The sequence below is a fragment of the Ammodytes marinus genome (assembly GCF_949987685.1).
Source record: "Ammodytes marinus genome assembly, chromosome: 20".
Classification (NCBI taxonomy): domain Eukaryota; kingdom Metazoa; phylum Chordata; class Actinopteri; order Uranoscopiformes; family Ammodytidae; genus Ammodytes; species Ammodytes marinus.
In genome coordinates this window covers 11,160,825-11,449,182 of record NC_137224.1, presented here as the reverse complement: position 1 = coordinate 11,449,182, position 288,358 = coordinate 11,160,825, and the positions used below count along the sequence as shown (strand labels likewise).

The window sequence follows — 288,358 nt, the reverse complement described above, 5'->3', positions numbered from 1 at the left end:
GGGGGCCCCCCAGGCAGTCGGGGGCCCTAAGCGGCCGCTTAGTTCGCTTATGCCTCGGGCCGGCTCTGTCTGGGAGGCATGTAAGACTGCTTTCTTTGCTATTCCTGATGACTTCATCAATAAATTGTATGAATCATTGTCAAACCGCATGGATGCAGTCCTTCAAGCACATGGAAGTCATACAAGATATTAAATATGGATCTCACAGCACCACTACTTAATTCACTGATGTCATGAAACATATTTTTGTATTTGAAGTAAATTATTTGTTAAATTTTCACATTACTCTCTGTAGCCGACACGACTTTTGTCCTGCCAACATCTGACCTTTCTGTGTTCATTAACTGATCAATATTTCTTCAGTGAAGCAAATTTATTTTCGGCGGTGGACAACAACACCGAGATTCTTAAAAGTGAGCTGTCCCGCTCTGAGCCGCTCCGATCCGACCCGCTCTACTCGGTGGAAACGAGGCATTAGATTACATAAGCTGTTTCATGATATAGAGGATTTTTGTCTCTTAGTAATAATTGAATTAGAGAAGCAGAAATACACACTCTGTTATATCGTCAAGAAGCTATTCTCATAGACCAGAATTGTTTCGTCATAGTGACAAGGGCATGATTGGGAATAGCGCCAATTTCTGCTTTGTTTATTATTGACATAAGCATCTCCTTTACTAGCTGCAACAGCAATGCTGCTTGCAAGTTAATGTATCACACATTTTAATCCAGTTACATAGTATAAGTTAATCGGTAATGGTTATTTTCTGCCTAAGATTTGGTCTTGGTACTTTAAGTATAGTTTGATGCCACTGCTTGTGCACTTTTAGTTTTACAGTTGAGCTACTGGGTTGGGGTATCAAATGACTAATTGAAGTTGAATGTCTTATTGATTATCTGTTTCAACTCTAAAAACAAATCCAAATTTATTTTATTTTACATCTTCAAACTTTTGATTTAATGATCAAACTAATACACTAACTAACTAATAAAAACGACAATCCACTTTCCATCCTGGCTGTAGTATATCCTGTATTGTTGACCTTTAACTTCTGTTTTCCTCGCAGGAGGAGTTTCCCCAGTACAGAGCTGCTCTCTGTGGAGATCAGCCTGGATTCAGACTCCCAGAGGACAGAGGGGAAACAGAATGGAGGAGCCTGGTGCACAGGTGACATTTTAAAGAGTGTGCTGCACTGTGTTTCCTTAAAATAATAAGTGAGTGAACTGAACACACACATACACCCTTTATTTGACCCATTCCTTTGTATGTCGGTCCCACCCTATGGTCCCACCCCTACAGAAAAGGACTACACCCCGTCCATGATGGGCCTGTGTGGGTCCTTGGCGTCCCTCCCAAGCTGCAAGTCTCTGGCTAGCCTCAAGTCCAGCGAGTGCCTGGTCAATATCAGCACAGAGAACAGTCCTCCCATCTCTCCCAGCTAGGGGGCGCCAAAGAAACACTGCCAACCGCATCACGGACACTGAGACAATTCAAAATGAAGTCAAATGGACTACTTTTTGTAGGTGGACAAAATGCTCTCTTTCATGGCCTGTTGCTCGTGCCCCATTACCTTTATGCTCTGAGCCCTGCACTCTCTCAACTTACATCTTTTAAGCGTTGGTGAAAGAGTATAGCCTCCTTGTCTGGGACTGTCCAACAAAGATGCAGGAATAGCTGCTGTACTGCCTCTCGGCCTCCTACGATTTCACCGTCTTTCATTGTCTTGACCCAATTAAGCCTCCTGAAATGCAAACGGCTAGTTCAAGTCTGTCTTACGCCACAACGCTTGATCTTATGAAATGACTGTCTTGTATCTGTACTGGTCATATCAAAACTCACTGTATGGTTGTTCTGTGTACATTTGTCTGTGTCTTATCCGTCCGTCAGTTTATCTTATTCTGCCTCTTGCATAATATTGTGCAGGATGGATGAGGTCATTAGATCTTTTTAGGGAACAGAAACAATGTTGGTCACATATTATACTACACAATTATAAGAGGGTTAAAAAAAATCAGGCTGAGTAAGTGGCCAGAAGGTTTTATGATGAAGATTATTAAAAAACAGAAGCAGCTTCATGATAGTTGGACGATGAGTTTAGACCTTTTTCACTCAAACAGTAGGTTAAGTACATAATTTAGGGTGTGACATAAAATACTTTCCAAGCTACCAAGGTTTGCAGAGCCACATGTGAACATAAAAGAGACGGAATTGCATACAAATGCAAAGTGCATTGTGACTATGCAGAATGAACGTTTTCATTGTCTTTTTTAATTTTTATTTCTACAAACCTGGCTTGATAGATTATTATGAGCAGAAGAGAGAGAAATAGTGAATGTGCAACTTGTGTATGTGTGTATCTGGGTTGTTTTTGCCTTCATTTATTTTCTTAAAGATCTTTTTGAATTATAATTGATTTCACATCTTACTTACATCCTTCATTTACCATCATGTAAATTGCAATCTCATGCAGTGTAATTGAGATTTGGGATATGTGTTATTTAAAACTGCAATAAAACTGCCTTTTTTAAAAAAAAACATGAACTGCTGGTATGCAGTGGATAGTCCTTGTATTTATTTTGTTTTCGGTTCTAGAAATTGATATGCCACTCAGCCTGCTCACTAGGCCAGGCTCAAATCTTAAATATTGTTAAAATTTTCACGTTCCCGAGGTAATGTATTCTACTTTGGTAAACTCCTGACTTTCTCGGTTACCTCATGTGTAACACATCAGCATGTTAGCATTGTCATTGTGGCCCTGTTAGCATGCTGACATTAGCATAGTTCATCACAGCACTGCAGTTGCCTACAGCCTCAGAGATGCTAGCATAGCTGTAGACTAGTCAAGTAAATTTCAGCTGTGCTACTTGGCATGCAGCATGTCAAAAAAAAAAAAAATCCAGTAGTTTATTTTCACATTGGCTACCAACATACAATTTCCATTATCCTCAGCTGTGTGCTTAAGGTTACCAAACGTTAGCTTGCTAACAAAAAACGAAGGTGGAAAACATGGTAAAGATTAAACCATTCCGAACCATGGCATATGTCAACATTGTTGTTTTGTGTGAGTAGCCTATTATGTTCGATTGGTAACATTCTCAATTAGCTCAAAGCTCTGCAGTGACTACTTATAGCCTTCCAGAGCAGCTTCAATGTCTGAGTCTTGTTCATGCACATAATGTTGTTGAACTGATTCCACATTTAAACATTATCATTTTTCTTCAAGTCACGTTGGTTGCCATTTGGCCACTCAGAGATTGCTAACTCTGAGCCAATTTATCACTAACCTGAAAGAAAATTGCAAACTGGGGGGGGGGTGTTAGTTATCAATAGCATTTTAGCTATTGATAACTAACATAAGCTATGCTCTTTCTCACTGTGCACAAGTCACTTTTTGCTTTACATGTCTCCTATATGTAGCTAATCTTTGTAAAGCATGACATAGCCTCTCTTTGAATGCGTTTGAGAAAGTGTGAGGTCATAGGTTAGGATCATTCATTAATTAGCGCAGACAAATACACAGAGCAAAACAAACAGACGCTGAAGGTCCTTTGGTAAACTTTGGAAATGCATTATGTAGGAGATACATTCCAGATGGACATACTGTCCAATTAACTGCCTGGCTACTGCAGAGGGTGTGAAAGTTGAGTTTGAATATATTGTCTTTGGCTGTTTTGTGCAAGTGACATCAATTGTTGGGTGGAGTTGTCTAGATAGATGAGCAGGCCGAAAGGGACACATGGTTGAGCATTTTACAGTTCTGTGATAAAGTGGATTCACTCCCATTCTGGTGTGCTGGACACACAAGTGTGTTATCTACACATGGACCAAAGTCTCGCATAATCAAGTGTAGGCTACATTACATTTAAGGGCCACCAGGAGCCCTAGCACTGGTCTAGGATCTGGCCCTGAAAGTGCATGCCATGTTATCTCTACCCCCTTCTCTTGTACCGCCACTGTCACTCCCTTTTTACACATAGTCTGTACAGTTATCTCTTACAATACACACTGTGTCACATGCATGCACACCACCCAAAACCACTTCACAGTCCACCCAGATGGTGTGCACGCCCAGCTGGTCTCAGGATAAGTATGATGAAACAATTAGCCTACAAATAAATGAATATGATGATGAAACAGTTTGAGGACCACACAAGTTTGTTTTGTTTGTTAAAGCCCATTTACAGATCAAATATACGGTATATCAAAGATGATACGATGTTTTGCAAATCTTACAGTGTTTTAGAAAGTCTAAATCTATTTTTCTTTTGTATGTTCATCCTGCATTTATAGAAGATGAACATATTTGATTTAGCAGACTCTTGCTTTTTTGAGTTATCCATCACACTCAACGTCAAGTCTTCATTAATTTTTTTTGTCAAATCACATTATTGGTATGAGGTAATGCAGTGCAGACTTTTCAAATCAATCTTCTCTTGCAATGCATCACCCCATGACAATGTTATACTAACACAAATGAATAAATGTGGATTACACAAAAATCAATCAAGTGTCAGAAGCTTGCAAAGGTTTTCTCATGCTGTAGGCCCACTAAATAAAATGAATGCAAACACACTGGGGCAAATACACTGGGATGGCCCGTTAACAGCAAACATATGTATTAGAGATTGGCTACACTACACTAGGCTAGTTAACTACAGTAGCGTCTGGTTATCAAAAGTAGTCCATGTATTTTCAGTGTCTAGCTTAAAAGTGTTAAAATTTAAAAAAAAAAAAAAGTTTGATGAGGAATTTTCAGCTCGATTTAGATGTCAAAAATCAGTTACTATGAAATATGAATTGGGGGCGGTGACAGCAAACTTCATTGTCTGGGTTTGACGGATTGATGGCGCCTTGGCCAATAGGATTGAAGGGGGTAGCTCCAACATCAAATCAAAAGTGCGCTTCGTAGCCGGGCCCAACCCACTCTTCGCCACATAATTAAAACCCACCACAGCAGCGTGGTGGTGGCTAGAAGTGTTTGGAGTTTAAACAAGGACACGGAGGGGGAGAACAGGCGTCCACCTCACAACTCCTGGGGGGTCCACTGAAACACGACAAAAGCCTAAAATTAAATACACACCTCGAGGTTTCCTCAGAAGACCCAGGAGTAAACGTTAAAGTGACTTTTTGGTATTTTTAAAAGCTGGAGCTGCTTCCTTGTTCGAGAACGGGGTAAAATAACTCGACATCCTCACAAAGAAACTTTTGCTTGCTAGGCTGCTAACTCTGCTCGCTCACAAGCCAGACTAGAGAGAGAGAGAAAAAGTATGATCACTACCGAGGACTTAATCTCTGGATGTTTATAACGTCTCATCTGTCGAGCTAAGCGCAGCTGGTAGTTATATTTACTCTGAAATTATACATCTAAACGAACCAAAGTTTAATTTTGTAACGGTTTTTTGGGTGGTCTTCACCAGTGGAGGAAGGGTTGCAGCTGGTGAATTTAGCCAGCCATCACCACCACCACCATTGTTTTCCTCACAGCGCCCCCAGATCTCCATCAGGCTGGGCACCCATTGCTCCATTGCTATTTTTCAGTCTGTCAGCCAAGGAGCTGAGTAGACCCAGATTTGAAACATGTCTGGCCGGAGTGGAGTTGTGCATATGCGGGGAGCTACTTTGGGTCCACAGCCCCTCAAGGCTACAATCCCCTATCAGCTGGCCAGCAAGCCTCGAGCACACCGGAGAGATGGAAAGACAGGTATGAGCTCAACACCTGTCAACATTCTATGGATCAAGTCGGACAAGCTTAAATGCAATGCCATGATAACGCATAAAGTAGGCTACCTTTTCAAGTTACTTTACCATTGGTTTCAAACTTGAAAGAGATTTCCTAGCAAAGGCCCAGTGTTTAGGAAACACCTGTAGTAGAAGCATCCAATTATTAAGTAAATAATGTTAAAACAAGGGAGTAACTGCAGCATCATCCTCTAAAATAAGGGGTTCAACTGACCTCTTGCCACCTTTAATTCATTGTGAAGGCACTACATTGCATGTATGTGACAAGTACGTGTTTACATTAAAGTTTAGCCTATTTAAAACAACTCGATGTATAATATAACGTATATAATATTGAGTCAATGTCATAGAAAATATATTAATATGGATAATTAAACCTTGCCGTTAATACTCACAAGACTTGTTTATAGCTATTCGTAATGCTGTATTTGTATTATCAATTATCTGGCAAAAACCTTGTTGATCAATACATGAAATTTCAGCAAATTGTGAAAAATGCCTATTACAGGTTTATTATGTATTTAGATGGCTAGTCCAAAATCAGACGGATAAATCTACATATATTTTTGAACCAGTTAATCTTAATTTTTCTTTAAAGAAAGGCCTGAAACCATTAAATGATTGCCATTTGAGAATTCACAATTTGATCATTTGTTATTTGTAGCGATGATGTTGTCAATGTTGACATGGCAAGCCTCCTGACTGTAAACAAATTATACATGTTTTAACTATTTGTTTATCTGAGCATTCGACGAAAGCAATAATATCGCTGTATGTTCTGATACGTAGGGGTAAACATTTAATGGTGTACTATAGGTACACTTAACAAATACCAGGCTAGTTGAATCTGTAGCTGCATGTCATTTACAAAGTTGTCTGCGTTTGCCAGCTGGAAATACCAAACAGCACCAGGCGAGCTCCGGCATGAGGCGGACAATGTCTTTGGATGCCATCATCGGGCCGTACCTGCAGGGACACTGGCCCAAAGAATCAGAGGGGCAGAGCAGCCTGTCTCGAAAGGACAAATCCACCCAGGTCAGCTCCGGACCAAAAATAATGTTCCCTAGTGTAATTACGATAATAATGAGCTGTTACCATATTAAGTATTTTTGTTTTTAATTCAGAGATGATTTACATCAATGCAGAGGGGTTTGGTGTGTGTGTGTGGGGGGGGGGGGGGGGAAGGAGGTGGCAGATGGGGTCAGGTCAAGCAAGACTAGGATTAGATAACAGTTTTTAGTAAAGAGGGGGAGAGGGAGTGTCCAGTGGTGCTTGAATTGCTATTACAGAGCGAGAACCACATCGATGATGAGTGTCAGCTAATGAGGCCGTTTTGGCTGCTGCTGCACCCATCCTCTGCTTTGTGCGCGCAGGCCCTTCGCGGCTGATCTACTGCTGCCCACATCCTCCCTCCTATCTTTTGTTTTTCAGTTTCTTTTGCTCATCGACAAGTGCAAAGAGAGAGTCTGTGGGTGTGGATGGTGTGATGTGATGTGGCTACAGATCAGCCCTCCAGCACTTGTTGCAGAAGTGTGCAGCTTTTGGTGAAATAAGTGTGTAGTCCTGATGTAATGCATGAATCTAACACAGCGGTTTCCAGTCTTCTAGATTTTCACATGATCGCAAGGCAGTGTCAGACTGTTTGATGTATAGGCTTTGTTTATTAGTCACGTGTGATCTTATGCAAGGAGTTTTTTTTAGTTCTTATGGTTGCATTTCTTCCCTCCCCAGACCCCAGACTCATGGTCAGATAAATCCCAGAGCAGGAGAGGTAGCGGCAGCCACAAACGATCGGCGTCGTGGGGCAGTGCCGAGAACCTGCGCGAGGTGAACATCTGCCTGTGTTGCTTGACGTGTGTGTTTGTGACAACCAGTTTTGCATCAAAGGGGGAAAGTTCTCGAAAAAGGGCTGACTCAATTGATTTGACAGTGTTGAGCAACTTGAGACCAAATTATCTCGCCTGCAAAGAAACTTCCCTTTTTGGCAGTTTTTACCAGAGCTTCACTCCCCATTATCATCTTTTATCTGAACCATCACATAATTAGATTATCACTTCAAAATATATATATTTTTTTACAACACGCCTCTGAAGGGACCTTGTTGTTGTGTGTGTGACATTTGTAAGTTTAAAGGACTTCCTCTTTGTGTTTATGTGTGCAGGCTGACTCACACTAACCTCTGTTCTTTGCAGATTGCTAAACTAAAACAACAGCTGCAGCAGTGCAGCAAGCCTGTGGTCTCTGGGGGACAAGATAAAGACGGGCAGCGCGGCTATCCTCAGGGGAGCTGTAACCTGGGAACTACCCAGGTACCTTAGCATCATCCATAAACACAGTCACTACTTACTTCATGCACGCATGTGTCTGTGTGTGTACACTTTTTAACGGGCAAGATCTCCAGGGCAACTATTTCTACCTCCAGACAAGTAGGCCTATCACTGATTTAAAATTCATCAAAGTAATCTAAGCAGCGCAGCCCACTGCAGGAAGCACATGAACTAAAACACTGAACCAACAGGAAGACTACTACATCACGTTGCTTCTCCTTTTCAGAACGAAATACGTAGTTCTGCTTTTGGGCACAGCTGGTCTGCACTGTCTTGATGCGTAGGACCCCACCCCACTGGCAACAGGCGGTCTCAGACCAAAGTCTTGTGTGGTGGAACCTGTGAGACCCGATTTTGCACCTGAAATCATTAATAGAATTGTATTAAGGATTGTTGTATTTAATTTTCATTGATATCTCCAGAAAAATGTGCTTTGGAAGCTGCATAAGATTGCTCAAGAATTTGGTTTATCATTAAAAAATAATAACAAACTTTATTTAAATGGCACTCCTCGTGCAAGGAATTTTGCTCAAGCGATTCACTCCAAAAGGAGAGCAAAAATAAAACACAATGTTGTTGCTTCTTGGGAGTAATGCAGAAGAAATTCCATTTAACCTGTTTTTGTGCCCTCAGACTCAGCCAATTCCCATCCCCGTGTCTCCCCTGTTTACACTGGTCCCTCGACTGCGCTGCAGCGTGGAGGGCCTCAACCAGGAGCTGGAAGGCATGTTCATATGCTATCCACCGCACCATCAGCACAGGGTAACTGTCAACCACCCTACACGCAACATAAATATGTGAAAATGATCAGCAGTTGCTTTAGTTATAAAGAAAAGAAAAACATTCTCAGTCTGACAGGCATGAAAGGTGGAGTCAGCAAGTCTGGAGAATGCTTGTCAAAATCACTTTTTGTCAAAATTAGTGAATATCTCCTCACGATCTACTAGCTTTCTGTACTGTGTACTTTGACAACAAACGTTCTCCAGAATAGCTGACTCCATCCATATAATTACACAACGTTAATGCGTTTTTTCCCCTGTTGTCAGCTGCTTGAGGTTCCAGACGGACACCGGGCTCCGGTCCCTCCACAGAGCAGCAGCAGCGGATCTCAGAGTGACCCGGCCACCACACACCTGTCTTCATCTTCCTCCTCCTCCTCACCCAGCTCCCCACCGATCTACATCTCCATCTCCCCACCAAGCTCTGATGATGCACCTCTCGAGCTGCACCAAGGTTAGTTTCTATAGGGGAGAGTGGGGTAAAGTGAGACACTTTTTACATTTGCTCCCCTCTAAGTGAGCTAAAATAATTAATCATTCAAATTGACACATCTCCCATTAATTCAGGATGGGTAGTGAAAATATGATTGTTGTGAAAAAAGTTGTCTTGTGTCTCACTTTACCGCAGTTTAGGGGTAAACTGATCCACTTACTTTTTCCACTCTGAAACTACCATAACAACACATGTTTATTATACTATCTATGGTTGTAACGGCTAGAATCCTGACAGCTAGCTTGAAACTACATATTCCAGAACTAATGTCGGACTACTTACAGAATCATGGGGTTTGGTCAATTAAGCAAATTTTTTTCTCCAAACACTTGAAAGTAACTCTGATCAAATACAACATATAATTTACAATGTTTTAATTAACATTCAAATGATATATACAGGTGAAACTCAAAAAATTAGAATATCGTGCAAAAGTTCATTTATTTCAGAAATTCAACCTAAATGGTGAAACTAATATATTATATAGACTCATTACATTCAAAGTGAGATATTTCAAGCCTTTATTTGTTATAATTGTGATTATTATGGTTTACAGCTTATGAAAACCCCAAATTCAAAATCTCAGAAAATTAGAATATTACATCAAATCAATAAAAAAAGGATTTTAAATACAGAAATGTCGGCCCTCTAGAAAGTATAATCATGCATATGTACGAAGTACTTGGTTTGGGGCCCTTTTGCACAAATTATTGCCTAAATGCGGCGTGGCATGGATGCTATCAGCCCGTCTGTGACACTGCTGAGGTGTTATGGAAGCCCAGGTTGCTTTGATAGTGGCCTTCAGCTCGTCTGTATTGTTGGGTCTGGTGTGTATCATCTTCCTCTTGACAATAGTCCATAGTTTCTCTATGGAGTTCAGGTCAGGAGAGTTGTCTGGCCATGCATACACAATAATACCATGGTCAGTCAACCAGTTACCAGTGGTTTATGGTACCGTGGGCAGGTGCCAAGTCTAGCTGGAAATGGAAATTGTCATCTCCATAAAGCTTGTCAACAAACAGGAGCATTAAGTGCTCTAAAATCTCCTGGTAGACAGCTGTGGTGACTTTGGACTTGATAACACAGTGGACCAACACCATCAGATGACATGGTGCCTCAGATCATCACTAACTGTTGAAACTTGACAGTGGTCTTCAAGCCCCTTGGATTTTGTGCTCCTCCACTCTTCCTCTAGACTGTGGGACCTTGATTTCCAAATGAAACGCAACATTTAATTTGGATCAGTGATAATTTGAGGTATCATGTCATCTGCTGCTGTTGGTCCACTGTGTTATCAAGTCCAAAGTCACCACAGCCATCTACCAGAAGATTTTAGAGCACTTCATGCTTCTGTCTGTTGACAAGCTTTATGGAGATGACAATTTCCATTTCCAGCTAGACTTGGCACCTGCCCACAGTACCATAAACCACTGGTAACTGGTTGACTGACCATGGTATTACTGTGCATGAATGGCCAGACAACTCTCCTGACCTGAACTCCATAGAGAAACTATGGACTATTGTCAAGAGGAAGATGATACACACCAGACCCAACAATACAGATGAGCTGAAGGCCACATCAAAGCAACCTGGGCTTCCATAACACCTCAGCAGTGCCACAGGCTGATAGCATCCATGCCACGCCGCATTTAGGCAATCATTCATGCAAAAGGGGCCCAAACCAAGTACTTAGTACATATGCATGATTATACTTTCTAGAGGGCTGACATTTCTGTATTTAAAACCCTTTTTTTATTGATTTTATGTAATATTCTAATTTTCTGAGATTTTGAATTTGGGGTTTTTATAAACTGTAAGCCATAATGATCACAATTATACAAGTTAAAGGCTTCACATATCTCACTTTGCATGTAATGAGTCTGTATAAGATATTATTTTCACCTATAAAGTTGAATTACTGAAATAAATGAACTTTTGCATGATATTCTAATTTTTCGAGTTTCACCTGTAGAACCAATTAGAATAAAATACAGTCTGGGGGTCAGAACACAGGACCATTAGAGTCAGCTAGTGTCTGGTGGTCAGAGCAAAGGACAATCAGAACCAGCTAGAACAGCCTGGGACTCAGAACACAGGACTAGACCTTTCATTCATATATCTCCTCATGTGCCGCTACCTGTCCATATTGTGTGAAAAGAAATCTGGTGTCAATACACAGCAAAGGCTCTTTTTAAACTGGTATGTAAACAAAGTGGGGCGACCTTATCTAGCAACATGCCTCTTTACAGAGCCTAGGCTGTGTATTAACACTGTATTTTTTTCTTTTTACTGCGCACACAGTACAACAGGTGGGGGATCACGAGGAGATATTAACTGACTGAGTCCACCTTAGTAGTAAAATGGGCCATTACCAGAAACAAAAGGGAAAGTGAACTTCTGTGTAACATTCACACCTAACCACTCCTAAATTAGTAAACTACTCGGAGACAACTTAAAATAAGAGAACCACTCTCACAGGCAACGTTCTGAGACGCACACAAACATATAGACCAGTCAAAATGCATTCAATAAAGGGGTCTGTGGTTAAGCTACTAAACAGGAGAGGATATTTCATGCGCAGTAGTGGTCCAGCAGACCGCAGCAGTTCCAGACTGGATAACATTATCATGCCCCGGCCAAATGGTAACATTTTAAACAGAAAAGTCTCTTAATGTCATAGATAGTAAATAATAATGTACACACAAGTTGAGAAAAAGGAATAAATCAAAATGAGAGGTTTCAAACTCTTTAATCATACTTTACCGTGCTCAAACTCGATTGTAAGCTTTGCTTTTAACCACAAGCAATGCAGGCAATGGTATAGTTGTTGTCAAACTGGATTGACTGCAAAAATATAAGGATTGCATTTTCATTATCTTGTGATACACTGACTGTAGTGTAGTCACGCTTGCTTTACCAACAAAGAGGAGCACTTTTGTAACTTATCAAGTGAAAGGTATACTATTTAAAAATGAATAGTGACTATGGTATGTCTTAATCTGTGCAAGGTTTTGTTTTATTCAGTGCAGATTTGTCCTTTTTGCTCTGAAATGTCATGTCCAAGCCATTGATGTATTTGTATATTTAAAAAAAGTCTTAAACCTTTGACTATAATTGAACAAAGGTGACATTTCTCCTTAATACTGGTGACAAAATTCCTGATATAAATGCTAAGAACTCCACCTTTCTATCATAAAACCAAATCTATTGAGTTTCTGCAGAACTTGAGATGAATCCTGAAGGTAATTTGACACAAATTGAGTAAAAGCAACTGCCTCATTAAACTGTCTTCGGAGGTTTTGCGAAATATAGAATACGATTTATATTGACTCCTTTGACCCCCCCTCCTGTTTTCAGGTCTTCTAGACGGCGCTGAGATGTGCCTCCTGTCTCGGTTCTCCTCCCAGAACGAGGCGGAGCTCTCACTGCCTCTGTCATCATCCCCAGGGCCCAACAACAGCTGCTGCTTCCAGAGAGAGCCTCCAGAGGGCTGCGAGAAGGTCCGAGTGTGGGATGAAACCAGGTACCTTTTTGTCAGTGTGTCTGAACACAATTCACCCATAACCCTAATCCAATTTATGTTACGTGGTTGGGCTCACAGTTGGGGACTGGTTCTTTTTAAAGGTGGAGTCAGCGATTTCAGACTGCTTGTTGTCAAATTCACTTTTTGTCAAAATCTGTGACTATCTCCTCACCATCCCCTACCTGCCCGTACTGTGTGTGAGCTGAAAAAAAAATCCAGTGTTAATATATATACAGCATCGGCTCCATAAACGGGCATGTTGCTAGCTACGATGGCTTGGTCATACCCGTTTACAGAGCCTAGGTTGTGCATTACAAACAGATTTTTTTGTCTGTTTTTCAGAATGAGTGACTCCATCTTTTAAATAAAAAGTTTAAAAATCGATGCGGCAGAACCACAGAGATTGTTTTTCATTTAGGTCAGTTGGAGATTGTGCTATGTTTTGCTAGTAGCGGGACTAGCGACTCATGTAGCATCGAGCGGTGGGCTAAAGAGGTCTGAGCTCACTGCTTTTTAAATCCACACCCTCAGATTTCTGATGATTTTCAAGCTTGTAGTCTTCTGCTCCAACCATCACTTGAGGCAATTTTTTTTCCAGATTTTATGCTTAAAGGCCTTTTTTTTTAAATATATATATACACGTTTTTTTTACCTCATGCATGCAATAGCACTCCTTGGGCCCTGTAAATAGACTTTTAATGTGGAAAAATCTGCAGAGTTTCCCTTTTAATTGGGCCAGTTACCTGATGTTTCTCTTCACCCTTCACTGGGAAATGTCCATAGGGCTCATTGGGATGAAGTGAGTGCTGCAATCCAGTTTTTAAAGAGGACCTATGATGCTTTTTGACTTTTATGACCTATAAACATTGTTATGATGATTCATAGTCATGCTTAACCATACTAAATTATCAAATAATGACTTACATGCATTTCGACGTATTCCCTGCTGACCGTCTGGGGTGTCTGTGCAGAGCACTAAACACTATTCTAGCCAGTCGAGAAGTCACGTGTTCAAAGCGGTCTACCCTTTGTAACTTTGTGACGTCGCATGTAACTTTGTGAAGTCACCACGCGGATGTTTCCATGTATGGTAATGCTGTCACTTCCCTGTTCGCGTCTGCCTCGCGCCCTTATAGGTCCATGCTCGCGCTTCCCGCCACTGAAAGTGTTCCGGAAGGAAGGTAACCAATCACAACGGAGTGGGGTTTGCAGGAGGGGGGAGGGGAGCGGAGATTGCCGAAGCACAGGCGGAGGGAGCGGAGATGGCCGATGCGCACACACTCAAGTGTTGACAGGATGTGCTGGATCGCCAAAATAAGAGAAAGAGCTTCCCGAAAATCTACATAGTTTTTTGTGATGTGATTCGTGTCAGGTTGCTCTATAGCAGTGTAAAACAAGAAATTAAGACCAGAAAAGTAGTATAATAGGTCCTCTTTAATGAGTCATTCATACTAAGTCTGTGTGTGGGTGCCCTCTGGTGGTGGTCCTCCCACAATAACCATGTATTTACATTTGTCTTGCACTATAATAAGACATGACTGGACATTTAACCAAAGTGCTAGAACAAGTTTGGTTAAGGCCAGGCATTTAAAATATCATCTTGTTAGGTTTAGTTCACAAACCACAACCTAGGTCGAGACAGATGGCCTCCCACATAAGAGCCAGGTTCTGTCCTGAGGTTTCGTCCCATTAAAGGGGAGTTGTTTCTTGCCACTGTCAAACATTGCCAGATCATACGGGATTGTTAGGTCTCCGCAAACACTATGATCAAGACCTACTCTGTATGAAAAGTGCCATGAGATAACTTCTCTTGTGATTTGGCGCTATGTAATTGAAACTTTGAATAAGTTACACGTCTAACAGAACTTTAAAGATATTTGCTACAGTGCAGTCACTGTAGTGTTTATGTACCCACACTAAACTCTAACCCCCACCGGTACTGCCCTAACACTGCTGTGCTAACACCAAATTACTGCATGTTTTACGGTCTGTCCTTCTGTTTCCCTGGACCTGTATATTGTCATGTTAAATTAGGGTTCAGTAAATTCTGCCACAGTTGCAATTAACTACTCATTGTCATGATTTAATGAAGGCTCTAACCACTACACAAGAGCTCCCCCCTGTTTTCGTGTCACGAGGAGTGACTGCTTTTTAAGTGTATTGAATAAGTATTATTAGACATGCTAAGTGTGTGTATGCATGTAATCAAAGCACCTCATTTCTACCAGGTGTTAGTTTGGTCACATGTTGCTAACCGCCCGTCTCCTCTGGTTCTCTAGCGCTCCATATTCTCTCAAGCCGGCCTTGGTCTCCTCCTGCCCAGACCCCAACAAGGTAAACTTCACCCCCTTTGGGGGCTCAGCCTTTTGCCCGGTCAGCCTCCTCACTCCCCTGCTCCCCTCCATGGACATGTTGTTCCGTAGCCTGGCTATCTCTCCAGTGGGAACCAGCTCCTGCCAGGCCGGTCCTCCAGATCCTCCCGCCACGGCCACCGCTGTTGCTGTAGTTGGGGAAAGCTCTGGGGATGACTTTGCATTCTGATCTCAGCCGCAGATGTTGATGTTGCTTTATTTTAGGGAAGAATTCTTCCTTTTCTAAACGGGTTTAAAAATAATCCTATGTGGAAAAATAATAATATTGAAAAAAATAAGTAATATTTTCTCGTACGCAATCCAATGGATGTGCTTTATGAGCTACTTCTTTGGGTTAACTGTTACTGTTACTTTTTGGCAAAATTTCTGTAATAATATAATCCAAAGATATATCTGGCCAAAGTGAGTGAGAATACAGGGCAGTCTAACTTCAAGCTCTATCTGAGACGGTATATGTTGGAGGACTCTGACGCCCTTACTTGCTGCACAGTCTTCCCCCAAAGAAGCCATGACATACACTTAATTTGTTGATGCTGTTGTTTTTTTAAACTCTTGACTACAGTGTGTCATCTGTCTTTTATCTATCGAGTCTGTGTCAAAAAAGAAAAAAAATTGTTTTTAAGGATTCAAAGGATATATATCTACAATTCACCTTAATGTGTTTTTTTTTTTTTTTTTTTTTTTTTTTTTAAACCTAACATGACATTGCACCTGTTGCTGGTGTACAAAGCATGACAAATCAGTTGGGTACTCCTTTTTTTTTTTTTTTTTTTTTTTTTTACCTGATTTAAAAAGAAAACAGAAAAAAACTGAACTCAATTAAATCACCTATTGATTATTGTAGATTGAAGGGAAATTTTCCTGATGTTGGACTTTGATAGCATTGATACCTAAAAACTTCAGCTTGTGCATTCCTACTTTAAAAGTTGTACATATGTTATTTTTCTTGTCATCTTGTTTACTTGCAAAAGAAAAGTAAGTTGTGCACGTGTTGCTGGATAAAACCCTGTTATTCCTCGAGTGTGCTTGACGGTATGTGTATAGTTTTGAGGTTTCACGGCCTAGTTGACTACCTATCCAGTTTTAGCGGTAGCCTTTAATGTTTCCCTTAAAGATGTTCTCTTTCTTCTGCCAAGCTGACAAGTTTGATGTTCAAATAGTTTTATTTCTGGTAGACATGTTTGCACAAATTGAACTGCTACTTTTGGGTCGCAATTCTTATTTTTATATTCACTTTTTGTACTTTAAGAGTAGTAATGTGTATTTTCGACATATATATTTTTTTTTTACCAATTACCTGCAACATAAGCTTAAAAAAAACCCTGTTACTTTAGTTTTGTTCTGTCAGTATAATGGAGGCAGGTGTTATGTGAGATACTGTATCTGGTGAACTTTTATGCACTTCCAGGAGAGGGTTTCATGTCCATCCGTTGGTCCTGGGTTTATTGTCAGGAGTTTTTGTTTGTGTGTGTGCACGTGGATGGAAAAGTTAACTAGTCTGGTCGTTAGACTCACTTCTCCTAGTTTTTAGTATCCTGGTGAAAATAGTGATCGATTGAAACATTGTCGTCTTTTTCTTTCCAAATAAGCCTCAATTTCAATGTTCTATGCATCGGTGTGAATGCTAGGGATGTGCTGTTATCTCAGGTTCTGTGTTCTGTCCACATAAATATATGATAAATCAATGTGTTGTTTTTGTGATTTATTCAAACTAGTATCTTGATGCTTTGGGCCAAATGTTCCTATTCCTGTAGAAATGCTTTGGGGTTTCTGTGAAAGTGCCTTAAATTCCTAAATTAATTGAAGAGAGCAAAGTCAGTGTTTATGACCTGGTTTCTAATGTGTTAATTTTCCAAGTTCTACATTGCCTATTGATTTTAGTTCTACTGTATGCTCATGCTCTGTGTGTGGGAGTTCTTTACGACAGGCACTTGCTTCCACGACATACAGTTGGCTATACAGTAGTTTACAGTCCAGCTGTTCCATTTGCACTGAGGGATTGGCTGAAGGGACATTGAAGGGGCGGTGTGCACTTGACTGTCCGTCTAGACTAGAAGAAACGTCACAAGACAAGATCTTCCGCAGAAGCCAGCTGTGTAACCGGCAGAATACTCTCCTCCTGTAACGGACTCGGTTAGTGAGAGGATAACTCGCCATGTTAGGGGTCGTCGCCAAACAGCTCAAGAGCCATCCTGCTGTAAGTCCTGAACACCTGAACACCTTTTTTCTCAAAATAATTTATAAACTAACCGGTGACATTGATAACGCTGCGGAGGACGCGGTGGTTATAGGGCGCTCGCCCGGCCCGCTCCCACACAAACTCACCTTAATTATCTGGCGTGTATCACCTGTTTATTTTTATTTTTATAGGCATATCAGTATTCAGTATGTTGCCTTTTTAATGCCTTTAACGGTTTGGATATTTTACAGTAGCCTACACAGCCGTGTATTTCAATATGAATGCGGAAATATATTTTCCCTCGAGACAGCTTTCGATTTGAAATGGATCAATAAATCCACTTTATGGTCCACTTTAACTTGCCTAATCCATCCTTTCTCATAAATGTAATTTTCTATTATAATATTTCCTCCTGTAGAGGCTTTTTTTCATCAGCCAAACTTCATGACAGGGTCATTTATTCTCATTTTCTTAAACTGCTCTAAAAGATGGCACACCTGATCCTGATGCGTTAATAAAAGAGGTGATCGACATAGGCTATAATAGTCTAAGTGGGTTATTTCAAGAGTGAAAAATGCGAAAGGGAGGGGGAAAAAGCATTTCCTCTCAAAGGGCACACGATGTGTCATTATGCTGCCATGTGTGTAGTGCGATGCAGCACGTACGCTATGTATGCTCAATACTGGCACGAGTCCAGGCAACAACAATGCATGGTGAGATAGTGAGATTCTTTAATCCAAGGGCGAGGGGGTGAAACCGGTGAAACAGATTACTTTACGGCAGCTTCCATATCAATGTTTTACATAGGCCTACAGTCTATGATATTAATAGAAATAAAATAAATATTTGTCCTCCAAAACACTGTAGGAGAAACATTTATGTGATTAAATGCTCCATTATTTTCATATGATATGAACTATAGGTCTATCTATACAAGCTGTAAAGTGGCACTTCACATTTGTAATTTGGCTGATGGAAAGGAAGAAAACAATGGTTCCCAACATTGGGGCGGGTTCCCACAAGGTTTCACAAGACAAGTCTGAGGGGTCGAGAGAGATACAGTAAATGATTTTGATCGTCTTTCAGATTTTATTTTTTTAATTTTGCCTAACAATAATTTGCTATGTAAAATAATAATTCAAAATCAAATAGAACCGGGCAAAAGTAAAAGGGAGTCTCAAGCCAAAAATGTTCAGCCTGTGATACAGAAAAATAACAGATCCTATTTTGTCGGTTGTGTTCTCCTAAGTTTGCGTTGGATGTCAGAATTTGTATCAAACCTGCATTGTGATTGATTTACACTGTTCTTTGTCCACTAGCTCATCCCTCTCTTCATCTTCATCGGTGGCGGGGCAACCATGAGCATGATGTACTTGGGTCGGCTGGCTCTGAAAAACCCTGATGTCTCGTAAGTCTCAATAAGCCTACATCTGGAGAAAGTAGAAAGGGTCATTTTTTTTGCATTCGTGCATACTGTAATTGTTTATTTTACCTCAGTGGGTGTGTTCAAGTATCATGTTTCATGAAAAAAACGCTGATAACCTCACATTTTTGTTTTCATGTCCTCAGATGGGATCGCAAGGGCAATCCCGAGCCCTGGAACAAAATTCCTCACGATCATCAGTACAAAGTAGGTATATTTAGCAAAAATAACGATTTCCACAGTTTTGATGCAAGCATACAGTTAGAATATTTGCTGAGGACAAGCCATTTCTTATCCTGCCTCAAAGTCCACTCTGCCTTCGTCATACTGATTGTGTACAATTGTCTATTTGCCGTTTCCAGTTTTTCAAAGTGAACATGGACTACACCAAGCTGAAGAAGGAAGGGCCAGATTTCTAAGCCACCACCTCTTCATCTGTGTCATGAGCCTTTGCACTTTCTTTGCCTAATACAAAACAAACTCATGAGACTGAATGAAGGTTGAATCACACGCACACACACGCACTCATTCAATCAGTCAGTTCATTTCCAGTGTGCTAGGGAAAAGGGGATCATCCACTTACCAATGTCTGTATGAATAAAACAGGTCACAACCTGTTTTCCTAATTAATTAAAAGATTATTTTTGATGTTGTTGTAAATTATTAAAACCATTTAAATGGCACGTGTCACTTGCACCTGCAATCTTTTGTTGGTTTTTCCTGCGCAGTGAGTCTACAGTAGGAACACTAAAAAATATAAGAATTTATTTTCCAACTTACACCTTTTACATTTGAAACCTAATTTTTAACAATACGATCCCCATCTGGTCCTAACATTTGGTATGAACAGTACTAAAGGATGTTTCATTAGTGGCTGAATATGTTTTGGGTTGTTAAGAGAAGGTCATCAGTGAATAACATTGTACTAAAATTGGATTAATTTCAACAAAGAAAAAACTATTAGGTTGTTCAACATATTCTACTGGGGTTAAGTCAAACTCTCATGGGAGCTGTACTTGTTGAATTCTGTTAATATAATCAACCAAAAAAGTATGTTATCTTTGCCAAACTAATGAAGATAATAGTAAGTGCAGTAGTAGTTACCCAGGTTAGCACAGAAAACCCAAAGTAACTCATTTAAGGGTATACAATGAAACAGAAAGCAAAGAAAGATTTTATCTAAAACATAAAGGACACATTTGAGCCAATGAGCTCTTGACTCGGGGGAAATCCATTCATTTCACGAGTTATTTAAGTTTTTTTTGGCCCATCTGCTTCAAGGTTGGTCGTGTTTTGCGTTCAGAGATGGTATTCTGCATACCCTGGTTGTAACGAGTGGTTATTAGAGTAACTGTTGCCTTCCTATCATCTCAAACTATGCCCGTCCTCCACTGACTTCTGACTTCAACAAGGCATTCTTTGTAAACCCTAGAGATGGTTTGGAGTGCAAATCCCAGTCGATCAGCAGTTTCTGAAATACTCATACCAGCCCTCCTGGCACCCTCATTGCCGTGTTCAAAGTCACTTAAACCCCCTTTCTTCCCCATTTTGTTGCTCGGTTTAAACCTCAATAAGTTGTCCCGTCCAGTTCTACATGCCTAAATGCATTGAGTTGCTGACATGTGATTAGTTTAGTTATATATGTTAACAAGAAATTGAACCGCTGTAGCCTACAATAAAGTGGCCAGTGAGTGTATGTATATCCAGAAGCTTAAATATTATGTTATTCCTCTTTTGACCTACAGAGAGCACTGTTACCCTTACTAATGGACCAATCCAAGTTGCCTTGAGAGGAGAAAAGATAGATGGATTTTTTGTTTTGCATTTCTTGAAAAAAGTTATTCTTTTGTCGAGTAAGTTTTATGAACACACACGTAAAAGTACAAGATACATCGTTGGCAACCACAATTTAACCATCAGTCAATCAATCTAGCACATTCTCCCCTCACTTATCAGAAGGTCTTTTTACTTTAGATCGTCGTTGTTCATGCCCTTTATCTTGGTTTGGGGTTTTAATGCTTTTATTTTTTTATAAACATGTTTGATCTACTCTGTAAAGCACTATGGCTTTAGCTATAGCCTACTATGCTATGTATGTCTAATACGAAACTGGTGAACGATTGTGCACATACCTGGCTTCGATGAACAACTTAAGAAGTGAGAACTGATTTAAAAACAATGTTCTCACACAACTCAGCCAATACATTTTTAAAATATTTTGAATATTTTCAAAAAACACTGAAGTCCACCATGTTCTTCTTAGTTTCGTCAGTTGTTGGCGGTAACGCTATGGTAAGCTGCAAACCGCATCTCATTTCAAATAGAAGAAGAAGAAGAACCCCGTATTCTCGCGATGTTTCACTCAAATAAAAAGCGCGAGTGGGACAGTGTGAGGTATGAATCCGTTGAAAACAGGCTACTTTGGACAGTCAAAACAGAGTAAACTATGTTTACCTAGATACGACCTCAAAGTTACCCTTTATGTTCTGACTCCTGCGTTAGGTAGACTCGGTGTTATTCGGAGAAATCGTTTCTTTGTTACAACAGCTGCAGTTTGAACGGTTACCCCGGTTTCTAAATGGATCCCACGGAGGACTTGTCTGCTCGGGTCCTGCTGAAAAATGTTCTTACAACCGAGCCTCCCAGGACTCCCATTACTCGCAGGTACTTCAACGTCTACTAAATCCCTTTTCAGTGTATCTGTGAAATAAAATAACTACACCTAATGATTGTTATTTTTAAGGTTTAAATAACCAATGCCCGCTAAAGTAATGCTAACGCAATCCTCAGTCTGTTTTATTGAGCTGTAAGATGTTTTGATGTTGCTGAGATTGAATCAAACTGTAAAGTTTGAGTGAAAATATTGATACACTTTATTTAATATTACTCCTAACAGCAGAGGGACAACTTGGCCATGTTGCCATAGAACATTTTCTTTTAAACGTTGCAAATTGTTCTCAAAGATAGACTGATAGATAAATTGTGTTGCAGCAGCAGGACAATAATCAAAAATCAAGTGTTGCTTAAAAATGAAAGGGAGTCATTGTAGATGGTTATTGCATTCGGCAGGAATGACCTTTTAGATAAGAAAACATACGAGAGCAAATAATGAGAGGTGATTGGAAATGTTCACCGGCGTTGTCAATTAAGCTTATTGATGGTGAATTTTAAATGAGCAATTATCTATGCATTCTTTTGATCTCGAGAAATGGAAAGTCTTTCAATCCCTTGGACGGTTGAAAGAACTGTATACATATTTTTTTATTGTATTTTAACAACGGTAGGTTTTGTACTGTTGTGTTTTGTGTCTTGTATTGTTTTGTGTGTGTTTTTAGCCATTACCTCCCATGCTGTGAACAAATTTGCCCTCTTGGGACACTCATAAAAACCTTGAACCTTATGTACTGTACCATTACAGTGGTGCGTGTGTGCGTGCGTGCGTGCGCGCGTGTGTGTGTGTGTCAACTATAGGGGTTCCAGAACAAAGCACAGAGCCAGGCAGCCAGCCCTCTTCATCATTTTGATCATTTCTGGCTCTCATGCTGCTGTTTCAACACAGATTGATGCTAAAAAAAAAATACAGCTTTCCACAACAGAATATATGAGAAAAGTCCAGTCTGTTGTCCAGGTGAACGACCAGGTATCTATCCAGTTTTAATCTCATTTTAACCCTTCTTGCCTTTAGTGCCTCCAAAACCAGTACCATTGGGACCCGGCACAGCAGTAGAGTAGGTAACAAGGATGCTGTTCCCCGAACCCCACAGGAAGTCTTAAGGCGCAGCCTTAAACATAAAATGCGTGAGGTGAGAAAGACTTGCAGTGTTCACGCTGATAATGGACGTTATGTTGTTGTGTTTGTAAGCGTTAAACTATCTACATCCTTTCCAGAGTATAACCAGGAAATCCCTGCCGGTCAATAACTGGAGGACAGCCTCGGTTGTGCTCAGAAGATCAAACACGACTGCGACAACATCAATGCTGTTCAATGATGGAGACACACCGAGGCACATGCTCAGGAACATAATGCAGACGGGTATGTGCATAGGCCAGCCGTCCTTCCATCATGCTGTCGCAGCTGTTTGTTGTTCTTTTTTTCTTTTTTTTTTTAAGATGTCACTTGTCTTGTGATTCAGAGCCTGGGAGGTCACCTGTGGTGCACGAGCGAACTGCGTCAGAAGAGCCACACGCGTATTCAGCCAACCACAGCCTAACAAGCAAGCGCCCTAGGTGAGCTTTGTCTGTAACAGGAACTCCATGTTGCATTTGGAAAGTCCATCCAACAATATTTCAGATAACTGCACTAATTTTAGTTGTGAGTAGTTCATGTCATTGCCGGGGGCTATAACAACACCCACCGTGTCTTTCAGTCTCTCCAGAAATATTGACCGCTTCTTTGCGCCTGTCTATCTTGTGAAAGTATAACAGGCTTATATTTGCTTGACTTCCAGTATTGAGCTCTCGTGTTTGGACTTGCCTGATTTAACGATTGCCAACGCAGCAAGTTCAGTGAAGGGACTGAGCAGAAAGAGGCCACGTCGGAGCCTAAATGTGACGGCTCTTGAAAAGCGTCTTAGAAATGCAGATGGTAAGGTTAAAGTCTTTACTGATGGGCTTCAATCCTTGAATAGGATACACCTGTATCAGGGAACAGTTATAATTTATGTTTTTTTTTAACCTGCTTATTGATTATTTTGCTTACAGCTGATGAAAATGAATCATCAATAAGTGACCAGTCATCACTTTCTTTGTCAAGGTAAATTGAATTAAATACAAAATTACAGTGTCATGTATTTTTTTAAATCACATGTAAGATGTTGACTCAAATGAGGCAAAATGTGGTTAATTGATCATTTAAAATTTTTTACAAATTTTAATTAACTAAAAGACCTGTTCAATCTGTTTTTGTTTTTTTGTTGCAGCTCCACCTCTCTGAGTCTGAAAACACCCTATGTGGACTTTGGGACTGAGAAAAAGGGCCTAGAGAGAAAAAGGTCCAACCGTCGGAAAATCTCAGAGGAGGAATTTGGCGCCGCTGTAAATAAAAGGCAGATGGGAGGTGATTAGGATGATTAATAACATACTGTAACCAACCAAAAAAAATGTGAGCCTATGTATGAACTGATTATTAATTTATTAGTACACTTTTTCTATTAACCATTTAAACTTTTTAAGTGTCAATATTTGCCACTAGTGTAACAAGAACAGAGTTTATAACATCTCTCAATTAGGCTGTTAAGCACCCTTACAATCTTAGGACACAAAACAAGTAAAAGCAAAGCACAAAGATTGGGAATGTATGCGACTGCTGTCCTCAGTGATAATGCTGTTTGATTTTAACTTTCTTTCGTTCATGTTTTTTTTTCCCCCAACATGCTTGTATCCCTATCTGTCACCCAGCAGCGAGCAGCTTTGTGCAGGTTGAGCGGGCTGAGATCAATGACACAGCCTACTCTGAGGGCTTCACACTGGGCCTAAGCAAACTCAGTGAACCTGATATCACCACCGATATCCTCCACTGTAACACGGCTCTGTACGCCCAGCCTGACGCCATGACCTCCAACTTTTCCATCATCGCGACTCAGGACAAAGCCACGGTGATGGCTTCCCAGCTTCAGAGACAAATGGAGCCGGCCCAAGAGATGTTTGCATCTCCAACTGAAGAGGGGCTTGTGGCAGAACCTCAGGACCAAGAATGTTTTCCTCAGTCGGAGGAAGATGTGGATGCGGCTGGAGTTCAAACGGAGGAAGGGAAGAGTACAGCTGATGGTCACCTTGACAACTCTGCGCTCATGTTGGAATACGATGTAGAGGAAAGTACGGCTGAATCTCAGACTAGTGCAAGGGATGGTGCAGCCGAGACTGAGGAAGAGGAGAACAGAATGGAAGCTCACTTTGTTGCAGTTGACTCTCAAACTGAAGAAGCAGAAGGAGCAGAAGAAGGTGTTGATTCCCAGCCTGAAGAGGATGTTGCAGCCAGCTCACAGGAAGAGGAAGAGGAAGAGGAGGGGCAACATGACTCTCAAACTGAAGAAGAAGAAGGTGTTGATTCACAGCCTGAAGAGGATATTGCAGCCAGCTCACAGGAAGAGAAAGTGGAAGAGGAAGAGGAGGGGCAACATGACTCTCAAACTGAAGAAGGTGTTGATTCCCAGCCTGAAGAGGATGTAGCAGCCAGCTCACAGGAAGAGGAGGAAGAGGAGGAGGAGGAGGGGGGAGAACAAGACTCTCAAACTGAAGAAGAAGGTGCTGCTGTGTCTGAAGGAGCGGAAGACGTTGCAGTAGCTCAAAGTGATCAAGAGGAGCCTGCAGTACAAGAGCAAGAGTGGGAGGATGAGGATGATGATGATGACGACAGCGAAGGTCAGCCCCTGTTTTTGTTCATTATTTAAAATGGAAAAATTCCAATAAGTGGTAAATATGATTTTTAGTATATTTTTTTCTAAAATCTTCAGAGATCCCCAGCAAGACACCGGCATTTGTCAGAGAGAGAAAGAAGCCTTTTCGCCCCACTCTTCTGTCCTCACCTTCTGTTCGCAAGAATATTCAAGCCAGGCAAGTTTCATCTCAAAACATTTAATTTTACGAAAGGCTAATAAAACATTATCCAACTGTTGGAGAACGTCAGGCATCAAATATAGTTAAAGGATAGTGTTTCTGTCTAACCCTAACCCTTATGTCACAAGCAGTACAAGTGGAGTTGAAGGGTTGCCTGCACCTAAACCTAAGCCGGTGAGGAAGAGGAGGACGGGGCCAGCTACAAAGGAAGTAGGCCTTCCAAAGAGCTGGCTCATGGGCGCGTTCAAGCACTTTGCCAAGACAAAGGTCTCTGCAGATGTGTACCCTGTCCTCAAAGAAACGTAAGGAACCATGAATATAAAGGTTTTGAATTTCTAGACTGTTGGAATTAACAATTCTAACAAGTTAGGTAGTATGGTGAGGACATCATGGATTTCACTGCCTGTGCTGTATATACTTTCTTCATTGTCACTTTCTTCTTTTCACAGAATGGATAAATTCTTTGAGCGAATGGCAGAGGACCTGGAGACTTATGCGAATCACGCAAAGAGAAATACCGTAGAGGTTGAAGATGTCATACTGCTGTTGAAAAGGTAAGTCTCTATACAGGTCCTTCTCATATAATTAGCATATTGTGATAAAGTTCAATATTTTCTGTAATGTACTGATAAACATTAGACTTTCATATATTTTAGATTCATTACACACAACTGAAGTAGTTCAAGCCTTTTATTGTTTTAATATTGATGATTTTGGCAAAAAAGTAAAGAAAAACCAAAAATCTCTATCTCAAAAAATTAGCATATTTCATCCGACCAATAAAAGAAAAGTTTTTTTTAATACAAAAAAGTCAATCTTCAAATAATTATGTTCAGTTATGCACTCAATACTTGGTCGGGAATCCTTTCGCAGAAATGACTGCTTCAATGCGGCGTGGCATGGAGGCAATCAGCCTGTGGCACTGCTGAGGTGTTATGGAGGCCCAGGATGCTTCGATAGCGGCCTTAAGCTCATCCACAGTGTTGGGTCTGGTGTCTCTCAACTTCCTCTTCACAATATCCCACAGATTCTCTATGGGGTTCAGGTCAGGAGAGTTGGCAAGCCAATTGAGCACAGTAATACCATGGTCAGTAAACCATTTACCAGTGGTTTTGGCACTGTGAGCAGGTGCCAGGTCTTGTTGAAAAATGAAATCTTCATCTCCATAAAGCTTTTCAGCAGATGGAAGCATGAAGTGCTCCAAAATCTCCTGATAGCTAGCTGCATTGACCCTGCCTTTGATAAAACACAGTGGACCAACACCAGCAGCTGACATGGCACCCCAGACCATCACTGACTGGGTACTTGACACTGGACTTCAGGCATTTTGGCATTTCTTTCTCCCCAGTCTTCCTCCAGACTCTGGCACCTTGATTTCCGAATGACATGCAAAATTTGCTTTCATCCGAAAAAAGTACTTTGGACCACTGAGCAACAGTCCAGTGCTGCTTCTCTGTAGCCCAGGTCAGGCGCTTCTGCCGCTGTTTCTGGTTCAAAAGTGGCTTGACCTGGGGAATGTGGCACCTGTAGCCCATTTCCTGCACACGCCTGTGCACGGTGGCTCTGGATGTTTCTACTCCAGACTCAGTCCACTGCTTCCGCAGGTCCCCCAAGGTCTGGAATCGGCCCTTCTCCACAATCCTCCTCAGGGTCCGGTCACCTCTGCTGGTTGTGCAGCGTTTTCTGCCACACTTTTTCCTTCCCACAGACTTCCCACTGAGGTGCCTTGATACAGCACTCTGGGAACAGCCTATTCGCTCAGAAATTTCTTTCTGTGTCTTACCCTCTTGCTTGAGGGTGTCAATGATGGCCTTCTGGGCAGCAGTCAGGTCGGCAGTCTTACCCATGATTGCGGTTTTGAGTAATGAACCAGGCTGGGAGTTTTTAAAAGCCTCAGGAAGCTTTTGCAGGTGTTAAGAGTTAATTAGTTGATTCGGATGATTAGGTTAAGAGCTCGTTTAGAGTACCTTTTCATGATATGCTAATTTTGAGATAGGAATTTGGGGTTTTCATGAGCTGTGTGCCAAAATCATCAGTATTAAAACAACAAAAGACCTGAAATATTTCAGTTGGTGTGCAATGAATCTAAAATATGTGAAAGTTCAATTATTATCATTACATTATGGAAAATAATCAACTTTATCACAATATGCTAATTATATGAGAAGGACCTGTGTGTGTGTGTGTGTGTGTGTGTGTATATATATATATATATATATATATATATATATATATATATATATACAGGTGAAACTCGAAAAATTAGAATATCGTGCAAAAGTTCATTTATTTCAGTAATTCAACCTAAATGGTGAAACTAATATATTATATAGACTCATTACATTCAAAGTGAGATATGTCGAGCCTTTATTTGTTATAATTGTGATTATTATGGCTTACAGTTTATGAAAACCCCAAATTCAAAATCTCAGAAAATTTAGAATATTACATAAAATCAATAAAAAAAGGATTTTAAATACAGAAATGTCGGCCCTCTAGAAAGTATAACCATGCATATGTACTTGGTTTGGGCCCCTTTTGCACAAATTATTGCCTAAATGCGGTGTGGCATGGATGCTATCAGTCTGTGGCACTGCTGAGGTGTTATGGAAGCCCAGGTTGCTTTGATAGTGACCTTCAGCTCGTCTGTATTGTTGGGTCTGGTGTGTATCATCTTCCTCTTGACAATAGTCCATAGTTTCTCTATTGGGTTCAGTTCAGGAGAGTTGTCTGGCCAATCAACACAGTAATACCATGGTCAGTCAACCAGTTACTTGTGGTTTTGGCACTGTGGCACTTGGCACTGTGGACAAGTCTTGCTGGAAAAAGTAATTCAGCATCTCCATAAAGCTTGTCAACAGACAGGAAATATGAAGTGCTCTAAAATATCCTGGTAGACAGCTGTGGTGACTTTGGACTTGATAACACAGTGGACCAACACCATCAGATGACATGGTGCCTCAAATCATCACTGAGGTTGCGTTCCGAATCGCATACTTTCTACTATATAGTATGTAGAAAAAAGATTTAGGATGTCCCGATTCTTGTGGCCAGATTTAGGATGGTTAGAATACCCGGATGGTCTACTTCATGCGGCCAAGATTGTTAGTGTTGAAAAGTGCATCCTATTTGGGCGATTCTGACCCACAATCCAGTGCGCACGTGAAGTGACGTAACATCGACGAAGCCTATAGGTCCATGTTATGAAAACAAACGGGGATGCGACGGATATAAAAGCAAGAGGCAAGATCAAGGCGCAATGTTATGATGAAATAAGAGAGAAAAGTACGTCCCAATAGTATGCCTACTGCATCCTAACTAGATTCTTTTTATCGTCAGATGTAGTATGTAGAATAGAAAAAAGAAAGAGTATGCGATTCGGAACGCAACCTTACTGTTGAAACTTGACAGTGGTCTTCAAGCCCCTTGGATTTTGTGCTCCTCCACTCTTCCTCTAGACTGTGGAACCTTGATTTCCAAATGAAACGCAACATTTAATTTGGATCAGTGATGATTTGAGGTATCATGTCATCTGCTGCTGTTGGTCCACTGTGTTATCAAGTCCAAAGTCACCACAGCCATCTACCAGAAGATTTTAGAGCACTTCATGCTTCTGTCTGTTGACAAGCTTTATGGAGATGACAATTTCCATTTCCAGCTAGACTTGGCACCTGCCCACGGTACCATAAACCACTGGTAACTGGTTGACTGACCATGGTATTATTGTGTATGCATGGCCAGACAACTCTCCTGACCTGAACTCCATAGAGAAACTATGGACTATTGTCAAGAGGAAGATGATACACACCAGACCCAACAATACAGACGAGCTGAAGGCCACATCAAAGCAACCTGGGCTTCCATAACACCTCAGCAGTGCCACAGGCTGATAGCATCCATGCCACGCCGCATTTAGGCAATAATTCATGCAAAAGGGGCCCAAACCAAGTACTTAGTACATATGCATGATTATACTTTCTAGAGGGCCGACATTTCTGTATTTAAAATCCCTTTTTTATTGATTTTATGTAATATTCAAATTTTCTGAGATTTTGAATTTGGGGTTTTTATAAACTTTTAGCCATAATAATCACAATTATAAAAAATAAAGGCTTCACATATCTCACTTTGCATGTAATGAGTCTGTATAAGATATTATTTTCACCTATAAAGTTGAATTACTGAAATAAATGAACTTTTGCACGATATTAAAATTTTTCGAGTTTCACCTGTGTGTGTGTGTATATATACAGGTGCTGGTCATATTATTAGAATATCTTGAAAAAGTTGATTTATTTCATTAATTCCATTTAGAAAGTCAAACCTGTAGAATGTATACATTCATTCCAAACAGACTGATACATTTCAAGTGTTTTTTGCCAAAAAGAAGATGATTATAGCTGACAACCAATGAAAACCCTAAATTCAACATCTCAGAAAATTAGAATATGGTGAAAAGGTCAGATATTGAAGACACCTGGTGCCACACTCTAATTAGCTAACTAACTCAAAACACCTGGAAAAGCCTTTAAATGGTCTCTCGTTTTGATTCTGTATGACACACAATCATGGGGAAGACTGCTGACTTGACAACTGTCCAAAAGATGACCATTGATACTTTAAAGAAGGAGGGCAAGACACAAAAGGTCATTGCCAAAGAGGTTGGATGTTCACAGAGTTCTGTGTCCAAGCACATTAATAGAGAGGCGAAGGGAAGAAAAAGATGTGGTAGAAAAGAGTGTACAAGCAAGAGGGATAAACGCGCCCTGGAGAGGATTGTCAAACAAAACCGATTCAAAAATGTGGGGGAGATCCACAAAGAGTGGACTGTAGCTGGAGTCAGTGCTTCAAGAAGCACCACGCACCGACGTATGCAAGATATGGGCTTCAGCTGTCACATTCCTCGTGTAAAGCCACTCTTGAATAAGAGACAACGTCAAAAGCGTCTCGCCTGGGCTCAAGACAAAAAGGACTGAACTGCTGCTGAGTGGTCCAAAGTTATGTTTTCAGATGAAAGTAAATTTTGTATCTCCTTTGGAAATCCAAGGTCCCAGAGTCTGGAGGAAGACAGGAGAGGCACAGAATCCACGTTGCCTGAAGTCCAGTGTAAAATTTCCACAGTCGGTAATGGTCTGGGGTGCCATGTCATCTGCTGGTGTTGGTCCACTGTGTTTCCTGAGGTCCAGTGTCAATGCAGCAGTCTACCAGGAAGTTTTAGAACACTTTATGCTGCCTGCCGCGGACCAACTTTATGGAGGTGAAGATTTCATTTTCCAACATGACTTGGCACCTGCACACAGTGCCAAATCTACCAGTACCTGGTTTAAGGACCATGGTATCCCTGTTCTTGATTGGCCTGCAAACTCACCTGACCTTAACCCCATAGAAAACCTATGGGGTATTGTGAAGCGGAAGATGCGAGATGCCAGACCCAACAATGCTGAAGAGCTGAAGGTCACTATTAAAGCAACCTGGGCTCTCATAACACCTGAGGAGTGCAACAGACTCCATGCCACGCCGTGTTGCTGCAGCAATTCAGGCACAAGGAGCTGCAACTAAGTATTGATTGCCGTACATGCTGAAACTTTCCATGTTCATACTTTTCAGTTGGCCCACATTTCTAAAAAATCATTTTTTGTACTAGTCTTAACTAATATTCTAATTTTCTGAGATACTGAATTCGGGATTTTCAGTAATTGTCAGTACTAATCATCCAAATTAAAAGAAATAAACATTTCAAATATATCACTCTGTGTGTAATGAATTGATATAATATGTAAGTTTCACGTTCTGAATATAATTACTGAAATAAATCAACTTTTTCATGATATTCTAATAATTTGACCAGCACCTGTGTGTGTGTGTGTGTATATATATATAGAGTTTGCTAATCACTTCCTACTTTTGTGATGATCATTAAAGACAATGAAACAGATGAATTACCTTATCTAATATTTTATTAGAGAAAAAGCTTTTTTTTGTCGTCAAAAATATGACTTTCTATGAACAATGCAATAATCAATGCAGCTTGCATTTCAACACAATATGGGAGTATGTATAAACTAAACCGATTCAGTTTTATTTCCTTTAACAAAAAAAAAATATATATAAATATATACACACACTTTTTTAAAAATTCCGATTATTAACTTATCTGAATCGATAATCGAATTGTTCTAGAGAGAATCCCGATGCATCGAAAAATCGATTAGTTTTCCCACCCCTACTGTTGTGTGCCTGTTTTAGGACAGTATTATTGACCATTAGCAATCAAATGTTTTAACTTTGTAAACTCCACTTTTCCATGTCTTGGATCATTGAAATAACATGAATGCTAGTTAAGTGTATGACTTCTGCATGCAGATTTTAGAAATAAAATGCCTAAATCAGTGTCCAGCATGTCATTTTGGGTTAGATTAAATTAATAATAAACGCTCTGTTTGGGTCTCCATCATCCCCTGAGCTGAAAACAGATGCCTGTTGCGGCTAGACAAAACACTGAGTGAATGAAAAGGCTTTGTTTCAAGCCATAAAACACAGAGCTTACAGACTAAATTAAACAGCAGAGCTCGTCATAATTCTCTGCGGGTTCCCCCTTCCAGAAAATGTTCATATAAAATATTGACTGATTTTGAAGTGGCATTTACATCACAAAATACAATGCTTGTTTAAAAAGCACTGAGTGAAGCAAACCCCTTGGGTAGAACACAGAACTGAGCATAGATCACACCTATTCACCAGGACCAAAGTTATACCCTGCGTTCCAATACCCGTTCATCATGCCCTCGTTCACTTTCCCTAGGCACTTGCCCTCGGGGGAATCCCCGCCGCCATCTTAAGTGTCGTTCCAATTGTCTGGAAACTGAAGTGAACTTCGTGATATAGACCCTCGGAGGGCTGAGTGATCAAGTGAACATCCATGGTCACTCCGAGGTGAATATCACCCACAGTGCATTGCAGTTCTTCTTCTTCTTCTCCTTTTATTTTCCGGTTACTGTATGCTTTTAGGGACATCGCAGTCCAATATATACAGGTCCTTCTCATATAATTAGCATATTGTGATAAAGTTGATTATTTTCCATAATGTAATGATAATAATTGAACTTTCATATATTTTAGATTCATTGCACACCAACTGAAATATTTCAGGTCTTTTGTTGTTTTAATACTGATGATTTTGGCATACAGCTCATGAAAACCCCAAATTCCTATCTCAAAAAATTAGCATATCATGAAAAGGTACTCTAAAGGAGCTCTTAACCTAATCATCTGAATCAACTAATTAACTCTAAACACCTGCAAACGATTCCTAGGCTTTTAAAAACTCCCAGCCTGGTTCATTACTCAAAACCGCAATCATGGGTAAGACTGCCGACCTGACTGCTGTCCAGAAGGCCATCATTGACACCCTCAAGCAAGAGGGTAAGACACAGAAAGAAATTTCTGAGCGAATAGGCTGTTCCCAGAGTGCTGTATCAAGGCACCTCAGTGGGAAGTCTGTGGGAAGGAAAAAGTATGGCAGAAAACGCTGCACAACCAGAAGAGGTGACCGGACCCTGAGGAGGATTGTGGAGAAGGGCCGATTCCAGACCTTGGGGGACCTGCGGAAGCGGTGGACTGAGTCTGGAGTAGAAACATCCAGAGCCACCGTGCACAGGCGTGTGCAGGAAATGGGCTACAGGTGCCGCATTCCCCAGGTCAAGCCACTTTTGAACCAGAAACAGCAGCAGAAGCGCCTGACCTGGGCTACAGAGAAGCAGCACTGGACTGTTGCTCAGTGGTCCAAAGTACTTTTTTCGGATGAAAGCAAATTTTGCATGTCATTCGGAAATCAAGGTGCCAGAGTCTGGAGGAAGACTGGGGAGAAGGAAATGCCTGAAGTCCAGTGTCAAGTACCCACAGTCAGTAATTTTTTGAGATAGGGATTTTTGGTTTTTCTTTACTCTTTTTCCAAAATCATCAATATTAAAACAATAAAAGGCTTGAACTACTTCAGTTGTGTGTAATGAATCTAAAATATATGAAAGTCTAATGTTTATCAGTACATTACAGAAAATATTGAACTTTATCACAATATGCTAATTATATGAGAAGGACCTGTATATAATATATTCCAAAACGCCTCAATTAGGCTATCCTATTTCCATAGGAACAATCCAGTGAATGTATTGCAGTGTACACAGTGCTGCTATAACACCGATGGCTGCCAATTAGAGGACTAGTTAAAACAAATGTTTTTGGTTGAAACTAACATAAATAAGAAAATATGTCGGAGCAAACAATTTACATGTGTAAGTAACAATATCTTGATAATCTGAGTTACCGTGTCGAAATTCAATGTTTGTTATGCTATGGAAATGGCTTTCTGCAACATAGGCTACCTTAGCAGAATGTTATAATTCTGTATTATTTGCATTCAGAACTACCTATGTAACTGACGGTCCATTGCGACTAAGGGCAAGTGGGTTCCATTTAAATCCCCCGCTCCTCCCCCGCCCAGTCTCCCTCCGCGCTCCAAGTTCCCTCCGTGCAACGTATGCTGTTACGTCATACCAAGGGCTGAGGGTAAATGAACGAGGGGAAGTGCAACTACTAATGGAATGCAGCTGAGCTCCATGTTTTGTCTGAAGAAAAGAACAGATGACTGTGTCTTTTGAAGTGGGCAATACGAAGGAAACTAATTCTGACCTATCCCAATGCAACATTCATCTTGCAAACGGTACATGAAAGATGCATGACAACTTTTCTTGCATTAAGCTTCACTGGTGTGTTTTTTTGTGCTCTGCAGGCAGGGTCTTGTGAATGACAAAGTGCCAGTGGAAGTGCTTATCGAAAAATATCTCCGTCTGGACCAGCGCCAGCTCCTGATCCCCATAGCAACCAGTGGAAATGTTGTTTTCCCTAAAATGCGGAAATGATTTTGTCTGGTATTGTCTCATGGATTCTTTCTATTTTAAATACATTTGACTTGGACAGGTAATGTGTTGCTATTCAAAATATAAATGTTTGTGTAAATTTGTTGAAATAAAGTTATCAGTTGAATATTTCTGTGCTTAATTAGTAAACATTAAAATGGACTAGTTATGTGTTTTGGTAAAGATTTGTGAGAGGAGTGTATCAAGTCCAGGGGCGGCCTTAATGATCTGGGGGCCTGTTTCAAGACCTAGTGTGGGCCCCCCCCCCACTATTATTTATTTATTTTTTAATAAATAATTCTTGTGCATGTGCATGCTCCCTGCAAAAAGAAAACGGATTGTAGATTCCAGTTGGTTCATAGACATTATTTTTCTTAAACAGGCAGCACTCTTTAGTCTGCAACTGCAAAAACGGTACAGTAGGTTGGTCTGCAGACCCATGTTCTATGATGGAGAGACTCATTTCAACAGATAAAGGTTGTAAAGCTACTTTTTATGAACAGTATAGAATTTACACATATTCCTGTATGTGTGTGTGTGGGCCCTAAAGGCTCATTATGAATCCCTTTAGACAAAGCTACCAATGCTGTTTTTCTTATGCGTTTTTATTTCTTTCCTTACATTTAGGCTATTCCTTTTTGGACCCTGTTATTGACAGTGACTGAGCTCTTTGACAATGCGACATGAAAAGTTACTAGTATCTCTGGAGGAGGGCCTCCTGAGCCCTTAGGCCCCTGGGGCATGCACAAGAATTATTTATATACAGTATATATAAAAAGGTCAAGTCATACTAATTGTTTAATGACTTAATCAAAGTACTACAGCCTTATTCAAGTAAAACATTATCCAGTGCACTTCGTTTGAAGGATGTTGGCACATTTTATAGCAACAGAACACAGTCCCTGCAAAGACATTAGAGGGTAAAGATGTATTAAAGACATCTTCAAGGTGAGCCGATGGATCCAGAGATTAATTCTGTCTAGTCTACATTTAATTAAATTCAACCTTTAGCAGTTGATAACCGTTAATCTTGGCACACCGTGTTAATAATCTTACCACTAAGCAATAGCTCATCTAGTCTGCTGATTGCATTAAGATAAATTTGTTTTCAAAGATGGTAAATTGAAACACTGGCCCCAGCGTGAAGGAACTGAAGACAAGCAAGATCGATTTATAAATATTAATTATATACCAACCCTAACAAACCTGCGAAGAATAAGATATCCACGGATAGCAGTGGGAAATTATAATAGGTCCGTGAAAATTAAAGTAACACTTTTAAGTGTTAAGTCATTTTATTATCCATGAGCTGTGAAATCACTCCGAGGCAGCAGGGGCTCTCTTCCTGAGACCATCTAGATCCGCCGCTTGTACAGACAGCTAGCCTGCTAGCAAACAACAACAGAAGATCCCGGACAAGTAACGTTACAATATAAAATAACACAAAGGTAAGTCCGGCGATACATTATACAGTAAGCAGTGACACGGAATGAAGATTTGAAATTGTAGGATGAAGGCTGTCGTGTCGTATTTCTAGCCGCAGTTCTGTACATCTCCGACCTTTTTTTGTTTGGCTTAGGTTAGCTGCTACATTAGCATTAGCTCGCGTGCTATCGTCTGAATGATACAGTACAGAGTTTATTTACTTGTTAACGCTATGAGATCCTGCCATTACTTAATTTGGAATTATTTTATTTGTGGAGACCCTGTTCCAAACGCGTAGTTAAAGTAAAGAGCCAATTCAAAGGGAGATACAGCTGTCGATGTGCCTGTATTGTTGGCAGGATGACTACCTGCTCCTGTCACCGCCTACATGTAGGCTAGTCCGAGATTCACTTCCTAGCATCGTCTGCTATCATTCAAAGATTAGTTGGATAACTACACAGGATATGTCTGCATTTAAACATTTGCTCTAACCTATGTTATTGACTCGTGTTTTGTTAATTGTTGGACGTCGGGAACAAGATGATTTAAGTCCTCGGCCTCCAAAGTACTTCATCGGCTCCATTCAATGTCCTGTAGTGGATAATTTCTTGCATTGGTGCTCAAGTTGATTAGTTCTCTTTTATGAAGCTGCTGAGATCTGCTATATTGATTCTAATTTCTCTGTGGGTTAACACCGTGATTAGTATGGATTGCAGTGCGACCCTGAAGTGGTTAATACGTCTTCTAAAAACATCATCCTTGCATGCACAGTGGGATGAGTCAAGTGTAATTGCAGAGGTTTGATGTCCAGTACACGATTCACTCAAAGGTTTTGTACTCTCTCGTGCAGCAATGCAGTTTGAGAACACACTTCCAAAAGCTTTGGTGTCTTGATGAAGAGAATGCTGTTGATTTTATTTAAAAAAAATATATTTTTACTAGGGTTACTAGATTTAAGTGATCATTGTATAGTCAATAAGGTGTCCAGTGTTTTAATGTTGTAAATCAGCAACAGGGTATATCTCTACATGGCATGCAAAGAGAAACAACTAATCTTCCAACCTAGCATTATTTCGAATGCAAAACCACTATGTAAAATCTCACTCAGATGCAACTTTGAAGAATACTGTGGCAACTTAGTGTTACTTGTGAGGCGATGCTTGTTTTTGCTACATTTGTTCCTACTACTGAAAGTCAAAGTGCTGCCACACTGCAGATAGCTAAATTATTTCCATTAATATCTTTGCCTTCCAAAAATACTAATTGTTTATAACTCAGTTTAGCTGAGCTCCCCTTCAGTGTGATGACCAAAAGTGTATAGCAATGTGTTTGGGAATTTTGCAAATATGGCAGGAAAGAACTGTAACAACATTGCACATGATCACAACAATTTATTCCCAAACATTCTTTTTATCCTTAGTTAGCAAATGACTAAGGTCAGATGTATCTATTTCAAGTGGATAAATGGTGCAACTTACAAAATAGTAATGAAAGGCTAATTCATGCTTATCAGCGGTTATAAGACATACTTCACTAGCTCTCGTTGCTTTTCGATCAAAACGAGAGGCTATTTCTCATCTTTCTCCGTCACACATGGTTTATCAGTGATATATGTTTTTTTTATGGGTTCTATTTTTCCAAAGAATCTTTTCATGTCCTGTTGCACCTTTCAGAAAAAGCAAAATCCTTGATTTATTGCTACAGCTCAAATGTTCACAAGTTTACCATAATAAATAAATTACAGTAACAATTCCGTTCCCCTGCTCCTCAGATACCATTTTTAAAATCCCCCTTTTAAATCTATTAATGACTGGACTATTTGCTGTGTTCTGCCGCCTGCAGGAGCGTCTGCCCTCAGAGGTCAAAACATCAAGTGTAGCTGTTGGTAATGGTATGCATTGAGGTCCCCCCCTCCTTTTAACCTCCCCCGTGCCTGGCCAAGTGTGGAAGATTTCTAGTGGGGAAGTACAGGCGGGAGGTGAAGCCTGGGCGCTCATGCTTTTCTGCCCCGTCAAATCCCCTTCAACTTAATTGTGGGTCTGCACAAAGTCAGGGACGAGAGCGAGGCAAGCCGATCGCTGCAGCAAAATCAATAGTTCATACCTCTCTGAGATTGAGTTTAAGGAAAGGAGGAGCACCGTAACCAAGGACAGAATATGAAATCGCTCCCACAGACGGAGGCCCAACGCGAGCCGTGCAATCGATCGCCGGTCCCTGTACCAATTATACTTTTAAGGTTTGTCCGTGGTTCACTGCAGTCCTCAAAGACCAAAGCTTTGGAAATAGACATTGTGTTCACTGACACTTCGACAAGGGCTGCAATTTTTTTTTTATCCCCCTTGGATATTGCTGTCTGAAATGCCTCCATACCAGCAGTCTTTAATTTAGAGCCGAGATTGATTTCTCCTTCTCTCTCGGCCGAGAGAGTGCAATGTCTGGGGGGAAAAGCATTGTGGTTTAACGGTATAACTGCCACCTTCTGTATCATATCTCCACAGATATTAATTCAGACACAGTGCTTTTGTTTTTGGGACTTAAACTGCAAGGCTAAATGAATGTTCTTGTGGCCACTGGCCACCAATATCACCCTGGCTGTATTCACTTGCTGTGAGATGCATTGTGATTTATCTTCACAGGATGAATGTGAAATAGTTCAAAACTAACCTTTTATCTCACCAGGATTTATTTAAAAAACAATATATATGTACTCTCTGCTGTTTAATTTTCATATTTTAAAAACCTTGTCACGTTTTAGTTTTTGCTCAAATGATTGACCACAGATACATATAGGAATTGTCTCCCTGCCTTTGTGTTTTGTTAAGGCACAGGTGAGGTCAGTGCAATGATACATTAAACTGAGTTTTTCATTTGATAAATATCAATATGTAAAGTATAACTTTAACATCTATGGCTGGTTTATGTTCACAAACTGTTATAAAGGTGCTGGAACTGTTTCAATGCAGTGTGCGTCATCATCAGAGTCCACCTGTCAGAGAATCCGTATTTGATTTCTCTCTCATACCTCTCTTTGATTTGCTTTTTGTCTCCATCTAACCGCTTTTCATGGCAATCTATCTCTCCGAATGGTTCCCCAGACAGGGGCCCATCTTTCATTCGCCACATGTTTTATCAATTTGGCTTCTCTCTCCCTTAACTTTTCATTCTCTTTCCCTGCAGCCCCTTCCTTTATCTTTATCCCTCTCCATTTGACCATTTGCCAAAGAGTTGAAAAAAATATCGATGGGTTCTTCATTCAAGGTTAGAGGGGTTAGACCTGCTTGAACCAAGCTTATAAAACGGGCCATTATGAGTTGGACTAGACTTTGTTATGTAATTGAAGCAAAGCGGTTGGTAACTTGAGTAACAACACATATTCCATACAGGCAGAGGAGATGCTTGTTTTAACCAGATTTAACTACTAGCTACTTTGTCTCTACCCATTCACACTATCAGGAAACTGAAGCACCTAAATGTAATTCAGCCTTCTTTTATTTGATTATTTACACATTTCCCTTACCTGCTATGACATGGAAAAAAGGTCTTCAATGAAAAAGCCTTTTGAGGCACAGGTCGTGTCCAGATTCAGTTCCCTTTTCAGTCGAGAAATGTTTGCATTTATACGATAATAGGAGAGATACTTGACAAGAAAACTCTTTTCTTTCAATAATGAGAAAATGTATTAACTTAAAAGTACATAATTTCAGCGATTGAGGGGAAAGCTTGTTGTAAATATTAACACTGGATTTTTTTTCTTTTTTTTTTGACAAGCATTCTTAAAAATCGCTGACTCCACCTTTTACAGGCTCTGGAAAAGAGTAAAAGGTAAAGCTGAAAGAGAAGAAAAAATGTTGGCCACAGATTAGCGGTGATGGCCCAGGAAGACACTGAATAGTGTTTTATGGGAGTTAAAAACGTGGTGGAAAAGGGTGCATTGGTCTTGCAGCAAGAATAAAAAAGGCTTGTGATTCTGGCATTATGTCAACGTGGTGTCCAGTGCCGGTGTGTTTTTGAGGGAAAACGAGAGAGCAATAGAGTACTTGCAGTGTTTCCCGCAGGATTTTTTTCAGCAGCGGTGCTGTGGTCCCCGAACCCTCTAGGGGGGTCCGGGGGCATGCCCCCCCGGCCGATTTTTTTTTGTACCCTGTACATTGGAATCCATGAATCTGGTGCACTTTGAGAGGAGAATATGCACTTAAATCCTATTCACACAGTCCTGTGTATTACTGTAGATAGGATTATTGGTGTTGTAACTTTGCCTTTTGTGTCTTACAGATTTTTACATTTTTGTATAGAAATTAATATTTAAACAAAAAATGCCACAACGCAAAAATAATTTGCACAATTTATTTACAGATTTTTGCCTAATGCTTAAACACTAAAAGTGGTTGCTATGCCCAAAGCATCACAACCTCTAACTTTGGTGACCATGCCCAAAACACAAGCACCAACCCTACAAACACAATAAGTGCTTTGCATTGTGTTTGAAATTCTCCAACACACTTCTTTCAAAACACTACACACTGTTTTTTACACAAGACACATTGTTCAAAAATGAAATCTCCTGCAATCATGGGCAAAACACCTCTCAGGATCTACCACTGCACCCTCTCTCTCTTGTTCTCCTTGCTTCTCTGTCACTTCTCTTTCCTCCCTTACTTGGTCTACCTGTATTGTCTGTAATAAACTTGAGCACTTAAACAAGTAAGAAATGCTAGAAATCGTATTTGTTTCCTTCAAATTACCCTATATACATGTATTTGTAATGTTCAAATAATATCACCTAGCATTATGCATTCAAATCCAAAAGAAAATTCTCATTAGCTTGAAAGTTTGCTTCCCTAATTTGCTTCACTAACCTCAGCTCCTCCATTGTCCCTGTCTGCCTTTCTTTTTCACCCAGCTTTTTAGACTCATCTGCAAATGTAATATATATTATTTAACTATGTATATATACATTGTGCACAGTGCATCCCTTAAGAGCTTGTACCAGCCTTTTAACCTCTGAGCCCTAAGCCATTTTTGAGATGTTTTGGTTTGCCTGGATTTATTCTCTTATTAAGATTGCATTCATCACCCCTATAATGCATAGCTGTCAAGCTATCATTTATTTGGGCCACAACCTGGACTATAAGAATATGTGTGCTGCAGTGATGTCGTTTGAATGGGAAATTATCAATTAGACAGTAAAAAAGCTAAAAATATCTCACAATTATTGATATGACACAAAAAGGCACATTGATTAAGCTTGTTATTGCTTAAAACACTTCTTCTTAGTCTTGGGAGTCAAGACTAAGTTATAGGTTACAGTGTTTAATACTTCTTACAGTGTGTTAAGTTGTGTTTTGTTTAGTGTGGGTAGCTGTCAGTTAGGGCCGTGACGTCAGTCGGCTGGAGAGTCTTTTTAGTAGTTTCCTTTCTCCTCTCGCTCGGTCAGATGTGCGAGCGTGCATGTAGCGATCATTCTACAGTTTGTACATGTTTGTTTGAGTTGTGGAATCACCCGTGTGTGAGTAAGATTGCTGTTCTAAGTTATAGTTTTATGCATGTTTTAACGGCTGCGATTCGCGGGTCGCAATAACAGCTGTTCCAACGTCTCATCAGGAGCGGAGTTAAACCCTCTGTTCTTTTCCCGCGATCTGTGTGCTGCTGTGTCTGTGAAAGAGAAGAAAATAAAGAGCGGATAAACCCAACTCCTCCTCTCCTAGTCTCATGCTTATAATCTGACGTTTTTGGCCATAAATGGTGTTCTGGCCGACACCTCTGAAGTGAAACCAGTGATACATGCAAATCAGCGCGGTAAGCTACATTCAATCACCAGTTTCCTCCGCTACACTTCGCTCTTCCGCTTCACTCGCTGCTGGAATCAATAGCCCCTTTTACACAGAGATTGCGGCATATTGACGGAACAACATCACTCCAATATGCCGGCTTTGCTTGCTTCTGTGTTATTTACACAGAACCAAGCAACGCCAGCCTGCTGGCACATCAGTAGTCCCTTTTACACAGCGCTCCGGAATGAAAGAGGTGCTTGTAAACAGCGTCAGGTGTGACGTAAACATTTAGCGCCGCGCCGGTCAGCTGCTTTACAACTGCAACAATGGCCGGTGAATTGAGAGCAGAAGTGCTGGAGCTTGCAGTAAGAGGGCCGTATTTTACTGTCCCCACGATGTGCCAGTTGATCTCGCTACGCGCTGAGTCCAACATCACTGGGACAGTTAACCAAACTGACTAAATCAATCCGACCACTTCACCTCTGTGTGTGTGTGTGTGACAGGTTGGTTGTGAGCGAGTCTCTTTGTGAGGCCAGCGATCTGCCAATCAGACATACACATACACATACACACAGTGTGTGAAGTCACGTTACTGTAGACAGAAATAAAGTGTGGATATACGCTCAGACTTAGGATAATAATAGCGGCGGCGGAATGTGTTAGCAAAACAGTAGCTCTGTGGCTAACAGCTGAGCCGGAGCCTTCAGTCAGCTGAAGCAGACAGTCTAGCGGGGCGAGCAGACTATTCCCCCGTTACTAGGTCGACCTTCAAGCTGAACAAGAGCCCTCCGCTGCGCGTCGGGCTCCTGCTTCAGCTTGTCGGTCTTTATTTCTAGCAAGTGACCCGTTCGCTATACTTTATCCCTTACTTAGCCTAGCCTAGCTTTCCATTGTACAACTTCTCCTGGGCAGAAATAGACTCATACACTCTGCAAAATGAAGCGCGGGGGTTTGGATTGAGCAACGGACCTTATGATCAGCTAGATTATACACCGTTCCTTTTATTTGGTGATTTTTACGGGACATCAGGCCGCCGTGGTTAATTTTAAACACACGTCCTTCAACTGCTAACATGGTCGCATGTTTAGAACGTAGACTATGGAACGTCAAACGCCCCCCTGTTCCGCAACAACAAGCTGGAGCATTTAAACAGAGAGGCGGAACTGATCGTGTCGGGAATCTTACTACCCCCCGAGGTAGTAAAATTCCCGGAACGATCACTCGCACCTTTCTTCCCTCGTTCCGCAACTGTCGCATTTACACAGCAGGGCGGAGGGCCGAAAGGCCGGCATATTCCCGGCTTTCACTGGCTGTGTAAAAGGGGCTAATGTAACTTTGCAACCGTGTAGGCTACTACCTGCCAACAACTGCCACACTCGCTGTTAGGTTATTCTTCTTCTTAGATGTTGGCTACGTGATGATGTGCCGCGTGCTGCGCAATTTACGTTACGCGCTGCCCATTTTCTAAAAGGAGCTACGTACCAAAAAAAAAATAGAAAATGCGGAGGAGAAGGATTTTTATAGAAGCGGCGCACGTTCACTCAGCAGCGGCGCTGGAAACACTGACTTGTGCACCTTTTATTCCATAATGAAGTTTGTGTCCTACTATCACTACCATTCAAACCCTGTGAGCTGGTCTCATGTTGTGGGTGTCGTTGACGCGGTCCTCCACTCGGCTGGGAATTAGTTCCAGTATGAGTCAAGGAAAAGGATGTCCGTTCCTGTTGCTAATCTATTATTATTTATTTTTTTCAAAAGCCTAGATTTGCCCTCAAGAACTTTCCCTTAAAAAAAATCTGTATGGGAAGGTTTGTTGTTTTGTTGTCTACTTTTGCCACTTTGTTCATGCAGTTTACAATCAGCTAGAACTCAGGAATAGGTGTAGAACAAAATAATTTGTTTTGAAGTTCAAGATAGTTACCTAACCTTTCATTGCGTATCCTATCTCCTTCCAAAGGAACTATATCTAAGAGAATTAGACAAAAGTCAGACTTTTATATAATAGACTAGATTATTTTGTGGCATTAGATGGCCACTTCCAACCACTTTTCTCTTTTGGAGACCCAGGCAGCAAGGATTAATAGCCTACATAAGTAAGTTAGTGTGTGCGGGGAGTGTGCTTCACCAATCTAAGCGAACGTCCTTTGTGATTTGAAGGTAATCAACCTGTGGCTCTAGCTACAAACCATGCTCCCCTCTTTTACAGTCCTAGGAAGCATCTTGTTTATTAACACTTTATTTTTAAGACTTAATTGCAATTGCTGAGGCTATTTATCTCAGAACGAGTATGGGCTATCGATCTCATGCCCCCCTTCCCTCCCCCCAATGGGTCAGGGAAAATTCATCTCGCTCTAACGCCACAAGCCTGAAATGCAGCCAGTGTTTGTGAATTAAATTATATTGAATCTTAACTGGATTGATGAAAGTGTGTGTGTTTGTGTGCATCCTAATGAGCTGAGCTTTGTTTGAAAAAGTGGTTATCTGCATGCCGTGTGATTGCAAGTGGTTTTAGATTCTAGTCTGAACAATTAATCACGGGCACATTGTCTGTTTCTAGGGGGCGAGCTGCTTCCATCTGACGCGTATTGATGCAGATGGACGTCAGGACCGAGCATTGACGAGTGGAAGTGACGGACTCCTCCTCCTCCTCCTCACCCTCTCGCCCCCTAACCCTCTGTCACGCTGGCAATGTCAAGAGTCCCGAGTCCCCCTCCCCCGGCGGAAATGTCCAGCGGGCCTGTGGCCGAGAGCTGGTGTTACACACAGGTAAAACTGTCCGCACAGGTCAACTGTCAACAGGGCCCGGGCTCAGTAATTATTATTATCTATTTTTTCCTTTCTTTATTGCATTTAAATGATATGCAAACAAATATCTGCAACCCACACACACACACACAGACTCTGAACAATCCTTGGAAAAACGATAATAACAACATTAAAAAACAGAAATAACACTGTTCACTTTTTACCTTGGAATAAATCAAACACTCGTCCGAGCTTTACTTAAGGTCCGTTTTTCCTTTTTTATTCCAGATCAAAGTGGTGAAGTTCTCTTACATGTGGACCATCAACAACTTCAGCTTCTGTCGTGAGGAGATGGGCGAGGTCATCAAGAGCTCCACCTTCTCTTCCGGGGCCAATGACAAGCTGAAATGGTGGGTGGCAGGAGAGAAGGAGAGCTGCTCTGTTTCATCATATTCAAATATTGGTGGTCTTACTTTTTCTTGCACTGTACAAAAGATTGGGGCGCTCCGGTGGCCTGGTGGATAGAGCGCGTTCCATATTGGTTACAGTGGTCTTGGGTTCAAATCCGACTTGTGGACCTTTACTGCATGTCATCCCCCCTCTCTCTCTGTCTCCCCAATTCAACTCTTTACTATCCAATAAAGCTGGAAAATGCCAAAAAATAATCTTAAAAAAAATAGTTATATAAAGTTTATTCTTTGGCATTCAGTCCAATGAAAATTGGTTTAATCTACATTAATTTTTTTTTTCTTTTAGACCTTACAAAGCAACATTTCACAGGAGAGTCCTGTGAATTATCAAAAGCAACTTTTAAAATAGGAAAACTGAACGAAAGAAAAAGAAAACATGAATCAAGTTTTTAAGTGTAGTATTCCCTCCAGTAATAATTCATTCTTGCGTAACAGCCATTAGTTCATTAGAGATCTTAACTGTTGCACCCTCCACCACCATCAGGTGTTTACGTGTGAATCCCAAGGGCCTGGACGAGGAGAGCAAAGACTACCTGTCTCTCTACCTGCTGCTGGTCAGCTGTCCCAAGGCAGAGGTCCGCGCCAAGTTCAAGTTCTCCATCCTCAACGCCAAGGGCGAGGAGACCAAAGCCATGGGTGAGTGGACTGACTTGTACATGAGTCATGCTCCTAGATTTGAAAAATGCTGCCCCTACTCAGCCTCACCTCCTGTGTGTCCTGGCTGTCTGCAGAAAGTCAGAGGGCATATCGCTTTGTCCAGGGGAAAGACTGGGGCTTTAAGAAGTTTATCCGGCGAGACTTCCTCCTCGATGAGGCCAACGGTCTTCTACCCGACGACAAGCTCACGCTCTTCTGCGAGGTACACTGCCTACTCTTCTTGGTTTTCACTATTTTCTTGATACACACAGGCATTCTGGTGAATTGCATTTAATTTAATTTAATTTAATTTAATTTAATTTATCTCATCAGGTGAGTGTGGTGCAGGATTCAGTCAACATATCGGGGCAGAACACCATGAACATGGTGAAGGTGCCCGACTGCCGGCTCGCAGATGAGCTGGGGGGTCTGTGGGAGAACTCCCGCTTCACAGACTGTTCCCTGTGTGTGGCTGGACAGGAGTTCCAGGCCCACAAAGCCATCCTGGCAGGTACGCACATGAGTCAGACACGTCCCATGTATTGTCTGTCTTTTTGTTCTAGTTTTAAATGTTTGACTGTATATGTATTTATTGGGTTGCTCTGCTCAGACTCAGCTTTATGCCACCATTACTCACATAAAAGCATGTCTGCTGTTGTCGTAATCTCTCCGCATCTTTACTTTCAGCACGTTCTCCTGTATTCAGTGCCATGTTTGAACACGAGATGGAAGAGAGCAAAAAGGTGAGCCCGAGACCCCAAAGCTTTTTTTTATTATTATTCTTGAAAATAAATCCATTTTGTTCCTCAATGGCCGGCTCAACTTGCCCAGGCTTCCCCTTCTGTGTTTAGGGTTAAAGTGAGTAAAGGATTGTGTGCTGTCAGTTGGCTGCAGCACAGAGCTGTATGGTGAAAACTGAATGATAGCGCACCTGAAATGAAATTGTCCTGCCACACCTGAGGGTCAGGATTCATCCTTCAATGACAAAGCTGCAGAAGCACAGAATTGCTTTTTTCTCATTTGTGCACGTGTAACTGTGAGAAATGAAATTGCAGGAGAAGCTGCCCAGATTGTTCTTATTTTTAAACCAAGGCTGTTTTTCGATTTTGTTGCGCAAACCTTTTTGAAAGATAAAAACCTTTCACTTAGTTATTAACATTTCAAATGTAGAGCACACTTTGTCTGAAAAGTAACAAAGAGAATACAAGGCAAGATAATGATTTTCAGTTGTAACAAATGTCCTTTATATCACCATGAATAAGACGAACAACATAGACCAACTCTTGGTGTGTTACTTTGCTGCAAGGTTACATTGCACATACTCTACTGTGTATAATCAAAGGAAAGTGCTGCTGCCCAGCAACAAGAACAGGGAAGCTCAAATTAAATAAATAATACATTATTATTATTATTATTATTATTATTATTATTATTATTATTATTATTATTATTATTATTATTATTATTATTATTATTAATATTAATTATTTAAATACACTAAATTAATTAAGCCGCCTAACGCTGCATACTGTGCACTTTGGGGCCCTATATTCATTGCATGACTTAAAAATAATTGGCAGATATGGAAAACATGGAGAACATACTGGAGTTGGAGCGTGTGTCAGTGCAAGATGCTTTAATCTAACTTCCTATTTCCTGATTTTATGATTTTGCCAGAACCGCGTGGAAATCAATGACGTGGAGCCCGAGGTTTTCAAAGAGATGATGTGCTTCATTTACACAGACAAGGCTCCCAACCTGGACAAGATGGCTGACGACTTGCTTGCCGCAGCTGACAAGGTAATATACTGTAATAGTACATATAGCAAGCCATACACAACTACTTGATTGTCCATTTAGTTTGACGTGTTGGAACTTGTTTGATAGATTATATCGTATTCCGGTACTTAAATATGTAGTCCAAAGTATTGTTTTTTTCTAAACAGAATACTATCATATTGGAATCATATCTGTTGATTCTTGTTGTTTGGCTTAGTATCCACTCAACCTGAGACCAGTAAGGCCTCCTCCACATTTTTTTTTATCTTAAAAACTGGATACTATGTAGTGGAAGGCCTTGGTTTTGAGGTGTGACATCCAGAGTGACGAAAATTATATTTTATAAATTCCACATGGACACTAGAGAGTGTACTGATCCTGAACTCCCCCCTGCCCCCCTCTCTTTTTCAGTACGCTCTGGAGAGATTAAAGGTCATGTGCGAGGACGCGCTGTGCACCAGTCTGTCTGTGGAAAACGCCGCAGAGATCCTCATCCTGGCCGACCTGCACAGCGCCGACCAGCTCAAAACACAGGCCGTGGACTTCATCAACTAGTGAGTATCTCTTCTACAGTATAAAATAAAGAGCTGGATAGTCACTTCTAATTAGGTCTCCGGGACCTTTTTGTAACAGACTCACAGACCCTCAAGAGTCAGCAGAACATTATGTCTCTGTTGTTGTGTTGGCCCGTTACATCTTCTTTCTCTTGGCATCATTACTGATGGTACCAGGACTCTGTCTCTCACCCGCTCGCACCATCTCCTAACGTCACAGTTAATCATTCAGTTTTCACACGTCCCCTCGTGAAGTGGTCCGCCTGGTACATGTCGAGGCTTTCAGAGGGATCAGGACAACCTGACTCCCTCACCAGGGTTGACTCAGATGTGTGATATTAACTCTGGTCATTTGTGTCTGTACTGATGTTCAGCTCGTTTCTGTCCCTCAACTATGGAATATCAATCGATACAAAAATAATCCGCAAATAAAAAAAGCCAAACACATTCTCTAGTTCCAATTTTTCAAATGTGAAGATTCGCTTCTTCACTCTGTCTTGCTCTGGCCATTTCTAATCTTTTGCTTAGTTTTGAAATATTTAAATTAGGGCTGTCAAAATGAACGCGTTAACGCAGGGTGATTAATTTCTGGAATTAACGGCGTTAATTTTTTTAACGCATGTGCAGAATTATCCGCCCCGTACATCCCACCGGCTCTGTACTACAGTCATCTATCGTTGTGGCTGACCCAGGATCAGTAGCTGCGCGCAGCCAAACATAGCAGCACGTTAGCCCGTGCCGTGTTTTAAAGTTTTAAACTGCTAACGGTCACGTCTGTCGGGGGCATAGATAGTATATAAAATCAACTGCCGTGGCTGGCAGTTGATGTCGGGAGCAACAGGAGGAGAAACGCTCTGTTCAGAGCCCGCGAGGACACAGACGTCTGCAGTTTTCAGAGGTGTGTGTTATCAACATAACGTCGGCTTCCTGGCACACATGAACAGTCCCCTAGGGCGAGGTCGCGCACACACACACACACACACACACGCACACACACGCACACACACACACACACACACACACACACACACACACACACACACACACACACACACACACACACACACACACACACACACACACACACACACACACACACACACACACACACCGCGGACTGTAATCAAGTTGTATTTAAGAATGCACAACCTATAGGTGCAGACTAGGGTTGCTGAAATTTCCCGAAATGGCCCCTTTTCAAATCCCGGGATTTCAGAGCTCCTCACGGGATTTCCCGGGATTTCCCGTTGAAACCATTATTGCCCTTTAATACTACTTTAATGGGACTAAATCAATGCAAATAGATAAATAAATGCAGCAGAACAATGCTATATTACATCACGTTTTATTTCTACTTAAATAACATGAAGAAAAGCCATTCAAATTAGGCAAAATATTTTCCAGAAGATGCCTATTGAAAACGGTGTTTTTATGAAGAAAATACGAAAAAAAATTCACAGAGGTTCAATATCAAAACATGGCCAAAAAACGGTGTTTGGCGAACAAATGTATTTCAAACAATCTATTTTTATTTCTATGAACGAAATCAGTTTAAATTGAATATTTTCCAAAGGATAGGCAAATAACAAAAAATGCACTACCGATTGCTCTTAACGTGTGAAATAAGACATGACAGAACTAACAGCCTATTCAAACTGACACGCTAAGCAAGATTACTTTCCAGCTTTCCTTTCTTTTATTTTCATGAAGTGTGACTTCAAGAAACATGCTCAGCCTGTTTCTGAGCTTTGTCACGAACTGACCGCACACCGAGAACGCTCTTTCTTCCACGGACGTCGGCTGTATGGTGGAAAGTGCAGAGTAGAGCTGCTGCAGGTGTTTGGGTCGCTCTTTGGTTGCCTCGAAGAGCGCAAACTCGTTTGAAATTATTTTGTGGAGGTCATTCCCATACCTCTGGTCTGGCTCGGGACATTGCATGCAGTCATTAGCCTCGTTCGACTTGGAGCCGTCTTGCTCAGACCTGCGCAACTATGAAGCCCGTCTTGCTGAGCGCACAACAAAAATGCTGTGCGCTCAGCAAGCCGAACGTCATAATTGCGCAGGTCTGAGCAAGACGGCGACATCTCTAACGAGGCTAATGACTGCCTGCTGCAGATGTGCAGTAAGGCTCTGGGTCATCGTCTGCTCGCTTGGCTCTGGCTGATACGCATATTCTTGGGTATCATCAGACTCTTCCTCGGACACAGCACTTTCAGTATTGTAGAGGCGCTGGTATTTCGTATGCCTGCCTGTCTAAATAATATTTAAAAATATATCCCCCCTCAAAAAAAACTAAAAAAAAAAAAAAAAACGGGAGGACGGGTCCCGCGGCCAATTTCCGGTACTCCCGGACTGACTCATTTCACGGGAATCCCGAAATCCCGGGACCCGTCCAGCAACCCTAGTGCAGACCAATTGAATTATGGTTTGGTTTAAATTTATTTTCAGTATTAAAACCATAATTTGGATTTTCAATTAATAAACATAGCCTAATAATTTTAAATGTACATATCCCCCTTCTGTCATTTATCTTTCTGTTCATATAACAATATACAGAGAAAATTCAAATTTTTCGGGCATATTTCGAATGGTAAAATTAATCGTGATTAATCCACAGAATCCTGTGATTAATCTGATTAAAATGTCTAATCGTTTGACAGCCCTAATTTAAATTAAAGCTGCTCCATGTAATTTGGGGGTGTAAGAGGAGTGAACATTTTCTAAGATATATTCTCATAACTGAATTAACAAACTTTCACTCTTGTTGTTTACAGCAGAAGGGCCCACAGTTTTGTTTACATACATGGTCTGGTCTTCGGTTTGGTTCCAGAGGGGTATACTACAAAGCGAGATTAAGGGCTGAGCGAGGTCTGTTGAGTCTAAAGCCAGAGTTTTCAGTATCACGAAAGGTAGCTCTCTTTCTACCTGGCTAGATCACCGTGGTAACAGAGGCTGCACGGCTAACCTGCTCAGACCAGTTTTTGTTTCAGAGTTTGAGCTAACATTCGGCTCTTAGAGCGCTGCCCTTTAAGGAAACTACACATTTGGAGATCCCGCGGACCTGACTATATTGTCTGAGCGATATATTCTCACTGAGGAAACTCGTTAAATAAGTAAACTTATTGATCAGTAATATAATGAACGAAACGAAGCCGTGACATAAGGCTTACAGCAGAGTGAACTGTCACATCGCTGGGGCTTTTTGCCACATGCATACAGTTATTGATGCAGAAAATGTTAAATAGCCTAGACCTGTATGCAGCGCCACTCTATGCTCTCACCTCAAATGATTTTACCTGGCGATCTACACACTGGCTCTTAATAAAGCGTTCTATAAAAAAATCACAGGTTGCAACATTATTTCACTGTGGGCTTCTTTCTTTTCATCAGTAGCGATTACAATTGGGACGTGACAGGTGACAGCTGTCACAGTTCGGACATCGCTGCAGACTCGCAGGTTAAGCTTCTCACAGTAGATTCATATTTGTCCGAAAAATACAGACTACAGGTTTTTTTAATGTAGGCCTATTGGTATTTGTAAGATTCAAATAAAAGGCTAATAGTCTAAATCAAAATTGTATTCATTATGATGTGGCCCAAAACTAAAGTGATTTTCCATAGGCTATTCATTTGGGGACAGTGTCAGACTTAAATTACATTCTTAAGTGTGGGACTATAGGCGTAGTGCTATAAATATAGCAAAGTAGCCTATAGGCTATATATTAGGCTAAATGGTATAGTGTTTAAATCCGAGTTCAGCGTTTCATTGTTTTATAGGCTAATGTCACGTTACGCACTGCGAGAACGATCGGCAAGATAAATAAATAATTTCCATGCTGGCAGCAATCCACTCTCCTTATTTTCAGTAAGAGTTTTTTTCGGCACTCTGTTTTCTGCTGTAATAATTCAGACTGACAAACTCTTCTTCTTGAATGAAGTTGGCGACACACTTGTTTTACTCAGCTGCTCGCAATCAGTCCGTTTGTGTAAAGTTAGCGGCACAAGATCAGTCCATTTTGTGCGGATGCAAAGTCAAATGACGGGTCAAACGCCCCCTTTCATGGGGACGCGCACAGAGCCTGAAGCCGAAACCCTCGTTCAACATAAGAGGTTGATAACTTCCTTCGTGATACCGGTTAGCTCTGAGCGAGGGTTTGTGTTATGTTGAACCAGATCAAAAAAAGAGAGCCGGGCTCTGTTGAGTTTGTTTCGTAGTATACCCCTCAGGTCTCTCAAATACATTTTGTTTTGATTTATGGTGACATCATTATTCAATAAGAATTACATGTAGAGAAAATATGTTTTGTAAACTAACTGCAGGCTTTGCAAATGTAAAAAAGAAAAAAAAGAATAATCACCTTCCCCTGGAACTGCATAGTGCACCCTTAATCAATAACAAATATAATCATTTGACGAAGCCCTATTGTGTATTTATATTTATACAAGTTCTAAACTTAGTTCCTTTTTTTCTCTCACTCTGTCTCCAGCCACGCAGCGGAGGTGATGGAGACCGCCGGTTGGAAGTCCATGGTGGCGTCTCATCCGCACCTGGTGGCCGAAGCCTACCGCTCCCTGGCTTCTGCCCAGTGCCCTTTCCTTGGACCCCCACGCAAACGCCTCAAACAATCCTAACAGCCTCACAGCGAGGCGTCTAAGCTCACGCATACACACAACACATGCATATACACACACACAAAAAACATGCAGAGCCCCCCCCCCCCCACCCAAACGCAGGGACAACCCTTCGCTGTTACCTACTACACTACCTACAGCCTCCCAAGGAACTCCCCTGATGCCCTATTCAAATGTGCTGTATTTAGTCTCTTCTAAAGATGTAGGGAAGATGTAAGGGGAAGAGGAGGAGGAGGAGGAGACGGAAGAGGGGGGCAGGTGGGCTCGTGAAGTGGATGTTTGTTGTTTACAAAAAAAAACACACAACACCCCTCACCTTTTTCTCTGGCTCTGGCTAAGTGAGGTTGTTCTCTTTTCCGCGTGTGAAGTTGAATCCTTCGATATCCTACTTCGGAATCCGTTTGGGGCGGAAGAACTGGACACACCAACCCGAGAAGAGCCAACCGTCTGGAAATGTGGAGGCTTAAAGGATAAAGTCTTTAACCGTCTATTTTATCATAAGGCTTCTTTTTGCTCTGTTTTTAGCATTTGGAGTAGAGCAGTTGGAGAAGCCCCCGCCCCACCCAGAAATGGACAAACAGGCCTGTAAGTGGCTGAAGAAGAAGAAATGGGCCTATTAGTTACAAACTATAAGCCCCCTGAGAAAGACAACCAAGGGCTAGTAAAAAAAAGAAAAAGCATATGGGACAAAATTATCAAGATCATTCTCCCAAAGAAAGTTTGGATAACATTGCACTAAAGTCACAGGTCACCCCTTACCAGCAGTAAAGTAGAAATACTGTAGGCAAGCACACGTTGAAGCAAGCTTCATGGACATGACCCAGCTGTACCACCAAGAACAACTACCCTTTAAGAAGATTTATCAGCAAGTGACAATAACAAAACACATACTCCCATATAGAACTCTGCTTCATCTGCGTCAGTTTTTCACATTTTAAATAGCCAGGCGAAAGAAGCAGTATAGAGAGGTTACAGGAAATGGCAACGCACAACTGGATGTCATTCTTGGGGAAATTGTATTTTGTGTGTGGATCTGTCTTTGTAGCCGTTGGGAGGAAATCAAATCCAAGGTGTCAACTGACAAACCAACCAAGAGACAACAAATGGAGAAAATGTCAAAATAACATTTGGATTCAATCAGGCATGTTAATGTTCTTTTATGATGGATTTCTTATTTGTTTTTTCCCCTCAGAACTGTCATTTCTATTTTTTTCATAGAAATTTGTACAGACACTAGGTGTTTTTTGAAGCTGTGTAAACAAACAAAAGCATTTTCAGCCGTGAAGATGTTTTCTTTGCAGGCATGACGACTGAGGAGAAATGAAACTGAAATGAACACGTTTTAATGTTCAAATTAGAGAGAATGTGAATTAATGCACACCAAGGCAAACCACATGAAATACATTTGATTTGTTATCATTTTTTTAACCTGAAAATGGTAAATGGATAGAAGGGACCGTTGTTGTTTCTTTCCTGTAGATATATTGCTGGTTAAGAAAAGTGACACTTAGTTGTTGCCATTTTTTGTTCCCAAAAGAATAAAGCCACAACTATTTTGTATTGAATGCAATTCAGACGGTGTCTGGGTATTTTTGGGTAAATTATGCACTTGTATTCAAATTCTTATTTTCAGCTGTCACGTACACCGAATTTATCAAAGAAGACTTCCCAGAAATGAATCCTGAAATGAAAACTTCAGGTTTTTAGAGCTTCTCCTGCATCATAAACAGGAGCCGCACATTGTCATTGGGGCTCCTTAAAATTTCTTGAGATTATAACTTTGGTTTTGGTGAAATGGTTCAGTTTGTTGTTAAAAGGAAGTGGTGTGAGGACTGGACAGAAGGTAACTTACACCCTAATTACATTTACCCAAGTAATGCGCTCAAGTACACATGTAATGTACTTTTCCATTGTTACTTCATACTTATACTTTATGGCCAGTTAATGATAATTCATTTGTTTTATATAGCGCTTTTCTATATACCCAAAGACGGTTTACAGAAGTAGGGAATTAAAAACTAGGGACCATTTAATTGACAGATTGTTACTTTACAGTTTCCGATTTTCTGTGGAAAATATGATCTTTAAAAAAAAATCAAAAATCTATAGATAAACAATATAAAATAGTACAAATTGAGCAACTACAATAGTATAACGCTATGAAAACATTAATAAAACATAATAATCCAATGACATATGTATTAGCATAGCGCTCAAATGGCAGTTTTCAGCATTACAAGTACTTTCAGTTAACTTGATTTACTTTTACTTAAGTGACCTAATATTCTATTTGTATTTTTATATTGAAATATCATTACTTTTATTTTATTCAAGGATCTGACTACTTACTCCAACACTGAATACACACAAGACCTGGGGTGATGAAGGAAAGTACTTGGTGCACATCCTAAGGTAAAGTCTTAAGGGGTCACCTCACATCTTTGATCCCCGGCATGTTGCAGTATACACTCACCTTTATTAGGTACAGCGGTTCATTTTCTTGTTAACACATAAAACTAATCAGCCAATCACATGTCAGCAACTCAATGCATTTAGGCATGTAGACCTGTACGTGACAATTTATTGAGGTTGAAACTGAGCAACAGAATGGGGAAGAAAGAGGTTTTAAGTGACTTTGAACATGGCAATGTTGAGGGTGCTAGGAGGGCTGGTATGAGTATTTCAGAAACTGCTGATCTACTGGGATTTTCACTCTAAACCATCTTTAGGGTTTACAGAGAATGGTCCGAAAAAGAAAAAATATCCAGTGAGCGGCATTTGTGTGGATGTAAAATGCCGTGTTGAAGTCAGAGGTCAGTGGAGGATGGGCATACTAGTTTGAGATTATAGAAAGGCAACAGTAACTCAAATAACCACTTGTTACAACCAGGGTATGCAGAATACCATCTCTGAAGGAAAAACACGACTAAACTTGAAGCAGATGGGCTACATCAACAGAAGACCCCACCGGGTGCCACTCCTGTCAGCTAAAAACAGGAAAATGAGGCTACAATTCTCACAGGATCACCAATATTGGACAAAAGAAGATTGAAGAATCATGCCTGGTCTGATGAGTCTCGATTTCAGTAGCGACATTCAGATGGCAGGTTCAGAATTTGGCATAAACGACATGAAAGTAAGGATCCATCCTGCCGTGCACCAGCAGCAACCATTCCATGCTCATTGTCACCTAAACCCCCTTTCTTCCACATTCTGATGCTCGATTTGACTTCAGTACATTGCCTTAACCACGTCTAAATGCATAAATGCATTACATTGCTGCCATGTGATTGGCTGATTAGCTTTTTGTTTTTATAAGCCATTGAACAGGTGTACCTAATAAAGTGGCCGGTGAGTGTATTTAAAACTGTTATTGTTCAATGTGTAATATCGGACTGTTTTAGCAGCAACAAGGGTTGATAGTTCTGGATTGCAACACTATGTCTCTACACCTCCTGTTTGTTAGGCCATTTAGTTTGTCTGTTCTGTACTAATGTAGCAACATGGCATGTGCCTCGCTCCTATGTCCCTATGGTCTCTCGAGGATAAATACAAGTTAAATTAAATGAAATTAAAATGTACTGTAGATATAAAATGCAGAATCTAAGGTAATAGAAAAACAACTTTTATTTTTTAAGTGACTACACCAATTAAAACATACCATATTTACCAAGTCTGAAAAATGCCAACAAATCCTACACACTGAACCTTTAAAACATACTGGAATCCCTTTACCATACATTCTGTTTAGATATTTGTAATGCACCACAGATAGAAGAATCTATTTTTGTGAGCTGGTCAGCTTTTTCAAGTCATTCATGTCCATGATTAACATATCATGTCTTTACGATACGATCTTATATCCTCCCATCGCTAGCTGTCTTTTTATTGGATTGAAATCTGTACTACAAGATTAGAGCAGCCGATATTTTAACATGTGAGGAATAACAATAACAACAGATACACCAGGACATGGTTATCATCACATAAGCAAGGTACTGAAATCTGTTCCTTAAGCTGTTTGTAAAGTGGACCTACTGCTGGTTTACAGGCCCTGCTTGTGGGCACTTAATTTGTTTTTTATATCATCTAGCCATCGTCTGCTTTAGTCTGTTATTTTTTATATAGCTTCATATATTTTTATTCAATGAGCAACATACATTATATAGAGTTAGAAAAAACATGAGGAAAAAGATGATGTGACAAGTGTATAAGGTAAAAGCGAAGTAATAATGTCCTACACCCTGATATATCTATAGTCTGTAGAGACATTACAGGATGACGATATATCAGCCCTTTCAAACCCCCAAACTGGCTGCTGGCTAGCTTCAGCAAAGTATCAGATGAGGCATTACATGTAGAGTTTAGGTTTAAGTTTTAGATTTCATTATTTGATTGGTCGATGAAAGATTGATCTATTTTGAGAATCGATTAATTGTTGACATCAATCTGGTAATCATCTTGTTTGTAAGGATTTTTTTGTCCTCTGGGACATTAAACTATCTTTGGGGGTTTTAAAAAAATCAAATAATTAATTGATTATCGCTGTAAAAATTAATCGTCACATCAATCGATAATTCAAATAATTGTTTCCTGCATTTAATGAAAACAGTCTGACGCTTTTTATCTACGGCACTTAAACATATACTCTTTAGAAAAACATATTGTCATGACAAATGCTAAACTTTATCTAACCGGTCCCTCACAGGTGCTCCATCTGGATGTATTGAAACATTATTCTCCACCCTTGTCCTTGGCTTGACCTCTGGTTAACCTGTGGGGAGGAAGGCTCCCGGACTCTGGTAGCTGTAATCTGGACAGACCTTTTGAACCAGTCTGTAGTCTGTGCTGTAGAAGGACACGTAGATGCAGATGACCTGGAAGGGTTTGGAGCACAACCAGGTGACGTGGCTGTGGGTCTGCTCCTGAGAGCATGTCTTTGACGGGTCATAGTTACACAGCATCACCTTTTTGTTGCGTTCAGTCTTCTCATAGTCCACCCTGCAGTTGAAGGTCTTGGAGTCCTTGGGGTTGACCACACTTTGGCGCTCCAGATCAAACTCCACCTCTTTCATCTGTGGGACAAGACTGACCGACACGTTCCCCACACCTGTGGAGTTGTGGCGGAAGTAGACTCCGAGAGAACCGTTCCCGTGGTCCACGATCTTGCCCATTATCAGCAAATTGAGTTTGACAGTTTTGATGTTTGAGTAAAAGTCCCCCAAACTGAACGTCCTGGAGAATTGAGATGTTCCGTAGACTTTCATGATGGGACGAAGCTTTATCTTTGAGGAGGGCTTGGAATATGACTGGGGGATTCCCCCAATTATTTCCAGAAGACCTCTCTTGGAAAGAGAAATAAAAGGACTGATGGGTAGTTTGGGGTTCTGAATCACACTCCTTGCCTGGGGCGCCCAGTTTTTCTGAGAAGATGTATCTCGTTCCATGTTGAGTTCATCTGATGTTTTCTTGCTGAAGGTGAAATTGACATCCTGTTGCCCAAGAACCAACTGGAGAGAAAGTAGTGAGAGAAATTTGGACAATAAGTACAATGAACAGAAAATGCAAAAGCTAAGGATTTCGGAGTTTGCTCAAGGTAGGTATCTAAAAATATATATATCTAATATTAAACCACAGCCCAAAACTTGACATATTATAAAGAAACAATTTAAGAATTTAAACAAGAAATACTGATGCTTATTTAAAGAAGTACTAGCATGAGTAATGGTAACTTGTAAATTACTCATGCATTAATCCTGTAAGAAGCATTTCAATTGAAGCTAATCATTTAAATAAATAAAAATGATTGTATGAACAAAATAATTGTAGATCTCACATTATAGGAGCACAATGCCAGTTTGTGAGAAGCTTATTAGTGCACTCACCAACATACAAGTTCCTTTCAGAAGATACCAAACAAAGAACTGCCTGGCGAATATCTCCATAGTGCATAGATTAGAATCCAGTCAGATGATCCACACACCCTCACCTGAAGTTCATTCAGGCCGAGTTGACCTTTGGAAGTCCATGTTGAACACCCATGTCCCTGTTATACTCTGATCGAGACACCCAGAAGAAACCTTCCACAGCTTCCTCTCGTGGCTCAGACACTGAAAGGCTTTCTCAGATCTCTAGATTTTAACACTCAGGTTTGCAGTGTCCGCCCACTCTCTCTGTCTCTCTCTCTGCCTCTGTATTCCCCCTCTCTCTCTCTCTCTCTCTCTACCAAGTTATACCACACACACACATGCACGCACACACGCACACACACGCACATACACACACACACACACACACACACACACACACACACACACACACACACACACACACACACACACACACACACACACACACACACACACACACACACACACTTAACACTGTATCTCCCTTCTCCACTTCTCTGTCACTGAAAAACATCTCGCATCATATTTGGGGCGATTAAATCATGTATGTGAATCTTTAAGAATGAGAATGTAGGCTATGCATTTTTCATTCATGGTGTTTATGAGGCATGTTAGTATGATACTGCCATCTTGTGGCTTGATAATAAGTTGTAGGCTTCTATGAAATAGGACAGCAAAAGTAGCCTACTGTAGATGAGGCGAAATTTCACATTATAAGCTAGGCCTACATAAACACACAGCGCCGCCGTTCTCCATTCTTGCCGTTGTTACGCCGAAAGCTGTGACCTGCCAGAATGTGTGACCATAGAGGGCGCTGTTCTAATTTATTAACCCACTCTCATGGTGAAATATAGGCGATGTAAAAACCATTGCGCAAATTGTAGAAGTTCCTCAAAATTGGCACTGAAATGGTCAGATTGTTACATTTGTTATCCATCACAGTGAAATGTGTAGGCTATAGGCCTACTTTTTCCACTGTTCAATCATTTAAATTGGAAGCAAACCAGTTCCAACTTAAAGGTGAAGTAAGTAATTTATTTATGTTAATATTATATAAGTGTATCGCTCTTTATTCATACAGGGATCACTTATATAGTGTGCGCGTTTCATAAAACCGATCTCTCAGTCACTCGCTCTGCATGTAATAATCGGCAAATAACTTTTCGGGGATCCCACTTCTAATAACCAATCAGAAGAGAGAACGCTACTAACCGGCACGGTGCACGTGCAGAGCGACAGATGGGTGAATGTGTTTGCTCCTACAATGGCGGAGCAGGTAAAAATCCTTCCCAATGTCTGTTTTGATGGTTTTTATCATGTTTTATCACATTTATGGATCTGAGATGATGCTAGATAACTCGCTGCTTGAAGACCGCAGTGCATTAATGTGGTGACGTGGGGACGAGGGAGGGGACTGCTAACTGCAGTCACTGACAGGAAGTTAGCTAAACTGACCATTCCGCTTACTGAACCTTTAATTAAACATGAAAACGCTGTTTGTTTTCTGTTGCTATAAACTCACTTAGTATTTGCTTGTCCTCCAGTGACACGTCCATCTTCCGCGAAAGCCAGCAGCTGAAGGGCAGTTTAACGGTTGGAAATTGAAACATTTAAAATAGCTCAAAGGTGATTGGTCATCATCACAGTAGGCGGGGCGCGGGAATATTTATACATTTCATATTCTTCCCAATACCTTTACAGACAACTCATTCACAAATAATTTTTAAATTACATTTTAAATGTTTAAGAAAGCTTAAATTAGCCTTTCAAACAGAAAGTTTTTTCTGGACTCAGCACACACGTGTCAGCTAATTCCATTGTCATTCAACAAATGTTTGTGTGAAAAGGACACATAGACATAGCCTACATGATACTGACATAGCCTCCCGAATGGAATGGTGGCACTTGGGCAGTCCACTTCCGTTTGCCATTTGTGGGCCACAAGCAAAATTGATATGGCCCAGCTCTGTCCCACTCGCGACATTTTCATCTGGCATTTTCTTTTATTTAACTGTTTTATTTACAGTTAATCTTCACGGCGTCTCATTCTCAAGAAACGGAAAAGGTAAAGCTTTATTTCTCAGAATTGAAGGAAAATTGATTGCGCCATAACTATCTTATTTTAGATGCACATATTTGAGATGTATTTTAGATTGTGACCCACACAATAGGCCTCCTTGCCGGCTCCCAAGTCAAATCCAGCCCGGCTCAGTACATGTGGCCCACCAACTTAAAAACAACAAAATATCCACGTCATATGTAATGTTGTCAGTTTTTCAGGTTGTGTGGACATTGATATTACAACGTTAAGCAGACGTTGGGTTTTGGTCAAATTAAATGTCAAACTTCATCATCAAGATGACATTGGCATGGGACGTTTGAAAGATGTTGGATTCTGGTAACATCACAACACAACTTAAAACAACATAATATCCACGTCATATGTTGTCAGATTTCGATGTCAATTAGACGTTGTCATGACATTGGATTCTGGTTATCCGACGTCACAACCTACATTCAACCAAATATCAACGTCTATTGACGTCGATGGCCTGCTGGGACCCCTTAACCTAATTTTTACTCAAGACAGATGACAGGATGGAATTATTAACAGGTGTTGAGTGTTTCACACCTGAACCGCAAGCGTCAATGGAAATGTGAGACCGTAAAAGGGTGTGTATTACAAAAACTAATTGCAAGTTAATCCAAGCACATTGAACAAACTATTTTGGCACTATGAGAACAACAACTTCAGTTTAAAAATAATGTGCTATGTCCAGCCCATTTACGTCAATGAGACCGGCAAGGTGTATAATTATATTATTATCATAATTATTTTAAACATCCATATTAATTTAATTACGAAATGCTTTTTAAACACGTTAAGCATGCGATGCTCAGGTTAAACTATCTATATTTAACTGTTTGGAATCATATTATGGGATATTGAAATAAAAATGCAGACTTTTCTTTAAACAACTAAAAAGGCAAACTTATCTTGAATTAAAGATTTACAGTATGCTTTTGATGGCTTCATGCTTTAATTTGCCGGCACACAACACACTGAGGTTTTTGTCTCTTTTTGTCCTCGATGTAAACCGTAGGCCCATGTAATGTATTTCGTGTCATATACCCCTTTCATACCAAAATAAGCAAGTCCACTCGCTAAAATTAGGAGATTGTCCACTTTCACACTGCAAGTAGGACCAGGTCTGATCGCCAGAAGTGCAGTGAAGTGAAGAGAGAGACAGACAGAGAGAGCTTTATTTGATAGTTTTAATTTTTTAGGTAAAAGTGATCATGACCTTCTTTATTAGGATGACTAGAACGCAAGCGTCTAGTTGATGTTGCTTCTGTTTGTTTAAGCCTAACCGTGTGTACAGAAAGGAATGAAAAGCTCTCATTCATGTGGCTGTCTCACCGGCTCTGTGAGCTGCATGTCATGGCAACGAAACATAAGGCGAAAGTGAAAGATAACTGTCGTCCGTCTGATTTTTGCTGCAGAAGTTCCCTGCCTGAAATTGAATTTGTTCACTAGATATGAAATTATGGTGAGGGGATATGAAAATGGTCTTGTTTGTAATTTCAATTAAAAAATATTTTTATTTCCTGTTTAAAAAAATTAGTTCTGATTCAGTTGGTAGTTCCAGTAAATTAGCATTGACCTCATTTTCAAGTATTATTCCTGTGCATGTACTTAGAATTATTAACAGGTGTTGAGTGTCCCACACCTGAACCGCAAGCCTCAATGGAAACTGAAGATTCTGAGGTATGAGTGTGACTGTAAAGGGTGTGTATTACAATTTTGAACAGACTAATTTGGTACCTGCATGCCTGTTTCTACTATTGAGGACACCGAGTTCATGACCTTGGTCATTTTTTAGGTTTTGTTTAATTTATTATGTGAAAACAAATAAAAAATATATATATATTTTAATACGGCTAAATGATAGCATGATCAGATGCTCTTTTCCCAACCACGGGTACTCTATGCACTGCACTGGCACTGACAGTGCCTGTGTTTTTAAGGTGGCTTGATTGATTCACTACGTCAACTTATGCCACCATGGATATAATAGGAAGAAAAAAACTCTCCTTAAAATTTCCGGCAGTTGTCACATACCGACCAAAGACTGACAGCAGCACAGTGAATTTTCTATTCATTTATTGTCTATTTTCTTTTTACTTAAACGTTAGTAAAGATGAAAAAAAATAAGCATCCAGTTCATAAAAGTGTATGTGTAAAACTTGGGGACAGACATAATAGAATTATTAACAGGTGTTGAGTTTCCTGCACCACAAAGCATCAATGGAATTTGAGAGTCTGAGGCATGAGGATGTGAGACTTTAAAAGGGCGTGTATTACAAAAACTAAATGCCAGTAAATCCAAGCACATCGAACAAATAAGTTTGGCACTACTTTGACAACAACATGAGTTAAACAATAATGTGCTTATGGCAAGCCCATTAACATCAATGAGAGCGGCAAGGTGTATAATTATGCGATACAGTTTCACATCACCTTAAACTAAATCTTGTAAAATGATCATACATTTGAATTGATACTTCTCAAAAAAACACACACAAAAGTTGAATATTAAAACCTTACCGAATGAGGAAATGAATCGAATGCAGGGTTTTTATATTAAGATTGTACTAGTTTTAGCTTGTGTGGAATATATTTGTTTTTGTCTAAACCTAAACACACCATGGGACATAACAAGGTCACAGTACATTTGCAGCATGACCAATGGACATTTGAAGAAGGTGGATGTCCAAAAAAGGCAGTACATTTTCAAATAGATGAGGGAAAAGTACAGCATCACTATTTTGTAGAAATCGACCTTTTTTACGAATATGGTATGCATACTTTAGAATGACTTTATAATTCTAAGCACTCTACTTAAAAGTAACAGCGAACATCTGAGGTGACAAGATGTAACCATCTGCTGGGTCTACACAATTCTGCACAATATCGCTTTTAACTCATTCATAATACTATTAAACAATAGCATTCAGATCCGCAGAAGCATCACAAGAGCTGACGACCTAATCCCATTTGAAGCACATTTGGTCAACTATGACTTTCTGTTACAGCAACACAAAACTGGAATTCACTAACTATCCATATCAAAGATAAACACTCTGACTATTTACCTTGTCCCTTCTCTATTGTTTGTATTGCATGAAGTGCTTTGATTTGTCTTTATCTGTGATTGTTTGATTGGAGTATAAACTCTCCTTGTTCGCCTTACTTTAGCCCTACTTTATCTCCTCTGCACTCTGCTCTTCCTTTGCACGCTGTCTTTCTGGATGCCTCCGCATTAGGAACTTCACTGGAAGCAAAAGGTGATAATGGCTTTTCTATACCTAATAACAATTGTCCCAGATTAGAGCACACACATTTTCTTGAGCAATTTTCCACATGGAACATATCTGAATTATTTCTTCTGTTGTCAATAGGAGAAATCTTGGGGATTTTAGGATGGTGTCATCTGTGGATTCACATGAATTTGAAATTGCAAAAATTCTTGTTAAAGGTGCAGTAGATCAAAGCCACATACCATCACTGGAGCGTCTCAGGCACATGAGGGTGATGAGATCATTGATAAGATATCTGATGCTTGTTTCTGTCGGGTGACAGGGGTCACATTCTTATGGTTGCTGCAGGTTCACTGAAGCTGCTGAGCAGTAGATTCCCATTTGTCAGAAATATTCACAAACAGCAAAGACTTTGTAATTAAATCGTTTATTTTTATTTATGATTATGATTTATGATTTATTTATGTATGATAATATTCAATCAAAATTAGTTTCACTTTAAAGTGGCCCAAAACCAAATTCATTCCCACGCACCCTCCATTATGGGACAGTGTCAGAACTAGGACTAAAGTGTTTAAATAACCTGTAGTAGGATAATACTTATATAGTGTTTAAATCTGCTGGGTCAAGTTTAACATTTAAATGAGTGACATTGTCCTGAGAGAATGAGTGGTAAAATTAATTTATTAAGTAGGCAAATGTTCTGACAGCATTCCACTCTCGTCTTATTTACATCAACAGTTTTGCCTTCAGTGTTATCTCTCCGATTTTTCAGCCCTCAGGTGTGTGTGTTTGTGTGTGTTTCACCCATTAATTTCGAATGGCTGGTCATTTCTGACTGGGAACATCATGGGTATAACAAAGTTAAATTTAACACCCAAATGCTCTATTCTATTCTTCAGAGATTTTTTTTTTAAATTGGGTGGAACACAACAGGAGGTTAAATGTGAGGGTGTAAAAAAAGAATGTGAGGGTGTAAAAGGGTGTGTACTACAAAAACAAATTTCTATTCTTCCGAGCACACATTCTGAGCACATTGAACAAACAAGTTTGACAGTTCCAGGAACCAACTTGAGTTTTACAAGAATGTGCTTACGTGAAGTCCACTGACATCATTGAGACCAATGAGGTTTATAATTATTATGTGATAGTTTCACATCACTTCAAACTCACTTTATTTTCAAAAATGAAAATACAGTTTGATCAAAACTTTGAGATAAACATACAAACAAATCAACATCAGAACCTTCATGAAGGTGGAATCTAATGCAGGATTGTTGTTTCATTAGACTGTATTTGTTTTAGCATGCTTGTTTGTGCTTTATACAATTATGTGCTATTATGTTTGCATGTATTTCTCTATTTTGCTTAGGCTTGTTGTTATTTTAAATGTAATGCAATTTTTGTGAAACTGTAAGCCACATGCTAAAGCTGCTCATTTTAGTTAAACTTTACTTAATTTACAATTTTATAATAAATTATAATAAAACGGAATCCTTTTGATCAGTTTGGCGGAATGGCATGATGACATCATCATGTGGTCTATGCTGTTTTTGGGCATGGGACTGACACTTCTGGTTAGAGCAGGTATTAACTTACAACAAAGAAAAGGTCAACACACAGGTAAACATCTCCCGATAATTATCATTATTCTCAATGCGCAAAGGAAGGTTGGTTCAGTTCTTATGAGGACACATCCATACTTGTATACACCTGAATGCCCTTTCAGAAAAACATGATCAGGTGTGATGGTTTCTGTGTTGGGCTTATGCTACTTTGCAAACTACCGATAACTTCACATTGGGTAGTTTAACTACATCAAAACTACTTTATGGAGACATGTAGTTTGGTTAACTAAGGTACTAGTAAAAAGAAGTTCAAAGTAGGTGACTTTGTAAAAAAAATATTAAATTGACAATGTAGGAGAGAACGGGGGAATCTGAGGCATCGGGTAATGTGAGCCACCCCCTGTATCTAAGCAACGGAAAACATTTTTGGTCATGTGAGATATATGTTTTCAAGCCCCTCTCATTTCCCCATGGCCCTGAAAGAGAGGACCTCATGGTGCTGTGGTAAGCATGTTTTTTTTCACCAAAATAGGCATTTTGCATGTAAAAGTAAATTTTCTTGCTGTCAACTTAATCAACTGTTGTGCCAAAGCAAATGTATTCACGTAGAAAAACTTCTATCATACGTGTTGATGAACTACCAATATATAGAAACCATGTGATGATATTAGCTAAAGAATAGCCTGAAATGCTAAGAAATTTAGTTTTTTCTCAAATTGTGGTGGTGGGGGAAAGTGAGCCAAATGCTGTGGGAGAAAGTGAGGCACTGTCTCCCTTTCCCCCACCATGAGGCACAAGTTAAGTTTAGTCTTAAACATATTTTAATGTAATATTACATGACATATGTTTTATTTTAATGTCATACACATTGTAGAAAAGCCATCATGCCAAGGAAATACACCAGGAAGACGACCTGGGGCAACCACACGGAAAGAGCACCTTCTCATCTTTCCCTGTAACCTTCAGGGCTGGAGTGTAGAGTAGGCCTAGTTTTAGAGTATGACAGGCTGATGTTATAATCCAGTTGGGTCTCCTCCTGTGTTCTGAGTCCCTGGCTGTTCTAGCTGGTTCTGATTTTCCTATGCTTTGACCCCCCGACACAATATGGCTCTAAGGGTCCTGTGTTCTGACCCCCAGACTGTGTGCTAATCTAACTGGTTCTATCTTTCATTTGAATCTTATTAAAACCTTTTGAATTATAATATGTTGTATTTGATTTTGTTATGTGTGGCTAGCTTTCAGGATTCTAACTGTTACAATATGTGTTGTTATGGTAGTTTCAGAGTGGAAAAAGTAAGTGGATCAGTTTACCCCCTTGATTTTTCTGGTCTGGCTCAGTTTACCCCACAGCTGGGGTAAAGTGAGCCACATGACAACTTTTTTTTAAACAATTATATTTTCACTGCCCGTTGTCTTGAAAAAATTCTGCTAATGCCCATTTCTAGGAAACATCCTGAATTAATGGGAAATGTGTAAATTTGAGTGATAAATCATTTTAGCTCGCTTAGAGGGGAGCAAATGTAAAAAGTGGCTCAGATTACCCCGTTCTCCCCTACATGTGATATGAAATCAGAACTAAATATAATACAATGAAGTCACATGCCAGCAAAAAAATACCAGTTTATTGCAGAAACTAACAAGTACCTAGTTATTCACCGTCATACATAAACCAAAACTTAACATTTGTTTATGAATAACAAATTAAAACAAAAAACATTATGAACAATAACCAATTATTTTCACAGGTGAGCTGACAATCTAGCTTCCTGAAAGGTGAGTAGTACAACATATCTATTGTAAACAAATCAGGATTTTCTATTATCTGGGGCTCCTCAATGGAGGTTCCATTAGAGAAGCAATGGTGAAATTTATATTTAAATAAATGTATTTTCTTGCATGAACCAAACATGTTGGTAGTTTCAGTCGTTAACTTCACAAATTAAACAGCAAACAGTAATTGAATACTTGAATCACAATGCAAATATATGAAAGTAATTCTAGCTCGTAGTTAAAGTACTAGAATGATTTCATGTAGTTTACTCACCAACACTGGATAGTTTCACATGGGAATTTGCATGGGCTTTATACATTACACCAGGGGTGGCCAACCCGCGGCTCGCGAGCCGCATGCGGCTCTTTGCCCAGCTTCGTGCGGCTCTTCAGTTCATATCAAATTATGTGATTATAATTTTTTTTTTTTTTTTTTTTTTATACTTTTTTTTTTGTGGGCCTATGTGTGTGCATGTTCGCAAACGTTTCATGCGGCTCTTACGTTCGTTTTACATGTTGTCTATTATTTCATTCTTTATTTTATTAATGTGTAGGCCCTATGTGTATGACTGTTCGCAAATGTTTAATTGAGGACGCAACATAACGTTCGCAAACGTTTGGTGCGGACGCAACATAAAACTGCCCGCTCAGCTTGGAGGGAGGTTTTCCGTGAGTAAACTATTTGTGTCAAGTTCGCTCCGAAACAGAGTGGGAGAGTTCATATTTTTTGTTGAATGTTATGGCAGGCCATTCTGCCTTATATGCCAGGTGTCATTTGCGCATTTCAAGGCTTCAAATCTTCGGCGCCACTTCAGCTCTCTCCATGCTAAAAGTAAGTCCCACAAAGCAACATGCATAGTAAGAGAAACACGCTATTTTAAATTGTTATATTTTTGTTTGTGGACTTGGTTGAACTGAGAGTTTGTGTGTGAGGCAGTGCACACAATGTTCATTGTTGAAAATGACTGCCCTGTCGTCTTTAGTACTGTAGGTGTCCAGTCCTGTCATTATCACAGGGGCGGCCTTAACGATCTGGGGGCCCGTTTCAAGTCCTAGTGTGGGGCCCCCTGTTTTTTTTTTTTTTTTTTTTTTTTCTTTAATAAATAATGCTTGTGCATGCATGTGCAAGCTCCCCGCGAAAATAAAAACGCCCCCCCCCCCCTGAAATCTTACTGGCCACCCCAGTGTCCCTCCCCCCCAGTTCAAATGTTATTTTTTATTTTCATTTTATTTTTTTAATTACATTTTTTTCCTGATATGTGTCCTAGTTCAGAGATATGTATTTTTTTTTCTTTCTTAACCTTTTTTGATAAGTAGTTGCCAAGTTCATCACACAAACACTCCAATCCACTGATATGAGATCAGTTTGCAATTTTCAATTACTAAATTAATGGTAGGACTGTGGCCACTAGAACTGGTCTCTGGTCAGCAAAGGTCTTGAAAACAGCATAAGTGTGCTTTTGACATGCGTGCCACCCATGCATGTGTATAGGCACGTGTCCCAGCAGATTTTTTAAATCTGAATAAAAAAAATAAAGTTTGTAGTTAGCGAGTGTAACATGTTCTTAGCAAGGGCAGACTTTCATAAATAAAGGTGTATTTTTTAGCAAGATATTTGGTCAAAAGCTAGTGGTCATCCGTCCCTCTGTGCAGTTGTTAGGCATCTGGCTGCTAGCAAGTTATGTTGTCTTGCTAATTTTACTATTCATCTGAGCTGAAATAAATAATGACTTTTTCCTTTATTATCTTCGCCAGAATGCATCAGAATGCTTAGATTACATGTTAAAAACACAAAAAAATCTTCAGGGGGGGATGCCCCCAGACCCCCCTTCAAGGGTTTAGTTTTCTGACAAACATTACAATGGATACTAACATGATTTGGGCATTTGGGATCTTTGAATTGGTTGTACAGCATATCACATGCTATTCATTCAGGGGTGCGATGGCTACCCCACTCTAACTCTGTGGCCCACCTTGGCCACCCCCAGTCAAAATTTCCTGGAATCGCCACTGTGTGTACCCGTGTGTACGATGTGGCTCTTTGCAGTAACACAGTAAACAAATTTGGCTCTTTGTCTCTGACTGGTTGGCCACCCCTGCATTACACCATAAGAAAAAAACCCAAAATGTCCTGTGACAGGTTTAACAGGTTTAACAACAAATGTATGGGACTGTGCCAGCTTTTACTGTATAAAGCCTTGTTACACACCTGCAGTTTAACAGATGCCAAAGAAGTACATGTGAACAGGTAATTAATTTGTCTTCATTTATATTTTAATGAGATCAATAAAGTGAAACATTATTTTCAAACTGCTGCTGTGCTACATAATGATAATGTTAATTAAAGAAAAAGTTTGCTTATTTCTAACTGAATTATATTTACAATTTAATTAAATCCTTTTCATTTCATTGGTGACTATAGTGAAAACAGCCTTAGCACACTGAACTAACGGCTAACATAAACAATTTCAAAATGCAATATTAATTAATACCTACAATATTTTAAAAGGATTTCTTAGCATTGCAAGTTATGGCTTTCTTTATTTAAAGGGTTTCATATGAATTTTCTATTAAAATGTTCAACAATTATACAGGTGCATGCTTAGTGGGGTGTGACAAAGTATGTTTTTTGTGTTTGTTGTTGAATTTAAGATAATTCTTTTTGGTCAACAGGGTCCAATGTCTAATTCGGGGCGTTGGAAAATGGCACATCTAATCTTGATACCTGCTCTGCTTCTGGGATTGATAAGTATGTGTTTAATAAAATAAAATACAATGACACTAACTTTTATTTCAGTTGATGCATCTGTGTAAATTAACTCACAGACGTCTATTAATTAATCCAATTATATAATGCATTTGTTTTTTCACTACAGGTACAGTGACTCCTCAGACGACTTTAGGTAAGTTAAGTTTGGATAAGCTCTTAGCTTTAATTTGTTCATTTGGCCACAGAATCAATGATGTCTAATCAGATGCTCATCAACACAAAGGCTGTTCTTGTCTCTTACAGACCACAAAACCAGCAAATAAAATAACAAGTAAAAATACTTTCAATAAAAGACTGTTAAAAAAAACACAACATTTCCTCACAGACATTAAAAAAAGTTTAGCTTGCTCAGTAAGTACATTCTCTGTTGACATCATTTCACAATACATTCAGTGTGTGTTCAAATTAAACTTTAATTTAGAGTCCAACACAGTTCCTAAATATTTATGTGTCAACAATGTCCTTAACATGAAGAGAGATTGTTTTAGGTTTGCGACAGTTCTCCCTAAAACCAATGACACACTCCTTTGTTATTGACACAATCTAGTTGAGTAAGTTTACGACACACCAATTAACAGTACCAGTACATGGAAACTTCAAATGCTCTAACAAGATGTTGAAAATAACTGAGATTAGTGACAACAAACTCACAGCCACAGACCTAAAGTCTTGTTTATCAGTTATGTTATAACCCACTCAATTTACACACCATCCCAGTGTTTAGTGTCAAGTGTGATGTTCATGGAACACAACAAACACAAAGGATCTGGGGGTTGGGGAAATACATCACTTTGAAACCAGAGACAAGGGTTTGCATTGCTGTAAGTAAAAAAGAAGAAGAAGAGAAACTTATTTAATATCAGTGTTATGTCACCAGCTGGGCTAACACTTTAAATACCTCTAAGCCAAGATATTTAGGTTGTGTTGAATTGTTCCCTTAACATTGACATGTCTCGTGACATTCTGACTTATCATATAAGGAAAAATACAGTACAGACTTTTACTATTCCTCATTCTTTTTCTTCTGACATTTTTTTTCTTCAGTTTGCTACTCTTGCACTGTTACATGCATAAAGGCTACAATTCATCAAAATGTGTCCCCAGGGGGACTGATGTACTATTACTTTTGTAAGCAATCTTCCACATGATGGCACAGCTATCAAGCCCCAAATGAAAATGAAAACTATTTGAAAGGCAACGCCCCTCACGCTGTTAGTCAGATCGGCTTGAAATTTCTCACACAAGTCAGCTCAAAGTGTTAAGGCTTTTAGTTGGTAAATACATTGAATTAAAAACATGAATTAAATAAAAAGCATATTTTTGTGGTGGATTTCCTGCTTGGTACAAACTCAGACAGCGTGTGTGTGTGTGTGTGTGTGTGTGTGTGTGTGTGTGTGTGTGTGTGTGTTCCTCTGGGTCTGGTGTATGTGTGCATGTGTGTTTTCCATGTCTGATTTTCCTCACTTCCTAACATGGTTTGGCCTGTAGCTACATCGTTATTATTGTCAAAAGAGAAATTGAACAGCAGTGTTATACCACCGCCTCTGGTTGCAGTTGGGATGTGAACTAGCACTACAAATACCTCTCAGCCTATATCTTTGTGATCAATTGCTCTCTAACGTTTCTTATGACATTCTGAGTTGTCATAGAAGGAAAAATACAGTATACACTATTAGTTTACTATTCCTAATTCTTCTTCTTCAATACTTTTTCAGGACGCTACTCCTCTCACATTGTTACATGCAGAAACGCAAACATTTCTTGAAACATGTCCCAAACAAGGAATGATGTGCTATTTATTTCCTAAGAAAACATCCACATGATGTTGATGTTAACATTTCACGCACGGGTCAGCTCAAAGTATTTTATTAATGCATCTGTTTTTTCATAGGCCCGGTGACTCCTCAGACGACTTCAAGTAAGGAAAATGTTGATAACCTCTTAACTTTCCTTATTTTTAATTGGCTGGAAAATAAATAATGTCATAACTAGTTGCTCACAGAAGGTATTACTTCAGGACTTTACCTATTAAATAGCTAATATCACTGCTGTATGATTGCTTGTTAGATAGTAAGAATATGTAGCTATGAACAGAATATGTTAGCTGCAGCTTGTACCAAGTCAAATTTCAATAACGTTATCTCTTTTAAAGGTGTGAAATATATGTACAGTAGAAAGAAAAGTACACATGTACTAACCAGAAGTTGGAAATATCTATATATCGAAACTTAAGACTGACAACCGCAACCTAAAGTCTTTTACATTGATATAAGCAGTGTCAGGTTTCCATCCAACATTAATTATGTGTTTGATTTTTGATAGGAACGGTGACTCATCAGGCGACTTCAAGTAAGAGAAGCTAGGATATCTTCTGAGCTTTATTTTGGTCATCTGGCCTGACAATAAATGATGTCTAATCAGTTGCTCAAAGTAGTTAGTACTTCAGGATATTACCTATGACCTCACCTCTTGGTAACTGCTGATAACACTGTGGTAGGATTTCTTGTTAGATAGTAGGAATAAGTAGGAATAAGTAACTTTGAACAAAAAATGTTGGCTGCATTTCACACCAAGTTAAATGTAATTTTATTTGTCCCTTTTTTTAAAGTTAGAAATATGAACAGTACATAGGAATTTCACATATGTTGAAAATAACTTATTATAGACTAAAAACTGACAGCCTGAACCTCAAGTCTTGCACAGTGATGTAAGGAGTCTCAGATTTTCATCCATTCTTCTTTATGCGCTTGTTTTTCAGGACCGGTCACATTCACTCCTCAGGTGACTTCAAGTAAGTGAAGTTTGGATAACCCCTGAGGTTTTTCTTTGGAGCTATGAGTGTAACGACAAAAAAGTGTTGCTGAGGAAATGTTTTCTGCGGGTGAGCTGCAGGGCTTATGTACGTATAGTGTTTGAAGTATGTTGTGCAATGCTAAGTATGATGTACAAGGCTAAGGAAGGGGGGGGGCACCACAAAGCATCACAATTCAGAATCCCCCAAAGCATTACAATTCAGGATCGGTTTGAATAGTGTGTAAGTTACACATACAGTATTACAGGAGAGAGAGAGAGAGAGAGAGAGAGTATATAATAGTTTATTGTAAGGGAATTTGGTGCGATAGATTGGTGGCTCTAAGTTTTTGTTGTCTTATTTATTGCCTTTTCTCTCTCATTCACTTGAACAAATAGTTTTATCAACAAGCTGGTTTTTCCAATTTAACCGTTTTTCTGAGCTGTTTTTTTAACGTTTTTCTCAGTAAATACCTTCACACGTTGTATGGGTAAAGTCAAGAAGGTTGGCTGACTAACTTGTTTGGCTCATTTTACTATTCATTTGAACTGAAATAAAAGTTTTCTTTTTCTTTAATTCTCTTCACCAGAGTACACCAAATTGCCCATTTTACATGTTCAAATCACAAAATGTGTGTGTGTGTGTGTGTGTGTGTGTGTGTGTGTGTGTGTGTGTGTGTTCCTCTGGGTCTGGTGTATGTGTGCATGTGTGTTTTCCATGTCTGACTTTCCTCACTTCCTAACATGGTTTGGCCTGTAGCTACATCATTATTATTGTCATACTAAAAGAGAAATTGAACAGCAGTGTTATACCACCGCCTCTGGTTGCAGTTGGGATGTGAACTAGCACTACAAATACCTCTCAGCCTATATCTTAAGGTTGTGATCAATTGCTCTCTAACGTTTCTTATGACATTCTGAGTTGTCATAGAAGGAAAAATACAGTATACACTATTAGTTTACTATTCCTAATTCTTCTTCTTCAATACTTTTTCAGGACGCTACTCCTCTCACATTGTTACATGCAGAAACGCAAACATTTCTTGAAACATGTCCCAAACAAGGAATGATGTGCTATTTATTTCCTAAGAAAACATCCACATGATGTTGATGTTAACATTTCACGCACGGGTCAGCTCAAAGTATTTTATTAATGCATCTGTTTTTTCATAGGCCCGGTGACTCCTCAGACGACTTCAAGTAAGGAAAATGTTGATAACCTCTTAACTTTCCTTATTTTTAATTGGCTGGAAAATAAATAATGTCATAACTAGTTGCTCACAGAAGGTATTACTTCAGGACTTTACCTATTAAATAGCTAATATCACTGCTGTATGATTGCTTGTTAGATAGTAAGAATATGTAGCTATGAACAGAATATGTTAGCTGCAGCTTGTACCAAGTCAAATTTCAATAACGTTATCTCTTTTAAAGGTGTGAAATATATGTACAGTAGAAAGAAAAGTACACATGTACTAACCAGAAGTTGGAAATATCTATATATCGAAACTTAAGACTGACAACCGCAACCTAAAGTCTTTTACATTGATATAAGCAGTGTCAGGTTTCCATCCAACATTAATTATGTGTTTGATTTTTGATAGGAACGGTGACTCATCAGGCGACTTCAAGTAAGAGAAGCTAGGATATCTTCTGAGCTTTATTTTGGTCATCTGGCCTGACAATAAATGATGTCTAATCAGTTGCTCAAAGTAGTTAGTACTTCAGGATATTACCTATGACCTCACCTCTTGGTAACTGCTGATAACACTGTGGTAGGATTTCTTGTTAGATAGTAGGAATAAGTAGGAATAAGTAACTTTGAACAAAAAATGTTGGCTGCATTTCACACCAAGTTAAATGTAATTTTATTTGTCCCTTTTTTTAAAGTTTGAAATATGAACAGTACATAGGAATTTCACATATGTTGAAAATAACTTATTATAGACTAAAAACTGACAGCCTGAACCTCAAGTCTTGCACAGTGATGTAAGGAGTCTCAGATTTTCATCCATTCTTCTTTATGCGCTTGTTTTTCAGGACCGGTCACATTCACTCCTCAGGCGACTTCAAGTAAGTGAAGTTTGGATAACCCCTGAGCTTTCATTTGTTTAATTGGCTGGACAATCAATGATCATAGCTCTTTGCTCAAAGCAGTTATGACTTCAGCATTTCAGCTATGAACTCTGGGTTTCTACTAATATCACTGTTTTATGATCGCTGGTTAGAGTAGGAATTTGTAGTTTTGAACAAAATATGTTTGCTGCATCTTACAGCAATTTGAAATATAATTGTATTTGTCCCCTTTAAAAGTTTGAAATATAAAACGTAATGAATAGCAGTGTTACACCGCCCCCCTCTGGTTGCAGTTGGGATGTGATCCTGAACCAACACTATAAAGACCACCACTCAGATTATTAAGTACAGGCCCTCACTGTAACGTATTGTTATCCACCATACTTCTTCTTCTTCTTCTTCTTCTTCTTCTTCTTCTTCTTCTTCTTCTTCTTCTTCTTCTTCTTCTTCTTCTTCTTCTTCTTCTTCTTCTTCTTCTTCTTCTTCTTCTTCTTCTTCTTCTTCTTCTTCTTCTTCTTCTTCTTCTACCTTCCCTTTTTTCTAGCTCTATCTCCTCCCACACGTTACACTTAGAAATGCAAACATTTCAGAGAACGTGCTTTTCCACGGAAAGTAAAAATTAAATAAATGTAATGACTTTGCCTGCTGAAGGGCTGCACACTATTATTATTCCGATAACACTTTACAATAAGGGTACATTAATTAACTGTTGATTAATGCTTAATGCTATTAATGGTTAGTTCATGCTTATCAGTGAACTAATGAGTTAGTGAGTTATTATTATTATTATTATTAGCTTAGTTATTACTGGTTAGTTAATGTTTTGTTAGGCATTAACTATGCTTAGTTAACTAATGCTTAGTTAAGCATTAACTAAACATAATGATTAGTTAATGCTTAGTTAAGGCTTATTAAGCCTTTCCTAAGCAATTATTAATGGTTAGTTAATGATGATTTAATGTTTAGCATGCATTTGCTAAGCATCTTTAGGTTGTGAAAAATTTCTCTCTAACGCTGACATGTCTCATGACATTCTGACTTCTCAAGGAACACAGTACACACTATCAGTCTACTATACTATTTCTTCTTCTTCTGACACTTTTTTTCAGGATTCTACTCCTCTCACATTGTTACATGCAGGAACGCAAACATTTCTCAAAACATGTCCTGACCAGGAATGATGTGCTATTTATTTTCTAAGCAAACTGCCAAATGATGGCGATGGTGTTAAGTCCCAAATGAAAAATATTTGAAAGGCCACGCCCCTCACACCGTTAGTCCAATTAACTTGAAATTTCACACACAAGTCAACTCAGAGTATGATATTCATGCGTTTGTTTTTTCATAGGCCCAGTGACTCCTCAGACCACTTCAAGTAAGTGAAGTTTGGATCTGTGAAGTTTAACCTCTTAACATTAATTATTTTAATTTGGCTTGACAATAATGTCATAACTATTTGCTAAAAGTATTTATTACTTCAGGATATTATATGAAATCTGGGGTATTGCTAATATCACCATTGTATGATTTGATGTTCATAGGAATAAGTAGCTTTGAAGAAAATATGTTATCTGCATATTACACCAAGTCAAACTTTTATTTGTCCCTTTTAACAGATGGAATTTAAGGACTGTACATGGGGGTTTCACGTGCACTAATCATAAGCTAAGAATAACTATGTATAGACTTATATTACCTATGGAATCTGGGTCACTGATAATATCACTGTAAGATGTTAGCTACAGGTTATACTAAGTAAAACAATTCATCTACTTGTTCCATTTAAAACATTTACATATATGCACAGTAGTTTGGTATTGTACATGTCAGCCAGATGTTGAAAATAAGTATGGAGACAAAAACCTGAAAGACACTACCTCAAGTGTTGTTAGTTGTCGTGTTAGATGTTAAATTGTCCCAGATTTTCAACCAATTATATTTATATGCTTTTCTGTGCTTTTCATAGGAACAGTGAATCCTCCGGTGACATCAGGTAAGTTAAAGTTGGAGTGAGTTGCCAAAATCACTTTTTGACAAATTCAGTATATACAATCATATGAAAAAGTTTGGGAACCCCTCTCAGCCGGCATTATAATTGACTCTGCTTTCACAAAAAAAAATATAAAAGTGGTATGTCTTTAATTTACCAGGAACAGCTAAGTACTGGGATGTTTTCCAAACAAAGATTTTTTGAAAAGCAGTATTTGGTTGTATGAAATAAAATAAAATGTGAAAAACTGGCTGTGCAAAAATATGGGTACCCTTGTGGTTTTGTTGATTTTAATGCCTGTAAAAGCATGTAAAACTGATGAATTTAAACACAAAGTTGGTTGGATTATGTTGTTAAGCCTTGAACCTCATAGAAATGTCTGTTTAATCATGAGAAAATGTATTTTAGGTGCCTAAATACAAGTTGCACTTCTCTTTGACTCTCTGCTGAAGTGAAACAGAATGGGATCATCACAACTGCTCCCAAAAGATCTTAAAAACAAAGATTAATCATTATCATGGTTTAGGGGAAGGCTAAAGGAAGCTTTCCCAAAGGTTTCAATTGTCAATTTCTACTGTAAGGAACGTTGTCAGGGAATGGAAGGACACAGGCACAGTTGCAGTTAAACCCAGGTCTAGCAGACCAAGAAAAGTACAAGAGCGGCATATGCGGCGGATTGTGACAATGGTTGCACACAACCCAAAGATCACCTCCAAAGACCTGCAAGAACATCTGGCTGCAGATTGTGTATCTGTACATGGTTCAACAATTCAGTGCAATTTGCACCAAAACATCTGTATGGCCGGGTGATGAGAAGGAAGCCCTTTCTGCGCCTACGCCACAGATACAGTTGCATGGAGTATGCAAAAGCTCATTTAGACAAGCCAGATTCATATTGGAAGAAAATGCTTTGGACTGATGAGACAAAAATTAAGTTATTTGGTCTTTATAAAAAGCAGATGTTTTGGTGCAAATTGCGCTGAATTGTTGAACGATGTACAGATACACAATCTGCAGCCAGATGTTCTTGCAGGTCTTTGGAGGTGATCTGTGGGTTGTGTGCAACCATTCTCACAATCCTCCACCTATGCCGCTCCGGTTTTTTTCGTGGTCTGCCATGCCTGGGTTTAACTGCCACTGTGCCTGTGTCCTTCCATTTCCTGACAACGTTCCCTACAGTCGAAATTGACAATTGAAACCTTTGGGAAAGCTTCTTGTAGCCTTCCCCTAAACCATGACAATAAACAATCTTTGTTTTTCAGATCTTTTGGGAGCTGTTTTGATGATCCCATTCTGTCTCACTTCAGCAGAGAGTCAAAGAGAAGTGCAACTTGCATTTAGGCACCTAAAATACATTTTCTCATGATTAAACAGACATTTCTATGAGGTTCAAGGCTTAACAACATAATCCAACCAACTTTGTGTTTAAAGTAATCAGTTTTACATGCTGTTACAGGCATTAAAATCAACAAACCCACAAGGGTACCCACATTTTTGCACAGCCAGTTTTTCACATTTTATTTTATTTCATACAACCAAATACTGCTTTTCAAAAAATCTTTGTTTGGAAAACATCCCAGTACTTAGCTGTTCCTGGTAAATTAAAGACATACCACTTTTATATTTTTTTTTGTGAAAGCAGAGTCAATTATAATGCCGGCTGAGAGGGGTTCCCAAACTTTTTCATATGACTGTAAATATCTCCTCACAATTTACTTCCTCTCTGTACTGTGTATGCCGGAAAAAAAGTGCTAATACACAGCCTAGGCTTTGTAAACAGGCATGTTGCCAACTAAAGTTGGCCCAGTTTGTTTACCTACCCTTTATTTACATAAACATTGTTTTATTTGCTTAACACCAATGTATTTTTGAACATTTGGCATAATCGCTAAGTGGTATTTCTAGTTTTTAATTTGAAGGCCAATATGGATGACCATTAAATTCTATTTAGTTTGTTACTTTTTTAATGTGACATTTTTTCTTTCTTTCTAGGAACTCTCTACTCTATTGCTGGAAAAACACTCAGGCCAGTAGATGATGGAAGTTCTCCTCAAATTCAACTACAACGGCCTTTCCCTTACTTTGGACAATCATATAGTCACATTTATGTATGTACATTTTTTTGGGAAACTCCAAAATCCATATCTTTTGAAAAGTTCTGGTATGTTTTGTGGGGGAATCTAACTTTATCCACTGTCAACGATTATATAAGTATTGGAGTTAGTTCTAGTCTCAATATTGTAATCTATATAATGATTATAAAATACTATAGCGATAAATATGTCTGTTTTGCCCTCTAATTCTTTATTTCTAAGAACTGGTTTATTCGTTTCCAGGTGAACAGCAATGGACACCTGACCTTTCTCTCGCCATTGTCAGCATACGTACCTCAAAGGTTCCCATTAAATGGATCTTTCGGGATCATTGCTCCGTTCTGGACGGATTTAGACAATAGGGTATCTGGTTCTGTGTACTACAACCAATACACCAATGGAAGTGTTCTACAACAGGCCACTCAAGACATTAATGGGTACTTCCCAGGCGTGACTTTTATGGCCAGATGGGTCTTTGTTGCAACATGGTATGAGGTGCCCTACTATAACGATCCAGAAACAGTAAGTGAACTTAATTCTTTGTCATCCCCCCAAAAAGGCCACCCTCAATGAAATATACACACATACATTATGCATATAGGTTTAATGCAAAACAAAAAAAAGTCCTGAAAGTTCATTTAGTGTGAAGTGCAATAAACTGGTGATCATATTGCTAGTGTAATTAATTATCATCATTCATTCTTGAAGAAAAAGTTAATCCTAATGCCAGCCAGTGCATACTCTGTACATAATGCATTTCATAGCATGCCACCTACATGCTAACTATAAATACAAAGAACGTAAGAAGAACTGAAGCATGAAATAATACTTCAAATACAGTGATACACAGACACAGTGACAAAGTATTTCTGATTTGTAGTATACAGAGCATAGAAAAAGCAGTACTTGAGGTAATGAATTAATCATTTTCCAGCGCACAACTGTCCAAGCTGTGTTGATCTCTGGAGGCCAGCATTCCTTTGTGCTGATGAACTATGGGATGATAAATCAAACAACTCATCGTGTACAGGTTAGTGATATACAAAGTGCTACAAAAGATATTTTATGTTGCCATTCCTTACTGAAGTATGAATATTGTAATGTACATGTATATACAGAAAGTGTAACATTAACTTTTATATATGTTTCACATATATCTAGGCTGGATATGACACAGTCATCTCCACTCACCATTTCATCATCCCTGGATCATTCTCCAGCTTTACAACTGGCAATACCTTAAATTTTCGCCTGAGCAGCAATGTCAATGTACCTGGTCGCTGGGCTTTCCGGACAGACCAAGGATCAAAGGGCTGCACTTTCAATGGTAAGACCAGAACAAGACGGTGGCCACCATAGGTACTTATTTACTGTAATGTGATTATTTGACCACAACTCCATGTTGTTGGCAAGTCTAATAATGTTACCAATGCTGCAAAAACATGTGAGCATTGAGCAGCTAATACATTAAATTATTGTGCAAGTAATTTAATTTTTTTTTGTATTGATATGCCAAGTTATTCCTCAGTCGTCAGAGAGTTTGGGCATCTACGTGTCCTACTGACCTGCTGACCATGGCCATGCAGTGTCCCTGGTTCTAGATTGTTGGGGACCTTTCTTTCAAGTCATCTTCAATTCTCTCCCCTAATTTCTTGTCCCCTTTCCCTACTGTTTGCTATCAAAGGAAAAGTCGCCTCCAAAACTTAAAAAGTCAAATGGTTTAAATGATAATAGTGTTTGCATGTTGAATCCAATGCCTTTCTAGGACACTTTTCTCCCTTTTTCTTTAAAGGAAAGCCTGTTCCACTGGGTGACTCATTCTGGAGCGATAGAGCCTGTGCACAGAAGTGCACATGCACTTCTGCAGGTCTGCAGTGTCATAACCAACCCTGCTCCTTTTCCCAAATCTGCCAGCCTACTGACTTTCAGTTCTCCTGCCAGAGCGTGCATAGACGCACCTGCACCATTAGTGGTGATCCACATTACTATACCTACGATGGAACCGTGTTTCATTTCCAGGGAACCTGCACTTACGTTCTCTCTGAGCATTGTGGTCATGAGCTGCCCTACTTCAGAGTAGAGGGAAAGAACGAGCACTGGGGCAGCACTCATGTTTCCTGGACTCGACTGGTAAAAGTGTTTGTCTACAATCAAACCATTGAACTTGTCAAGGGAAATCAGGCTAGAGCTAAGGTGAGTTATTTTGTTTAGGCTTGAACTCATGACTTTTTGAGATCAACAGTGTATTTGCTAGTCTTGACAAGATTGCTTGTGTGCTTACAGGTTAATGGACTCTTTGCAGACACTCCAATCTCCCTACGCAATGGCACTGTCCAAATCTATGAATCAGGTTTTACTGTGATCATCAGCACTGACTTTGGCTTGACGGTATCTTATGACACAAATACTTATGTCAGGATCAGTGTGCCTTACACTTACCAGAATGCAACATGTGGTCTGTGCGGAGACTTTAACAATCACCCCGAAGATGACTTTCGAACCCGTCAAGGCGAGCTTGTAAGCTCTGATGTGGTATTTGCCAACAGTTGGCGAGCATCAGGGTACGATGAGCCTGGTTGTGAAGTGACTGAACCACCGTTATGCACTGCGGATCAGACAGTTTTATACAGCGACACAGCCCATTGTGGCATCCTTAAGAACGTCTCTGGACCTTTTGCTGCTTGCCATCAACAATTCCCCCCACAGACCTTTGTCGAGAGCTGTGTGTATGATCTGTGTGTAGTAAGAGGGTACCAGCCGATTTTGTGCCAAGCCCTAAATGCGTATGCAAGTCAATGTCAGCAGAATGGTTTACACTTGGAAAGCTGGAGGAAACAAGGTTTCTGTGGTATGTCTGTCAGTCAACTAACATTATTTCAAATACTCCTTTGTGTAAATTGGTCATGATGTCACGAGGAATGTTGTTTTCTTTGGTCTAGAAATCGTCTGCCCAGTCAACAGTCATTTTGAGTCCCAAGGCACAGGATGTCCAGCCACCTGTGTCAATCCCAATTCTACCGACAACTGCCCTCTCCCTGCACAGGAGAACTGCATCTGCAATTCAGGCTTCATCCTCAGTGCTGGGGTCTGTGTCCCTCATGCTGAGTGTGGCTGCAGTTTTGAGGGTCGTTACTATCGCTCTGGAGAAACTGTCATACTAGACGAGGACTGTGGGAGACGTTGTAGCTGCAGTTATGGCCACATGACCTGCCACTCCCATGGTTGTGGTCAACTAGAGTCTTGCAGGGTGGTGGAAGGAGAAAGAGGATGCAGACCTAAAAGCTATGAAACATGCTGGATTAGGGGCCCAGGGGCATATCAAACGTTTGATGGACGAACATACCAATACCCTGGAGCATGTAGTTTGACCCTTGCCAAAGTAATGGGATTGTCGGGTCACCAACACTTCATGGTGACAGCAGAAAAAGTACCGAGAGGCCAAGAGGGCTTTACCCGGGTGCTAAAGTTTGAGGCAGGGGGAACACTAATCTCTATTGAAATGACAGGCAGCGGCAATGTTCAGGTAAGTACCTGAACAAAATTACTGTGACAAAATCTTACAAAATAGTGTTGGCACCATAAAAAGGTTTTACTAAAATTGTAACCACTTCTGTCTTGCTTGCAAGACGTAAGAAAACCCTTTTTCCTAAAATAAGTACTGAAAAGTGTTTGATGAAACCGAAAGTATTCACCATGAAAGTCTGACACTAGCTGTTAAAATATATTTTCAGATTGATGGTCAGCGTATCAGACTGCCAATCAGCTCAGCATCCAACCGTATCCAAATCTACCACAGCAACATTCACAGTATCATCCTTCGCACATCTTTTGGTGTAACTCTGCAGACAGTCTGGCCTCACTTTGTGCGTATCACTGCACCTGGTATCTACAATGGCTCACTAGGTGGACTCTGCGGTAATTATAATGGTCAGCCACATGACGACTTCCGCACACCCAATGGTGACCTGGTCAACAGCTCTCAAGCATTTGGAGATAGTTGGCGAGATGGCTCCCTCGATGCACACTGTGTGGAAAGTGTTCATCCAAATTCGACAACAAATTACAATTCTAGTGAGTACTGTGGCATTCTTGGATCACCGCGTGGGCCATTTGCCCAGTGTTGGAACACGGTGGACCCAAGGAGGCATGTGGATGTATGTGTGGATATCATTAAAGGCTCTAAAGATCCAGCAACAGCACTGTGTGAAATCCTGCGAGATTATGCACTCATGTGCCAACAGAAGGGTGTTGACGTAGGACACTGGAGGAATGCAACTGGATGTGGTAAGCAGTTTACCACTTTTGGTGAAGGTGGTTTTGATATAAATACATTCAACAACCTTGATGATTCAATTTCTTTGTTTTCCTCTAGAGCAAAACTGCACTCTAAACAGTCATTTTGAGGTCTGTGGAAGTTCTTGTCCTTCTGCATGCCCAAGCCTCTCTTTCCCCTTTACTTGTGACACTGTTTGCCAGGAGGGTTGCCAGTGTGATGATGGTTTTGTCCTCAATGGCAACCAGTGTGTGCCACCAACAGCCTGCGGATGCTATCACCAGGGCCGCTATAGACAGGCTGGAGAACAGTTCTGGGATGGTGAGGAGTGTCAGAGCTTGTGTAGCTGTAATGGTATTTCTGGGATAGTCCACTGTATCTCCAGCTCCTGTGGAAGCCAGGAATCCTGCCGTGTGGTGGGGGGTGAGTATGGCTGCCATCCCAACCCTCATGGCACCTGCTCGGCCTCTGGTGACCCTCACTACCTCACCTTTGATGGCAAACGGTATGACTTCCAGGGAACATGCCGTTATGTTCTGGCAACACTTTGTAATCAAACTGATGGACTCAACCAATTTTCAGTGGAAGCTAAGAATGAGCCTTGGCAAGGGTTACCAGTTTCAATCACAGCTGAAATTTTTGTGAATGTATCGGGCTATCGAGTGCGATTGTCAGGGGACAGCAGCAGCATGGTAGAGGTAAGTTGAACCATTTCTGGACCACTATTCTACATTTGAAGTTTATGGGAGATTATAACTAATACAGGAATTGCAGTGGAGAAATGCTAGAGATATATCTGAAGTATTTTAGAAGCAGTGAGGCCATTACATAGTTTTTCACCCCAGAGGGTCGGTTTATTTTTTCAACTGTGAAATGTCCCACTCTATACATAGCTGCATCAAAAATATATATTTATCAGATCTGTTAAACATATCAATATTGCCACCACACTAAAATAGGTCATAGTACTAATTATAATATATTGCTCTTCCACCCCACCCCCACTCCGAATGATATAGGTAAATGGAATAACTAAGAATGTACCAGTTGTCTTGAATGGAGGTCGTGTCTCTATCTATGCAAGTGGATCTCGCACATTTGTCAGTGCTGATTTTGGCCTGAGTGTCACATACGATGGATGGAGTACAGTGTCTATCTCTGTGCCTTCAAACTACAGGTCTCTCTCGCTCACCACTGCTCAATTTTAACTGCTTAGATCTAATTACTAACATATTTTTCTAAATAACCAATAACATTAGATCTCAGGAATTCTATCAGGAAATATACTCGGGTCCTCACACACCCAAATGACTCCCATCTCATTACTTTTCAGTGTAGAAACCTCAATGTTATATTTGACAACAACCTCACTTGGAACAGCAACATCAAATCTAATCATACAGTTATGCTTCTCACAACTGAGGACTATTTATAAAAGCAAGCCTTCTTGGTTGTTCCAAAGTTCAGGCTTAAAAACAAAGGAGACAAAGCATTTTTTCCTCATTTATCATTATGTTTTATTTAATTTTCTGGATATGTTATTTTTGCTTACTTGGTACACTGCTCTATTGATATTGTTTTAATGATTACACTTGTATGATTCATGTAAAGCACTTTGTAAACCTTGTTATTTTTATAACTGCCTGAGTGCGAACATGGACTAGAAGGAAACAACAGACTGACAAGCTGGTTATGAGACATTCAAAATGTTACGAGTAAAATAAGTTCTGACTGATTTACATGAGAAAAAATATTTTATCAAAATGTTACAATACAGATCAAATAAATACAAATGTATACACTGAACAATACCAACTTACTGATAAGACAATTAGAATCCAAGGAAGCCACTCCCAGCTGCCTAAAATGTATCTGTCCAATGCATTGGATCAACCTTACAAAAGGTCAGCTAATGCCAGCATGTCAGACAAGTATGCTGATGCCAGACCATGAAATGAATTCATTTAAAAAATAGGCATATAAGGCAACCAATTTTAGGACTTTATAAAAGGGGTACAGTGCACTCAAATTTATGAAAGGTGCTACGTATGCAGTACAATGTTTTGATTGATTAAACCATTGATCTTATCTGAATAATGTCTAATCTAAGTATCATCATTAATAGTGGACAAACATGTGGACTTTGTGGAAACTTCAATGGAAATCCAAACGATGACTTCCACACCCCATCTGGACTAAGAGTCACCACTCCACATGAGTTTGGGACATCTTGGAAAGTGGCAGGTAACTACACCTGCGATGATGGGTGTGGATCCTCCTGCCCACAATGCACCAATGACATGCCTGCTAGAGCTCAGTGTGAGGTGATCAAAGCAGTCGACGGCCCCTTCAGCTTCTGCAATGGCCAGGTGGACCCAGCGCCATATTTCGATGACTGTGTGTTTGATGTTTGTGTGTCGGGGAATCGGGGCCAAGATCTTCTGTGCAGGGCCATTCAGGCTTACGTCAGTGCCTGTCAGTCTGCTAATGTTCGAATCTACCCTTGGAGACAGAACACCACCTGCAGTAAGTCTACCAATTGATAAGTCTTTTTTGTTCTACAAAATCAACACGTCACGTCACATCCTATCAGCTCAAAGACAAGTAAAGAATGGATTTGGAGAAGGCAGACAATGGCCTTTGAAAGAAAAAAGTCTCTCTCTGACGTCAATACTTTCTTTTTTCACTAAGGACTTGACTGTCCAGCCACTATCGCACATAGCCACTATGAACTGTGTGGTACTGACTGTGGCCACACATGTGCCAGCAGCATTGATGCTATCTGTGAGCAGAGTTGCTCTGAGGGATGTTTCTGTGATGAGGGCTTCCTGAAGAGTGGGACAACCTGTGTCCCTGTGGAAAGCTGTGGCTGCCTATATGATGGCTTCTACTATAATGTAAGTCACATACCTGTAAATTGATAAAGCAACAGGTTTGTATAACTATCCTTGAATAATGCATCAGTCTCTTTTATGACATATAACAATTTCCCTGATCATTAAAATCATTAAGCAGCTCTCCGATATCTAGATAACTGGGCTATATTCAGAGATAGATATTCTAGACCACCACAAACACACACTGAAGGAGCCTCTCATAGTATAGCCAATATACCATCACCAACATGTACCAACACAGCAGCTACCTCAAAGCGTTCTACTTTAAATGTGATTTAATTGAATGGTCAGTAGCAAGACTAAAGTCAGATTAGGACTCCAGGCTGCTGCTAAAACAACATTCTTTGACTATTGAATGTCAATTTGATCAAATCTGCAAGTTACACAAAATACCTGACCACTTGGCAGAATAACATGAGAAAACTAAAAAGTTAAAGTTAATACATGCAGAAAGACATGAATATAAAAGTGTCTTACGCATACTTTCATTATCCAATTTTCGTTTCCCCTCAGCATACTTGTTTTTTGTTATCAATAGAGCAAATCCTTTTTAATTTTTAAATGTGTTTCTTTTACTCATGTGATCCAGGCTGGTGAGTCCTTCTGGACAGAGGGCTGCTCCCAGAGGTGTGAGTGCCATGCTCCCAACGATCTGCGCTGTTCTGCTGCATCTTGCTCTCCTACACAAGAGTGCACCATCACAAAAGGCCAGCTGGGCTGTTTTGATGGAATGTCTACCTGCACTGTGTGGGGGGACCCACACTACCTCACTTTTGATGGGGCACTGGCTCATTTCCAGGGCACATGCTCTTACATCGTTACTGAGAGTGTGAGCCACGGCACCAATGAAACCCAGTTTCAGGTAGTAGCCACCAATAATCACCGTGGCAACAACCGCGTATCATTTGTGTCAGCAGTGGACATATATCTCTCAACTCAACAAGAGAGAGCACACATCAGGATCGGACCCAACAAAAGAGTAAAGGTGAACACTTAATTACTTTATTTTATAGAACTTTCTACATCTGTCTGGTGTCAGCATTGTTAACAAGTGCTTCCTCACCGTTTGGTCGTCTCTCTTATCTCTTATCTCTCCAGGTGAATGGAAGTGAAGTGTCTCTTCCCACCAATGCAGGGCCCTTAGCTCAGGTAGTGATGCAGGGAAGCTACATAGTGGTGGACACCAATGACCTGATAGTCCAGTTTGACGGCCGGAGGACTTTACTGGTCAGACTGGGACAAAATCATGAGAATAGAATCATGGGAATGTGTGGAAACTTCAACAGTGACCCTGCAGATGACAAAGTCTTCCCCAATGGAACATCAGCACAAAATGACAATGACTTTGGACAAAGTTGGAAGGCCCCCACAAGCCAACCAGGGTGAGCTGTTGTGGAAATGTGTGCAGAGTGTTCCACACGCGATCATCATCATTGTCAATTGAAAACATTTCAATACAGAAACAGAATAGTATTCCACAATTTAAAAAAGGCATTTTCACAGCCACACTTTGTACGTCTTTGAAATTTTGCACAACAGTGCCATAAAAATTACAGTTTTCCACGTTTATGTCAAAGGCCCCATGACATAACCCGAACCATTTTCACAACAATGATGAGATGAAGTAAATAAAGTCAGCCAAAGTGTTAAATGTTTAATATAATTTCTAGATGTGGATCCACAGATGATGACAGTGGTGATGGACCAAACAACTGTCCCTTCATGGAGGAATACTCACAACTCTGTAGCGTTATCACCAACAGTAGCGGACCATTCAGAGAATGTCACCTGCACTCTGACCCCCAGGCATTTTTCAGCTCCTGTATCTACGATCTCTGCCACTACACTCAAACCAATGACATGCTGTGTTCTGCTGTCTCTGCCTATGAAAGAACCTGCTCGGTTATGGGGTTGAACGTCACTGAGTGGCGCTCAGCTTTGCAATGTGGTATGTTTGCATTAGACTATCGGTACAGACACGATAATAAATAATGAAATAAATCATGATGTTCTACTTGTGAAACAAAGGGATATGTTCTGTGACTTGATTGGTTTCAGTCTCAAACCATTCCTTCTTATCCTTTCTCCGCTCTCTCCATAGCTGAGTCAGACCCCTGTGAAGGGCTGGACTGCACAGAGTATGAGTGGTGTGGTGAGAAAGACGGTGTTTACGACTGCTTCTGTGATGAGCACCACCGTCCACCGAACGATGAGTGCTACGGTGAGTGCAGCTCTGCTTAAAACACTGTTTTGTTTTTTAGATTACCGGTAGGTCTATTTTGTCAAAAATATCAATCACAAGCTTTGAGTGATTCTGACTTGTTTCTTAACCATAGTAATTGTAGCCAATGTTCAGGGGTATTGGAGTATTGTGATGGACAAAACATGTTTTCTTCTTAACAATTTAAAAATTATTTTAACTGATGGTCAAATATAAGTCTTTGTTAAGCAACCTTCTATTTCACAACTCTTTTGTCTGTGGGTTTGTCGCTACGAGCAGCAACCTCCAAAACACACTAGCTATTTGTCAGTCCATTGTTATGAATATGTTTGTTAAGTTCACCTTTACTCATGAGATAAGCTTTACAAAAAACAATGAAAGTTTAATTTCTATTTCTCTTTGTTAGATTCCTCCATCACTTGTGACGGTAGTTCAGGCACCATATCTGTGTCGCGCTGCCAGCTGTTTGAAGCCGGCTTTCACTCTAGCGCCCTCCACCTCAGAGATGACTCCTGCAATGGTACTCTCCGGGATGGACGACTGATGTTCAACTTTGACAATGATGACCATCTGTGTGGGACAGTTCTCAGGGTAGGCTACAGTCCATTATGTGTATCAACCCAAACTGAATGGGATTTCAGATTTACATTTTCTTCATAATAAATATTACAACAATAATGAACTTATTCCATTGTGTCATTTTCATTTCAAGAGCAATGGAACCCATTTCTTCTATGAGAACACCATCCAGGGTGACGTGGAGCCCAATGAAGATCCAATCAGCCGCCAGAGGAACTTTAAGATGGGTTTCGGTTGTGAATACCCTCTGTCCCAGGCTCTGTCTATGGATGTGGGCATTAACCCTGTAGAAAGGTAACAATACCATCTCCTCTATTTCATTTGACCGATTTCTTAACTTGTTGGGGTGTGTTTGCTAACCAAATCAAAATGACCACAGTCCTTCATGTATAGTGATATGTGTAATGTGTAAGTGATATATTTACCTTTATTTATACTCGGGAGATCATTGAGGGGTGACCCTCATTTACAATGATGTCTTGTCAACAATTGCAAAGCAAAAAAGTAACAAGACAGTTACTAATGTAATTAATCACATGCAGAGCCCTAGTGAAATGTGATCAAAGATTCCAAGGACTCTTTTGGAACACATTTCACATGAATTGTATCCATTCCTTTAACTGTAAAATCCTCATTAATGAGTAAGTCTTGATCTTAGAAATGACATAAAACCTGCCAGTTAATTGTTCCTTCTCAAAGTGTGGTCACGTTATAATTTTTGTTTTTTTGTTTTTGTAGCATTGTAAGCAAGAGTCTTCGATCTGGTCATGGAAAGTATCTTTTGAGGATGATCCCCTTCCAGGATGCCGACTTCCGCTACCCCCTCACCAGTGACAGTAACATAGCAATGGAAATCTCCCAGAGGTTTTTTGTGGAGGTGCGGACTGAAGGAGTTGATGAACGTCAGATCGCCACCATCCTGGACTCTTGTTGGGCCACACCGGTCAACCTCGCCAGCTACCCTGTCCGCTGGGATCTCATTACTGCAGAGTAAATGAGCTATTCTTCACCTCTTCTTCACATCATGATTTCTTGTTCTTGACTATCAAAATCTGAAAAACAGGCTCTTTACTTGTGCTGACCGTCCTCTCTTACAAACTTTAAAAGTGTTAGTGTAGTCTACGGTCCGCCTGATAATATTGTAATTTGTACAACTTTTTCTTCCAGCTGTCCTAATCCAGCAGATGGTACAGTGGAGATTGTTCAGAATGGCATCTCCAATGTGGCTCGATTTTCTTTTAAGATGTTCACCTTTACCAACTCTTCATCCATCTTCCTGCACTGCAAGGTGCACATGTGTCTTTTGAAACACAGCAACTGCTCCACTGTAAGTAGTCCTGTGTTGGTAGTGAGTTTAGATAGATTAACAACAGGCGCATTAGCAGACACTTCTAATATTGTTTTATTGCATTTACAGCATTGCTACCCTGGGTACCACAGGCGAGTTGGGAGGGATGTAACTTACCAGGACAGTACTCACATCACACTCGGACCACTGGTCTCGAAAGGTAAAGTTCTTATCTTTTCAAACATTTTGTACATCTTCTAATGTACTGTAGACGACATAAGTACTAGGTTTTATGTAAACCTTGGCTATTGTTTTGCAGATGGAAGGATGGTAGGGAGCAGTGCTTCAGGACCGTGGATCTCCACGGTGACCCTGCTGGTCAGTTTGCTGACTGCCACTGCTCTGACCTAAACTCATCTGAAGATCAGCACAGATGGATATATTACACATCAACATATTAATCAGCAGTAGCTAAATTCCATTTGCACTGATTTGGGAATGGTCATCTATAATCAATAATGGTTATAAAGTTTATTATAATTATAATATTATTATTAAAAAGTGTTATGAGTTAATGGTTACAGAATATTTTATATTTTATATAAAATAATCCTGTAAATTCCTTCTGATTTGTATTCCTCTTTTAGAGGGTCTTCTATACATATATAGTTTTTCTTAATAACATTAGAGGGCAGCATTTGGCTCTGATTTCCCAAAACTTTTGTCTGCTGCTCACCTAATTGAATTCAGTATCATGTTATGGTTGTATCCTCAGGGCTTTTTGTGATCTTTTATTATCCTTAAATCACTTTTTTAAAATTAATTATAAGGATGAAAATGATAAATTAAGTATATAAAATATATTCTGAGCTGATTCTTATCATCAAAATGTTCTCATATAAAAAGTTACTATTTCTAATGAAGGTAAAAGGTATAAATAAAGTGTGAAGTATGGATCTTATTTGTGGCCACGGATCTTTTGTACACAATCATTCCCTGTCATTAGTAACAGCAATGCCATTGGACCTTTCAGGTTTTAGATAACGCCTCACAGAATGGTTGAATTACAGTAAAATGATCAATCTAATGTCTTGCTATCTACTCAAAGAAATAAAAAGTACAGTCATATTTAGAAACAATGGAAAACAGAAATATTGTTGAAGGGATGGGGTGGTTGGATGATGAATTCCAGTGTATGGATAACGTCTTCTTTTAACATCCAGCCACATCACCTCATCCACATCACACACAATGTCATCCTTTGCCAGGCAGCAGGAAAATATTACCTCGCCTGCCATATCCAACCCTGGATTAAACCAATTTCAATGTCCAGTGTTTCCCCTACCATTATACAGGCCTGGCGGGCCCGCCAGGCCAACGGGACCCCCGCCAGGCCAACAGCTGCCCAAAAAAAAAAAAAAAAAAGTAAAAAAAAAAAAAAAAAAAAAAATATATTAATATTTTTTTTTTTTTTTTTTTAAGTCTGCGCTACGCTGCGCGATGCACGTGTGCATTCGGAGCGCACATGTCAAACAGGGAAACTGACGAGAAAGAACCTTCCTTTATAGGTCCATGGCATAGGCTACACTGGAGATATTTAGGACTCAGTAACAGGGAGTTGAACAGGAAAAAGTGATGAGCAAAACTTAGAAAGTTAAAGTTGCTACGTCGCCATGGCAACCAATCTGTATCAACAGCTGAGACAGCGCAGCAAGTTATCTTGAAAACAGCAGGCTATAGTAGCCCTACAAGCTTTATTTTTTGGTATTTTCAATGCTACTTTATTTTTATGTTTTAAATTGAGAACTAGGCTACATGAAATATAATGGTCGGAATACAAAATGTTGCTTATTTTGCACACATTTTGATTGATAGGCTAATCATGATGTGTAGCCTAGGTTAATTCATTTATTTTAAATTAATATTTGATACATTAAAGAAAATGTTTCATGATCCAGATTATTCCAGAAATTAATACTAGACAGGATATACCTGTCTATATTAGGTCTTCGTGTTTATTGTATTTTATTTTCATATCTATGTGTTTTTCTTCAATAGTTTATATGGCTTGTGTCTCCAAATTATTCCATAAAATTGTTTTAGGCAGGACATATGACAGCTGTTTACAGAGCAAAAAAAATAAAATCAGATTTAGCTTCTCAAAGTGCACCAGTTTGATGCATTTAACTTTAAAAAGGTAAAGGTTTTCTTCCGCAGGGGCATGCCCCAAGACCCCACTAGAAGGTCCATTCTCCCCCAGCAGTCTCAAAAAATCCTGAGGGAAACACAAAATGTACAAACGTACCGAATGTGAAGGCATAACCCTATGCCCTGATTTGTAGCGGGCTGTCAAAAGAGGCTCATCCATAATACGGTTAGTTTTGGTCAATTTCTACTACAAATTTGGTACGCACGCCGCGCGCATACTCTTTATCAGCTTTTACCACCGGGCCTAAAAACAATTCTAGGGGAAACACTGATGTCTCTGCATGTCTCTTCCACTGCAGAAGAGACATGCAGGTATGTGTCTGACTGTCATAAACTCGCCAATGTCAAGTATAATGAGACTTGGACATATTCATTTTGAAGGTCATTGACTGTTTCACTGCTCTTCTTAAATGGAACCCTGGACAGTTGCTTTGGACAGTGTTAATGTACTGACAGTTTATATTTTTCTACGTTTCTCAGCACTATACTTACAGTCACCAGCTCCAACAGATGAAGCGACTATGTAGGAGCCATATTATGTTTATTATTATTATTTTTTACTTGATCCGGAAAAAAGGGAAGGAAAAGACCGACCCAGCAAATTACAGACCCATTGTCTTTCTTGCTATTTTACTGGATGACATTTAGTGATGAACATTTTCAATAATGTATTTAAACAAAGGAATGTGACATTGCGGATGATATTAATGGAAAGATTCCTCATTAGTTTAAAGAGAGAAAATATATTTAGCTCTTTTGACTATAACTTAACTAGAATGTTTTGAGTTGTCGTCGACTAAAACTAGACTCAAACTATGAAGGATGAAAATTGCTAAAATGTGACTAAAATTAAAATGTATTATAGTCTAAAGACTAAAACTAAAACAACCTTGTCAAAATCTAAAACTGCTGCCAAAATGAACACTGCTAGGCTCTGTAAACCTGCATGTTGCTAGCTACGGTGGGGCCTCTCTGTTTTCCTGCTAAAAAGGCCAAGGCTGTGTATTCTTTTATTCAGTGCACACCCAGTACAGACAGGTAGCAGATAATGGGGAGATATTAACTGAATTTGACAACAAGCGTTTTCCAGATTTGAATACTCATTATTACATTTTATTTTATTAATAATGGTTATCATTATTTGTTGTTATCCATTGGAAGAAGTGGAATGAGTTAATGATTACATAATATTTGGAAATACACCATTTCAATTCCCTCCTGATTTCTATTAAAGGGTCCCCTCTACCGTCTTTGTAGTTTTTCATTATAACATTAGAGGGCAGCATAAAATCAAATACTGGAATTCATGAAACTCATGTCTGCTGCTCGCCTTTTTCAATTTAGTATCATGTGTTTTGGTTGTTTCCCCTGTGCTTTTTCTGTGGTCTTTTCAACCGCCAGAGGAAAATCCATCTGGGTTTGGGCTGTGATTACCCTCTGTCCCAGGCCCAGTCTATGGCTGGGGGCATTAACCCTGTAGAGAGGTGACAATACCATCCCCTCTGTTTTATTTGATCAATTGTACACACTAGAGAGTTCTGCAAGCTGCTGCAATTACATCAATAAATCAGCATATCAGTAATAATCAGGGTACTACACTTTAATGCAAATTACTGTTAAAAATAACTGTTCAATCAAAAGCATTATGTCCACAATCTAAACTTCCTCTCAAAAATTGTAATTATTTTAAAATACCTCAATTCACAATATTGAATTACATTGACTGAAACCTACAATTGACATCTTTCAATACAAAAGGAGTGGACAAAGAGTTGAGAAAATTCCGCCAGGACCTAAGAATAGTCTTTTATGCTTGAAATATGAATCAAATGTTATAACTTAACACGTCATCTGGGGTGTATATTGCCTGGAGACGGCAATGCTGTTTGATATTTAGTTTCTAGAAATTCACCTAGAAATACTAGTAAGTAAGTAGGGGAGATTGGGGGAATGTGAGCCATCGGGTAATGTGAGACACCCCCTGTATCTAGGCAATGGAACACATGTTTGGTCATGTGAGATATATGTTTTCAAGCCCCTCTAATTTCCCCTTGGCCATGAAAGAGAGGACCTCATGGTGATGTTGTAAGCATGTTTTTTTCAAAAAATTTCTTTTTTGCATGTAAAAGTAAATTTTCTTGCTGTCAACTTAATCGATTGTTGTGCCAAAGCAAATTGATTCAGGTAGAAAAACTTCTATCACACGTGTTGATGAACTACCAACATGAAACATGTGATGATGATAACTGAAGATTAGCCTGATTTTTCTGAGAGAGGTAGTTTTTTCTCAAATTGTGGCAGTGGGGTAAAGTGAGACAAATGCTGTGGGGTAAAGTGAGACAGTAGCCCCTTTTACACAGCCAGTGAAAGCCGGGATTAAGCTGGAATTTCGGCCGTCCGCCCGCTGTATTAATGCGACCGTTGCGGAAGGAGGGAAGAAAGGTTCGAGAGATTGTTCCGGGAATTTTACTACCTCGGGGGGTAGTAAGATTCCCGACACAATCAGTTCCGCCTCTGTATAAATGCGGCCAGCTTGTTGTTGCGGAACAGGGGGGCGTTTGATGTTCCATAGCCTACGTTCTAAACATGCGACCATGTTAGCAGTTGAAGGACGTGTGTTAAACATTAACCACGGCGGCCTGATGTCCCGTAAAAATCACCAAATAAAAGGAACGGCGTATAACCTAGCTGGTCATAAAGTCCGCTGCTCAATCCAAACCCCCTTCATTTTGCAGAGTGTATGAGTCTATTTCTGCCCAGGGGAAAGCTAGGCTAAGCTAGGCTAGGCTAAGCTAGGCTGCGACCGGATCGCCACCGCTATTATTATCCTAAGTCTGAGCGTATATCCACACTTTATTTCTGTCTACAGTAACGTGACTTCACACACTGTGTGTATGTGTGTCTGATTGGCTGATCGCTGCCCTTACAAAGAGACTCGCTCACAGCCAACCTGTCACACACACACACACACACACACACACACAGACACAGAGGTGAAGCGGTGAGCAGCGGAGTGATTTTTGTCAGTTTGGTTAACAGTCCCAGTGATGTTGGACTCAGCGCGTTGCGAGATCAACCGGCACATCGTGGGGACAGTAAAATACGGCCCTCTTACTGTAAGCTCCAGCACTTCTGCTCTCAATTCACCGGCCAGTGTTGTTGTTGTAAAGCAGCTGACCGGCGCAGCGCTAAATGTTTACGTCACACCTGACGCTGTTTACAAGCACCTCTTTCATTCCGGACGCTGTGTAAAAGGGGCTACTGATGCGCCAGCAGGCCGGCGTTGCTTGATTCTGTGTAAATAACACAGAAGCAAGCAAAGCGTGTGATGTTGTTCCGTCAATATGCCGCAATCTCTGTGTAAAAGGGGCTAGTGTCTGTGCCCTCTTTTAATGAATCCATTATATTTGAGGTAGCAAGGAGAAAAAGACAATATGGGCTGGAGGTGGGGGTTGATGGTTGAAGGGGGATCAGCAAGGGCATGGTTTGGCACGTATGTATTTGTTGGACAGGATAGTGACCTGTAACATCAATAGACTCTAAGTAATATGTCTTTATTCAATGAATGATCCCAATAAAACAAATGCAGAAAAATATTAATCAAAGACTCAAAAGATGGAAAATGACAGCTGGGTCTAGTCCTGTGTTCTGATTGTTCTTTGCTCTGACCCCCATACACCAGCTGGCTCTAAGGGTCATGTGTTCTGACCCCCAGACTGTGTTTTAACTGGTTCTATCTGTCATATGAATGTTAATTATTGAATATGAATTATATGGTGTATTTGATCAGTTACTTTCAAGTTTTTTTTTTTTTTTTTTTTTTTTTTGTTCTGGAGGGGATCTGAGGCAGCTTTTGGATACAGTGGAGAAAGAACTGAAAATCCTAAAACGATGGTTTGATATTAATAAGTTGTCTCTAAACTTAAAGAAAACTAAGATCATTATATTTGGATACAAAAAAATCAAACATGAAATAAAAATCATGATAGACAATGTTGAAATAGAAAGAGTCTATGAAAACAAATTCTTAGGAGTGATCATAGACCACAAATAAAACAAGTAAAAAGAAAAGTATCCATGTCCACCGCAATACTATATAAAACAAAAGATGTACTCAATTCAAAATCATTACACATGTTGTACTGTTCCTTAATACTACCATACATTACATACTGTGTGGAAATATGGGGAAACACGTACAAAACCGTTACCAACCCTATTTTTATTTTACAAAAGAGGGCAATCAGAATCATTATCTTGAACCAACCAATACATTATTTATAAACTCAAACGCACTTAAATTTAGAGACTTAGTGGAGTTCAAAACAATGCAAATAATGTATAAAGTAAAAAACAGGATAGTTCCAGACTGTATCCAGAAGTTGTTTCAGATTAGACAGAGCAAGTATGAACAAAGGGGAATGTGTATGTTTACAAAGATAAATATAAGAACAAATGTAAAACAAAGATGTATATCGGTAAAAGGAGTAAACAAGTGGAATGTCTTGGATGAAGAAATTAAAACGTGTAACACGTTACAAAGATTAAAAAAATACTGAAAAAGAAGATAACAAACTTTTAACAAATATAAAAGTGAGGCATGTATGGCACTGTGACTATGTATTGTGGATTTGTTTTGTCTTGTGTCATAACTTTACATGTAATATGTTTAACATATACAGGAATTAATCATAGCAATAATATCTACAATAACTATCAAACAAATTATTAAAACAAATATATATATATATATATATAATAATTAAAAAAGATCCTGAGGGACCAACGAAAAATGAATAAATAAACATAACGTAAAAAGGGTAGGTGCAATACGCTAAGGCTTCAGCCTACACCTTTTCGATCAATACTATTTATAAGAAATCAATGTATAAATTAAGATGACAACTTTGTGTTTTTTTTGTGTTTTTTATTTTTTTATCTTATGTATGTAATGTTGTGAATCTGTGTGATCGAAATAAACTGAAACTGAAACTGAAGTGTTTAGAAAATGTTTTTCTTAATTGACCAAACCCCATGATTCTGTTACTCGTACGACATTAATTTTGGAATATTTGGTTTTAAGCTAGCTGTCAGGATTGTAACTGTTACAACATTTGTTGTTATGGTAGTTTCAGAGTGGAAAAAGTAAGTGGATCAGTTTACCCCCTTGATTTCTCTGGTCTGTCTCAGTTTACCCCACAGCTGGGGTAAACTGAGACACAAGACAACTTTTTTTAAAACAATCATATTTTCACTGCCCTTTGTCATGAATAAATTCTGCTAATGCCCTTTTCTTGGAAACATCCTGAATTAATGGGAAATATGTAAATTTGACTGATAAATCATTTTAGCTCGCTAAGAGGAGAGCAAATGTAAAAAGTGTCTCACATTACCCCGTTCTCCCCTATAAATAAGTAAGCAACTGTCCTATGTTACCACAATGTTAATGTATAAAACGTAAATCCAAGCCATTAATACAGGGTGCCTCTTATTTGAAATTAAAGAAGCTGTCAGTGATACAAGAGGTCAGGTTTCCCTCTTTTGTGCATAACCTCTTTTGTTGGGGTGCGTTCGGAGACTGACAGGGCTGATATTTCCTGTGTCTTATCTCTTGGGTGAAATTCATCATTGTCAGTCAACACATCCTCAAAAGTATGGAACAAGACCTACAGTGGACATAACAACACTTACCACACACCCACAACAGGTAATTTGTCATTGGTGTTGTGGTACAGTACAAAGACTTCAAAGAGGGGCGACATGGCTACACAGGCTCTCCAGTCCATCCTAGGGATCTTATTTCAATATAATAATAAAAGAAGAACAACTTAAAATGTTCTAAAGAAATTTTCATGGTAAGCTGGTCTACATCTGTAGCCAAAATGTATCCATGTGATCATTAGTTCATGATGTTGCTATTTTCCTTTAATGTGCAAAACATTGATTATGAATTTACTAAACAGACCCATATCTATACAGCAGTATTTTTACGGCTAAAGTTATTTCAGATATATGTTTGGATTTACAATTTACATATGCACATGTATGTGTATATATACATACTGTATGGGGGGCATTTGTGTAAGAACACTTTGAGCCTTGAATTACATACAACTATTGGAAGAATGCTTCTATTGATACTACACTCTACATTGAAGCAATAAACCCTTTAATTAATACATTATTGACTCACTCTATAATGTAATACAATCATTTAACTATTAGGAGACAAATATTTCGCCCTAAAGTAGTAAGTGACCCAAAAAACTAATTGTTACATTATAGGCAAAAGATTTTGGGCTCAGCATTTGTTACATCATCGGACCATTTATAGTATTTGGGTTTTATTAAAACATAAAAAGTTTATTACATTTCGTGTCATTGTTACAATTTATTTATTTATTATTCTTTCGGACAAATCCACACAATACACAATTTTCTCTTGCAAATATTCATACATCATACTTTGTGTTGTCCGAAGGGAGACGGAAGAAGCCAAAGGCTTATCAGGTCCCGCCCCCATTTTCATCAAATTCGGATTCAGATACACAGATTACTGTTACAGAAAATAAAAATAAAACAAACAAAAAACATTTTTTTTTATATATACATAGCTATATATATATATATATACATATACATTTTTTTTATTTTTATTTTTTTAAGAATCTGCAGTCCAATACACAGTCAATTTTAATCTAATTGTTTCAGCTTTTAAGATCAGTTCAGCACAATGCTCATTTTCTGTGACAATGCCAAGTGTATAAAGTGTGAAGTGTCCTTGTATTTGGCCTGTTCCATTACTAAACTGGTAGTTCTGCAAAAGTATTCATTCATTCAATGGTTATATTAGACAAGTGTAAGAATCACCTTGATTGCAGGGCATACTTTGGGGAACATGAATGTTTGCACTAGATTTCGTGGCATTCAATTCAATTTGTGTAAACCAAGCATGTGCTGATGGCAGTAATTGCAAGAGTACCTATTTGCAGACCCATGGGGGAAACCATTGAAAACGGAGCTCCACCGGAAATAGGATGGGGCCACGCCCCGAACTAATTTCATTGGTCAGAATTGTACGCCCAAAACTCAGTTCAATCGTTCATTGGTCAAAAGCGTTGTCCCTCCCCGAACGTCATTTCATTGGTGGAAAACCATGAACTCTCAATTTCATTGGTTTAGAAGACGATTTGTAAATTTGACAGCTATAAGTGCCGGTACATTTGACAGCTTCATTCAATGATTGTACTGTAAAGTACACACACACACACACACACACACACACACACACACACAATAATAATGTGGGGGTCACTGAAAGACACAAATCACATAAAAATATAAACTCTTATAAATAAAACAAAAAAAGTTCATGTGAATTTTGTATTTGTATTTTGATGTGTTTGCACTTTTTAAAATTAGTTATTTATTTTAATGTGGTGGCACTTTTTGTGTTTCATTTATAAGAGTTTATATTTGTATGTGATTGACCTACTCGTGATAATTGTGAATTAAACAGACGGATTTCGGAAGATGTACACAAAGCTTCATTGCTTCATTCATCTTCTACCTCAACATCTACTTTTTTACCACCGTCCTGGCCACTTGGGACCCTTAACAAACTGACGTATTTTACTGTGTACTAGCACCATAACCGGTGGAAACTGTGTATTATTATTCACCGCTAGGTGAACTCCGGCAGTAAAACAAAAAGAAGAAAACAAATTCAGAGTAGGTTACAATTCTGACCAATGAAATGAGTTCGGGGCGTGGCTTCCGGTGGAGCTCCACTTTCCCCATGGGTCTGCAAATAGGTGCCTCTCAGTAATTGAGACATTTCACTTCAAACCAGATTTGTCAAGCTCATGGTAGCACTAGACTAGAGGGAACATCAGGGAATCACCAATTAATCCTCTGGGAACCATGAATGTCTGCTGAGAAAGAAGATGTTTAAATGATTCACTTATTAATTGTGCTTGAACTCACTGTGTTCAAGTCATTAGTGTCTCAATAGTTGTTGAGACATATCAGTATGGACCAAAGCGGTTTACCGACCAACTGTATGAAGAGAATGGTAAACAGTGGTTAACCCTGACTAGTGTTTAGGAGATCTCTGCCCTCAAAAATCAAAGGATAGTGTAACGTCAATGGCCGCGTTTCCCAGAATCGATCGTTCTTTGGGGCCAAAGAAGGGTCGAAAGAAGGGTTCGCCAAAGAACGAGCGTTAAGATACGGGTGTTTCCCAGATGCCATCTTAAGTGCCTTCTTTGGAGAACGCGTAAGTTGAAGCGAAAGAAGCTCTTTGGTGGGAGCTGTCCACCGCGGTCGTGCTGAAACTGAATAAATCGATGCCAGGCGAATCGATCACCCACCTCTTTATCAGCGCATAAGTCACACACAGCGCCCCGTGGTCTCCCCCACACAGGTGGAATTAGGCTACGCATGTAGGCTAACGTGTGTGTGGGTGCGGGTGTGTGTGGCAACAAGTGTATCAAAGTAGTAATCAAGCCCATTAGCGCATATATACCCCGTGGATATAGGCACACACATGATGTGAGAATGGAAGAAAGCGGCAGCAAAATAAACAAGCGGGCACCGTCGTTTACCGCGGAGGAGTTGGGCGTCTTAGTGGACGAGGTCTGGCAGCACCGGGCAGTTTTATTCGGGGGAACAAGGGGCAAAAAGAACATCACGGTGAAGAACCGTGTTAGGCAGGCCATAGCCGAAAATATGTCCCCCTCCAGCCCATGTGGCCTGCAAGACTGGCGTGCTGTGAGGAAGAAGTGGCAGGAGTTCCAGAACCAAACAAAAAGGAAGAGTGAGAAGGTTTCACTAATCAATCTCCGTTCGTTGCAGGTGATGCAGACGCAGTAAAGACAGCGCGGAGTAACCCCTCCCCATATGGTTTCAATAAACTATTTTGGTTTCTTTTCAACCATGTATTGTGTGGATCATTTTGCATTGAAATGAGGGTGTCAAACCTAGCAACAAAAAGTCCCAGGCAATTTGTAATGTATCTAAGCGTAGGTTAATGACGTGTGCTTATTGTGCGCCCTTTCAACAGCATTCCAGTGCCAGACTTTCAGGTAAAGCACCCGGAAACTGCAGCAATAATCATAGTGTGCAGGACGTTACATGTAGCCTCCATCTGCTGGTTCTGTTTATTTATTTCAGCCTTCAGGCCTGAGAGTTGATATGGGTGATGTGTGGTGGTTGTGGGTTTATGGTTTAGTGCTTGGTGACTGGTGGTGAAGAGGTAGGGGCTGCGGGTTGTTGGACCGGGCTGAAGGCAAAATTGCAGCGGGTTGCTCTGGATGTGTGGAGACACCAGAGAGATCAGCCGTTGGATCTCCGCACGGGGCAGCCGGTACTTTGCTTGGACGGCCCGGTCTGATAGCACGTCCAGTGGGGAGAAGTGCCGACGCACGTAGGCCTATGCATTTATGTAAACCGTCTGGCTTCGCGCACGGCAAGGCTGTTGGTTCGCAGCGAGAAGGTGTTGTATTGCAGCCATGGTTTCTCACACGCGCGGACTTTGGCAACGCCTTTAGCAGGTGGAGCCGCTCTGAATGAGGTTCAGCTGAGTTCAATTAAATCTGTTTCTTTGATATCTGTGAAATGCTGTTGTTGAAGGGTTGTTGATGTTTTTTTTGTATGTGTAGTAGTACTATAAATTAACTCACATGTGTGTGGAAAACGTAAACGTCTAATTCATTAAAACATTTTTTTTCTCTACTATTAGTCTATGTTTCTTGCGCCAGTGGTCCGCATTGAGCATTGTTTTATTATTTCGAAAAGTGGAGGAAATAAATTTCCCTGACGCGGCATGATCACTGACGATTTGGTCGCTAAGAAAGGTTGAAAGAGTGGGTCAGCTCCGTCTTTCAGTTCCATCTTAGTGAAAGTACTACTTTCGCTAAGAACGAATCTGGGAAACGCATTCTTCTTTCACAGCGTTCTTAAGAGCGCTCCAAAGTAGTACTTTGCCCAAAGAGGCTCTTAACGATTCTGGGAAACGCGGCCAATGTATGTGGCCCTTTAATCCCTCCCTGTTCTCTGTCATATACTCTTTTCAGACTCATTCATTCTGTCCTTTTCTTTAACTAACCAATCTTGTGTCTGATCGAATTAACTAAATGCAGTTCCTAAAGCTATACAGATTTGGTCCCACATTTTGAAAACCCACCCATATATGTCAAAGTTAACAACATCCATATGTGGCAAGGCGTACCTTATCTTTCATTTGTAAACTTCTGTCAAACTATCCCTTTATGGTGCTCTCCTTGATGTGGCTCCTATAACTGCCTCGACATTAAATGGATGAAAGAGAAAAGGACAAGCTGGAAAACTACTTTAAAATGTCATACATTGCTCTATCTATATGAATACATTTTCTGTGTATTTATTTTCTGTGTATTTATGGGTTTTAATGAATGAATTTGATGTATCTTAACAGTCGTAAATTCAGGTTCGTTAAAGCTCTTCTCAGAGTTTCCCTTTGATTTGCGTTTGAATCTCTTCATTTGTATTATCTCTTTTCCAACTCTGAGCAATCAACAATCTTGTATACTCATTTCACCACGCCTGACCTGAGCTGTTTTTTCAGAACCGGGCTTTTTCCACAACAAGTGGGTTTGTAGCCCCTTGAGGGAGGTAAAGCGAGAGAGAGAAGGAGAAGGTGGTTGGTGGGGAACAGGGCGGAAATATAAATGACAGCTTGTTGACTTTTACAAGATTCTGACAGCCTAGTGGGATTAATTGGATTTGCTCATAAAGTCCCCTGTGCAGTGTGTTGGAGGGGTCACGAAAGGTCCCATCTGACGCATGACCTCTCCTACTCCCCTTATAGTGCCCCTCATGTGAGCAACATTGACCACCACTGACTTCAGCCAAATGACATCTGAACTTCCATTTATGCAGGGCTGTTTTCACTGGGATTCTTTACGAAAATAGCATGAAATGAAACACTAACACTATATGTACTTTGTGGTTAGAAAAAAGGGCTTATATTTGACCAATTCTATTTCCCACAAAGAATTTCCTTACATACACTTGAAAGATATGTTCAGGGTCTGGATATTAGGATGAATGTAGGCTTATGCTGTTACAAACAGATACATTTCAAATAAATTAAATGCTTAATTCCCACGCTTTTATCCCTTGGAAGCCAAGTTGGACCCTGCGTCCCTGCGTGAATACACAAAGAACAAAGGGCAATATTATGTTTCCTTTTAGACAAAGGATATGGTTTAAAAATAATAATAATTTAAGTTAGTTTTTCTTTTTGTTCAGGAGGCCTTTTGATTTGATCAGACCTTTCTTGATAAAGACATTTTGGGCCATCTACTGTTTCTGTCAAGAGTAATTCGATTTCCCTGGTGAATTCTATACTCCTGAGAAGGCTGCGCAGTCAGGGGACGGTGTCTGCAATCCTAGAAGTCATGAAATTGACTAAGCAAACCATGTGTGAAAAATCAGCGATTTGTAAAGTGAAATATATGTACCATGACTTTCATCCGTGTTGTGTTCTTTAAGGATTTACGCTGACATCTTTACTGTACTGAAAATGACATGAGAAATTCATATTGTTCATCTATATTCTCAATGTGTTTCTATATTGTAACACTATTATGTCCCATTCAAAGTTAGATAAAATAAAAAATCAGGTGAGATCTTGGCAGACCCCTTTCCCTGCCGAAGGTATAATTACTATTAAGTTGTATGTGGTCTTGCTTAGTCAATAATGAATTCAATAAAAACCCATTATGATAAAAAAATAACAGAATTATGAATTATGTTGTCTGTGTCATGCTGTTTCTGTCAGCCTTCCATTTAAAATATTAGATCAGAGGTTGACCAGAGGGCATCCTCCTGCAATCTGGCTCTGCTGTCAACCCATGACTGTTTCCTTTTGTCTACAGTCAAGTCTACAGTGACTTGCTAAGGATTTGTAATGTCTTAAAAAGCATCTGTGAATTTAGTTTGTCTTGTCTTTGCCTTTCAAGAAGATGCTATATGTTCTACAAATGATAGTAAGTGATATACGACATTCATATCCTTCCAGAACGTAGCTGTTGTCATGTGCTGCATTTTTTCCAGTTCACGCTTCATTTTGAAACTTTTTTTATATCCTGCTAGTGTTGCCTGCTACCATTTAAGGTTTGTTCGGGCCTCAGCTGTGCAGCATTAGGCTATCTCTGGCTGCAGGAATTTTGTGTTCACAAAATGTTGACAGGACTTTCTTTTTGAGAAATTATTTTTTTTATTTTTTATTTTTTTACTTTTTTGACAAAGCCAAGCTAGCTTCCTTGAATCATATCCATTATCAGTGCATAAATACCAGGGGAAATAAATCTGCTCATACCAAACGACATGCAGTTTTCTGAATATTTTCAATTGACTCAAAATGCTCTCAGCTCATTTAGCTACATATTCTAATTAAGTTTGTCCCAGGAATTAGAAGGCCAGAGGTTGATGGAGTGAGTGATATATTGGACAAAAGATAATGGCAACCCCCCCTGCTTTCCTTTTCCATTGCATCATCATATTCTCTCTCCTCCACCCAGCCACCTCCACTTCATTCCCTCCAACCGTGACCATGGGCTGTTTATCGACTGTGTTCTTCTTCCTGTTTGTGGTACTAAGAGGCTGAAATTAGATCTGCATTGCCAAGGATTTGAAATAAATTGGGCAGCGGATCGGTCCTAACTACATTTTCTCCTGATTCCTGGGGGTGGGGGGGTTTTGTCATGATGTAGCATACAGGATAACATCAGATCAACACGGACAAGGTTGGGGTGAATGTGCTGTTGAGTGTAGGGTGTTTTTGCAAATAATTTTATCTTTATTCCAATGAGCAAGAACAGCAGAGGTGTATGGAAAAGATTCGGGGAGCATTTGTCATTATTGGTGCTCATACGTAGGGCTAACAGCTCATTGGGAAAATAATATTTCCATAATAGCCAGGGTAAGTCATCGCCAATCTTCTGTCCATATTGTGCAAGGCCTGATGATCACTGGCTTCATGCTATCCTCCCTGCTCCCTCAGCTTTGCCCAAATGGCTGTGTGGCACACAGGGGGTAATCGGCCGCTCCCATTACAACTCCCGTGGGAGAGGGGTTTGCTCCTTAGCTTCTTTGTACGGTCAGGAGTCGGGGTGTGGATCTCATTCTTTTTCCTATCCCACTTTGATCTGACTCCAATCCCTGACAGCTGATACCGTAGCGGAACCTGACACTTTGGCGCTGCCGCTGTACAAATCTGGAATGGGAAGAGGAGAATGGGACTGAGAAAAGTGTCTGCTGTTTTGTGTGCCAGACGGACATGGTGACCTCTTGGTAAAACTCAGCCCAAGAGGTCACCGACCATAGTGAAGAGAAAGGATTCCCTGAAATGAAGTGTTTGTATTGTCACCTTTCATCCGTTCACAAGAAAACATAAAACATAACTTGGACATAATATGGGATTGTCTATTAGCATCTGTTTAGGATTCAGTTTTTTGAGATGTTTTGATATGGTGGGTGATATAAGACAGACAAAAAAAATCCAATGATAGATGATGATATATATCTTGATGGAAAAATATACGTATATAACGTTTGATGGACCGACGACTCCTTGCCCGACATCATCAACCATACTCAGGATAAGCCTTAATCTTGAGTAAAAGAATCCGATAAATTTTTTTATCTAATTACTACAGTTCTGACGTCTGGATTTTTCCCAGAGGGATGTTTCAGAATAAGTCTGAAGGCTGTGTGATGCAGCCCTCCACAGGTGCTACAGATGGACCCAACAAGCATTATAGCTGCAAAGGTCTGCTACTGGCTGAATGTTACAGAGACATCAGCGATCTGAGCCTCCATGAAATAAACTGAGAGGACTTTTTAACACTGTCTTGACAAAGATCCCTAGGGTTAAACACAAGTACTTTTTTCCCCCTGTCATTTGGGTTTTTTCACCATTATTCACACTACGAGGTGTGTGATTGCCTCTGTGTATACGCTTAACCAGTATTATTAAGGGTCAATGAAGTGTTTTGGCTACAACTTATGTTTTCTTTGAAATGCTTTAAGGCAAGCCTCACACTCTCGATTCACAAGACCCCTAATTCTGTTTGTATACATCACTGAGAGACAAGCTGCAACACATTCAGCCTCAGGTCAGAACTAAAACTGATGTTGACCGATTGGGCCTCTGTCTGTCATCACAGAGGGTGAACGTACCTGAACAATATAGTGAACAGAACCTAGAAATGTACATTTGTGGGATTCTTCACTGTGTTAGGTCATATTCAGGACTTCCCAATAGTCAGATTTCTGAGCATTTTAATGGAAATATTTTTAACAGAAGGCTTAGTCCCCAGAAGAATATGAGGCCCATTTAAAACCCATTAGGCAACAACAAATTGCTTTATGATTTTTCACTATTATCATGTAAGCGGCAGCCCGGGAGAGTCATTGTGACCTTCCACAAGCAGTTTAGGCGTCTCAGGAACATTGGTTTCTTTATTCAAATGATGCTATTAGAAAATGGCTTGCTTAACATGGTATCAATGTCTTAAATACATAAATAAAAACACTGAGATGAAATACAAAACCCACAGGCTCTTTCTTTTTTCTTCAAAGTCTAGATAGTTGTGGGAAAGGTCCATGTCATACTAGAGAGCTGTATTATCCTTTGGAGTACAATAATATGCTCCCGTGTTCTTTTCCATCTCCACAGTGCAATATTACATCACTCCTTTATTTAGAGGCCATATCAATGTGACATCATGATCACCACTCTATACCTGCATGTTTTGATGATAAATCAGGAGGGCTAGCTCAAGATGTATAAATAGCAGCCAAGAATGGTGCACCTATAAGAGTGCAAGGAATGAGGTGGCGGAGACGTAGCTTTCTTTTAGGCCATATTCCTTTTGCCGTATTTATTCAAATCCTCTGTACTGTCTTGCAGTTTTATTTCACGAACTCAAATACAGGGGGATTAAACAAATAAAGCAGGTAAAAGAGAGACGATGAGCCACTTGCTGGTTGCGCTCGCATCAATCACTCTCTCGGACTAACTGGCCGAAAACGAAACTTAACTTCTACACTACAGACTAGGAGCAACTGCCCTTAAAGCGACAGTAACCATCAGTCTCAGACCCTTTTATACAGCCGCCCCCAAATGTGCAAGGAACATTTGCATCAAATAAAAGGGCTTAACAGTCAGGTTCAGGGGAGCGGGGGATGAAGGTCGTCCTCCCCAGATGGGAGAGCTGGCAACATCACCAACCGGGCAACCGGTCGAGTGTACACCTGTCCTTTAATGTTCACATCAGCTGACCGGATGAATCCATCGTCGCTGCGGTGAATCCTGGTAACTCGTCCGATGGGCCACAGGGCCCGAGGCAGCTGAGGCTCCACCAACATGACGACTGCTTTATCCAGGAGATCAGGGGGCGAAGAGTGCCACTTCTGTCTGGTCTGCAAGCTAGGTAAGTATTCCCTGATGAATCTAGACCAGAATTGGTCTGCGAGAATCTGCGAATGCCTCCAGCGTTTGCGGCTCAGGATCTCGGTCTCTGGATAGACCACTTGGGGAAGCGATCCGTCCGGCCGCCCCATCAGCAGACAGTATGGTGTTACAGGGTCAATATCTGCCATGTCAGCAGACACGTAGCCTAACGGCTTCGTATTGAGGATGGCTTCAACTTCCAGGAGCACTGTGAGGAGGACTTCTTCCGGGAGAGTTTGGGCCCCCACACTAGTGTAGAGTGCAGCCTTGACGGAGCGGACTTCTCTCTCCCACGCTCCGCCAAAGTGTGGGGCTGCTGGGGGGTTGAACCGGAACTTAATCCGTTGGCGGGCGAGTCGATCCTGTAAGGTAGGAACCATGCTTGCATATGCCTCTCGAAGTTCCCGTTCCCCTCCTTTAAAGTTGGTCCCATTGTCGGACCACAACTCCGCAGGGGTTCCTCTTCTGGCGATGAACCGCCTCAGAGCCATCAGGTAGGCATCCGTATCCATACTGTTGAGGAGATCTAAGTGGACAGCCCTTGTTGTTAGACACTTAAATATGATCCCCCAACGTTTCTCATGACGTCTTCCCACCTTCACCAACATGGGACCAAAACAATCCACACCAGTAGAGTGGAAGGCAGGTTTGTGTAGTCTGAGACGGGCAGCAGGAAGATCAGCCATTTTGGGAATGGAAGGCCGCGCTCTCCAGCGTCGACATTCTGCACAGGTACTCTGGTGTCTGCGAATAGCCTCCCGTCCACGGATTATCCAGAATGACCTACGCAACTCGGCAAAGACCCGCTCGGGGCCAGGATGGTGCAGGTCATCATCGTACTTCCGGATGAGCAGACGTGTAGTTGGGTGAGAGGAATCCAAGACAACAGGGTGCAATGTTGAGTCCTCTTGGCCTTCCAGGCGTCGGAGCCGGCCGCCCACTCGAATGAGGTCCTTTGACTTGTCCATCTCAGGGGCCAGAGTAAGTAATCGGCTTCTCGATAAAACAGGTTTCCCTGACGCCAGAAGCTTGTAGTCTTCAGGAAAGGACTGTTGTTGGGCTCGCCGGAGAACCATCATCTCTGCGCAGCGATACTGATCAGCATTGGGCGGAGAACTGCCAGGGGTCTGCCCATGGAGTTCTTGAGCAGTAGCGTCCAAGAGCTCCTGCCAGGTGTTGTACTCCTTATCCTCAAGGCTGGTAGGGGAGGTGACTGTTACACCACAGAAGACAACTTTCCGGAGCTCTGTTTTGTCCTCGGAAGATTCTGTGATGAGGGTCTCTGGCCAGGTGTCTGGACCCTGGAGAAGGAAGGGAGGTCCCTGGGACCATCGGTTTGCCTCTATAAGGGATTCTAGGGTCTTCCCTCTTGTTAAATCATCCGCAGGGTTATTCGCTGAGTCGACATAACGCCAGGTGCACTTCTCCGTCAACTCCTGTATCTCGGCTACTCTAGCTCCCACGAAGACCTTGTAGCGGCAAGACTGAGAGTGTAGCCAGGTGAGAACGGTAGTGGAATCTGACCACAATACAATGCGATCCAGGGTCAAGGTAAGTTCCTTCTCAAGGACTTGAGCCAGCCGCGCTGCCACCAGAGCTGCACAAAGTTCCAGGCGTGGGATAGAATGCAGGCGTTTCGGGGCCACTCTTGAACGAGCGAAGATGAAGGAGAGGTGGATCTGACCTTCATCATCCTCGGTCCTCAGGTAGGCTACAGCTCCATAAGCTTGCTCGGATGCATCTGCAAAGATGTGACCCTCACGAGTAGCACCCTCAAGTTTAGCACCTGTAGGCACGTATGGACGTGGGAAAGTAAGGCGAGGTAGAGACTCCAGCTCGGACTCCCATGTGGACCAGGCTTGCAGGAGTTCTGAAGGTAGATTGGGGTCATCCCAACCACGTTGCTTGTCCCACAGCTGCCGAATGATGAGCTTTGCTCGGGTGGAGAAGGGTAACAGGTAACCCAAGGGGTCGTACTGAGAAGCTACGACTCTGTATATGTTCCTCAGAGTTAGGGTCTCGTAGGTCACCGGTCGGTGTTTGTAGCCAAAGGAGTCTGTTGCCCAATTCCAGCTGAGGCCAAGTGTTGACTCGAAAGGGTTGGACTTATCCTGTGCGAGCCATAGGTCCAGGCTCTCTGACCTGGCTTCATGAGGTAAGTGACTCAGTACGCTTGGATCATTGCAAGCCCATTGCCGCAGCTCAAAGCCTGCCGAAGCCAGAAGATCTCTGAGCTGATCCACCAGCAACTTCGCTTCACCCGGTGTACGCACGCTTTGCAGGCAGTTATCGACATAGAAGCACTTCTCCACCGAGAATCTCAGGTCGTCGTCTGGCTGGCTGTGGTCGACGACGTGGTGCTGTAGAGCGTACGTAGCACAGCACGGGCTGCAGGTTGTGCCGAAAGGCAGGACTTGCCACTCGAAGGTTTTGGGAGGTTCATCCACCTTCAGGTCACGCCACAGGAACCTTAACAGGGAGCAGTCATCAGGGAGAAGGCGTACCTGATGGAACATCCCCTTGATGTCTCCACTAACTGCAATAGGATGTTCACGAAATCTCAACAGGACTCCCAACAAAGAGGCGCCGAGGGTAGGGCCAGGTAGCAGGTACTGGTTCAGGGTCTGCCCAAGGTATTGATGAGAGCAGTTAAACACAAGGCGATTCTTTCCATTGTGGCTGACGAGGTGATGGGGTATGTACCAACATTCTTTAGGGGGGGTCTCCTGAGTCACTTCCCGCACTGCACCTGAATTAGTAAGCTTCTGCATCTCAGCTTTGTAGGCGTCCGCTTGCTTGGGGTTCCTTTGGAGACGCCTCTCAGTGCTGCGTAGCATGGCCATAACTGACTCCTTAGGTGCGTGCAGCAGTGGCATGTTCGCATGACGTAGCAATGGTGTAGCATACCTGAAGGTTCCATCTACCTCGGTACGAACGGTCTTGGCTTCAAGCAGTGCTACAGCCTGCTGATCCTGCTTTGATCGAGTGACCTCTCTCTCAGGGCGGTAAGGGACAGTATCTGCTTGCCAAAGCCTTTCAACGTGCTTGTATAGCTCATCTGTTGGTGGGGAAGATGAGGTAAACAGACACTGCACAGAATGGGCTGGCCGCCCCATGCATTGGACGGGGCCTTGGAGGGTCCACCCAAGCCTGGTGTGGACTGCGGCTGGGCCACCAGGTGGGCCGAGCCTGACTGGCTCAACAGGTGTTATGAGATGGGGCTGATCGGAGCCGATAAGGAGTGATGGCTTGGCTCCCTTCAATGCAGGTATGGGAATGCCACGTAGGTGTTGGAACTTCCTTTGAAGGCGGTCCACCGGGTAGGTATGTTGCGCCAAGCTGAGGCGACTAGCTGTGAATGCACCATCGATGATATAGCTAGTTTGAGGGTTAGCAGCTGAGGTGACACGGAAGGACACAGTGTGTCCATGGAGCACCTGGACATCCTGACGGACTGTGCGCAGTGGAAGATCTTCTGGAAGGCCCTTCATGCCAAGGGACCTAGCTGCTCCCGGTAGTAGCATGGTTCTCTCTGATCCATCGTCAAGGATTGCAAAGGTGTCTAATGTGCGCTCTCCATACTGTACAAGCACTGGCACAACCTTTAGCATGACCCGATTCCCAGCTCCATGTCGGTCGAGGTAGAGGGTGTCAGAGGCAGAGTTGGTTAGGCAGCTCTCTTCCCTAGCTGCATTACTGCTTTCTGCTCGAGCGTTTACCTCATGGAGAGCCAGCAGGTGTATTCCCTGACAGAGGTTACAGGGTTTCTTCAATGTGCACTGGGCTGCTTGGTGCTTTCGTGCACAGCGCCAGCACCGTTTATTAGAGATGATCCACCCTTTGAGCTGGTCTTTGGAGAGCTTGGCCATCTCACTACACTGACTGAGGTAATGCTCCGTGCTCTCACAGTAGGCACAGTAGGCTTTACTCTTGAAACGATTCTTAGCTGGACTCTGGGAAGCCGCTCCTGAAGGCTCTCCAGCACCATGCAGGACTGTGACTGTTTGTTTCCCAGAACGACCATCAGTCCTCACGTTCTGCCTTTCTTTACTGCTTCTTGCAGTAGTTTGACTGTCGAAACCTTGACACCAAGACTCATAGCGGAGCCACTCTGACAACTCATATAGAGTGTGGGAAGCTCCAGGCTGCTTAAACTGATGTCGGCGGAAGTCAGCGCGCTGTTCTGGGGGGAGCTTGATCAGCAGTCGAGCTACATGTGAACCACAGTTCAGTTCAACTTCCCCTTCAGGTCCCAGGGTCTGCAGCAGGCCCACCAACGACTGTATTTGGAGGGAGAACCTCTGGAAAGCTGCAGCATCTCCACGCTTCACTTCAGGGGCTTCCAGGACTCTTGCTATCTTCTTTAAAGCAAGCTGATGAGGCTGACCAAACTTATCGTGGAGGGCCGCCATAGTGTGAGTATAGGGGGTCGGTGAGTTTAAGTAGGCATCAGCTATGAGCTGGGCTTCTTCCAACTTCAGATGGTCCACAAGTATCTGATACTTGAAGAGCTCTGTAGCGTTAGGTGGGAGTAGGTTCTCTAGAGCTATGCGAAGCCTCGCAAACTCACTGGGGTCAGGGTGCAGGAACTTGGGGATGGTTGGTTTGGGGCCTCTATACACTTGTTCGGAAACAGGAGGATGTATAGGGTTCGGTGGCGGCATTCCAGGCATGGCTCCAGTGGATGCTAAAGGGGTCGAGGCTGCTACAGGCGCTGGGCGCGTCAAGCCTCCGTAGGCTGGAGTAGGGTGTGAGAGTGGTCGAGGGGGTCGCCATGAGGGGTAGGATGGGATCCCCGTACCAGGAGGTGGGTACAGGGGCTGGGGTTGCTGCAGCATCGGCGGTGGTGGCAGATATGCAGCCTCTGTAGGGACGTAGTAGGGTTGGCTACTAGTATGCCTTTCCAACTTAAGGTTACGGACGGCACTTTGCAGGTCCTCTTCAGGTTCGGGCCATGGTGGAGGATCAGGCCAATCTTCTTCTGGTTCTGTATGAACAGGGTAACTCTTCGAGACTGCAGCGTTAGCTTGTTGAGGGTTCTGTGGGGTGTGTTTTGAGGCAGGGCTGGCAGCTTGACTCATATCTGCTTTCAATGAGCGGGCTACCTCAATTAGCTCTTTGATTTCACTCCGTGCCTCATCAAGGGCCTTCAGTCCGGAGTGGAAGACCTGTTGTGACTGCATTAGCTTAGCATTCTCCTCTTGAATGGCTCTGATTTCCTCGTGGTAGCGTGAATCCTGGCTCGGAATCATCTGGTATGAGGGGGCATGTTTAGGTAGGACCGCACTGTCGCGATCTCTCCACTGGCGGCGTTCTGGGGCTAGCTGAGGAATCTCTTGGTGAGCAGCATTCCCATAAAAGCTACCAGAGGGAGTCTGGTGTGACTGGAAGGGGGTCATCTGGACTGGATCCTCCCGTGGAATAAGCACCCTCTTCTCCATAGTTGAAGTTGGTGGGACCCATCGGTCTCTATAATGGGCTCCCTCATAGTCCATCTCGTAATCTCCAAGTCTGTCAGGTCGACGTATTTGCCGCCGAGGCCTCACAGCAGGGTACATCTCTTCATCTAACTCCATCTTGAATGCTATTATCCGGCTCGAAGGACCAAATGTTTTGATGATAAATCAGGAGGGCTAGCTCAAGATGTATAAATAGCAGCCAAGAATGGTGCACCTATAAGAGTGCAAGGAATGAGGTGGCGGAGACGTAGCTTTCTTTTAGGCCATATTCCTTTTGCCGTATTTATTCAAATCCTCTGTACTGTCTTGCAGTTTTATTTCACGAACTCAAATACAGGGGGATTAAACAAATAAAGCAGGTAAAAGAGAGACGATGAGCCACTTGCTGGTTGCGCTCGCATCAATCACTCTCTCGGACTAACTGGCCGAAAACGAAACTTAACTTCTACACTACAGACTAGGAGCAACTGCCCTTAAAGCGACAGTAACCATCAGTCTCAGACCCTTTTATACACTGCATTTACCACTGAGACGGGTGGCTAGGATTGAAACTCAAGCCTGTGTATTATACCAGAAGCAGAACGTCAATGCTTGTCCTTGGCTATTCTGATGGCTAATCAGATTTCATGAGGCAGAATATAGGGACACGGTTCCAGTTTCCTGTATGCGCTTTGCAGTAAACACGGACCGGACATCAGAAAATAGTGGACGTCTCTGATATCTTGAAGAGATCATCCTGTTGGTTGGCATGTTTTGGCCAATACTAGATTACTAACTAGAGGAACACCAGGTACAATGTGTGGTAATTGGTTCAAGTGATAGTTAGACATTTTGGACACTAATTTGCTCTCTCACTGATAGTTATACCACTCTCATGTCATATACCCTAAACATGAACCTACTGCCAGCAGCCGATTAGCTTAGCTTAGCACAAAGACTGCGGGAAACAACGCGCCTGGCTCTGTAACAAAATTCCCCTGCCAGCAACTTTAAGGCTTAATAATAACACAATTTGTAAAATAAACAATGAAGTGGGTGTTGTGGGGGTATGTGTGTATGACAGTTTTTTTAAAAGATAGATTTTGTACTTGAATTCAGCATTTTACTGCATTTATTTCAGTGTCCCAATTTATCGACCTTGCAAAACTTGAAACTTGACAGAGAATGACTCATATCGTTTATCATTTCCCTAGATGTATGTCGGTCAGTTGCTTTAAAGACATCATCATAAATGAACAGGCCCAGCCCTGGGCATAGGCAGTATAGGCAAATGCTAGGGGCGCATCCATCCGCAGGGGGCGCAGCTACAAAAAAAAAAAAAAAAAAAAAAAGGGCTACCAAAACTTTTTTTTTTTTTTTTTTACTAATACTGTTAATAGTATAATTTCAGGTTAATTTAAGCTTAAAATATGACAACTACTGAGGATAGACAAACTATAGACTCTTCCAGATGTCTGGCGATCAGCCAGGTATCTGAACGGTAACTTCACCGGTCGGAGCCGGAAGAAAAGAGCGCACACCATGTCAAAAAGACAAAAGCTCTCGTGCCAAGGGAAGACTGAAAAGGAAAAGAAGAGGAGGAAAAACGTGACAAAGACAGAGGTAGGCCTACAGTGACGTTAATGTGATGAATGAATAGTGTGCTGCATTGTTTTAGCCGTTGTGAGCAGTGTGATAACTTGCTAGCTTACTTTTGGAAGATGGGTAACGTTACTCCCAGCTTAAATTCATCAGAGACATTTAGAAAGATTTTTCAGGTAGCCTACATCCCCTGTCATAACTTGCCAAAGTTTGCACTGCTTGTAATGGTTATTAGAAAGCTATTCCTTTTCCACTATAATTAATGGTTGTCAACCTTGGGTTTATTGTGTTAGTTTACATCAGTGTTAAAAGTGCACAGTATAATAACAATATTGCATACCTGAGGCAAGTCAAGTTTATTTGTGAGGCACTTTTCAACACATGGTAAATCAAAGTGCTATACATAAAGCCATGAGATATCATCAGAAGGCTTGATTCTGATTTCATAAAAAGCAGGAGCAAACTTTTCCATTAGATTGTACCTTACCTATAGCTTTCCATTAGTTACTGCTTCTCTTCACTGGTTGGATGCTAAACTGCATTTCATTTTAATGACAAGAGTTTAATCTTATCTAATTTCCATTTTAAAGCTTTTCACCATGTATTAATATAAATAATGTAACAACATTTAAACTTCTCTTTTCTCTTCAGGTTTTCATTTGAAATACTTTGAGCCACCTGTCCTGCAGACATCTTCTCCACCTTAGCACAGCCCAGTGATGCAGGATGAGCCCAGCATGAGGAATAAAGGCTTCACCAATAGACCCAAAGGCAAGACTAGTCAGGCTGTAGCAAGGTGAGGTGAGTTTGTTGAGATATGAAGATGAGGTCTTAACATCTAAATGTAGACAGCTCTCTGTTGGAATCAAGTTAAATAGCAGTACAAACCAGAGGTCTCTGTCATTTAATTTTGTAATGTAGCTTTTGTGTGGAATTATATTCAATGCAAAGTTATGATTTATTTAAACTATACTTATAGTAGATTATAATTTAAAATTTTAACGTCTGCATTTTTCTGTGCGAATCGTAATATTGTATTCATGTTTTAATGTTATGTCACTTATGTTTTGTAATATGGTTTTTATTTTGTGGGTTATTTTCTATCTAAAATAAAATGAAATGTCAAAGACAAAGCTATCCAGTTCTGTGTGAGTGTATGAACAGTGGTGGAGCTGACTGCAATGCAATGGGGGGCGCCAGCTAAAATCTTGCCTAGGGCGCCAAATTGGTCAGGGCCGGCCCTGTAAATGAACCTTACTACGCCTTACTACGAACGAGCGAAGTGGGACCACAGGCAAAGAAAATGAAATGGTTTCCGGCGAAGTATGCCGTGTGTTTTCTTCTTTTGTGATAGAATTATCTGGGACAAGTTCCCCTGTCCATATACCTGCCCTTTCATAGTAAAGTTCCTGTAGCTATGGTGTGTGTGAGGAATTCCAGCACGTGGCCATAGCTATTTTCAATATCTCTCTGTTGTTACCTACACTATGTCAGAACCACATATTTCCATTAAATAGTTCTTATAGAAGCATTTGGATACTGCTTTTACTTGTTGACACATTAAAGATGTGAATTAAACCTCCATGTGGTTTGTGATATTCCTGGAACAGAAACATTGTTCAAATGTTAAGCATTTTCTGATAATTGGTCACAAGGTTTCAAAGTAAAGTCTTCTTTGACAGGCGTTTGAAATGTACAGTGGGTTCAGAGTATCAGTGTCATTCAAGTGGTGTGGTTGCACCTCTAGCTGCAGATCAGGCTTTGGAGGTACCTTGGTTGTCCTGTCACACTGTGCTGTGGATCAACTCTGTTATGACATGAAGGCTCTGTTGGTTCAGTGACTCACTAATCATGATGGGCTAACAAAAGACTCAGTGGGAGGAAGTATGTACAAAATATTCACGTGAAAGTGCGTTGAAGCTATAGTCAACATTTGGAACAATGTGTTCTGCCGATGGTTCTCGTCTGTTACTGTTATGACAAAAACATGGATTTTTTCCTTCAAAAGAGGATGAGATTCTTATTATGAATTATGTTGTAAACATGTGTAAACAATGTCTAAGCCTGTTTTTAAAAAAAAAGTTGCTCAATATTTTCTAATGGCACAAATGATGTGTATGAGTCAGGCACCTGGTGAGCATATGGGGGGGACACAAATAGAAACAGGAAACTAGAAGTTTTACATCAAATGCAATTAAACCACTGATGTTTTACTTTCCTCCTGACCCAACCTATGGCAAACAAATAGTCCCATTCCTGTTCACCGCAAAGCCACTGACTGGAATGCTTCAGCAATTATGATTCTCTGAAAGACACTGTGTGCATTATGTCAGTGTTTCTTATTTTGTCACTTCCTACCAAACACATTAAGGCTTCATCATCACTGAAAGTGGAATGATTGTGGACAATAAAAGCTGTGACTCTCCAAAGAGCACATTCCAATCATTAAGCTCTAACCACCCCCTTTGTGGCCGCAGACATTTTATCACCATTCAATCCTCATGTAATACAGCTTTGTAATAGGACTAGGAGGACTAGAATTGAAAAGACACAAATAAGGAACAATGCAGAGAAACGGGAATAGAGTTCAGAGAAAATTGAAAGGTTTTCTGGTGGAGAGATTTTATTATTATTCTGAGAGAGAAGAGCAGCAGACTCTCAATCAGACTGCACCATATTTAAAGAGAGGAGAGAGAAGAGGAAAGAGGAAAGGAAGAAGGATTGTGAGAGACTGATGTGGAAGTAGGTGGAAAATGGCTCTATAATAGGCCCTAATAGAATTTCCCCTGGCCCCAGAGGGAAAGAGAATGGACTCTCCCTCCTTCCCACTTTGCCTCACTACCCCCTTCGCCCCTCCATTTGCACAAGGCCGGAGGTATAATTTCATCACTCCTCACTTAATTGTGCGCCTTGCTGGCAGAGCCCTCACTCTCTGTTCCAGCAAACAGAGGCAGGTGGTAGAGGAGGAAGAAGGGCAGAATAATAGAACAGAGTGGGAAACCACATCACTTCATTTTTATAGATGGACAGCTTGTAAAAGCGATGGTTTACGTGGTCCCCTCTGAGTAGCCAATTGTAAACACAGCAGAGTGGCGGCTCAATGTGTCATACAGGGTATAGTAAAGGACACATTTATAGTGTGTTATTTACTTGCCTCACGTAAATATAAAATAAGTTTAACTGTATGCACAGAACCAATGACACCATCCACAATTATGGTTAGATGCATCAAACATTTCATAATTGACTTATTGTTATTACATTTATTAAGCATAATGGTTAGTTAATGCGTATTAAGCATTGGTTATTAAGCATAAGCAGTTGTGAACGGTTAGTTCATGTTAAAAGTTTCTCCAGACAAGAAACTTAAGTGATTATTATTATTTATTTATTTTTTGGTTTGACAGAAGACTAAAATAGTACTAAAGTGACTTTAACAGGTAAAATAAGTGGACTTCCCTGGAAGAATGTTCCAGTCATGCATGAAAAATTCAAATAAACAGTTTCTCAGATGACCTGTACTTTGCTATTGTACCTCCTGCAAACGCTGATTATCAAAATCCTCAATTAATAACCTAGCTTTGGTCTACCAAAGCTTATTATAAGTGTGGCAATGTGAATGTTTGGTTGGAGAAGAGAGATCTACTGCTTTATAAGTCATTTGCAGTATTCAGAAGATGTCATTTAAGACCTAACTTACTGACAAACCTCAATGTATTGCCGAAACAACAGGATACAAATTGAAACTGACCCTCGCCTTCACGCCTATTTGTATCCAAGAAAGAAAAGAAACCTGCTGCGCCCCTATTACCTTGTCAGACGCCCACCTTTGACCTAAGAAGAGATAAGTCACTTCTTCCCTACTGTCCTACCTGTGAACACCATTTTGCTACTTTCAAAGCTTTTGCCTTGTGGTTGATCTCCTGTTAAAGTTCTCTGTGACCAAAGGGAACACGTGTGCCCTCATCTGGAGTTATCTGTAGACTCGCTACAGTCAGTCGTAGATCATCATGAGCGTCTACTGAGATCCTCAGAGAGAATCTCATCTCTTGGTCGTAAAGATGAGGATGCCTCTGACCTTTGACCTCATCTCAATGACTCAATGATTGCATTTTTAAAGAACACTGTGCTAACTTGTATGATATGAGGCATAAAAGACACTGATGTTTGAAGATTGGGTTCAGGTATTTCAGTTTTCTTGCTAGTTTCAACGTCAGTACAATTTAAAACAAAACATATTAGTTATTAAGAAAGATGTTGGCCATTTGGTGAAATAGTGGGTTTGGGTTGTAAACAGACGCAACATAGCCCAATAAACTAAGCATTTTAACATTTATCCTTAGTGGGATATTTTTTTTTAAGATTATTTTTTGGCCATTTTCAAGCTTTATTAGATAGTACAGAGTTGAAATGGGGAGACATAGAGAGGGGGATGACCTGCAGTAATGGTCCACGGGTCGAATTTGAACCCACGACCACTGCAACGAAGGCCGGAGCCAAGATGGTACGCGCTCTATCCACTACACCACCGGAGCGCCCGATAGTCCTATTTGCCATAGGAAAACCATATATTAATCATCATTATAATGTTTAAGTGAAATGCAATTCATGTAAATGAATTATCTAACTCTTGGCATGTAAGCAGATATCTTAGTTTTGTTTTTTTCTCAAACTACAATGTAAGAAAACCTGGTCTTTGGAATGAAGGACCCTTGGCTTCATTTGAATTCCTCTGAGATGTGAAGGATGAAGCTTCACAGATTATTATGTGTTGTGCTGTGGAAAGGTCTTTTCATAGCAATGGTTTCACACAACCTCAAATTTCAAGATCATATGAAAGGGAGCCCTATTTTCATGTTTTCACTTCATCCCAGTGGTGATTTGTAGAGTAAATAAGCATGTTATTCTGAGACCGCTCTGAGGTTGAGTCATAAAACGGAACATAACATGTTGTAAATTAACTAAGTTAACTCTGTTGCATAAATATCAGCACCTTCTTATTTTCTCACTATAATTAAATTGAATAATCACTACCTTTTAATGTTTCCCGGTTCTAACTCACAATTTTCTGTTACCGAGCAGAACATGTTTGAACATGTGTTTTTTATTTAATATATTCTATTATGCTATTATCCTCTCTTTCTGTAAATATATAGATTTGATCTTTTTCGTAAAGTGAGGAGTCACTTAATTTAACATTCAAAATTAAACTACTTATTTATTTTGATCAACATAATTCTCACTGTGCGTATAATAGTTTGTATAACATTTGTAAAATGTTCTGCATATATCATTTTATTTGCGAGATACATTTCTGTTTTGTTTTTAAAGCTGTGCAGTAGGAAGTTATCACTTGAGGGGGAACTTAGGTTTTTAATCATCACGCAATGTAAATCAGCACATACAAGTTTTCGAGGTGACGTAAATGTGGTATAAACACAAAAACAATGTTTGTAGTAGTACGGCTCCAAATTGACGATGACTAGAGTGGACTTGGTTGGTGAAGACAGCTTTTCTTCACTCATGAAGCCAAAACTGAACTGGTCACCCAAACTCAACATGGCCTATCCTCTTTCACCACCACATGTCACTCCTGCACACATGGTTCCCCTCACACATCAAACATTCCTCGCTAACGACTCACTGGAGGTTAGTAGCTGTAAACTGGGAAATGTGTTTCCCATTTAAGCCACGGTTCACTTAGAAACTGATCTTAAGTACTTGGACCGGGTCAGAACCTGTTGATGCCATTTCTGATCTGAATAAGCAGGAACAGGCCATCGTGGAATGAACAAGCATGCAGGTTACACACATTGCTAACTTACATCGACTTTAATTGGATGTGGTGCATTGTAAAGGAAATCTGAGCAGGAATTTTGTCTTTCTGCCTTGGTGGCACAAATAAGTTAGTTTTGTTTGACATTTTTTACATCCATTTTAATTTTTTTCTGCTGTATAAGCTATATTCTACATTAAAGCTGCTATTTTAATATAACTTGTATTTACAGTCATATTTCTACCGCAATAAGGCAGACTTGCAATTAGTTTCATTGCGGCTGCACATGCAGTATATGACATGTAGCACTTACATCCATCTAAATGAACAGATGTTTTAAATGTCATGTTCTTAACGTATTATTTTGTCATATCTATTATTTTAAATAGTACTTAAACCGTCTTCTACTTCTTTGGACTGTTTCTTGTACTGCTGTAAATTACCCTTCCGATGATCAACAAAGTCCTGTAGTCATCGATTAGACTATTTCCATCACTAATATGAGTTTCCTTTTAAAAAATATATTTACTTTTCAACTGTAAGATAAACCTATCCATCACAATCATTTTACACTTGTAACACTACCACTGCGGTAGGCACACAGTGACATAATAACATGAAACCAGTGTGAACTAGCTAGCATGTGTCATTTCATGCACCATTACCTTGCCATATCAGTCACCAGAGTAGGTCTAATTGCGTTGACAGGTTGTAGCTACCTATTATTATAGTATTGCGTTGCAGTTGCTGCACTGACCACACGCAATGTCATAATTCATGCAGTCAGTTTAATGAGGCCAAAGAGGAACTAGTTCACCCTATGTTCAGTCCCCCTTTCCTCTTCAATCTGTCCTTCTGCTGCAACTGAAGCCTCCAGTAATCAATCTGTCTCGTTTGGCTTCGATTGCATGTCAGAGGGAGTTTGGTGGCTTTCGAGGGAAAGGCACAGACCTCCTCCATCCTGAGGGAAAGTACAAAGATCTCCAGGGCTGTTACAAGACCAAACCATACTCCGATTGCATATGTACCGAGCCCCAATATTAAAGGTGTTACGAGGAACTTTGTAAACTAGAGCCCGCCTTTGGACAAAAGCGGTAGGCTAGTATTTTTGGACACCAGCTGTTGTTAAGCTCTTGTTGTTAAATGTACCAGCCACTGCCAGTGTCTCGCGATCAGTCCTTGTCCATGATGAAAGCGAATGAACCAGAGATGGCAGGATGGGTCACAACGATTAATGCATTTGTCCGGGTTGGACAAATTCATAATAAAAACTACAGTATATAAAAACAGCATTCTTTGCACTGATGGTCCTGTTGGCTGTTACAGGTAATTTATGATCATCAAGGAATGAAAATTTTACTTTAAAAAAATACTTAAAAGTACCTTGTTGGGACTTTAAATAGGTAATAATAAATAATATATTCAATATATTGAATTACATGCAGCATGAGCTAACAAAATAACTAAGAGTCAATTATATTATGAAATATAATTATATCTTTCTTATTGTTTATAAGATTCATCCAATGGAGTTTCATTAGAAATCATTTTTAATGGCACTCACTTTTCATAGTCTCTCCTTTTATTTAATTGTTGCCACCACACCAACAACCAGTCCTTATAGCTTAAAAAGGTTACACATGGTGCCTAGCTAAACAGCTAACTTGCTGGCTTGTCCTGTGATCATGGATTATTACTCAGCATTAAAATGTCATAAAAATGTTTTAGCTAACATAAACTAACTGAATACATTTGCAGTAGGTTAAGCCTAGTTCATACGAAGCAGTGGCATGTGATTGGCTGAACGGTGTCAAGATAAAGAGAGACATTTTAGAAGTCATATATGAAGTATAAAAATACCTATTTAAAAGGATATTTTGAATTAAGAACAACAAATAATAACTTTTATTATTATTCCTGTAATTTATTTATTTAATATTGAACACTTCGGCTTCCATACTAATATGCCTGTATATTAAGTGTGTGAGAAATGAGTGCATGCACTCATTTTGTGTGTGCATTGTTGGATCAATACAGGAGATGAGTGGATTTGAGCTTTATTATTGGTTTTACTGCTTGTTTGATGTAGGAAGTTTGCAAATGCACATTATGTATAGAACAGTATATGTATTAGTATGCAAGGAACATTCAGATTTTTTTTTTTTACAATATGTACATTTCAGTTATGGTGCACCATCAGTCTTACCAGTATGAGCAACATAACCAGGGATTTTCTTTTTTTAAACCTTGTCCTTTTAGTTTCCTCGCTCCACCCTCAAACCCCGCAAGGAAATTTGTCACTCTCAAGTGCAATATTAAGACACATTCACCTTCAATTGGGTTTACTGTACAAGCAATTCAATGTCTGGTCACTGTTACTCAATTAAATCTCTGTATCTGTCAAACGAATCAAACACTACTACAAATACTGAAGATAGTGTTGACTTGGCTATAGGAAAATGACCAAAGGGCTTTCCGGAAAGGTCATTCTGTGGCACTGGTTATTAATATCAAACACGTCTATAAAATAACAAAATATTTTCCTCAAGCAGTACAAAATAATAGGCAAGGGTCAAGTTTACTCAATCCTGCACACACACGTATTAATTTAACAGGGACACACACACACACCAATTTCGTGTAACTTTTACATTTCTGAGCCTTTCCAGATTCAATTCTTCATAAAGGTACTTTAAATTTTTGTTCCCTATTTATGTCTAGTCTTAATGACACACAATATCAATTCAACTGATCGTGATTAATATGCTAATTGCACCAGGTCACAAAGGCACCTCCCTTCCCTTTACCCATCTTACCCTTCAAAACTATAGAACAGCATTGATATTGTAACAATGTCCCATTCACATACATATTGTACGAAGAAAAAAACTTAAGAAGATGTGCTTACAAAAACAGCGAGAAAGAAAACTGTACAACATTTGCGGGCACCTGAAATAGCTCCCAGGCACTTGTGATGCAAAACAGACATAATTACACATTTAAGCACTTCAATCTAGAACAATAAGTAAAAACGTAATACCATTTAAAGTTGTTAGTTGGGAATTAAAGTACAACCCTTACAGAGTAAAGTGAGAATACCTTCATTTTAAGTAACACTACAGCATGAAGCTCAGTATGTCTGTGGTTAGTAACAATGTACACTCTGCACCCGAAAGTAACAGAAGGTGATATAGGTTAAGTTTAACATGGTAAACTGTTTTTGCTCCTTCAAAAAAATTCCCCCAAACAGAAAGAAAACAAACAGGTGCTAGGGTTCCTCAGATGGCAGCATATAATGTAATAATAAAGTTTTTTGAAAGTAAAATCCGAACAAATCCGAACCAAATAGGTGCACCGCTATGAGGAGAAGAAGTCATACTTAACCAAGCTGATTTATGCAAATGCAGATAGCTGGGTTTCCTTTACATTGAAGTAATCCTAAACGTTGCCGCTTTCCCTTGGTCTGAATTCATCCTTTGACTTATGTCTCCAATGACTTGCCTTTTATCAAAAGGTCATTGTTACAAACAATAAGGAAACCGGACACCTCATTTCTTTTTGTCTCTCACCCGTTAACATCTCTCATTCACCTGTTTGAAGGATTGTCAGTCGCTAGAATCACTGCTTCGGGTAAACACAGTATCTCCTCTTGAACAACTGCAGATTGTTCAGTTAGTACTTAGAGGGTGCAATAATTGGTCAAATATTGATGTAGTAAAACAATCATTCAAAATACCCTGAGAAATTAAGCAAAAAAGATAGAAAACCCTGGATTTATTTATTTTTGACCTGATTATTCCGTGTGTTCATGTTGTTCTTCCTTGGAATCAGTGCCATTGTCTGACAGTGCGTTGTTATTTTCTGCATGCTGTTTACTGTTAGGTAGCATTACACCATCTATTGCGCACATGGCAAATTATATGGGTCATAAGACATCATTTTCAAAGAAACTGCCCTTATATTGGGCATAGCGTACATGTATCCGGCAGGATCTGACATTGTATTGTGTCTACAATGTATGAGAACTTTAATTTATACATGATCTGTGTGGAAGTGTGTGTGTGTGTGTGTGTGTGGTGTGTGTGTGTGTGTGTGAGGGGGTATAGTACATGCATGCATGGTTACATACTTTGTATGTCCAGTATGTATATTTCTGTAGTTGGTGTGTGCTAATGTAGATACAGTATAGTTTGAATTCCAAGTCCTACCCTTTTCTGGGTCAGTATGAAGGAGTCTGTGTGGGGTCTCCTGTGTTATGCAGATAGGCCCGAGCACATAGAACAGTGTCTCATGTTGCCTCAGTCAATGACTTTCCCCACAGTGTCCAGCCAGTAGTTCTTTTAGCAGTTGTCGGAAACAAGAATGAGACTTCTGGAGATCAGTTAATATGAAGCCAAAGTTGAGATTCATTCCGCGTGTGCTGCAACTGGATATCTTGAATCCTATACAAGCATTTCAAATAGGACCATATACTTGCTTTAATTTTTCGCTGCAGGAGAACAGATTCATTTATTTGAAATGCGTCCAAGTATCCTTCCTCAGGTTGTCATTTTTGCAAATATTCCAGCTATTGTATGGTATGCAGGCCTCACAGGCTAACAGAAACAAGCCATCTGACAACTTAAACATGGCATTTAAATAATGTTGCTAGTAAGGTATGTTTTGGTGATGTTCGCTCCTCTTTGGTAGCATAGATTCGTAAAGTAACACTTAAAAATACAACACTGGCTAACGAATGCTATGACGGAGGGACACACTGAGTATGCATGTTTAAGAAGTATAGAATAGAATAATAGAGATGAAATAGTCAGGTATCCACAGTAAATTCAGCTCCATTGTAGCTCCATGGTTATCAAGTCAGAAGACGTCGCGCTGCATGTCAGATAGTGTGGAAAGGCATGTGGGTATCCAGGCTCAAAATGGAATGGTGATAGACTATTGCCTTCCCAAAGATTTTTAAACTTTGACAAAGGAATGTTTAAAAGAACGTCCTGATGGTTTTCGTGAAGGGGCTTCACTTCTTTTGCAATGATTTAATATGTTACCCTGATAGAATTCATTCAGTCAATCTACTTTCTGTCTCCTCCTCATTTTTCGTCTCCTTTGATTAAAAATTAAATGATGTCTTCAGGATTCATAATATTTGACCATCACTGACTGTGACTTGCTTACCTAACAGCCTCAGGCCGATTCTAGCATGAATGAATTATGTGGAGCTGTGGAGGGCCGTGGAAGAATATTTAAGGTTTAAGGTTCAGGTGTTTTTTTTTGTTTTTGTTTTTTTTTGCACACTTGTTTAGCTTATTAAATCACACCACAGACGTAGCGGTGGGCTTTGAAGCATTCGGGCTTAGCACCAGACTCTGGGCAATGTCCTCACGGTTGATCTTGCGCAGTGCCTTGCACAGAGCGTCCATGCTGGCACAGTCCTTGCCAGCCCAGTCAGACAGGAGCGCGCGGACTGGATGGTCCTCCTGCCTGAAGGTGGCGATACGCTTCTCCTCGTACCCAAGGAGGCCCGCCAGGTTGCACCAGTCGCTGTCTTCCATGTGATCGCAGTCGTCGTCTCCTCCTCCTCCGCCTCTGAACAACAGCTCCTCCACTTTCTCTCTGGTGTGGAGAGGAAGGAGCAGACAGGGCTCTTCATCCATGGTGACCACTGCAGCGGGTGAAAAAGAACATGTTCGTGTCATTTCATTAAAAAAAAGTATTTTATTCTATTTGAGTATTTTTAGCTTGAAGTAGCTACGATAAATAAGACGCTATTTCTATATAGTTTTTCTTAATGCCTTTGTCAGGGTACACTCTCCCAGGAACAACAGCTGGCGTCTTAAAAACACTACCGCTAGAATGAACACAAACTGAAAGTTTTTTTTGACTAATGTATCGCAGTAAGATCTTGCCTACATCCTGTTTATGATATTTTTCAATTGACTCTAATTACTTATGGAAGGAAAGTTATGGGTTGCTCATTTCCAGCAGCAGCAATAGCGGTTTGTTGTGAAATAAAAAAAGCAATGCATGGACAGCGATAGCCTCTCTGACTCACCAGTTCCATTAAAACATCATTACACACTGTCTGACTGTCCACAAGAGTCTACAGCGATAATTGTTAAGCACCTAAGTGCCTCCATAAATCTCAACTATTACCCCGTTAAGATACTATTTAAACTTTTTTTTTAAAACTGCTCAGAACTATTTTCTCCTGATTGTACCACTTGTCCATAACCTGGGCAAACATGTGGTTTTAAATGTCGTAAAGTCTCTCAAACTGGTTTGTCAGGGCAGGTCTGCCAGGAGCACGTGCTGCCAAGAAGACAAACACTGTAGCTCTGTCAGCGATGTAATCCTTGTTTGCTGATTTGCCACGGTAACTTGTAAAGGTCATATTCAAGGTGGAGTTGATGAAGCCACCAGCCACCTCATTCCAGAGGGGAAACACTTTACATTCAACTGACACGTGGGACATTATGTGTGTACGTTCACAGCAAGCCAAAATTCAGGTCATACTTACCTGTGGAATTAGAAGAAACTCATTACCAGAGGAAGTCCGTGCTAGATAAACACTGACTGTGAGCTGAAATATCCCCACGCCCAATTCAAGTGCAATAGTTTGATAAATGAGAGAGCTATGATCACTTGGCCTTAAAGAGGCGGCCTCTGTGTCTGCCCAGGTATTAGTGTGTTACCTGTCTGTGCCTGAGTCTGGGCCTGCTGCTCCTGCAGACTCTGGCTGTCCACAGAAATGCCACTGTCACTGTGCAGCTTCTCTCCCTCGGGCGACGGCGTCTGGTTCTGGTTGGCTGTGCAGTTGTTGGCTCCTTGCTTGTTCTGCTTACAGCTGTTCCACCTGAATGAAAGTGAGTCACAAGAGAGACAAAAGAAAGAGAAGAACAATTCAACTCACAAAAAAGGAAGTAATCAACTATACAGTATGTACTGTATTTGTCTGGGGAAATCTTCAGTATATTGACTATAAACTGAAAAGAAAACTACCATCTTAACATTATTTACCATTATTTATCAGTTTTGTAAAGAGTAAAGACACATTCATCTGTAAGTGTAGTCAAGAGACTGTCCTCCCAAGACAAACAACATCACACAGTGTTTAAGCCCTAAAATAACACCGTTGTGACACAAGCCCTGTGCGGCTTTAGTAGTTATATATATTTAGCAGTTACTTTCCAAGCAACAGTCAGGATTGCTTGGAATTACTTTTCTTATTTCTGCTATTTTATTTTGAATTTCTTATATAAGACTTGCAATATAGTACTGTATTATACAACTTTATACCTGCTCCTACCTGAAGAAGTAAAAGATTACAGTAAATGGATTTGAGCAAAGTCCCTCATATTAGGAAAATCACATTTTCTTGAATTTTCTCCAACTAAAAACATGTCAAAATGTCTGTCTACCAGCGACTTGTTCTTATAAAACACTGCCATGTTTGCATTTTTCAGGGCAACTCAACAAAGAATTACAATACTGTGATGTATTTTTCACCCATCTTTTGTCCTCACCTCTTGAAGATGATGAAAGCCACGAGGCCGACCACAACCGCTGCCAGGATAGAGCAGTAGATGGGGATGAGTTTGTCGTTCAGACCTGGGTAGAGAGGCTCCTTGGAGTCACCATTAGTGGTGGTGGTGGTGGTGCTCTCTGTAGGGCCCTCTGGTGGAGCTCCGTCTGGGGGCGGTCCATCTGGTGGGGGTCCGTCTGTTAGAAAGTCATCATAGGGCGACATGGAGGAACCCAGAAACGACGTGGGAGACACTGGGAGGTAAGTCACTGTGAAAGAGAAATAGGCATGGAGAGAGATTTCTACGTGAACCTTGTGAAAATGTAATAACTGCTATAACAATTGCATCTACTGTAACGTTAGAGAAAGAAAAAAGACAATAAAACCCAATGGATTTTTAAGGCCACAAGGCACTTGCCGCTCGCAGTGGAAACAAGCTGTAAACATGACACTGAGATAAGTCCAATATTGAAGTTGAAATGGAGAACTTCTGGCAATTGTGTCCCCATCAGTCTAACAACTAGATGTCAAGAAGCAACTTCATATCTTATTGAATCAATAGGCTTTCCTTTCCCCTCAAAGACCTCTGAGAAAAACTCCTCTTGGCCAAAGGTTGCCCCACCATCAGTAGCAGCAGAAGGAGAGAGATGCTGTAAAGTCTTTGATACCCTGGAGATCGGGATATGTTAAAGGTGCTGTAAGCGGAATGGTTATTTTAGCTAACTTCCTGTCAGTTACTGCAGTTAGCAGTCCCCTCGCTCGTCCCTACGTCACCACATTAATGCACTGCGGTCTTCAAGTAGCGAGTTATCTAGCATCATCTCAGATCCATAAGTGTGATAAAACATGATAAAAACCATCAAAACAGACATTGGGAAGGATTTTTACCTGCTCCGCCATTGTAGGCGCATAAACATTCACCCATCTGTCGCTCTGGCGTGCACCAGCAGTGAGACCATGAGTGAGACGGGTTTCGGTTTATAGCGTTCTCTCTTGTGATTGGATATACATTTCGGGATCATCCAATAAGTTTATTTGCCGATTACATACAGAGCAGCTGACTGAGAGATCGGCTTTATGAAACGCGCACATTATGTAAATGATCACTTTATGAATAAAGAGCGATTTAACACTTATATTAACATAGATTAACCGCTTACTTCACCTTTAAGCTCCAAGTCATGATTGGAAAATGGTATCCAAGATTTAAATATGACAGACAGACCAGCCGTGTGTGTTTTCAAGCTAATGCTTCTATCCACCATAGCCTGTGTAACCAGAAATGCCACTCAAGCTGCAAACACAAACAGCAAGCACACATACACACACACACACACACACACACACACGCGCGCGCGCGCACACACACACACATAACATCCCACATCACTTGGTCATCTACCCTCCTCGAGGGAGCCATTAAAGAGAATAAGAGCAATTTGGTCCATCCAGTCCAACCCACTTTCCTGCGACCATTAACTCTAAGCAGACATGTTCCTTCCTCACCGCGGATGTTGGAAACCTATCCCCGCCTGTCACTTACTTACAGTTACTCACATCATCAACAGGAAACCATCCCGTTGGCTTCGAAGCCTCCAAATACCTCAGGAGAGCAGCTAAATGTAAGAAGGCCATTTCTCACTAATGAGGCGAAAACATTTTTAATGACAGCCTATTTAGATGGATGCACGGAGCTGCCGTGAGGCTTTTAGCTGAAGGAATTTTGAGGATGTGATAAGTACTTTATGGCAACACCCAATATACTGAACATCCTATTAACTTATTGTGCTTGATGTCCATCAATCTTAATATCTATCCTGTAAAGCCATTGATTTTTTCAACCACAAAAAATAAGTCTTATGATGATGTTGTTGTCGTATTACCGACAGGAAATAGGTTGCCCTGCGGGGTTATCTACGTATTTCATTGTGCCAGATTTGTGACACGTGCCGAGGAAACCTGTTTTGTGTTTCTCTTGCTGCTAATTTGATAGCATCAGTTCCCAACCAGCTTCCTCCCTCGACTGCCAGGTAAGTTAAGCCTCTTTCAGATGGATTTAATGAGCCGTGCACTCCTGTTAAATGCCTTCCAGGTGCTCTAAGCTCAATTGGCACAGCACACAACCTTATTCACACCTTCTCCCTCCTACTGTCTGCTGTCATTCAAGGGGAACACTGATTTTACACATTGGTGTCTCTTTACAGCTTTTTGGGAGTACAATTCTTATATGAAATGAGTTGTGTAAAGTATTTTGTGGATCCAGAAAATCAACGCAAAGTTTAATGAATTAATGAATATAAATATAAAAAATATGGGGGGCGTGGAATTGCCAGACATCTGTAGCACGCTGCTCACCCTGGCTTAAAGGGCTAGGGGGTTGAGGCCCCATTAGCCACTACTATCATAACACACCCGAGGCTCATACAGAACTGCTGCTAGTTGAGTTGCATTTTGGGTAATGTAAGTGCCAGGGTTGGATCTATGGGTGGGCCTGGGTGAGCATCACCATCACCATCACCTCCAAGGCTTGTCTGTCTTTCTACACTCCACTGTTCCTGCCCCCCATCAACACACACACACACACACACACACACACACACACACACACACACACACACACACACATACTCGAAACCAGACACCATTCATTGACAGAAATCTTCTTTGTCCAGCACAAGTACTACCCCCCGATCTATTCACCCTTCAATCCTCTCATTATCCATTTTACCACTGGCAACACTTTGGCTCGCTCATACCAGACATTTCCTTTTCTGTCATTCTGATATGGTTATTTGGTACAGAGCGTTTCCTCCTTTAATTCCCTCCTTTCCACCACCCCCGGAGCTCCTCCCTTTATGGTAAACACAACATTGTTGTCGTCCAATCATCCTGGTTATATCTTTTAACACATTTCAACAATCCAATCTCCCTTAACCCTAAACATCTTTACCCTCCCTCCCTCTATGATTAACAGTAAAACTGGCCCTATGTGCCTTTAATGAACCACTCACTCAACCTCTCACATTGGATGGATGGTCTGGCCTCAGATGGGAGTGACCTTCTCCTGCTGAGCTCAGCTACTCTACTGTAGAGAGAGCTCAGTGGGTCGTGGGTATTTGCTCATAGTCGGAAAGTCATCATGTTGAGACATTTAAATGATCAAATCAGCAACGAATCCCCCTTTACTGTGACATTAAGTCATGAGCTACATGTATAATCTCATAAAGAAGAGGAAGAATGTGAGTACCCTCCTCCATTGATGTATCAGTCTGGAAGCCGAGATATTTATTACGTTATTTACACAAAACATGAGTAATTAAACTTCATTAGGCCACATTAAAAATATCCAATGCCCTAAAATGTGGGTTAACATGTATCTCTGTCCTGTGAAGACCATGTAAATTATGTTAAAAAAAGCGTTCAGATAAACTGATCAAATGCTCTTTTGTCGTTTAAGACAATTCTTTAATGTTCTGCAAAAATAACAACTACTGTATATCTATATACATATCTATCTATATATATTTATATAAAAGAAAGTGTAAAACAAGTAAACATTTTGGATATATATATGTTTTTTACTAGACAGCAACACTATGAGATACAGAATAATATGGATATTTCATGTCCAATAGGAAAAACTCTGTCACTGATCCCTGCACTCTACAAACTCAAACCTCATGCTTTCGTACAGTATTTGGAAATCCCATTTTCTTTTCTTTTTTTGTCGTTACAACTGTGTAAACAGCTTGTCATTAAGATAATTAAACCTGAAAGATGCAAAGCTGTCAAAATGACAGGTTAGTTAAACTGTTACCAATGTCAATAATCGATTTATTGTATCGTTGTTATGCGCCATCACATGAGTGTATACGCATACAGTGGTAATGTGTGTTAGTGTGTATTTTGTGTTGAAGTCCTTGTGTATGTGTGGGGTAGCAGCCACCTCTGAGTTACCCATAATTCTAATCTGTTGCAAACAGATACCGGAAAACAGGTGTTGTTGCAGTTTCAACACCTTATACTTTAAAAGCTTACTTTGGAGTTTAACAGAAAGGAAATGAGGGGCCTCCTCCAACCCAAGCAAGTTTTTTTTTATTACATGTCATTACTCCAGAGCACCGACTGCTGCCAAGACCTGCCCGACGAAAACCTGAAACGCCTTCACCAAGGACGGATATTTTTTATGTTGTCACAACATGCACAAGTGGATGAATCAATGGCTGATATGTGAAGAATGCTGATGAACCTGCTTTTTTGATCCTCTTTCAACATCTATGATTTGTTTCACCATCTCTTCCTTTTTTTTTCCAAATTTTTCCTTTTCTCCTTGAGGCCTCTGGCTCTGCTCCTACCTGACATGACCTGTCTCATTTTTCTGCCCCACGTGCTCCAGAGTGAAAACACCCCACGGGCCGTGTACGCATGTTTGTGTATTTGTACGGGGTGTTTATGTGTGCACACCTGTGTTTGTTTGTGTGTGTGTGTCTATGCGCGTGTGTGTGTGTGCGCGTACGCGTACGTGTGCGTATGTGTGTGGGTGTGTGCCTGTTCTGCGGCAGTATGTGATCAGCACTCGTAGAGGTCAACCAGGGAAACCCTAGAGCACAGAGGAGTAACTCCATCGCCTTTATCGACCAGGCCACATTCTCAGCATCTGCTCCCTCTGTCTGCTCTTTGAAGCTTTCTCCATCTCTTTCTTTCTTTTCTGCAGCTCTCTATTCCCTTCCCTGTGTACTGCTCTCATTGTCATCGCTGGTGTGTTTAAAAAAAAATCAGTTTTACAGTTCAGCTTTGGATTTGCACCTCGCTACACTGTTTTTGTTCAAATTTAGTGTGCAACTTCCTACCAAAGCACCTATTTTTTAATGGTTTAAAAGATGTAATGTATTTCTGTAAATACATTTGAAAGAAATACATTACATTATTTTGGACATTGTTTTCATTAGGTATGCCACAGTATGTTCTCACAGGGGGGAAAAAGAACTTGGCTCAGCAGTGACACAATCACCGATACATCCTGTAAATCCTCACGAGGAAAAAACCCCGACCTTCCAAGCAGAACTTTGGTCAATGAATGTACGGCACGAGCGAAAGCGCAAGTGTTGTGTTCACCCTTGGACCAGAATGGCCCACTCATGCCAAGATACCTCCAAAAATGTCCCCCGGAATGTCGGGGGGTGAATTACTGCCCGGATGGCAGGCGACTTCGGGAGACCGAGCCTAGGCCACAAGGGCTTGATTCTTGTTTGGCAGTCGAGTAAAAGACACAATCAACTTTAAAACTTACTTCCGTCATTACAATGCTCATACTGTGTGTCGCAGGGAGCAATAGGGTTAAAGAGAGAAGGTCAACTGTGGCCATAGTCAGTGGTGATATAAGTCAGTAGATGTGTGGAGAACAAGCTATAGTCACACAATGAGTGACTGTGCAATACAAAGACGGTGAATTGTTTAGTCTGGGGTTGGGGGTTCAGTCACAGCTATTGATGCGGAAATGCTTTGGATGCTGGAAATCAGAAATGTCGATGGCATTTTACCCTTTATCGTTTTTCCCATTTGTCACCTCTTTCACTGCCTGTCAAATGCTTGATGGAATGAACTGTTCCCTAAGCCCCTGCCATGGACAGTGACTCTCTAATCAGCTTAGCAATCATAACTAAGCACGGTAAACCAAAGATACAAGAGCAAAAGTTAAAGAAATTGATTAAACTGCACTTATGAAGGCTGCAAAAGTTGTCTTGATTGCTTACACTAGTAATCTTTACCAGCATAACATCCACAACCAAGGAGGCCAGTCCTGGATACTGCATTATCAAAGTTTAGGCTTATGTTAAAGGCCCTATTTAGATTCCAGCAACCCATACAAAAACGTGTTACTTGAAATAGTACTTCATCAAATTCAAAGGCAATGCCTTTTGTTTTTGTATTATGAAACATATTGTTGCAAACAAAATAACAATTTGTTATAAAGTTACTATATCACATGTATAATACCAGGCCTAACTGGCTATGAACAATCAAATGCACACACACCGGTGACAAGACAAACACAAACTATTTAAAGAAAGCCCCTTCACCTCATTCGTTCCTGTCTTCCTTTTCTTAACTTTTCTCCATCCTACCCTCAATGTTTACCCTTCCTCCACCTTTATTAACATCTTGATTTAGGCAAACTGGTGTGGCCCTGCGTGCTGTGCATGGGGCTAGTTAGCAGATTATGCGTTCTGATTTCTGGAGGGCAGCCTGTCGATCGTTAAGGTCAACCCCAACTCAGGAAGGAAACAGCTCCCTCCTCCTACTCACCTATCAATTTAAAAACCAAATGCACTTGCCCCCCCCTCCCCCTCCCCCGCTACCTCTTAACCACACCTACTTCCACCTTCTTCCTTCCATATGCTGTCTCAGATCATAAATGTTCAATAAGTCATCTCATTCATTTCAATTCGTGCATAGCAGTCGAAATATCAGTGCCCGTCTGCATGCATATGGCTCTGTGTGTGTGTGTGTGTTGTGACTCAAATTTGAGTTTTCCTTTGGACTTCGTCATAGCACGTGTGTGTGCATGAATCATGTAATTGCATGTGTGCTGCAAACCTCAACCTGTTGCCCCTTTTGCCAAAAGCACCAGAAACCAAGGCTTGAGGTGATAGGTCAGTCCACATATGCACACTCAATCTTGGACGCAATCTCAAGAGTGAACAGGGTTGAATAGTGAAAGTCTTCATTATTCCCACTATACTCGAGGGCACAAAGCCAAAACCTCAGACTGATAAGGACAGGCAGCAACTACTCTGTCAATCTCCATTATTGCTCATTCAACTTAAACCATGTTATATGAAAGGGTCTTGTCACAGAGTGTTAGCTTGGTTGGCCACTCCTATTGATAATGCATTTTTATATAGTCTCTCCCAGGACTTGACAGGCATTGCTATGTAACCAATCCTATCATTATCAGCCATATTACACAGCAGTTTCTTTTCCAGCCCTTTCCTCTGCAGAGCAACCCCTTCTATATCTGATTGGCATTAATTAAGACATGGGGACAATTATAAAAAAGGAGTTTAACAAAGCATGGGTTGAGCAAATATTGTTTCGCAGGACGATATTTTGGCAAAGCATACATTTGTTGGATGGGAACATTGTGCTGCTACGATATTTTGTGATTTGAAAGATACATTATGTCACATTTCTTCATTATGTTAATAGAAAATGTTATCTCAGCTGCATCACATTTTCTACAAAAACATATTTGCAGTCGTAAATCTGTTGCAGATACACATACTTTCTAGCAGGCAAGGTTGACCCATACAGTATAACACGTGGATGTTTGAAAGGCTTTTAATGAAAACTCTAATCAACTTTATTTGACCCATTTGTGTTGCGGTGACCCCTGAATGGCTTGTGCAGATTGTGCCATGTTGTTCAGTGCCCATCCCTAGGGGAAATCTTACACTGCCTGATCTTTCCACTAAGACCCCCTCCGCGTATACAAGCCTCCCATGACATTCAACCTCTGACCTTGCTCGGCGGCCTGCATAAGAGTGGAAGTCATATCACACTTATTTAGATAAGTATCTTGCCTTCAGTTTCAGACCCTCAACTCTGTGGGTCTAGTCTGACAAAGCCTGGTCGGTATAAGTGTATTTGAACAACACAGGGAGAGGAAAAGAGCAAAAGGGGTTTTCTTTCCTTGAATAAGACTCAAAACAAACCACTAATCCCTTTGGAAGTGTTGGGAGGAAATTGGATTTTCCCTTCACATCATATCAGCTGAGCTATAGCATCCACATAAAGGGTTGCTAAATTGTCACAAGGGAAAAATTCATCACTGGCCTAACGTCAGATATAATCCAAACAGTAACTGCAGTTAATCCAGCTTTCTCTCCAAGGATAACCACACAGTATACAGTCAAGGTGATGTTCCGGTCTCTCCACCTTCGGTTAAACTATTTCTCCATGTGCCTCATGTTCCGACTTGTCTTTTTCACGGGCAGTGGGCTTCTGCGTGTTCCTCTCTCTCTCCCTTCACCCTACTACTGACTGTGTGTTCAGCCTTCAGGGCCTGTGTGTCGCCTGACTCCAAAAAACTAATGGACATGGACGTCTGGCAGCATTACAGATTTGTAAGTGCTGATACCGCTCGTGCTTGGGTAAAAAGATTACATTAGAAATAAAGAGCACATGATTGAGTTAGAGTGAGGATAACATATGATGATGAAGCCCATACACGGCGGTCATGCCTGGAATAGCAGCAAATTCACATTCACCATGACCTATTACTCCATTAGATATCTCAAAGGATGTTTTAGTGTTGGAGTTCTGGCTCCTTAGATCTTGATTTTGGAAGAATCCACCCCTCCATAGAAAACAAAAGTCCTCAATGGAAGCTTGTATTTTCAGCATCGGTGCACTTAATATAAAAGCATCAGTGCATTTAGTGTCCACTTCTGCTTATCAAGTTACTTTTTCTGTATATCATTGTGGTCATTGTCTAGTTATGAACTGGGCAGACACTGTGCAATTGATTAATCTTATGTTTCAATCTCTTTGTGCGACTGTGCGTGGCCAAAATCAATCCCTACCACTCGTATGTTCACATTGTACAGGCTGAGTGACCATGTGGGTGATCATCAAGACAGTGTCGGGCAAGTACCTTGATAACTGTAAGCAAAGCGAATTAGTTATAGCTCTAATTACATTACTTTCATTACTCTGCCCAGCTCTGTGGATAAACTTAGCCTCCCCACCCGTACATCTCATTTTCTGCATTGAGCATGAGTAGAAATATGAAAATATACCCTTTAGTTTTCCAAACAAGTCTTACCAGTGGCTAACATTGGCAAACAAGATAAACTATCTACTGATGATCATTCAAGCAATTACTTTGGTATCACAAAAAGCCGGTGGAAATTCAGTTGGTTGTGTGTGACATATTGAGGGTTAAACATTGGTTTTAATCCAAAACAAGCTACCAACTTTAATTGCAAGAGCATGACCTTAAATCCTTTAAATAAATCAAATGTAACACTTTACAACAATGATACATTAATCAACTGTTATTTAATCTTTAGTTAATGCTTATTATGCTTATTGAGCATTAACTAACTGTTAATGATTAGTTATTTACGGTAAGTCAATGCTTGGTAAGAAATGAACTACACTTAGTTAACTATTACGGTTAGTTCATGCTTAGTTAATGTTTATTAAGCATAGCGTTAATTAATGTACCCTTATTGAAAAGGGTTACCAACTCAAATCTTCCAGTATAAGTGAAGTGAATATTCAAGCAGCACAAACACTCTAAAAACAAAGTCACAAATTATATGCAGGGCAAATCTACATTAGTCTGTTTTACTCATCACTAGCTCCTTCAAGTAGCCCCAAGGGCTGCACTGAAAGCCCTCCAAGGCCAAATGGGATCATGGGAGAGGCACAAAAGACTCCCTATTAGCCTGAGACTTGCTCTGTCTTCACCACTGTGATACAAACATCCTTCAAACCGCTGGCCCAACAGAAGGCATGGCTGATCACAGCCTTTTATTGTCATTTCACAAAAGCGTTGATTTAATCTGTGAGGCATCAGGTCATTGGAATGAGCAGTGACTGCAGTCGTAAGGAATTTCGAGATTTGGGGTGTGATACTCACAGGGTGCAATGATAAAAAAGAAATTCAGAGTCCCGTTCAGAGATATGACCTTCCTTCAAACCCTACCAATAGGAAGAGTGTGGTCTTTGTATCTGTCTTTGGGATAAATCCGAGAAGACAATGAGTCGAGCTTTGTCGTGGCATTTAGTCGGCCCGCAATACAGTCTACAATGTCGAACTGAGATGATCTTATTATGAGGCTTACATTGTGAACGTCCAGCTCATCGTACGGTCCGTACAGTGATGGACAGGGAATATCTGCCCTCATGGATTCTATTCAGGCCATCGTGACCCTGGGCGATACACTCCATTCTTTAAGTCATTCAACTCTACATGGCTCTGCTCAGAAGACCATGATAAACTTGCCCAGTGTTTAGATAGGGTCATCCCACAGCCATTTGCTAAATAGCTGCAAAAATAAATCAGGATGCCATTTAAGCATAAATGGCGGCCAACGCATGAGACGTGTGATTTGTTAAAGCTCTTATTCTTAAAGAATTGGGTTGATATGTAAGAGCTTCATTGGCATGAGTTAGACAGATTTATACCATTTCCTGGAGTCATAGCCTTTTTACCTTGCACCCTCACGGTGACAACAATTCTGACGTTGAGATACACACATATTAATTAGTGAACTTTAGAGGTGCAAAAGAGTGGAATTTTGTAACATTTGGACAGAGTCAGGCTAGATGTTTTCCCTGGTTTCTAGTCTTTGTGCTAAGCTAAGCTAGCTGCCAGCCGGCTGTAGCTACTTATTTGCCGCACATACTCAATCATTTGACTCTTGGCCAGACGGAAAAAAACTGTATTTTTCCCAAAAATGTCCAACTAAGACTTAAAGTTGAACATTACTCATCCATGTAGCCGAATTGGGTGACCTGCTTGTGTCCAATGCGATGGTCGGCGTGCAGCCTGAAATTGTGATGTAGGCTACAGTCCATGCCTTTTATACATTTGTGAAGATGACCTTAGAGCAGACACCAAATGTAGCATAAACAGAAGCATGTAGCTGTCCACTTTCTAGAGCTGTACATGCTTCTGTATAGCATATCCTTAATGTAACAGGTACATATGGTGACTTGATCTATCAGCATCTGTGATTTCATTTGTCTTACCTTGACAAACTGTATCGGTGACAGAGGTGCAGGCCTGTAACATTTCCTCCTCGTCACAGGTGGTGCAGGGGATGCAGGGCTCCCGAGAACTGTCCTGGTCGGAGTAGGTGTCCCTGTTGCATTCCTCACACGTCGTGTCATGGTCATAGTCACAGCTATACAGCATGCCCTGGCCTTCAGGACATTTGGTGCAGGGTTCACAGCGCTGTGAGAGTTGGTTCAGATAGTAGCCGTAGTTGCAGACGCAGGTGGCGTCGTTGGAGTCCGTGCAGGGCGCCTTCATGCGGAGCAGGCCTGTGCATGCTGTGCAGACCTGACATCTCTCAGTGTGACTGAAGATTTCTGAGAAGGTTTCACCTGAAAGGAGAGGGAAAAAATGAGCAACTTCACTTTTTATCTGACATATAAGTTGGACTTTTGTTTCCCTTTAAAAACATTTACAGCACATGCACAATACTGTATTATGACATTCGTTTAAAGGTCAGGTAAATGTTTTTACTTTAGTTTGATAGTCAACACAAATGTCTTGACGACTGTTAAAAATTCTGTATAGAAGAAGAATGTGTGTGGTGTATATGTGCATTTTACCATAATAATCTAATATTACATTTGTTTTCAAGTGCATCCAAGTGGAATTGTTGCGCGTGTTATTTCTCAACTTCGGAATTGCTTTTTTTGGTAGTGAACATTTTTAGATGCAGCTTTTCAAAGTCACACTTACATGGGTATTCAGTCTGAATGTCATTTACACTGGTTGGTGTGTAGCTGTATAAAGGTCACTCTAGGCAAGAGAAGGTTCTCAACAATATGCAAAAGCAGCAACAACAACATGTTTCTTTCAAAAGAATCATTTAGACGATGAACTCATAAAAATCACATATTTCATGAATGTTTTGTACATTGAAAAGATTTCCTAGGACAGATTTATCTGCAGAGGACACAATCAATATTGCATGTTTTATGGAATTGTATTTCGGCTGGGATGAGTACTGGGAAACACACTAAATTATGCAACAGACCTATTTGTAAGAGCAGCTTGTGTGTGTGTGTGTGTGTGTGTGTGTGTGTGTGTGTGTGTGTGTGTGTGTGTGTGTGTGTGTGTGTGTGCGTGTGTGTGTGTGTGTGTGTGACAGAAAAATCATAGGCAACTGTATTGATTATTGCTAAATCGTCCCAGTTTTAACCTTATTGTGTTTATGTGATGAGATATTTAATGTTTATTGCCGTGAAGTGATTTTTGGACAAAACAAGTGAACTGATAACATCATATCAGGCCGATAGGAAACTGTGATGACTTCTTTTTTTGTTACTCTATAAACCAAATGATTAGACAAGACAATAATTGGGAGATTAATCAACAATGAAATAAATAGTTCATTCCAGATCCGGCCTCAGCCAAGGTCCATTGAGGAACCAATTTGAGATCATTTCACCTTAACTTAACAACTACTACTGCAACTACGGTTTTTATTATTGATCACTGTGCTAATTTTTTTTTTCTTTTTTTCTTTGATTTTTGTTTGCATTTTTCATGCTTTATTGATAGAGTGAAGAGACAGAGGTTAAATGGGGCAGAGAGGGGAGTGACATGCAGAGAACGACCGCGGGCGGGAATCAAACCTGGGTCTGCTGCTGGGGGAGGGGGGACGCCCTACCAACTGAGCTAAGGGCGCCCCCCCCTGATTGCCTATAAAATGCCTGAAATTGCAAACATTGACAATTTACCATGTCTGAAATGATGTCTGTAAATAGCTTGTTGTTTCAAACCAACGCTCAAAACTTTAAACATAATACAATTTATCATCATAGTAGGCAAAGAAAACTTGCAAATAGGCACATTGTAAAAGGTCGTAGAAGAGAATGTTTGAGATTTTGGCTTAAAAAAATGGCTTAAATGATGAATTGATTCTTGCAGTAAACTTCCTGTAGAAACTCTAAATGAAGGTGAACTAAACTGAACTAAACTGTTTGCGGTTACAAGGAGGCTTGGCTTGGCATGTAGGACCCTTTGCAGCACCGTCTCATAGCAAAGTGTATTAAGTTAACGGTCTGCTTCACTGGCCCACCAACCAGGGTGAACACTCTTATGATGCAGAGATTAAAACAGAGATGAGGACAGACGGACGGAGGCAGAAACACTGAGACAGAGAGATAAATGAAGAGCGACCGAGCAGAAAGCAGAGACTATGTTATTTGAGATGAATGTCCTAAATTGCTGGTGTCAAATGTGGCTCCTTCACATTTTTTCGGTTTAATTATGTCTTTTTAGGAAGTGGACAAACTATCTTCCCTCCCTCCCGCCTGTCATACACTGTTACCCCCACTCCCCCCTCCCTCACCCCCATTATCTCCTGCAACACTCCTCAAACACACACACACTCAGACTCCCCATGAGTGCTCTCAGAGCCATTATCATAATGCCATGCATCAATAATGCAAGTCAATACATTAATAACGCTAGCCTGCAGCGGGGGATAGAAGGAGGAGGGGGGAGGTGAGGGAGTGGGGGGTTACAGACGCTCTTTTCCTGGCTCAGCATATCATATCATAACAGTACTTTCCCCCTCCGGTCTTACAATTCTTCGCTTTGTTTTCAACACCCATAAAAGGACTCCTGACTGTATCCAGCATAAGGTGTGTGTGTGTGTGTGTGTGTGTGTGTGTGTGTGTGTGTGTGTGTGTGTGTGTGTGTGTGTGTGTGTGTGTGTATGTGTGCTGTTGGGTGAGAAGTTCGCCTTGTCTCCATTCCAGCTGTACAGCTGTACTTGCTCTGTTTCATCTCTCCACTCATCTGTTCATTCATCCAAAACTCCTCCTTTTGTGTGAGCCAAGGCCCGGGTTAACTACCTTCACTAAATGAAGCCTGAGCTCTGTTTGGAAACCGCAGTCTCCCATAAACGCATGCTTGTGCACATTCGATGCAATCGGCTGTGGGCGATTACCCTAAAAACAACACACGCGAGGACATATGGTGGGTGGGATTTGATGTTGAATGATAATTAGGGAGAAAAATGGTGGGAGATAAAATGTAAGTGGTTTCTGTTGCAAAAGGTTTGTTAACACTGCACAGAAAATAAATATTTGCATAGGCCAGAAAGAAATAGTTTCTTGTTTATAGCTCATGAAAAAGAAAACCAAATTTAAAAAATAAAACCCCTTACAATGTCAAAACATTTACTATTTGATTTGAAGGACTTTCTAGTATGCCCAACCAGCTTTCCATTCATTACATTTCCCTATGCAAATTTTTACAGTAAATGTCGAGCGGCACTCGACAATACTTCAACTTTGAGGAATCAAAAGTTTGACATACCTGCCGTGCCTATTTAGCACTGGTTAACACCCACCACCACTGATGGCTGAGACTTCAAAAGAAGTTGTTGTTAAAAGGCTTCTGCACACTCCAGCTCTATGAGCCCATGCATTACTGATCTGATCGATATGTTTGATGCGTTCTTAAAATATCATGTTATCTGACCCAGAGAGCTATCTGCTTTGCATCTCTCTTTTTCCATGAGTCATTGCAGAGCCCGTCTGGCCTCATGACAGTTGTGAGAGCCTGTCCCTGTCTGTCTGTGTTTGCTTATTTGCGTTCATGAACCAGAACCCTGGGACTGAATAGTTTCACCCTGAAAACCTCCATGTTGCGCAATAGAAAGCAGCAACCTCAAAGACTCACTGATAACGCTGATAAAGAGCAGAAGATAATTTACGATAAGCAGTCCAGGGCTAAGTGTTTTTACACAAGCTTACCATGTATGATAAAGACATAACTCTTGATCTGAGACACATCTTCGTTTCCAAAGAAAAATACATCCTTTTCTCTTTGTCCACATTCTCCGTGACTTCTCTCACGACCTGAAGTCTGAATCTTTTCCTGACTGTGCGGTTCCTTGGCTCATGGTTTGCCATCCTTCACTGACCCGGGGAGGTCTTTACAACTGCTCGGTAGCCTGGACGCAGGGATGTTGGGGGAATTTATACAAGGAAAACTCTGGGAACGGCGTAAGGAAACTGGCTGTGGACCAACACTCAGCTCTGTAGCCTCAAACTGACCTTTGAACCTAAAATAGTAGCGTTACAAGAGAGCTTAATGCCAATGTGTTTTTTTCCCTGCACTCACACAGATATGCACCACCTAGAGAAGACATTTATCATTTTGAGTCCTTCTGTCAACAGTGGTGTTTATACAATATAAATCTACACTTCTTAATCACTGTGACTTTACAAAATGTCTGTCACTCTAAATATCTTCCACTTTTTTTAAACATTTGGAACTGGTCCCACTATTGTATCCTTTAAACATCACTGTCCTCATAAAGACTTACAGTCCTACACAGCTTCTCTCCCTAAATGGTGAGGGCCATGAGAAGGGCAGTGATGATGGAACACAGTATCCTTTGCTCATATCCAAGCTGGTGTTGAGAGAGACGGCAATGTCAGCGAGATAGTAAAAAAACATCTGGATTGCAGTGAAAATTGGTATTGATCCCCAAGGTCCAAGTGTTCAATTATCCAGTGTTTAAAGTTTCTGGGTGGTTTGGCAACAATTTGACAAGTCTTTTATAATTTCCAGTCAATGTTCCCTTTTGACATTGGCAAAATCCAGTCTCGTGCCGCAGTGACTTTCACATTTATGGTTCACGACAAATTGCCTGAACAAATACTGGATGGATTATAATGAATTGGTAATAATGTTAAGGAAACCCTGAATTTTCATTTAGTGCCATCCTTCAAAACTACTGACATTGTTTAGGGATAGTTAGCTTACGTAAGCATACTAACATACCTAAAGTTAAATTGGGGCATGGTAAACATTACACATCATTATGAGCATGTTAGCATGCTGACATTAGCATCTATGTACAGTATGATATACCATTATTTCTATTATACAAAAGAAAATGATATAACCAAAAGAATGGCTAATTAATGCTATTACAAGAATGTTTTAATAAAACCATCACTGTCAATTCAAACTTTGCTGAAACATTGTTGTAATTGACGATTCATGAATGATATAAAAAAATAAAAAATAAACCTGCAGTTAAAATCATGTGTCTATGGACAGTTAAGTCATGAGAGGACTCGTTTGAGGACAACATAACTTACAGATAGAATGTCACAAAGGCAGCTGTTGAAAACTGAACACACAACATGACGTGCAGTCCCCTACAAAAGTATTGGAACGGTGAGGCCAATTAATTTATTTTTGCTGTAGACTGAAAACATTTGGGTTTGACACCAAAAGATGAATATGAGACAAGAGATCAACATTTCAGCTTTCATTTCCAGGTATTTACATCTGGATCTGATACACAACACATAAGATAGCATTATTTTTAAAGGAACACCACATTTTTAGGTGAGAAAAAGTATTGGAACAGATATAAATTTAAAAAATTAAAGTGAATAAAACTTAATATTTTGTTGCAAATGCTTCTCTTGCAATAACTGCATCAAGCCTGTGACCCATTGACATCACAAAACTTTTGCATTCTTCTTTTGTGATGCTTTTCCAGGCTTTCACTGCAGCCTTTCAGTTGTTGTTTGTTTCTGGGGGTTACACCTCTTTAGCAGGTGAAATGCATGCTCTATAGCAGCGGTTTTCAAACTGTGGGGCGCGCCCCCCTTGGGGGGCGCGGGGTTATGGCAGGGGGGGGGCGCGGATGAATATGTAAAAAAAAAGAAAAACTAAAAAAAAAAAAAATTTTTTTTTTTTTTTTAGTTTTTCTTTTTTATACTAAGATCGCGGCATAGCTGGACACAAGTTCTTCTGCTTCGTTCCCCTCACTGCATTTAAATGCATTCAGTAAATTACAGAGAAATAGGTCTCGTTAAAGAAAAAGAGCACCAAGCCCAACCCAGAGGACCCTGCATACATTTTGTTTATTTTAAATTAATATTTTTATGGAAAATCCATGTGTCCTTCTTCAATAGCTTCTAATTCATCAGACCCAGTGTCTCCAAATTATTTGTTCACACAAAATTCCTCATATTTAGCCTCTTAATTGTCCTCTCAAAGTGCACCAGATTCATGCATTTCACTTTAAAAAGGTGAAAAAAAATCTCCCGGGGGGGCATACCCCCGGACCCCCCTAGGAGGGTCTGGTTCTCCACTGGCCACTATTCTCCTCCAGCAGGACATTGGAGGCACTAGCGAAAAAACACTGGGTGTGTGAGGAAGCAGGATTAAAACACTGGATTAAGATGTTAAAATGTATTAAATGTGTTTAAAAACGCACAAAAATGTTTAGAATGTTTCAAAAACATGTTTAAATTTGTAAAATAATAATTTTTTTTTTTGGGGGGGGGGCTCCGCTGAAATTTGTTCTCTGAGGGGGGGCTCACTCTCTCACACTTTGAAAACCCCTGCTCTATAGGATTTAAGTCTGGAGATTGACCTGGCTAGTCTAAAACCTTCCATTTATTGCCCCTGATTAACTCCTTTGTCGTTTTGCGTTTTGGGTCATTATCTTGCTGCATCATGAAGGATCTTCCAATCAGTTTGGTTGCATCTTTCTTTAAATTGGCAGACAACATGTTTCTGTAAACTTCAGAGTTCATTTTGCTGTTGCAATCATGTGTTACATCATCAATGAAGAATAATGAGCCCGTCCCAGAAGAAGCCATGCAAGCCCAAGCCATGACATTGCCTCCACCGTGTTTCACAGATGAGCCTGTATGTTTGGGATCATGAGTAGATCCTTTCTTTCTCCAAACTTTAGCCTTTCCATCACTTTTGGCAAAGGTTAATCTTGACAACAACACAGTAACACATGATGGCAGCAGCAAAATGAATGAAGTCTACAGAAACATGTTGTCTGCCAATTTAAAGCAAGATGCAACCAAACTGATTGGAAGATGCTCCATCATGCAGCACGATAATGATCCAAAAAAACTGCAAAAAAAACAAAGCAGTTCATCAGGGGCAAGAAATGGAAGGTTATAGACTGGCCAAGTCAATCTCCAGACTTAAACCCTATAGAGCATGCATTTTACCTGCTAGAGAGGAGACCCAAGGGAGTAACCCCCCAAAACAAACAGCAACTGAATGAGGCTGCGGTGAAAGCCTGGAAAACCATCACAAAAGAAAAATGCAAAAGTTTTGTTATGTCGATGGGTCACAGGCTTGATGCAGTTATTGCAAGCGAAGGATTTGTGACAAAATATTAAGTCTTATTAATTTTAATTTATTTTATGTCTATCTGTTCCAATACTTTTGCTCACCTAAAAATGTGGAGTTCCTTTATAAATAATGCTATCTTCTCAGTTGTAAATCAGATCCAGATGTAAATACCTGGAATTGAAAGCTGAAATGTTGATCTATTGTCTCATATTCATATGTTGGTGTCAAACCCAAATGTTTCCAGTCTTCAGCAAAAATAAAGGAATTGGCCTCACTGTTCCATTACTTTTGTAGGGGACTGTATAAGTGTGTGTGGTACTGATAACATGGCATTCATACAGCAGTCAGTTTTTTGTGTTACTCACTGTCGAGGCAGGGGGCGCAGACAGTCTGTGTGAGTCCACATGGTTTGATTACACCTTCCCCGGGCTGGCACTCCATGCAGCATTCTCCCTTAGACGTATACTGGCCCGTCAAACAGTCCTCCTTATTGGCCACAGCCCCAACCTGCCGATCACCAGAGACATCATTCAAAATGGGACAAGGAACATTTGCACTTAGTAGCCAGCATCCATTATCCAAGATTAACAACACAAGAAATGGCTTTATTCATCCATCTAGAAGAACTACACCTTATTTATTGACTTAACCACAGCAATGTCTGGCATTGGGCATTGGGCAGTATTAGCAGTTCAACTAGAGAGTGTTTTCCCTTTTCTCCAACATTTACAGAGGCCTGAAAGAGGTTTAAACATCCAGGATTTCACAATAATTAGCAAGCAAAAGAGGGTCAAAACAAACAATGAACCAGTGGCTCCCATCCAAGTGGTTATGAGGTGATTTATGAATACGGGCTGAGGAATATGATTTTGGCTGCACAAAATTGCCCATTGTTTCGGAATCGGATCTAAATATTTTTGGGGTCTTTCAACTGAAACAATGTGAGAAGGAAAATCATTCTTTAGTGGAACTGCCTTCAACCTAGCCTGGTCCAACCAGACCATCGTACTTCATTTCATTTGTACAGAAGGTCTGGAAGTGCTGTAATTGGCAAACGTTCACTCACTTGGAGGCGGGTGTCTGTCGAAGTTTAAAACTATTGGATCTGCCCAGTGCCACTCTGGATTAGCCAACCAATCGCATCACGTTTGGTCGTCACGTGTGTCATGAGCCGGCTTTTGACGGTGCGTTCCAGTTGGACAGGGAACTCGGAAATTTCTGACTTCACTACATATTGTAGTCTATGAATCTACCGGTACCTGGCAACAGTAACTTGTTAGAGCCTAACGTTTAGTTATTTGGACGAGAAAGGTTTTAGGCGTCCATACTTTCGCGAGCAGATGCACTGGAACACAGACAGGTCGGAACTCGGAACTACCAAGTCGGAAATCTCCTTCTTCCGAGTATAAAGGAACGCAGCATTCAACTGAAACTGGAGCGCGACTTCGACGTCATCGTTCTCAGCCACTCGCTGATTTGACGGCCGGAAATTTTCCTCAGCTAGATTCCACTAATACCACCCAGCCCCAGACTGACTACTGAAGGGAAAATTAAATTTGGCCGGAGGTAGGCGGGCGGGCGGAGCCAGGCTACCTTCAACCCATATAGGCACAACTCTTACCTGACCTTCTGCATTCTTCAAACAGTAACCTGATGAGTGCTTTATGTTTTGGTCGCTGACAGGTGAAGCTGTTAGTACATGCCTCTACATATTCTAGTGTTAATGTATTAGAGAGTATGTACACACTTGCACTCTCACGCCCTGTCCTGAATGTTCCTATAACAGTCTATGTTTATGTTAGACCTTTGAGTTTGCTTGAACCTTTACACTATATCACACTAAAATCGTCTGAGTCTCTTTTTTATCGTCGGCACACAAAATAAAACACTGATGAAAGCAACAATTGCCCTCTGACACCGAGCCAAAACAGAAGGCATGTCTTTCATGTATCTCTCCAGATAGGTGAAGAGTGATGGTTTTTAGGAGGCCATTGTGTGTGTGTGTGTGTGTGTGTGTGTGTGTGTGTGTGTGTGTGTGTGTGAGCAACATACATCGTCAGGGTTCAGGTGTGTGTGGAATGCTGCTGTCAAAAATGAAAAGCTCTGAAAAACATCAAGTGTCCCCTCAGGCACCTCTGAGTCAGCTGGGCGATAATGTTGTGTAATGTGTATCTTTTGGTGGGTGGGTATTTGTGTGTGTGTGTGTGTGTGTGTGTGTGTGTGTGTGTGTGTGTGTGTGTGTGATAACAGCTCTCATTCTTGCCCCTTGATGGTGTCATGGACTATTCACCTTCAAATCTCTGGTATTCAGTTTTCCAAGTAGTATGTGTGCATATCTTCATGTTTGTGGTGAAACTGTTGCTTTGAAATGTTTGATGCGACATGCCTGACAATATCTAAGAATGTTGTTTCCTGAATCCTTCCCCATTTTGTGACTGGAAGACTTTTTCTGGAAACAAAGACAGTTCATGTTATGGGAATACGTTCAAAAATCATTGAACTTTAACTCTTTTGTCTTGGTGATTTTTTAGTTTTGATTTTAATTAAATCAATGAATCCGTCTGTGCTGTTAGGCCCTTTTTGTGGTCCCACCAAACTAGCCAAAAGTACCTGAATATGCCCAGAAAATGCTTGTTTAACTTTACAGTTTTTTCCGATTGCTAAAGCACAGTGGGCACAACTGAAACCACAAGTGCAAAACTCTTAACACAGTGTTCATCACTAAAACCCATCAGTGCAATTCAGTTCATTTTGCCTCCAAAAGTCACTCACAGCAACAAAACTCTTCATACATGTCTCAAAACAAGCTCACCGGTGCAAAACACTGGCAACATGTTACAATGAAAAACACACATTGACACACACAACACACAGACTTAAAAAACACTAACAACAAGCAGCAAAACATAAAAGATGAACTTTTGATATTTAAAATCTTTGAGGTATAAATGATCTGAGTGATTTCAAATAAAGCACTTTCATTAGAAAATACTGTAAGAGTAACATATTTCCATTTGACCATACCATATTGTTTAGGTAAAACAATAGTAAATGAAAACAGAGCAATTTGATTCAGTATCTCATGGCCTGAGTGAGTCCAACCTGACTTGCTACACAGTAGCTCCATAACTAGGACATTTGGACTGGACAACAGGCAATATTTTACTACTTGCTAGTCAGAGGATGGCATTGCATGTGATGTGGATAAGGCAATGTGCTTTTTTAAGCTTTTCTATTTTTATTTTCATGTGTCTAGATAAACTTTACAGTAGGCTAGCATATCAATATTTCAAAAAGTCTGTTTAAAAAAGATATAAAATATAGATAAGATATAAAAAGATATTTTTAAATTCAAAAACCTTACAAAGTTCTAAAAACATCTGTGTTTTGCATAAAGCACATCCATGTATACTGTTGCTGCTTTGAAAGAGTAATTCAAATGGTGCATGTGTGTATCATATTGATGCTAAAAACTGTTTTGAAAAGGGAGTGTAAGGTTTGGTTTCAAGAGTTTCCTTTTGTGCAATACATACGAAAAACAAAAAACCAAAATAATGTAATAGAGTATAATCTCTCATACAGAGTGGGTGAGAACTGTTAGGTTCCTCCCTATCTTCAGCATTGAGCCTCACATTTTACAGTGATAAACATCATATCTTACATGTATTTTCTTTTTTCTCTGTATGGAGGTATGTTTAGGGCAGCAAACCAGTCTGTGATTCATTGGAACGCCACATTAACCCTGACAACTACAAAAACAGTTTCTTGCCCTCGATTTCTATCCTGGCGGATACAGTTTTTGCCGATCGCTAAAGCACAGTTGGCACAACTGAAACCACATGTGCAAAACTCTTAACACAGTGTTCATCACTAAAACCCATCTGTGCAATTCAGTTAATTTCGCCTCCAAAAATCACTCACAGCAACAAAACTCTTCATACATGTCTCAAAACAAGCTCACTGGTGCAAAACACTGGCAACATGTTACAATGAAAAACACACATTGACACACACAACACACAGACCTACAAAACACTAACAACAAGCAGCAAAATATAAAAGATGAACTTTTGATATTTAAAGTCAAATCTTTGAAGTTTAAATGATCCGAGTGATTTCACATACACATGTAAAACAATATTTCATGAGAAAACAAGATGAAATTTGATGACTGTAGTGTACCATATGACAAGAATGAATGACAAACACAGCAATTTGGTGCTATACAGTATCTTTTATTTTTTACTAAAAAAAAATAAAAGATACTGTATGCAACAAAAACTCCTGAATTGATATCTACAAAGATCTCATCGTCTGCCAGCACTCTCTCTTTAATTTCCCGCAGTTTTATAGCATTGTTGGCAACAACCATGTCAACAATTGCTATTTCCTGCGCATCAGTAAATATTCTGCCTCTTCCTCCAGTGGGAGGCAATCTTTGGATCCTATTGTATATACAGTAATAGAAAAATATCAATATTATAAAACACATTTAGAAAGAACAACTAAAAATGACTCTTTACATAGGCCTAGGCCTAGTTACAGGAATTCAGTTCATCATTTACTGTACTATAGGAATGCAGATCTTACCTGTTGGTTTCCCGGAAAATTCGAACAATTGATGCCACTGTTGATCGTATGATATTTGGTTGGACCCGTAAACCTGCCTCAGTCATTGAGAGACCATGGTGATAATGGTGGCCCTGATCTCATCAGAGACAGCAGCTCTTGCTCTTCCTTGTCCTCTTCCTCTCCCTCTTCCTCTTCCTGGTCCTCCTCGCATCATGACTCTCCCGGGCACCCTTCTCTGAACACCGACCTGTCTTTCTGGATCCATTTTTTCCCAAGAGATCTAAATTGTGAACCTGTCCCTTTTTATAGGTCCAACAGTAACTAGAAATTGTTATCAGCTGTGTATTTTATTTTATATATTGGTACTATTCTACTAAGATTTGCAATACATTTCAATATAGCTAATGCCAGAAGCCATCACTCTGTTTTGAATGTGCTCCTATGAGTTTTGAATACAGTGAGACAAATTCTGCAACATGTGTGTAAGCATTTGGCAAAAACTGTAAAAAAAAAGAATTGTAATAGGCCTACTTTATTTTCAAGTTTTGTGCTTTTAGCTGAAATTCAATAAGCTTTTTTATTTTACATATCGGTAATATTCTTGGTAATATTCTCCTACGATTTCAACACATTTCGATAAGGTAAATGCAGAATCCCATATTTTGTTTTGTATGAGTTCCTAAGAGTTTTGAGCACAGTGTCTTAGCAATTGAACATTTTGCCAGAAATACACAGTGTTTTGCAGGTTGTTGTTTATGAATGGGAGAAGAGTTCTTGAGTTTTGGTCAATGATGTTTCTGAATGCATTTTGCGTGAAATGAATGAAAAATGAAACACAGTTTGGAACCCATGGACTTCTGTAGTGCACACTGTGTTAAGTGTTTTGCACATGAGGTTTTAGTTGTGCCCACTGTGCTTTAGCAATCGGCAAAAACTGTCATTAAAAAAAAAATTGTAATATTTTATTTTCAAGTTTTGTGCTTTTAGCTGAAATTCAATAAGCAATTTATTTTACATATTAGTAATATTCTTGGTAATATTCTTCCACAATGTCAATAAGGTAAATTTAGAATCCAATATTTTGTTTTGAATGTGTTCCTAAGAGTTTTGAAAACAGTGTCTTAGCAATTGAACATTTTGCCAGAAATACACAGTGTTTTGCAGGTTGTTCATTATGAATGGTAGAAGAGCTCTTGAGTTTTGGTCAATGAGGTTTCTGTATGCATTTTGTGTGAAATGAATGAAAAATGAAACACAGTTTGGAACACATGGACTTCTGTAGTGCGCACTGTGTTAAGAGTTTTGCACATGAGGTTTTAGTTGTGCCCATTGTGCTTTAGCAATCGGAAAAAACTGTATTTCAGCCCAGCACATTCTCTACCTCAAACACAGCATTCATTACGGATGAATCAACACACACACACACACACACACACACACGCACACACACACACACACACACACACACACACACACACACACACACACACACACACACACACACACACACACACACACACACACACACACACACACACACACACATCACTATCTAACAACAACGATGTGAGCAAACCTGCTCCGAGATGTTTAACTGACACTTTTGAAGTGAGTCCAAGGCTTAGACTTGTTTTTTCTATGACCCTTTCATTGAGTGCAACACCGAAAAAGAAAAACATCTCAGGGACCAAAAACTGAGATCCATGCACATCACTAATGACAGCTTAGTTGTGCATGCAGATGAATTAGAGGGTAATGTGATTTGAACAAATAGCTTGTGGAATGAAAGAAAAGGATGCGCAGTACTTATACAGTTGCAACTCGACTTGCACGTTCCCTGTAATTGGCTTCTTGATGGGAGTCAGAGAGGGCCGCACTCTTCAACTCTTGTCAGCTGATCTCCCCCAAAGCAAGTAGCAAGAAGCAAGATGATCACACACTCTGGCAACAAGCAAACGCAAAAGGCATGTGCAAGAAGCATCTGGACACACCACTTAAGAGCTCCGTCCGTCCGTCCGTCCAATCTTACTAATGCGCCGGTCAATTTTCAGTTGGAAGGCACTTAACCTCTGGACCTCAGCTGTCAGCGCTCGTTAAGCCATTATTGTTCCACTATACCAGTCTTTCCAATGTGTGGGCCTCATTTGAATGCAGGCCTAGAGCTTATTGTAAAACAGCTGGGGGGGGGGGGGGGGGACACCGGTTGGCAAAGACAGTATGGCTAATTCCTTCCCAAACAACGCTGAATCATCATATGAAGCGAGATGGACAGACAGGCAGACATGTATCAGAAGAGAGTGATGATGCGGGAGGTGAAAGGAGGAGAGAAACCATGAGGCACTGTTCATGAGGGGGATGGTTCAGGCTGTATCAATATTGCATGCGCTGAGCCAGCAGAGGATGCATAGCCATCAGTGGCAGCAGCTGTCATGTATCACAGTGATGTGGCCCTGTTTCCTAAACCAGGACCTTGACAAGCCCACTGCACTGCGCAGCCCTGACTGACTGACCGTGTCCTGTCAGGATAGAGGGATAGATATATTTCCTTACTGGGCCTGCAATGGCCTCAATGGAACTAGAGATAAATCAGGGAGACAAGAGGATCTGTCTCTTCAGAGTTTCTCACGCATCCTCTCAAGATTTCTATCATTGAACATCTAAAAATGCAATCAAAAATAAGAAGAATAAGTGAATTCAGCGAAGCCCTCATCAGCTAACACAGGGTTTATGTGTAGGCTCCTCTCTAACGGAGACCACTGTGACACTGGTATTGTCCTGCTGTCTGTATGGCCACATGTAACTGAGAAGGGTGGAACTGTGCAGATCCAGCAACTGGAGCTATAAAGTATCAACCTGAATGGCCACTGCATACGTTGTTGTCAGCCAGGGGGACTGCACTGTATGGAGACAGGACAGGTGCAAGGACAGACAGACAGACAGGCCTCTTACCTTCCAGGAATAACAGATCACATTTTTACACATTGTAGCCCTTCAAAACGAGATCAAACTCCTGAAATCCAAACTGTCATAAAGGAAAGTTAAGGTCGTTAAACATCTCACTTCGATGCAGGGAACTCACCTAAACACACATATTTCCTGTCAAAAACAGTGATGGCTGCTCAAGGCTGGGAAGGGGGGACAAATCTTTGGAAGGAGTAAAGTTTCTCTCAAACCCCCCCACAACCCCCTCCCCTTACTAACTGCCTCCTTTACTTATTTGGCGGTGTGTGGATGTGCAGGTGTTGACGCAGAGCGTGCCTGGAAGGATTTACGCAAGTTAAGTTCGCGTGGCAAACATTTAAAGCACACATTGATTATGTAAGAGAACAGGCCATACTCACCACTCCGAGTAACACTGCTATCAAAGCGGAATTCATCCTGTATCTCCTTTTTATCTTCCCAGAAGGATCTGATGCGACGCGGCAGGATGCGGCTCTCAGTGACTTCGAAGTGAAACGCACTCGGCTGTCATCGCTGCGTCAGCCAGTGCACTTTCTTCTGAGTTTTTAGAAGAAATTTTCCCCAAATAGCACAACTTTTTGCTGCCGAGTTTGTATTGCAGGACGGGAGAATCACTCACTCACTTCGGCCGCGGAAAGAATGCAGTGAATAAGCTCGCTGAGATTGACCCATTGAATGTTCGGCTCCGTGCGTGCGTGCACTTTTTCTCCTACTGGGGCTCATATGACAGGCGCGCTCAGCTCAACGGCTTCAGGGAAGGAGCCATCTCCCTCTCCACGCCCACTGCACAGACACACACACACACACACACACACACACACACACACACACACACACACACACACACACACATGATCCTGGTGAGTCGGACAAACCAACCACCTTAAAGTTTGTATAATTTCACAAATAAATATCATGTTAATCATGTGCATTTGGCTGCTGTGCCTACTGACATGCAACCAGGACGACTGTTAACATGTCATGTTTCTCCAACTTCCTCTTTTTTTAAATCAAGAGAGATCTATCAGATTGCTCTCTATTTCTGCCTGAAGAAGCATGATGCAACCGACCTGTGTTTCACTGCTTAGACAAGCAGCCATATTGACAGTTAGAATGCACCTTAAATACCTGAGAGACACACACTGGTTTAGGACTTCCACTAATGTTTGCAGCAGAAAACTTTCAACAAAACTTGCAATAAAAGCAAACTCTTAATCAGAGCATGATGATGCTGTTACTACACCTGATCCCTCACCCCATCACTCTACTCTCTGAGGTCTAGGTGAGATAACCAAGAAAAAAACAGCATTGTTGTGTGTAATTGCTGCACTTTTTTCTCAACTAAAGTGTTCCTTCTCTGTGCTATATTAAACACCATTTATCTGAGGGAGTTAGGTGGAATCACATGATATCACTGTTCCCTTTATGCATATGAAGAGGCAATCGACTGTTGGATAGGGCGGACGCCTGAGGTCAAATGTTGGCCGGATATAAACCGTGGATCACATCATGTTTTACTGAGAAGCACTAACAGGACTGTACATGTCGCCCAGTTCAGTGTGACGTCAGATAATGTGGATCTAGTAATTGGCTGACAAAGTTGTTTGTGATAATGACGTGTAGATGTGTGCCACAGTGTGCTGTCTTTCTGCACAGTCTTCACACACTGCTTTTTCCCCACAGCAGAATTAGTTATCTTATATCTCCCTCAATCACTCATTTTTAGTGGTGGGTACCGTAATTATTGTGGTGCAGCATAAACCACTGACGTAAAAGGGCATGAACTAGTCGGTGCTAGTTCAAATTTTTCCTGGCATGATAACAAAGCCCATAATGGAGTTTACAACTTTTATAAAAGTCGTTAGCTAATTTCTTTAGATTTATTATATGCTCCTCTTGTTATCTCGACCACTTTGCAGCAGGAGCACATTCTGGTGTACAGCAGTAGTAACGTGGGAAAGGGAAACAGGTCTCCCTTGCAAAATTGGGGATTTACCTAAATAAAGGTTAAAAAAAAAAGTAGTCGAGTAGAACTAGATGAGGAGAAATACAGTAGTACTAAGCAAATCTTTCACATTCTCCTGTTTTACAGTCATTCACAATTGGTCTTCATCTGACTGAGGACACTGACACAGTTTTGAATTTTGCACTCTAGAACTTCTTATAATTCATGTAAAAGCTGCATTATTGTGCATGTTATTGTTTACATGAGGTGTAAATCGTGGATTATATTTTGACTGACACTGTAGATAGGCAAGGCAAGTTTATTTATATAGCACAATTCAGACACAAGGCAATTCAAAGTGCTTTACAGGGGCATGAAATACATCAAGATTAAAACACATCAAGTATAGAATAGACATTAAAAGTGAATGTAAAATATGACTTTAACCTATTTCCTTGGGACTCTAGCCCAATAAAAATACAACATTTCAATTAAATTAAAATTACAGGTTAAAAGGGAAACTCTTCAGACTTGATTTAAAAGAGCTGAGAGTTGCAGCAGACCTCAGGTTTTCTTGGAGTTTGCAATAAACTGAGAGCCTAAAACCTGCTTAAAAGTAACTTAAAAACATGCTGAATGAATTTGTAAAATATTCAAGAATTATGTTTTTACCTACATCATCTGGATGATACAGTGATTTATGTTACTGTATCAAGACTCGAGGCTACCGGGGGACCGGGGCAAGAGAGAGGAAGCTGGGTTGCTATGGGTAGATGAATAATACATTAGTGCAACGAGAGAGAGAGAGAGAGAGAGAGAGAGAGAGAGAGAGAGAGAGAGAGAGAGAGAGAGAGAGAGTGACAGACAGACAGACAGACAAAAAGAAAATCCATTTCAGAGTCCCTTCAATGGGCCTAATAAATCCAATTTATAATGTGGCCCCTGTAATTCAATTGGGTATTCACTGTATACTTATTCACGTGAAATGACTCTCTGACGCTATGATGGCAAGAAGACGGTTTGCAAAAACAACAACTCTGAATGAATAAGAAAGCCTTTAAAAACTGCTTCAACAGGAACACGGATGGGTCTCTTCTGATTGCCATGAGAGAAGTCCCTGTAATACATAGGAGACAATAGTAAATATTTACAGAAATGGTTGAATTAAAAAAAAAAAATTATGGTTTATTATGTATGTTCTGTGTATTTTAGTGCAATTAGAGGATTTCAGGGAATTTATTCAATCAGAGAAAAATTAAAGGTCATTTGAAGAAATTGAAAAGCTGACAAAAATTCAAATGAAGATAAAAAAAATATTCTAAATGTAAACATATACTCTTTTGACTAAAATATAAATTACATTACTGTTATCCCGAATTACATTTTGATGGGAAAAATACAAATCTTAATTAAAATGCATTAATGACACTTAGTGAACAAAACTGTGACTTTAGAAAGTGCTTCAAATAACATTTGTAACTTTACTTTTTTCCCCCCATTTTTATACCTTTATTCGTCACTGACCCATACATATGTTATTATTATTAATAGTGGACGATCAAGGAAGCTGAAACAGCCAACCAAGCTATGGGCTTTATTTTTGTCTTGTCTATGTTCACTGGAATAGGAATAGGGAGGAGATTGTACACATTTTTGTCGCATGCACAGAGCTGCAAGCACATGGACACAATGACAAAAATCTAGACTAACACATGCAGTCGCACAAATGTGCACACACACAAACACGACGACACATGCTACATACACTCACAGCCACTGACCATCTGTCACCAGTGAGTGGACACAGGATGGGTGGTCCAGGAGACATTCAGTGTCCCATCTCAGGTTCCGAGAAAAAGGATTCTGTTCCAGGTAGCAGGTCCTGCGGAAAAAGCGTGTGTGTGTGTGTGTGTGTGCAGGGCCGATGGACTGCGGGGGAAAGTGCGACAGTCGTGGGGGGGCCCAAGGCAGAGGGGGGCCCATAAAAAAAAAAAAAAAAAAAAAAAATGTAAGTTAAATGTGGGGCCCCGATCTTTGAAGGCCCTGAACAATGCCATTCCAAAAAAAAAAAAAAATGACTGGCTTTTTTCTCCCCTGAACCTTGCAAGGAGATCAGCGGCCTGCGCATGACTAAGGCATGTGTGCGGGAGAATAAGCAGGAGCAAGCCGACAATGAATTGAACTGGTGGCGAAAATAAACGCAGCGATGTTTCTATGGGGATATTTAGCTGTACAGAAATAAGTGCTGGCAAAGCTAGAGCAGTTTAAGACTCCACATCACTGTGGCAACACAACCTATCTATCAGCTCAGACAGCGCAGAGAAAAGTCTGATGAATGCATGAGAGTGATGGCCATGCACAACTGTAAGGTCAGTGTGTGTTGTATTTTCGTATTCAAATAAACAGTTGTTTATTTTTATAGTGCGCATTGGCATCTTTGAGCAAAATACCCCCAACATTTTCGCGCCGCGCCTCCTGTGACACTGGCCAGTGACCACTTTCATTAAGACATTTTCTGGGAGAAACACTGCTAAAAGTAATGATTTAGTCATTCATCAAATGAAATATTGTGGAGTTGTCTGGCTCAGAGAGCCGTGTGTATTGTAAAGGTACGAACACACTACACGCGTTACCCGCGTAAGATTTACGTGCGTAACGCAGCTAAAATGTTGCTTGATCATTTTGTGTCAAAAATGGTTCTACGCGCGTAGTCTCCCTCCCGATATTGTATTTCCCCTAATTAACCATGGCTGCGATCAGACCCGACCCGACACAACAGCGTGCATGTCCGCACAAAAACAACAACAACACGGCCAACAACTGTGCCAAAAGACAAACTGAACAGCACAAATAGCCTAGCATTAAAACAGCATTGCATATTCACGGCAGCTACATAACAAACACAGTTACAGCAGCATCGGTGCACGGCGGCACATCATAAAGGCAAGTAGCCAACATTACCCTACCTGGCTGTGACAGGGGACCGTGGCTGGCGTAGATCAACACCGGTGCTTCGCTGTACTTGTTGTGAAAGTCCCACGGACATAGCCGTCATGTTTGGGTTCATAATATGAGGCGCTAGCCCCCCGCACACAACCGGGTGAGTTAACTAATGCTATACGGCGCTAACTTGTTTTATCGGCTAAAGCACAGCCGCACATATCACTGAATTAACCAGGAAGTCCATTCTCCTGGTTTACTCTCCCCACGTCTTCTATTCCCGAGCTGCTGTCATACAGCACCGGCTCGGTTGCCTGCAATACATGTTCCTCCTCGGTGTCTCTCATCAGCCTCTGTGTACAGTACACTGTTCTCCGACCGTGCCAATGTATGTGACGTCGGGTCAAGCCCAACGCTGATTGGCCAACGCGGCTAATCGTCATGCGTAGGAGCATAAAAAGTTAAATTTTTTGAACTCCGCGCGTAGCTGCGTAGGCGCGTAGGTGCGTATATACGCGGCTCATACGCAGCGCCATGTACGCGCGTAAACCAATGGTTCCCTATGGAAAAATAGCCGATTTTATACGCGTCTGTACATGTGTAACATGTGTAGTGTGTTCGCAACTTAAGACCGCCTTTCAGGGGGCCCATCAGGACTTTTTGTATAGGGGCCCAGAATTTGGTGCTACGCCCCTGTGTGTGTGTGTGTGTGTGTGTGTGTGTGTGTGTGTGTGTGTGTGTGTGTGTGTGTGTGTGTGTGTGTGTGTGTGTGTGTGTGTGTGTGTGTGTGTGTGTGTGTGTGTGTGTGTGTGTGGTTGGTGTTAGTCATTTAGTTTTGATGGTTTGAGTTAAGGGGGCTAGTGAATACTTAATGGCAATAACTCAAAAGGTTAGGGTTAGTAAAGAAAGAAGTGTGTGTGAGTGCATATCCTTCCACATCCGTCCCAGTCATTGAAAGCGTTCCTTGCTGGTGTATATCCCATGTTTATGTTTCACAATGACATAACCCCTACACATGTGTGTTCATCTTGAACATCTGAACATAGCCTAGTTTTTATTTTTTTGGAAATGGACTTGTTAACTCAATATTAAGATGGGTTAACCTTTGGACCTTTTTGTTGTGCTACCTAACACATAGGTAGCACAAAAAAAACCTATGTAGTAGGTAACAGGGTTTTTTTTGTGCTACCTAACACATAGTAGCACAAAAAAAAACCTATGTAGGCCTAGTAGGTAACACATAAGGTTTTTTTTTGTGCTACCTAACACATAGGTAGCACAAAAAAAAAACCCTATCTGCTACCTAACACATAGGGTTTTTTTTTGTGCTACCTAACACATAGGTAGCACAAAAAAAAACCTATGTAGTAGGTAACACATAGGGGTTTTTTTTTGTGCTACCTAACACATAGGTAGCACAAAAAAAAAAACCCTAGGGCCTATGTGCTACCTAACACATAGGGTTTTTTTTTGTGCTACCTAACACATAGGTAGCACAAAAAAAACCCTATGTAGTAGGTAACACATATCTATGTAGTAGGTATGTAGTAGCTACTTCAATTTTGTGTACCTTATTGTAAAGTGTTACCCCGTTTTTTTTCGATTCTGGGAGAGTTTTTTTCCCCAGAGCAAATTTTTGTTGTCAAGGGTTGCAATGGTGACACAAATACTTCACAAATTAGCTAGTAAGGGCATAAAAATATGTCTTTACAACTTTTCTAGCGAGAAATACATCATGATATCATAATATTCGTTTATTGAAAGTATCAGATCTCTATTTTGTTAGTTATAAGGATGGTTTGCCGACGTAAGCCTATTTAGCCCTGTTGCTACGTAATAGGCTACTTCATTACCCATCATCCTTTAGGGCTAGGTTGCCGCGTTCGACTCCTATCAGACCGACCATAGACATAACAAAGACTATAACGACTGTGCCAATCATGATATGTGATCAGCGCGCGCATGTGTGTTTGTGTTTGTGAGGCAGTTACAGCGACGCATGGCACGGGCTTTCTTCCTTCCCAGTCGCTTTCTTTGTGGCCGGTTGCCTCCTTTTTTCCTCATGTCCGTCAAAATGCTGTGCTTATTAAGTGCGTTATCATATTCAGGAGCTATTTAGCATTCGCCATGTATGGTAGATTGTGGGATGAAACTGGGAGGTGTAGTGGGATGACACCGGGCGGAGATCGTCCGCGCACAATTCACCGCAGGTGGGTAATTATAAAGGGAAGATTGCGTGCAACTGTGCGCAGCACAGTTTTATAAATCTCAACTTTTTTTTTGCGCAGCACATTCTTGGCTTTGTGCGAACGCAATGTTTTGGGAAGGTTTCTACGCACACCGTTATAAATGAGGCCCCTGGAGAGGAAGAGGAGTCCACCTGTCACTACATATAGAAGCAGCAACAGAGGAGCACAAACAGCCCTGGCAACGTGACCTACAGTCTGCCTGCAAGCTTTTCCTTTCCTAATGTACTGTATTGGATGGAGAGGCATCATATGACGTGCAGAGGAAGCCCTTAATTTACTCAGAGAGCACTCTCACCAATAACCGGCCTCAGAGCGATATCATGTTTTATGGCAAAATCTTGAGAGGACTGCAGTCAGTGGTGGCGGTGCATTCATGTCATGCTCCCCTGTATTTGATAAACGACTCGGAAAAGGGCAAAATAAACAAGCATCATTATGTTCAATAAAGGTTTGGGCCTGTGAGTTGTTGCATACCTCATCCCTCCCTGGGTCTGTCTGGCCCAGGGAGGGATGAGGCACTTGCACCCAGGTTCATTTTGCACGGTTCCATTCTGAAAACCCTGACGGGCCAGATGGCAACACACACAGCTTCTTTCCCGTGGGACTCCCTCATCTGCGCTCTATTGATCTGATCTTTCAAACCAGATTTTCTTTCGTTGACTACTGTACAACTGCCCCTCCATCCTGCTAGTTCACTATCGGTAACATCCCATAGAATAAAATGATCGAAAATGTATGCCACATATAGGATTAATTTACCATTCTTTATCCTGTTTAGAATCAAAGATGTTCTATCTAACCAGATGAGAAGTATAACTTTTTCTTTGGACATTTGAATTGGGTTCCACGGATACACCAGAATACAAATGTAATAACTTGAGAGCAAATGTGTTTCTGTTTGAGTCGCAATTCAATCAATAATAAAAGTATTGATTTCAAAGTTTTTTTGTTTCTCTTTCGGTGAACTGAAGAGAGCAGACATTGAAGAGGCGTTTTCTTTGTTGGGGGGATGGGGGGGGGGGGTGAACAGGCCTTTGTATTGATCAGATTTGGACAGACATTGAGTTTAACACGCACGGGTAAAAATTAGCCTCAGGCTGTTGACTGTCAATGCAGTCCATTATGCATTCAGAGACACACAGACTTGGCTGATCATGGAAGCTTGGACGTGCTCTCACAGACAAAACAGCAGTCTGCTTAAATCAGACCCAGGAGTCATAAAGGTACAGGAGACTTTCTAATGTATCATTACTTTTTTGATTTTCAGATTTCATCACCTTTTTTTGGTGGAAACAACATTTAAAAGCATAAACTCCCTGTCACATAACATGCCAATTAGAACATGATCTCGAATTTGCTTTCAAGGTTACAGTTTACAGTCTTATTTTTAAATTCTAAAATGTAAACTGATCATCTTTTGTATTTGGTTTTGAAAGATAAAGTGTCAGAGGTTGATTTAACATCCAATGCTACTGGATCACCCAAAAATAAACCAATAATATGTTTACCTGCAAAGTCAATATATCACCCATTTTTATTAGACTCCTTTTAGGGTCTTAGTTTTGTTTATGAGAAACATGCAGCCTGGGAAAAGCACCAGTGGTTGTAGATGAATCTAAAGAAGCTATCTATGTCTTGTGCATCTCATAGATTTAAGTTTTCAACTTTTAGCCGTGACTAAACAATGCTGCCCCCTGCTGAGCTCTCATCATGTCAGAGGTCCCAACTGTTCAATAACACTCGGAATTCTTGTAATTATTATTAGTAATTCTGTTTTTTTGTTGAGTCAAGACAAAATATTTTAACCACAAAAAAAAAACTCATGGTCTCTAGGTATATATGTTTGAATGTTTGTAAAGAGCAAAATCAATCCAATCCTTATTATCCCAAAATAGATCTCACAGTTCATAGATTTGGATCCCTTAAGGTTTCTCAGTTTACAAGCAACAAAAAAAAACAGCAGAAGACTAAACCACTTTCCCTTTGAATGCCATCGTTATATCCAGACTTAAAGTGCACTGCGTCATCCAGTCAAACCTCACCTGTCCGGTGTCCGCCCACTCTCAGTCAGTTTTCCTCCCGTGTTCATTCCCGGGACGTGTCTTGTCATCGGCCTCCTGCCTACACAGCTGCTGATGCTGCTGATGCTCCACACGCTATTTACCAGACTGTTGCCCCGGCTGCCAGCCATTCCTGCCCGCTTCCTGTCGGTGTCCTCTTCTAATAACCTGTAAGTGACAAAGTGCCTGGCCTCCCTGGGTCGCCAGTACAGTACTTTTGTACCTTGACAAAGTCATATTTAGTTTTGACATAGTAAATCACAACTACCACTGAAAGATCAATATCATGAAGACTAAGTTATAACATACACTGTAGCCTGTGTATACACAAGTACATGTTGATATCTGCAGGCAGAAAATGTAAAAGCTATAATTCGTCACCAGTTGTAATGCGCGTGTGCTGATATGTAATGTGTATGCATGCGTGTGCACTGCAGGCCTGCATAACTAAATGCATACATAAGGTGTGTAGGAGGGTGTGTGTGTGTGTGTACCTGTACGCATGTGTGTGTACGTGTCTGGGTATGTGATAACTATGGTTAAATCTCATACCCAGGGTGAAGGTTAATGTTAAACACATGCATAACAAAGTGTTTAAACAGTCTGTGTCATTGTGATATTTAGCTATATTGGCCAAATTTGTATATTATAAGCAACAATGAAACATCAACATACAATGTCTATATACACATTTAAAAAAGACACATTGAATATAACATCTCTGTTGACCGAATGACATGCTGCTATGTTTTACATCTAATAAATACATTACTGTTGATTTTTCAGCAGCAGATACAGTGGGGGATTTGAAATGCAATGGCCTCTGACCCTTTGTTCAGGACTGTAAGTGAAAACACACACACAAGGGCATCCCAGCCTATGCAGGGATTAGCTTTCTTTTATCTAAAGGGGAATTCCACAGATTTTTACAAATGAAGGTGCACTATACAGTCTGTGTAACTGGCTAATGTAGCCTTCAGAAATCTGAATAAAGAGACTAAAGTGACATTTCATATAGGTCATTTAAGTGTGTGACTACAAATGAACATAAGAAAATAAATCACATTATTAAACTGGAAGTGTGAGGTTTAGAAGACGTGCGCAATTCCCAGACATGGAAGGTCTAATTACATAATTGTTTATTGTTTAACACTTTATGTAATTCCATTGTATAAATCAGGTTGGTAACTAAGAACTAATTGGTTAAAAAGTAAAACAATGGAGAGCAAGAGAGTAACAATGGGGTATTTTGTAGGAAAAGATCCATTATTTATACTTTGTGTTTCTTACGGGGGTAATACCCAGGGGGCAAAGTGATTGTATGGACATGGAGCGTTGTAAAAGGTTGTTCACCAAAAATGACATCTAGGACCTTCCACGATCACAACCTGGGTGGACAACCTTGTCAACAAGCTGCTGGAAAGCTACAGAGGGCCGACATAGCAAATCAGAACCACTGTTTAAGTCAGTGCTTCTCAAATGGTGGGGCGCGCCCCCCTGGTAACACAGTTACATTTCATGTGCCATGGACCAAAAGTGTCCTTTTGGAGTCTCCAGCTGGTATTTTAGGAAACGGCTAGAAAAGTAGAAAATTAATTTTCTATGGGTTATTGATCAAATTTGAACTGTGATTAGGAAAAGCTTGAGGCAGTTGGACACTAGTTTTGTTTTCAAAAATTAAATACAAATTGACTCTGCTTTTGTCCAACATCTAGATTTTGGGGCTTTCCAGATATGCAAATGTACGCATCATTAGTAAGATATTGATGATTTTTCATATTTATTCAAACTTTTTGGAAAATACTGTAATACAAAAAGTTGTTGTTTTAATGTCAGTAATCAACTTGCAAAGTTTCATAATGATATCTATAAGTTTAAAAAATTCCCTATTAGCCCACCCCCATTCAGTGGTTCTGATCGGCCCGCTGTAGCTTTCCAGCAGCTAGTTGACCAGGTTGTCCACCCAGGTTGGGATCCTGGAAGGTCCTGGATATCATTTCTGGTGAACAACCTTTTACAACGCTCCACGTCTGTTTTAAAAAAAAAAAAGGGGGTTTTGCCCCCTAGGTATAAGGGGAAAATGGTGTAAACATGCTGATATTGTGTGAAAACATATAAAGGGTCTCTGTAAAGTTACATAATGACACCAAAACTGTCCCCCAACTTCAACAGAATGCAATACTACATCACTGGATTAATGATTGGAGTATACAAGGAGGAAAAATGGGGCTCTGTCCGTTCCTTTTCTTACTCTAACAGCGCCAAGAATAATCAGGAGTGTTCCTTTTATATCCCTTTCTAAAGGTACGTCAATTTAAATGTGCTCGTTTTGCAAGCAGACTCAGTTCTGTACTTTCATTTTTGTAGACTAAATGTCCTGTCTCACGCCACAGTTTCAAGAGACGGGCAGAGACGAGACGCTGACCATCTTAAAAGAAGAGGAAGGAGAGAAAACATTAACTTTATCCAAAGTGTCACTTTGCACCACAGTGATGTTGAAGGTGAGAGGGCAGGCCTGGCAGTATAATCCAAGCCTTTGTTGTCCTCCAAACACTGTACATTAAATGTGATAAGATGCTGGTTGGATAAAGACACAGTGTGACTGGTTTCCTGCACATACCAAGTCACACTGTATGTACTATCAATATTATGGGTAGGACAAGACCCCATCACTGTGTTTGATGGGTCTTTTAGAGATAATTAGTGTGTGTGCATGTCCACCTGTGTATGTGTGCGTGCATGTCTTGGTCCCACCCCTCATCAGGCAGCATGCCCCCACACATAAACACAGAGGGAGCTTTAAAGAGGTGGTTAATATAAAGTCACACTTTTTTGCCATTGCGGGGTCAGTCCCTTGTCACTGCTGTCGGCTTGGCGAGTGCCTTCAGGAGGTAAGTGTCACCTTCTACGCTATAGTTCTGCTTGATAAATGGTGTTTGTGCAACAAGTAAAGCTGCAACTCAAGGACCACTTCTTGTAAATTGCACACTTAATGTTATTGTCTTAAGGTTAATGCTGCATGGAGGATTTTTCAAAGATTAGTGCAGGGTGTTCTGTTTAGTCTTACTCAAATGGTGCCTAAACTACAAGGCTCTGCAAACACTTTGTGAAGAAAAAGACCCAGAGGGTATAGAAGCTTGCAGATTTCATGCGTTAATAATGCGAGACATCTGAGGAGGAAATGTAACAAATTGAGGTGTGACACACCAGTCAGCGGAACTTATTTAGCCTGAGGTAAAAAAAATAAATAAAAAAAGACCTCACTGCAGGTCCAGTTTTATTAAACATTCTACATTAATGTGTAAGTGTGTTGCTTAAAAAATTGCTTTTTGTGCAAATTGGACACACACATAGCTTTTTGAAATAATATTAATGGTAATTTTTAAGTGTGTATGTGTATATCTGTGTGTAAAAATGTCATCCTGATGCAAATTTGAACACTTTACAGAAAACTGCAACAATGACACACATACCCGTGGGTGCACACTGCACTTACGTCATTCAACGTAATGAATAATTTATTCATGTTACAGCTAAGAATGTACAGACTTTCACATGATGATTGACGATTGAAGTCCCACACAAACACACACACACACACACACACACACACACGGTTGGACTGTGGACAGTGTCCTGTTGGTCTAATCCGAATCTGCCACCCCGTTCCTTAGCTGTGTTTTGGAAATAAATCATTTTGTTGTCACAGACAACTTGAGCGCTCCAGAGCAATCCGAGATCAAATGGACACTCTGGAGATATCTTACAAAAGACTGAAGTCATCCACTACCAACAACATAAATCCACATAAACTGTGAAATGTATTTCTTTATTATTCATTTATCTTAACCACTTTTGTATCAAAGTTTTGAATAAATTAAAGCGGAAACTCATAATCCTCAGATTACCAAAATGCATCCTAACGCACAGACTCTATTCAAACTTTAAAATGTGAGATCAAATATGAAATGGTGGCATATTGCCATTTAACATAATGTATGTTATTGATGTGTTAGAGGGCTCTTTAAATGGATCCATTGTGTCTGTTTCAGCTGCCTGGAACTTCAACAACAACGACAACCAGAGTGTCAGGTAAGGGACACCCACACACACACACACACACTCACATGCACACATACACACTCACACACACACACACACACACACACACACACACACACACACACACACACACACACACACACACACACACACACACACACACACACACACACACACACACACACACACTGTATGTCCACTCCAGGCACACGACATCTATTGACAGTCCAAACATGTCTCGGGTGAGCAACAATTCATGCCCACGCCGCAAACTCCTGATGCCCTGCTGTTGTTTTGATGCAGAACAACCACCATGTTTGTCTTGTAGACACAAAATCTCACCTGAACATCAACCTTCCACCTGAGCGTGATCCGTATCCACATTAGTGCTGCCAAGAAGATGATCTTCCCTTGATCCTCAACCCAACACCCAAAATATCAACAGTGTTTTCGTAACGTATAGTGAAGCGTGAAACATGATTTTATCTGAGCCGGCTCTTACTGTAAGAGGACACAGTGACATCTGTAATGCTCTCCTGTAACAAGAGCTTAAAACTAAATACCTGAAATAAAAATGCAAAAAAGTAAAATATCACGAATGTAGTAACACAAAGTCACTTTCACCAGAAGTGTTTTCCCCTATTTTCACTAGACCCTTTTCTACTGCGTCCATATGAACTCTGCTGCAACCTATTTGTAATGACTTGCATTGTTTGTACTGTAAAACTTTTCGGAGAAAAAAAAGTGTCATTTTGTAAGTGTATTATTATCTATATTATAACAAATAACATATTATACATGCAGCTGAAGAAGGTAATGAAGGACCAGAAGCAGCAGACCTACTGGCAGGAGACAGGCCGATGGGGGGGCTACGAAGAGAGCTTGGACCCCCAGGCCGGGGTGTGGGCGTCCTCAGACGTCTCCTACCTCACCTTCAAGAGCCTTATCCAGCTCCGACACGTCATGAAAACAGGTCAGAGAAGAAAAAAACATAGCATTTTTAATATATATATACAATATATAGTCAATTTAAGTGGTTGAAAGTAGGTACGTTTGCTCAAGTAATGCACTTCAATAGGATTTGGAGGGACCTCTACTTGAGTAATTCCAATGTGTGCTACATTATACCTCTACTCAACTGCTTTACTGTAATATTGCACTTTTTACTCTGCATCTCAGAGCTTAAGTTACTTTGCAGATACAGATTATAATAAAAAATTATAATCGACAAATACAATATGGGGAATTATTAGTATTATAGCATTATAATGAGATTATAGCATTTTCTTCTGGTCACAATTCATCTCACCTCCTTTTTCTACATTTCTCCCATGTTGCCTGAGCCTACCTTAAAAACAACCACACTGTTCCCTTCTTTATGATCATCTCTGGGTATTCCTCAACGTGTTCCTCTGTCAAGGTGTGACCATTTTCGACTGTGAAGAGCAGACCCTGGCCACTATCGCCGACAAGATGGTCAACGAGATGGTGAACAAGAAAGAGATCAGACCTGGAGACAGAGAAGGAGTGCTGAAATCTCTACTTCAAAACCAAAGGTATCCTTCAAGACACCACCAGAGGGTGAATCAAACATGCTGTTGTCCAGAGTACTGAGGAAGTTGGACAGAACACACAGCTATGGTGGAGATCTGGGGCCTCATTTATCAACGGTGCGTACGCACAATAGAGTGCGTACGTGGCTCACTAAGCAACATTTGCGATTTATCAAAAGTATACTTGACGGGAAGAAGTGCGGTGTTCCACGCACAATATAACCCATGCGTACGGACAAAAAGTGGAGAAAGGAGAACTGGCGACTCCAGTCGGCAGATGAATGAAGTACGAGAACGAATGTGTCTGTGTAAAATTAATCGTATTAAGCCATGCATGCATGTCATACATCGGGAGTTCCTTTGCAAAACGGATAAAGCCATTCTTACAATTAATATGCCTCGACCGATTTTTCCATGGAGTGATACCAACAAAAACAAAACGAATTAGGATCTTAAATAGCCTACAAACGGAGACATATGAGTGCAAATAAAAACAAAATAGCAACGTTCGAATAAACTCTGCAGTTATTAAAGAATAACCTATCTGCATGTTGTGGAATTAATTCTGATAATATTGAGGTGGAATACAGCCTATTACTTTTACACTGACGCTGTTCTCGATGCCTCAGTCAGGCAGACAGGAGTGCACCTTTTCATACACTAATGATAAGCCTACTGTACATCACATAGGCTACTGTGATTTTTTTCACGGCTTTTAGTCCGTTTTATTTATGTGTTTTTCTTTGTGTTTAAGCACGTCGCAATTGTGTTTTGAAAGGGACTGTGAAGTTTATTATTAACCCTCCGCCGCCCGTCACTGCCCCTGGATGAATTCTCCGAATCTGTATCTCATGGGGGGTCTCAGTGCCCCCCGCTCGTGGCACAAACACTGTTGTGTGAGTGAGGATATGCACTTGTTTGCGTCCACTTTTATGTCGGATCACTTCTTTTTATTTCGGCCACAGCGTTCACAGAGATCGCCACAGGCTGCACTCTATCGCCTTTACGCTCACACTGCCACCAAACTATATTTTCCCTGTTCGCCACTTCTCCAACGGCTACTTCGGGGTGACCGCAGTGATCCACACCGTGTGGAGTTTATTTTTCCATTTCCCTTTCAGTCGGCGATTGCCACTACCGCCTTCATGCACTCAGTAAATGATATTCATTCGGGCGTGTCGATGACTATGTATGGGTAAATATGGGCGGTACGTGAAGCCCGCAAAGGCTGCGCCACATTTAGAGTTGATTGTGATTTATAAAGGGAAATAGGCGTAGGACGTGAGTGCGCACTGCTTCATAAATCGGAAAATATCTTTCGCACGCACTGCCCTAAATCCTACGAAAGCAACCTTCTAACGCAAATCCTACGCAAAGTTTGATAAATGAGGCCCCAGAGCTGTATTTATGAAGCGCCGTCTCTGACCACTGAACCAGAATGGTTGGCAGCCTGTCCTTATTACAGTAAAGGTTTCCTCGCACCTATAAACATCAGGTCACTCTAAAAGGGTAGAACCACCAATGAATTTGTAATGTATAAAGATTTCACGATTTCTGTTTAATCAAACTATATAAATGTAAATAAAAGGACTACTACCATTAATCAGGCCCAAGTCCATTTTACTTAGACGTGTTATTATTTTCTCAGGTACAAATTTTTTTCACTCAGTCAGTTCCATTTGTTTTTCTGTTGTCAGAATTTTTAGAACTTTTTAATGATATCTTCATAAGAATAAAGTTTAATCTTTAATGGGTATTTATTTCGGTGGTTTTGTCTGAACACAGTGGCATTTGAGAATATTTAGGCCTACACTCAGGTAAATCAGAGTAAAATTCAAACTAATTGTTTGACACTTTGCTTATTTGAGTTTTTTTTTTGCATTTTTATGCTTTATTAATAGTGTAGAGACAGAGTTGAAATGGGGCAGAGAGGGGAGTGACATGCAGAGAACGACCGTGGGCTGGAATCGAACCCAGATCCGCTGCTGGCCGAGGCACATGGGGGGGACGCCCTACCAACTGAGCTAAGGGCGCCCCCTTTATTTGCGTTCTTGCAGAGAGTTAGATAAGAACATTGATACAACATTCATGTTTATACAGTAAATATGAGGCTACAGCCAGAAACTGGTAAACTTAGCTTAGCATAAAGACTGGAAACAAGGGGAAACAGCTAGCCTGGCTCTGTCTAAAAGGAAACAAAATACCACCAGCATCTCTAAAGCTCATTGATTACAGGGGCCAGATGCCAAGTAACCACCGTAGATTCCAGATATTCCAGATCCTGGCCTAGATAAAGTCCAGCACATAAGAAAAAAAATTCAGAGGAGCTGGTAGACAGATGTATGCCAACAATGAGTTTAATCTAATCAGGATAAATTACTTAACTAACTAATTTGCTGAATGATTGCAGTGAATGGTTCGCTTGTCTCTCAGCATAGCCGCCCTATCTTCAGGTATAACACAAAAACTGCCAATGACACAAGTTGTTTTCTCCCTTTAGCCAATCAGACGACCCAGAGAGCCAAGCCCTGACTGATGGGGTGGATCTGCAGAAGTTTTCAGTCAAAGAAAGGGTAAGTCCCACTGACGAGATTACAAGATCGTCCAGATGAGTAGGTCATTGATGATAATAACATGATCTGATATCATGCAACGCTGAGATAATGGCCAAGGGGAGAGCGCCGCCTGGAGCCAGATCTTTCAGAAAGTCATTCAGAGCAGTAAAGGTGTTAGAGGTTTCTGTTTTGGGATTTATTTTTAGATGATGTTACAAATGTCTTCTGTTTTTTTATATATATATTTATGTGCAAGGTGGATCTTATTCAGTTTTAAGGGCTGTGACACAAGTTTTGACATGTTTGGTCTTTTTGCAAATGTTATCCAGAAGTAAGTATTATCACACAGATGTGGGGCTAAAAAAATGCTGATACAAAGATTTGATGTAATCAAAATGATCTATTCAAATAGCATGGATTCTAAAGGAAAGGTCCTCCTTCAACAGTGCCATTTCTTGGTGGTGGCAAGAAAGTCTTATGTTGGTTCACCAGGTCTGCTCCTTTTTCTGTTCCTTTAGAGGGATGAATCTTATCTGGTTGAGGCTTCCATGGTGCTTGTAGGTAAGCCAGTGTTTCTTCAGGATCTTAAGTACACAATGTGTGTGTTTGATGCAGCAGATCTTTTAATATTATTTTAAATTAATGAGTGAATATACCATGTCTGTCTCTTTAACTCAGGAGCCTTGGACTTTCTAGAGAGACCCACAGTTGCATTTCTACGTCTGAAGGAAGCGGTGGTGCTGGACTCTGCCTTGGAGGCCCCAGTGCCTGTTCGCTTTGTCTTTGTTCTGGTTGGCCCCACCAAGATTGATATGGACTACCATGAGCCTGGCCGAGCTATGGCAGCACTAATGGCGGATAAAGTGAGTTATCGGACACTTTCTACAGACCTAAAACTCATCAACAGGGACACATTACCTGGACACATAATAGTTACGATATATAGTAGTAGATATATAATAGTGAAACTCGTAAAGCAGTTTATGCCAGTATAAAGTTGTGTGGCAATATCACTGTTACTGTGTGTCAATGTTGTAGTACTCAAGATCAGTCCTGGTCTGGAGACCACTTTTTGAAGGTCTCAGAAGAAGAGGACTTGTATTTTATTTCAGGACCGGTTAACAACGCAACTGCAGGGATGACATGTAATACATACACACATATACAAAATATATATTGGGGAAAAAAAGGTGGATGACGAAATCTTAATTTGTGTTTTGTGGGTATTTTTATGAAAATGTTTTTTTTTTTCAATTTAGAAAAATGCCCATAGTTTATACAGTTGCATATACATAGTTTATTAAAGTGTGTCATGCAGTGTGGAGATGGCACTGGTCTGGTCTTGGTCATGACTTGGTCCAAACTCAGGTTGCCTTTATTTCAATACATTTTCATGCATTATAGTCATGTCATCATTTCAAAGACTGAGTCCAAATTGAGCTCCCTGTACTGGACTGCAAACCTGAGTAGCTAGTTTGACTTGAAGTAACCTATGTTACAGTAGAAAACCCATTAGAAGGACATAACCACATTTTAGTTTCTCTTCCTCATTTCCCCTTATTATATATTTTTGTTAATCATTTTCTTTTGTGGTGGAGGCATTGTCATCTGAAAAACTTTACCCCTTGGCTTATGAAGTCAATTGAATCCAAGCTCTACTACAAGACTATGATAAACACTTATCTAATAATTTAGACTGATCGGATGCCGACTGAATAATATCTCCGACCATACAGCATTTATTGTTGCAAAACACTTCTGAGAAATGTTTAGATCATGGATATGTATTGCCAATCTGCACGTCCACTTCACTTTCTTCCTCCCAGGTGTTCAACCAAGCAGCGCTTAAGGCAAAGAGCACCCGTGAACTGACCGACGCCATGTCTGACTTCATGGACTGCAGCATTGTCATCCCACCCACCGAGATCCAGAACGAAGCCATGCTCAGCTCCATTATCAGCTTTCAGAAGAAACTGCTGCAGGAGAGGTACCAGTGTTCGGATCCCGCGCCTCGCATGGACTCCAAGCCTCGCAAGGGTGAGAACTTTGAATTTCAATGCAACCACACACATAAAAAATAAGTCAATTACTTTTTGTTTTGGTGTTCACATTAAATTGTTTTCCTCCAGTTTCCTTCTCCAGCGGGCCTCCACCCCCTGAAGATCCCCTGGCCCGTACTGGTCGACCGTTTGGCGGGATGATTCGAGACATGAAGATGCGCTTCCAGCACTACAAGAGTGACATTACAGATGCTCTCAACGCCCAGGCCCTCGCTGCCATCATCTTCATCTACTTCGCCGCCCTGTCTCCTGCCGTAACCTTCGGAGGACTGCTGGGTATGTGTGCATATATTGGCATGACGCATTGAATTGCTGTTGTTTGCAATGACTATACATTTGCCATTATCTGTTCCACAACAGCTGATAAGGTGGAAAACATGATGGGCGTTTCAGAGCTCCTCATCTCCACCAGCATTCAGGGGATCATCTTCTGCTGCATAGCTGCTCAGCCCGTCCTGGTCATTGGTTTCTCTGGTCCTCTGTTGGTTTTTGAGGAGGCCTTCTTTGCTGTAAGTTATAACATTGAATCATATCCACACATCTAAGCAAACTTTTTTGTTAGTCTCTTCTATAGATATTATCCCACTGACTGTTAATTTGTGTCATCACTGTCATCATGCATACTTTACTGACTTTATTGATGGTGGTCTTGGTCAAAGTTGAACTCATGTCCATTTTTTCCTTCATTCAGTTCTGCAAGTCTCAGGACATTGAGTATATTGTGGGGAGAGTTTGGGTTGGAGTATGGCTAGTCATCATTGTGGTGATCATCGTGGCCTTTGAGGGCAGCTTCCTGGTGCGTTTCATCTCCCGTTTCACCCAGGAAATTTTCTCCATCCTCATCTCCCTCATTTTCATCTATGAAACCTTTGCCAAGCTGGGGAGGGTAAAACCACCACCATCCTTTTCACACATTTCATCTGTCCAAATGGAAATCTGAGACATTTCCGTGTATAGAGTGCTGTTAATATATATATACATATATATATATATATATATATATATATATATATAGACACACAAATTATTATCTCTTTCTCTGTAGATCTTCAAGGCCCACCCGCTTACTCTGAATTACGATCATCTGAATACAACAGTAGAAAATCCCTGGCATCCAAAGGTGGAAGAGATGGTCATATATGACAATGCTACGGGCAACACGACTGTTATTGTCAACACAATTAAGCCCCCTTACCCCAACACAGCCCTGCTCTCCATGTGCCTCATGTTAGGCTGCTTCTTTATTGCCTATTTCCTGCGCCAGTTCAAGAATGGCACCTTTCTCCCTGGAAAGGTGAGTCGGTCGGGAATGTGGAGTCCACACGCCCATCCCAAATAAAGACCTTTTGACACTTATAAATGAACATGTTCTCTCTCTTCTACTCTTTAACCAATGCTTTTGTTTTGGTTTCTGATCTGTGCTTTCCAGGTCAGACGTTTGCTTGGTGACTTTGGTGTGCCTATTTCCATTTTTCTGATGGTTGTCGTGGACTACAATATTTCGGATACTTACACGCAGGTTGGCCCACAAGTCTTAGTTTCCAAGCCTAGTTTATACTATGAATACATTCACATTTTAGCCGACATTTTAAAGGATATATATGCATTTTTTCAGGTCTGACACTAAAAGTTGCTCATATGAACATAATGAACCTTACATATTGTTAGGTCTCATTTCAATGTTCACATATATGCACCTAACAGTTTTAAGACGGACTTGAAAAATTGTGAACCTATCATTTAAAGGCCTACTTCACCGGTGGGAATATGAAGGTGTATTGAATTCTGAGATCCTATGTAGTATAAATGTGCAAAAAAAAAAAAAAAATCGGTTCATCCTAGCCTGAGAAAAGGCAGAAAGAGTGTTTTTTTTAACCCTATATTAATCTTACTGTGACATCACAGTAAGATAAATATAGGGTTAAAAATAAATTACTTTGTAAATATTACTGTGATGTCACAGTAGGAGAAATCACAGTAATATTTACAAAGTAAGGTTTTTTTTTTAACCCTATATTTATCTTACTGTGATGTCACAGTAAGATTAATATAGGGTTAAAAAAACACTCTTTCTGCCTTTTCTCAGGCTAGGATGAACCAATTTAAATTTTTTTTGCACATTTATACTACATAGGATCTCAGAATTCAATACACCTTCATATTCAAACCGGTGAAGTAGGCCTTTAAGACTCTGAGATTCAATAGATTAGAGATTCAATAGATTAAATTCAAATTGGGTTGCTTTTCCTTTACAGAAATTAGTAGTTCCCAAAGGCCTGATGGTGTCCAACCCAGCCAAAAGAGGCTGGCTTATCAACCCCTTTGGAGAGCACCAGGCTTTCCCTGTGTGGGTGATGTTTGCATGCTGTGTCCCGGCCTTGCTCGTCTTCATTCTGATCTTTCTGGAGTCTCAGATTACAACGTGAGTAGTAACATACAGTATCACTCACTTAATGATAAAACTCAGAAAACGGCACATTTCTCGGCTTTAACCCGACTTTTTCCTTATGTGGCATATGTTTACAGTTTGATTATCAGTAAACCTGAGAGGAAGATGGTCAAAGGCTCTGGGTTCCACTATGACCTGCTGGTATTGGTCGGAATGGGAGGGCTCGGTGCAATATTTGGTGTGCCATGGCTCAGTGCTGCCACGGTGCGATCTGTAACCCACGCCAATGCCCTCACCGTCATGACCAAAGGAACCAAACCTGTGATCGAGAAGGTGATAGAGCAGAGGGTCAGTGGCATAGTGGTGGCGTTGCTTGTTGGTAGGTGCTGTTCAATCTCCAAATCTTGATGTATCTTTTCTAAGACTGCATGTCCTGGGAATACAAAGGCCTGGTATTAAAAAAACACTACACTGTCCTTTATCTGGATGTCTTTTTGTGTCGAGGTCTGTCCATTCTGATGGAGCCGATCCTAAAGATGATTCCCATGTCGGCCCTGTTTGGGATTTTTCTCTACATGGGAGTTACGTCACTCAATGGCATTCAGCTGTGGGATCGTATCCTGCTACTGTTCATCCCTAAGAAATACCACCCTGATGAACCCTACGCCACCATGGTAAGATTCCCCCAAATATATGATAAGTCAAGTGTTCACTTCAGTGTACAGCTATTTGAAAGCTGTGTTATTGTGAATGCATAGGTTTTGATGGTGTGCTGTATATTGGCCACCACAGTGGTTTTTATATTAATATTATTGTACATTGAATTTTATAATTTTGACACAACATGTCATTGCACAAAAAATTTATGAATAAATAAAATACTGGGAGATTATGAGATGTTATGTGATATGAAATGAATCGCATATTGTCAAACTATATCCTGTACAGTTGTGGAGCATGTCGGGACTGTTACTATCCTTTTATTAAGTAGAAACTCATATTATGTCACATGTTTTTGGCCACTATTAGAGCCATTAAATCACAGCAGCCCCCCCAAAAAATGTGTCCGATTGTGCCGTCATATATCTGACTAATTATTTTACATGTTTGCTACAGGTGAGCACAGGACGAATGCACTTGTTCACAGCCATCCAGCTCGTATGCCTTGCTCTTCTGTGGATTGTTAAGTCCAGTCCGGTATCCCTCGCACTTCCCTTCATACTAATCCTCACCATCCCCCTGCGCATGTTTATGACTGGGCGTTTTTTCACCGAGCTGGAAATGAAATGCGTAAGTGCTGTCCTCTTGTCATTTCAATAAATTACTGCAGATGTAAGCGGTACCTTGAAGAATAATTTTGATAGCTGAGCCTTGGACTGTGTGTAAAATATGTGAGTGGGTTTTAAGGCTCAAAATGTTCTGCGTCTGTTGGTTTTCAGTTGGATGCTGACGACGCCAAGGTGACATTCGAGGAGCAACCGGGACAGGATGTATACTGTGAATCTCAGATGCCGTTGTAGATGTCTTCCATGGCAGCTGCCAGCAACATACAGTTTAACAAAAATATATTTATTTTATTTATGGCTCAAGTGAATGTTGGATCTTTGTGCACACGTTTCGAGGGTTTTCTCATGAATAAATGCAGGTGTAAATTCTACCTTTATAATTACAACATGGATAAAAATACTACCTTGTAAAAATAACAAGAATTTCCAACAGTCACTCAGGTAAATTTTCCAATATTTGAATTATGTTTTTTTTTTAAAGGTGCTATGAAGAACTTTTCAATATTTTGTAACAGCAAACGAGACCATCAGAGCAAAAGATGCTATTTTTATAAGTTTTTCTTTATGCCTTTGTCATGGGTACGCTCACCAAGGAACAACAGCTGGAGTAGTAAAAACACTACCACTTTTGTCCAAAGGGGGTGCAAGAATGAACACAAACTGAAAGTTCCTCGGAGCACCTTTAACAGAAACTGGGATTATTCATATAACATTTTATAAGAAAATGAAAGTATTTTTTTAAAAGTAGCCTATCTCAAAATGAAATGACAAATCTGCAATCATTCCAGCACTCCTATAGTAGACTGACTGAATGCTGAGTATAACATATTTTAGTGTTAAATGCCATAGGCCTATATGTGTTTTCAAGCAATCAAATGTTGAATGTAACGTTGTAACAAGTGCCGCTTAAGTTATTGTTGTACTCACTTTCTCGAGAGTGCAATCCAAACCCTGAATGAAGTAGTAATATTAAATAATAAGCTAAATGTAAATATTTTAGCAAGAATGATCAAACTTGGAACACTGAAGAGCAAACGGGCAACACCACAATGAAGGGGGAGACAATGTTGAATTTTCTGTGAGTATTGTTAAAATGCGTATGTTATGTTGCTGCCCTCCTGTCACCTCTCAATACATAATAAAGCTACCTCCCCATCAACTTTATTTTTGTTTGGTGTGATTGGCTTTTGACTAGGCTAAAGGAAACCAGCGACCAATTAAATGGCCTGCAGATCCAATTCCCTGTGTTAAGGCTACTGTCAGATTTTGATAATTGAATATGCCTTTGACACTATAAACCTTGGGGGACCTAAATTTCACAAAAATGCTATGTAGAATAGCAGTAGCCTACAATAAAAGTATGTAAGCTGTAGAAAAGAAATGTTAACACTGCACAAAGCCAATAGTATCCAGCTGCATCCCCGGAGAACAATACTGAGGCGGGGCGGAAGAAAGTAAAAATAAATTTAGAACGTTATTTAGACAAATTATATTGTTTTGGCGATTAAGTTCAGGCATCACAGCTGGGTGGTTAGGGCAAGGGGATAGGGAGAGGTTAGAATATATATATAGAGAGAACATTAGATTATGTTCAGGCATCACAGCTGGGTGGTTAGGGTTAGGGCAAGGGGTTAGGGTCATCTTGAGAAGGTCACGTCAAACAATAAAAAAGACCGCAGACCGATAGGCTACTAGCCCCGCCACAGTACTCCCGCCCCGCCTCAGTACTGTTCTCCGGGGCTGCAGCTAGACTCTACTCCACAAAGCAGGATAGTAATGGATGACGGGTTGAAGTTGAGTATTCATTTACTCATCACTTCTCCACTTCCCACTCAAAAAGTGGCGCTCAACGTTTGTCTGCATCGTTTGCCATTTGCTAATATATACAAAGAAGAAGAAAAAGCACGAGCTCATTGGCTGTTTTCTGGCTGTTTTGTGTGACCCGCCATTTTACCCGTTCCTCATTGGTTGCTTTCCATGAGGAAACCGACCGACCGGCCAAACATGGAGACACGGCATGTTGTCGGCTCTGTGATCAAACCTAGTGATGAATGTTTTTCTATTTAGTCTACATGCGGTGTTATTTTTCTGTTGGTGAACGAACGACAACAACGGCAGCTAATACATGTACCACCAGGTTGAATTTCGATAGCTTTTTATTAACTAAATACGAGCAAGTAGGCTGATTATATTGTTGTTGTAGTTGGATTCACGTGCGTTCCTGGCCCAGGCTCAAATACGTCTGCAGGAAGCATAAGTTGTTAGAAAAATGAGCTGCAATGAAACGACCACCGAAGAATCTGGTGGGTAAAGAAACATAAAAAACAAGGTGAGATTTGTTCTTCTTCTTGACTAAGTGTGGGTCATGATTTACAGGCTGGACCACGGAAAACCTCCAGAAGCTCCTAGCTGAAATGAAAAGCAGCATCCCAGAGTGTGACAGGATGAGCGCCTATCAAGGAGTACTGAAAGCTGTGGATTGGGGCAAGGTGGCTTTCCCCCCTTTCTCTCCGGAGGCATGCAAAGAAAAGTGGGGAGCGATTCTACACAAGGTGGGTCAAAGTTTAACTCGGGTTCACAAGTAGCGTCTCTCATGCTTTCAAGTTAACACGATATTGCATTAAAATACTTTCCAATCATAATGTCAACCGCTGTTTTCGATACATTTGTCTTATAAACACTTTCATGCAACATGACCTGTTGGATCTTCTGTACAGCTCCAGTATGTTAACCCTTTTTGTCACACGTATGGTGTAGAGGCCAAGCCCAAGCTTTAGGCCCCGAGCTGCTTTGCCGCGGATATATTTCTTGACCCACCTTTGTCCTTGTTGATGAATGAAAGTCCGAGTCTTTCTTGCAGTTCAAAACATTTGTAATTGGCTCTTACACATGGTATAAGGCTAACTTTTACTATGTTGTTTTGAGTGAACTGAATTATAGTTTTACAAAAGTGTTCCCTCTAAACATAGAACTATTTAATTAAGAATGGCTCAGTAAATGGGACATGTGCCTGTTGATTTTTGTGAATGGAGAGGTTGGAATTATAATATTTTTATATAATTTGTCTGGAAAGCTTGCATCTGGATCCACCTTTCTTGCTCATAATGACGCCATGATGTTCATTTAGTTCCTTTTTTCCTGTCTGACTATCAACACTACACATTGATTTCTGATGGGGAGGTTTGTCAGGTACATTTGAAAGAGTTCCTTTCGATGGTGAAGCAAAACAACATTAGAACTTCAAAATACCCCTCGAGAACAGTCTCTTAAATCTGTCAGTTAGCGTCATATCCTTTTTGTTCTCGCCCAGATGCGTAAAACCCGGAGTCTCGTAGAGCTCATCACTGAAGCTGAAGACGTCATTTCAGATCCTGTCAAGAACTGTAAGGTAAGCACAGCACCAACTAGGCTTCAGATGGCGTTGTATTGTAAATACCGAATTGCTCTTTATGCAATGTTGTATTTTAAATACCATGTAGGTCACTGTGTCTAGTACAACTACAAATCTCATGATGATAAAACATTAAAGCAGAGCCAATTGTGTTGCTGGATGGTTGCAAATCGTTGTGAGGTGATTTGTTGATATATACATACAGGATATCTGCAAGTACTAGTGCAGACTGAAAGGTTGCTAGCAAGGGCCCATCACTGAAACATTATCCCACATATTCTGAGATTTGATCGATAAAGTCATTTTCCTGCAGGTCCATCCGGAGCTCCCAAAGAAACCCAGCACTCCAAATGCCATCTTTTATGAGGAGAACGTGGCCAGGTTTCATGAGCGGCACCCGGACGTGACTGGCCGAAAGGTGTTCAGGGCCCTCCACAACAAATACAAGAAGCTCCAAGATGTAGAGAAGGTACAGTCAGTGAGAGGACACTGCAACAAAAACAGTGCGTACTTCTCATTTGGTGTTGCCTTAAGGGTCTCAAATTTTAAATCAGAATGTACTCTTTTTCCAGGCTCAATATGTGAACAAACACCTTCTTGCAAAAAAAGAATTCAAGAGAAAGATGCTGCAATTCAGGTAGTAAATGAACACGCAGACCATTACCTACAGTATGTATATATATATATATATATATATATATATATATATATATATATATATATATATACACACACACACACACGGACAGTGTCAAGCTATTTTATTTTTTATCTTTCAGGAAACAATATCAGTGGATGATGCCCTGCACAGGAACCTCAGATGTAACATATCAATATCATATTTATATAATTTAATACAGTATATGGGACAATAGATCTTGGGAAGGTAACATATTTGATGCCAATTTCTAACTCAATCTTCAATTGGTTGTGTGACGTCTTGCCATTGCAGGATGAAGAGCATTGCGAAGAAACAGAAGGCCTGCCCCCCAAGCCACCTCAGTAAACATACACACACACACACACACACACACACACACACACACACACACACACACACACGTGACTGTGATTGCAGTTGAGTTGTTTGGCTTTGCCCGTAAACCTCTTTCACTGTTTTCAACATATTAACTCTCTCTAGAGATGTGTAAAGAAGAGCCAATTCTTTTCCCATTTTTTCAAGAATTCCCTGAACTTTTATTGTGAATCTTCTATCTTCCTATTTTATTAAATAATTGCATAGGAGCATGTAACCTGAGTTGAGAAGGTGACAGAAAAACAGGCCACAGTGACCCCTGTCTGCTAACAAACAAACAGCAGCAAGTAGTGGAGAATGGAGATGCTGTGGTAAACTTAAACTTGCGACTGAGCAAATTTGGTGTGTGTGTGTGTGTGTGTCTTTAGCAATGGCTATAATCTATTCTGCAAAGATCAAATGGCTCACATGGAAGGTGTCCAGAGAAATTCGTTTGTGAGCGTGTGGGCTGAACGATGGCGTGATTTGACAGATGGAGAGAAGGCCGAGTACAGCATGCGCTGCAGAGAGGTACGGTTTCAAACAAACAACACTACAAAAAAAACTGCTGCACCACATGACACTGTGTGTTATGTTGGCTAACTATAAAAATTATTTGCATCTGAATGAAAAAGTGCCTCTTTCTTTCAGCTTAAAAGGCAGTACACCATCAAGCTAAATGTAAGTCATTCACAGGACCACATTTGCAGCTTTGAGCAGATGCTGAGAGACTTTGTGTGTAACATTGGTATTTTTGTTCCTCAGACTTTTGATACAAAGACGCAGCAGCGGATCCTAACTAAGCATGGCATCAAATCACCACCTAAAGCTCCTGTATGTAGTGACAGATTTTGGGAACTATTCTTTGATTTGATTGAACTTTTTCCAGCCATTAATTGTCTTTTGGTTTCATTTTTCATCATTCCTCATATAAACATCAGCTCATACTCAGTGGGGATTGTTTGCATCAGAGGACTATGTCGGATTGATCTCCTTTTAAAAAAAAAATAAAAAATGTTGTCATTGATATGCAGGTCAATTACAAACGCAAAGCGGTAAAGAAGGTATTTCCCGGCGAGCCCAAGATGCCACCCCGGTGAGAATGACCATCAAACAACATCTGTGCCTTCATTAAACCTGGGTTTATATGAATAAATGAATGGATGAAATGTTTATTTTCATGTCATGCCACACAAGTGGCACCACAGCCCACACGGGATTACAAGACACTGATATAATACAGCTCAAAGTGTGTATTAAATACACAATTACAATACAGTATCTGTGATCTCATCGATCTGGCCTGATAAACTGAAAATAAGTATATAGTGACATATTTCTCTTAGCCCATGTCTTTTCAATAAAGTCTGCAATTACATATCCGAGCTTGGAGCAAAAGGGGCGTAAGTGACATATTTTGCAAAAATGACTTTTATATATAATTTTAAAGGTCTTGATAAGTTCTATCAAATGGTAAAAGAATAACGTCACTAGACATTTTACTTTTTGAAATAAAGGCTGAAAACATAAAGGCGTAATTGAAAACTTGCAGTTGAGTTTGGAGCAAAAAAGGCGTAAGTGCATTATAAATAGGATAAATGACAATATGGAAGGATTGCAGAAAAGACCATCATTTATACTACAGAAAAAGTGTTATTGAATATGTTTGGAGAATTTGATATACCCATATATGATGGAGAAAATATGGACACTAAAATAAACACTTTATTTTTTATTTTATTTTATTAAAACATTTTCTTAATTTTAAATTTTTTCTAAAATACGAATTCCTTGAAGCCTAATCTCTATTAAAGTAGCGATTGCTTCCATATGCTGTTTTTTATTAAATATTTACAATCAATAAAAAGTTTGTTTTTGCTCTCATGTAAAATTCTGAAAATGTCACTTACACCCTTTTTGCGACAAGCCCTCGATATGTTGTATTTCTTTAAATGGCCAATTATATTCAGACATGCAAAAAAATATCTAATGACAATTGTCTATCTGAAGACAAAGTTGTGACTGGATTTTTCTTTACTTGCAGATCTGGCAATGCGATTTTCCACAAAAAACAGATGGGGGCCCTGAAGGAGGAAATCCCAAACTCAAAGGATCGCTTCATCAAGATCAGCCACTTGTGGCAAAACCTTGCAGAAACAGAGAAAATAAAATATCGAAAGGAAGTATTTGAAAACGTTCAAAAATATTCAAAGGAGCTGCAGAAGTGGTTTAAGGTAATATTTAGTAAATCTAAATGTAAGGTTTTTTTTTTATTTTTTTTTATGGATGTTCTCTTAAAATGTATCACCTTTTACATTCCTCAGACATTGAAGCCAGCCGAGCAGCGAAAGTATCGGACATGTAACTCCAGTGTAAGCAAAGACTATCGAGTGCCATTTTGTTTCTTTCTTTATACGTGTTTCTACAAAGGTTTTTTTCTAACATGCTTAATATACCGGTATTTGTCTTTACAGAAATGTAAATACCTTGGTGACATGGTACAATTGAAGGCTGAGGCAGTAGAACTCTCCGTGTGCAGACCGTCAGTGAGTTGAAGTGTTGATACACTACACAGGACATAATATAGTGTTCTCTTACCCTTAGCTTCATGAGGTGGATATTGCAGGGCTATCTGCTCCGGACAGGCTGTCTTTTAGTAATGTTTAAAGTACATTTACTCTCACTCGTTTTTCCCTAATTGTATGCTCATTAGATTGTGGTCTAGTTAAGTTGTAGTTCTGGGTTGTATTTTGAGTCCAGAAGGAATAATGTGATATATAATTCATGGAATTCATGGAGTGCCGTACTAAGAGTTAAAAAGCTCAAATTTTTATTTATTTTTTGTCCACATCTATTTTATGTCACACAGGATTCAGAGGATGAAGACATGGATAGCAGTAGTGATGATGATGATGAAGAAGAAGAGGACCATTTGAACCATGAACAGGTTTGAAATGCTAAAATCAAATTCTTACACTTCAGTTTGCAACTGTGAATCCAGGTGCTAATAATATCAACTGTTGGTCCACAGGATGAGGAGACGTATGAAGGGGACAACATCACGTTTGAGATGTTTTAGATGGCGAAGAGATGGACACCAGAAGTGCCACAAGCAAAAGTTCAGAGCTGGTTTCTGGGTTTGAGAAGATAAAACACAATCCCCAAATTGATATTTTCAAGTTTGCCACACATCAAACCTGGGTATATTTAAAAATAAAAATTATAATAATAATCATATGCCACTGGGTTATTGTTCAATATGCATATAAAGTGTGGGGTCAGAAGTTGACTGATAAGACAAGCCTGAGCTGGCGAGCTTCACATTCAAGCTTGACTCACCAGGCTAGGTCAAAAGGGGCCTGCAGCTAATTGTTTTTTCATCTGTAGTCACCACACAATGCATCTGAAGTCTGTATCAATGATTGTAGGTGGAAAATAAGCTTTATTTTACTGTTGGCCATCTTTTTTTTTTTTTTTTTTTTGCATGTCGTGAAAAAAGAAAATATATTGCTTGTATGTATACAGTTCAAGGAAGGGTATTACAGCTGTTTTAATATTTTTGCTGTATGCCCTTTTTGGTGTTTGTAAAACACCAAAACAAAATCATAGGGGATGCTGTGACCTTTGTAATAAAAGTGTTATGTAAAGATGTGATTAGTCTTTGATTGCCTGATTCAAAAGAAAAATTATAAATATCAATGCACATACAATGCCAGCCAAGGTTAAAAAAAATAGCGATGGTTCATTATGACTAGGCTACTTCAAGGCCAAACAAAGGGCCAATTTAACCCTAAATTGCTCAAGTTTACACGAAGTCACATGGTGGTGGTCTGGATGGGAAACGAACCCAGTCCGAAGTGTCTAAAACACCCCGGCAGACACTGCTGCAAAGGAAGCGCTCGGTGGAAATTCGTGCAGGGATCGATTGCTACTGTCTGATCTTAGTGATGTAAAGATGGATGCCTGCCGAAATAGGTAAATAAACACAATTAGCCAATTTGCGTGGCTGCAAAAGCTGTATTCCTCGAAAAAAGGCTTTGTATGGGGGGTCAGAAGGTCGCTTTATTTAATTATTCGTTTAGTTTCCTTCTGGGTTTGTGTTTGGAGCTGAGATACGAACAGCCGCAGTGCAGCAGCGGTGTCGGCTTCGGGGGACCTCGAGCCTCGCTGTGGTCAAATGTAACTCTTCGGTTGCGAAATAATTCGTTTCTGCAAAACGCGTTACATTGTTTCTCCTCGCGCTTGTGACAAGTTTGGAATCGTGCCTGTGGCCAATGTTGACCCGAGGAGGACATCGCCTCTCTTGTAACGTTAACCTTCTTGGCATGTTCAGTTCCTTCAGCCTATTCATAGCCACGCTCTTTGTTTTCTTCACCAAAAGGTTTCGGCTAAGCTACTCTCGTTAGACCGCAATGCTCGGACCGGCGGGGCGGTGTTTGAACAACTGAGCTACCGTCATGTTTATGTCTGCTTATTAGGACGTTACCAGTGGGACGACACGACGCAGACCCTAAGTTATTCTGTTTTGTGTTATTCGTAGGTTATAGTCCTAAGTGGGAAGATTCTCTCTCTCTCTCTGACAGTGCTCAACGTTCAGTTGTAAGTATGTGCATCACGTTACAAGGCGTCAAATGTCGACCATACACTGATTTTCACCGATCGGTTTGACTGGATTTGATGCCACTGTTGCCAACTGCTCGTTTCCCTCCTGCCGCAGCCCTGTTTTGGCCAATGCTTGCTGCACTACAGCATGACCACAGCAGCGTCGGCTCATCTGGTAGTTCTGGCAAATGAAAATGGAGGAGGTTTCAATGTCCAGCCTGGACAACAGCAAGCTGGAGGTACAGTAAAGCAAAGTCACTGGGTAGTGACAGTTCAACTGGCCTTGGAAATACACATTACATCTGCAGAGACACTGCAGGATTATAAACTGTGTCTGTTTGTCTGTCTGTCTGTCTACCTACCAGGGCCTAGCTCAGGACATCCTGTCTGACTTGGTGGAGGATGCATGCCTGGGTCTTTGCTTCGATGTCCACCGGGCCGTCAAGCAGGGCTATTTCTTCCTAGATGACACGGACCAAGAAAGCATGAGAGACTTTGGTGAGCAGAAAGGTATTCTGTCTCTCTAGTCAAACAGGTGAAATTGGGAAGCCCTAGTTTGTGTCCATGTTGAAGGGGGAGTCTGCGATTCTGTACGCTTGTTCCACTACCTGTCCGTACTGTGTGTGAGCTGAAAAAAAATAGGTGTTGGTTTATAAACAGCCTATGGCCCTTTACACTGGCATGTAAACAAAGGGGCCCACTTTAGCTAGCAACATGCCCCTTTACAAAGCCTAGGCTGTCTATTAACACATGCACACACACATAGCACAGATGGGTAGTGGCTCTGTATTTATTCACTGAATTTGACGAAAAGGATTTTGTCAACAAGCCTTTTCCAGAATCTCCACCTAAGGAAATAGATATGTAAAAAAGGCTAAATAAAAAGGAGCTATACATTCAGGCTTTAAAACCTCTCAACAACCGTAGGGGTGAATTGTGATGCGTGACTGTTCCTTTTAGCCCTGTTATAAAGCAGAGACATCTATTGCTTGATTTTAAATTGTCTCCAGAAATTGTGGACCAGCCGGGGTTGGATGTGTTTGGCCAGGTGTACAACCAGTGGAAAAACAAGGAGTGTGTGTGTCCCAACTGCAGCCGCAGCATCGCTGCGTCACGCTTTGCCCCACACCTGGAGAAATGCCTGGGGATGGGACGCAACAGCAGTCGCATAGCTAACCGCAGGTATGAGGGCCAAGGGTTTGCTCCAGTGAAAACACACATTATAAACCCATAGCACGCTTGCTTCTCTAAATTGGATTCTGACTGTGATGTGCCACTCTTGCTTTGTCCTAAAACCTCAATACATATTCATCCTCTGACTATGATAATGTTATCGCCCTTTCTAGCTTTATTTTCTGGAGACGATTTTTCTTTATTTTTAACAAAATACAATAATAAACAACCCTAAATAATTTGTCTTGGGTCCGAATGCATTTGTAATTTGTATTTGAGTCATTGGGTGTTGTGTGGGTGTGTGTGTGTGTTACGCCTTATTTTCCCCTCTTTTCCAGAATAGTCACCGGTAACAACACAAACAATAAGTCGGAGAGTGACCAAGAGGATAACGACGACGTCAATGACAACGACTGGTCTTATGGGGCAGAAAAGAAAGGTGATGTACTTTTTTTTGTCCAATTTTTTCTTTTGTAAAAGGACTGAATGTGGATTGCCAAAATACTCCTTGAATTTGGAGATGTATAGAACATGTCCTTTAATCTGACTTTGAATGTCTTTATTTTACAGCCAAGAAAAGGAAAAATGAAAAGGTACTTAATTTTCATTGTAAAAAAAACCCAACCCTAACACTTAATATAACATGTTTGGGCCACATTATAGTGTTTCATTATCCCCTTCATTAATAAATGTATGCGAATAATAAATGTAGAATGTGACAAATGATTCATGACATAATACATTTTCATTTTTACACCTCAGAATCCCAACTCACCCAGAAGATCTAAATCATTCAAGCATAAGAACAGTAAGTGGAAACTCCTTTTTTAAACCTCCTCTCGATGCAGTTTGTACTTTTGTAATTATTCTTCAATTGTTGCGTGAACAGTACCGTACCTAACTGAATATCTGACTTCACCATAATAATGCCTAATATACAGTATCAGAAGAAAATGATAGCAATAACATGAGGTTAATACTCTGTTTGAAAACACTGATTGTCTCTGGTGACATCCAGCCTCCTGTTTATTCCCAAAGGCATGATGGGGCCTAGACGTCGCATGGACAACCAGGAGAGTCCGCGCATGCTGATGAAAGATGAGGCCTTCCCTCAATGACACCCATGGCCCACAAACACACATTCTCTCAGCGAGACCAATAACACTTCACCCACGGTTCTCCTTTATGTTGTGAAATCAATAGACGTCAATGTTATAGGTGACACGTATGGCGTTTGGTGCTCTGCAGAAGCAGTCCAGACCTCCCACTGTATACTTGACAAGATTTTGTTATGTTTTTTTCACAAAATCATTGTACCAACACTCATTTTTTAAATCTTTTTGTTGAGTTGATTTTGTTTTCAGAAGTTTTTTTTTTTTTTTTGCTGGAGTCCAAAATAATGAATATCACCATATATAAGATTTAACTTCACAAAGGTAGATCCTGGTGTAATTCATTCTGCGGCCAAGAAAAGCAGCTGTGTGAACAGCAAAAGTGCGCACAGATACAGTATGTTGTTTCTTAATAATACAGAAATTGTTAGCCGTTAGGTGTACTTATATTTCCTCACCTTTTACAATCTTATTCTTTGAAAAAAAAAACTAATAATGTCAAAGACAATCATTGCTTATGGTTTGTCTTTTATTTTCACGTTCACTGTCAGGCTCATGGTTCTGCAGTTGAATTACAAAACGTTGTATGTGAGAGAAGTCTTTCTCTTCGTCATTCACCTGTGGAAACTTGTTTTGAAAAAAACTGTTAGCAAGTGAACCCATAATTGTACAAGCAGTTATTTGCTGCAGAAAGCACGTTTGTTTCGTTTCATTTTTGGTGGATAGATCGGCTTGTTTTCTAGCATTCAAAAATGTCTTTGTATCATGTGTTTACATTTGTAAAGGGTTACATATATCCTTGGTGTGAAGTGATAGTGTAAATATTCCAATAGTTGAATTGCTGCTATCATGGCTCAGTTTGTTTCATCTGTCTAGCATAATAAATGATTTGTTACCTGTCGTTGTGTTTGCTGTAACTCGGAAGCTTTTAACTTGCATTGAGTTGATGAGAGAGCAAGAAACCTCAGTAACCCTTTACTTACATACACAAATGACCAACAGGGGAGGCTGTTGCTCATATGAAGGCATCTGGAAAAGTTTTAGTTTTTTTAACACACTTATTGAATGATACTTGAAATGTTACTTTGTGAAAGATTTATTATTAGTCTTGTACTTTTGTAGATCTTACTTTATGGAAAATTGAGAGTTGGTAAACACAATAAAGGTCAAACAGTTGGAGATTTTAATCATGGTGCATTTTAGTTCCCAGAACTGAAAACTGGCAGGGGAGGCAGTTATGCTGCCTTTATGGGCGCCTCCTGAACTCCCGACATCTGAGTTTTGTTTCAGTTTTCTTCATAGGTTGTCGGGGTGATTTGAAAGGGCTTGGAAATTAAGTTTTTACTTCTACCCTACTATATCTCCTTGATGGCTATAATAACCAGTTACTGTGCAGATTTTACATAAAAACAAACATCTTATGTAGCCTAATACAATGTTTTGAGAAGGATAAACCCAGTGTTTTCATTTTTGGCTTGAAATTACTATTTACGGCCCTCATATCATGTTTTTCATCTTATTTGTTACTCTTAAACATTTTCCAATTATAGGCCAACTTCAAATTATATAACTATTCACTGTCTAAAGAGGTCAAATATCTCAATATGAAATTGGCTACAGAATTAAGTCATTATGAATAGCCTACAGATTTCTGCATCAAAAACTTGCCCCAAATTAATCATGAGAAAAGTGTATAAAAAGTAGTCTAGCCTACTTAAAACTAGTGGAAAGTAACAGTAGTTTTGAGGTTGGCCTCTTTTCCAGGCTACTTTACTTCAGAGAAATTAGTAAAAGGTTAGTTTGATTAAGGGCCTTAGATTTATCTTATCAAATCAGTGTTGTTCCCTATCTGAATCGATGGCAAGGACAGAGGGTGTTATTATGCAGTAGGCTAGGCTATAGATTGTAAAGCCTTCTGAGGCAAATTACTCTTTGTGATATGCCTACTGGGATAGGCCTATTATCTAGGCTATCATTACCACTCCACACAATAAACTCAACAAACTTTATGATAATTCACTACAAAGGATTTAAAACAGAAACTTCACCTCAATCCACTAGCCTACAATAAAATGCAGCTTAAAACATAAGGAAAAGCACAAGTGCCCGTAAATGTCACATGTTGGGATCATTGATAGTATATTGGGACTGACTCCTAAAAAGTACAGGCTTTAATGAAATACACTTACTTACAAAAAGTTATTTCAGGCTAAAAATAAGTTTTAATGTGTTATTATGCGAGGTAAACCGTTAAAATGCGCGGTAATTTTGATCGTCAAAATTCCCAATATCTTTAAAGGCAGCATCTTCTTGCATCGTGTGTTTAGGCAGTTACACCAGACAGTTTTTCGTTTAATCGTGGCTTCACCATGTTTTTCCTCAGCCTCACAGTTGAAATAGCTGCCAGTTAGCGACGTTGAGAATCGGAGGCAAGGGGAGGAGATGACAGCCACCACTCTGTGTCCGCAAAACAGAAGCAAATCCCGGAACTTGAGACGAAAGGAAACGAGCTAACATTAGCTAGCTTTTTGTTGACAGCGCGCTTGCTGTCAAACCAGATCCAGACCTCATTTAAAAGTCACTGTAGGCGGCGGAACAGACCATCGGACTTGTACCAGTGGGGTTGATTGGGTAGCTATCCGCGCCGTTATTTGGGCTGAACTTTTGGTGTCAGTTTCCTTCACTTTTAACCACTTGTGGATCTAGAAGATGGCATCGAGAGGCTTCACACCGATGAACTCGGGCTTGCACCCCATGAGTGTGGGGCATAGTGCGGGCATGAGGATGCCAGGTATGCCCCATCCTCCGGCGGGATACCCTCGTAGCATGAACAACGCCCCCCAGTATCCCCAGGAAAAGGTTTTGTTCTGCTTTATTTCTCTTTATCTCAAAGGAAAGTTGGTGTTGACCGAAAGGCGACGGTAACGTTATCTGACAGAAGTTTTACTGTGGTTGTATTTTTTAAAGTGTGTGTTAGCCTACATTGGCTGATTTCCCGAGTAAACGCTCTCCTAAAGTTTGGTTTTAAGTAAAGTAGCCTATTCAGTTAAATCCAGATTTCAAACTAAGAGTAACTTCAAAAGTCAGTATTCCTTAATATCAAGGTGTGGACACTACTTCCGCATTTGCTAAGTGTCTGTAATTACTTTGCTGCCTCCACTTGCCTAAATTGAGTGTACATATTGTGATCCGGCCTTAATTGTCATTGATCATTGTGTTCTTTGTAAATTTTCGAATTTTTCATTAGAATTGACAGAAATGTTTAGTTTCGTGCATGTGTGGAAAAGCCAGTCACGTGGCTGCCGCTTGGCTGCCTGTCGGTAAGCTGGAAAACAAATGTAAGTTTATCATCAACACCATCTGCCTGCAATATTTTATCCCAATTTCGCCGCCATCTGCACTTACATGTGGTCTTTAGTTAATATGCGCTAATGGTGTTGTATCATGTTTGTCAGTTAGAGCCAGTTGTTTGCTTTGTTGTCACAGCAGACACCAGAAATAGTAAGAAGCAGTTCGAGGTAGAAAATGAACAGTTAATACATCTGCTTATAATTGTATTGTACATCCAAATAAAGATTGAAAGGTCAAGAGAATAGCCATTAAACACACACACACACACACACACACACACACACACACACACACACACACACACATATACACAAATCCAATCTTCACATGCCGTACATTTATTTTAAATATTCCTGTTCAATGCCTGACTTTTTTTTATTTATGACTATGAATTTTATTTTCAGGCATGTTTGCCTAAGTATGTAACTGACTTCATAGCTGAGACTATAATTGTATCCCTGTCAATCATTATTCATCGCTAACAGAGTGTCCATCACCTCTGGGGAAAACCCATTTCTATCCTCTGTCTTAATTGAATAATTTTGGTCTTAAATCTGATAATAAAATATTTTGTAAAACAATACAGAAGGCAGAAAGCGTAACCAAATCATGTGCATGAATTCTTGTTGAAGTAACCAAATGTTTTTGTTTAAAAAGAAAGTAGTGGAAAACGTGCACAGTTATGGAGAAATAATCTTGTTTGATACAAAACCTCAACAGATACGTTATAAACCTGAAATCTTAGCTTCAGCTACAGCTTCCCTTCTTTTGTCCAGCGCATGGGGATGCCGCCCATGAGAATGGGGCCCATGGGTCCGATGGGGGGTCAGCTGCCTGGTCCTTCTTATGGTGGTGGGAACGTGTCCATGAGGCCAGGCATGGGGCCTCCAGGCATGGACGCCTCCAGGAAGCGCTTCCTCCATCAGCATCATCAACAGTCGCAGCAAGAGGCGCTGGGAGGCCTGAGACGAGGGTAAACTGTGTTTCTTCTTTTGTGACGGAGGGGGAGACAAGGAATAATGGCAAGGTTGATCGACCAACAAGACAGCCTGGGACCAGATAATGGCACCACACTTGATTGCTACTTTCATGTCATGAAAATAGGGCTGCATCTAACGGTAACTGCCATTGTATTTTCTTTTTTTCGATTCAGCATTTCAACAAACCAAGTCGGATAAAGAGTTCAAATGTTGCAATTTATCACAGCAGGTGACATTGACAACAGTCCTAAACCAATAGATGTAATAAACCGTGATAAGAAGAACAGAGCAGGGCAGTGAGACATCACATTGGAGGTGTCAGTACCTGAATGTATCTATTACATGGACTTAATTAATTAATCATTAAGTTTTCACCAATGATAGACCACAGTGAAAAAAAAATCCTCTCACTACACTTAAAATACTGTCATCTCTATCACATTTCCTGCAAACTTACTCCTTTTATCTTAGATGCAAACCTTAATTCCTTTTTAAGGACCTAAACATTTTTTTAACTAACTTCCTGTCAGTTACTGGAGTTAGCAGTCCCCTTGCTTGTCCCTACGTCACCACATTAATGCACTGCGGTCTTCAAGCAGCGAGTTATCTAGCATCATCTCAGATCCATAAGTGTGATAAAACATGATTAAAAACCATCAAAACAGACCTTGGGAAGGATTTTTACCTGCTCCGCCATTGTAGGCGCAGAAACATTCACCCATCTGTTGCTCTGGCGTGCACCGGCAGTGAGACCATGAGGGAGACGGGTGTCTGTCTGTAGCGTTCTCTCTTGTGATTGGATAAAAATTTCGGGATCCTCCAATAAGTTTATTTGCCGATTATATGCAGAGCAGCTTACTGAGAGATCGGCTTTATGAAACGTGCACATTATGTAAGTAATCACTGTATGAATAAATTGCGATTTAACACTTATATTAACATACACTCAACAAAAATATAAACACAACACTTTTGTTTTTGCTCCCATTTTTCATGAGATGGACTTAAAGATCTAAAATTCATTCCAGATACACAATATTACCATTTCTCTCAAACATTGTTCACAAATCGGTCTAAATGTGTGATAGTGAGCACTTCTGCTTTGCTGAGATAATCCATCCCACCTCACAAGTGTGACACCTGTGAGGTGGCAAAAGTGTTGCGTTTATATTTTTGTTGAGTGTAAATAAACCGCTTACTTCACCTTTAATAAAAAAAAAGTTTTGTGTTGCTTGTTAACAACATAACAACTCCGCTGTTTGCGCGGGATGGGTTTTCTCTCTGCAGTCTGATTTGGTAGTAACTTCACTGTTTAAAGCACAGAGCATAGGAGTCTATCTCATGACTGGCCTCTGCTTTGAAAGCAGCAGGCACCAGTGGGTATTTTTGGCTTCAGACTGCTCGGTGATGCCACACTCATGAATGTGGCGAGCCGTAATGTGAGGCAGCACTTTCAGTCCTCTTTCACAATGAATCTCTTTTCTTTTTTAAACGGTTTATCTCATGACATAATTCGCGGTATAGATGGGAGAGTACACAGGGCTAAAAGCAACATTTCAAAAGCTCATCAAAGCGCTTGAGAGTTAAATTTAGTCATAAGGGAGGAACTGTGTGACTTAATAAAAGAAACAAAACATCTTTTATGAAGTCAGATGCAAATGCTGGGAGCCTGAAGAGAAAGAACTGGCCAAGATTTAGTTATCACTCAATGAGGTTTTCACAAATAAGTAATAAAAAAAATGAAGTTAATGATGTATTTCTGTTAATCTTGTGTGTCTCAGTGTGCGGTCCTTGCGAATCTGCTAACATCTTGTATTTTATCGTTTCTGTGGTATTTAGGACAAAAAGACGCAAGATGGCTGACAAGGTTCTCCCACAGAGGGTAAGACCACTTTGACCCTCTGAATCGTACTGGAGAGATGGATTCCATTTTGATTCCAGTTGCCTGTACTCCCTTTATATTCATGTCCCGCTGTTGGCTCCCTAGATCCGAGACCTGGTCCCAGAGTCCCAGGCCTACATGGATCTGTTGGCCTTTGAGAGAAAACTGGATCAGACAATCGCACGAAAGCGCATGGAGATTCAAGAAGCCATCAAGAAGCCCATTATGGTACCTCGCCATCATAGCACTTTTTTTTTTTTTTCAGATTTTCCAAAACGGAAAGGAATTTTGATTCAAGTTTCAGGCTTTCAGAGGGATCTTGATTAGCACCAATCTCTCTCTTGTCTTTCCTGTGATCTTTTCACAATAAAAGCCACTCATGTTTCATCAGCCCAATGCTTTTAAAATAAAGCAGCAGTAGAAAATGTTCAGTTTGCATTAGTAGTTCATTAAAGTTGTAGTCAGCGATTCCGGAGCACGTGTGTTGTCATCACTTTTTGTCAATAGCAGTGAATATCTCCTCACAATTCACAACCTGTCCGTACTGTGTGTGCGTTGAAAAAAAATTGGGAGTTAATACACAGCCTAGGCTGTGTAAACGTGTATGTAAACAAAGGGGGCCCACTGTAGCTAGCAACATGCCTGTTTACAGAGCCTATGCTGTGTATTAACAGCCGTGATTTTTTTTCTTCAGCGCACATAGGTAGAGGATTGTGTGGATATATTCACTGATTTTGACAAAAAGGGTTTTTGACAACAAGCGTTTTCCATAATTTCTGACTCCCAATTGAATTAATACGGTGCTAAAATGGCTGAAGGAGAGTGAACATTAAACAGTGAGTGAGGCTATCATGTTGAATCAGTGGAACACTGGGTTGCATGTGATCTGATTTCACTAGAGAAAGGTGGACACTTATAATGAAAACTAAGTAATTATACAATGTTAATGCTTTGAATGGCTGAAAATAAGCACCGAAAAATATACAGTATATTTTTTAATAGGAGTTCATGAATATTTTAAGCAGTATACCTTTTTAATTTGTTCATGGTTAAATATTTGTTTGAGTGACAGTTTTTACTAATAATATGCTAATTTATCTCTTGATTCAGCAAAAACGCAAGCTCAGGATCTACATTTCCAACACGTACACCCCCAGCAAGCCTGAGGGCGAGGAGGCGGAGAAGGTGTCCTCGTGGGAACTGAGAGTGGAGGGCAAACTTCTGGAGGAAGTACGTGAATGACTCGGCTCTCGTTGCTTCATTTGAACCTTTGTGCTCTGTTTCAGTGTGGTTCGAGTGGTTCCGAGTATTTCATTCTCTGCTATTGTGTTTCTTCAAACATTCAGTTGCTCATAGGATCTGGTTGGCCTGTATCATTCCCTGGCTCAGACCGACTCCAGATGTGTGTTTGTTGCAGCTCTCCCCACTCTGCACTCCGCCCCACAGCCCCCTAACACAAGCTTGTATTCTCTTCTTAAAAAAATGAGGAATTGAAACTTGCTGGCCGTTACATACCATGAGCTGACATGCCTTCCCCTCCCAACCATCAATTCAAGCTCAACTCATTGTGTCATCCAGGGCCACATGAAGGAGGATTTTTTTCTTTCTTTTTTTTTTCTTCCTCTGTTCATTTTTCTTCCCCGGCTCATTGGTTTTAGGCATGCGTGGGAGAACCGCATGGAGTAACAGAAAAAGAAAAAAAGGGCTGTGTGAGGAAAGCAGTGAGAGGGGTCATGTTGTGCAAACAGACTTTTGTCAGGGCTGGAGGCTGCAACAGCTTTTTCTACTTTTCTACAGTTGTTGTTTGGTGCCTCGGCAACCCCCAATGCGGTCAGAGCTAAACAATGCAGCGACACAGACTGACACAGCATAAAAAGGAGGACATAGATAAATAGCAGTCTGGTTACTCTGTTTCTCCTTTCACACTCTTTTATGCACGTTTTGTTTTTTCAGCCCGGCAAGCAGAAGAAGAAGTTCTCGTCTTTCTTCAAAAGCCTGGTGATTGAGCTCGACAAGGAGCTCTATGGACCAGACAATCACTTAGTAGAGGTATGACACAATGTTAAAGGTATTTGATGCAAACCACCTCGGAACGTTTTAAGGCACACGGATATAACACAAAATGTTCTGGGACGACTTTTAGAGAAAGTCGAGTTCAGCTGGAACCATAAAAAAAAAAAAAAACAACTTTTGGAACCAATCGTGTCTGGGCCTGTTTGACCGTGCAGGGGAGGATTATTAAAGAGCTCTTGAATCTGGAAGATATCCCGCCATGTTTGACGCAACTTTGTGTGACTTATGTTTTAATTTATCCCACAGGTGGAGTTAAACCAGAACCCAGAAATATCTGTGCGATTGACATATTTTTAATTAACATTTATTTATTTATTTATTTATTATTCTTTCGGACAATTCCACACAATACACAATTTTCTCTTGCAAATAATCATACATCATACTTTGTGTTGTCCGAAGGGAGACGGAAGAAGCCAAAGGCTTATCAGGTCCCGCCCCCATTTTCATCAAATTCGGATTCAGATACAGTTACTGTTACAGAAAAATAAAAATAAAACAAACAAAAAACATTTTTTTTATATATATATAGCTATAGCTATATATATATAAAAAAATGTTTTTATATATTTATATATATATATATATATATATATATATATATATATATATATATATATATATATATATATATATATATATATATATATATATACTAGTGGTGGGCCGATAACGGCGTTAACGTGCTGCGTTAACGCCAGACTCTTATCGGCGATAAAAAAAATATCGCCGTTAATCTCTTATTCCTCTTATTTTAGCGCGGATGTATACCTGGCCGAATTGCACTGTAGTGCACGAGTCAGAACGAGTCCGACTTCGCACCTGTGTACCACATCAAACGTAACGTGCTGACATGGATGCAGCTAGGAAGCCGCCGGGTTTGCTTCAGGGAAAATGTATTTTTAAGAAGCTTCCCAATGGAAACCTCGACAAGACCAAGGTTGTTTGCACCTTGTGCAATGCGGAATTGGTTTACTGTAGGAGTTCTAACAGTCTGTGCTCTCAGAAGCGGCCGGGGCATGCGTGTGTGCAATGGGAGAGCTTTGTGTGGAGAGAAAAAAAAGAGGCAAGGGAAATCGCCAAAGCCAATGCATAGCCTCGACTCATTAAAGGTTGAAAATCACTGAATTACACAACATGTAGGCCAGCCTATGGCTTAAGGCTATGGAAATCATTATGGAAACAATATTTTTTTTTATCAGTGATAGCTCAGCTGATCTCGTTGCTATAGAGACCACGTCCGTCCGCTTTGTTTGACAACTGACAGAGCTGCCAAGTCTCACCCTTTTGGCCGTGAGACACACTCATATCAACCAGCTCACACTCTCACACGCTAGCCTACAACTCAAATTTCTCACGCGGAGAAGTTAATCCCCAAAATAACGATTGTTTTGCGGGACTTTTATTTTGACAGTCTTATATTGAAAAGCTAACGGACATGAGTTCCGTGACATCCTCTTTCTGCACGTGCGTTAACTTGATGCATTAGGTGTGCACCTGCACAGGAGATGAGCCCCTGGTCTGATGGCCACCTGGCTTGAGAAACACGTTCTCAAAGACTTACTTTGAGTCATTATTTAGGGAGCACACACATATTATGAATGAATTCAAATGAGCCATTTTAATCTAGATTAATCTAGATTAATTCCAAAATTAATCTATATTAATCTAGATTAAAAAAAATAATCTATGCCCACCTCTAATATATACACATATCATTTTTTTTTTTTTTTAAGAATCTGCAGTCCAATACACAGTCAAACATCCAAATAACATTGGTCCAGAGGCCAGCTTACACACACACACACACACACACACACACACACACACACACACACACACACCACACAAACAGTGTTGAATGGGTTTAAGTTTATAGATACGTATATGATAGTACCATTTAATAGAACTGGCACCAAATCTATTTGGAACATTTGCTCACATGCGTCTTCTAGTAGGTGCACTATCTGTAATTGTATCTATAAAAGTAGTTAAGCAGGCATAGATGAAGAGCAAATGGTGGGCTGTAGGAGGCACTTATGTGTATGAAAATCTTAACTTTTTATTTTGTAAACATTATTACATTTAGATTTTTAATTTAAGCTTTAACAGGACTTCATGAAAACAATCTAAATGTGTTATGTAATTGCTTCTTTCAGTGGCATAGAATGCCCACCACTCAGGAGACTGATGGATTCCAGGTCAAAAGGCCCGGGGACGTGAATGTTAAATGCACTCTTCTCCTAATGCTGGACCACCAGGTACCTACCACCCATTTAGCCATTTGTAACATCTTGCAAACAGTTGTGTGTTTGCAGGTCAAGACTTGCTAACTTTTTCTTTGAACATAATGCTCCCCCCACCCCCCCAGCCCCCTCAGTACAAACTGGACCCGCGGTTGGCTCGTCTGCTGGGCGTGCACACACAGACCCGGGCCAGCATCATGCAAGCTCTCTGGCTCTACATCAAAAACAACAAGCTGCAGGATAGCCATGAGAAGGAGTTCATCAACTGCAACCGCTACTTCAGACAGGTAAAACGTTTTTAAAGTCTTTTTGATTATGTTTTTATATAAAATGTGCAGAGCCTTTTATGTTATGTTTTTGTTTTTCTTACTAATAATTAATACAACTAATAGAGAAAGAAGAACCATCTGTTTTGCCTTCCATAGAACCTACAATGATTTGTAATTTGAGGGCATGTATGGTTCATTTTAACGAATACAATGATCTATTTTGTTCCATAAATTAATCATTAAGAACTGAACAATGAATCACTTGTAGTTTTTAATTTGTACAAGCTAAGCAATGACAGTATAGGATTTCAAAATGTGCTGGTGACATTCATGTTTTCTATAAGATTTTTTTTTTAACGCTCGTTAAAACTTTATCTGTTTTCTTCCAAAATGCTGTCCAGATCTTCAGCTGTCCTCGCATGAGGTTCTCTGAGATCCCCATGAAACTGGCAGGCCTGCTGCAGCACCCTGACCCCATCATTATCAATCACATGATTAGGTAGAGGACATTGTGTTTTGTGCTTGTGTCACCAGGATATAATTTTTTATTTTTCTGAAGATTGTTTTTTTTTTTGCATACAAGCTTTCAATTTCACCCGCAGTGCTTTTTAAGTTAGCGTACAAACAGCTAATTTAATTTCCTAAAGTGTTTTGATTACAAGTTTGCATCAACATCTCCCATATTAAAATCAAACTTGAATATTGTTTTGATGTCTGTGTGTCTTCTAAGCAGTGTGGACCCGACGGATCAGAAGAAGACAGCGTGCTATGACATCGATGTGGAGGTGGATGACCCGCTGAAGGGCCAAATGAACAGTTTCCTCTCCTCTACAACCAACCAGCAGGAGATCGCTGCGCTGGAGATGAAGGTAAGGGACTGCCAGTCCATCACAAGAAGGACAAAAACATGAATTATGTTTGTTAAACATGTGCTCATCCAATACTGTCCTGGTTTGGTTAACTGCAGATTCATGAAACGATTGAGTACATCAACCAGCTGAAGACCGAGAGAGACTTCATGCTGAGCTTCAGCAATAAGCCACAGGACTTCATCCAAGACTGGCTCAAGTCTCAAAGCAGAGATCTGAAGGTAAACGTCCAATCACACCTATAACTTAACTTTATTATAAATATATACAGTATATATGTTATATTCGGCTCTTTCTTTTTTGAACATTTTATTTTTTCACATATTTTGTGCCTTCAGTTGTTGGCTTTCCCAAATTTTCTTACCTGCCTATTTTATAAAAACATGCTCTTTAAATACAACTGTTTTGTATGTGGCCAGTTGCCCTAGGCAAATTAATAGCCGGCAAACACCATATTTGCCTGTTAAAACAAGAGCTTCAGTCTGGTCAAGGCAAAACCAACGGTTAGCTAATTTTACAGCATTGTTTGCTCAAATTAAATGAAGTGACTTCAATGTCTGCACAAAGATGGCCTCCAGCAGGTACTGCGCTTTCTAATTTAATTAATAATCCATCAACCCTCTCTGTATTCGTGCCAAAGTAAAGTTAATATGTACTATGTACTACTACATATATTTAAAATAATTTGTATTTATGAAGCTGTTGTTTCCTCATGTTCATCAGTTGATGACAGATGTGACTGGAAACCCTGAGGAGGAGAGGAGGACTGAGTTCTACCAGATGCCCTGGGTACCTGAGGCAGTGGGCAGATACGTTTTCTCCAAGGCAAGGAACTATACAGCTTAATACACTGCAAAACATTTGCACACTTGTTAGTAGATATTTATCGTGAGGGTTTTAGTAGTTTGTCATTGCTTGCTTTGACATCCCCTTTCTTTGTTTTAGGTGCAGCAAAGAAGACAAGAGCTGGAGCAGGTGTTGGGTATCAGGCTTACCTAAAGACATATTCCAGAGGAGTCACAACCATCTTATCATCAAATGTTTGTCTCCTCAATCGAAATTGGAATTAGCCATGGGGGGGATAAATAAGCTAAGTTTGCAGCTTAAAAGTGACAAAGCCATACATATGATAAACCTGCTTCTAAATAGGATACAATTCTAAAATCAGCAGAGTATATGGGACCAAAGGGGCATGTCCTTAATAATATGTTTGCCTTTCATTGTTGCAATTTTGAGCCTCTTCAAATAATCGTTTTTGTTTTGAAATATGTTTTCTTTATGGTACAATATGCTTGAAGCATTGTAAGCATCGGTGCTTTCTAGGTGTTTCTCAACATCACTGTGTGTGCTATTTTGTAAGGGTTTCCGTTTACCTTCCCATTTATAAGCCATGACCTTAGGAAAGGAACAATGCCTGATGACTGGTTAGAATTGTGAGGCATGGTGAAATATATATTCTTTATTTTTAAAAAAACACTTAGAAACTAATAAGCGTTTTATGACAATAATTTTTACCAACTTGAGGTGGTGTTTGTTTTTTATATTGGTGGGTATGTCATTTGAAATTAAACTTGACTGTGTAAGAAAGCAGGAAACGGGAATGCTCTATTTTGGGAAAAGATTGATCGCCTTATTTGTACAAGGAAAAGATTCCACTGTGTCAACATTTTTTTTTTATATTCTTCTTGAATGTTTACATGTTGTTTTCATTTGTTATTGGGTTGTTGCATTGTTTTAATCCCAGAAGGAGGAACGCTGGCTGGCCCCTTTGGATTTGAAGAGCTCTTCCTGGAAGATCCATGCTTCCCAAGGAGGTTAACTGGGTTTAATAAAATAGGAATGCAGTTGTAGTGTTTCAACTTAACAAAGCACCAGATTGTTGTGTACAGTTTTCTAGTTTCATGGGTGAACTATTCTTTGAAATGCTATTTTTGTCAAGTTTTTGTATGAGGGGATCTCTTGAATTTCTTTAAGCATTCCATGTTAAAAGATATCGCTGTGCCATTATGTGTTTTTTGAAGATGGCACATAAAATTTGAGCAATGTTGTGTACAAATATTTTTTGTATGGCTTCTTTGGAAAATGTTTGCATGTTTGGTATCACTCAAATGCCTTTATCTTTTTATACATTTGGACTATTTGTTTTTAAAATAAATATACTTGCAGATGTTAATTGTACTGTATTATTTCAATAAAAAAACCTACTATAAAGAAGAAAACATTGTGTTTAAAATGTTAATACTATTATCAATAATCTGTGTCACACAATTATCTTTGTTTAATTTCTTGTACAGCCTCACGTTCAAAGCTGGAATCATGCCATGAGTGGGCTGGTTGAAGAGCTCATGTGTTTCTGAGGGAATCAGTTTCAACAGGTTTGGCTGGTCTTGCCTGTTTCTCGCAGCTCAGATGTGTTTAGGACTCCTCAAATAACGGCCAACCTCAAATACATCCTGCTTTCTTCACACAGCTGTGCCTCAGCTTGTAAAATAAATGGTTTTAAAAAAAGAAGACATGTGACTACAGATAATTGGATTCAATTGATGACAAAGTATTATGTTCACAAAAAAATTAAATTATACAGTGTTAATTGGCAATCAGGTTCAATAGTAAAATGTTTAAAAGTCTCAAAGGCATTCAATTTATCAATCACAGAAATAATCATTTTATTTCAATACCACATCTATACATTTAGTAGTAGATCAGCTAATGTTTTCACTGTATTAAAAAAGTAATTTCTTTATCTTATACACTTGGGGGAAATGGTCCCTACAATATTGAATATTGTAAAATTGCTCTTTAATTTAATTCCGAGTGTAATTAAAACGTCTTAATTTTTCCTTAAGATGTTGGAACCATAGACAAATTTGAATACTGTTTTTAACGGTGAGAATGAAAAATATGTTTTTACTTTTTTTTAATGACTGTAGGTGGCAATGTGCGTCTTTGTTTTATAAAAAATTATCCGAAGAAGAAGTCAGCCGGAAATACGCCTGTCATCAAGCGGAAGCTGTAAATTTCAAGATGGAGGTGGACGGAGTTGATCATGTAGGTGGTTTTTTTTCTGCCGTTTTGTTGGCTTTATCGGTATAAATATTATCAAATAAGAGGTACAGCTAGCCTTTGAGTTGAATAATTCTTTGAAGCAGTTGTGAGAATGATAGGTTGTCAGACTTGTGCTGTAAACGGTGACTTGTCACTTCATTTTAAACAATAAATGTATGCTGCCGACACCGGTTTGCTGTCTCATTGTAGCTACAAGCTAAGCTAGCAGCTTTGAATGACGGTAACTGTCTTCTCTCTGTTTTTATGTTTAAACAATACGACCTTACACTTAACAATTACACTTAAGATAACGAAAACTGTCCGTTTCGCCGAGTGTAACTTAATCTAAGTCATTTAGTTACCGCAAGCTACACAGATCATTGAGTAAGTGAATAGAAAAGCATAGATTAGTATACAAATTACTCAAATCAATCTGTCAAAAGCCTTTCAAATGCTAAGCCATATTTTTAAAATGTACAAATGCTCGCATTAAAATCACACGGTTAACATGCCACAATGACATGTTAATAATAATGAACAAACTTATTATTGTAGGCGTGTTAGTTGTTTACACTGTAACAAGCTAATCGAGACGAGGCAGATTTTATTATATTGTGGAATTGTTGCGGAAGCAGTATTATTTGCTGGCTTTAAATTTTAATTAGATAATTGTGTTAATTATATTTGTCTGTCGTATATGTTGTCTGACTTCATTATGAAAATACTGTCTTTAAATTAATTAGCAGCAATTGATCAATGGTCAACCTTGTAAAGAATCGAGCTAAAACTACAAATATTCTCTGATTCTAGACTCTGAAACTTTAGGATGTGCTGTTTAATGTTATTGCAACTTGGATATATTTTATAGTGTTTACTGTAATTCGACAAAACAAGAGGTTTGAAGAACCAACATTTTTCACTATTTTCACACATTTGAGCGAATAATAAAAAATACCCATTAGATCTCACTTAGAAGACTGGGTTATTTTGAGTGTTTGGCGATTTGTCGTTTAACAGATGGAGATGGGCGAGAGTAAAGGTGGGACCGGTCTCCGACAGTACTACTTGTCCAAGGTAGAAGAGTTACAGGTAAGAAAATAATATATCTGCTAACGTTCACTTCCTACAGAGACCTAATTAATTGCACAACTTCTGCTCGTCTGTAAGTGCTGATCTACTGTTTTCTCAACAGTTGACTGTGAATGACAAGAGCCAGAATCTCAGACGGCTGCAGGCACAGAGGAATGAGCTCAATGCCAAAGGTACACTGTTCTTTATTACTTCAAATTCAGTGTATTAAAAAACATGATCTCATTTGGTTATACAGTAGTAGGCTGAACGACACCCATATTCAAGTTTTACTTTCTGTCTTTCAGTGCGTCTCCTTCGTGAGGAGCTGCAGTTACTGCAGGAGCAGGGATCCTACGTAGGGGAAGTGGTTAGGGTTATGGACAAAAAGAAAGTGCTCGTCAAGGTAATTTTTTTTTGTACTTATACTTTGTAGCGCACTATTTTTTCATTAGCTGACGGATTCAATTGAACATGTCTCCTCATCATTCTCAGGTTCATCCGGAAGGAAAATTTGTGGTGGATGTGGACAAGAACATTGACATCAATGATGTAAGTGTATAGGTGTTGTCATATGTAGCCCCCAAACCATGGAGCCAGCTGCCCCGCCATGTAGGGACGGCCCCTATGCTGTCTGTTTCTCAATTCATGTTTAAAGACTCATTTTTATTTAACCCAGCATGAGATGTTTTGATTCTGTGTATATTATTACTTGTGTTTTTAATGATTTTTTTTTATATATATATATATATATATATATATATATATATATATATATATATATATATATATATATATATATATATATATATATATATATATTGTGTGTTCTGTTATTGTGACATTTATTTTTTGCTTCTTGTCTGTGCAGCACTTTCGCTCAACCATGTTGTTTTTAAATGTGCGTTATAAATAAAGTTGTATTGTATTTTAAATAATGGTTGCAAGTCAGAAGAAAAACAAGAAACCTGATATAATCATCCCTCTGTCACTTCTGGACTAGGTGACTGCAAATTGCCGCGTGGCTCTGCGCAACGACAGCTACACCCTGCACAAGATCCTGCCCAACAAGGTGGACCCCCTGGTGTCTCTTATGATGGTGGAGAAGGTGCCGGACTCCACCTATGAAATGATTGGAGGCCTGGATAAACAGATCAAGGAGATCAAGGAAGTGATTGAGCTGCCCGTCAAACACCCGGAGCTGTTTGAGGCGTTAGGCATTGCACAGCCGAAGGTGGGTGGTTGGCAAAAGAGCTGATTGTCTACAAGAGCTGCCTTTAAAAAAAATATATATTATTATATTTGTATACATGGCACTGATATTTTCTTGCTTCAGGTTCAAATACATAAGTGTTGAAGGTGATAGAGAGCAGATATGTTGGCATCTCTAGGACACAAACAGTGGCCTTGTATAAAGGACTTTCTACAGACACTTTTTATATAATTGCTCTGTATGAGATTGTTTATATTTAATTTCATTTGATTTTTATTTGATTTTTTTAAACTGGCACATTTTCGGGAATTGTCCAAAACTCATCCAGCCATAGAAAAAAGGCTATTAATGTTTGACAACATTGATATGTGGTTCTGCAACTACATCTATTTTAGTAATCATTATCAATAAATCTACCAGTTACCTTTTCAACTAATCCTTTGAACTATAAAACATAACAACTGTGAATAAGAGCCTGAGGTGACGGTTTCAAATGTCCAACAAATAGAAGTTTACAATGATCTTAAGCAATTCTACACATTTGAAAAACTACAACAAAACTAGTTTTTACATTGGTGTTTCAAACTAAAGTGCTTAACAGCTCATCAGATCAGTTGACCAATTAATTTATTGTTGTATTGTATGTTGTCATTTTTGTTTTGCTTTTGAATGTGTGCAGGGTGTGCTGCTGTACGGTCCCCCAGGAACAGGGAAGACCCTGCTGGCCAGAGCTGTGGCCCACCACACCGACTGTACCTTCATCAGGGTGTCTGGCTCTGAGCTGGTCCAGAAGTTCATTGGAGAGGGTGAGCTCCTCTTGTCTTCACTTAAAACTATTAAATCAAACACTTAAAACTATTAAATCAAACACTTTCCCATTCTTCTGTATAAGCGTTATGTCCCGCCCCCTCTGTCTTATGCCAGGTGCCCGTATGGTGCGTGAGCTGTTCGTCATGGCTAGAGAACACGCCCCCTCCATCATCTTCATGGATGAGATCGACTCCATCGGCTCGTCCCGTCTGGAGGGCGGCTCAGGAGGAGACAGCGAGGTGCAGAGGACCATGCTGGAGCTGCTTAACCAGCTGGATGGCTTCGAGGCCACCAAGAACATCAAGGTAGGAAATAATTCTATTAGTTTTTTTGTTTTTCCAAAAGGGACCTTTCACCGATTTAATGACCAAGATTACCCGGATCTTTTTTACATATAAAGTTGTAAGCAGAATCAGATTTAAGGATATTTTAAAGTGTCTTTGTCTAGTCTTTTAAAGACATCTACACTTTAATAATCCAGGTAGTCAAATTGGAACCATCCCTGCGTTCCGAATCTCATACTTATATTTTTTCTATTCTACACACTACATCCGACGATAAAAATAATCTAGTTAGGATGCAGTATGCACACTATTGGAACATACTTTGACTTATTTATTTCATCATAACATTGCGCCTTGATCTTGCCTCTTGCTTTTATATCCGTCGCATCCCCATTTGTTTTCATATGGAGGCTCCGTTGATGTGACGTCACTTCAGGTTCGCACTGGATTATGGGTCAGAGTCGCCCAAATAGGATGCTGTTTTCAACACTAAAAATCTTGGCCGCATGTAGTAGATATCAGGGTCTTTCTAACCATCCTAAATCTGGCCACAAGAATCGGGACACACTAAATATTTTTTCTACCGTACTTAATAGTAGAACGTGTGCGATTCGGAACGCAGGGCATGTTGGTTTGTTTGAATGAGACTAAAATGTCCCTCTCTCTCTCAGGTCATTATGGCCACCAACCGTATTGACATCCTGGACTCAGCTCTGCTCAGGCCAGGCAGGATCGACAGGAAGATTGAGTTCCCTCCTCCAAATGAAGAGGTAAGTTACCTGCACAATATTTACACTTAATGATTGCTTTTTTTTTTTTTGTATTCGAGCATGTGGTAAATCTCTACCAACAGGCCCGTCTGGACATCCTTAAGATCCACTCTAGGAAGATGAACCTGACACGTGGCATTAATCTGAGGAAGATTGCTGAGCTGATGCCCGGAGCCTCTGGTGCTGAGGTTAAGGTAAGAGTAAGGCCCAATCATTGGTAGCAGTTGTGTGGTTGGTGAAGGTAGTCTGTGGCCTTTGATTAACTTTTTCTTGTGTATTTTCAGGGTGTTTGCACAGAGTCAGGGATGTACGCTCTGAGAGAAAGGAGAGTTCACGTAACCCAGGAGGACTTTGAGATGGCCGTGGCAAAGGTTTGTAGAACGGTTCACTTATGCTGTGTATCTGGTTGCATTTCCATTGCCCTGTATCCTCGCTAGTCTAAACATGAAGAACTGGTCCACCATAAATATAGCTTGGACAAGTACAATATTATTATAAAATAATTATACTAAATTATACTATAAAAAAGGAATTTGAACAGTCAAAGGTCTAGTCTATTGACTCAGTGTGAATGTTCTACTTGCCTATTACAACTTTCTCCCTTGTTTTTTCACACCAGGTGATGCAGAAAGACAGCGAGAAGAACATGTCGATCAAGAAGCTGTGGAAATAAAAAGGCCTTGTCGATTCTTGCACCCAACGCAAACATATGTATATTTTTCTTCTTTTGTTTCTGCTTTGGTTTATAATTGTTACTTAAGACATTCTACAGTAAATGGTTTCCCCAAATAATACTGGATGGCTCGTGTGAGTTTTATTTCTCAGTAATTTGTTGTCTTCAAACAGTGAATAACAAATTCAACATGATTATTTTTATTTCAGACTTTCACATCAGGTAACAGTAACATCAGAACAGTCTTCAGCAGAGATGGTCTGCAGGTCCATTTTACAATTATTTAGTAGATGCTGGATATGGCACTTCACAATGTAGCTTCTGTGACAATAGACCTGTCACATAATTGTTGACTGTGGGCTTGATTCAGAAACTCTGTTCTACATGCTTGTACTACATACCTGTCCAAGCTGTTTTTACGGTAATTCTACAGTTTGAATATACACCAAAGAATCTAAAAAAGAAAGGCTTTCAGTTTTTGCTGATGATGCTGGCTGGACTCTGTCAACATTTGCTGCCTTCATGTGCTCATCGGATGTAAAGTTCTTCCCACTTGTGCAGTCGTAATAATGACATATACTATAACGCTTATTTGTGTCTCAGCAGCACAATGTAGACTGTAGAGTATAAAATGTGCATAATCTGGTGTGTACGCCTAACTGCTGTTTTAATAGCTGTTGGTTGTCCCTGTTTCTGTAGTTTCATTGAATAAGGGGTTAGCCTATTCTTTTTTTTAATGTCAATTGTTGATAGTGATCTCCCATTTAAAGCCATGTTTGCCATCTGCAATGTCATGCAAACGTCACAAGTGGTCATCTGATCCAAATTTCCCACTCGTAATTACGACTTCAGAGGGCCGTTCATGTGCTCGTAACTCGTACATGGGGACATGAAGGCAGCATATAACAAACCTGTATTTGTGGAATGGTTAGTATGGCAGTAAACACTAACATCTGTAGGCTTCCTGCAGTCCTCTGTCTCCCCCCCATGGTTTTCCACTTATCCATCTTGAACCAGTCGGGCTCAGTACAACAGGATAGCTAGCTCCTCAACCAGGACACAGGCACCCACTGAGGCTCTGTGATGGCCCTCTCCAGCACCACCTGGAGCTCAGCCAAGGCACTGACTGGATCCTCCTTCACCAAGACGTAGTCCACCCAGTGGCCGTAGCACTCGTCTATCCGCTCTGCTGCCTGTTTCATGTCCTGTAGGTCCACCTCCTAGGACAGTGTTTGATTCAAGGCGTTTTTTGAAATGATAATATGTTGTAAAGCGGCACACAAGTAAGAATCCCTCAAATTTGTGCTAAAGCTCCATTTAGACATTGGCTTGGTCTAGTGTGTTTTCATGTAACTCACCGTGATGCCTGAACTGAGTGATGAACAGGAGCCAAGTGCTTTCTGTTGAGTATCGTAGATTCGAGTCCTTATGAAGATGACAAATGGTTTGAACACAGCCATACGTAGAGTCTTCAGTGCCTGAATGTCAAGGGTAAAAATGTCATGGTTTTATGTTAGAGAGATACAAGAAATTAAGGGAGGGATCAAATCATCATTTACACAAAATATTTGACCCGTCTGTACACATCACCAGGACAAGTGCTTTCACATGAATTGAATTAATGTTGAAAATACAAGGTTTGCCAGGTCATGAAGTTGCGATCAGTATATATGTTTCCATACTGACCTCTGGTTGCACATCCACCAGACAGGCCTTGTTTTGATCCAGGATCCTGTGAATTGACCGCAAACTGGTGCCATACAGATTCTCTTTATACTCCCCGTATTCAATGAATCTGTAGAAATACATTACCATCATGAATTATCCAGACAAATATTGATTAATATGCACCGGCTGAGCAGAGGCCTGCATTCTTCCTTAAATAAAAATAAATCCATTTGTTGCACATAATTGCTTGGTTTGAAATATATTGTAGTCAGGGCCGCCGCTCCCTATACGCAGAGTACGCAGACTGCGTAGGGCACCAAGTTCCTGGGGGGGCACCCCAAAAAATTTTTTTTTTTATAATTATAATTTATTTTTTATTTTTTTTTATTAAAAAGGAAAAAGAGATGGTCCGGGGGCCCCCCAAAATAGTTTTTTTTTTTAAAGTTCATGATAATCATTACATTACAAAAAATATATAAATGAGTTATGAACAGGCCCATCGTTGTTTTTTCTTAATTGTGTAACCTATCCAGGGGTGGATTACAGCACAGGCACACCGGGCACAGGCCCAGGGGCCCAAGGGCTCAGGGGGGCCCTCAGCCAGAGATACTGATAGTAACTTTTCATGTTCCATAGTCAAAGAGCTCAGACACTGATGTCAATAACAGGGTCCAAAAAGGAATAGCCTAAATATAAGTACTCATTAAAATGTAACAAGATAGAAATCATCATGGGCCCCTCAACTAGTAGGGGAGAAATACAAAAGCAAGTTAAAAACAACAGCATTAGTAGCTCTGTCTAAGGGGGTTGAAGCCCCCCTCACACATACACAAATAAGCTTTATATGTGTGAATTCTAAATTGTTCATATCCACCCTTTATCTGTTGAAATGGGCCCCTCCATCATAGAACATGGGTCTGCAGACCAATCTACTGTTTTTACAGTTGCAGAGTAAAGAGTGCTGTTTAAGAAAAATCTGAAAAATAATGTTCCTTCTGCATCTCAGGATTTGATATCTCTCTAGCCTCTAAAATGTCCTCTCAAAGTGCACCAGATTGATGCATTTTACTTTAAAAAGGTAAAAAAAATTCTGGGGGGGCATACCCCCGGACCACCCAACAAGGTACAGGGTCCCTCCAACAATACCCCAAAATCCTGTGGGAAACACTGACTTCCTTAATATGTTTTTGCCATTAATTGTATGTATCCGTGTAGAAAATTCAGTGTACCTGACTGGATAGGGACAAGTGGGGGGCCCTTTAAGAGTGTGTGCCCAGGGGCCCATTATCTCATAATCTGTCTATGATCCTATCACTCAATTCCTTTGCAAAGGCAGTTAGTAGGATACTAGGCAACTTTTTTCTTTTTTCACAAGTTAAGCTGTTCTTTCTGTTAGTAAATGCTGTTCACAAAAAGTCATCACTACAGCAAATGTGCCAAAAAGCAGTCGCAGAGATCTTGCAAGGGCAAAAAAATGTTGCTCACGCCCTACGGACGCGAGCTTCTTGGTGTTTTTTTTTTTTTTTGTGGGGGGGGGGGGGGGGCATCACTGACAATTTCAGCTTAGGGTACCCAAAAGCTTAGCAGCGGCCCTGATTGTAGTCAGTGTCCAATACTCACTTGCCATTCTGGATGTCTGCCTCGAAAGCAGCTTTAGAGATGAAGTGGTACTCCACTCCTTCTCTCTCATGACTCTTCCTGGCTCGAGTGGTGTCTTGGGGCCGAGTGTTCAAACACAGCCAGCAGGAAAAATAAAAGAATGTTATTGAGGGGTAAGACTTTATAATGAGGTCACAAAATAAATGCTTATGTAATGCATGAGTCATGATTTCAAAACAATGCTTTTGATCAGCCTCTCGGAAAGAAGAACTGTCTGGATTTTCAGTTACAAATTGAGCTGTTTTTATGAAATTGGTGCAATCAGATCCTGTATCAAATTGTGAATTAAATCATGGGTTGGTAATTAATTTCTTTCACTTGAAGTCCCTCTGTGTTAATGTTTTTGGATATGTGAGTGATGCATAGGATTTCATAACATACACGCTCTCAAACACTAGAGTTCAGTATTTACTGTGTATTTGTCTCAACAGAAGTACTGCACAAACTTAATATCTATAATGTTCACTCCAAAATAGCACATTATCACAGGTATTTCATTGTTACTTCACACAATGTTTGCTCTAGTGATGACCAAAACATGTAACCAATTCTCAAATTTAACAAACATCAGTTGTAGTTGCCACATTGTAGCTAATTAGGGGATTACGATGTCTGCAACAGTGGATGCACCTTAACTATATCTTCCATCACCAGCAGTAGTGTACAGGGGGAAAGACACAGCCTCTTTAGATAACAACTACTTCCCTCCACACGAGTGAGAGGTCAAAAAAAATAAAACTAAAAAATATATTTAAAAAGACTTACGAGGCACAGCCAAACCATAACGCAGAGGACTATCAGCGATCACCTTCTGTTTCAGCTCGCTTATCCGAGCTCCCAGGGAACCTGTGACCACAACAAAACAGAATAAATAACTGAAAAGATATGAGTGTGTAGATGGATTATTCTCTGAAAAACCACTGATTCTACTCTCTATAGTTTTTAACGTGTGGCAGAACCAGACTCATAAGTCTTACGAATGAGAAAAGCTCTAAATTATGCTGATAAGAAAAGTGCATCACTACATACTTTTTTTTTGCCTTGTGTAACTAATCACAACCGCTTTGTAAAATTAGCAGCGTACCATAGTTTATATTCTTGAATGTCACCAAACCCCAAGGCACACCTACCTATCAGTACTACAAGACGAGGCCTTTCACCAGGGCGGGGCAGATATTGTGTGACTTCTTCATAAATCAGGAAGTCAGTGTGATTGGCATCTGGAGTGGGAGGTTCTCCTGGGGAACCATGCCGATCTTTCTTGAGGCGGAAACTTCTGCGCAGGCCGGCTGTGGTCATAGACATGCAAATGAAAGATGGGCAGAGATGTATATTCACTACAACCCTCACACATTTCTGTTCCAGGTCATACTGCCACTTCAAAATCTGTATCTCTCCTTGGTTAAAATTCATATCCTGTGCCATACATCACAACACACACACGCTGAACAACACCATTAGAAATCAGGAAGAGTACCTGAGTAAAAATCCCATGAGAAAGCATGGCCACAGAAGGCAGGGGCAGCCTTGCTCTTGGGAGAAACTACAGCTCATATTAGACCATTTATTCATCCAACTTAAACCTCATCAACACAATTGAAGCTTAGAAGGCATGCATACTGCGTCTACCTCTTCACCAAACACAGACAAAGCACCTTCAGCATGTAGCATGAGGAGAGTAAACTAGCTGCCATGAGGTGCTGCAAAGACGCTGTGAGCTCTGTGGCTCTGGTCTGCACAAAATGCCTGCCAGAGTAAGCAGTTTTCACATCATTGTCCATCAAACTAATCAATTCAAAATAAAAATCACCATTTGTTTCACTTGTCTGGTGCCTGTCGATGCTGCATCATAAGTAAAGAGTGGTTCTTATATCTTACTTAATGCAACTTCATGACCTGTGTTTGGCCAGAAGACCACAGCTCTTTGAGGCTGTACTTGCGGCACAATGAGCTTAATGCTAATGTCAGCATGCCCAGATAGTAATGCTAACATACAGAGGTTTTCGAGGTACTGTAATTGTTTTAAATGTGGTCATCATCTACATTTGGCGTGTTAGCATGCTAAAAATGTGGGGCTAGAGAAAAAGTTATTGGACCAAAGTCTTTACAATTCATCTTGAGAGGAGCGTGAAGTATGTTTATGTGTGTGTGTGTGTGTGTGTGTGTGTGTGTGTGTGTGTGTGTGTGTGTGTGTGTGTGTGTGTGTGTGTGTGTGTGTGTGTGTGTAAGAGGCAATCTTTATAATGGAATAAAATGTGAAAAATAAGGTCCAGGTCAAAATGGCTGCGGGGAATGCTTTCAGGCATAACAAACCCACAGAAGCACAATGACATTAAGCCAATAAGAGCAGACGGGAAGCCTCATGAGCACGCTGATGACATTGCTAACTGAGCTGTGAAGACACTAGTAGATCAGGGCAGGTGTTTGTGAACTGATTTTTGCAGTGAGTTGCTTTTCAGTATTTAAAATGCTAAAAGAGTGCAGAGGTGAGGCATTGCATCTCACATTGACATCAAGGAATAAACCAGTGAATGCCCATTTTAAAACGTACACCTGTCCGAACCATTTAGTCAAAACCAAAGCCGGCAATCACTATAACACCTCAAGGAGGGATGGATCAGCACACATTGAGCAGAACTGTGATGTTGTTGCAGTGATAAGTATGTACTCATTGAGCGTGCCTCCTCACCTACGTCCTTTCCATTCAGAGCACCCTCACTGTCACAGTCTTCTGTAGGACGACAAACAGGAAGAGAAGACAGGGTAAGAGGAGGATGGAGAGGTTGATGTTGAGGGCACTTTAATGTCAGAATACAATAGGTTAAGTGCAGAACTAAAAAGGTAAAAAATAATATTAAAAAAGGGACAATTGTAGCACGAAAAAAAGAACATATTTTTTTTTGGGGGGGTTGGGGTTTGGATAGAACTACATTCTGAAATTCTGACCATGCAACATGTAGTCAATGCAGGGATAATTGTTCTAACATGAAGGTTTTTCCACGTACCTCTCTCAGCATGTTCGTCTGCGGTTAGCAATGCAAGGAACACAAAGTTTCACTATTTAGAGTGACAGAATAGAACCGCTGTACTGCCATATTTCTACTGTTCTGCTCCTCACTTCTCAAACTTACTATAGAACATTAAGACCAACTCTCAAAATGTCATATCTGAAGTTTATCTCTGCTTCATCGTTTTTTTCTCCTTTGTAAAGATTTCTTTAAAAAAACTTTCATGAAAACAAAAAGGACACATTTACATTCCTCACCTTTACAAACAGGACATTATACTGTAGCATTATAATCCGTGTACCTTCCGTTCAATCCATATCCGTTTGGAAATCAAAACACGAAAAACGAAAACAGTTTGATTTCATTTTTTAATTATTTGTTTCATTTAAAAAAAATAAAAAACTGACTTTTATTCAAAATATGCCTGTAAAACATGAATTGATTGCCATTTCTTATTTTTTATTTTCCATGTCGCCCTTTACATACGAAAATGGGAAAGGAGACAAACAGAAAATGTAAAAAATTTTAATTTTCATTTTTGAAGTTCCAAATAATCATTTATATTAATCAGCGGGTTAAACTGCCCCGCTGCCACAATGCTATGAGCTATGCGCGGCCAGCGCCGTGATGGCTCTGACCCATACTGTTTTCTGACCGTGGCTATCTCCGTCTTTTAAGTAGGCTAAAGCCTCTTGTCGGTAGTGGAAACGCATGGCAGATCTAGTAGGGTAACCCTGCCGAACCGTGCCGAACCGAACTGTGCTGCTCAGAGGAAACAAGGCATGATCTAAACAGCGACAGACATACAGCTGTTGATCCAGATCAAAACGGGACAAACCACCAAATGTTTAATCTTTATTGAGAGAGGAAACATATTTTGGCTGGCTGCCAAAGGCTGCTATGTCATTGTCTGTCATAGGCTACCATCAAGAGCCTTATTTTACAAAAAGCTCAATTCAGATAGCCTGTAGCCTAAACGTGGACAAAATATAGCCTAGACAAGTTTCTTCTTTCCTCGACACACACACACACACACACACACACACACACACACACACACACACACACACACACACACACACACACACACACACACACACACACACACACACACACACACACACACACACACACACACACGCCCCCTTAAATACTTTGACTCGGCAAGTGAAGTGAAGACATGGAAAAAAGAGAGACAGAGATGACGATCGCCTCAGACGCAATTTTCACTCGTGGACCTAACCAATAAAAATGCTTTCATATGCAGCTGTCTGCACTGGGGCTCATGCCTCAGCTGATCACGAGTATCAATAACATTATCAATAATGTAGGATGTGTCCTTCAGTTCCCAGTGCGATGCTGACGTCCGCACGTAATCGGTGATTAATGAATGATGAGTAAAACAAACATTTATTAGATGAGACCCAAGGCAATTGCCTACCTTTGCGCAATGGTTAAGTTCGCCTCTGTGGGCGCACACACACATACACACACATACACACACGCACGCGTGCGCACGCACTTTCACTAAACATGTATTTTTCAAAATCAACATTTAGGCCAGTATTCTCATATTTGATATCCTGGTCATGAATTGTAATTAAAAATGGATAAAAACATGTTTTAGTATAATATATAATGTAGGTGAGAGGATGATTATTTAAAAAACAGGTCACTTTTCATTTTTCGTGTTTTGATTTCCAAACGGATATGGACGGAAGGTACACGGATTCATTATACTTCAGCTTTTTTTTTCACTAGTGACAGCCAGGGAGTTTAGCTTTGATGCAGACAGAATGGATACAACAGAGCTGATTTAACCATCATCTGTTGTTTTTCAAAGCGCTTTGTTTCATTGCACTTTTAAATTGGATTAGGAAATGAAACGATGGCTGGATTATGCTACTATTTTTAAAGATATTAACCTCAGATTCCCTCTTGTCTTTCTGTATTTTTTTGGCTAGATTGGATTTGACCTGCAAAATATGAGCTGTATCTATATATGTAAGCTGCTTGTCCATTTATGGTTGTACTGTGGGAGTGAAGGAGGCTTACATGAAGGCGCTTTGGGGGAAACGGGGGCAGGGAAAGAACCCACTTTCATCCTGTATCTCAGGCGCCTGGAAAGGACAAAAACAATTTAGGTAAGATTTGTTTTTTGATCCGTGAGACATTTTCAAATCATACGCATTGTTGTTTAATATAATTATTCATTTGACGATTCGACTACCTCTCCTGAAACTGTGTGGAGGGGATGAGGGCAGCGCGCAGGTTACAGTCGGCCACCCTCTTGGCCTGCCACCAGGTGGCGTCCTCCTGGCTAACGACCTGCAGAATGTCCCCCCTCTTAAAAGGAAGTCCCGCCTCTTGGCACGGCGTGGCCCTGTCGTCATAGGGCGTGTAGTCAAACAGAGCCCGAAGGTAGACCTTGATGGGAGAAGGAATATTCTGTTAGCAATGGAAACTAGAGGAATCGTTTGATATTCTGGGAAATACAATAATATTAGCTTTTCTCACTGAGAGTTTAGATGAGAGGATCGATACCACTGTAGTATCTCTCCATAAAAATATAAAGTCAACAGCAAGTTAGCTTAGCTTAGAATAAAACAACTGGAAACAGAAGAAACAGCTAGCCTGGCTAAAGACTTGTTTGCAGACGTGGTCCGTACATGCCTTACGAACCGATCGAGCATAACCAGGCCTCTAGGTGGACTGTGTCAGACAGAGCCAGGCTAGCTGTTTCCTCCTGTTTTCAGTCTTGATGCTGAAACAATCTAAGTGACTGTAAAGAACCAACGACACAACTACAAGCTTTCACTTTAAACCTATTAAAAAGATAAACCAATCAATCAATTTAAAAAATGTTGCCAGTTGTTTGGGGGGAGTAGTAAGTGGCTGTCCTCACCCTGCTTTCCTTCAGTTTGTCTTCTTCTGCAACAGCTGGAATTATTTTCAGTGTGATGGAGCCTTGAGACTGGGACTGATCATAAACATCAGAATCATCCTTTGTATCCACAGTAATCATCAGTGAATAATCATACAGTTTCTGAACTAGCATGATGCTTTATGTGGGGGAGCTTTTTGAATTTCTTTACCAGAATCTGACTGATTTCGTCCGGCCTTTTGTGGGTTATCAGGTTCCCGTTGACCTCTCGCAGCTCGTCGCCCACGTGTACCAGACCTGGAAACATAAACGCAAAACACACGGCCACAAAACAAGTCTACTGAAAACAAGCCTATGAAAACAAAGCAATGAATGACAAATCCCAATATGTCTAAAACCACTAAAGAGCCTTTTCAATCCTACAGACAATTTTCCATTTGCATAAAGTTGATAACGTCTCCATGGCAACAGCCAGGGGCTACACTTGTTTGTAATCTCAAAATATGCAATCTCGTGGTACTAATCTCAAGGATTTGATCTCCATCGATAGTTCACGGGGTTACACAATGCAATCTCCTCACTTCTCGGGCTGTAAATCTGTCATGATGGGTGGAAAGTTCAGGACAGGAACGGAGATGCTCAGATTATTGTTTTATGGCACTTTGCGCCCATTTAAGAGAAAATAAAAGAATAAAACTGACATTTGCATCATAAATTGTGTGAACACTGTTGCGTCTCACCACTGCGGTCAGCTGCTCCTCCCCTCATGATTCTGGCAACGATTACTGCTCCCGTGGCCTCGTCTCTCCGGATGGTCGCTCCCTGTTGGAATATAAATCACATTTCCAAACACACAGTATATCTAATGTGGGTCAAGCTGGACTTCATGTGCAGGTTAGTGGCTCTGCCTGGAAAAGGTAACTACATTGAGTGAACAATTATTGTGTCAGTGAAACATTCCGGCTTCAAGCTGCTCATATACAAGCAATCATGTGGTTGAATTTCTTGTTATTGTATCATAGAGATTAAAGGCTTTGAAACCCACTTCCTTTAATTGTTTTTTATACCCTTGGTAACAGCTCCATCAATTTCTGTCTAGAGATTTTACCATGGTATACTTTCAGAAAAATCATTTTGGGAAATACCTTTATTGACTTTTGTTAACACCAAATCTATTTTTTGTCCTTTGCTTGAAGGATTTCCTTGAGAATGAATTGTTTTTTTTTTAGCATTGCACAGTAGACTCACATTCACACAGCCCAGAGCACTCCACACAGCCTCAAATCTGCTCCATTAAAATGAAGTCTGACTTGAATAGGAAGAATAATAGCTCTGTGACTCACTAAGGGCTCCTTGTTCTTGACCAGGCGGACGATCTTGACCGACTCTTCCTCCAGGTCGTCGTCCACGTCGTCGGGCAGCGGAGGCAGCACCGGGTCAAAGTTCTTCTGGGCCACTGTGTCATGGGCTGACAGCACTGCCTGCACCAAACCATACACAGAGAAATACTCACATTAGGTGTGACCAGTGACGTGCGGTGGGGTCAGTGAGTGGGTAGGCACTGAGTTCTGAAAGCCAGATTTCTCTAAACCTATATATTGTTAAATCAAAAACAATAAACAACAAACAGGCACGCACGGCCGATTTCAAATAAGTTCCTTCCTTTCTTTCTTTCTTTCTCTCTCACTCACTCACTCACTCTCACACACACACACAGACGGGACGTATATGAAATGTCACGACGGTGACTTCAGGTTTGCCCGTAGCCTACTGTAGTTTGGTCTAAATGATTAAACATCGCATCCATCGACTTAACGGACCCGTCTCTCACACCGAGGGCCGAAAAAACGTAAGGCAACAAGTCAAACCTTCGCCGATTCAAACTACCGGTACTACTTCTATTCAACTTAAAAATAAAATACAGCATTCATCATTATGTAGGACTACAGCATAACTGATGGCAACTCCACTCCATAAACTTTATCTTAATAGATAAAGTACCAGTAGCATATGCCCCATGGACCTGTCCAGCATCAGAATGTAACCATTTATCCACATTGCAGAGCTTAGGTTTGTCCGTCAGTAACAATGAAAACACAACTGCTCAATTGAATATAAAATGCAGAATGGATTGCACTCGGTATCAATTCATCCAACTTTATTATTAAATAAACCCCCAAAAAGTTTCTGACTCACCAATCTGACTCCCTGGCTGTAGAAATAAGCAAGACGATAGTAATCCAGTGACAGTCTGATTGACAGCACAGCTAGCTAGCATCCTTCCGTTCATGTAGGCTACCTGTCCGTTTGAAATGCTCGAACATTGTTTGTCCCTGTTGCTGCTGTACACTGTCCAAGGCTGGCGCAGGCCTTTCTCTTGCTATTCATTCTGTTCCTTTTTAAATTATAATCCAATATGTTAAAATTCCTCCAGTCTGAAATATCTGCATGCACGGACACGGCAGCTGCAATGTTGATTTAAAAATCCGCGGGGGTAACGCGACGTGAATGAGCATAGCCAACGTAATGACGTTGGCCTAAGCTGCGTAAATGTCTAGTAATATCTCGATTTTAATTGGTCCATGAATGATATGTAACGTAAAGGCTTATGTGGCATACCATTTACGTAAAAAAGGCACAAAGAATTATGCTTATTTGCGTACATGTTAAATAATACAGAATCAAGTGTGCATGCGCGAAAACTTTTTTTTTCTTGCCGTCCACAATGAATAGGCGCAAAGGCACTGATTCTTTGCCGTACACAATGAATGGGAAACAGCAAAGGCACAATATTTTTTTGGCGTAACTTACTAACTGCCACGTTTCTAATCAAAACGTCTACACTTTTTTAAAGTAATCGCGGATTACATGTAAAGATCAAAATAATTAACAGTAATAATACAAATATAAGTTTATTAAATAAAAAAATATTTTATTTTATTTTATTTATTTATTTTTGCACACGGCGCCAGGGTAGGCACTGCCTACCCTGCCTACCCTGACCGCACGTCACTGGGTGTGACTCAAGATGGTAAAGAACAATGAGAAATGAAAAAAACACACAAAAAAAAGAAAAGCCATGCAAAAATGGACTGTGAAGAGTAACATCAAATTCTTCATGCCTGTTTTTGTAATAAATTGAAGGTAATATGTAGTACTTACATGTGGTACTTTGTAGTTTGATTTATTTGAATCTATAGTACTTGCGTGATTCTTGTTGTTCTGAGATTGTACCGTCATGGTTGAGTGCACTTAGAAGTCGCTTTTGATAAAAGCGTCAGCTAAATAAATTGTAATGTAATGAATTAGAGTAATTCTGTGTCTAGGGAATGGTGGAAGGGGTATAGGCAGCTCTGACACTGGTGTTATGTAATAGAATAGATGATCAACTTAGAGAGCTCAAACCTCAGTGGGAATGAGAGCAAAGACTGTTTAAGCATCTTAAAGACAAAAGACACATCATATACTGTATATATGTGTGAGTGTGTGGACCTTGAGATGAGGAGTGCTCAGCAGGAGAAGCAGCTCTCTCTCGTCGTCCTCCAGCGCTCCAATCTGAAGCTCTTCTGCCAGCTGACCATGTCAATCACAAAAGCACACATTTGCTCGGGAAAAATAGCCTTTTCTGGATTATGATACATGTTTACTTACACTTGGTATTTTAAATCTCAATAATATTTTAATACTAAGCTTATGTTTGGCTTTGAAATATTGAGGATAGATTGCACCTACATCCTCTGCCAGACAGGAGGCGCTGTGTAGAACTGGCGTCGGGCTGTGTTTCTCATACTGCCTGAGTTTGTCATGGATCTTCAAATGAGAAGACAACACACACTAACCCTGCGTTCCAATTCTCATACTTTCTGCTATTTAGTATGGTAAAAAAAAGATTTAGGATGTCCCAATTATTGTGGTCAGATTTAGTATGCTTAAAAATCCCCGGATGTCTACTACATACGGCTAAGATTTTTTAGTGTTGAAAACAGCATGCTATTTGGGAGATTCTGACCCGCAATCCAGTGCGCACCGGAAGTGACGTCATATCGACGGAGCCTCCGTATGAAAACAACCGGAGATGCGACGGATATAAATGAAAGAGGCAAAATCAAGGCGCAAAGTTATGAAATAAATAAGTCAAAGTATGTCTAACTAGATTAGTTTTATGGGCAAATGTAGTATGTAGAATAGAAAAAAGAAAGAATATGCGATTTGGAACGCAGGGAAAGTAACATATACATGACATTTATTGGACAGGAAGTTGTTTTTCATAAGAATAAGCTGATTAAGTTCAGGGAAGTCCATAAATCCATTTATAATCAGACATATTGTAGCCTACCTTCATGAGGTAACCCAGGCTCTTCTCACTAAAGACATCTTTGAGGAAGACCAGGTCCTCTTTGTGGTTGGCATCGGGGTGGAGCTGAGAGGTGAGCAGGGCCAGAGTCTCATGCAGCCCTATGTATTACAAAACCAGCAGTTATGCAATAAGCACACATTTAAAACACCCATTTCCTAACATGAACTATATAAAACTAAATAAATCAATATAAAAGCTTCTCTTCACTATAACTCCATCATCATTAAAGTAATAAAATAAAAGCATTGTGACATTGCAATTCTTTTTTTCAGATCTATTGGAGCTTGCTGGACGTATTTTCCATCTCGTTTGTGGATAATAATGGGATATTCAAGAACCTGATACACTTAGGTCAATAATCTGATGGCTTTATTAAAGTAATACCATGATACTAGCTTTACCTTTTTAATAAGGTTTAGTATACTCTGTACACTTCGGTCAATCATCTGATAGTGTCACTGAAGCAATACTGTGATACTAAATAGATTGTCCATTTTAATAAGGCTTAGCATTGGCTACTCGTAACCACCCTCCTCCCTCCCTGATGACAACAACGCTAACATTTCATTTAGTTTGTCTGACTGTTAGGGGACATCAAAATAAGCCGGGCATAGGCCTACACCTGAGTTTCAAAGTTTTGATATGATAGCTTTTGTAATGCAAACACAGTTTTTGTTTCAGCTATTCTTTTGGTGCAAATGGCATGTATGCACTGCACACATGAGAGGGAATGAGGAGGAGCAGCTTGGAGCATTATGTTTGGCGCTGTACCTGTGCTTGCTGACAAGATGGGCATGGCTTCAATCATTCAGAAGAGGCAGGAGGGTGCAGAGAGGGGGGACAACAGGGAGGGAGGGGGAAAACAAAGCCTGCTGGATGCCTTCTGTTCTTCACTTGTGGCCTTGGTGAAAAATCACAGCTGTAATTGGGGAAAAACAGGAAAACCCACACACATTGTGACTCTTTTCAAAAGTGGTGCAACATTTCCCTGAACTTGGGCTTTTATTCTAAAAATCCATCATTTTTCTTGTATATAAAACTACACAGGCTTGATTTTTTATTTTTTTCATGCAATTTCAGGATTACATTTGGGACACATTCTAACAGATCCTACAGTTAAAAACAAGATAAATCCAGTTGTAATGCTGGTAGGTGCTACACAATGTTAAGGGTTGTTGCCGACTATAGAAGCAAAGATCTGACCTCTAGCGATGTTAATAGAGAGCACAGTGAGGTTATGCAAATACATTTCAGTAGCTTGGCTTGGAGGCTCACTTAGTAGGCCTAACGCATATTATTTCTCATTAAGAATTACCTCAAATTGTAAATACATTTTGAAAGGGCAGCGGACCAGCCACACTTTGACAGTGATGAATTCGGCCATTAAACTGTGGAGCTGCCGAACTACAGGAAGGTACGCTGACCACTTTTGTCCAAGTGAGGGCTTTCCCCTTGTTTGTCACCATGGCAACCATACAGTACCAATGACTCCCTCTGTGTTTCAAAGTGTATAGCACTTTAAGTAGATTGGTGCTGTGTGCAGTAAAGCATGTAGCTTCAACCTGGCATCAATATAAGATTTACATATTTGATTTTTTCTCTTACACCTTCAAACAATGTTTTTCCCCCCCCCGATACGCTCATTAAAAAAAGGTGGAGTCAGCAATTCTGGAGACTCATTTTTGGTCACTTTTTGTCAAAATCAGTGATCTCCTCAGTCCTCAGAATCTGCTACCTGTCCGTACTGTGTGTGAGCTGAAAGAAAATCCAGTGTTATTACTACACAGCCTTGGCTCTTTAAACATGCTTGTGGCTTGCGCAGGGGCATCCCTTTGTTAACAGACCAGTTTACAGAGCCAAGGCTGTGTAGTAACACTAGATTTGTTTTCCAGCAGACACAGTACGGACAGGTAGCAAATCGTGGGGATATAATCACTGATTTTGACAAAAAGTGATTTTGACAACAAGCATCCTCCAGAATCGCTGATCGAATCAGGGGAAAAATGTAGCAACACATTATTTGCTGTAATGAAAATATAACTAAACAGTAAATAAATTATGCACTACATTTGCAGATGAAAATAATATTTAATATGACATCAGTAAAATTTTTTTTAGCATCACCGAGACATATTTATGCCACTATATCCTGTAGGTGAAAGGGAGGATGTTGCCTTTCTTTTGATCTTCTACATTTTCTCCTCAGCCGTCACCACATTTGTCTGATACACTCTCTTAATTAACAGTCCCAGCAGTAAACAATGTCAAGCAGCAGGACATTCTGGAGCACAAAGGGACACATCTGTGGGAGGTTCGCAGTAATAAGATTCCCCCCATGAACAGAATGTTTGAGTATGCTCAGTCTTCATTCTACACATGTTCCTGTACTGGTGCCTCACAGCTGGCATCATACTTGTTGCATTCACGAGGGCAGTTATCCCATCACATTCACCTAAACAGGCAATGGCATCAACTCTATTCAGAATGATACACAGATTCGGAACCTGATTGAGGATGTATTCATTCCACTGTTAAATCCAATCCATCAATTAACTTCTGAACTGCCCACTATGCCAAAAAAAAAAATAGGCAATTAGTGTATCTTGGATTTTTAGTGTCCATTTTCTCATTCTGAAGTCCATGTCTCCAGACATTTCCTTTTACAACTTGACAGAAGAATGCCTCTCAGCCAACTCTCCAAAGGTTAACATAAAAATGTTTGTATAATCAACCGACGGACGGTGGACCAGAATTCATTGCAGCCTATCAATTTTCTAATCTAACTCTTTAAAAGGTGTTATGAAGAACTGAAACAGTCTAATTTTCCCGCTGATGATCATAAATTACATTTAACAGCAAACAAGAACATATCTGCTATCTCTATATATTTTTTTTCTTATTTTTTCTCTTTCCACAGGTACGCTCAACAAGGAACTACAGCAGGAGTAGTAAAAATTATCGCTTTTGTCCAAAAGGGTTGGTCAAAGTGTACAGCTCATGTTAACTTTGACCAATCAGAAATCACATACCCCAGCTTTAAGCAAGCAAAAAAAAACATGTCTCAAATGTCAAACTATTCCTTTAATGTTCTGTCATTTGGCTCTTATTGTTTACTGCTGCGCCTCAGTAATCAAACACATGTTGAGATGACATGTTGTCCACACACTTCATCAAAGCAGTTCACGTCGACATGAGTGACCCTCAAGCAGCCATCTATAATACCCACAGATTGATTCATCACCACCATCAGCATGCCCGTGCCTTCATTCAGTCACTCAGCGGGGCATTGACAAAGTAGCACTTTAAAAAAATCAATTGAGCACATTATTAAGCAAACACAGCCCTCTGGCAAGCGGCCTGCATAGTGTCAACTAACACAAGCCATTTAGATCATATTAATTTTTTTGTTTGTTTATTTATCTTTCCTCTCTTTCCTGATTTCTATCTCCACTGTCCTATCAAATAAAGTATGAAAATGTACATATTGTTGAAAAATATCTGCCTGTCAGTCATTCCACTTAGCTAAATCAGTCAGTCAGTTTCTAAATGAATGAATGAATGATAAGGAATTTTGTTTGTCACAACATGTTAGCATTATTGCTCAGCTTTCACTGCTTCTGTAATTACTGGTCACTGCTTTGTAATGAAAAAGTGTCCTCTATTGCAAGGGTTAATATTTCATATTTCCATTAGAGATGAAAGTCGTACAATGAAAGTTAATTTTGTTTTTGCTGTCTGTTGGTCATCACACAGCCAACACCCTTTGATAAAAAGTTGCTTCCAACAACAACAACAAAGATGTGGTAAATCCTCTCCTCCACTCCCCTGCTTATACATTCAGTCCCAGCACACTTGGCCCACGTTCCTGACCTTCTTTCTCTTCATCTCCTCCTCCCTCCATTAGACTCTCTCTTTCTAATTACAAGAGGCTGTGAAGAGCTTAGAGCTGAAATCTTTCCTCTCACTAGGCCAGTCCATCAACTAAATACTAGAGGGTTCCATATGGCGGCATTATCCAGCGTCCTTGGTTTATTAAAGACGTCAGTTGTGCTAGGCGCTGTGTGTGCATCACGGAGGATTTCAATCGATACAAAGGAGCAGATTAGAAAAGGACGGGGAGATTAGAAGAGAAACTGAATAGCAGCAAAGGATGTAGTGGAGGGGGCTACATTGAAAAGCAATTTGTCACCCTGTCACAATATGGAAATTAATGTTTTTGGCAAGGAGAACTGAAACAATTGTTCAAATTATTGTTTAAGATGTGTATGACATAGGACGTCATTTAACCCAAAAAAAGGAGCAATTCTGAATTTCCTTCGGGATCAATAAAGTATTTAACCATCTATCTTTCTATATATCTATCCATCTTTTCGTCTAGTTTGAAGTCAGACTCGATTGGAAATTGTGAATGTTTTAATCAATTATTTGAATGTATTTTCACAATTGCACTATTGCACTTGTATTTTGTCTTGTGTGTTAAATGTTGTAACTCCATCTTGGCCATGTCTCTCAGTTGCAAAATAGATTTCAATCACAATGAGACAACCCTGGTTAAATAGAGGATATAGTATAGCATTAAACTGAATCCCTTTGGATTTTTTTGTAGTGCTAAACATGGTAGAAACATTATACTGGCTAAAACAGCAGCATGTTGGCATTTATCTCAAATAATTGCACACTTTTAATAATATGTTAACTGTTAAAAAAAACTGTAAAACAGGCAGACTGGCAGGAGACAGGTTTGTTCATTATTGTGTCTGACTTTTACACAGTGGAATACAGATTTCATAAAGAAATGTATTATTCTTCCTTTGATTCTGTTTAAACACCTTGCCTCGTAACAAAAGAGGGTTGAGGGAGTTGATCCAGGAGACTTCAACAAGCAGAGTCTCTCTTAGATTCTAATAAAAGCTGTCGAGTAGCATGCTCAACATGTCTGACCTTCAGTCTTGATCTTCAATCAGTAAATCAATATAGAACTTTACCAAGCTAGACGGCTTTTCTAGCTTTTCACTCAGGTGAGGTCAGGATATTGAAGATTATACCGATTCACGATTATGCCGATAATGGAAATTCACCACGATCAACTTATTGTGAGTGTTTTTTTAAAGGCGATTTGTGATTAAATCTTACACCCTCTCATCCCTATGAACTGGTCAGGGTCTCCATGGCAGCATATAGCAGAATATAGCAGGTGTGTTCTTTGTTATCTATTTGGTTTCTAATATTATTGAAACATTTCTGCTTGTAGGCTTTGACTGATGATTGTATTTTCCCGCTGGTAAACTTTGTCCCTAGTGTCTCTTTTTTCTCCGTCTCTTTATCATTTATCTACACAGAACTTGGAGGGTCGTGGACGAGATTATTCATGTCACTTAACTGGTTGCTGTTGGCACAATCTTCAGTCATTGACAGTAGTACTTTTGTTATACTGTCATTGTGTTGAGGGTGCCCAACATTATGTCACCGTCCTCTCTTCAACCATACACAAACACCACCTGTTTGCCCGACTCATTTGCTGTTAGTCAGGTCCCAAGAGGGAGACAGAGAGAGGCGAGGTCGCCGACACACAGCCGAAGCCATCTGCCGACCACTCTGTGTGTGTGTGTGTGTGTCCATCCAGCACCACAGACGCCACAAACATGGACACAACAGATTTTTTTCCAATATCTGTTCGAAAAAAACAAAGTTGCCTGCTGTTCATTTCGCAGATGTATTAATATAATCTATAGCAACTTCATGAGAGATTAATAGTGTGTTCCTCAACTGAGGAATACCGATTTCTTTCATTCTCTTCACAAAGTGTAAAAAAATAGAATTATCTGTCTGCATCCCAAATAGGATCATTAAAGTCTATTAATGATTAATTCAGTGTCAATAATAAATCACTTCCCAGAGCTTAGTTGGCGTCTTCTAATGTGTTTTGCAAAGAATATTACGTTTAAAATTATGTATGACAAATCTTCTTATTTGAGAAGCTGGAACCAGAGAATGTCTGACTACTTCATCACTATTTTGTACAGTGTAGGACTTCAGTATTTAATGCAAATCTGTTATCTTTATTACCAAGCAGCTACCCTGAGATTTGGATTTTAATTGTGCTGGAAATGAAAATGATTGAAAAGATGAAGTGCAGACAGAGGACCCATGAGGAATGAAGGAATCACTTGAGAACACCTTCACGCCCACTCTGTCTGAGCAGCAGCAGCATGAAAAAAAAAATCACCTTTACTGATGGGATTGAATTTGGCTGTGTCTGAGGCAAAGGCAACTGTGTGTGTGTGTGTGTGTGTGTGTGTGTGTGTGTGTGTGTGTGTGTGTGTGTGTGTGTGTGTGTGTGTGTGTGTGTGTGTGTGATTTTGTGTGAGAGAGAGAGACAGAGAGAGAGAGAGAGAGAGAGAGAGAGAGAGAGAGAGAGAGAGAAACAGAGTGTGTGTGTGTTCTTTTTAGCATGAGGCAATTTCAGGATTTGGAACAGCCAAATAGGTTTGAGTTTCCGAGGAGGACTGTGACATGATAGTGCCGAATTATATATTTTTGTACTGGTGCCTTTTGCTAAACCTGGACGTCAAACACTGTCCAAGACCAAATAAATGTATCTCATTAACATAAAAAAAAAATTAAATAAAAACAACACCACCCAGTGGCAACAAAGTCCTAGTTTTAAGACTTCCTCTTGACCTTTGGTGCACATTGTTTTTTCTTTAGACTTTGTTTACTAAAACACTAACCTTCACTGCATCTCCTGAAAGTATGAAGCCACATGCAACATAAAAGCCCTGTCTTTCCTTCCCATGCCATACAGCAAGGCTTGTCCATAAGCCACCTTTCAAGCTGCGCTGTCTGTCATTATAGGCCTATGGCTATCAGCTATACCTTTCAATCTACCAGAAGGATATTGGTAATTTTTTAGCCATCCAATTGGCTTATGTAGTTTTTTTTTTAAAGGTGCATGACCTCATGTAGTGGACTTGGCAATCAATCACAGGTGATCCACACACACCTCATTAACATACAGCGCAGTCACGTTTCCACAGGGTGTCACTCAAATGTCCATTTATAAAAAGCCCTTAAAATACTAAATATATTTTTATTGGCTGTCTATGTGCTGAAGTCTCCATTGGTGCAAATTAAAAGACTCGCAAATGAGCAGCAGTGGAGTAGAGCGGTGCACAGTTCAGTCAGTGCAGGTTAGAGCATCCTTACCTTGTTGAGGCTCCTCGCATCAACCTCAGCGCGCGCGTTTCTCCCCCGTTGTCTGTCCCTCTCTCTGAACCCGACACAACACGACTCGGCCCGCCCTACCGTGTTTATTTTTTCTCCTTTCTTTCGCTCTCTGTCTATTTCCTCCCTGCCTCCTGCCTCCCTGAGTGGCACACGTTGGGTCTTTCTTTCTCTGCTCCGTTCAGCCTATCATCGCTCACCGAGACTCCCCTTCCCCCTCAAGTCTGTTTGCTCTCGCGCTCCCTCTATCTCTCTCTCGCTATGCTGCCTTCAGGTGCTCCTCGTTATGTGTCCATGTCCATGTCAAATGTTGTTGGGGTAGAGGGGGTGGATGTCATTAGGGGCCCCAACAGCAATCTTTTGCCTTTTGATCTTTCTCAAGTATTAATTTAAATTCCTTTTAAATTGGATATTACATGACAGGGAACTGAGCAAAAAGTGAAAAAATTATCAATAACAAACTGTATATATTTACACAACACGATGGTTGCCTTTTTGTGCCAGAACAAATACATATAAATACATATACTGATGGAAAGTTTTTTTCTTCCGTCAAATCGTTATTTTGTATTTTCAAATTTAGATTTCATGAAGTCTGAATTTTGTTTGTTATTTTTTTTTCATATATTTTCATCAGATTTTTTCTTATCCTGGCAGGAATGGGCTTCCATACAAACTAATGTCATAACAATTATTATTCTACTGAAATGGCTTCACGCTTTAGATAATCTTACGTTTCATATGTGTATCAGAAACATTCTATACATTTAGCAGCAATTAATTACATATTCTCCAATAGAAATACGACTATTAGCCCTAACCTGTATAGTCCACACATGGTTGTAAAAAACTATTAAAAAACTATATATTCTTGGCCATCCAAGAGTAATGTAAAGCCTCATTGTTGGATCTGTCATTGTTAACTGAGTGCTTTTATCTGACAGCTTCTCAAGGCAGCACAGTGCGACACACACACACGCCTCTTTAGACTGCCCCTCTCCAATCCATCCAGTGCTATCACTCCATCGCTCTCCACAGTACATACAGTTTCAGCTGACTGACAGAGATGCCTCATGGGGGGACCAGTGGTTTAAAAATTAATCATCATGGACCACATAATAAAAACCCACCTGCCACAGCTCCCTTTACATTCCATAAATTGCCATATTGTGTTTACACTTGTCTTCACTCCCTCTATCTATCTTCTCCACTCGTCTTTTGCCCCTTTCCTCATCGTGTTGGCCTGGTTGTTGCAAGCTCAATGAGACCTTGATGTGTTCAGACATTTGTGACAGTGGTAAAGGAGCAGAATCGCTGCCTCTGCTGCCCTGTGACATGTCTGAAATAGTGGCTCTCGATGTGAGTAAATGGATGATGACAAAGCATTTCGTCTTAGCTCAGTGGGTCAGATACAATAGCTTGGGATCAGAGTCCTATCTGAGATGAGAAGAGTGGATAACACCAGTGGGAGACTTGGCGTAATGCAAGATCCCCCTGTGATTTGTCGCACAAGAAAAAGGTAGAAATATAGGAAAGAGATGGTACTGTATTTACATTCAGTATCATGTGCTTTATTCTGAAGGGCTCAACATCTGACATTTTGTGCGTCATGCCATTTGCAGCCCCAATCCTTTCACTTTCAACTGACACACAATGATAATAACAGCTTTCACTTTCTCACAATCAAACTGTACATGAAGATATAAAACAACCAATCGTAAACAGTCATTATTCACTTAATCTAGTTATTGAATGAGTAATATTAATCAAATCAAATCAAGACTGTAAAAAATGTTTACTGCTTTCAAATTAAAGTTAAACATGTTGCTGTCTGTTTATGCTGTGTTGGTTGAGCTGTGAGGTTATGAGAAACAATAAAGATCCATAAGTCCAGACTAATTTCTGATGTAGAGGTCACATCAAATGTCAGAATCTGGAGAGGCCGAAAATGTGTTCTCCTGTTGGAAAAAACACAACAATTACTAAAAATGGAAGCAATGAGATGATTTGTTTCCAAGCTGTCAAAAACATATATGCCATTGTGCATTATTTATACACAAAATAAATCCAAAATAAATAGTGCTTTAGACTGAATGAAATCATGTTACAACATTTACAAAAAGGACAATGAAGCTATTTACTGTCATCCCGACCATAGCTTAAATGTTGTCAAAATATAGTAAAAATATATAGAAATGTACAGCCGACACATTCAATCTGAGTTTATTGTCACCCTGGACTCACCGTGTGTGTGGGATTTGAGAAAGACACAAAAGAGTCTTCCCCAATGGGTTCAAACAGCTGGGGGAAAAATAAAGAAATTAAAAGTGTATTGCAATATGGAGTGCGCACACGCACACACACACACACACACACACACACACACACACACACACACACACACACACATCTACTCTTTATTTCAGACCTTCACCTGTAAACTCTCAAAACATTCTGAGCAGTAAACATTGTGTATCCTAGGCTACCTGTGCGCTCGAAGCAGCTGGTTGTGCAGAAGTGATGTCAACATCTATGTCTGAGCCATATGCCGGGTTTCCAAAAGCCTCCTAGAATGGCCACAAGGTGCAAAAATGAAAAAATACTTAAAAGGATTGTTCAACTAGCTGTCAGTAGAATCAAATACTTTTCTGCATATTCTTCCATGTGGTTTGATATTTTGTTATAAATCCAATCATTTACAACATATTAAATACTTTTGATATGTCATTAAGTTGGTCATGGATATAAAATCCGACCTTGTTGGAAGCGGCAGGTTTGTTTGCACTCCTCACGGGCTCTTCAACAACGTGAACTTCCTCCACATACAAAGGATTATCAATGTTCTCCTAAGGAAGGAAACAGACGAAAATGAGACTGAGCTAAGCAAAGTATATATAAAATATAGAAATTATATAGCTGTGATGTGCTGCATTGAATCACAATGTCAGGGTTTTGTATTATGTTTTTATATTTCTTGTTACAAAATAAAAGGAATCATAGGTATCCAACCAGCAGATACAAGCAGTACAGCAAAGGTTAAATCAGAAATGTCTAAATGAATGTGGACATTGGATCAGGAGACGAGGAACAAATCCATAAAAAAAAAAGTATGTTATTGACAACATTTCCCTTTGGCATATAAGCTCAAACTGTTACCATGTAGCATGTCATGCATTTGCAGCCACCAAACAGGAGCAGCCTTGAGCACAATCAATGAACTGTACATATGAGCGCCGGGGAGACCTGTTTATTGACCTTGTTTGTTGCATGTGGAGCAGCAGTGGCTGTCACGGTGCTCGTGGCTGCAGCTTGTTCATCAGCTGTATAGGCTGGGTTCTCAAAGCTCTTCCCATCCGCGTCCACCATGGACACGGACATACAGGGAACCTGACATCAGACCACAAGTAGACAGTTTGAGTAAATAACTACAAGATAGTACATTATCCGCAGTCAGTGACACGTTTGAAGATGAAATGTTTATTTAAATAGGCAAATAGGCATTCTCCCATAAAACCTGATTGTGAATCTGAAACGGTTCTTAATCATATTGTTAATTTAAAAGGTTCTTGTATCAGTAGTTTATTTGAAGAAACAGGAGAGGGACATTAGCGGACTGGTAAAGAAATGGTTTTGGTGTAATTTGTGTTTGCCAGTGCGGCCCCTCCTATGTTTAGCAAAAAACTTCAAGGTAATTTATTATTACTTTTTAAAAGCCTTGACTAGCAAAAAAGCCGTATATTTCTATGTTCAAAATTTGACATCAATCACTGGGCTGTTTAAGCCATAGAACACATCAGGCAAATGGAAATATAAAAGCTAATTGTTTAGCCTAATTGGCCACAAATCTTAATACTTGTGGACTTTCTGGCTGTGAAGGCAGCAGTCTATTCACATTAGTAGTGAGAGAGGAATTAAGAGGAGAGGATGAATGAGATGTAGTGGCAGACTTTCTATGGCATCATCTTGTAAACTCAGTGTTTTTTAATATCAGGATTTAATAACTAGATTTCAGATCCGTTTCCAGAGAGATATTATTGAGTTATATAGTGTCTCTGCTCTTAAAAATAACTGCTGCCGTGGAGACAATATTTAGTTATATGTCAAATATAAATTGATTCTAATAAATTTTTAATTTTCTTTATAAAATGTTTAAAAAAAAATCATCTAATACATTTGCTGAATGCTTCAGATTTCAATGCACCCAAGTTTCACTCACCTCTGTGTTGGATGAATTTGGAGTTGAACCATTTCTGAAAATCATCAAGACACACGATTCAGATGTAACATGATGCTCCACATAACAAACTCACATATCCTGACAGTTAAATAAAAAAAACATTTAAGTGACTCTTATACGCTATATTGAAAGCATATAATAGATATATTTACTTTGATTTAAGTCTCTTTTTTTAGCAGAAGATCTCACCTGAAGCCTGGCATGTTGGGCATGGCCGGCATTGAAGGCATTGCAGGCATGGATGGCATACTGGGCATTTTGGGCAAACTAGGCAAGCTGCTCCGGAGACTCTCTAGCACATTGGTCTTCTTCCTGGCAGCATAGACAAGAGCCACCAGCAGAGCCACAATCACTACTGTCACACCAATCGCTATTCCAACTGAGAAGGAGGGACAAAAGGCACTTTGTTAATATTAAAAAGGTGAAGATTACCAGTTACCAGTCACTTTGAGTTTTGTAGAAGTGTAAAATGTTGTGCTATAAAAAAAAATCAAATATACTTGAGGACGCAACCATGGTGTATACGCTGGTTTGGCAGTATTCTCCAATCCAGTCTGGGGAACATCTGTGAAACATGATACAAAACATTACAGTTCATATGTTCGTTATTGCAGCCCTATAACTTGTGTTTTCTCTTTGTTTGATGTATCACTTCTATAAAAATATATATAAAAAAAATAAAAATAGTTTGGAGGTTTGTACAGCCTTGACAGTGTTATGTAGTCTTAGTGCTTTTTAGTAAATGTTCTATTCCTGGGTGTAAAAAACTTAAACATGTCTTACTTGCATAGGGCCATGTTGTCATCAAAGTAGCAGGTGCCTCCATTTTGACACTGACATGGTGGGGGCATGGTGGGCGGTGGGTCAAATCCTGAAATCATTTATATTAAAAACATATCTTAATGGAACTTTTTTCTATTTTCACTTCCTCCCTTTGTGTCCACTGCTATTAAAACACACCCTAGCCATGACAAAGGAACATCCTCGTATTTTCTGCAGCACCTTTTTTTGTTTTTACGACACATAGTAAAAGGACAAAATAACACATGTTCTTTTTCGTACCAGCATCACATTCGGTGTTACTGCCGGGGACGAAGCTGGTGCCCTCGGGACAGGCGCAGCTGTAACCTCCCGGGCGGAGCAGACACAGGTGGCTGCAGGTTCCCTTACACGGATTCTTCACTGCAGACACAATAGAAATGGCGCTTTGATTTTCTTTTTCTTCATTTAAACAAGTTAAAAGTGCATGACTTACATGATAAGTTGCCTGTTCTGGTTTTAAGTCAACTTACAACGATAATCGGAAAATGACTGGAGATATGTGTTTTTTAAGGACGGGGCCATTACTGTATTGAGCGTTTCACTGGATTACGGTACCTGTTAATCATGGTTTGATATCATTGTGGTATTTTGCTTTTTAGCAGATTGAGGATTCCAGACAAATAAACAGCTTAATGTTTCATAATGTCAAATGGAATATGTGTAATAATGGAATATGTCAGTCAGCAGCAAAAAAAAACAGTAAAAGGAGACAACAAATAAAAAAAATTAAGAATACACAGATAAAAAAAATTAAAAAAATACTCAATACACTATGTGCTTTATACAACACAGTATGTGTTTGAATATGTGGGTGGGGTGAATGAGCAGCTTACTGGCTATGGAGTTGTATCTCTGCTGCTGATACACAGAGACCTGGGTCAGCCAGGGCCCGGCCGTCAGCAGCTTGGTCTTGGCTCCGCGGCCAAACTTGTCCTGCCGGAACACCTCGCCTTTCTCCTGAGTGCTCCAATAAACGTGGTCCTCGAACACACTCACACTGAAGGGGTTCCTCACATCTAGGCAAGAGAAGTGAACATTTTTAACCTGGCCCCAGTGATAGGAATTGATACTCAAACTAAGATCATCAAAAGGAGCATATTCTCCTCTAAAATGTTTGTGTGTCTTTGATCACTGTCCTCACAAAAATCTTGTAAATAATAATAAAAATACCTATGAAGACGGCAGTTCTCCGGTCCTCCCCTGAAGGCAGCACAGACTCTATGTGGCTTTCCTTGGAGTCAGACCAGTAGATTCTGTCGCTGTTGGTGAAGTCGATTGACAGGCCAGTGGGCCAGCCCAGGCCGTCGGCTACCAGGACTTTCCTCTCTTGGCCGTCCAGCCAAGAACACTCAATCTTGGCTGCCTCCCCACGGTCTGCCCAATACAGCATCCTGCAGACACAAAACAGAGATAAGGAGTTCTGGCCTTTGAGATGTGGTGGGCTTATATCTTTGCCATTCATGTGAATTTCAAGTGCAGGAGAAAAAAAACTAAAAGGCCTGCCGTATATTGCTATATTGCTACTCATGTTTCAAGAGAAACTCAATCCTACTGGCAAATTATTCCATCATATTAAACAATGTACAAATTGAGCAATAAAAAGTGATACAAATTGTGGGAAATACAGGAGAATATAGTTCTTAATAGTCAGCTGTGGTGTCCCTGTCTGTCTCACCCCAGGCGTGGGTTAACAGCCACTGCAGACGGGTGGCCCAGCTCAGTCTTGACTAAGTGCTTCCTGTAGCGGCCATCCAACATGGCCACTTCTAACCTCTTCACCCTAGAATCCGCCCAGTACAGGTTCCTTCAGACACAAGAATTACAAAAACTAGTCACAAAACATGTTTTTTGACACATTCAAACTTTCTACCAAGAGTTTGTATATTTGTTTGTGAAATGACTTTGAGCCCTTTGATAGCTGAAGACTACTAGAGTAATGAAGGAACGTAATCAGGCTCATTAAATGTATACGTTCAAACGCACCTTCCCACCCAGTCCACAGCGACTCCGTCTGGTGTGGTGATGTATTTGATGCCGAGGTCAACAGCAGCACCAATGTTGTTACTGCCATCATCCACAGAGGGGATGTATGCTCTTTTAATGGCACCTGGTACGGAGTCTTTACTAGCTACAGTGAAGTACACCATACCTGAAGAAAAAATAAACACAAAGACATACTAAAACATTTTTGATTTTATGATGTGTCGTGACGTGCGTTGTGTCTCAACTCAATTGTCTTAATGTCTTTCTCGCTGCTATCTGGTATGAATCTGTGTGTGATTGATTTACTGTATCCGGTGTAGTTGTGGTCCCAGTCGTAGTCCAGAGCCATTATGCGATCCTCTTCTTGGAGGAAGTCGTGGTAGGCCTCCGTCTGCAGATTGAACCTCCGGATACGAATGTTCTCCGGGAGAAGCAGCAGGGGAGCCACTCCTAAAGGAAAACAAGAGCAGTTACACTTTACCTGTGTACCATGAGGCTTATTCCTCATCGCATCAGACACGGCTTAGTATCCGGCCTGGGTCTTTGCCCAATTCCAACTCTGTCTCTCCAAATCTGTCTTATAAAGCGAAAAAACGCCAAAAAAGAATCTTAAAATTAAAGAAAAAAATAAGTGATTTTGGCAACAAGCGTTCTCCAGAATCACTTACTCCACCTTTGAGTCACAGAGGGACAATTCATCTTCTCCCTCTTTTTCCTCTAAATTACATGTTGTGAGTGAAGTCAATAAAATTCATTTCAGTAAGCCATCCAATCAACTTCATTGTTTAAGTCAGTCGTATTGATTTTTGCTCTTGAAGCTAGGCCCATAAAAAGATTTCTCTCACCCTCAGCCTCGCACATTTTGCCGTCGCCCACTTTGCGGTAGCCGGGGGCGCACTCACAGTCGTAGCTGCCCTTAGTGTTCTTACAGATCTGAGGACAGGTGTCATACACTTCGCATTCATTGATGTCTAGAGGATGGGAGAGAAAAAAAGTACACTTTTGTTCATGACATTTAATGGTATCTTCATCTATGTGCAGTTATTTGTGTGAGTAGATGTGAAGGCAGTGATATCGTGGTGTGTGTGTGTGTGTGTGTGTGTGTGTGTGCGTACCTTGGCATGTATAGGTGTTGTCTGGGTCAACTCTGTATCCAGGTCTGCAGGAGCAGATGAAGCCGGTGCCGTTCAGGTTGGTGCACTCGTGCTCACACAACTTCTCCTCACAGTTTCGGTCTTGGCCAAAATCTGGAGTCAGACAACACAGAGCATGTTCTCTGACACATTCAAAAAAGAGCTTTTGTCTCTAATGCAACTTGTGACTTCTGATGAAACCAATCAATGGCTTTGTTATGGCTACAGACAAAGTACTTATTTGTCTCGTCACCAGAGTTCGGCCTTAACTTGAACTGTGTTCATATGGAAAGAAAGATCTACCATTATAGATAAAAGAGAAAAATATATCTCATAATTACATCCATTAATCATCTAAATGTGAAATCTTCAAATCTAATCTTTTTTGGGGTGGAGAAAGTTTTCTTTTTATTAGAAATTATAGATTCCCATCTGTGATATCCATACCTTCCCATTACAAGATATTCTATCATAATTACAAGACATTAAGTGGATCGGATCGGGTCGGTACCTAGCCCTGGATGTGTGGCACAAAATAATTGATGGATAGATGAGTCATAAATAGACGACATGGAAGTCATAATTATGAGTAAATGGCATATTTATGCAACATATGTAAGGATCATGAGATATTTTTCTTATTACAAATGTTATTTTACAATTTGCCTTTTTATGCAATGCCCTGCTGTAATCTTGACTTCTGATCTGCTATTATCTGTATGCATAATGTCATGTCTTAAAACTCTGCTCTACAGTTTAAAACCCTAGTGGGTAACTGTTAGGTCAGTTTACCATCATCAAAAAGGTTCCTCCCAGCAACATTTAATAACCGACTTTAAACTGATATTTAAAACAGGAAGTTGACAGTAAGTGAATGAGTGTTTTTTTGTCGTGCTACTCACTGCAGCCTAATTCGTCAGTGCGATCCCCACAGTTGTCATTGTGGTCACATACATACGGCAGGGCCACACAGTGTCCGTTGGTGCATTTGAACTCTTCCAGTGTGCAGGGCGGCAGCGTGGGCTCGCGGCCTGAGGAGCACACAGTCAGAATGAGTCATCAACACAAGTACAGGAGGAAAGGTGGAGTACCCATCTACAACCCGTCCACCTCCACACTACTCTAAGCATCCTACACAGTCAAGTACTCACACATGCATATATACTTTAACATGAAAACATACTATACCCAATAAATCACATCTTCATTTGAAGGCTTCTCCATAGCTTCCCCCCTGTCTGTCTTTACCATCTCCTCCCTAATTACAAATGGATTGAGATGAGCTAGCCAATGCCCACCAACTATTTAATCTCCCTCTCAAAATAATTTGCTCCGACCGATGTTTAAGCTGATTGTGTAACAATCCCCTAAAACAGACCATTTCCTTATCCCTTGCATGTATACCAGGCTTTGTGTCCTGTAAGGGCACACCCATCTCATTCTGTGTTTTGCCATTTTCGCTGGCCTTACACAGGGCATTAGTGTTGTTCACAATAATCCTCGGTCCCAGAAACAAATGATTGGTGGTGCATTTGCTGAACCTGAACTTGATGCTAATCTAGTTATGGCTATGTTTGAAAATACGGAAATATAAAACTGTGTACTATGTACACAAAAACCTAATTCATTTTATGTACATTCACAGCGTGTCTATACACAATATCAATTTATCTAAGTGTATCATCGCATGTGTAGCCTACATATTTGCATTGATGCTTGTTTCTGTGTATTACACCATGGCTTAAAATGATCTTATTACTGTTAGCAATGTTAGCTTGTGATTTTTTAATCATTGTTTATTGTCATAGTAACAATCTGACCTGTGTTTTAATAGTTAGTTGTGTAGCTTTTACCTGTTTGTACTAGCTACAGTATAGTGTACGTTCAAAGTTGCTAATTTGTTTAGTTGTACCTGTACACTCGTCATCAACTAAAACAACTGGAGTCAAATGTCTTATATATGTCAACATGCGTAGCCAATAAAGGTGGCAAAGTGTCACAGAAACTTATCTTGGGTAGCTATCACTAGTGTCATCCTCGACACAGAATAACTTACTTAAATGTTTGAAAGCCTCAGTGATCCGGTCTTTTGTCTTTGCTTTGAAACAGTTAAACGGTTCTAGAAGTGAGTGAGGATGTTAACACACAGTAGCTGTTATACAAAGGGTAGGGAGCAATGTATTTCTTTTCCAATTTAGCCCTAATGAACTACTGTAGATATGTGGTGTATGTGTGCCAGTCATACAGAGTTCCTCCTCCTCATCACTGCCGTCTCCACAGTCGTCCTGCTTGTTGCACATCCGGCCGGAGTAGATGCAGTAGCCGTTTGCGCAGCGGAACCTTGACGGCATCTCACAGGTGATGTTTACTAGTCAAAACACACACACATGACAGTTTAGTCCAACACTGCTGCCACTACTACTCGGGTTAACATTGAAACATTAAAATCCTCCATATATTTTTCAAACCTAAGGTGAATTGTATAAATTGAGAATCATAATGTGCTTCAAGGGTTTGCACATTTGGAAAAATACAGGCAAAATTCCTTTCACAGGACTTTGCCATGGACAAATTACTGATAAATAAAATGTTTTTCTTACAGCATAAGTTAATCTGTTCGTCAGAGCGGTCTCCACAGTCATCAGTGCCGTCACACACCCAGCTCTGGCTCACACACAGAGTGTTGTCACACTGGAACAGGCTTAGAGGGCAATAACGGCCTCCTGGGAAACGAGTGGCTGTCGAGTTGGAGGAAAAACTGTTACACACACAGTTTAAATCAATATGTATCTAGACCAAACGTTTGGATGCGAAAACAAAAGTGACTCTTAAAGCTTTAACTCAAGCTGTTGGTATCTGCTTATGGTCTATTTATTCAACTTCTTGAGCAGTTTGACCGACTGTAGCATATTTGAGATATTTTCATGCAATAATTTAAGGACATCCATTTACCCTATACACACACACTTACAAAACACAAGGTAAAAACAGGTGCAATAAAATGCTGCAGAGCCCAGGCAGTTTGCCATATGTTTTCATGTTGTTTACTTACGACAGCTGGTCTCGTCTGACAGGTCCTCACAATCGCGCCGTCCATCGCACTGCAGAGCAGCGGGGATACAGTGGCCCGAGTCACACTGGAAAAGACCTGGACGACACGTCTGCAAATCTGGAAGAGAGCCAAGATGTCAGCGCGTTTGTTTATGAAACCGGCCTTGGAAACTTTAAGGATGCGAGTTTGTGTTGCAGTGCCGGCTCACCACAGTCCCGCTCATCTGAGTTATCCCCGCAGTCGTTGTCATGGTCACACACCCACTTTCCAGGCACGCACTGCGCGTTGTCACATCGAAACTCACTTTCAGAGCAAGGCCTCGGCTCTATAGACATCAAGATTAAGAGATGGTGTGAGTATGAGTTTTTTTTTAACTCCCTGATTGATTCAACCCCATAAAAGGATAAACTGAAGAGGAAAGGAAAAACTCATTCTGTATCAGTGGCAGACACATAACTCTTGCTGAGTTTGTAATGTATTTAGCTGATACATGACAGTATATACTCACGGCAGTCCCTTTCGTCTGAGGCGTCACCACAGTCGTTGGAGCCGTCACACTGCCAGCGGATAGGGACACAGCGGTGGTTGTCGCATCGGAAATCTCCCAGAGGATCGCAGGTTACCTCCTCTGTTAAGAGTCAGGAATGCATGGAGAAAAACATGATTCAACATGTGGTCAATGAGAAAAAACTGTTCAGTGACACCACGTTTAAGACCCCAAATATACAATGCTCAATAAGCAGAACTTGCTGTGCAAATCTGTAGGTTGAGACAAACAAGGTACTCTAGCCAAATAAAATGGGACTACAGATGAAAATTAGCTAATAGCTAACTCTGGTACTGTACTGCTCATGAGCCGTGCATTGTCCCTGCTAAATAAATAAATCATAAATAAAAATTATTATCATCAAATTAAAAGGGTGATACACACTGCTATTCCAGCCTATTGAAAAGAGTTCAATAATACAGTGTTAATGCTAGGCAACATCCTACTTTGATTTAAAATTTTTATCAGCGGTACAGTGTGCTACTCTTTAAGCAAACTGACCGCAGCCCTGCTCGTCGCTGTTGTCGATGCAGTCATTGGCGCCGTCACAGCGGGCCCACTGAGGAACACAGCGGTAGTTTGTCTTGCAGGAAAACTCGGTGTCATCGCACTTGTAGTCTGGACCCACTGGAAGGAGAGAGAAAGAGAGATTAGACAAGACAGGAGAAAGAGACAGAAAACAACAAACAAAACATGGAAGACAGAAATGAGAAAGAACAAAACAAACAGTGACAGTGAGTAAGAGCAGAAGGGAAGAGGCTGAGAGGGGAAAAGATTAATCGTTAGTGCCATTTAAACCTAGAAAAAAAAGCCAATACATCATTAATTCACTCTAGCTCCTCTTGGGACATGGGCGAGTCTAGATTGATTATATATTATTGAAAAAACACTTAAGCTTGATTGAACCGTCAGCTCTGTTCTGCCACAGTGCACGACCCATCATCAATTACAGCAGAGCTCTTCCTTTGAGTATGAGGAGAATCAGGGTCTCACAGGTTTGAGCCCCACAACAGCCACCGAACAGGACATCATCATCTCTTGCCTTACTGGCTTTTGATTCACTTCAAATTAGGGATGGGGCCGATCCGTTCCAATATCGGTATCGGCTCCGATATGGCTGCAATCTACATATCGGATAACGGACTGATAACACCCGTTAAAAAAATGTAATTATTAAGAAATCTAAATGATCTTAACTATGAAATACATTTTTATTTTAAGACCGTAGTTATGTGATATAGCACACATTAATATTTGAATTTAGCAATTCAAAAGTTGAGTTCTGATGTTCTTCTGCATTCAAACAGTTCAAAGCAGTTAAGATAAACCTTGTTTCATTTTTGTATGTTTGTTGCTCTTTAAATGAGGATTGCTGTGTTGATTAAGCCTTCATAACATTACACCTAGCATTCCCACCAATAAAGAAATGTATAATAGTTATGATATCAGACACTATCGCTATCGGCCGATATCCAAAACCCAGATATCGGAATCGGATCGTACAGAAAAATAGTGGATCGGTGCATCAATAGGTCTATTGGTGTATTCTATCATTTTCTTGTCCCTTACTGGCTTTGATTCACTTAAAAAGACATCTCATAATGTCCCACTCACTGCATGTTTCAAAGGGCTCATCAGACCCATCCCCACAGTCGTTTTGTGCGTCACACACGTAGCTAGACGGCAGACAGCGCCCGTTGGCACACTGGAATTCTCCCGGTCGGCACGTCCTCTGGGAACAGGTCTCTGTGTCCTCATCGCTGCCGTCCGAACAGTCGTTTACTCCGTCACAGTGCCAGGATACGGGGATGCACAGCTTGTTTTTACACTGGAACTGGTTTTCCTGACAGCGGTGGTCACCTACAGGGAGATAACTGCATCTTGACTTGTGTTTTGAACATTAAGTGAGCTCATCCTAAGGGTTTTTAGCATGGCCAAGGTGAACTTAAACCAGGAAATGTTGTGATATGTTCTTCGCTATTCTATAAGCTAAATCAAACAAACAAATTTGACATGTGTAAAAAAACCATCATGCAAGACCCGAAATAATCACTGTAATATGTGAATTTTGCGAGTTAATAACAGCTTCCTATCTGATTTTTCTACTCTATTGCAGTGAGTTACAGTAACTGTCGTACTGCAGAGAGCCACGTCCTCGTCGGAGGCGTCAGCGCAGTCCGAGTGCCCGTCGCAGATGAAGCCCGGGTAGGTGCAGTTTCCGTCCCGACACTGGAACTGACCGGCGGGGCAGTAACGGGGCGGACAGGTCTGAGGTTCATCTGAGCCGTCACCGCAATCCGACTGGCCGTCACACTTCCACCATATAGGAACACACCTGAGGATGAGGGGAAAGGCACGGAGAGGTTAGGCAAACCTAGGAATGATATAATGGAAACATGTTTTATTAACTCACATTAATATACTACTCACATTGATATACTGTAACAATAGATCTGGGAAGTATGTGTATAGTATTAATAACAAAATCAAAAAGTGTTTATCGATACCTCTCCAAATATTTAAAAGGGCAATCAAAAAATGTCAGATCTTTGTAAAGGAAGTTCAATACTTTACAGTAAAATTCACTACTTTTAATGCCTTACTTTGAGACTATTAAATTCAATGCTTTTTAAATGCTTTAAAGACCCAGTGGGTTAGCCTGGCATTCCCAGACCTGCCACTAGGTGCTGGCAAATTAAATTTGCTGCGCCTGTTGGTCTGGACACGCTCCGTTGAAGCTTTATCAAGAAGACCAGAAATCTGGGCTCACGTTTCAATTGGTTCTATCTAATATGGGCGCGCCAGAGCCCTTTATATGGTACTCTGGGGAGGACGTAACCGGATGACGACAGTGACGTGCATGCGACGTCGAAGCCGTGATAGTAAACATCAAAGATGGCTGCGGATATGTTGTGTGAGTTTGAGACTGCTTTGGCCTCGACCCTTAACGATTTGGAAGACGGCACTCAAATCTTTCATTAGCAAGTAAGTGGAATGTTCCGTTTTGCCGACCGACAACGGCAAACGTTTAATTTAACAGTTTAACAGTTTAACAGTTTCGCTAAACTACGTCACCTTGTGCATCGCTCTGATTGGTTGTAGTGCTATCCAACTGCGTGCAGTGGCATTTGAAATGCACGAGTAGGAGCCGCCCCTTGAGTTGGAAATTACTATTGATCGTGGCCAGACCCTCTATCGTTCACGATATCAGGGTCTGGATTTCCAGGCTACCAGTGGGTACCATGTTACAATGCTCTTAAATATTAATATTCAGCCTCCCTACAACATGATTTAAAACTGGATGAATGGAATTGTAAGGACTGTGAAATGAGAGCACAAGTTATTTTATTTATTTTTTATCTGACCGACCTCTCATTGTCCCCACAGCGGAACTGGGTGCTAGAACAGTCAGCGACACACTGGATCTTGAAGCCCACAGCGAGGCCGATGAAGTGATCTGGACACTCGCAGGTGGCCTGCTGCCCACCAGGGCCAATCAGGCACAGATGACTGCAGGTCAGCGAATGGGATGAGCAGGGGTTTTCACCTGGGTGATTCAAAATTAAACATTGGTTTATTCTGGGCTGCATCCAATTAAGGCAATAAAAAACACAAGCAATCTGCAGTTCAAATGTACGCACTGCGAGGCTGCCTGTATGGGTGGTATACGTGAATGTCATAGGGCCGATGCGTGTTGTTGCCCATCAACGTGCGCTGTTCGCCAGTGTACTTGTGGGCTTTCTCCACTGTGTGTGTGTTCCAGTCAGTCCAGTACACCCAGTCCTCAAACAGGGTAACGGCAAAGACATGGGGGAGTGTACCAGCAATGGCCCGGTGTCGGTTCTGACCGTCCATGTCTGCAAAGCTGAAGGTTGATACAGTGCAGGGTTAATACAATCTGTAGGCATTACATATTCATAGAACTAAAACTTAAGAAATTCAGAGCACTGCCCTGGAAACGTGACTACACAAATATGTTTTGAGCATCTCCACACTCACTCCAGGAAGTTCAGGTGGGAATCGGCAAAGAAGATCTTGTTGGTGGTGTAGTCTATAGTCAGAGCATTAGGCCACTCCAGCTTGGTTGTGATGATGGCAGTGATATTGGTTCCATCCATGCCAACTCTGCCAATATAGGCAGTGTCCCCCCAGTCAGTCCAGTACAGCCATCTGAGAGAAACAGTGGACACGAATGAAGAACGGAAACATCCAAAAAGATTATTAGAGTCAATTGTAATGGATATTTACCAATATAAATGGTCTGCAAATAACAGTAATGCCTAATATTGTTTTACTGGGTGCATTTTATTATCTTTACTATTCCTGTCTCTGACTTGATCAGTGTACACAGCACAAGATCACATAGAATATGTAATTACCTATTATTAGGTGTTTCCATTGCAGCTACAAAATTCTGACTAGAGAACTTTTCAATAGTTAACACCTGGTTTCGGTGTGCGATATGTGTGTGTAAGTGTGTGTGTGTGTGTGTGCGTGCGTGCGTGCATGCATGCGGTCACATGCGTTTGTGTTTGTGTGTGTCCGTACCCATATTTAGGGTTGACTGCCACGGCGCGGGGTCGGCTGATAACATATGTGGCATTTCCATTTGTGAACTGTCCTGACAGCAGCTTCTTCTGGTAGCGCCCATCCAGTTCCATCACATGAACTGAGCTGTAATAACTGTTCACCAAGTACAACTTCCTGGAAGCAGAAAGGAAAAGATTTCACTGTCATCCCAAATTAAAAATCCCAAAATACATATAGGGGAAGGTGGGGTGATTTGTGCAACTTTTTACTCAAAGTGATTTTAAAGTGAGGCCTTGACAGTTATGTCTCCAACTCAAATATGTACATATATTTCAGGATGTTGTGCATCCTTGGCAATAAAAACTTTGGATCTGGAATAAACTGTTTAAGAAATATAGCTTTCGGAAAAAAAGTTGTCTTGTCGCACAAATCACCCCACGTAGTGGGGTGATTTGTGCGTCATTGTGTCACAATGACAAAGTCACCATCATCATCTTTCTGGCCATCTGAACTCTCATCAGTGGTGTCGTTAAGTGGAATTGAGATGTCACTCTCTCCTGAGCTACTGTAGACTATCACTTTCTTTTGGTGACCAGCGTATACAGCCATGCCACTGGCACAACTCTCAGAAATGTACTTTGCACTAGTTGCTCCGTGCTTGTGGAACCAACTGCCACCTGACAAATGTGATTCCCCCTACATTTCTGCCTTTAAATCAAGGCTCAAAACCCATATGTACACCCTGGTGTTTCCTCCCCATTAACCTCTGCACTACTTACTTACCTCTGCACTACTATCTGTGTTTATGTGGATGTATGGGCTTTACGTCTTTTATTTTGGTTATTGTTATTTTACCTTCATTGTTTACCTACTGAATGCACTATGTACAGCACTTTGGACAGTGCAAACTGTCATAAATGTGCTTTTATAAATACATTTTACTTACTTACTTACTTATAACTCACCCAGGCCCTTGCGCACAAATCACCCCATCCCCAGAATTTTGGATAATAGGCATGATGCAGCAATTTAGGGTTGACATTGTGCTAATTATATAGACTCAAAGTGTAGCATACCAAAGCACTAAAACATGTGTCAAATGTTTTCAAACGTGTCTATAATTGTTCAGACACAATAATCAAAAAACCTTGATCATGGAAATTTTACTTTGAAAGGCAAAACACAGTTTTTTGAGCTTAAATGTGCTTATATCTTATTCCTTGTGTCTCCCTTCTTTACAGGATGAGTCAAATGGATGGCTCTTCTTAAATATGTGGTCACATTTCCAATTTCTTCCACGGTTTTCTAGAAACAATGGGTTTTGCAACTTCCAAAATGCACAAATCACCCCACCTTCCCCTACTGTTTATTGTATGATAAACTATTAAAAATAATTATAATTTAAAATAGCTTTATGAATGAAGATTCTCACACACCTGCCCACCCAGTCCAGCGCCAAGCCTTCAGCTCCAAAAACATTCTCATCCGCCAGCGTCTCCCTGTCGGTGCCGTCTAAACGCATCCTCTCTATCTTCCCTACTCCTGCGTCCAACCAGTACAGCCTCTGCTCTGCGTGGTCAAAATCTAACGCCACCACATTGGACAGGCCCTGCAGGACTATACTCATGAGTGAGCCATCGGTGGTCAGTTTGCGGATGTAGTAGCGGTTACTGTACAACAGGTACGGGGCAATGCCACTGTTCTGCCGACAGGTGCGTCCATCGGGTTCGCGGATGTACCCCGGGGCACATTTGCAGTGGTACGAGCCCACAGAGTTCTCGCACATCTGGCTGCAGACGGCCGGCGTGCTGACACACTCGTTGAGGTCCTCGCAGGCTTTTCCGTCGGGCATGAGTCGGTAGCCGGGGTTGCAGGAGCAGTAGTAACCGGTGAGGGTGTCGGTGCAGATCTGGGCACACCGGTGGACTGATGGGCTGCGGCACTCGTTGACTCCTAGACAGAACGAGAAAAATAAGACCAAGTGGGGAAAAGACAATGAAAAAAGATGATTCACATACCAAAAGATTGATTCATATACCAAGAGTGGGTATATGAATCAATGTAATATTAAATGGGTGAACGGAATTAATCACATATATAAATTATGATGAGACAATCAGCCTATCAACCGATAACTCAAAATCGACATAAAAGGGCTTTAATAATTGTAAACATTCTTTAAATGTTAATTATCAAACACAAATGCTTATATTTGCTAGTTCCAATCTTTTTTTGATCATTGCATCATTAACACTGAATATCTTTCAGACCAAAACATTTTAAGATGTAGTTAATATTAGTAGTATTTGTTTCCCAAATCGTATTGTCTCATATTTAAGTAAATGATTTGGAATATAAAATAAAAACTGAAATAAATAAATAAAAAATAATCATGAGTTTTAGGGAGCCCTTAGCTACATGGGGTAAATGGGTATATGAATATATTCAAACAATTGTGAGAACTTTAATATTGTCGCTTTTGATTCAACTTCCCAAACTATCCACTAACAGGATAGAAAATAAGCAAAAGTAAAAACTTTCCATATAATATGGTGAGTTCTTCAAAACATTTTAGGTAGCATTTTGGTTCACAAGAATCAAATGTATTGTCTACTAGTTCGGAAAGAAACTTTCCAAGTGCCATGTACACATGTCAATAGTCATCAGTATCATCACAATATTTCTGTATTTCTCACCGCAGCCTTTTTCATCGCTGTTGTCTTCGCAGTCCTTCTGTCCGTTGCACACCTTAGTGTTGTCGACACACTCTCCTGACTTGCACAGGTACTGGTTGGGGGCACAGGTGGGCTGGGGCTTGATGCACAAGCTGTCCGCCTCGTCTGAGCCATCCATACAGTCGCTGTCTCCGTCGCAGGTGTATGAAGCAGGGACGCAGGCTCCGTTAGCGCAGGTGAACTGGTAGCTGCTACACGTGTCATAGGTACAGCCCAACTCGTCACTGCCGTCCCCACAGTCGTTCACGCGGTCACAGCTGGGTAGAGGAGAGTTAATTCCTTAGATTCCATTCCAGTGACGAGAGAATTAGTTTTGTGACGAGGAACTTTTAAATATTACTGAAACAGTCAAATTTTTCCTCTGATGATCATAAATGACATGACATCAGCAAACGAGACCATCAGTGCAAAGAATGCAATTTTTATATAGTTTCTCTTATTGCCTTTGTTATGGGTATGCTCACCCAGGAACAACAGCTGGCGTAGTAAAATCACTACCGCTTTTGCCCAAAAGGAGTGCAAAAATTAACAAACACCAAAACGTTCCTCGGAGCACCTTTAATTAAAAGTGGATTAATTGATTCTGGAAAATGCTTGTTGTCAAAACATTTTTTTTCTCAAAATCAGTGAATATTTCCTCATGATCCGCAACCCGTCCGTACTGTGTGTGCACGCTGAAAAAAAAATACAGTGTTAATAGGTCCTGTAAACTGGTATATCACTAGCTACGGTGGGCCCCCCTTTGTTTACATACCAGTTTACAGAGCATAGGCTGTGTATTAACACCTGATTTTTTCTTCGGTGCACACACGCAGTTCAGACAGGTAGCACGGATTGCGAGGAGATATTCACTGATTTTGACGAAAAGGGATTTTTTCGCTGACTACACCTTTAATTCATGTCACACACAAACACTTGTAACTTACTGGTAGGGGAGGAAGATGCAAAGCCCGTTGGAGCAGGCAAACTCGTTCAAATGACAGGTGCGGTTGGGGCAGTTCTGGAGCTCGTCAGCCGCGTTGGCGCAGTCTTTGTCCCCGTCACACACAAATCTTAAGGGCACGCAGCGCGGGTATCCGGGGTGCCAGGTTGGGCATGTGAACTGGCTGGAACTACAGGTACGTTGGCCTGAAATTATATGATACCGTAAAACATGTGCAGGATCAAACATTTGGCTGTAAAGAAAAATTCAGATGTTTGTAAGCTGAACAAAAACTAATTAGTTCAAATAGTGCATTTGTCTTGCCAACAGGTCAACAGCATTGCCCCCCCGCAGAGCGTTTTAATATAAAAGTGCTGCCTCACCACACTGCAGTTCAGGAGCTTCGTCACTGTTGTCCCAGCAGTCATTGTTGCCGTCACAGACCAATGACTGGGGGATGCAGTTTCCATTGGTGCAAGTGAACTGACTGGGATTGCATGTTCTTATCTGATCCTCTGCACATGAACACAGAATAATACATCAGTTTTGAGAGGCCTTTACACCACCATTTACTCTAATCACAGACCACGTATCTGTGAGTTCTCAGCAAGGCACGGAAAAAGCTCTCTGAATAAAGGTTTAACTGGTCTAAAGAGCCCAAATGTCAATTGTAAAAAGGTAGTCAACTCACCACAGGTGGGAGGTTCATCTGTCCCATCGCTGCAATCTCGGACATTGTCACACACCCAATAGCCAGGGATACACGTCCCTCCATCGCAGCGGAACTGGTCCGGAGAGCATGTGCGACCCGCTGTAGCACAGTAACACAGATTCAGATATACTGTACACACATGTAGAGTTCTATTAAATCTACTCACAGGGAAACAGACTAAACATTGTGAGTGACCAGTTCCTACCAGCAAGTCTCTCTCTCTTTCTTGCTAAACGTTCAACTTACCACAGAAGAGAGGATTCTCATCGCTGTTGTCCCCACAGTTGTTGTAGCCGTCACACAGGCTATCAGGGTAGATGCAGATGTTGGTGTTGTCACATTTGACCTGGCCCGTTGGACACGTCCTGACAGCTGGAGAGAGCAACGATCAAAACACCAACCACAGGATTAAAAACATTATTCAGCCTCTTAGTCAGCAACACTGAATAAATATCTGGGAGGTGGATATTAATAAGAGATTCTTTCGGACTATTGACAACTTACTAAGGCTTTGCCAAAGGGAACTTAAGCTAATGACTGAGGAAGAGCAGATGGTTACTCGTGCAGTGGAACCAATGACGTTAGAAGAACACTTTCCAAACCATTTTCCAATCTAGTTGCTGAAACGTGTGTACGTTAAAGATCTAATTTAAGGGGGCAGCTCATGGTGTAGTGGTGAGAGCGCCCGTCCATAGAGGCTAAGTCCTCAGAAGCAGCAGACTATGGGTTTGAATCCGGCCCTTGGTCCTTCTCTGCATGTCATTCCCCTCTCTGCCCCATTTAATCTCTGTCTCTAAAAACTGTCTGATAAAAGCATAGAAATGCAAAATAATAATATTTAATTTTTTTAATTTAATTTAAATTTTTTACCTTTATATTACCAGGCAGGTCTTTAAAAACATATTCTTATTTATAAAAGATGGCCTGGCAAAAGATAAAAGCCTTTTGAGGGGAGGGCTGAAAATAACTATATCATAACTCACGGCAGTTGATTTCGTCGGAGGTGGCGTTGTCGCGGCAGTCGTTGTGTCCGTCACAGACGAAGGCTGCGCTGATGCAGCGTCCGTTGCCGCAGGTGAACTCGGTAGCTGGGTTACATGTGGGGAAGGGGCAGCCTCGCTCGTCACTGTTGTCCCCACAGTCGTCGGTGTAGTCACAGGTGTAGCTGAGTGGCACGCAGCGCCCACTGTCGCAGGTAAAGTCAATGGCTGCGCAGGTGTGGTAGGCTGGAGCAGGAGGAACAACGGTGGTGATTTACTGCCCATTTTACCTTCATTGTTTACCTACTGAATGCACTATGTACAGCACTTTGGTTAGTTCGAACTGTTATAAATGTGCTTTTATAAATACATTTTACTTACTTAGATATTTAATTTTCGATGTTCTGCCTATTGGCTTTTTTTTACTATTACAATCTGAAACCCACCATTTTAAAAATGGATATTACTATTACAGGCAGTGAGAATATAAATGTTCAATAACAAAATTATGTGTGTGTGCCTTTCACACATGGGAATTGTTTCAGCAATTGGGGGTTTAAATGCCAAAAATCATCAGGTTTAAGTGGAACATTTTTATATTTTCTTGCTTGCTTGACCTGCCGATATCTGTACACTTATGGTTACCATCCGCTGTTTACGTTATATTAAAACCTCATCTCTTACCACACACTCTCTCCAGCTCATCCGAGTTGTCCCGGCAGTCGTCGTAGCCGTCGCACTTCCAGCGCGCTGAGATGCAGTTTCCATTGATGCAGGTGAACTGGTCCGGCTGACAACGTTTCCCCGTGTCTTTGATACAGTCTTTGCCGTTGTTAGCCAGATACCAGTTCCCCTCGTGAGGACACTGGCACTCTGGGCCCACTGGACCTGCAGGAGGGAGAATGGGAGATGAGGGAGTTTAAGAATGGAGTGGTATTGAAAGGGGAAAACAGATATAACTATTAACTATTAATATATAATAAGTAGCACTGTGTCCCTTCTTTGTGTTGTTTGGAATGTTCACAACTCCCAATACTGGCTCTGAGGTATTAGGTGAGGAAAAACCACTTGTGTTCAGTGTGGTTAAAACTTCCAAAGATTTTCATGTAATATTTCATTTTGAATATTTGTATTGAGAGGCCCAAGGAAACACTTTTAGGCACAAAAATGATGAATCAAATGCATAGAATAACATGTTCAAAAACAGCTGCAAATAAGGTGGATCTGTGCAGAGAAAAGTTACAGGCACAACTTTAGATTTCTGGAGGCTATTGTGCTACTGTGTAACTTAAATTGAGTTTTAAGAGTGGGATCCACTGCCTTGTTTAGCAGCAGCAGGTACAAGTAAAGACTCTTGCTCTCTTACCGGAAACACACACATGACTGCAGCCTCCGTTGAACTGCTGGCAGGAGCTGGAGCACATCTCCTGCTTGGATGCAGCGTAAACATGGATGTCGTTTGGTCTGTACTGTAGGTCCTGGGCCAGCACTGTGAAGCCTGAACCATCGTCCTTCCCTGCCCTAAAGACTCCTCTCTCAGTCCAGTCGGTCCAGAAGATGTCCTGCTGGAAGACGGTCATGGCAAACGGGTACTGGACCCCTTGCACGATCACTTTTCGGTTGGCACCAGTCAGAGTGGAACGCTCAATCTTGTCTCTGTGAGAATCAGGGGTGGATTGATGTGTTCAAATATAATTGTTTTTAACAGTATGAGATCTGTTGCAATAGGGTGAAAATAAAAAAATAAACATACAACGTGGCATCGGCCCAGTACAGCATCCTTTCCTGGTAATCCAGAGTCAGGCCGTTGGGCGTGGACAGGCTGCTGTTAATGATCGGGGTCCGGAAGTTTCCACCCAGTGTGGCCCTCTCAATCTTAGCTGGATAGCCCCAGTCAGTCCAATACAGGTAACTGGGGGAGGGGGGAGAGAGAGAGAGAGAGAGAGAGAGAGAGCAGGGTAAGAAGGGAGGAGAGGAGCTCATATCATGGATAGACTTTATAACAGTGATGTCCAGTCCAGTAACACATTTGGTAGTGAAGTAATGGGTCTGGGGCTTTTACCCATAGCATGGGTCAACAATGATGCCTCTCGGACGGTTTGCAGGTGCGACGATTGAGCGGTTCTTCCCATCCACCCCAATGGACTGGACACTGCGTCTATAGTAGTCAGTGAAGTAGAGACGCTTGTTGACCCAATCGTACGCCAATCCTTCTGGGTCATCCAAATCTGAGCAGTGTAGCAAATGAGAGGAGAGGACGTTGAATAAAGAGAGAAAATGATAAGATCATGATGGTAATGAGAAAATTGAGAACAGGGTGAGTGGGGAGACAATCATGAGATGGAAGTCCCAATGGAAGTCCCATAAAGGGAACACAATAAGAGTTAACGCTTGACTCACTTGAGGCTATAATGACAGGTGGGCTGGTGACAGATGAAGTGGTGATGTAGCCAATCCTGCTCCGACCATACCCCATATACTGGGCGAAGAAAATCCGCTTCTCCTTGAAGTCATAATCCAGAGCTACCACGTTGTAGCCTAGGGTTACCGTTGGATAGGGGGTGCTGTGATCGGTAGGGTCTAACCTTAAGCTATTCAGCGTGTAGTCTGTTGTGAAAACTAGAAACTCATCCAGTCCGTAACCACACGTTACTCCATTACTAAGGAGTGACCCATGTGCGCAACCACATTTTGGTTTCTCCTGGCCTGGCAGGGCGAAGCAGAGCTGCTGGCAGCGGCCGTTATCTTCTTGACATGGGTTAAAGCCCACCTGGTTGGCAGATGTAGGCTGGACGTGAGAGTCAAAGACAGTTACATCCATCAGCCCATCAAGATTGTCTCGTATGACCTAGTACAAAAAAATCAAAATAAAATTTAATTGGCATAAAACATTCAGCAGTATCACAATTTTTTTTCTGACTCGGTCCGCCTCCCCTCTTTTATTGAGACTCTTTAAGAGATCATTCTCTGGACGCAAGACAGTTATGGTGCAACCTAACCATTGTTGATCCTAACTGCTAGTCACTGATTTGTGGATTTCAAGTTTAAATGCACCACCAACTGGGAGGGCTAATGTTTCTTATAAATTGTCCAATTATAGTTGAAAATGCCATTTTTATTTCACAATAATTTTTGTATTATTAGAGCAAAAGTTCGTAACCTAAAGATACAGATATTCAGTCAACTATAATATACATATGTCCGTGAAAAGCTAGACGTTTCATCTTCTCAAACAATTGATCCTACAGATTGTTTTTTCCCCAACAAATTGCGAATATTAAACAAATGATTGAGTTATTTCAATGGAATATCACAAAGGTATCCTCCCGTAAGCAAAAACAGAGCGCCAAGATGAGCAGATTTAAGTCTCACCTCTGGCTGGTCGGTATTAGCTGGGTCCTTACTGGCCTGGAGGAGCTTCCCCAGCTTTCTATCCACCCACAGCATGTAGTTTCCAAATATAGCCATTCCTGTGGGAGATGGATAGCGGCTCCCATAGCGTACAATCTGCCTCTGTGTGCCGTCTGGGGCCATGCGGGAGATCATATCAAGAACATCATCTGTCCAGTAGAGGAAATCATTGGTGTAATCTATGGTAAGGCCACTAGGTGACGCTAGGCTTTCTGAGGCCAACACTGTGCGGTTGGTGCCATCCAGCAGGGAACGCTCAATCTTAGGCGTTTGGCCACCATCCGTCCAGTAGAGGTAGCGAAGCCGCGGGCTAACAGCCACGTCACGGGGCTTGTCCTCGGAGGACTTGAGGAGAATCATTCGGTAGGTGGTGTTGATGGCGAGCACCTCCAGGAAGGTCTCACTATCAAAGGCATTGGTGAAGTATAAGTTACCTATGGAAGTGAAGGGAGAGATGAGAAAACTACTATTCATGTATTTATTAAATTTAATGCAAGAACTGTTTAATATCTTTGCTCTTAGGGCCTCCCTGTAAAGACAATGGATGAATGAAGGTTGGTTGAACGAGTTGCTTCATACCCGCAATCCAGTCTACAGCGAAGCCCTGGATGCCCCCTCTTCCAACACCAGAGTTGATGACATTACTGTAACGCCCTCCGTTTGTTTTAGCCCTGAAGATGCCCCTGTATGAGGTGGAGCTGGAGTTGTCAGTCCAGTATAAATAGCCAGATTCTATATGGAGATCCAACTTGCCCTTAATGGAGTAGGAAGCTGCAAAAAGATGAACAAAAATGTAACCCACAGCAACTGATTATTTGGTATTTATAGCTAATGATTCAGAGAAAAAAAGCAGGGTTGAACACTATGATGCAGAATAATATTATGCTAACATACTTCCACCGACAGGAACCATAGCTTCAGAGTGGTCGGAACTGTTTATGTGGAAGCCACGGATGTACTTGGAGGTGGAGACAATGGCGAAGGAATCGTACTGTTCACAGCGGGAGCCATCTTGAGAGGGGTTAAAGCCTGTGGTGCAGGCACAGGTCTTTTTATTATCTGGTTTGGGCAGACAGAGGTGGGAACAGCCCCCATTGTTAGAGCTGCAGGCGTTGGTGGTCCCCGCTGAGTCTGAGGTGGGAGAGAGAAAGAGAGTGGAGGAGGTGAGCATAACTAGATCATATATTAGCTCACATTACTGAAAAGAAACGGTACAATTAATATGTTTAAAGTAAAAATAAGGAGAAAATAAATGGAAAAGCTTGACAACTTTCAACAATGAATAGACTTAAACACAAAGCCACGGCTCCTCAACTTTGGATTGACTTGATGACGCAAACTTTGTATTTAGTTTTTTATTTATTAGTTCATTCATTTAATGCAGATCATTTCCACCATAATGGTAACCATAATGATAGAGCGTGAGATGCAACAAATATGTTGGTTGATCGTTAGTCTTAACCCTTTAGCCACAGGGCAACCCTTTACATTTTCTTTTAGATTTTTTATGTAGATTTTATTCCTTTTTTACGGTTTTAACTCATGTGTTTCTGTTGTGTTTGTTTGTCTTTTTGAATTTTCTTATTGTAATGCATATTGTAAATATGTATTGTTAAAGCTAAGCTACATTTTCTTTGCTTTAATATGGGAGCATTTATTATACATCGGTTTTTCAAGCATCTACATTTAAGGAAATGCCTGGTTCTGCAAAAAAAAATGTGTGACTGCAGTATGGTGCACAGTTTTAATTCATAGACCATTTAAATGACTTGATTTCTGCTTATTACCACCATCTTATCAACTTGTGTTTTCTTCTAAGTGAATAACATGCACACAGGAAGACGAAATCACAAGACAAATCCTTCCCCAATCTTCAAATATAACAGATGATATATGTTGATCGTGAAAAGGGCTGTGAGAGCTATAAGAGTTCGTATCAACACAAAAGGCTATATCCAAAAGATGAAATACAAGTGGTGCTTGATCCTGCAGTGTGCTATCCTTGGGGGAGAACACTAATCTCCTATACTCCCTCATTCACTGGCAAGTAATTACCTGCTGCATAATGAAACAGTCTGGCTGAAAACATAAAAAGCTCAAGGAGAGCCTGCGTTGAATTAGAAAAAAAAAGCAGTTTAATCCACGTACTGTCTCTGGCGTGCACTTTGAGGGCCCGCAGGCCAGACATGCCGCTTCTCATCATCACCATGTTGGCCCCGGTGTCCTTGTCCACCCTCTCAATGACCTCATAGTCCAGGTCTGTGTAGTAGAGGTGGTTCTGGTAGACCGTCAGCCCCCACGGATGGGAAAGGCCACTCACCACAGTCACACGGCTTACTCCATCCATGGTGCCACACTCGATCTGGGGCAAAGATAAAAAGAGGTTAATCTCAATGTCGCTGAATCAGGAAACATGATGAAGATGAAACTTGAAATCAAAAAATTATCACACAACAACAAGAACAAGAATTTAAAAAAGTTTGGTCTGAAAAACTTCAGATTATTCAGGTGGAATGAACTTGTTACAGTTTTATTTTATTTTTATTAATCTCGAACAATCAACAATATTTAAAAGAGAGAAAAAAAAGAAAAAAAAACATAGATAAAGGATCCAATTACTTTAAAGAAGAAAAAAGGACAAGTTCGAGAAGGAGCAGGCAGAAGCACAATGCTTCTATATTCCTACCGCTACTGAAATATTCCTGCCCCTACAGTGATAAGTAATAAAAAGACAAAACATCTTCCATAATGCAATTACATAAACGTTTGGTAAACTATAGGAGAAAATAAAAGTCGGTGAACTATTTCAATAAAGAAATGGTGACTAGGAGGATCATTATTCCCCTCGACCTCCCAAAATTGCAAAAAAAATGTGTATGAAGCCTGTGAGCAGAGTAGCATGTACAGGGTACATACCAGCCCTGAGCCAGCCACACCCCAGTACAGTTTACTGGCAGAGATGTCGACAGTGATGAATCCTATGTTAGCCATGTTGCCTGTGTAGAGGTTCCTGATGTTTCCTCCGTCCATGTCGGCGCTGCCAACCTTTGGAGGAACTCCACTGTCCGACCCCTTGTCTGTCCAAAACAGTTTCCTGTAAAGGGGAAGTCAAGTCAGTAAATGATCATGCTGTACATGCACACAGTTAATAAACCGAGCTATGTGTAAGAAAATGATTACATCAATCTACTAAACACAACTTGTAAGACTGAACTTGTTTATAGTTTTGGGTGGGCAGAAATGAGGAGAATGTTTTTGTCCATTTTACCCACATGAACTGACTCTTGATTATTTGTCCCTTCCATTGTTTTCCATACATCACTGAATTTAAGTATCACAGCAAATTCTCCAAATAGTTTTTTCTTAAACAGTTGCTTTACCCTCTTGCTGGATCCAGGGCTATTCCAATGGGCTCTCCTACTCCTTCCGGTTTACCAGTAGAAGTTATGAGGGTTTTCCTATACTTCTGGATTCCATCCACACGAATAACCTAAGTAAAGAGTAAAATTGTGTGAAAAATTTGGATACATTTAGTCTATTTAAAAAACTGAAATTAAGCGATTAAGCACAAAGGGCAGAATGCTTGATTTTATTTATGTATCAAAAGATGCTTACCTCTATGGTTTTAGCAGTAGGATTGGTGTAATACATCATTCGGCCTATCCAATCAAAGGCCAGACCAGACGGTGAGCCTATGAAAGCAGCTGGAGCAAACTCAGACCTGTTGGTACCAGTGGTTTTCACTTGCCATATAGAACCCTGATATTAGAGCATACATCAGAGACCATGCATCAAAACAACAAGCAAACAGTGTTCAAGAAACTGTGGGCAGTCAAGAAATTCACTTTAAATGTCCATTAGATGCTGTTGAAATAACTTTAGCAAGGCATTCTGCATGTTAAATGTAAGACCTCCACTCACACTGCCCTGTATCCAATAGACAAGCTGCTCCTGGTCGTCATAGTCAATGTCCCGTCCTTGGCTGATGCCAGACACAGGGGCCATTGCATTGTTGGAAGGGTCAGCGGGGTCCAGAGGAATTCCAAAAATCACTGATTCTCTCACAACCATCAAGAAGGGAGTATCATCTAGGATAGAACAAAATTTACATAAAGAGAAGAACACAATACTTACAAAAGGGGCTGTCTTATCAGAAACACTACACCGTTTATATCTAGAAGTAGAACATGTATATTCAGCCAGATGGTTTGTATGTTTTCATTATGGTTAAAGCCTGTGAACATGGCGGCAGAAAAGAAAAAAAAGCTACTGTTAAACAAAACAAAAACCAACCTTTGATACAGGTGCGTTTGTCAGCATCCAGCTTCCATCCAGATTGACAGTGACAGGTGTAGTACCTGGGTCTCAGGCCTGCCAGCAGGCACAGCTGAGTGCACAGGTGTTCTCTGCACGGGTTGATGGCTAAATGCAAAACAACAGTCACAATTAGACTTAATATGACATAATATTACAACACATTATCCAATTCCGCTTACTGAAATGATCATTTGGTTAAGCCAACATGGTGGAAATCTTACATCCATTACATTTGTGAAGTTGTCTGCTTTTACCTTCCTACATTGCATTACAGGTTTGAATACACTTCAAAAGCTAAGCATTTAAGATTTGCGGTTTAAAGGTGAAGTCAGCGATTCTGAAGAACCCTTGTTGTCAAAATCACTAATTGTCAAAATCCGTGAATATCTCCTCACAATCAGTTACCAGTCGGTACTGTGTGTGTTTTCGCTGGGTGTGTTAATACACAGCCTAGGCTCTGTAAATGTGTATATAAACAAATGGTATGCAAACAAAAGCCCACTGTAGCTTGCAACATGCCCATCATTTCCCAAGATATTCACTGATTTTGACATAGTGATTTTGACAACAGAATCGCTGACCCCACCTTTATCTAAAAGTTACCGTTGGGCTGTTTGATGGGATGGTCCATAACGATGCCCATTGGCTGATAGACATTGTTCATCAGAGTTGTGATGTTGCCGCCATGGAACTTGTTGGTCGTCATCACTTTGCTGGTGTAGCGCTCTGACCAATAGATGTTGTCCTCGAAGATGGTCATACCGTGTGGGTGCTGTAGATCCTGGTGAGAAGCAGAAAACAGATGAAATTATTTTGATGCAACTTGACACACTGATGTTTGAAACAGCTTTTGTTGTTCTCTTTTTGCCCAAGTTTGAGTACTGTACAAGTTTTTTTTCTTAAATTTCTAAATCCAACTTAACCTACCATGTCACTTGCCATGACCTGATGGCGGTTATTGCCATCGTAATCACAGTAGTCAATGTATTTGAGGTAGGCGTCAGCAAAGTAGACCCTGCGTGTGGTGTAGTCCAGGGCCAGGCCGTTGGGCCAGTAGAGCTTAGTGCTGACGATGACTCGTCTCATGGCTCCATCCATGGCGGCGCGCTCGATCCTGGGGTTCTGACCCCAGTCCGACCAGAACATCAGGTTGGTGCTGTGAGGAATGACAATGTTTTGTATGATTTCTTGTGACGTGTTGAAAAGTTGTTAAAATAATGGAACTTAATATAACATAGAAAAAGGCAGCAATGTAATATCTAATCAAAGAACATCCAAGCATGGCCTCAACTCACTAGTTACGGGGGTCTAAAACCAGTCCGCGGGGGCTGGTGACGTTCTTGGTGAGGAGGACTTTCCGAAAGCGACCATCCAGAGTGGACACCTCAATGTTCTCCATGACAGAGTCGGTCCAATAAAGGTTCCGACCCACCCAGTCCACAGCTATACTCTCTGGCACCATCAGACCAGAGGAGAACACCTAGATAAAACATGGACATTGTTAACACTGTGGACATTGTACAGTTGGGTTTAGAATTAGAATTCTAACTTTGAAGATACATTTTGTGACCTTTGGATGCTTTATTACATCTGAGCTTTTATTTCTCTTACTTCCCGTCTGTCGGTGCCGTTCTGGAAGGCACTCCATATCTTCTTCTGCGAGGCATCAGCCCAGTAGATTCTTGAAGTCACGCGATCAAAGTCCACCGTCACGATGCTTGAACCGCTGATCACTGGTTTCATCTGGGGCGGTCTCGTGTTGATTCGATTTGCGATGATCTGGCTCCGCTTGGCAACCAGGAGCACAGCTGCTAGTTGGTCTGAGGTCAGGAAAACATTTTGTTCAACATCTTATAGAAAATTATAACTCTATATCAAATATGCTCTACAATGTAGAAGATTTTCACATATATAAACTTGCAAATTAATACTTTTCCACTTGGCTTGCATATTCTTTGTAACTGGGTTGGTTATATACCTTGCTCTTCCTGTTAACGCTGCATTTACAACTTTTTATGGATTAGGTTTATCTTTGACTTCATTTGTTTTGTGTCCCAAAACAAAAACACACATGTATTCATTAATAAACACAAGAAAATCATTGAAAACCTTATTTTCTCTTGGTATTACATCAATTCAGCATTCTTTTAAAGGTGGAGTCAGCGAATTGTGGAAAACGCTTGTTGTCAAAATCACGTCAAAATCTGTGAATATTTTCTCACGATCCGCTACCTGCAGGTACTGTGTGTGTGCACTTAAAAAACTGTTTTAATACACATCCTAACTACAGTGAGCTCCCTTTTATTTGCACACCCTTTGCCAGTTTATAGAGCCTAGGTTGTGTTATAAACATCAATAACAACAACCAAAAATAAGCCCACACACACACACACAGTACGGACAGATTGCAGATATTCACTAGTTTTGACAAAAAGCGATTTTGACAAAAAACAAGCAATGTCCAGACTTGTTGAATCCACCTTTAAAATGCCACAGTATTTGTTAACACATGTTGTTTGCTGACCTGTAGCTTTGCAGGTGCGTCTATCAGGTTCTAGGAGGTAACCGTCTGAGCAGTAGCACCTGAAGGTTCCTCTCTCGTTGTAGCACTGCTGGCTGCAGAAACCCGGGATCAGACACTCGTTGATGTCCTCACAGGTCTTGGAGTCGTTGAGCAGCTGATACCCTGATGGACAGGTGCACTGGGCCCCATATGGACCCTGTACACAGCCGTTACTGCAGCCCCCGTTGTTCAGTGCGCAGTCATTTTGGTCTTCATGAAATAACAACACAGCGAGTTATTATTTGTGCATGTATCATTCTCCATTTCTTGTTGGAGGTTTCTATTGTCCGTTTTTGGTTCGGATCTATGTTAATTTTTATTCTTGTTTTATTCAAGTATTCTACACCTACATTTAAAATGTTTTTTTTTAGTAATACTTTTGTCTCGTTCTTTGATACGCAATATAATGCATGATTGCTTTAAAACCAAACTCACTGCAGATAGGTGACTCGTCCGCTCCATTAGGGCAGTCCCTCTGGCCGTCGCACACCTTGTCTATGTCAATGCACGCCTGGTCGTCGGTGCACAGCCACTGTCCTGAGGGGCAGCTGAAGGGAGGGGTTGGGCAGTTCTGTTCGTCGCTCATGTCCCGACAGTCGTTGTCTCCGTCACACAACCAGCTCATGGGGATGCACACCGCCTTGTTGGCACACTGGAAGTAGTTGGGTCTGCAGGTGACAGGCGGGCAGGTGTTGTGTTCATCGGATGAATCCTCACAGTCCGGATGGCCGTCACACTCCCACTTATCTGGTATGCACAAACCGTCCGCCTGGCACTGGAACTCATCTGTGTGGCAGAGGCCTGGACCTCGAGTGGCTGCAAAGAGACACAAGGTGTTTTACAATGACAGTAACTGTTTGAAATACTTACAGACATGAGCTTAACGCAACCAAAGTGGTTAATATCTCTTGCTTGGAAAAGTGTGGATAAGCCTAGTATTGCTCAGTAGCTTAGAGAAATGGTTTCTTGCCTATGGAAGGAATATTAACGTATATGGTTAAGGGTAGACAATATACTATCAAAGGAGGTTTGGGGACCATTCCTGGACTTTGTTGAACAAAATGGTGTGGGTCATATATTGGAAAACGAGGGGAATTCTTGGTAAATCAGTAGTCTTCATATGGGAGAGAAATGTTCATATCGGCATGTGTTTGATTTGCAACAAGTTGAGAAAAATAATTTTTAAGAAGCGATCAGACTACAGTGAACAGTAGTTTAATTTGTATTATTGTATTTATATGTTTTATATCGTTTTATTTTAATTTATTTATTGTATATACAATGTTTTTTTAATGCTTTTTTCTTATTTTTTGTTAGTATGTTGCTGTGATTGCTGTTGGTTGTTTGGTTTTTGCCGTTATTGTTTTTTCGGTTACATTTCTGTATGTCTTGGTCAAAATTTAAATCAATAAACATATTGTTTAAAAAAAAACAATGACAGTAACTGCAAAGGCATTCTCTCAGAAGTTGCAGTAACTCACAGGCATAAAGTGAAAAAACTAAACATCAAGGCAGGAGGTGTAATATGTATTTGTCATTGATCATCATCTATCCCTGCGTTACAATACCCGTTCAACATGCCCTCGTTCACTTGCCCTAGGCACTTGACCTCGGGGGAATCCCCACCGCCATCTTAAGTGTCATTCCAATTGCCTGGAAACTGAAGTGAACTTCGTGATATAGACCCTCAAAGGGCTGATTGATCAAGTGAACATCCATGGTCACTCCGATGTGGATATCACCCACAGTGCATTGCAGTTCGTCTTAAATAAGAACATAAATAAGAAAATATGTCGGAGCAAACAATTTCCATGTGTAAGTAACAATATCTTGATAATCTGAGTTACCGTGTCGAAATTCAATGTTTGTTATGCTATGGAAATGGCTTTCTGCAAGGGTAAATGAACGAGGGGAAGTGCAACTACTACTGGAATGCAGCTTTAGTGTCTCAACCGAATCAACAATGAAGCCGAGTGTTGCAAAGTGTCACTATTAAATCACTGATTGACACAAATGACATTATTTATTTGGGTATACTGTATATTTCCATGCTTGAGTGTTGCTAGCTTACGACAGTCGCGTTCGTCAGAATGGTCCCTGCAGTCAAACACTCCGTCGCACTGATATCTGGAACTGACACACTGGTCCCCACTGTCGCAGGCAAACTCATAGGAGGAACAGGCAAACTCTTGAGGGGGAAACGAGAAACGTAAGAGGGAAAAGAAAAAATGTGAACAATCAAAATTGAAGAGAGAAAGAAAGTGTTTCAGGATCCAGGTTTGAAGCTATTTGGCTCAAATAAGGAGTTGTTATGTCGATAAATGAAAATACAAACAAATAAAACGGACACACAATAAAGAGTGCAGTTATGGTGATTCCTACCACAGTCTTTCTCATCAGAGCCATCAAGGCAGTCCTGGTCTCCATCACACACATAGGAGCTGTAGATGCAGCGATGGTTGGGACACAGGAAGTAGGAAGGAGGACATGTAGTGATGGTCGAATCTGTCGATCAAAGACGCAGCTCCATTAACAAGATTATAGCCCTACAGTATTTTATGTAGGCTAGTTGTAAATGACATGGGAGTGAGCTGAGCGGGCTGAACAATGTCCCCTGTGTACTACTTACTGCAGTTGTGTTCATCCGAGCCATCACCACAGTCGTTGTCACCGTCACACACCCATATTGGAGCGATACACCTGTCGTTATCGCAGGTAAATTGGCCGGCGGCGCAGGTGGTAGGGATGCGCGTCGGACAGTTCACTTCGTCTGAGTTGTCACCACAGTCGTCCGTGCCATCGCAGCGCCAACTGGACATGATGCAGTGCTTGTTGCTGCAGGTAAACGCTCGAGGAGAGCAAGTCGCTCCTGGTGTGAGAAGATATACACAAAGCAGATTAATAACTTATCCGCTCAATAATTTCCTTCCAGTATTTTTTTTCAGTAGGTTTTTTCACCTTTTATTTGACACTTTTTTGATATACAGTGTGGAAATGGGGAGAGAAAGGGGGATGACATGCAGAGAACAGCCCGAGCCGCAGTCAAACCCAGGTCCGCTGCGACAAGGACTGAGCCTCAAATGGTACACGCTCCTCCCACTAGACCACGGGAGCAACCCACTTCCACTACTCTACTCTTTAACAGGAGTATTCACACAACCAGAAAACTTTGATGCAGGTGTGTGGGATAAAAATACACAGATGAGAAAAAGAAGATCCCGCACTCTGCTCTTGCTCAGTATCACTAGTATTTATTTTTTTATACTTTTTTTCACATTATCGGCCCTGCTTGACCCTTTCCCAATAGTGCACTTCTAAAACACAAAAGACACTTCCTTCTTTTTCTTCAATCATTCACCTGTATCAGTGCAGTTGGCCTCATCGGTTTTATCAACACAATCGGCATATCCGTCACAGCGGTAGGAGTTGGGCCGGCAGCGTCCTCCATCGCACTCGAAGGCGTAGTCGCCGCAGCTGCTGTCCGGTGGGGGAACCGAGTCGTCCTTGATGCAGTCCCTCTGGTTGGCTTGTAACTTCATGCCGTACGGACAGCCACACACGCGACTGAAGGAGGGGATCGGGAAACAGAAGTGGCTGCAGAGGCCGTTGGCTACCCTATTGCAGCGGCTGGTGTACGCTGTCGGTGATAAGGAAGCAGGGTCAGTGGCTTTCTGGAATTTTTGTTGTATCTGGTCAACTCATTTCCCAAATATCTATAACACACAGTAGTATCACTGTCTACATTGGCCTCCCTGTGTGTGTGCAAACTTACTGCTGTGGAGGTCAGGTGTGTAGGCCTTGACATTCATGATGCCATTGATTCCTTTTCTGATCATGATGTTTTCTCCTCCATCCCTCTTCCTCAACCGAAATATGCCTTTAATCCTGGTATCAGACACATACAGGAAGTCTACAAGACAGAAAATGGATGATTATGCTTCTTATTTTTACAGTTAAAGAGGCACCTTATTAGATTGTATTAGTGTGCAATTCACACTTTATAAAACCATTTGGATTTTATAATGTCAAAGCTGAAAAGAATAACAGCATAAACAATTTGAATAATATTGTGCGTTTGTAATATAAGTGTAACTAAATAAGGAGGAGTCATGAGTAGAAACTAAGGAACTGCACCTGAATAAACTGTTAGAGAGAAAGGTGAAGTGATCTGGCCAATATTGGTAAAAGCCTGTCTGTCATATCCTTCAATGCCAATGTGACCAATCTGGTCCAATAGGGAATCCACCCAGTACAGCCTGTCCATCCTGTTGAAGACCAATCACATGGAAAACTAGTGAATATGAAGGAATACTGGATTATCACATAACAACAGACATTTTATTCTTGGACAAGAGCCTGAGAATTGTTTACTGAAATCAAATCATAATCCTGCAGGTCATGTGCTTACATATAGTCAACAGCGAGTCCAAACGGATATCCCAGTGTTGTGTTGACCAGAGGAACAGCGTTACTGCCGTCAGTGAAGCCCTTCATTATGAACGCTGGACGGTACCAGTCAGACCAAAACAAGTAGCTGTGGATCAACATTGTGATTAGACACACAAGAGGACAGGTCTGTTTTCTGTCAGTCAAAAATAAAACTTTCTTTTTCATGGATGATAGCGTAACTGTGAAACCGGAATATATTCAATCAGGACTGAAATAGTGATAGGGACTGTTATTGTAATGTTGTAGTTTTCAGTATAAAAAAACCCAACAGTTTTTAAACTAATTGAGATGATTACATATGCTGAATTTGAATGAAAGGTACTTCTGCACTGCCATTACTACAGATATTTCAGTGCAGAGCTTGTAAAGTGAGTGTGCAGTGAATTGTGTTGATTTCCCTTGCTTGTCCCCGCGACTCCTCAGAACAAACCAATCACTCTCTAGTTTTTACGTCCCAACACATTTAAGCACTCACCCAGCACTTGGATGCACAGCAATTCCTTTTGGGTACCTCAGGCCCGTCACAATGTCTCGCCTGGACTTGTCTGTGACCTTGAAGGCCACCACCGACTTGTATGTGCTTGTGGTCCAAAACAAGACTTTGGAGGTCCAGTCGTAAGCCATGGAGTCAACCGTTCCCACTCTGTAGCCCGTCAAAATCTGTTGGACTGAGATTGCATGCAAATAAATACAGTGAGATGTGAACACACAGGATTAAAACATTTATAGTATTATCATATCCTATGGGTAACATCAAATCAAATTAAAATGTTTCCTTTATTTCTTTATGCAAAACAGAAATCTGATCTCACTACGCGCCCTTGTAGTGTTGCTTCATAAAACAAATGTAATAAAAAATTCACCAGTGCCGTTAAGGTTGGACTTGTAGATAAGGCCCCTGGACCTGTCGTTGTAGAACAGGGCCGCCTCGTTGCCGTCAAACTCCACAGCAGAGCCAGAGATGGATGATCCGAGCCCTGTGATGGGCAGGGTGATGTCCTCCTGGAGGGATATGTTCAGTGGGATTCCACGCACGGCCAGAGAGGTGGCTACCAACAAGAAGTCCTTCACCTCTGTTTAAAGAGTGAGTGGCAGTAGTTCAAAGAATGTACACATACTGTCTAAACTATTTGGAACGAATGTTGTGATAATGCATATGGTAGCTTAAATTTAATGCAAACCCAGAAACAATTAAATATACAGTTTATACATGTTTAAGGGTCATTATAGCAACAACTTGAATGAAATCCCTGCCTTTGACCAAATAATTAAATAATTAAAATGTAATATTGTAAATTGCATTGATTATTTTATGACTAATTAAAAAAAAACTTCTACAAAGACAGAGTGACAGACAAACTCATGAACACTGTATTGTTTGGCCCTCTATCATGGGGGAACTCACCAAAGCAGGTCTGACGGTCAGGCTGTAGGTCGTAACCATGGCGACACTTGCAGCGAAAGCCAAGACCATCATTGTCGGTGCGGTGACTCAATACACAAATCTGTTGACAGCCACCATTGTGTCTGCCGCAAGGGTTCATCACTGTAGGACATGATGAGGTCATTTAAACACAGCACCTTGGACTTTCATATAGGTGAAGAATGTATGAATGAATGAATGAATGAATGTAACAAATGAAGGTTTTACAAAATATAAGAGTGGCCAGTATTTAAAACTGATCCTTTATTGACAAAAACTAGAAATATGATACACATACAAAATTCGGTTAAATGGGAATTATTTAATCAGCAGCAGAAACATGGGGACCAGTGAACTCGATATGAATTCTGAAGTGTGTCTCTCTTACCAACAGGTTGCAGGACACGATGAGAGACCACCACATGGCCTGGTCGCTTTGCAGTACGATAGAGGAGTGCCGGGTTGCTGCCGTTAAAGCGGTCGGCTCTCACCACGCCCATCTTGGTCCAGTCGGTGAAGAAGACGTGGTTTTCAAACACGGCAATTCCAAATGGGTGTGGAGCCTGGGTTCCACCACTGAGGACTATTTTCCTTTGGAGACAACAACACCTCAGAATGACCATTGAGGGGCGCACACCATCAATTGTGTTGTTGTTTTTCCCTTTTAAGCTTAAAGTTACTCTCCAGCCAGCGAAATATTTTATGACTGTTAAAATTTTCAGCGCAACCCCTCTTACCTGTCCAAACCACTGTAGGTGACAGTTTCCACCGTGTCAAAGTGGCTGTCGGACCAGTAAACCCTCTGGCTGACGATATCTAGGGTTATTCCTGTTGGAGTGCCCAGACTGCTCTTCACCAGCTCCATGCGATTACTGCCATCCATGAAGGCACGTTCCAGCTTCATCTGCTCACTGGCAACGCCCATGTCTGTGAAGAACATGTAGCTGCAAACAAACAAACAAACAATACAGGCTTAACGGGACGCTAGATAAGCTATTTAGTGCCAGGTAGACTAAAAACATTTAAACTTACCCCACTGTAGGGTCCAGGACCAGGCCATGAGGAGTCTGCAGGTTTTCAGCCACCAGTGTGACCCGATTCCCTCCATCAAAGTCGCACATGTCAATGCGCTCCACCATGGCCTCTAAGACATAGAGTTTGAAGTTGACCCAGTCCACAGCGAGGTTCTGTACATTTGAGACTGCAGCGGTCATAATCTCCTTAATGTTGCCCCCGTTGTAGTTGGCAGAGTACACCTGGTAAAACAAAAATTAAATTAAATTGATGATTTTCTTTTGTTCTTTCTTTTTTCCTCTGTATCTCAACTCCTGCCTCATTGCCCATGAGCAAAGCATAGAGATCCCAGCGGCTCGGGCACTAATCGCCAATGGAAATAAATTATTTGTGCTAATTAAGTTTTGCAGTTCAGATAACAACAAGTGCCATGTGTTTTGCAATCAAATAAATAAGCCATGAAGTAGGTGAGGAGGGAAGAAATAGAAAAAAATAGGTGAAAAAAAAAAGAATACTGTGATTATAAATTTCACCAGACAAGGATCCAGACCGACCTTTTTGGTGTATGTATCGCTCCAGAACACTGTGTCACTGTTCCAGTGGTATGCCACCCCTACAGCGGTACCTTTGCCCTGGGACGGCACCAGAGTTCTGACAAAGCGCCCATGTATATCAGCCATCATCACATCACCCCCGTTGGTGAAAATGAGCTGTGGCAGTCCAGCTTGAAAGCAAAAACAGCAATGGTTATATTAGATATTTAACACAATAAAAAGTATATATATATAAAAAAAATTATATATATGATGGTATGGACACTGTCTCCTTAACTTTTTCATGTTTAAGAAGGAGCATGAACATATGCAATGTGATGTGTGACACTCTGTACCTGACACATTGGCTTTGCAGATATGACCCTGCTCCAAGAAGTATCCATCAGCACAGCTACAGTGGTGGGTCCCGGGACGATCTTCACACAGCTGGTCACAGATCCCCCAGATCTGACAGTCATTATAGTCTGGAAAATTGAACAAACAGCCATTTCATTTATGTTTTAGGCATCAGGATGGCAATCTTTACCAGTAATTTGCAACTAGAGTGCTGTGAAATTGAGTCAATTTCTTTTTAAACACAGTACAGAATACGGTATCCTGTAATGTACCATGAAGTTAGGCATGACTAAAGATCCTATAACAATGTTAGAAGATCTTAGAAATTAACCCCTCCAGATCCATCGCCATCCTTTACCTCTCTCTTACTTCATGCTGCTTTGATACATACAGTAGTTCAGCATACTGCTGTCAACAACGCCACAAATAAGAAGTTTAGTTTTGTTTCCATAAAAAAACATGATATATGGCACTCACCTACACAGGAACGGCTGTCATTGGCTATTATAAAACCATCGGGGCAGTAGCAAACACCTCCCTGAGGAGAAGGGTGGCAGAGGTACTCGCAGCTCAAGGTGGAGCACAGCTCCAGGCCTGTGAGTTAAAAAGAAAATCAACATTGTGGTGAAAACTAGCTCACAGTTTAAGGTTTTTACTTGAAATCATCATCAGAGCAGCTTGGTCTACCAGAGCTTCATTATCGGCACCAGTATCAGCATCATAGCCAACATCAACTCTGGATTTTAGAGGGCATTAGTGTTCGCCCAAGGAAAATGAGTGTGAAAGCAGTGATAAGAAAGCCGGTGAAAGCTGTGATCACTTCACACCTTCATCAGCTGACTTCTGAGAAACATTTACGAGGGCAACACAATATAATGGTGTAAAACCCTTGCACCCAATTTAAAGCCCTATGAAAGTGCTGCCAAGGTGGGGTGATCCGCATGTGACCACATCTCTCTCACTAAGGCAACTTTTACTTCAGTTCACTTCAATTTGTTGAGTTTCTACTGAACAGGATATGTTCAGTGTATGGATATAAAGACAAATATTGATGGGTATAATGAGGTTTTGTATGGGACTCATAAGTGCCGATGTTTCAAACCCATGTTAAAAATCCACATCTGTGTGACTTACTGCAGGTTAACTCTGCGGTGGAGTTGGTCTCATCTGTTCCTCCAGGACAGTCAGGTTTGTCATCACATACTTTGCCCAGTGGTATACACAACGTCGAGCCTGGGCATCCCCACTCGCCAGGGTAACAGTCTCTAGAGTTACTATCTAAAAAACATGGAAAAAAACTTGAAATTAAACTATGAATTAGAAAGATGTCAACAAACTATTCTCTTTTCCAACTTGTAATTACATTTCTTAAAAACCTAAATGTTTTGCCAAATGACTTTTTGCATCATTTGACAAATACATTTGCCTCTTCAGTGTTTTTATCATGAATTAACTCCTCAGCTATGACAAAATGATTCACACTTGATTTCAAATAACTCTTGATGTTTGTGCTGAATTTCCCATTCCACAAGAAGTTTCCTCACCACATCCTCTCTCATCACTGTAGTCGCCACAGTCGTTGAACTGGTCACACACCCAGCGCTGAGAAATACAACGGCCGCTGGAACACGTGAACTCACTGCCGCTACAGCTCTGATACACTGAAGAACAAAAGAATGGAACTGACATGTATTTCTCATTTACAACAAATAGTTATATTTAACAATGTTAACACATTTTGATTGCAATTGAATATTTGAGGGGATTATTATTAAACATGTGAGCCCTAGCCTACATGTCAATCAAGTTGGCCATAAATTGAAAACAATAGGCTACTAAAAATCCATTCTTATATAATGAATAAATACAAATTGTATGAGATAACAATAGCAAATAACTTGATAATTTTCCAACAGCTGAAAACATATTATTTAGGGATTCTCTCCCAAATTCTTCAGACAATTCAACATTTTGGCTTACAAATGATGTGCCAATGACTTTGCCCTTAAACCTATCTTTAAAAACACACTGCAACTTAAAAAATATGGGAGTCTATCTACATTTTAAATTTACTACATGTGTTTGAATACATTTTTGTAGCAAAATACAACATTTATAGGCTATGCAGTTTGCCTGGGACGTCACATTCTTCCAAATAAAATAAAAAACTAAGAATTTTAGCAATAGCAGTTCTTTATTTTATGTTTGGAAACAATGATAAGAACATTTTGAAATTATAGTGCAAACAACATAATTTATGGTCATCAGAGTTCTTTAGTCACTTTCGCCCTTACCACAGCCTTGCTCATCGCTGTTGTCCCCACAGTCGTCCCAGTGGTCGCACTCAAAGGACCGTGGAATACAGTAGCCGTTTGCACACTGATACTCGTGGAGTGCACAGTGCTCTGTCGCTGAAAGTAAAAGTGGTCACTATGCGTAATAAGGCTTACCTCAAGTCAAACGACATCTTACTATAATGTATTCAACCTAAACTGGGGCAATGGTGCAATAAGTTAAGATTTCTGATTCACCAAAACCGAGAGGAAGCTGAAAACAGCACAAGCTTAAAAGATCAAATAAGAAAGTTATCTTGCCTATCTATAGGCTATTGAACAAATAGCCTACATTTTTCCGAAGTTCGTTTGACAACACCCACAGCTGTTTTTAAGACATTTCCATATTCATGAAACATAGCCTAAATTCATGCAGTTGGAGTGAAAAGGTAGCCTAATAATTCAGCAGCTCGAAACCAATTTTACTTTTTTTAACCCATTAGATTAGCCTACGTTGTGGGAATTTAGCTGAAACCAAACAAAGATGCCGGCCGGAAGTGACATTCTCTCTCCTACATTGTAGAAGGCAACACATGGGATACATTAGATGAAAATACATCATACTGAATCTTTTCACTTTTTAGATGTTGTCGTAGTGCACAAGAAAGTCATTTCTAGCGAACAATTTGTGTTAAGCTGTGGTTCCAATAGGACACAGGCTAAAACAACTCATTCAAAAGTCTACATGGTAGTAAATGGAGCAGAAATCATTTTTGTCATGCCAGTATCCATCTCTACACCAATAAAGTGACCTTTTATGAAAGTAAAACATTTACTTTCATTTGAATGTAGTGACCTACTCTACAAATCAAAAAAGTTGGGATCCATTAGCCTACTATCATCTTTGCACTGCTAAAGCCAAATCATTTTGTGATAGAAGGTAATGCTGCCCAACTTAGAATAGTTTACCAGTGTTAAAGAACCCAACATTCATTCTCTTTAGTATCTGAAGAAGATTAGGGTTGACTTGGCTGTGAAGCCTCGTCTACTCACTGCAATTGAATTCATCAGACCCATCTCTGCAGTCCTGTAGCCCATTGCAGTGCTGAGAGTTGTTGTAACAGGCCCCATTAGCACATGTCTTCTCAGTGCAACTTGGATAGTCTGCAAAAAAAAACAAGATTATTCCTATTCATTTAAAGGACTCAATTCTCTGTTCAATAATGCAAAAAACAAATATACCTATCAAAAAGCTTCAATTATTATAAATTATACAGGTAAACAACACATGCCCAAACATCAGTTGTGCATTTCGGACTGATATCAAAGCAGCCTACAATGGTAAATTCATTGTAGATGTAGCGTAATAGTCTTACTGCAGTTGTTCTCATCGGAGTTGTCCACACAGTCCTTCACATGATCACATCTGTATCTTCCGGGGACACACTGGCCTTCTTGGCAGGTGAACTGGTCTGAGCTGCAGGTTAGCCCACCTGAACCAAGAGTGGGTTTTGTTTCAAACTGTTATCTCACAGGGGAATCAGACTTGTAATGTGGTATATAGAATGAGCAAATGGCCATCTTAAATTAAGAAACCAGAGAGATTTTGTCTTGTGTTAATCTAAACCTTTGTCACTCTGACTTGGACAGTCGTGAACAAAAATCTTTATCAAGAAATCCCTGTTAAAGCTAGACCTACACACTGTAGGTTAAATCTGTTTTCTAGGTTTTTACTAAAATGTCTTAAAGGAAACAACAAGTATGTTCTTATTCACATTACAAATTTGACTGTGGCGCAAAGTTTTACAAGTTTTATCTTTAAAAAAAGGATTGAATAGCTTTTTATCCTCTATGGTGTTTATTTAAAGCTTCTGAATGATATAAAATGCTTACATGCTCCATACTTCTCAACTTATTGTATGAGTTTTTGGAAAAATCCCAGCTAAACTTCTTCTTCAAAGACCATACAAGGTGTTAAAACTATCACATAATCTCAGTTTCTTATTTTTAACACCACCCCAGAAACAACAACTCTGCATAGCATACCACAGGTTCTTTGTTCATCCGAGCCATCTATGCAGTCTTCCTCCCCATCGCAGACAAATCCCAAAGAGATGCATTCACCGCTCGTCACACACTTAAATTCCTGTGAGGTGCATGATGGAGGTGCTGCCACAAAGAACAAAACAAATTGAAGCTTCTGTTTATTTTACTATTAACAGTTATTCTCCCAGTAAGTGGAGGTGTATTCAGCCATTCTGGAAAATGTTTGTTGGCAAAATCACTTTTTGTTTAAAACATTAAATATCTCCTCACTATCTGCTAGCTGTATGTGTGCCATGGGAAAAAAACAGCGTTGATACACAGCCTAGGGTCTGTAAACGGGTTTGTTGCTAGCTATGGTTGGCCCCCTTTGTTAATATACCCTTTGTTTACATGCCCGTTTACAGAGACTAGGGTGTGTATTGACACCAGATCTTTTTTTCAATGCACATACAAGTACAGATTATGAGAGATATAGACTGATTTTGACAAAAAAGCGATTTTGACAACAAACATTCTCTAGAATAGCTGACTCCACCTTTAAAAGATTTATTATTTCAAAAACATTCATCTATTTGTGTTGTGTGTGTGGTAAGTGTATAGGATCACTGGAAACAATGCTTTTTTTAAATCATTGTTTTGCTTGGTACTCTCTGTGTGACCCAGTGATTGGTGGAAATAGGGAAATACTCACGACAGTTCAGCTCATCTGAGTCATCTGCACAGTCTTTAGTCCCATCACACCTCCAAGCAATGTTGATGCATTGTCCACTAGTGCACTGAAACTCTGCACTTCCACAGCTTCCTGCAGAACACACACACAGACAGAAGGATAGATTTAAAACATCTGGCATCATTCTATGCATGGTGTGTGAGCTTGAGTTTTAGTCATTTATGCATTAAATATTGTTTGAGTTGCACCTGAAAATGTCAGGGGTGAAAAAAATTAACCAGAAATGTTTACTGTTTCCTTGACAAATGAGTGACCATATTTATGACAGCTGTAGCCACACTTGGTGTGCAACATTTGAACCTTAAAACATGTGATTTGGTCATTAAAGGATAGTTAATTCTTCACCATGAATTAACAGTCCATCGTTTGACCTTGGAGTATACAGCCCATCATTTAAAATATATACACATAATTGATGTCTGAATCAGCACAGAGACGTGTACTTTGTCTCACTGCATGAATTCATAACTTTTACAGTATTTTGTGTGTCACAATGACCACACAAAAAGTCCAGACATTAGTATAATGTGTTTTAAAATGTATGACTGCAGAAAGAAATTGTATGATTCAAGGATTTCCTTTGAGATAATTTTCTTCACAAAATATTTTAACATCACATTGAAATGCGGCTTAAAAACAAAGGGTTAACCCTTTAGCTTAAATTGTCAATAACTGCATGGTTTTATTAATGTAATAATTGCTCATTTATCTCAACAACAATCTCACATTCTTGTGCATAAGAAAAAATAATGGTATTGGGAAAGACGAAATCCCTTAAAACTTAAAATGTTTTGGTGAACATATTATAAACAAATCCCACTGATTGCAACTGACCATTATATTATTCATCACCCAATAGACAGATTTGACATATTGGTGACTAAGTATATTTTTCAAATCAACAGTATTCACATACCTTGAGTCAGTTGAATTCCATGGCACAGCAGCAGCAGAAATAGAAGATGAAGACCGGTAAGGCCCATTATTTAATGCTGGTGTTAGTTTGACAAAGTGTGCGCACTCATGCTAAATCAAACTTTGTCAACCCAAAATGAGCCTGCGAAAGACACTGCCTTTGGGGACTGAGATGTATAACCCGGAGCAATCAGCAGACCAATGATGTGACATGGAGTAATTCAGCTTTTTATGGCTGGCTCCTTTACATAAACTTCTTCTAAGATTAACTTGTACCTGTTTGCATGGTCTCTGCATCAGCAGAATTTTGTCTTACTCATTTTTGTGTAACACTGTGACAGGAAGTTACCACCGCCTGTGGCTGAAACCAGGGTTAAGATAGGCTATCCTCATTATTTTAATTTCAACACCCATTAAGCAAATACCAAGACACTACAGCACAACTGACATGCTTATTTGGGACTTTTAAGAGCACAATTTAAAATCTGAAAGTAGTTGGTATATACAGTATACTGTTTGTACATATAGGGTGGTTTAAATAAATATGATTGTTGTACTGTATGTGACACATGTTAAATTAATTGCCCAAAAATACAAAATCCCTGCAATAATAATTATTGATAAAACCATTGTAAATGCATAATGGAGGGTGTGGTGTACCAGTGATTTAGTTTCACTATGAGTTGCACAGATACTCATTTTAGATTTTCAATATAAATATACAGATGGATAATTAAGGTTTTAATATGAATATTAATTCCACCCTGGTTTGAGCAAACCAACACAAGCTAATCATTAACTGGAACTGTGTGTTGGGCGTTGATATCAAATAATTGCCACATTATTGAGACATGGTCATATTAGCAGTAATCAGATAAACAGACTATTGGCAGCTTCTTGTGGATTTCTATATCGCATTTTACAATTTATTTATTTATTATTCTTTCGGACACACACAATACACAATTTTCTCTTTGACATATTCATACATATTTCTTTGTGTTTTGGTCCGAAGGGTAGCAGGAGAAGCCAAAGGCTATTCAGGTCCCGCCCCCATTTTCATCAGATTCAGATACACAGATACACAGCTACTGATACAGATAAAACACAATTCTCTTGTTGTTGTTTTTGTTTTTAGTTTTTTTAAGAACCTGCAGTCCAATACACAGTCAATTTTAGGTCTCCTTATTCATTGACAGTGCACAGCAGACATGCTTTCCATTTTCCCAATGAATTTTGATTACTCATCGTTATTAACCTCTCTTTCCTCTGAAGCCATTTTTGCGATGTCTCCTTTGATAGCTGCAATATCGGATCCCATTTTTGCTATCTCCTCCCGAACTCAATTTCTGCTCTGGTAGTCTAAACACATCTGCAAAAGTATTCAAAACAGTCAAGTCTGTCTTCTGACCTCTGATTATTTGTTATGGTATTGTTATGGTAGTGACATTCACATTGTGCTCAGCGTTTTAGTAAGCTGTCTGTCTGTAGTTTTCAATAATTTTTTAAACATAATTATTTTTTAAATTGCGCAAACTGCAACTTCCTGTGACATCTTCGTCTAGATTATGTAATAGTTTAATACCCTTTACAGAATTTTCTCAGTGAATTTTCTTTGTGCAACAATGTGCAACCATGTCACAGTATTGTGCTTAGTAGGTTTATAGCACAAAGGAATATGGCTGGTGCAAGAAAAGCAGGAAGTGGTGAATATTTACGACAGAGGCAAATGCTGTATGAGTGAAAGGCCAATTGAGAGAGTGTTTTATGTCACATTTATCCTCATCCCTAGAAGATATTGGGACCATCTGCTCTGACAAGAGATACATCAAATATACAACACATCAGATGTTTATCTCCCAACAGTCCCCCATCACTGAATCTTCAAATCTTTTTTCTTCTTCTGACTGATACACCTGCTGTGTGCATATAGTCACTTTTAATTTTTTTCATTTATGTCAATAACTTTGGTTCCACAAGGCTCAAAATGAGGTCCAGTCTCTATCTATTAACAACATTACCTGATCTCTCACAAGCTGTCAACATTGCATTTGAGAAATTTCAACATTCCTTCACCCACTTACAAACTGCACTTACTCACCTCAAATTGTGCTGAATGTGCAGAAGAACAAAAATTTGTAATTTTCGTGATCCAGTTCTATCGATAACAGGGACCTACAGTATAAACTTGTTGCCAACCTACATCACATGGTCTAGGGCTTTATCAAACATATAGTGACTGGCTATTGCATCATGCGCCTCAAACGAGGACTGCATAGGGAAATACTGCCTTTAATGTGGATGCAACAGTTTAATGAAACAAACTGTGTCTCCTAAAGATCAATACACTGGTACTTTTTAGACAGTCGAACTCCATTGTCCATCTTCCCACCCCTGTATGCCCTCCTCATAACTGAATTTCCCCTTTTATTTCTTTACTCTTATTTGTAATTAAAAAAAAAATTAAGACAGTATGTCATAAAAAGCAAAGTTATAATGTGGAAAAACACAGTGGTCAAGCTTAAGCACAAACCCTTTTCATCACTTGCACAACTGTTTTGAAATACAGTAGTTTGTATTGATAAAATGTTGGCGCCCTCCAGTGGGACTTCCAGAAAATACACTGTAAAATGTAACCGCCTCTACAAAGACTGCATAGGGTGGTGACTTGCAGAAGCAATTGATAATAATAATAATAATAATAATAATAATAATAATAATAATAATAATAATAATAATAATAATAATAATAATAATAATAATAATAATAATAATAATAATAATAATAATGAGAAGAAGAAGAATTTATTTTCAAATTGGTTCAATGCATTCAAACTTTAATGGATGGAAGGAATTATATATCATGATAAGTTACAAATGAAAACAAGACAATACATGCAGTGATAAAATATATTTCTAAATATCATTATTTCCCTTATTTATGCTGAATAACAGCTTGATGTCAACATAAACAAAATATACACTCAGCTAAACAAAATAGAAAAAATCAAACAATTTCAACTCCGTAAACATTTCATACACATTCTACTGAAACACATTTTATAGATCAGGTGTGTCGAAACCTTTTTCACTGATAGCCACATACAAAGAAATATATATACGGGTCTGGCCTGGGCCACTCACTAAAGGTGAGTATGTCGCCTCACTTCTAGTGTATAAATGTTAGAAAAATCAATCAAATTGATCAAAAGTAAGTGCTGATACCCAATAAGCTATCCAGACAGAGCCGTTTGTTTTGTTAAAAAAACACTGCAATATCCAACCAACGTTTTTGAGCTTTCATCTCATTTGGAGAAGTCCGATGTATCTGCAACTACGTGTCAAGTGATGCTATGTTAATGTAGGGAATGATAATTGTTTCATCCGCTCTATTTTCACATAGTGAATGACAAGAAACCTGAATAAAATATTACTAAGGTAATGACCTCGGTGTCCTCAATGGTAGATACGGACATGCTGCTTGGCACTTAATGGGAGCAGTGATGCTGCGCTTTGGACTGAAGGGCCATATTCCATCACATTTTTAGAATTTGCTGCGGGCCGCAGTTGGCTCACGGCCCGTAGTCTGGACACCCCTGGTATACAGGAACTAAAGTGCCCTGTTTGGGAGGAATAACTAATTACAATTTTTACAAAGAAACTCGTCTCATTCACAAAACCCCGAGTTAAAGATGACATTGTGACTCATTATGATCCTAAAACATTTTACGTACAAAATGATTCCTTGTAAATTCATAGACGAGTCTCAGTAAAATCTTTATTCCTGGCTTCATGCCGTTTAACAACTTCAATCTCTTCAGTAATCAATATCTTTATTGACAGATAATAGATGATAAAAAGAAACATTTGAAAAGCCCTACAGTTCCTCTCATATCCCACAACTTCACAAAAACAGTGAAGGAAAGACAGGAATGATTTATGACAGCTTATTTTTGGTCACAATAGAGTTCACACTGTACGATTAGTGTGTACAGAAATGTGTACTGCTGCTTCCGTTTATAGAACTCTCAATGTAATGGGTTATTACTGGTTTACAGTTATTGGGGAGAGAAAAAAATAGATTTGATCAGTTACAATGTCACTGTACGAAAAACCTTTGTGGTTCCATATTAATTGAACCGTCTTCCATTGTCGTGCACATAGTAAGGGTTGGTGTGGCCTTGGCTGGAAGCATACGGGTTGTTCTGAGGTCGATTCTGGGCATAGGGGTTGTTCTGGGCTCGAGCCTGTGCGTATGGGTTCACGTCATTAACGTCCTCGTAGGGCCGCTACAATGAGAACATTTATTTATGAGTCAATTGCAAAAACAAGCATTTACTGTACATCCCTGATATGTATTTTGTTTTCTGCTCAGCATTTTTTGAGTCCTTCTGTTACAGAAACTAAAACCTTCATGTACACACACTCACCGAGTTCCTCATGTTTGGCCGAGTCATCTCCATGTTGTTCCTGCCGTCCCAGCTGCTGGGGGTTGTGGCCCGTGGGATCCTAGGCACCCCACCATTGGCAAAGGCATTGGCTGAGCCATTGGCTGGGCCTGCCTTGCTGTTGGCTCCGTTCACCAATGGAGCCTTGGCGAAAGAGTGGCTGACGTAAGGCTTCCCAATATCCTCATCTGTGTTCTTCTTAGATCCCTTTTTGCTGGATCTGACAAGATAACACAAATGTATTTATTACTAACTAACTACTGTTACCGTATTTGTCTATAGTCTTTATTACATTCGTAAATTGATTTTTATTTGATTTAAAAAATAAAATTGCTAGTATAAAACACAGGGCTTCCTTGCTATACAAAAAGAAACGGTTCATAATAATGTGCTGGGTTACATTAAGGTTTATGTGTAACGAGAGTGAGAGATAAACATGGCAAAGACATGGCAGAGGCAATAATGAATGACTGTAAGTGGGCGAAAAAGTGAGGAGAAACTCACTTGCGTGCCACCAACGGCAGGAGAATGATTGTGACGAGCAGCAGTCCCCCAAGCACAGAGCCAGTGATTACCAGCGCCAGTTTCCAGTCTTAAAAAACACAACGGCAAAGACATCAATAACAAGACTTCACTTTGTAATCACTTTAATTCTTCCTTTTCTAAAAACAGAAACCATAACCTTACACAGTAAAGGCAAACTATTCAAAGCAAAACATTTACTCCGCTGACTTAAACATTAAAGTCTGTTTACTGGACTGGAGATCAGTTCAAAAAAGCATTAGCTTTTTGTTGCTCCAGGGAGTAGGGAGCAGCAGCACACAATCTGAGAAGCTGTCTAAAGTGATGTCACTTGAATCAGCCTTGCACAATATCATAGAAGACTTTCAATTAAATGCCTTGCGGTACATCACAAGTCTGCTTACATTCAGAATAAATACAAGCAAGTATGCTGTCAAAGACCTCTGCAGTCCCTTAGAACCCCAGTCACGCATTTGTGCGTTATATCACGTTATATCACGTTATATCATATCATATATATACACTATCTTATATTTACTTTTCATACACTGTTGTTAAAGGTATATCATTTAATGTGATGAAACATTTCTGCAGGATGATGTGTGCCCCCGAACATATTGCATTGGAGTTGGTTAGTTTGACGGTTGGAGGAGGTTTTTTTTAACAGCGCTTCAAGAGATACATTTGTACCAATTAATAGCTTAAGTTTTTTTTTACAATCCCTCATAAAGTATCAGATTTTTTTCTACAGTTCAGTTGTTTCTTATGCCTGTTTTTTTTAAAGGATTTTTTATCATGTCATGTTTGTTGTTTTGGCTTCACTGTCAAACACATGCTGTATACTCACTTTCCTTGCATTCAACGCCAGTATAGCCAAATGGGCACCTGAAAGAGAAGAAGAATGCTGTTCAGATTGTAAAAAGCAAATTGGTTATTTATGATACTGGGTATATATAAATAAATTGTACTTCATTTGATGTAGATAACGATTGCAAATTGTTTTAAGAGCAAGCTATGACAATTAGTACTTACTCGACACACCCGTCGGGACCAGGTTTTTTACCAACGGGACAGGTGACAGCTGAAAAGGTTAAGGTAGTGTGAAGTTGTTGTGTTGTATTTGTGTAGTACACACACACACACACACACACACACACACACACACACACACACACACACACACACACACACACACACTAAATTCCCTTACCAATGCATACTCTGCTACTAAACTCCGTCTCAATGTAGTTTGGTGTTTTACACTTGCAGCTAAAGGATCCATCTGCTGATTTGCATGTTGTACTAATGTCATCACAGGCACTTCTTTTACACAGGGATACCTCTTTAAATGAAGGAAACAAGAAAAGGAATTCAGACAGTGCGGCAAATACAGTTAGCATTATTTTGAAACACAGCTCTTTAAATATGTTTTATTTACCTTAAAACAAATACTTCTTGCTTGAATGCTATTATACAATATCTCAACCTCAAACTGTGTAAATATTGTATTTATATATGAGTCATAAGCTTACCTTTAAACTCTGTTGAAGTGCCGTTTTCAATATCTGTCAAAACATCTTCTGTTGTGATTTCAGACGTTGATTTGAATGCAATCTCTACAGTTGCATCAACACCCTGACTCTTCAGTGACCGAGTTGGACTAGTTGCTGGCCTATGTAGACAAACATCATACTTAATTATGAATACATTCTACAATTATCAAGTGCAATATGCTGTGTAGTGTATACTTTTATGGCGTATGGTGCTAGATGGAGAGACAGTCAGATGGTAAACACCATACTCACTTAGCAACAAGTTTCAGCACTGTAGATCCAGAGTAATCATCACCCCTTCCTTTGAACGCCTCATCAAGCTGTGTTTTGTGGGAAAAAACATAATTTTATTAAGGCCACCATCTGACTGGTAATGCACAGTCCCTTTATCTCCATTAGACCCATGTGATTATTTTTGCTTTTAGGACGGCTCTATTTAAAAGGTAGTTTTGCATTAAAAAATATCAAACATCTTAAAAAAAATCCAAAAAAAGGGGATACTTATTAATCAATCAATTAGTCCCTTCATGACACAGAGGGCATGCAGCTTTTGCAGTTGCATAAGATATTAAACAACAACCACAGTTAGCTGTTGTTTTTAAAAGATGTGCTGGAAAATGAAATGTGTTCAAATCATGGATAGATATATACAGTATATGTATTACACCTCTCCAAGTAGATGAGGGATATTAAACAACACACAAGAAATGGTGTGCATTACTTGCATTTATTAAAAGTCTTTCATTTTCACACAAAAATATACATCAAAATAGGAGAAAACCGATTACTTACTTCATCAGTAATTTTTTTTGAGGCCTCTTGAAATTCTGGTGACGTTGGATCTGACATATTATCGCTGTACACTAAGCCAGGCAGGACTAGTTGTCCAGGGAAAACTTTGGCTGAAATAAGAAAACATCATCTTAACAAATTGTACATACATTCTGTCATAACCATTTATTTTAAGCAATGGGTCAACCTTTGGGGAAATACACTCTGATGCATTTCAGAGAATTAGATGATAACATGAACCCTATTTCCTATCTGAAATGATAGGCCCATATCATAAATGATAGGCCATAGCAAGCACTTTTCTGTGGAATTTAACTTTAAGCTATATAAAATAAAAGTAAAATATGTTAAATATTATCTCACTGTAGTTTAAATGGAGCCTGCAAACATCCTGTCCAAAATAGCAAAGTGTAGCTGTTCATATTTCATGAGACAATTAACGTGGTTGTACGCAATTCGCAAACAAATACTTACCCTTCTCACAACTTTTGCTACTGTCACTGTAGTAATCACCAGCCAAACACAAGCATACAAAGGTTTGATTAGCACGAGCCTGACAGGTGCTCCCAACGCCACATGGTCCTTTGTCACAGGGACCTTTAATGTCAAAGGAAAAAGAAAACAGAACAATATAAAACTGTTGACAGCATTTTATGAAAAGTGGTGACATCTTGGATACTTTAAATCTTATTGTTAATACCTGGATCCGGAGCTCCAGTAGTTGGTTGTGTCATGGGCGGAGCATTCGTACTGGTGTTTATTGATCCAGAAGTTGCTGTGGTCGTACTGTCTGAAGGTGCTGTGGTCGTACTGTCTGAAGGTGCTGTGGTCGTACTGTCTGAAGGTGCTGTGGTCGTACTGTTGTCTGAAGGTGCTGTGGTCGTACTGTCTGAAGGTGCTGTGGTCGTACTGTTGTCTGAAGGTGCTGTGGTCGTACTGTTGTCTAAAGGTGCTGTGGTCGTACTGTTGTCTAAAGGTGCTGTGGTCGTACTGTTGTCTAAAGGTGCTGTGGTCGTACTGTTGTCTGAAGGTGCTGTGGTCGTGACGTTCAATGAGCGTTGGGCATCCACAAGACTACCTGAGACTGTTGTGGTCAAAGCAGCACAAATAAGCAGTTAGTAACTGACAACCTGCTGCTTGTTTAAGTGTTCAGCTAAAGCCATCTTGGAAATCCCAACGAATTTGACAAAACTATATCGAAACAATTGTCCATGAGATGGTATTGATTACAGGAACAAGGGATGATGATTGAAAAGTAATGATACAGACAGTAGCATGAGTTATGGGTTTCACATGCATGCAGTGTTTTTTCTTTTCTTTGGAGACTGAAAAAATACCAGCTTTTCACTGTGCAATAGCTTGAGCACTGGGGTTATCATATAGGTTAAAGTCCAATAATAACCAACCAACTAGTTTCATTGTTATTAGGCTACAGCTATTTTCAAAATCAGTAGTGTGGCAGCACAGTGGCGTTAATAGGAACTGGTGAACACATCCTATTGTTGCATACATTAAAGCTAAGTGAGTGAATACGTTGAACTGGATCTGTGAACAGGCATTTATAAGAAAGTTTCAGTTAGGTGACAAATTGAGAAACAGTTTGTTAGAACAGCAGTGTATATATGCCACGCCAGAAAAAAGAAATAAAAATGTATTACGGTAGCATCATGTTATAACATTAAAGGTTTCTTGTCACAAAAAATATTTTCACATCATTACGATATATAAAAACATACTCTTTATAACAAGAATATTTATTTTTATAACAATATAGGCCTACTTTTCATTTCTATAACAATATACTATTAATTTCTATAACAATATACGATTCATTTTTATAACATAAAATGTTTTATTGTTCTTGTTTCAACATGAAACATATTTCATATAACAATGAGATGTTCATATTATAACTTGATATTATTGACTTGAACTGATCTATTTTTCTTTTTCTGGTGTGGCAATACACCGCCGCTTCCAAAGAGATTCGACTCCATAGTCCTAAAACTGCTCAATAAAGCTCACTTGAAGCTAATTTAGGCTTCAAACATGTAAAGCATTAACCAGAGTCTAGTGTTAAACAGGGACACAGAAAAGAAAGGTAGGGTAATAAGATGATCATAAGGAAGGACAGATTGTCTGCATCAACACAGTAGTTAAATATTTATATTTGACTGTAAAATCACCAGACCAACCCTGACACAAAAAAATTGCTTTTTAGGCCAAGCTATAGCAATCATTCGAGTGTGTCTTCCTTTTTAACTGTTCATTTCTAACTCACTGGATTGCCTTTTTGAATTTAAAACAAACATTTTGGGAAAACAAATAAAAAATCTGATGGTATAGGGTGTTGAGAGAATTCGTACACTCACTAAAGGACAATGTTGCTCAGGTCTCTCCTTCAGCAGCATCAAACAAATAAATAATAATAATTCCAATAACTGTGACAGAGGTAGACAAGTCATGATGGCGGTAGAGAGAGGTTTATCCAACCACACCTAGGTCATCTCATAGGGTCATCTACATCAACTACATCATTGGTAGACTTTCATTCTCCACTTCCGAGGGTGTCACAGGATCAAGATTAATATAAAGTTAAAGATAATATTTTTTTTAAATACGAAGACTTACCGAGATAGGCTGCAACTAGCCAAAGGATATAGAGGAGTTTCCATTTTTGAGCCATTGGAGAAGAAAGGAACACAATTTCACCACAAGAAAGAAAGCTGGTGTAGTGAGAGGACAAGAGGACGAGGCTTTAGCGCCCTGAAACCTTGGTTGATTAGGGCTCAGGTGTCTACCACTGGCAGTTTTAATCATTAGCCACTCCTCCGAGCACTGTGTGCTAAAGTACATTTCCCGCCCAGAAAAGGAGACTCAGTTCATCAGTCTTCTATGACATGGATCTCTCTCTGTCACTATGTTTTCTTTTATGTCCAGACAGTTTGACAAAGGTCTAAGAGCTATATGAAGGCCATTCCCAGGCTAAGACAGGGACAACTATAGCCCTCGTAACAGCAAGGAAGAGCTGGCCATGTTGTTTGTTTGACAAATGATCTTTGGGAAGTGACATCAGCAATCTTAGTATATCATCAAGACCCTTTTGAAATTACAATAGAGTGTGTCATATTGCTAAAATAACATCCTTGTTGCTTTGATGAAGAAAAAAAAACTCAAACTCCACTCATGGAAGGTTTTGGATTGATGTCCAAAATACGCTCAGACATGTTTTGAATATTTTGTGTTAGACTTGATCATGTTGGCATCAATAGTCAATAGTGTGAGATTAAATGTTATATTTAAAATGTAAAACTATGAACCAACAACGGTGGCAGGTCACCTTCCTCCACTTCCTCCTCACGATCAACCCTCCAAGCTTCCCATACGACACATTAGACAGTTTAAAAGCCAGCAATTGAAATGTATTTAATTAATCAAAACGCCAGTTTTTTCACACAGATGAAAACGTACTATAAATACCAACAAAACATCTAGTTTCAAATGATATAAATGAGCTGGGCCCACATTAGATTGAGGTCATATTTCACATTCATGCCACCTTATTTACTCAAAATTCATATTCAAAAATCCTATGTTCTCAGGATGAAAAAGCACATTTTTATATGGACATGTTTATTCTACATGTTATTAACTATAATAAATATATATTTGCTCCCTAAATAAATAGGTAGCTCATGTTCTGCATTTGCAGTGTTCCTGGGTCAAACCACATGAAGAGCAAAGGTCCACTAATGTCAAGACTACTGTATGTTCTTTCTACAAGCTGACGCAGAGTTGGACCGATCCCATTTCTTTAAATAAAGGAGGAAGTTTCAATTCACAGGAGAGTTTTCTAAAGGAGGTTAATATCAAAGTGCAATTTACAACACATCACAACAAGCGATGTCACGTACATGAACTTATCTCGAAAGCTGTAAAGATGTAAAACATAATCGGAGGATTTCTATGGCAACGAAAAAAACAAAAACACTACCACAGTATAGTGGCGAAAACTTAACTTGTTTTAATGTTCGAGCAACGCTGCTCTTTGTCGTTAATGGCAATGTTAAGCTGCTTTCTTGGGTAAATAGAGCACAATTACTAATGTACATCTCAGCCTTAGACTTCATAAGTTACTTATAGTTATTGTATCGACCAGAAGGGATAAAGATAACATTCCTTGCCAGTCATTTTATGAATTTATGACAGTTTCACCAGTCGTCCCTTAACTCCGAGCCAACTTAGTCAAACTTGATTTCTTCACAGGCCCAATGACAAACATGACAGTGTCTAGACACCATCACCACAACAGAAGAAAACATCAAAAACATAAATCAAGTCTAAAAGTGTCCATTCAGAGAGGGATTCAACCCACTTAGAGCGGTGTTATCGAAAGGTACGGGGCCAATAAAACAGGGTTGGACGAAGCGTAATGCGACCTTTGATTCAGAGACGTCATAAGATGTGACATTATACAATCTGGGTGTAAACAGTAAAACAGCTAAAAAATAATAAGCAGTTGACAAGACCTGGGTAGTTGGAACATTATGAATCTCAAAGTGTGTTTCAAACAGTCAGCTTGAGAATGAAAGTCTAAAGTCATGCTTTTATAAAGTTTTAAAAGTTTAATGAGAACTGGGCTATCATACCATCACCACCCATAAAGTGACACTATCTCAAAGATGACTTTGATCCCAGTTGTATAATCAGAATTATCAAGGCCGAACTATTCAATCACCACACCAGCGTCATCATGGGTGTCTGTGGAAAAACTGAAATGGAGTAAAGATAAAAATAGTTATGGGTTAAATAAGGGTGAAGTAGGTCTAGCTCTGCTTTTTACGTATTTTTGTTTCTTTTTTTCTATTTCTTTCTTACAACTAACTCACATTACTCTCTACGAGTTCACTTTTTCAAGTGAGCAGAAATGAACCTGAACTGAATTGTCGAATCCCTGTTCATTGTGTTCAGTGACCAAGTCTTTCACTTAAATTTTAAGAACTGTTTTCTCCCTCCCACTCAACCACCACCATAACTCTGTGTATTTTCACTCTTTTCTGCACATGTTAAAATGCACACAATTCTCAAAACCGTTACATGTACTTTTAAAACCTAAAAGAAAAGAAAAAATTCAAATGCTTTGCCACACTGAACTCATATTTTCATTCCTTGATGCCAGGTGAGGAAAGGGTGGCAGATGAGGTGGAATTCAAAACATTTTGTAAATGCTGGCGACGATGTGCCGTTATCTTCCAGTGACACAGTGGTTTACAGCCCATCCCAGGTTTGTGTTACTTTTCTTCCACCATACTCTCTCATTTCTCAACCCTACTACTGTTCATTTAGTCATGGAGGTAAACGTTTATGACCAACAGCCCCATGATCAAATGTATCCTCTTGGATGCAATACATGCTGGATGTCTGGGCATTTCTGCAGTATATTGCCAGGGACATCAGCAACATCTTCCTTTCCCAGGTGGATTACAAAAGAGGACAAACTATGTGATAGACTAGGGTCAAGCACTGTTGCATTTTTATATTTGTATACTTTCATGGTTTCATTTTGTGCACTTTGAATTACTTTATGCTAAACAGGCACTAATAAAATCAATGAATGTAGTATATTGCAACATTTCTGGGCTATTCTACTTACTGTAAGGGTGCTAAATCAGTGCAATACAGACAAGCCTTTCTTTTTGTTGTAATGAGTTAATCCAGAGAGGTGAATGAAGTGTTCCAGTTGCATCATTGCCATTTTGAATGTAAGTTGAACTGTGCTGCACTACAGTATATGGCAGGGAAGTGTATGAACAGTTTCAAAAAAGGGAACTCGTACATGGAAGTTAAAGGACAGTAAACAGAAAAACAAAGGCCCAAACTAAAGTTTGAGTTATGCTAAATTGGGAAACGCACAGTAATTAAGTTAATCTGTGTGTCAAGCTCCTAAATTACATATGTGAAAGTACAACATTTACATAATATAAGTATGTAAATATATCATTTAAATTGTCAAAAATATTTACAGTCTTTACTTTTCACCCAACAATCAACATAATCCCACCAGTGGTGTCCAATACTCAATACTACTAAACATTCGAAATTTAGGCCACATTTACCATACATCCCACTGCTTTACTAAACCAAAAACATTTCACTGTTTTATCCTCACAATCATTGGTGTTCATGAGACATCTGTTTTCCCCAACTCTCTATAATAGCAGCAGGTTTTATGAACATGTTGCCATGAGGAGTGTCAACAGGTGCGTGATCACAAAGCAATAAATGCCCAAGTGTCCTCTCGCAAAGTGTACGTCCAAAGTCCCTTGGACCTCACCCAACCCGCTGTTCCTGGCAAGGACAATAAACACAGATGACACAATGGACTCTCAGCTCAAGGTGTCTTAAGGAACTACACAAGTTCTGCATAAATTAATACTTAAAAAATAAAAAATAAATATAGTTCAAGCTGCAAAAGCACTCATCATGCAGAATAATGTAAATATTATTGGATGATAATTATTGTTGCATTTATGCATCTCTTCAATGTTTCAGCTGGTAACGGTGCGGGTAATTTAATCTACGGTATAAATACTGAAGCTGGTTAGATTGTCAATTTAACCCCCAGGGATCAATAAAGGGTTATCTTGATCTGTTATCTTACATAATTTATTAGCCTAGTTGATTATATTTTGTGCTATTAAAGGTGGAGACAGCACTTCTGCCTGGAGAATGCTTCTTGTCAAAATCAGTGATTATCTCCTCATGATCAGCTACCTCTCTGTACTGTGTGCGCACTGAAAAAAATAATCGATTGTTAATGCACAGCCTGGGCTCTGTAAACTTGTATGTAAACAAAGGGTAAACAAAAGGAGCCCACCGTAGCAAGCATCATGCCCGGATAGTGAGGAAATATTCACTGATTTTGACAACAAACATTATCAAGAATCGCTGTAATATGAACATGCAGAGTAACCAGTGAAGTTATAAAAAAAACGTAGTGGAATAAAAAGAACAACATTTGCAATGGAAATACTCAGATACCTCACGTACAGTAGTTGAGGAAAAGTTATTTCCAAATTGTATCTAGTATCTTTTGTTCCACCTTGATGTTTATTGGCAACATCATTATTGCAAATCACAGACCAAGAAGAAAGGCAGGGCTTGAGAGCAGGCCTCCACACAGGGCATAAACACCTGTTACCTGCAACAACTGTCTCTTGCCACTGCTGGAGCCACTGCCCCATCGGAGTCCCTAGTTTTGAACTAACACATGTTGGCCTTACTAAGCAGGCAGGTCAC

General features: G+C 40.3%; 16 protein-coding genes across 26 annotated transcripts in view; 11 read left to right on the top strand and 5 right to left on the bottom strand.

Moving 5' to 3' along the window:
* rundc3ab (RUN domain containing 3Ab) overlaps window positions 1-2,468 on the top strand; it is an 11,245-nt gene extending 8,777 nt beyond the window's left edge. For both annotated transcript variants that reach the window (XM_080048853.1, XM_080048852.1), the window contains 2 exons: window positions 1,068-1,168; window positions 1,301-2,468. In XM_080048853.1, the coding sequence (XP_079904979.1) occupies window positions 1,068-1,168; window positions 1,301-1,443 (244 nt within the window). In that variant the 3' untranslated portion in view covers window positions 1,444-2,468. The remainder of the gene's footprint in view (window positions 1-1,067; window positions 1,169-1,300) is intronic.
* A 2,522-nt stretch (window positions 2,469-4,990) lies between these two features.
* On the top strand, window positions 4,991-16,913 carry LOC307266717 (protein FAM117A-like). 3 transcript variants are annotated; one of them, XM_080048809.1, is made up of 8 exons: window positions 4,991-5,702; window positions 6,630-6,775; window positions 7,472-7,567; window positions 7,933-8,049; window positions 8,701-8,829; window positions 9,114-9,300; window positions 12,697-12,862; window positions 15,142-16,913. In XM_080048809.1, the coding sequence occupies exons 1-8, from the start codon at window positions 5,579-5,581 to the stop codon at window positions 15,401-15,403; spliced, it is 1,227 nt and encodes a 408-aa protein (XP_079904935.1). In that variant the 5' UTR covers window positions 4,991-5,578; the 3' UTR covers window positions 15,404-16,913. The 3 variants fall into 3 exon arrangements, with proteins under 3 accessions (XP_079904935.1, XP_079904936.1, XP_079904937.1); XM_080048811.1 differs by lacking the exon at window positions 4,991-5,702 and adding an exon at window positions 5,740-5,779; XM_080048810.1 differs by lacking the exon at window positions 7,472-7,567.
* A 318-nt stretch (window positions 16,914-17,231) lies between these two features.
* ndufa4b (NDUFA4 mitochondrial complex associated b) lies at window positions 17,232-19,532 on the top strand. Its single transcript, XM_080048824.1, has 4 exons — window positions 17,232-17,431; window positions 18,733-18,821; window positions 18,983-19,043; window positions 19,199-19,532. The coding sequence occupies exons 1-4, from the start codon at window positions 17,390-17,392 to the stop codon at window positions 19,253-19,255; spliced, it is 249 nt and encodes an 82-aa protein (XP_079904950.1). The 5' UTR covers window positions 17,232-17,389; the 3' UTR covers window positions 19,256-19,532.
* Window positions 19,533-21,266: 1,734 nt separating this feature from the next.
* On the top strand, window positions 21,267-34,361 carry cenpt (centromere protein T). 2 transcript variants are annotated; one of them, XM_080049725.1, is made up of 12 exons: window positions 21,267-21,500; window positions 22,522-22,639; window positions 22,725-22,869; window positions 22,970-23,063; window positions 23,285-23,421; window positions 23,538-23,589; window positions 23,756-23,892; window positions 24,234-25,196; window positions 25,289-25,388; window positions 25,523-25,693; window positions 25,841-25,945; window positions 34,180-34,361. In XM_080049725.1, exons 1-12 carry the CDS (start codon window positions 21,415-21,417, stop codon window positions 34,307-34,309), a joined length of 2,238 nt encoding a protein of 745 aa, XP_079905851.1. In that variant the 5' UTR covers window positions 21,267-21,414; the 3' UTR covers window positions 34,310-34,361. The 2 variants fall into 2 exon arrangements, with proteins under 2 accessions (XP_079905851.1, XP_079905852.1); XM_080049726.1 differs by lacking the exon at window positions 34,180-34,361 and having other exon boundaries at window positions 25,523-25,658; window positions 25,841-25,910.
* Window positions 34,362-35,660: 1,299 nt separating this feature from the next.
* LOC307267057 (speckle-type POZ protein) lies at window positions 35,661-53,883 on the top strand. The gene is made up of 10 exons (XM_080049257.1): window positions 35,661-35,754; window positions 44,060-44,268; window positions 44,536-44,657; window positions 45,202-45,353; window positions 45,449-45,576; window positions 45,687-45,864; window positions 46,041-46,096; window positions 47,031-47,153; window positions 47,544-47,686; window positions 52,174-53,883. The coding sequence occupies exons 2-10, from the start codon at window positions 44,191-44,193 to the stop codon at window positions 52,316-52,318; spliced, it is 1,125 nt and encodes a 374-aa protein (XP_079905383.1). The 5' UTR covers window positions 35,661-35,754; window positions 44,060-44,190; the 3' UTR covers window positions 52,319-53,883.
* Window positions 53,884-57,087: 3,204 nt separating this feature from the next.
* LOC307266451 (neurexophilin-1-like) lies at window positions 57,088-58,263 on the bottom strand (the record flags this gene model as incomplete). Its single annotated transcript, XM_080048472.1, has 2 exons — window positions 57,088-57,828; window positions 58,204-58,263. 2 exons carry the CDS (start codon window positions 58,261-58,263, stop codon window positions 57,088-57,090), a joined length of 801 nt encoding a protein of 266 aa, XP_079904598.1.
* Window positions 58,264-69,111: 10,848 nt separating this feature from the next.
* LOC307267043 (alpha-tectorin) lies at window positions 69,112-90,778 on the top strand. Of its 2 annotated transcripts, XM_080049233.1 has the most exons (33): window positions 69,112-69,135; window positions 69,561-69,636; window positions 69,764-69,790; window positions 71,549-71,575; window positions 71,980-72,006; window positions 72,416-72,448; window positions 73,621-73,647; window positions 74,052-74,078; window positions 74,488-74,520; window positions 75,872-75,898; window positions 76,490-76,516; window positions 78,506-78,621; window positions 78,850-79,128; window positions 79,541-79,636; window positions 79,768-79,933; window positions 80,399-80,799; window positions 80,890-81,454; window positions 81,546-82,129; window positions 82,338-82,890; window positions 82,979-83,577; window positions 83,899-84,056; window positions 85,005-85,405; window positions 85,571-85,776; window positions 86,366-86,761; window positions 86,875-87,158; window positions 87,447-87,724; window positions 87,878-87,997; window positions 88,404-88,588; window positions 88,710-88,870; window positions 89,315-89,566; window positions 89,744-89,903; window positions 89,994-90,084; window positions 90,184-90,778. In XM_080049233.1, the coding sequence occupies exons 2-33, from the start codon at window positions 69,567-69,569 to the stop codon at window positions 90,273-90,275; spliced, it is 6,468 nt and encodes a 2,155-aa protein (XP_079905359.1). In that variant the 5' UTR covers window positions 69,112-69,135; window positions 69,561-69,566; the 3' UTR covers window positions 90,276-90,778. The 2 variants fall into 2 exon arrangements, with proteins under 2 accessions (XP_079905359.1, XP_079905360.1); XM_080049234.1 differs by lacking the exons at window positions 75,872-75,898; window positions 76,490-76,516.
* Window positions 90,779-122,385: 31,607 nt separating this feature from the next.
* ngfrb (nerve growth factor receptor b) lies at window positions 122,386-154,010 on the bottom strand. Its single transcript, XM_080049235.1, has 6 exons — window positions 153,716-154,010; window positions 146,168-146,309; window positions 138,674-139,030; window positions 127,911-128,178; window positions 127,080-127,240; window positions 122,386-126,049 (listed from the first exon to the last, which is right to left on the bottom strand). Exons 1-6 carry the CDS (start codon window positions 153,749-153,751, stop codon window positions 125,700-125,702), a joined length of 1,314 nt encoding a protein of 437 aa, XP_079905361.1. The 5' UTR covers window positions 153,752-154,010; the 3' UTR covers window positions 122,386-125,699.
* A 13,397-nt stretch (window positions 154,011-167,407) lies between these two features.
* Window positions 167,408-176,668, top strand: slc4a1b (solute carrier family 4 member 1b (Diego blood group); the record flags this gene model as incomplete). The annotated part of the gene is made up of 16 exons (XM_080049314.1): window positions 167,408-167,564; window positions 168,012-168,147; window positions 170,645-170,717; window positions 171,218-171,260; window positions 171,378-171,562; window positions 172,526-172,736; window positions 172,829-173,035; window positions 173,120-173,268; window positions 173,451-173,645; window positions 173,805-174,053; window positions 174,189-174,278; window positions 175,015-175,181; window positions 175,286-175,527; window positions 175,653-175,822; window positions 176,265-176,438; window positions 176,588-176,668. The coding sequence occupies 16 exons, from the start codon at window positions 167,408-167,410 to the stop codon at window positions 176,666-176,668; spliced, it is 2,529 nt and encodes an 842-aa protein (XP_079905440.1).
* Window positions 176,669-178,473: 1,805 nt separating this feature from the next.
* LOC307267106 (nucleolar transcription factor 1-B-like) lies at window positions 178,474-184,429 on the top strand. Its single transcript, XM_080049317.1, has 16 exons — window positions 178,474-178,737; window positions 178,811-178,986; window positions 179,745-179,822; window positions 180,139-180,294; window positions 180,398-180,462; window positions 180,605-180,647; window positions 180,778-180,827; window positions 181,230-181,371; window positions 181,492-181,521; window positions 181,606-181,674; window positions 181,875-181,936; window positions 182,885-183,074; window positions 183,165-183,212; window positions 183,315-183,386; window positions 183,710-183,787; window positions 183,872-184,429. The coding sequence occupies exons 1-16, from the start codon at window positions 178,704-178,706 to the stop codon at window positions 183,917-183,919; spliced, it is 1,341 nt and encodes a 446-aa protein (XP_079905443.1). The 5' UTR covers window positions 178,474-178,703; the 3' UTR covers window positions 183,920-184,429.
* A 318-nt stretch (window positions 184,430-184,747) lies between these two features.
* On the top strand, window positions 184,748-188,627 carry atxn7l3b (ataxin 7 like 3b). Of its 5 annotated transcripts, none has more exons than XM_080049321.1 (9): window positions 184,748-184,815; window positions 185,381-185,439; window positions 185,558-185,681; window positions 185,808-185,940; window positions 186,453-186,624; window positions 186,954-187,054; window positions 187,186-187,208; window positions 187,378-187,423; window positions 187,654-188,627. In XM_080049321.1, the coding sequence occupies exons 3-9, from the start codon at window positions 185,631-185,633 to the stop codon at window positions 187,731-187,733; spliced, it is 606 nt and encodes a 201-aa protein (XP_079905447.1). In that variant the 5' UTR covers window positions 184,748-184,815; window positions 185,381-185,439; window positions 185,558-185,630; the 3' UTR covers window positions 187,734-188,627. The 5 variants fall into 5 exon arrangements, with proteins under 5 accessions (XP_079905447.1, XP_079905444.1, XP_079905448.1 ...); XM_080049318.1 differs by having other exon boundaries at window positions 185,808-185,952; XM_080049322.1 differs by having other exon boundaries at window positions 185,808-185,952; window positions 187,634-188,627.
* Window positions 188,628-190,039: 1,412 nt separating this feature from the next.
* On the top strand, window positions 190,040-201,566 carry smarcd2 (SWI/SNF related BAF chromatin remodeling complex subunit D2). 2 transcript variants are annotated; one of them, XM_080049316.1, is made up of 13 exons: window positions 190,040-190,586; window positions 191,855-192,051; window positions 193,898-193,940; window positions 194,046-194,168; window positions 195,051-195,170; window positions 195,894-195,989; window positions 198,173-198,274; window positions 198,385-198,546; window positions 198,930-199,027; window positions 199,262-199,397; window positions 199,496-199,618; window positions 200,121-200,222; window positions 200,343-201,566. In XM_080049316.1, exons 1-13 carry the CDS (start codon window positions 190,437-190,439, stop codon window positions 200,394-200,396), a joined length of 1,506 nt encoding a protein of 501 aa, XP_079905442.1. In that variant the 5' UTR covers window positions 190,040-190,436; the 3' UTR covers window positions 200,397-201,566. The 2 variants fall into 2 exon arrangements, with proteins under 2 accessions (XP_079905442.1, XP_079905441.1); XM_080049315.1 differs by having other exon boundaries at window positions 199,259-199,397.
* Window positions 201,567-202,383: 817 nt separating this feature from the next.
* Window positions 202,384-207,381, top strand: psmc5 (proteasome 26S subunit, ATPase 5). The gene is made up of 12 exons (XM_080048805.1): window positions 202,384-202,445; window positions 203,460-203,531; window positions 203,635-203,704; window positions 203,819-203,916; window positions 204,006-204,062; window positions 204,514-204,744; window positions 205,403-205,529; window positions 205,648-205,838; window positions 206,489-206,587; window positions 206,671-206,781; window positions 206,872-206,958; window positions 207,207-207,381. Exons 1-12 carry the CDS (start codon window positions 202,422-202,424, stop codon window positions 207,258-207,260), a joined length of 1,221 nt encoding a protein of 406 aa, XP_079904931.1. The 5' UTR covers window positions 202,384-202,421; the 3' UTR covers window positions 207,261-207,381.
* Window positions 207,382-208,300: 919 nt separating this feature from the next.
* Window positions 208,301-221,644, bottom strand: LOC307266610 (MAGUK p55 subfamily member 3-like; the record flags this gene model as incomplete). The annotated part of the gene is made up of 19 exons (XM_080048672.1): window positions 208,301-208,480; window positions 208,619-208,738; window positions 208,947-209,055; window positions 210,549-210,642; window positions 211,353-211,433; window positions 211,718-211,876; window positions 212,065-212,130; window positions 213,277-213,318; window positions 213,593-213,610; window positions 215,651-215,715; window positions 215,826-216,022; window positions 216,501-216,575; window positions 216,691-216,776; window positions 217,220-217,301; window positions 217,823-217,960; window positions 219,972-220,052; window positions 220,212-220,289; window positions 220,816-220,934; window positions 221,608-221,644. The coding sequence occupies 19 exons, from the start codon at window positions 221,642-221,644 to the stop codon at window positions 208,301-208,303; spliced, it is 1,827 nt and encodes a 608-aa protein (XP_079904798.1).
* Window positions 221,645-229,979: 8,335 nt separating this feature from the next.
* lrp2b (low density lipoprotein receptor-related protein 2b) lies at window positions 229,980-273,812 on the bottom strand (the record flags this gene model as incomplete). Its single annotated transcript, XM_080048471.1, has 80 exons — window positions 229,980-230,018; window positions 230,547-230,627; window positions 230,817-230,906; window positions 231,316-231,447; window positions 232,277-232,310; window positions 232,487-232,676; window positions 232,798-232,862; window positions 233,081-233,168; window positions 233,360-233,479; window positions 233,953-234,135; window positions 234,290-234,510; window positions 234,795-234,923; window positions 235,103-235,268; window positions 235,409-235,552; window positions 235,948-236,073; window positions 236,218-236,349; window positions 237,138-237,266; window positions 238,481-238,603; window positions 238,836-238,973; window positions 239,288-239,404; window positions 239,496-239,612; window positions 239,796-239,915; window positions 240,336-240,461; window positions 241,449-241,694; window positions 241,973-242,169; window positions 243,204-243,381; window positions 243,476-243,699; window positions 243,834-244,004; window positions 244,383-244,538; window positions 245,801-246,317; window positions 247,061-247,356; window positions 248,026-248,227; window positions 248,405-248,536; window positions 248,713-248,832; window positions 248,980-249,105; window positions 249,717-249,959; window positions 250,398-250,601; window positions 251,080-251,369; window positions 251,467-251,625; window positions 251,776-251,941; window positions 252,114-252,561; window positions 253,086-253,558; window positions 253,704-253,895; window positions 254,019-254,255; window positions 255,273-255,486; window positions 256,041-256,218; window positions 256,505-256,614; window positions 256,740-256,883; window positions 257,046-257,212; window positions 257,418-257,546; window positions 258,045-258,222; window positions 258,369-258,597; window positions 258,737-258,921; window positions 259,053-259,261; window positions 259,966-260,214; window positions 260,440-260,820; window positions 262,076-262,192; window positions 262,387-262,509; window positions 262,634-262,873; window positions 263,363-263,641; window positions 263,777-263,914; window positions 264,139-264,269; window positions 264,413-264,538; window positions 264,929-265,121; window positions 265,317-265,526; window positions 265,859-265,999; window positions 266,265-266,467; window positions 266,614-266,820; window positions 266,909-267,132; window positions 267,445-267,614; window positions 267,780-267,908; window positions 268,258-268,374; window positions 268,915-269,058; window positions 269,325-269,441; window positions 270,075-270,191; window positions 271,107-271,217; window positions 271,430-271,546; window positions 272,100-272,222; window positions 272,791-272,901; window positions 273,746-273,812. The coding sequence occupies 80 exons, from the start codon at window positions 273,810-273,812 to the stop codon at window positions 229,980-229,982; spliced, it is 13,815 nt and encodes a 4,604-aa protein (XP_079904597.1).
* A 1,720-nt stretch (window positions 273,813-275,532) lies between these two features.
* On the bottom strand, window positions 275,533-285,811 carry LOC307266449 (uncharacterized protein; the record flags this gene model as incomplete). Its single annotated transcript, XM_080048470.1, has 7 exons — window positions 275,533-275,557; window positions 277,885-278,033; window positions 278,175-278,412; window positions 278,697-278,784; window positions 281,534-281,656; window positions 281,836-282,092; window positions 285,798-285,811. 7 exons carry the CDS (start codon window positions 285,809-285,811, stop codon window positions 275,533-275,535), a joined length of 894 nt encoding a protein of 297 aa, XP_079904596.1.
* Window positions 285,812-288,358: the final 2,547 nt, after the last annotated feature.

Excerpts from the sequence above, each read along its gene's own strand:
- LOC307266717 (XM_080048809.1), top strand. The coding sequence starts at position 5,579 with ATGTCTGGCCGGAGTGGAGTTGTGCATATGCGGGGAGCTACTTTGGGT. Across the intron at positions 7,568-7,932 it reads GTGCCGAGAACCTGCGCGAG|ATTGCTAAACTAAAACAACA; the intron begins GTGAACATCTGC and ends TGTTCTTTGCAG. Across the intron at positions 8,050-8,700 it reads GTAACCTGGGAACTACCCAG|ACTCAGCCAATTCCCATCCC; the intron begins GTACCTTAGCAT and ends TTGTGCCCTCAG.
- ndufa4b (XM_080048824.1), top strand. The coding sequence starts at position 17,390 with ATGTTAGGGGTCGTCGCCAAACAGCTCAAGAGCCATCCTGCT. Across the intron at positions 17,432-18,732 it reads AGCTCAAGAGCCATCCTGCT|CTCATCCCTCTCTTCATCTT; the intron begins GTAAGTCCTGAA and ends TTTGTCCACTAG. Across the intron at positions 19,044-19,198 it reads CTCACGATCATCAGTACAAA|TTTTTCAAAGTGAACATGGA; the intron begins GTAGGTATATTT and ends TGCCGTTTCCAG.
- cenpt (XM_080049725.1), top strand. The coding sequence starts at position 21,415 with ATGGATCCCACGGAGGACTTGTCTGCTCGGGTCCTGCTGAAAAATGTT. Across the intron at positions 22,870-22,969 it reads CAGGAACATAATGCAGACGG|AGCCTGGGAGGTCACCTGTG; the intron begins GTATGTGCATAG and ends CTTGTGATTCAG. Across the intron at positions 23,590-23,755 it reads TCATCACTTTCTTTGTCAAG|CTCCACCTCTCTGAGTCTGA; the intron begins GTAAATTGAATT and ends TTTTTGTTGCAG.
- LOC307267057 (XM_080049257.1), top strand. The coding sequence starts at position 44,191 with ATGTCAAGAGTCCCGAGTCCCCCTCCCCCGGCGGAAATGTCCAGCGGG. Across the intron at positions 44,269-44,535 it reads AGAGCTGGTGTTACACACAG|ATCAAAGTGGTGAAGTTCTC; the intron begins GTAAAACTGTCC and ends TTTTTATTCCAG. Across the intron at positions 45,354-45,448 it reads CGAGGAGACCAAAGCCATGG|AAAGTCAGAGGGCATATCGC; the intron begins GTGAGTGGACTG and ends GGCTGTCTGCAG.
- LOC307267043 (XM_080049233.1), top strand. The coding sequence starts at position 69,567 with ATGTCTAATTCGGGGCGTTGGAAAATGGCACATCTAATCTTGATACCT. Across the intron at positions 88,589-88,709 it reads TGTGTGGGACAGTTCTCAGG|AGCAATGGAACCCATTTCTT; the intron begins GTAGGCTACAGT and ends TTTCATTTCAAG. Across the intron at positions 89,567-89,743 it reads TGGGATCTCATTACTGCAGA|CTGTCCTAATCCAGCAGATG; the intron begins GTAAATGAGCTA and ends TTTTTCTTCCAG.
- ngfrb (XM_080049235.1), bottom strand. The coding sequence starts at position 153,751 with ATGAATTCCGCTTTGATAGCAGTGTTACTCGGAGTG. Across the intron at positions 139,031-146,167 it reads CTGCGCCCCCTGCCTCGACA|GTGAAACCTTCTCAGAAATC; the intron begins GTGAGTAACACA and ends CTCTCCTTTCAG. Across the intron at positions 126,050-127,079 it reads CCAGACTCAGGCACAGACAG|TGGTCACCATGGATGAAGAG; the intron begins GTAACACACTAA and ends CACCCGCTGCAG.
- LOC307267106 (XM_080049317.1), top strand. The coding sequence starts at position 178,704 with ATGAGCTGCAATGAAACGACCACCGAAGAATCTG. Across the intron at positions 183,075-183,164 it reads AGCTGCAGAAGTGGTTTAAG|ACATTGAAGCCAGCCGAGCA; the intron begins GTAATATTTAGT and ends TACATTCCTCAG. Across the intron at positions 183,213-183,314 it reads ATCGGACATGTAACTCCAGT|AAATGTAAATACCTTGGTGA; the intron begins GTAAGCAAAGAC and ends TTGTCTTTACAG.
- atxn7l3b (XM_080049318.1), top strand. The coding sequence starts at position 185,631 with ATGAAAATGGAGGAGGTTTCAATGTCCAGCCTGGACAACAGCAAGCTG. Across the intron at positions 185,682-185,807 it reads TGGACAACAGCAAGCTGGAG|GGCCTAGCTCAGGACATCCT; the intron begins GTACAGTAAAGC and ends TCTACCTACCAG. Across the intron at positions 186,625-186,953 it reads AGTCGCATAGCTAACCGCAG|AATAGTCACCGGTAACAACA; the intron begins GTATGAGGGCCA and ends CCTCTTTTCCAG.
- smarcd2 (XM_080049315.1), top strand. The coding sequence starts at position 190,437 with ATGGCATCGAGAGGCTTCACACCGATGAACTCGGGCTTGCACCCCATG. Across the intron at positions 195,171-195,893 it reads AGGGCAAACTTCTGGAGGAA|CCCGGCAAGCAGAAGAAGAA; the intron begins GTACGTGAATGA and ends TTGTTTTTTCAG. Across the intron at positions 200,223-200,342 it reads GCAGATACGTTTTCTCCAAG|GTGCAGCAAAGAAGACAAGA; the intron begins GCAAGGAACTAT and ends TCTTTGTTTTAG.
- psmc5 (XM_080048805.1), top strand. The coding sequence starts at position 202,422 with ATGGAGGTGGACGGAGTTGATCAT. Across the intron at positions 205,530-205,647 it reads CCAGAAGTTCATTGGAGAGG|GTGCCCGTATGGTGCGTGAG; the intron begins GTGAGCTCCTCT and ends GTCTTATGCCAG. Across the intron at positions 206,588-206,670 it reads TCCCTCCTCCAAATGAAGAG|GCCCGTCTGGACATCCTTAA; the intron begins GTAAGTTACCTG and ends CTCTACCAACAG.